Raw genomic sequence first — 288358 nt, 5'->3', positions numbered from 1 at the left:
ACCCAGTCACCCATTTTAAGGTCTGTGGACAAGAGAAACAGAATGAGTCAAATGTTGCACTCACTCACTCACTCACTGAGTTACTCACCCGCTCACTCACTCACTCACTCACCAGCTTAGCCTCTCACCCACTCACCTATTCACTCACCCACCTACCCAGTCACTCATTTTAAGGTCTGTGGATGAGAGAAACAGAACAAGTCAAATGTTGCACTCACTCATTCACTGAGTTACTCACCCACTCACTCACTTAACCCACTCAATCACTCACCAGCTTAGCCTCTCACCCACTCACTTATTCACTCAACCACCTACCCAGTCACTAATTTTAAGGTCTGTGGACGAGAGAAACAGAACAAGTCAAATGTTGCACTGACTCACTCACTGAGTTACTCACACACTCACTCACTCACTCACTCACCAGCTTAGCCTCTCACCCATTTACTTATTCACTCACCCACCTACCCACTCACTCATTTTAAGGTCTGTGGACAAGAGAAACAGAACAAGTCAAATGTTGCACTCACTCATTCACTGAGTTACTCACCCACTCACTCACTTAACCCACTAAATCACTCACTCACTCACCAGCTTAGCCTCTCACCCACTCACTTATTCACTTACCCACCTACCCAGTCACTCATTTTAAGGTCTGTGGACGAGAAAAACAGAACAAGTCAAATGTTGCACTCACTCATTCACTGAGTTACTCACCCACTCACTCACTTAACCCACTCACTCACTCACTCACTCACCAGCTTAGCCTCTCACCCACTCACTTATTCACTCAACCACCTACCCAGTCACTAATTTTAAGGTCTGTGGACGAGAGAAACAGAACAAGTCAAATGTTGCACTGACTCACTCACTGAGTTACTCACACACACACTCACTCACTCACTCACTCACTCACTCACTCACTCACTCACCAGCTTAGCCTCTCACCCATTTACTTATTCACTCACCCACCTACCCACTCACTCATTTTAAGGTCTGTGGACAAGAGAAACAGAACAAGTCAAATGTTGCACTCACTCATTCACTGAGTTACTCACCCACTCACTCACTTAACCCACTAAATCACTCACTCACTCACCAGCTTAGCCTCTCACCCACTCACTTATTCACTTACCCACCTACCCAGTCACTCATTTTAAGGTCTGTGGACGAGAAAAACAGAACAAGTCAAATGTTGCACTCACTCATTCACTGAGTTACTCACCCACTCACTCACTTAACCCACTCACTCACTCACTCACCAGCTTAGCCCCTCACCCACTCACTTATTCACTCAACCACCTACCCAGTCACTAATTTTAAGGTCTGCGGACGAGAGAAACAGAACAAGTCAAATGTTGCACTCACTCATTCACTGAGTTACTCACACACTCACTCACTTTAAATTTGATCAACTAGAGAAACAGAGCAAGTCAAATTGTTTCACTCACCAACTCACTCACACACTGAGTTACTCACCCACCTACACAGTCAAACACCCACTCACTCACTCACTTATTCACTCAGCAACCAACATAGTCACTCATTTTAAGGTATGTGGACTAGAGAAACGGAACGAGTCAAATGTTGCACTCACTCACTCACTCCAAAGTATGTGGACTAGAGAAACAGAACGAGTCAAATGTTGCACTCACTTACTCATTCACTCACTCCAAAGTATGTGGACTAGAGAAACAGAACAAGTCAAATATTTTTTCACTCACTAACTCGCTCACTCACCGAGTTACTCACCCACCTTTCCCAGTCACTCACTCACTTAACCCACTCACTCTCTGTCACTCAATCACTCTCTCGCCCACTTACCCTCCCACTCACTCACTCACTCACTTTAAAGTCTGTGGACTAGAGAAATAGTACAAGTCAAATATTGTTGCACTCACTCAATTAATCACTCACCCAGTCACTGACTCACTAGTTTAGCCTCTCAGTCACCCACCCACTAACCTACTTACTCTCCCACTCAATTAATTAATCACTCACTCACCAGCTTAGCCTCTCACCCACTCACTCACTTATTCACTCAACAAGTTAGTCACCCACTTACTCATTCACTCACTCTAAAGTCTGTGCACTAGAGAAACCAAGCAAGTCAAATGTTGTTGCTGCATTAGTAGATAATTTAGAGTAATATATCTCAGTTTTAAGGCCTACTGAAATGAATTTTTTTTATTTAAACGGGGATAGCAGATCCATTCTGTCATACTTGATCATTTCGCGATATTGCCATATTTTTGCTGAAAGGATTTGGTAGAGAACATAGACGATAAAGTTTGCAACTTTTTGTCGCTGATAAACAGCCTTGCCTGTACCGTAAGTAGCGTGACGTCGCAGGTTGAAGGGCTCCTCACATTTCCCCATTGTTTACACCAGCAGCGAGAGCGATTCGGACCGAGAAAGCGACGATTACCCCATTAATTTGAGCGAGGATGAAAGATTCTTGGATGAGGAACGTGAGAGTGAAGGACTAGAGTGCAGTGCAGGACGTATCTTTTTTCGCTCTGACCGTAACTTAGATAAAAGGGCTCATTGGATTCCACACTTTCTCTCCTTTTTCTATTGTGGATCACAGATTTGTATTTTAAACCACCTCGGATACTATAACCTCTTGAAAATGAGAGTCGAGAACGCGAAATGGACATTCACAGTGACTTTTATCTCCACGACAATACATCGGTGAAGCACTTTAGCTACGGAGCTAATGTGATAGCATCGTGCTTAAATGCAGATAGAAACAAAAGAAATAAGCCCCTGACTGGAAGCATAGACAGAAGATCAACAATACTACTATCAGGAGACACCGAACCAAACACTGGACCTGTAACCACACGGTTAATGCTGTGCCGCCTGTCGAAGCCTAGCAATGCTGTTGCTAACGACGCCATTGATGCTAACTTAGCAAACGGACATCACAGAGCTATGCTAAAAACATTAGCTATCCACCTACGCCAGCCAGCCCTCATCTGCTCATCAACACCCGTGCTCACCTGCGTTCCAGTGATCGACGGCGCGACGAAGGACTTCACCCGATCATCGATGCGGTCGGCGGCTAGCGCCGGATAGCGCGTCTGCTATCCTCAAGGTCCTCCTGGTTGTGTTGCTGCAGCCAGCCGCTAATACACCGATCCCACCTACAGCTTTCTTCTTTGCAGTCTCCATTGTTCATTAAACAAACTGCAAAAGATTCACCAACACAGATGTCCAGAATACTGTGGAATTTTGCGATGAAAACAGAGCGGTTTGTATTGGCTTCAATGTGTCCGAATACTTCCGTTTCAACCATCGACGTCACGTGCAAACATCATCATACATAGACGTTTTCAACCGGAAGTTTCGCGGGAAATTTAAAATTGCACTTTATAAGTTAACCCGGCCGTATTGGCATGTGTTGCAATGTTAAGATTTCATCATTGATATATAAACTATCAGACTGCGTGGTCGGTAGTAGTGGGTTTCAGTAGGCCTTTAAAATGATTGGTTATTTGAATCCATCATAGGTTTTGTATGTTTGTGGTGAATAACAGTTACTTGTTGATCATTTGTCACTTCCATCGTGTCCCAGCAGGATCCGGTGCTTCCACTTACACTCTGGACAGCGGCATTGGCACCTTCCCTCTACCTGACTGCAGCAGCGGCGCGGCAGGCCGAGGCCCGGCCAGGACAAGGGCCGAGCACCACCATCCTTCTGGTTCCCCGGGGAAGGGCGGACGAAGGGCCCGCACTTTGGACAGGGAGCCTACGCCTCAGGAGGAGAGCTGCACACCGCACAAGCAGCTGATTCCCAGCATGCAGCACGGCTCCAAGATGGAGGGAAGAGGCTCGGCCGGCTTCATCCGCGAAGGTGAAGAAACACGACCAGCTCAAATCTGCAAAAGCCACATTTCATTAAGATTTATTGTCCTATTTATTATTATTCACATTGGATAAACACATGAATCACTTACAGGAAGTGGGACCACAAGTGTATGATAATATAATAACATGACTGGATTAGTTTAAAGATGCATGACGTGGACTTTTATTTTCTCAACTGTTTCTCACAACCATAGTGCTAAATATGTAAGCGTGTGAATTCTGTATTGTTTATTGTCTTTTCCTGCAGACAAAGACGCTCATGGAGCCAACATGTTTTCTCCTCGCTCCAAGACTTGGACTTTCCCCAATCTGAAGGCTCCAGCAGGACCAGCGGAGGTGTACTTGGCTGTGGAGGAAGAAGAGGAGGTGGTGTCCTTCGGCACGCCCTTCAGAGCAGTACGCTTGCTTTGATTCGCACTAATCTGTCACTTGTGTGCTAAAAATACCTCCTGTGGATACATTTTTAAACCGGCATCTTACATAACGTTGGAACACAGAAGCACTTTCTCCCTGTGAAATAATTCATCAGCAGGATTTTAATAATTCACACATTTCTCAAACCCTCTTGATGTCTGTTACATAAGAGCACATGACCTAAAATTCCTCTTGGTCCGCCTCCTATCAGAGCTTGAAGGCCAGCGCTCCGTCCTCCAGCCGTGTGGTGGACCCAGGCAGCTTGCCCGTCCCGGTCCAGTCTGGAATGTCTCGTAGGGGGAAGACTCGCACGCCCAGCGTTCCCGAGATGAACCGAGAATCCGGGCTGGAGCTGCTCAGGGAGCGGCCTGAGGAGGCGCTGTCCCCGAGCCGCCCGCAAGTTCTGGAGACGCCCGAGTCCCTCAGCGACTCTTTGTACGACAGTCTGTCATCGTGTGGCAGCCAAGGATGATGCAAACAGACTGGAGAAGTCCACTCTCATCCTGATCCAGCAACATGCAGTCATCTGGCAGGAAAGGAACCTTACAAGGAGGTGATGACTCCGCCTTGATAGCTGCTTTGCAGCAAAAAGGATCAATGTGACTTCTCAGGATTTCCCGACAAAGTGAAACCAAAACCACCAAATTGATGTTCGTTGACTTCTGTGCAAGGTGGACTCGTGTACAGGACTCCAAACGCATGGCCAAGCTAACAATAGCACAAATGTCATCCTGCTAGATAGTGAGCAACATGTCTGTTCTCTCCCATCCTGGTTCCTTTATGTTCACATCCCTTTCTTTTATTTAATGTGGCAGTTCAAAAAAGTAAACAAAAGACAATGTTAATTTTTTAAATTGCTAAAAACGGTCACATTTTTTGTGTACAAATTATCTTATCAATCATGTTGATATTGTTTTGCGACCATGGAAGGTTGTCAGAAAAATGTCTGTATAAAACCTAATGCATTTAAAAAGGTAATATATACCAGCAATAATAACATAGAAAGAGAAATGGCTACACTATTCAATGAATATGTATTTGTATTATTTATTTCAAATGTATATCATTCTCATCTTTTTGTCCTTTCTTTGAAAATGGACATGTCCTCGCTTAGATGATGTTCATTTCAACATGTGTTGCTGTTCGTCGCCTAGATGGTAGATCCTCTGTACGTACTGCCGTTTTTCAACTTTATAATTAAAAAGGTTTTCATTTGATCTGCACCAGTTGTATTAGCTTCACTACTTTTTGTCCTTATGCTCTTACATGCTGCTGCCATCTGACCACAGCAACCTTTAGTTTAGCATAAAAACGTTTAACAATCTGCTGCAAAAATGAGTCTAAAAAATGTTTTGACCTGAACTCACAAGCCACCAGTTGAATAGAGGACTTAAAATGGAACCTTGAGAAAAACCTAGTATAACCAAAGAAGTTGAACACGTGACTACATACAGCATCTGTAATGCAATTTAGAAAAGTTTCTAAACCCCATTACAAAGAACATTGTAACTGTCAAAAGGGAAAGTACTAAACAGGGTGCCTCAAGGAACACCTCAGTTATGTAGATCACAAGTTTTGACCCCAATGTTCTGTTTGCCAGCAAGGTTAAAATGTCAATGCAAGTATCTGCCAATGTGTTTACAGTGGTCCAAGTTTCTGGCACAACAGGAGCACTCTACGGTTTTTAGGAATTTGCTACAGAAAAGTTTGAGCTCGGCTCAGGTGCTATTATGGTGTCAATTCCGGGCTGCCAGTTGAATGGCTCTGCTCTACAGGGTAGTTTGATTGGAATTGCTTTTTCTCTCCAAATGATTTGATTTGTATTAAAATAATTGCTGTCAACATAACTTAAGACTTGAAGTAAGAAAAACTAGCATGACTATGAACAATGATCTTAAAATAATTTTTGCATTCAACATTTATTTGAGCAAATGTATCAAATTATTAGTTTACATTTTACATCAACAAAATAAATTCTTCACAGTATACACTCAAAAATGTTATGATAGCATCACCTAATTTGGCAAACTAACAGATTTTTCTGGAATTTACAGTAGGGAAAGAAAAGCTTTCCCGTTTATCATTTGTCAGAGTTGAAAAGATAACGTCGACTCACCCCTTAATAAGCGATGTAAAAGAAAATATCTTAAACTCTGCTGTGTCCTGGTTGAGGTCATTCAAAACATTACTTATTTGTGAAGGAATCTGGTGTCACTGTGTTGTGACACGCATAAATCATAAAATCATAAATAAAGCAAATCGGTGGATGTAATTATTTGACTTCAACTTAAACGATTTTCACTATCAGAAGCTTACATGACCTGGCTAAAAGGAGCCTATCATAACGTCATGGCACTAAACAATAAGAATGATGAAAATCTTCACACAACACTCCACGAGGGGAGGTTGGACGACACAACGCTCCCCTCTACAGGCCAAGCATGTTCACTGCAGCACTAAGTTTACTCCCTGCTCACAGCCACCTCACAGGACTAACATGAGTATACATGGACAAACATTCAAAACCCTTGGAAGGTGAAAAAGATGAAATTATTTTAAATCAGATAAGACCACAGGAGTTAGTTAAAGAAACGAAGACAAAAGCATCGTGTGTTGCAAACTGTGCCGTCTTTGACAGGTTGGCTTGCTTTTCCAGCCAACAATCGTCTACTTCTTTTCCTTCTTCTTATCCTGGAAAGATGAGAAAATGAAAGTCAACTCTGGATAGTTTGCTGTTAACAAATTCATTAGATGTTTGATGGCTGACATAGCGTGACAATGTTTACTCTATGCGGTAACGAGCATCAGCAAACATGCGACAACAGCAAAAGTACCTTGTCGTTCATGGCAAGGATGACCATCAGTTTCCTGAAGATGGTGATGAAGTCGAGGAACAAGTCCACACAGTGCCTGCACCAGGCCACAAATGTAGTTAGTTTGTGTCCTATCATGAGGACACGGGCTAACGTCCTCACCAGACATAGTCCTTGTCTCCATTCTCGGCCTTCTCGATGATGAGCTGAGTGTCAAACAGGACGAATCCACACATGATGAGCAGGCCCAGGTACATGTGAGCCTGTGGGGGGAAAGATTCACGTCAGCTTTAACTCGGCAGTGTGCTGAACATGTGGCGAGACAATGCTGCACTTACCTTCAAGAGCATCACAGATCCAAAGAACATGTTCATGAGCGACATCAGGAAGAGGATGGACAGGCCTGACATCAACATGCCTGACAAAAACCAAACATTGAGCAAATGTCACGTAGACCATGAGGGGACTAATACACTAAGGACAAAAGCGTGTTTCAAAGCACATTTTGCTAATCCATTGATCCAACAAAAGTTAAGCCAGGAGCTCATTTGTTCATCTGAAATCTAAGATACTATACATTATAATTTTCAGTTGCATTACATAGCCCTGCAGGGCTATGTAATGCAACTGAAAACCCTATTTGTCAGCGAAAATATATACCATGATATAGACCATGAGTACAACACTATGAGTAGCCTAGCAACAGTCCACCCACAATGTAGTTTATTCCTGCATGGGTTAACGAAAAAAACAAAACGCCAAAGGATGCTTCATTTGTAATGATAGTGTTGCACTACTACAGCTACAATGTTTAGAGACATCGCAGCGAAAGTGCAGTTTATTTGCATCTTCCTACAGCAGCTGTACCACCATGGTGCGTACAAACAGTGCACAGCTACAGAGAGCAACAGCAGCTTTCCTTTGCGTTTTGGGATTTTAGCAAAGAGGAGGAGCTCTGCAGATTCTGAAGCCATGAAAGAATGCAGGCGGGGCATTGTAGATGAGGTGATAAATGACGAGTATGACAACAACACTTAAAAACAACCCTCTCAGACACTTTTAAGTTACAATACTTGCTAGAGATGCATTGAAGACTCTGTTCAAAGACCTGAAGAAGGCTAATTTTATGTCCGCAACAGCAGATGAGTACGATGCCCCGTATATGTGTTTTTGACCTAAAAAGTTAAGAAAAAATGACATATTTTCCTTACTCTGCTTAATGCCTTTAGAGCAGGGGTGTCAAACTCAAATACAGAGTGGGCCAAAATTTAAAACTGAACAAAGCCGCGGGCCAAGGTTGAACAAATTAACCTTTTAATAGGGACCCAAACAAGTTTTGCATTGAATATAGAACAAGCAAGGCTTATATAACTTGATAGTGACTTGCAAAATCGAGTTCCAAATAATAATAATAATAATTAAAAAATATCAATGACATATCAAATAAAATGTAAATAAAAATTGAATGCCTCTTTTCTATTTGCAGCCTTCTGAGGTATATATCAACATTAACTTTTTCCACAGGCTAATAATAAATTTGAAAATAAAATAACAATAATGAATGAATCAAACATTCAAGCCTTGAAGTAGCAAGAGAAAGTGCATGAATAAAATGTTAATTATTGCTCAGTTTGTTACACTGATTTGCTTTAACACTGAATATGGAACAAGCAACGCTTATATAACTTAATAGTGCAAAATCAACTTTCAAAAAACTAACGAAAAAACATCACTGGTATATTAAATACAATTTAAATAAAAAATGTAATACCTCTTTTCTATTTGCAGCCTTCTGAGGTAAATATCAACATTAACTTTTTCCACAGGCTAATAAATTTGAAAATAAAATAACAATGAATAAATCAACCATTCAGGACTTTTTACTGCTCAGTTTGCGACACACTGATCAAATCTGATGTGCCCAAGCCAGATACCTGCCATCTTTTCTTGGATGCTAGTTCATTAATATTGGGGCTCAGGTCGGCGGGTTTTGGTGGTAGCGGGGGATGTATATTGTAGCGTCCGGGAAGAGTTAGTGCTGCAAGGGTTTCTGGGTATTTGTTCTGTTGTGTTTATGTTGTGTTACGGTGCGGATGTTCTCCCGAAATGTGTTTGTCATTGTTGTTTGGTGTGGGTTCACAGTGTGGCGTATATTTGTAACAGTGTTAAAGTTGTTTATACGGCCACCCTCAGTGTGACCTGTATGGCTGTTGACCAAGTATGCCTTGCATTCACTTATGTGTGTGTAGAAGCCGCATATATTATGTGACTGGGCCGGCACGCTGTTTGTATGGAGGAAAAGCGGACGTGACGACAGGCTGTAGAGGACGCTAAAGGCAGTGCCATTAAGACACGCCCCCAATATTGTTGTCCGGGTAGAAATCGGGAGAATGGTTGCCCAGGGAGATTTTCGGGAGGGGCACTGAAATTCGGGAGTCTCCCGGGAAAATCGAGAGGGTTGGCAAGTATGAGTATTAGCGGTGAATGCGGTGTTACAGCGGCACCGCCGCTGTATAATACCGGCGGGCCAGTTCTAATGTTAATTTGATTTTGCCTCAAGGGCCAAATGAAATTACACGGAGGGCCAAATTTGGCCCGCGGGCCATAGTTTGACACCCATGCTTTAGAGTTTTTAGTTTCCACATAAAAAAGTGTAATCATTTTGAGTGAACCTTTTTGTCCCTGAATGTGTGAAGATGGTGTCCAAATACTCTGTCCATACAACGTATGTATGCAGATGCAAGGAAGCCTCACATACATACATACATTATATGTAATGCTTTTAGTGTCTGGGAGTTACTTTACCTCCGAGGAACAGGTAGCTCCTGCGCTTGGCATAGAGGGCGCTGAGAGTGAAGCAAATGAAAATAACAGAGGTTCCCAAGAATGCTGTCAAAATGATGCTGCAAAAGAGAGAAAAGAAGATGAAACGTGTTTGTTTATCCGTATAGAAGACACACAAATCCTAACAAAAAACATCCATGATGGGTTGAAAAAATGTCACAAGAATACTTGATATACCCATAAACTGCTCCCAATCAAATATTTGAACTAATAGAATATGTTTAAATAATAGTAGAAGGGTAAAGTTGTATAAAACAGGTTTGCACAATGTTACGGAGGCAACAAAAAACTTCAATGTAGGCAACTTGACAAAAGTTGAAAAATGTATTTTTTCAAATCTGCTAAACTAACTAATGTCAGGGTAATAGGATATTTTTTAAATTTTTTAGTTCCTACAGTAAAAAGGAATACTTCACAAAATGTTTCAGAGGCCCCAACTGTAATACATAATTGCATTACATTCACTCACCGTGACACTTTGAAAACCCTAATGTTAAAGAACTAACAATAAAATAGGCATTTATGAAAATTAGACTATAAATAATAATCTTGGGCACATTTTATGACAGGCCATGAACATATGTTTGATATGAAGGCTAAACAATGATGCCGCTCTATGTCATCACTTTTGCACCATATAAGATGCAAAAATCAGTTTTCACTTGCAACCTTCTAGAGAATTATAGTGAACACAAGATTATGTGAGATGTGGAGAGGAACTATGAGGACAAATTGTTGCCAATGCTCTTTATGCCCGAAGATTGTTAGCTGCACAAGTTAAACATTACAGAAATGTTGGCATACCTTGGATTGACTGCGATGACAAAGTCCATGGTGGGCCCAAGGCCAACACCTGGAGGGAGAAGGGAAAAGTTCAAATTAGTTAAGGCAAGTGAGTCGTAAATTAATCAGGGCTGTCAAATAATAAACATTTTAATCAGATAAATCAGAGTCGCTGTGGAATAATTTTAAATAATTACTGCCCGAAATGTGTTTTCAGAGACAATACAGAGATTTTCAGTGATTCTGAACTCGGGGTATAAATACAAACAAACATCGATTCACAATTCTTATTTATTCAGATTCTGAATTGATCAATAATTTTCAATTCAATTTTTAAAAATATGCTTTTAGGCCATCACTGCTTTTACTCTCTGTGCGTATGTTGTACATCAGCAGCCAAGAAGGGCTTTAGTAGCCTGTAATCTATCTTTATATAATAAAGCTTTAATTATATGTTTTATGCCAAACAATATTTTGCAGGAATCAGTTTTAATCAAGAATTGCTCCTGAATCAAATTACCCCAAGTTCGGAATTGAGTCAAATCGTGAGTTGTTGGAGGATTAACATCGCTACTCATGACCGACCACATGAACACAAACAAAAGTACAGGAAATTAGTACTGTTGAGGAGCCATACATAATCCCAGGTACCAGTTAGGGAGGGTGAGAAAGATTGATTCAAATCCAAATCGCGATTCTGAATAGATTCTTAATTTTAAAAATTATATATATATATATATATATATATATATATATATATATATTTTTTTTTAAGTAATCAATTTTTAAATACGCTTTTTAAGTTAAAGGCCTACTGAAACCCACTACTACCGACCACGCAGTCTGATAGTTTATATATCAATGATGAAATCTTAACATTGCAACACATGCCAATACGGCCGGGTTAACTTATAAATTGCAATTTTAAATTTCCAGCCACACTTCCGGTTGAAAACATCTACCGTAATTTCCGGACTATAAGCCGCTACTTTTTCCCCTCGTTCTGGTCCCTGCGGCTTATACAAGGGTGCGGCTTATTTACGGCCTGTTCTTCTCCGACACCGACGAAGAGGATTTCGGTGGTTTTAGTACGCAGGAGGAAGACGATGACACAATGATTAAAGACTGACTTTTCATATACCGGTAGGCTGGTTATTTTGATAACGTACAGGCAAGCACTTTGTATTACTTTGCACCGTTGTATTATTTGTACTCTGCACGAATGCTGTTCGCCATGTCAAAGATGTGAAAGTTTGATTGAATGATTTATTGTTAATAAATGGGACGCTTTGCGTTCCCAAACAGTCATCTCTGTCCCGACAATCCCCTCCGTGGTAGCAGGAACCCCTATATACTACGGTAATTACACATCAAAACCCTGCGGCTTATAGTCGGGTGCGGCTTATATATGGAGCAATCTGTATTTCCCTAAATTTAGCTGGTGCGGCTTATAGTCAGGTGCGGCTTATAGTCCGGAAATTACGGTAGATATGATGACGTATGCGCGTGACGGAATCAGTTGATGCGGAAGTATTGGTACCCCATTGAATACAATACAAAAAAGCTGTTTTCATTTCAAAATTCCACAGTATTCTGGACATCTGTGTTGGTGAATCTTTTGCAATTTGTTTAATGAACAATGGAGACTGCAAAGAAAAAAGTTGTAGGTGGGATCGGTGTATTAGCGGCAGACTACAGCAACAAAACCAGGAAGACAGAGATGGATAGCAGACGCATTAGCCGCCGAACTCACCTTAACTTCCTCCGTCTCGCCGACCGCATCTGTGATCGGGTGAAGTCCTTCGTCGCACCGTCGATCGCTGGAACGCAGGTGAGCACGGGTGTTGATGAGCAGATGAGGGCTGGCTGGCGTAGGTGGATAGCTAATGTTTTTAGCATAGCTCTGTGATGTCCGGTTGCTAAGTTAGCTTCAATGGTGTCGTTAGCAACAGCATTGTTAACCTACGCCAGGCTGAAAAGCATTAACCGTGTACTTACATGTCCATGGTTTAATAGTATTGTTGATCTTCTGTCTATCCTTCCAGTCAGGGATTTATTTATTTTGTTTCTATATGCAGTTAAGCACGATGCTATCACGTTAGCTCCGTAGCTAAAGTGTTTCGTCGATGTATTGTCGTGGAGATAAAAGTCACTTCACTTCCATTTTGCGTTCTTGACTCTCATTTTCAAGAGCATATAGTATCCGAGGTGGTTTAAAATACAAATCCGTGATCCACAATAGAAAAAGGAGAGAGTGTGGAATCCAATGAGCCAGTTTGTACCTAAGTTACGGTCAGAGCGAAAAAAGATATGTCTTGCACTGCATTCTAGTACTTCACTCGAACGTTCCTCATCCACAAATCTTTCATCCTCACTCAAATTAATGGGGTAATCGTCGCTTTCTCGGTCCGAATCGCTCTAGCTGCGTTGAAAACAATAGGAAAATGTGAGGAGCCTTTCAATTGACTACGTCACGCTACTTCCGGTAGGGGCAAGGCTTTTTTTATCGGATACCAAAAGTTGCGATCTTTATTGTCGTTGTTCTCTACTAAATCCTTTCAGCAAAAAATACGGCAATATCGCGAAATGATCAAGTACAACACATAAAATGGATCTGCTATCCCCGTTTAAATAAAAAATGTCATTTCAGTAGGCCTTTAATCTCTGTGCTTACTTGCTGTGCATATGTCATGTGCAAGCAGTCAAGAGGTGCTTTTGTAATCTGCTTTGAAAATATTGTTTTTTTTATGAATCGAGAATGTTGACACAAGAATCAATTCTAAATCGAATAGTCACCCCAAGTATCGGAATCGAATTGTGGGTTGTTGGAAGATTCACTATTATACTTTGAACTAGCATTTTTTAATCTATAGTTATACTTATTGCTGATATTGGATTAATGTGCGTTAACACATTAGTTAATTCTGCCAAAATAAAAATGTTATGAGTCAGAGTACCAGTAAGGAAGGCGAATCCAGCGAGGATAGCCAGCCTCTTCTTCTCTGTCTGTGGGTTGTGTGGTGTCATGGCGAGCCAGATCATCATTCCCAGAGATCCCAGAGCAGACAGCATTCCTCCCTGATGACCACAACACAGCCAAGGTGAGAGCAGGACCGAACAAACATTACTCTGCTATTCAAGCAATCATTGTGCTTTCGTCCAATCGTGATCAGATATTTTTCTTCATCCATCCCTTTTCTACCAGTTCCGCCTCACAGTTCAATTTTCAAATATTGAGAAAGCTAAGAATTTTTGAAGTTAAAGAATGAGTCGCTTTTTGTCTTGATTTATCCAATAAGACCATAGAAAAATGTGTGACCTATATTTTGGAAAATTAACTTCAAAACATCATAGCTCCCTTATTATTTGCAGAGGTGTGGACTCGAGTCACATGACTTGGACTCGAGTCAGACTCGCGTCATGAATTTGATGACTTTAGACTCGACTTCACAAAAGGTAAAGAGACTTGCAACTCGACTTAGATTTTAACATCAATGACTTGTGACTTCACTTGGACTTGAGCCCTTTGACTTGACATGACTTGCTACTTTCCCCAAAACCCAAAGCTTAAAAAGTTATTTGAGAGCGCTCCGTATTTTTCATTTTCTTCGTCTGTGTCTATCAGCGTGTTGTTCCTGTCAGCTGGTGTGCTCTCCGTACAATAGCCAATCAAATTAGATCTATGTTGTTTTCATCACACAGCATTCATCCAATCAAATTGCAGGAGAACCAATGAAGAAGAGTTGTCAAACAACGCGCCAGTGAGAAACAATTATGCCAAAGTTGGTTTCTTTCGGGTATAAAAACTACGACTTGGACAACAAAAAACGAATTGCCGTATGCAAATCACGCAGTTCGAATATTACAGACGGAGACGCAACAACTTCCAACTTCGTTCGACATTTGAAATTGCACAAAGAAAGGTAAGTTTTGAATGTAAGATAACGTTTATTGGCTAAGTAACGTGACTTTTATTTGCTGTGTAGTTAAATCAGTGAGGCTGTAAACTCACTGCTAATGTTATAACCATAGACATCTTATAAGTAGACGCAGCATCGAGCGCTACTGCCTACTGGCGCAGACGAGACGCGGGGCCGCCATCTTGGAGTGGTGATCTGCTCCACTCAGTGCAATTCATTTGGCAGGAGCAATGAACTGTCAGTGCATTTAATTCATTTTACCTCACTGAATACCACTGACTTTCACGTTTTTTTTTGTCATACGTGTAGCTATGATAACACATGTTTTGGCATGTTTTATTATTCATAGTTTGCTTAACAGTAATATAATATTCATATACGCTATAAGTGACCAGACGTCCGAGATCAAAACTGGGAATATAATCCCAGAGAAGGGGGAAAAAAACGGTCAGCTATTTTTAAGTTGAAGAAACAATATGATTAGGTTATATATACATGCGTATATCCTACATAAACAATGTATGAATACATTAGATATCTATATATCTTAGGGACCTATAGACTATCCATGTTGCTGCAGCAGCAGAGAGTTTATTCTGTCTTGACACTTTGTATTGATATTTTTTATTACATTCTTCCCTTAAATGATAATGTTTACAGTGATTGTTATATATGTATTTTTTATGTATGTCGCTTTAGATAAAAGCGTCTGCCAAATACTTAAACATATATAAACACCTGAAAGTCTTTATATCAGCTAAATGTGATTTTCTCATACAAATATTAAAGATCTTTGCTCTTTCTCAACTCTGTGGTAATATAATTTTCATAAAATACAACCAATAGTAGGTTAATGTTAAATCTTACTTGTGAAAAGTAATCCCCCGATTCCTATTTTCAACAGTCCGCTCATTTGAGTAGGAAAACGCTGAACACCAGCCCGGCATCTTTGTTTTCTACCTGTCAACTGTCAGTTTAGGCTGCTCGCCTGCTCCTCATCACCACTTCAAGATGGCGGCCAAATTGCTAGCGTCACAGCAACCAATGCTGCGTCTACTTATAAGGTGTCTATGGTTATAACGTCATTGCAAACACGGCAATATGATGCGTCCACAGCAGTTCGCTACCTTATTTATACTTTTTGTCAAGTGATTTTTTTTAAGCAGGGTTGCATGAGGTACCTATACTTAACGTTACGTTAGTCAAAGTATCACACACAGTAACGTAACGTTAGACGGCGGTCAGCAGCACCGCATATTTTAACCACCTACAAAAAGACCAACATAGTCAAATAAACGTCAGTTAAAATGTATACTATATCAAGAATATGTGTACATATTGCATAGGGCCCTGACATCTAAAAAGTACAACTCTGTTCATTGTTTTGTTCATGTATTTGTTATGTTTTTCATGTGTACGCACACATAAACACACATACAGTATGAGATGAGATCAATGAGATAAGGTAAGAACAAGATAGAAACTGCTGTGGAACTAGTTACATTGCAATATGCCATGGAGATACAATGTTAACACTTTTGTACAAATAAGTACAGTTGCACTTGTTTTTTCAAATGTGTTTATTCTGTAAAGGAATGAGTTAAATGTTTAAAATGACTGGTTAATAGTGCTATTATGAAGTGCAATGTCTGCACTATTTTTCTTCCTGCAATTTCAAATGCACTTGTTTTAATAAATAATTACAGCGTTTTAAAAGCATACACAATCTGTGTAAATATATTAGTCTGTGGTTAAAAGGACTTGAAAGGACTCGAAACTCAAAATGCAGGACTTGGGACTTGACTTGAGACTTTCCAGTCTTGACTTTAGACTTGACTCGGGACTTGCCTGTCTTGACTCGGGACTTGACTCGAGACTTGAGGGCAAAGACTTGAGACTTACTTGTGACTTGCATAGCAATGACTTAGTCCCACCTCTGATTATTAGTTATAAATGCATGAAATAAAAAGCAAATGGTTGGTTTATTTAGTTCAGTAAGCCAAAAAAATCACTTACAAATTTCCTTTACTTTAATAAATGTGGGAATTGATTTAATTGTTTCTGTTTTTAAAAGTTGCAAGTGATAAAAGCGCTTAAATTCAGATAGGTCTTTATTGTCATTGCACAAGTACAACGAAACTTTGTTTTCAGCACAAACCCGTTCAAGATTAGACAAAACAAACAGTGTACAGGGTACAGGGAATAGTTAAACTCCATTAATATTCATAAATTAAAGATGCATCAATAGTCGGTTTTTAATCGAATCGTGAGGTGCCCAAAGATTATCACCATTACTGACCATAATGGAGTTTTTCTGGATAAAATATTACACAATTTTTGTAGATTTTAATATTGGCTGCCGCGGACAGAGTTTTAAGTAGCACAAAAACATGTTTTAATGCTCAGATTGACTTCATATTTCAGGATTGCATAGATATATACTAACAGTATACAAACTTCTTAAAGTATAAGTAAAGCATTGCAAACTTATCTTAAGAGTATAATTTTGTATGATCTGGAGCTATACAATTGTGTGTTGATTAATGGCTATTCCAGAAATCAGACTCTGGAATTTCGAAGTCGGGCACTTCTAGGAAATGTGAACTACGTCATTAACCTCTGTATTCTTCAATTAGTCCAAAAATAACGCCCCCCCCCCCCCCCCTCCCCCCACAGAAAATAATGACGCACATCGCAAACCACCTTGATCTGAGCAGGCACTAGCCACTGCTGCAATGGAGATAAGTAGGTCACCTACCTACTACATCTTTAGGAATATAAAGCAAGTTAAATTACATTATACAGAGAAATCCCGGCCAAATGTATTTTTATTACCTGGAAGAGGCGGGTGACCACATGGACATAGGAGCCAGCTGCAGCCAGAAACATACACACAGCCAAGCTGGAATACACATTCTTCAAGTGCACCTGGGTGGAATGAGATCTGCAAGAGAAAAAGCATTGATAAGGAAGGTTATTGATGTAGATTAGGAGCAGGTTTGACATGTGTCACGTTATGTACATTTGGGAGAACTTGAAGAGGGCGTCAAAGTTGATGTTGCGATCAAACACATTCATGATGGAACAGGAAGCTGAGATCTGAAAAAGAAAGGGAAATTTTCAAGGTTTCATTATTGCTCACAATGAAAACTAACCTTGAGAAGAAACAGCAAGCCTTTCTTTTGCAACAATGACAACGTTTACTCTTGAGTTCACTTTATCACCAGTTATTTACTTTGTGTCGAACCTTAGAAAGTGACTTGAGTACAGCAGTAACACATAACCCATATAGACACTCTGCTATTACTAGACTTTGTGAAGACTAAGTATTTTTATAATTTGATCTAAGTCAGGGGTCTGCCACCTGCGGCTCTGGAGCCACATGTGGCACTTCTGCCTCCTTGTTGTGGCTCCCTTAGATTTGTTTAAATCCCGGAGTGAGAAAAATTTGAATTTTCAAAAAGAGTTTTATAATTTCTAAGTGTTTGTGAGGCTGTGACTGCGCACAGGCTGAGTCATGAGGTGTAAGGGAGGCATAAATGAGAGTCTGGAAGCCTGTGTGTTCAGTTCAGCTTCTGGAGTGTACAACCCCTTGGGTAAGCTAACCATGAATAGGATGGATAAATGGTTTAAATTTTAAATGGATTGGTTTCTTGTAAAATCAAAAAAATGAAAACTTTTAAGTGTATATGCTGTGTTACGTTTTGCGGATTTGCGCAATTTTTCCTCAGTAAAAGAGGCAACAAAATGTATCATTTGATAGTAAAGGTTGCAGACCCCAGGTCTAAGTTCTTCGTGCCAAGTATCGCTCTTGTGAAACGCGGAAGTATACTACAAATATAATACTCTCGTTTATCGTTTTCGCGATTACCAATTAAGTCATCTTCTCACCAACATTGTTATTACAAAAGCTACAAAATGATCTGTGCTCTGTTGAAGAGGACATAAAAGTGTGTTTGGCTTTGTGTACAACAACTAACTGCGTGCTAAGTATCTAAACTAGCGCAAATCAAAAGACAAAGCAAAGGCACAGGACCGTTGGTTTTACGATTAAATGACCGACAAACATAGGACACTTACGTATAATTAAAACAAATAAGCATTTAAATGCGAAAAACATACGCTGCGCAACAGTTTGTTTGTCGGCTGCTAAGTGTTATTAATAGCTAAAGGTGCTAGCCAAATGCGCTATCATAACAGCAGCCTGCTAAGCTAATGTTCGCGAGCTGATCTGAGGCCACAATTCAGTATCTCGACAATTAACCAAAACACATGAAAATTACACTCAAAATCCAACACGCCAATGTTTTCTCAAGCAATGTAAGTTCCGTTCACCTGTTCTGCGCTCCGGTAGGTCGTTTTGTGTGCCGTTCTACTTTCTGTCTCGGGTTGATTTGCGGGAGCTAAACTGGACATGTCACACAGGGGCCTGCTGATGTCACCATGGAAACGCCCAGAAAATTGCAGACCTATTTCCGGCGAGAGGATGGCGCAATAAATGATAGTAATGTCTAACGTCGATTGATAATCACACGACGGCGACTTTGGTTTAGGGTAACGCGTAAGAATAAATGCGAATCTGTAATAATATCACATGCTAAATTGAAAAGTGCTTCGCAGTTTGTCAACGAGTACCTAAAATGGCCGACACCTTACACTGCACCACCATCACTGGTAGCAAGAGCTTACGTCCGCCTACTGAAAACAATGAATACAAGGATTCAACCTTTAATTCTGGAGACTATCACTTAAGATGGACTGAACAAATCGACAAGCTTTATGTAGACGCTATTATAACATGTACACAGGCCTCAAAGCTCGAATGTTGGAGATTAATAAACTACACAGTTTTTACGTATTTCAATTACTATCCCTTTGTCATTACCTTAACACGACCTACTGTTTAGTTTAACCCAAGTTGGTCACTTATTTCGATGTTTAGGTAAATATTATTGTGTTCTGTGTTAAGAATGTATCGTATAGTTGTGTACATTACAACACAGATATGGCATTTTAAAACAAACCTGAAAATGCAAGGCTGATAGATGGATATTGCCCCAATATGACGTGGTGAGAAGTGTTCTCTGAACTATGATGGATTACAGTGTCAAAGCCATCATCAATGCTATCAAGGAAACTAGTGATGACGTCATACAAGTGTGATTGGATCCGAGTAAATTGTGGCATGTTATGACATAATTGCTTTTCTGTCAAAAATATCATCCTTGAGCTTCTTGCGTTGAAGGTTGCAATATTTCACTAAAAGTTCTGCTTGGAAACTTGTTAACTCATCCGGCATTTTGTTATCTGACTTTATATAATGTGATTATCCACATTTACATACTATAGACTGTTTTTCTTTCACAAATAACTTGCAATATATGTTTTTTTATTTAATGCTCCTTTAAAATTGGTGACTTATTTGCTGTATAATATACTGACATAAGGCAAGAAATGACACAAAAGCACTCATACAGGAAAATAGAACCAATTTTTATTGCTATTAAAAATTGGTAGCACCTTGTGTTTTATAGTTTTGGTCAAATATGGTAGACAGTGATTTACATTTTAAACACAAAGACAAATACTTTGGGTCATCACAAAAGGTACATTTCAATTGTCTTTTTTAAACTACTTGACATGCAAATAATAATTGCATTAGGCATTAAACATCACAGAAAACCCCAGGACATACCCAAAATAAAAAACACCTAAAATTGAAACATGTTGAGTGACTGACAGCTGAAGTAACATGTATTGATTGAACTGCAGATGTAAGTTGGACTTTTATTGAACTTTAGGCACAGATACTGTATTACCTTTAAACACAAGGTCAGCCTTAAAGCTAATAAGTGGAATATAAACCACACAACATTTTGAGCAATTACTGGACGATACAGATTTTGGCCAATAAATATAGAAAAAACACTCACATAAAAAAATGGGACATTTTCAAGTGTTACAATGCAAGTACCACAGCCTCATGGCTTCACACTTGCTTACGACAGTGTTTCCTCATGCCCAGCATGATGCATCCAATCTCTTTCAGGCAGATCACCTTTATTGGTCTCAATTCTAAAAAGGCACCGTTTTAGATCTAAGCACTGTCTGTAAAAAAAAAGTTGTCATACAATGATCAGAAAACTATAAAGTTTGATTGAATCTGTGGTATTCATGATCATGCTATGTGCCAACAATATTCCAGTGTGTACAGTCGTATCAAGGGGATTTTTGCCCCGTTTTTCAATCTGAAACTCATATGAAATTCAATTAAAGAATGTCATGTAGAAAACATGAATGTAGAACTGTACTAATAAAACACACATTTGTTTTGATGCTCAACTTTAGATAAGGCTAATGTTGATGTACTCATTGGAATTATTGACAAAACTGACTTGCATAGAACAGTTTAAAAAAATAGATTCTCCTATCAAAAAATTAATCATGTATAAAATCTGGTGAAAATGTTAAAAAATAGTTTTAAAGTCGTTCGTTAAAGGCACACTCAATAAAACCACGTTCCAAAGTTATGTTAGGGCATACAGGCTTCTGATTTGCCAAAACAACAATTGCACTGTTGACACAAAGGAGTGATTTGGATGGTGGCGCTTTGGTTGTTGTTTGCCCACTCTGGTGGTGATTTCCTGTTGTTTGCCCACTCTGGTGGTGATTTCCAATAGTGGTTGGCGTGATCAAGAGCATGCTAAAGGCCTTCGAATGCACTCTGTAAATTGAGGCACAGACTTTGTGCTTTATAGGCCTGGAATTTCTTTAAACCCGTGCTAATGTCATTGTCTAACAGGATTTTGTGCGGAGGTGGGAATAAACAACATCCCAACAGCTCAGGTTACAATGTGTGATATGCGGTTGCATTGCAGCTGGAGAGGAGCTCTACAGAGGCTGCTTGCTGAGCAGCTTAATGTCCACGAAGCTGGTCCAACTGGGTGTAAACGTTATCCGCTTGGCTAAGTTCTTCAAACACGGGCAAGAGGTTGAGGAGTTCAGCATCATCCACGTCATCAAACCATGACAACACAGGGACCTGAGGGCAAAACAGGGACACTTACAAGGGCTCCAACTTAACTAATTAGCAGAAGTAGGTAATTGTTCTGCCTCAAAATAGAGGTATATATACTTTTGACCAAAGAAATGTGTGATCTCAATTTTTTTTTTTTTTACCTTTGTTCAGTTAAATTCAATTGAGATTAGAAATGTATTTTTCAAGAGAGTCCTGCCATAAATATTCAGATACTAGAATGGGTAGTACTAGGAGCAAGGTGGGATAAGTCTCTTGCCCAAGGACACAACGTCAGTGACTGGAATGGCAGAATCTGAATTTGTACCAGGAAACCTTCAGTTCCCAGATGACCGCTTTACCATCTGAGCTGCGCCACCCTTCAAGTAATTCTACATCTGTCTAGAATATGTCTCGAGCAGTAAAACTATTTGAACTACACATTAAACCTGAGACATGGACAAATATTTAATGTCTAATCTGTCACCTCAGTCCTTCTACTTCTCAACTAACAAAATATGAGAATTTTATCATAATTTGGTGTTATAATAATCCAATTGGAATACTGCCACTATTACATATAAAGTGTTGCATTCCGTCAAAAAAACTAAACAATTAACAACAGTCAAACTTGTCTATAGCGACCACCCAAGAGAAAATGCACAATGGGCCACTGTATGCATGTTGGGAGCCATTTTGAGCCAGGATTCACAATGGATGGAGCCATGACGAACTCAAAATTTTGAAGCTGGATACGGGATGAGACGTTAGTATTGGCGATGATTTATTGAGACGGCAAGAGTAAAGAGCTGCTGCTAACGGATTCGTTAAAAGTTTGAGAACAAATGAGAGAGAATACTCGTTGGCACGGAACAATATGACGTGCATGCAAATGTCCGTAATAGGTTTAAGTAAACCGCAAGTGAGCGTCATCTTTAATTTGATATTTATTAAATTATTAAACGTAAGTATTATGTAAAAAAGCAATTCATTACAGAAAAATAAATAATAATATGGCAAGTTTATCCTAAAAAGAGTAAACAATTTTAGAATAACAATAATTGAGACTCCAACTATTAACATCATTGCAGCAAATGTGGATATTAGTGGCGGAGATACAAAGTGAGAAAACCATTCTGGGACACAAAACAGGTAGCCCCTATAGCCAAGGTTTATAACACTACTTTTCTCTGCATGGGAAATATTTGTGGCCACTAACACAGGTTTGACTGTACTTGCTTGTTCAACAACATGTGATGCATCATAGTTTCACATCAACAGGGCTACTTGGAGCAGATTTAAACTCACAGCATTATCCGGGTGAAAGATGTAGGAGGCGGGAGAATTGTCCAAGATTAGGGTTTTGTGGAGATCCCGGCCCAGGCGGCTCAGATCCTTCACATAGCAGCCCTGATGGAAGACACAAGATTCCCGGAATAGCCGAGTCCGGAAGACACCGCACTGGTCTAGCAGGTCTGTCACTGGGTCAGCGTACTGGTGGAGGTCAGTGAAGAGTAAGGGAGAAAGTGAGGGGAGCTATTGAGGAAACTAACATTACAGTATGAGCACACAAACCACTCATATTAAGGCAGCTGCTATCATAGTGTAAAGATTACCAAGGAGACACAAAATGAGATCAGACATTAAACTATAGCTGGTACAACACATGTGGAGAGGACTAAATTGTGAAAGTCTACCTTTGCCAGACTAGCGGTGAAGAGCACACACTCAAACAGCTCCCCCATTCGCTGCAGGAACTCGTCGACATACGGCCTCTTCAGCACGTACACCTGGGAACACAGAGAGCGTCAGTAAGTGTATGGTCAGTGAATATGTCACAATAAGCTTATTTAGTCTATTGTTAGAAAATCGGAGACATTCTTTCCTTCCATTAGCTGCTGATGGTCACTTCCTGAAACAAGTAATCAAAAATAGGCCTTGCCAGTGTTAACCAGCCTATCCTGGATTACTTGAACCAGGCAGAGGCCCGCACAGATTCCTTTGCAGCATACGACATCCCAGGGATCACATTTAGTCAGTCAAGCACATGTTTTACATGTTGCATAAGTCTCAGTTAGCATCAACAGTGAATTGCACAAAGTCTGTTGACACCCTCAGCCACAGTTAACAATACTGAATTCCCCCAACAGGGACCAATACATCTAAATCTAACAATGTGGGCATCGCCTATTGACAACGTCTAGGATGGTCTAGGTTGAGGTTCTTCCCGCTACTGTTCCTATGCTGGTAGTATTCCTTGTTCAACATCTGGCCAGTAGAGGTCTCTGCACAGCTATCATCAGCCAGGAGACCCATCCCTTCCAGCTCAGTGACTGCTGCAAAGACATCAGCACACACACACGCGCACACACACGACCCCCGCACCCATTGAACCTGTGAGGCAAACACACTTGCACAGTAGCTTACCTGGTGTGTGGTCCCCTCTATCTCAACAGGCACGATGAAGTCTGCATTGTTAATTGGCTGGAAGGGGAAAACAAAGATGAGACGGTTGGCATGCGCATGCTCGTGAACCCCGTGTGTATGCTCACATGGCGTTACATAACAGCTAAACACTTGGATGCCACACTGCTACCATAAATAACATGGCATTGACTGCAAAAACATAATGTACTTCATGCTTCACAGACGCTGATTTTATAAACTTTCATTTGCATTTACAAGAACCTTATTAACCCTATTTAGAGCTTGAATAAACACAAGTATGTACTAAATGTTACTTTTTGTCATTTAAGAGCGCATCTTGAAAGGTTAAAACACAGAAGACATTTGGAATCAACAATGCATGTAAAAATTTTTACCCACCTTGAAAGAGCTGTGCACCAGCGTCTCATCCAGATCTATGACCACGCAGATCTTTCCTTGGTCCTGGACATTCACCTCAGGCAGGAGGCTGGGTTCACACAACTAAGAACACACACATACTTCTGAATGCTACTTTCATCTCAGTCATTTGACCAGTGTGTGCTTTGTTTGTAAATTAAGAGTATGACAGTCACAAAAATGGCGTAATTCACATGAAAACCAAAGCTTTATTGTTTATGACAAGCACATTTGACAAGGTGGGGCCAACTCTTTTTTACAAGGCACTGTAACTAAAAAAACAGTATCATACTTGTGTAAATAAAGGTCAGAAATATTAAAGTGGAATAACTGTTTATTTGTGGTTCCAGCTGTCTATCTGTTTTTAAATTTTAGAATCAAAACAGGTTCCCCTTTAAAATGTGGGACATAAAAATACATGGAAATCAAATTATTTGTCACTGTGAGCTTTGCTATTCATGTTTGCTGTCAGACTGACATGAATTATTGCTATGTTGCCTAACGTGCATATCGTTAAGAGGTAAAGATTACGACAAGGGATCTCATGAATATGCCTCGAAAGGTGATGAAAAATCTAATCAAGATGACCGCATCCACAAACGTGCAGGAAACGCTATGTTCCTTATTTTTTCTATCCCCTCCACTTCAGCAATTTTGAAGCAAATAATCACCCGTTGAATAGCCGATACTCATGTCTGCTTTAATTCTTATCATCCAGGCAGAATCAACATTCCACACACGCCGTTTAACATTTACAGATGTGTTATCATGTTCATAAACAATGTTGTGTTGACACATACCGTATTTTTCGGACTATAAGTCGATCCGGAGTATACGTCGCACCGGCCGAAAATGCACAATAAAGAAGGAAAAAAACATACATATGTCGCACTGGAGTATAAGTCGCATTTTTGGGGGAAATTTATTTGATAAGATCCAACACCAAGAATAGACATTTGAAAGGCAATTTAAAATAAATAAAGAATAGTGAACAACAGGCTGAATAAGTGTACACCATATGACGCATAAATAACCAACTGAGAACGTGCCTGGTATGTTAACGCAACACATCATGGCAAGAGTCATTCAAATAACTATAACATATAGAACATGCTATATGTTTACCAAACAATCTGTCACTCCCGATCGCTAAATCCGATGAAATCTTCCTCCCCGGTGTCGCCTGTGGTATGTCCTTTTTTTCTGCTGCTCGATCGCCGTTCTCTGCTGCATATTTCACTACGTCCAGCTTGTAATCTGCAGTATATGATTTCCTTTTCGGTGCCATTTTAGTTCAGCCCTTCTCAGTTTTTATAAGTTACCGCCAATGTTGATGTAATCCATTTTAATAGCTATGGCAGTAACGTATAACATATAGCAGTTAGCATCCCATGACCCACAATGCACTTCTGCCATGACCCTCCCCCGCCGAATTCTTATTGGTTGACTTGTGAGTTACGATTGCTGACGTGTGTGTGACGATTGCTGCCATTTGCTTCGTCTCTTACGCGAATGAGATAAATAATATTATTTGATATTTTACGGTAATGTGTTAATAATTTCACACATAAGTCGCTCCGGATTATATGTCGCACCCACGGCCAAACTATGAAAAAAACTGCGACTTATAACCTGAAAAATACAGTACATGTATTCAGAATCATTCTCAAAACGATGCAACATCAGGTATTTGCACGTCTTGTGGGATTCTAATGAGTTGAAACATTTTGACAAAAAGAAAGTGATGTGTAGTTTTGATTGACATTGTCAGAGAGGAATTAATATAACAATAGGCTTATTGTAAAAGCTTGCAGGGCCGTAAAAATGTTTTCATACCGAGCCATTATTGGATCTGATTAGATTTTGCGGGTGAATCTAATGATTGGCTGGTAAGTTTATTTCAGTATGATTGTAATTGTTTCTGGAATGAAAATTGTGTTACCTTGACAACTGTCCCATTTTCCTGTGCCTCCAACAAGGCCTGCTGGGAGGGTGGTGGCAGTGGTGGGGGTAATTTGGGGCCATCCTGAGCTTGGAGGCAGCAGAAGAGTGCTTTGAAGATGTTACAACTCCGAGGCTGCTTCAGCGCAGAGCGGCTCACCTGGCCTGTTCAAACACACACACACACACACACACAGGGAAAAAGGACAGTGATTAAAATGTGTTTTTTTCTTGGACATATACAGGTTACAACCAGTCATCAGGAATGAAATAGTATCAACTAGTCTTATGAGTTGGAGCTTGTAACATTTGCAAACATGAGCGCCGCCGTCCATCTGAAAGCCTGCAACATGAAATCTGGTTTTAATGCGGCTGCCTCTGCTGCTGCAAATGGCCGATGCTGGTTATGTAATCACAGAGGGCGGGAAAACCCACACTTTACAGCAGTACTTTTGACAGAAAGCACAGACAGAGAACATTCCAAGGCCTTTTCTATTTCCCCCGGCCAGCGGTCACACCTCTACAAGCTATGATCAGCTATTGCTATTTTGATCGTTCCAAAGACTTCTTCTGTGATCTGTGTGACAAGTTCAATCACGCCCCACAATGCAAGGCCTACTCAAGGTTCCTAGAAAGAGGAACTGTTGTAAAACAGCCTCAAAGTGTGCTGATCCAGCTGTGTATTTCATCATGTGTAATCTGTGCTAACCCTCCGTGCTGTAAAGACAGCAGGCAGAACACACACATTGTTTAAGAGACAAAGAACACAGATCCTCATTTGTTGATTGACAGTCACAAACAAAAACCTTTCAAAGACTTTCAATACAATGATTTGTTACCTGACCTGCTTATTGATTTCAAACAGGAAGACTAGTGAGAGTGTATTTCACATATCCTATGCTGCTAGACGCCTGGGAAGAAGACTATTTCCACAGACAAATCCAATGCCCTTCTATCTGTTAGAGCCACCCTTTCCTAAACACACTGTGCCTGGTTACTGAGGCAACACTACGTGCAATCATGCATTGTGCGCTACATTAACAAGCAAAACATTAATCAGGCAGCTAAGCCGTTTTCAAGGCCAAGAAAAGCGCACAAACAGAATCTTTGAACGGCGTCACAATGGGCGTGTGCGGTGGGGGTGTGCATTCCGCTGTCAGCACCGCGGCACCTGGTTTTTCTATACACATTCTCCAATGGCAGCGTGGTTATTTACGGTGTTTGGTGGCTTCATGCAAACACTCAAAAAAGCAAGGCAATCCCTGGATGGGTACCGATAAGCCCTTCGTAATTTGACCCGTTGTGAGGCTGCCGATTGCGGCGGCACTTTTGCCTGTTCTTCTCGTAGTGAGTGTGGGTTTGTGCCAAACAATCTGCAACCTGAGAGACACATAAATACTGAGCACCTTGGTTTTGGGAACACTAATGTTTGCAGCGATGATCACAGCAGCACATGATAAGAAGTCTGGGAACTTCAAAGTTTAGATCACATTCAAATTCAGTGCGCAATTCGCAGTTTTATTTTACACTTATTGCGACTGTCGTGTGTACCCCCAATTATGCCCATGAGCATTAAACGTGGATTGCAGATCGAAAGAAGGTGGAATAAGGGTTAAAACAACACCACACCGACTCACCTGTTTTTGGTGACACTTGGACGTCTTCTTTCTGCACTTGGGTGATAACAGAACTTTCCATCTGACAATCACAGAGCCCTCAAATTCCACAAAACCTGACCCCGGGCGCTGATGGGCATCCCTCATTGGGTTTTGTCTTCACGGACCAAACAAGTAGTCGCCCAGATCGCCTGTCAGCCGCCTCGGTGAGAGTGGCGTCGATAAGGTGCCCTGGCTGGCTTTCTTTATTTCCCCGCCGTTTTTCCTCACTCTTCTTCCTTCGCAGACCGATCGAGGAGGAGGGAAAGGCACATGCATATGTTCCCCGGGTGATATATGGGAGTCCGTCGGTGACCACCCTCTCTGTTTTCCTGAGCTATTCTGTGGTGATACGAGCGGGCAGCCCCCTTCTCCCGTCGCCGCCAAGTCGTCACTTTCGCAGCAACAACATGGAGAATCCAGGCGCGAGGAGGAAAACAACCGAGGAAATGGGGCAAGGGAGGCCGGTTTCAAGCTCCCCCTTACTACACATAAACAACACCGGCCGAACGGTTGGAAAGAGCAACAAAAAAGCTCTCAGCTCGGCGTTGGAGTGACTTCCCACGCCAGAAAAGTTGCCTCCCGGGCGAAGTGTGGCGTAAAATATTAGTTTTGTCAAATATCCAACGCGTTGTTTTTCTCCTGTTGGGACTCGGCGGGTGCCCTGAAACCGACCAGCTTTTCTGATTGGAGAGGCCATGGTGAAGGGGCGTGGCCAAGGCATTCCTCCCCATCCTGCACGCGCCACATTCCGGCGCTGCTCCTGCTATATGGAGCTTGTTTGTGTTTATTATTAGATAAACACAAACAAACGTCACCACCACATGTTAATGAATGTTGAGTCAACGTACCATGCCCTTTTTCGCTTATGTTTGGAAAAATGCAATTAAAATCAAAACATCAATATCTCAGTACAGTATGAATTCATGTACTATATGTCTCTCAACATATGTTATACGTAATGTACCATACACTGTTGCTCTGTATACAAACGATCTGTACTCTATTCGTACTGCACTAACCACGTTAAACCCAGATTCCGAACTAACAAAGGTCTTAACTCATTCTCTTTCTATGCCACATCAATATGGAATGCACTCCCAACAGGTGTAAAAGAAAGGGCATCTCTATCCTCCTTCAAAACCGCACTAAAATAACACCTCCAGGCAACTACAACCCTAAACTAACACCCTCCCTTCCACATAATACCTCTTTGGATTGTAAATAATCAAATGTAAACAATCAAACAATCAAATAAAGACATTTTTTCTTATACTTTCTGATCTCTCTCTCTATGTCCACTACTTGCTGTACATATCCTACCAAGTCAGTTCTACACTGTTTCAATATCCATTTCTCTGATGATGCAATTGTTTGATACTGATTGTTGATGACTGAAGTGTTGATACCAACCAAACCTACCCCCCCCCCCCCATATAACACACCCCGGATTGTAAATAATATAAATAATTCAATGTATTTACTCTGATGATTATATTGTGTGATGACAGTATTATGATGATAGTATATATTTGATAGTATTTATCTGTATCATGAATCAATTTAAGTGGACCCCGACTTAAACAAGTTGAAAAACTTATTCGGGTGTCAATTGTACGGAATATGTACTTCACTGTGCAATTTACTAATAAAAGTTTCAATCAATCAATCAATCAATTTCAATCAATCTGTTATTGTATGTCGAGTTTTACGCCAGTCTTGTTGATGTTTATTTTTCTTCATTAACAGGAACTGAACCCCATTCAGGGGACATGGAGACTTGGACATAATTTATGTCACATAAGCCATAAATATTTGAAAACAGCAATGAGGCAACAATAATATAATTTTTTTTTTCAAAGCTTGACTACAATACCACACATAAAGTACAATACATTAATTTTCTCCATGTCAGTATAGATGTCTGACTACACATTTACTGTTGAATAGTACTGAATGAAGGTCTGTTTACTTTGTAAGACATTTATAAGTTCATATCAAATTCATGGCTAACAATTGCAGTATTTTTTACAGCAATTTACTGTAACTGCAGAGCTGTAACTTTGCAGTTAATTAAAACAAAGTTACAACTAATCGCTGTAAAAGTTTGTTACAATAAATTTACAACTAAATGGTGTAACTTCACAAATGTATTTTTATTTTGTTAATTACTTTCTCGATTTAACAGCATACCACCACTTACTGTACAAGATTGTGCAAGTAGTGCAGCTCCTTAAGAGACAAATCAGTTTGAATTTACAGTAATTTGTTATGATAATACATAGGACTATGATTACAGTATTTTACGATGAAATAACAGTTCATTCCTGTGAACTAGAAGAATATCATAATGTTTACAGCCATTTGTTTAAATGTTACAGTAAATTTTGAGTGCAGTATTTTACTGTAAAAAAGCACGGTTAAATGGTAAGATTTTACAGTGAAGGCAAACTAATTAGCTAATAGGGCTGTGAATCTTTGGGCACCACACAATTCGATTCGATTCTTGGGGTAACAACTCGATTCAGAATCGATTCTTAATTCAAAACGAATTTCGATTCAATATTAATGCTTTTTTTATTACATTGGGTGCCAGTTTTATGATTAACTACATTTCTCCATATAATAGATAAACAGCTCTAATACATTTCTGTACTACTTAAAAAAAAACGTTTTTTGTTTAATAAAATTCTACCCAAACATTTACTAAAGTGGCTGGACAGGACAGATTTTGAGGAAAATAAAAAAATGATTTAGAATCGTGATTTATTTTGAAAATCGATTTCGAAATCGGCTGTATTACAGAACGAAGATTCTGTATGACAATAATATAAAGTTAAACGTTAGTTGATGACAATAACAGCATACACTGCAGTGGGAACACTGTATTTCTATTTAACATGAGATGATGGTTATTTGGACTAAAACTTTGTTTAGTGGATGTGACATCATGCAATGAGACACACCAGTTGGTCTCCTGGTATTTGCAAGGATATTCTACATTACGAATGTAACTGGCATGTGTTGCCTCTATGCATGATACAAGCTGTAGGTAACTGGTTTGCTTGTGATAATCAGCCATAAAGAAATATGTTCAGAGAAGAAATGGCCTATTCCAAACACACATGCCTGGTTTACAAAGAGATGAGAGCCAGTGGTGGACGCAATGGAAGACACAAACAAGAACAGTCTGTTGTTTGCATTCCTGCAGCTGTGCATTTAAGAGGAGCACACACAATTGTGTACAAAACAGTGCAAGTTTGAAAATAATGGCACACAGCTGGAAAATGTCATGTGGTTTAAATATGGTGCCACTGTTTGCAAAAAACAAATTGAAATTAATTCAACGTGGTCCTTCGGTCGTTCCCGTGAAATAATGCATTCCTACAAGAAGGCAAAAACTTCAGCTGAGGCCCTGCATTGGAAGAGGGTGCTGCAGTTGTATCGTAACATAGGCTACTATTAAAAACACATTTAATTCATCTTCACAACTGAAGCAGAAGAACAACAATGGGTAATGGAGCTTAGAGAAGTGATGGGATAAAAAGGACACAATATGCAATGATGATGATCCAGACGTGCAGTGCTTGAAACACAGTTCTGTGGTTTATTGTTTGTCTTCACAGTGGCTGCTTAGTTTCCCATGCAACATATTTTAATAAATACCATGCTATATTGGTAGCAATTGTAGAGGACCACAGTGATAAAAATGCAATTAATATCCTCTAAGAAGATTTTAAAAATAACTAGATGCAGGTCTGTCATGTCACCAAATATTATATAGTAGCAGGCACTAAGCACACAATCTCAGATACTATACCTCAATAACTTAAATCATTCTATACCAAAATACAATGTAAAGCATGAGTTTATATTCTAAAATCAAAAAAACAAAGCAGAATCACAAGACTGTTCCACACTCATTGATAATATTTTCACCAATGATTTTGAAAATAATACTACCAGTGGTCTGCTCATGACCGACATCAGCGATCCTCTGCCAGTTTTCACAAGCTATATTGGAAACTATAGAAAGAGAAACACGGAGGACAAAAAAGACATAACGAAGACCATGCACAGAGAAGAGTATGATTGCTTTCAAAAATGAGCTAGAAAAGCCAAATTGGGACAATGTGTACAGTGAAAATGACACAGATAAAGCCAATGGTATTTTCAAACATGTTCGTAGTGCTTTATGACGAACATTGTCCATGGAAACAACTCACTAGGAAGCAGAAAAATAACAATTAACCATGGATGACACAGGGATTGAATCATGCTTGTAATAAAAATGCATTATCCAGAAAATGTATAACACCAAGCTCTATAGAGGCAGAACATAAGTACAAAAAGTATAAGAACAAGCAAACTATTATATTACGAACATGTAGAAAATAATATTACAGTCAATTATTAGACGAGAACAAAAACAATATGAGAGCAACATGGGGCATCCTCTATAGCATTATTAAAAATTGTATTAAGAGGGATTACCCTCAATACTTTTCAGACGGAGGCGTAAAAAAGGATAATATGAAATAAGTAGTTGAAAGCTTTAATAACTTCTTTGTAAATATTGGACCAAAACTGGAGGAAAGGATTCCAGACCCAGTGTCAGTTGAGGACTTCAATGACACCATAGCAAGGAATCCGAACTCAATCTTCCTCATGAAAGTGACTCAAGAGGGAATTGCTAGGCAAGGCAAAGCAAATGTATTTCTATAGCGCATTTCATACCCAAGGCAGCTCAATGTGCTTTACATTATCTAATAGAACAACAGAAACACATTAATATCAAAAGTAAAATCATTTAAATAATCAATAAACACATTACATCATGATCAACATGACCAAAATCTCCCTCTCAATCATACGCAACCATATATAAGTAGAGAAAAAGAGTGTCTTTAGCTTTGATTTAAAATGTTCACATTAAATGCTGATTTCAGCTCTGGTGGCAGTTTGTTCCACTTATTTGCAGCATAACAACTAAAAGCAACATCACTATGTTTTCTGTGAACTCTGGGCTCCACTATCCGACCTGTGTCCATAGATCTCAGAGACCTGCTAGTTTCATACCTGACTAACATTTCTCTGATGTATTCTGGACCAAACTCATTTACAGATTTATACACTAGCAGAATAACTTTAAAGTATGCTCTGTGACTGACTGGGGGCCAGTGTAAATACTTTAAAACTGGAGTAATGTGCTCAGACATCTTTGTTTTGGTTAAGACCCGAGCTGCAGCGTTCTGAACCAGTTGTAGCTGTTTGATGCTCTTTTGTGGGATTCCTGTTAGAAGACCATTACAATAGTCCAGTATGCTGGAAATAAAAGCATGGTGTCACGGGCACACCTCCGGGAGCACGCCGGGCGCGTGTCAGTTTGGCTGCAGCAAGCAGCTGCAATCAATCACCAGCAATCAGAGCACCTGTCACTGATCAGAGGACCTGCCTTCTTAAGCCTGCACAACCTGCTATCACGCGCCAGAATGTAGTCATCTGTTTCAGTACAGTAAGCCTACTAACCAAGCTCTACGCATTCCCTCTCTGTGCTTCTTCCCCGTCGTGTTGATTGGTTTTGTGTCTTTCTTGTCGCCCTCCCTGCAGCCTGCCTTCGTTCCCACGTTACGAGATGTGTGTCTCGTCTTCCCGCGTTCCCTCTGCTTCCCTGACTGCCTCTTGGATAAACGACATCCCGCCTGGACACAGACCTTCGACGCCTTGCTATAGCCCCCGACTTCCTGCCTGCTCACGGATCTACGAGTCTGCTCTGCCCCTATTGGACTTCCGCCTCTCTCGCTCAAACACTCACGGTAACACTCAGCAGTTAATTCCCACACATAGTCACACACCATACACTCTTGGATTTAATCACACTCCATTCCCTTGTTTATTCATATTATAATTTATTGTTTATATATATATACTGTATATATATAAATACATTTAGTTTAAACAACACCCCTCCTGTCTGTGCCGTCTCCTCCTCCCTGTACACATAACACATGGACTAGTTTCTCATGATCTTTCTAAGTCAATAATCCTTTCACTCTTGTGATGTTCTTTAGGTGGTATAGAAAGCTGTTTTTGTGATGGATTTGATCTGACTGCTGAATGTCAGATCTGTGTCAATAAGAAGTTTTTGACTTGGTCCTTAGCCTTTAGAGATCGAGATTTAAGGCACTCCCTGACAGCTGGTCTTTTTTCCTTGTTACCAAACACAATTACCACCATCTTATTATTATTTACTTGAAGGAAGTTTTCACTCATCCAGCAGTTTACTTTTTCTAAGCAGCCACACATGCAACCATAGTCATCTGGGTTCAGTGATGTACAGTATATAATGTGTGTAATCTGCATAGCTCTGATAATCAACCTTACAGTTCGGTAAGATTTGTCCTAAGGGCTAAACAGAAGGGGTCCAAGAATCGAGCCCAGACAAACAAACCCCACAGGAAATTAGTTATCCGTCAGATTGAAAGTTTCCAATGCTTACAAAATAATGTATCTCCTCCAGGTAGGACTTACAACAATTGCACTACTTTCCCATTTAATCCAACCCATGTTTGCAATCTATGCAACAAAATTACATGTTCCACAGTGTAAGATGCAGCACTAAGATCCAAAATAATCAGAATAGATACTTTTCCTAAATCAGTCTTCAACCTCATTGATCACTTTGATCAGAGCAGTTTCTGTGCTGTGATGAGAACGAAAACCTGATTATAATGTTTCAACTATTTTGTTGAATGTTAGGAATTGACTCAGTTGGTTGAGGACCACCTTCTCAATGATCTTGGCCATGAATGGAAGATTGGTCTGAGTTATCCAGTATAGATGTAACGACCTGGTTGCATCGTGGTGCGAGGTGTTCTCCCAGGGATGCAGACGCCTTCGGACACAGCGTGCAGGTAGGAAAATGATTTATTTAAGCAAATAAATCATAGCAGGGAAAAAAAACAAAGACGTGTACATAGCACAAAAGACAAAAACAAAGGGACTAGCATGGGAGCTAGCAAGCAAAAATAATATAGCATGAAAGCTAGCAGGAATCAAAGTGGTCGTTACTTGTTGCATATAAGCAAATTAGCAAGCCAGGCCGAGTGAGGCCCGGGCAAAGACTAAATAGCCCTCTGATTAGCGCTCGGGCAACAGGTGCGCGTCCCGAACGCTAACCAGAGGCAGGTGAGCACAATCTTCCGTCATGGCAACAGAAACAAAAACAAGGTGCTGAAAACACACGTGACACTAAAAAGTAAACAAACTGTGATCCGAGCAGCGGATCCTAACAATAGAGGCATCAAGTGTTCTCTTTTTAACAAAGGTTTCATCACAGCAGCTACTTTTAGGGATTTTGGTACAGTGCCTGACTTGATTGAACAGGTAATTAATTATCTGACACAAATCAGTGTCAATTGACTTTACAGCAGATTTAAAGAAGTTTGAGGGTATTCAAACTTGACACTGAGGGTGTCAATGCAACACGTTGTAGGATTCAGCTGTTGAACAGTTTCCTCTATTGTTTTTGGGTTCATTGCAATAAACATTGTAGTTGACTCATCCCTCAGTGATTGAAGGTGTTCAAGCCTTTTGATATTTTGCTTGTTTGTTCTGATGTTTGACATTATTGAGTGTATGTTTTCACCAAAAAAAAGCAAATTCATTGCGTTTTCCAGTTGACAGTAATTCAGTGGCTATTCGATCTAGGATTCACATTGACATTTTTAGCAATAATTTCAAAATAATATTGGGGTGGGGGCTTTGAGACATTTGTGATTAAGGGCTATATAAATAATATTTGATTCATTGATCGATAGTTATTTGGCAGTATTGTCCATGTACTTGTCTCCATTAACATTACAGTCACCTGTTATTATCAAAGAGTTGTATTCAGTGCATACAACTGAGAGCAGTTCAGCAAAGTCATTCACAAATTCTCCAGAGTATTTTGGGCGTCTGTAAACGACTAAACGCAGAACTTGTGAATTACCATTCAGTAAGAACGACGTACTGTATATTTATATTTCATTGTACTGGAATATTGATTTAAAGCAGTGCTTCTGAAATATTTTCTGTAATGCCCTCTTGGAAGAAGAAAATATTTTGACCCCACCACTCTCCACCGTGACTATAAATAGTATAATTTGTCTTAAAAATTGTTATAACCTGTGCAAAACATTGTGAGCTTATTAACATTAAAGGAAACAACACACCGGTCTTTCCTTGTCTCCCACCGTGGTTACAGTGAAGCCAAGCACAAATGCTTCATCATATTCTGGTACAACAACAAAAAAGCATGTTCCCCGAGGTAGCACGCGCCTCCTCTGGCGTCCATGTCATTCTAGTGCCAGCAAGAACCAGATCGTTCATCTGGGCAATTAAATCCAGGAAGGCAGGAATAGAAGAGACACTGGATGCGGTGGAAGTAGGTAATTTTTGGGGTGTGGGGGATTCTTTGACCTCTTCATTTTGGTGATTTTGAGTTCTTGATAGAAACTCATTGAAGCCATGTTCTTTCCTTGTTTTTTCTCCGATGTTATACATGTCCTTTGTCTTTATCAGGCTGATAGCACTCTGACTGGTGAAGAAAAACAAATGGGATGTGAAGAGTTTCACTCCATCCTTGTTTAGACACACGATGATGACGTTCACCAAAAAAATCTGAACATTTTCTATGAAATTTAGTGAAAAGGCAGCACAAGCCAAAGACAAAAAATATTTAAAGAGTACATTCTTGAAAGTCCTCCATCTCCTTTGCGGATTGTAAGGTTTGGTCCACTGATGTACATGTTTGGCTGCAAACAGCTCAACGTTTTCAGCAAATGGGTGAAATCCTTTTTTAACACTTCAGAATCCTTTTTGGCTAAATCAGTTAATCCAAAATGAATCACAAATTTCTCCAATGACCTGCCACAATATGCAATATGTTAAAATCGTGTATAATTGCAAATCCAAGACTTCAATTGATTGTAATGTAATTGATATGGAAACGATAAAAAGGTTATTGAAGAGATCTCAGGACCATTAATGTATATTAGTAACCTATCGTTTCAAACAGGCACATTCCCAAACAAAATAATAAATAGCTAAAGTTGTACCGATTTATAAGACTGGAGACAAACACCAATTTACAAATTATAAACCTGTTTCTTTACGTCCACAATTTTCTAAAATCAATGAAAAACTATTTTATAACAGATTGGACAAATTCATGAACAAATATAGAATAATCACGGGGTACCAATATGGATTCAAAGCTAATATTGCAACATTGATGGCCTTAATGGAAATAACAGAAGAAATTACCAATTCAATAGAGAGTAAACAGTGTGCAGCTGCAGTGTTTATGGATCTAACTATAGCATTTGACATAATTAATCATAACATTTAATAAAAAGATATAGAACGGTATGGCATCAGAGGGTTGGTCTCATACTGGATAGAAAGCTACTTAACCAACAGGAAGCAATATGTGAAGTTAGGCAAACACACTTTACAATGATAAATATCCTGTAGCATACTGTATCACAGGGATCAATACTGGGACCAACATTGTTCAATGTTTACATAAATGATATTTGTAAAGTTATAAAAGACTTAAAGTTAGTATTATTTGCAGACGATACAACTGCATTTTGTTTAGGAGAGAACACACAGAAGCTAACACAAACAACAGAAGAAATGAAAAAATTAAAAAGATGGTTTGACAAAAACAGACTATCTTTGATTCCCAGTAAAACTAAAACAAAGCTATTTGCCAATAGTAGAAGAGAAAGTCAAACACAAATACAAATAGACAGAGTAGAAATTGAAAGAGTTAATTAAATCATATGTTGGGTGTAATAAAAGATTACATTAACTGGAAAGCTCATATAAAAAATATACAATGTAAGGTGGCAATAAATACATCAATAATCAATAAAGCACACTGTGTATTGGAAACTCCATATTCTCTACTGCTGGCTAGTGTTACCATATCTGAGTTATTGTGTAGAAATATGGGGAAATACCTACACAAGTATGCTTCACTCACTAACTGTATTACACAAGAGGTCAGTTATAATTTTACATAATGTTGGATATAGAAAACATTTATTGAATCAAAAATACTGAAATTAAATGATATAGTGAATCTGCAAACAGCCAAAATTATGCACAAAGCAAACTAAAACCTGCTACCCAAGAATGTACAACAATTATCTTTAGGAATGTAACCTCAGAGAAAAATGTAATTTAAAACAACTGTATGCGCGTACAACATATAAAACATTTAGTATATCAGTATGTGGCATTGAATTATGGAATGGATTTAGCAAAGTAATCAAACAGTGATAATATGATCCTGTTTAAGCAACTGTTCAAACTCAAAGTGTTTACAATGTACACAGAAGAAGAATCATGGTCGACATTTTAAACCTACTGAAAATGAAGTAATCTTATTCACTGCGATGAGGTGGCGACTTGTCCATGGTGTACCCTGCCTTATGCCCGAGTGCAGCTGGAATAGCAGCTCAAATCTGCTTAGTCTCATGCAGGCCTAGGATGGTACAGTAGGGTCTACAATTATGTGACTTGCTAGAAGAAAACACCCACCACCAACAACCCCCCTCCCTCCCTCTCTGCCCATCCTGCAGGCCTGCCGCTAGAAGTTTCCAGGAAAGGGGCCTCGTCGACAGGCTGTGAGGCCTAAGCAGGGAGACATTTGGCTCATTGAGAAAAACAAAAACAGAGAGGGGCGGTGGGAAGACTCTCTTCTCTTACATAACTCGGCCTCCATGACAGATGACAAGAGAGGGAAAAAAGCCATGATGCAAAGAAAAAACCTGTCCGTCCGCCACTCCCCTGCTGTCTTAGACACTTCACCATTGGAATTTAAGCAAAATTGAAACCAGCAATGTTTAATTACGACTGCCCAATACTATTCTGACAGGTATGACAAAGACAGGCCACTTCCATATTAAACATTTTAGAATGTTGCATTTAATTTGTTGCAAAAAACATCTAAAGACGTGATACTGTTCAGTTGATATAGCAGAATGTCAAACATGATGTAACGCAGTAATATCACTCAAGGTGTGCTGTCAATGGTATTATTCTGTTGGTCTCTGTGGTAGCCTGCACCGCTACCCAGTGGACACAAGAGTAACTGCAGGGACAAACAAAGCAATATTACACTGTACTATACTGCATATGCATTTTTGTATAGTACCAATCATTGTCACACACACACTAGGTGTGGCAAAATTATTCTCTGCATTTGACCCATTTTATACTGACATAATAACAATAGAACATATGAAGAAAATTTTGGACCAATCTATCAAAACCAACTCATAACACTTGCATGTTTGAACATCAGCCCCTTTTCTTGTCATCATAAATACTGATAATGTGTAATAACAACCATCAATGCATTTGATCTAAAAAAAGAAGCAGCTAATTAGTCCAGATCAATAAATGATGTATTGTTTTTGCACTCAGGCACAATATGCTTATGCTTATTTGGCATGATTGGAAGCGGTGTTCCAGGGCACGATAACATACACATGCACCTTGAGCAACATATCAGACAAAACCCCGACTGCAACACAAAAAATGTCAGGTGTATTTATAACGACATGGCTTCCCACACTTGAAAAGGAAGGACTCGATGAGGCTCAGGATTTCACTCGTATTTCAGTTTATTAACTGGAATCTTGGAAGGTGAAAAACCTTTAAACACACAAGAATAAAAGCTTTTAAATAAAATACAGCATTTTGCAACAAACAAAGTAAGTACATTAACTCAGGTATTTTATAAAGGTAAGTACATTTTTAACATTAATTAATACACATTAACCAGCATTTCACTTAACTTAATTAACTTAGATTAATAAGGTAAATTAGGCATTAAATAAAAAGAAATATAGTTCACATGTTAGAACCATCTACTTTTAAAGCAACATGTTTTACCTTAAGTTTTAGCCTAAATTATTTTATACAGACTTTAGACATGAATTTCTACAACAAGTTTAACTTGACACTTCTCTATTAATTCATATGAAATCAAGCATTTTAAACCAATATTACTGTAGCTTTTAACATAAACACTTTTAACAGAAATACTATTTTTATACATGAATTAAATGTTTTACTTTGCCTTTTAATAAAGCAAAATCCACTCTCTATATTAATATACTTCAAATTACATTTACAAGGCTTTAAGCGCCCTAATTGCCCATTTCTTGTCTCTACAAGTAAAACAAATATTTGTGGTGAATAAGATAAAGAAAAGAAACAAAATAAGCACCAATTGTACCTTATTTAACAGTTCAATTATCTAAATAAACATTCTTCTGAAGTTGAGCTCTGCCATCAATCACAGCGCATAAACTTCAACAGTCGGATCATGATTAAACAGTCCAGTGGAAAGAGGTGAGCTCACCGGTAGTCCGTTTGGTTTGAGTCCTTTTTCCCATGCGTTTGTGAAGTGCTTTCGTGGTTTTAGTGATCGTCTCTGTCTCTGCTGCTCTCAGCTCCGTCCTGCACACTGAATGAAACGGGTGCATTTGTTTGCTTTGTCCTGTCTGCGCTGCTCATCAGTCTGATTGCGCTCACCTGCTGGAGAGCGCACCTGGTGAGGCGCGCCGCGGAGCAGCGCTTCTGCTGTGACGCGCATGCAGCGCTTCTGCTGTGACACGCATGCAGCAGCACAGCCGCTGTCACACACACACCTTCAGCCGCACCTCCAGGCAGATCGCCGCAACACCTCCCACTCGATCTTTGCAGTGTAACCTGGAAAGATCGCACCTCTCAGGCGAGCTGGTCTCCCCTGACCTGATCCTCCGCCGGGATGAGGACGACAAGGCGTCGGACGTCTCGATGCAGTATGGTGCCCTGGAAGTCCTTCTCCTTAGACCTGGACTCTTTAACGACAGGGTTTGGAGTCTTCACCTGAACGCACCCACTTGGAGAGACTTTCACGTGGACATCTCGGACAATGCCTTTGGGATCTGCGTTCACACTGACAACTCTTGCTAGCTTGAACTGACCCCTCAGTGCATTTTGGTCGCAGAGCCACACTATGTCTCCAATGGCAGCATTTCTTTCAGCAGTATGCCATTTACTGCGGATGAACAGGTTTGGACCTGCGAGTTGGCTCCAGGACTTCCAAAAGTAGCTGACTTGCATTTGAATCTCTTGCAGCCTTTTGAAGGGGTAAGTTGTGTAGTCGAATGTTTTGAAATCTCCACTTTGTGTGGCTCGACCAAGCAACAGGGTGTTTGGAGTGATGTATTGGATGCCGTCCTCACGGCACTGGACTCTAGCGTCGATAGGCCTTTCGTTGGCAAGGTTGGCGGCCAGCTTGAGTACAGTCAGGAATTCACTGAAGGCAAGGCCTTCTCCTCTACCAAGGCTTTGTAGAGCTCTTTTGGTGATCTTGACAGCAGCTTCGGCGGCACCGTTTCGGTGAGGTGAATCGGCTGGAAGGATTCTCCACATCCAGTCGGTCCCATTCCTGGCAGCATATTCTTCTAGTGATCCTTTGTTTTGTCGTCTCAGGTAACTGTACATCTCTTCAAGGACAGGTTTTGCTCCAATAAAGTTCGTACCTGGATCGGACCAGATCTTCTGAGGATGGCCTCGGACAGAAGTGAACCTCTGGTAAGCAAGTAGAAAGCTCTCCGTTGTTAGCGTGTTTGCCAGTTCGACATGGATGGCTCGGCTGGACATGCAGCAGAAGAGCACGCCCCATACTTTCATGCTCACCCTCCTCTTGACATCATCCTTCACTTGGTACGGTCCGAACAGGTCGACAGATGTGAATTGAAATGGTGCAGCCGGATTCGATCTCTCCTCAGGCAAGTTTCCCATTATTTGCTGGCAGGTCTTTGCTTTTGCTTTCTTGCACACGACACACTTGTCAACAACTTTTTGGGCAATAATTCTTCCTTTGATGACCCATGCTTTCTTTCGCATCCGCAGTGTAGTTCCTGCCACTCCTTCATGTCCCTCACTGTGTGCTTCCCGGGCTAGGAGGGTGGAGATCCAGGCCTGGAACGGTAGCAGGGGAACAGCTCTGTGGTCTTCCCTGAAGGTCTGGATCCTGCCACCACACATCAGGAGTCCGCTTGTTTGGTCCTTGTAAACAACCAGTCTGTCTGTTGTTGTGTTTGGAAAGTGTACGCCCTCCTGTGCTGCCAAGCATAGGTCTCTGAACACATCTTCTCTTTCGTTCACAGTGATGACACCAGATGAAGGTACTGCCTCCCACTTTTCTTTATCGCCGGGGCACAGGAATTTCTTTACTGCTCTCCAAGTCCATACTATTGTCCCGACCAGCCGTCTTAGATTGCTGAAGCGCCTTTCGTCCAGTAGCTTTTGGACTGCTGCTGCTGCAGGTGGTCTTCTGAATCTGGACTCTGTTTCTTGGACTCTTTTTGGGTCCTGTGCTTTCTGTTGACTTCGGGTGAGTACGGCGACAAATGTTTTCTTCTGTATTTTTGTGATATTGTCTCTTGCTTGTGCGGCGACGTCTTTGGCTGATTTCTTCGGCCACTCACTTTCAGGAAGTCGAAGGAACTTTGGACCTGACTGCCACTCGGATTCCTCAGTTAAGTCATTTGGACTGGCCCCTCTGGTTATGATATCTGCAATGTTCTCGGGCCCTGGAATCCACCACCAGTCTTGGACATTTGTGCTGCTTTGGATCTCGCCGACTCGGTTGGCAAAGAAGGTCTGGTAACCATAACTCTCCCGCTGGATTGCGCCTAGGACGGTCTGACTGTCGACGAGATGGTACCACTTCTCAACATCGATTCGGCAGTGTCTCTGGAAGTAGTTCTTCAACCGGGCGGCAAAGACTGCTCCACACATCTCCGCCTTCACAGGTTCACCCTTGTGGTCGAGAGGGGTCAGCTTGGCCTTAGATTCAACTAGCCTCACAACAACACCATGGCTGCAGCTCCAGCGTAGGTACAGCACAGCGCCATATGCGTGCTCACTGCCATCAGAGAAGGTGATGCCACTTGGTTTTGCACGTGGATTTGGTGGTGTCAGGGGTCTGGTGAATCTGAGTTGGCTCAGCTCTGCATAGTCTTCTAGGAGCTTTATGGCATCTTCTCTGAGTCCTTTGGACAAGGCGGCATCCCAGGTGTCTTCTATGCAGTACATGACTTTTGCTTCTTGAAAAGCTCTTCGGATGAGGATGGCTCCCTTCTGCTTTGCAGGAGCCACGAGGCCGAGTGGATCATAGAGACCAGAGACTTGGCTCAACAGTTCTCTTCTGGTGAATGGATCTGGGGTTTGTCTTCTTACTTCATCTCTCAGTAAGTCCTGACCAAGGCGCATTTTCCTCTTCTTCTTGGAGAAGTTCACTGCAACCATGACATGTAGTGTGTCATCCTCAATGGTGTAACCCAGGCCGAGGGCTTTGTTATCCTCTTCAGTGAGCTGGTTTGGCAGGATCATGGTCTTTGACTCCATCTTCTCACCTCTCGGCCCTTTCCTCCCACTTTGATCGGAGTAGACCCAGGGCTTCATGATGAATCCTCCAGCTTTAAGGATCTGTTCGATGTTGGATGTGAGGAGTTTGAGGTGCTGGAGGTTGTTGTGAGAGGTCAGGATATCATCCACATATGCATCTTCCTCTATCACACGTTTCTCTTCTTTGAAGTGTTTGAATGAAGGCAAGTTGGCGGTCTCTCTCATGGCGACTTGGGCTATGCAACCAGCAGGTTTGTCTCCCATGTTGACCCTTGTTATGGCGAAGTCCTCTATTTCAGCCTTTTCAGTGTCACGCCACAGGAACCTGTGCAGGTGGACCTCTCTCTCTTCCAACCAGACAGAGTTGTACATCTTGCGGATGTCACCGAGGGCAGCAAAGACACCAGCTCGGAACCTCAGTAGGACAGCTCTGATTGGGTTCAGGACGTCAGGACCTTTGATTAGTATGTCGTTCAAACTCAGGCCTCTGTACTTCTGGCTGCTGTTCCATACTAGCCTCACTGGGGTGGAGACTGAATGTGGATTTGGTGCAATCAGGTGACTTATGTACCACACTGGCCAAGTCCAACTCTGCAGAACCTCTTTGGATAGCTTCACTGCAGCTTTGCGATGAAGCATTTCATGGACTTGTGACATGTAGGCTGTCTTCAACTCCGGTTCCTTTGCCAGCTGCTTCTCTGTCCTGAGGAATGTGGCTTCAACCGCTCTCCTGTTGTTGGGTAGAGATGCTGGATCTTCTGTCCAGGGATACTTGGCATGCCAGTGGGGATCAGGGCTGTGATGGTCTCCATTCACATACATCAACCCGTTCTTCACTATCTCCATCTCTCTTTCTTCAGCCAGTGTCATTTCTTTTCCCCCGGGTTGGCAATTCCCACAGCGACATCCTCCACATCTTGGCTCACAAGCAGCTCCAATACTTTCCCACTTCCACCACTTCAGAAAGTCTCTGCTGCTAGTGGCTGTATTGGACTGGGTGTGGGGCTTGTCGGGAGACTGGCAGGAGATTGGATCTCTACAGATGAGTTCACTGTATTTGACTGCTGCAGTTCTCATGGATCTTGCGAAGTGTGTCTTTGATGTGTGGGCCATTAAGGTGACTTCTTCAAAGAGGTCCGGGTGTGTGCCTCCGATCGTCTTGCCGAGGGGGCCGTCCCAGAGCACAAGGTTGCCAACAGAACGAACCTTCTGGGGTACTAGCTGGCCTTCCTTGTGGCTGATCAGGAGTTGCACCTCTTTGGGTCTAGCAAGGTCTCTTAGGGGAACATCTGGGAAGATTTTCTGTAGCTTAATAGCTGGAACATGTCTGTGAAACTCTGCAATCTTATCAAGGCCATAGCAGATTAGTTGATGTGACCTGAGGGTCCCTCTCGGAGTGTTGACCCGAATCTTGAGGAGGTAGCGCTTAGTTGCAACAGACACCTTCATCCCTCCAACGCCGTAAACCACCAGTGTCACATCTTCACCTCTCAGGTTCAACTTGCTGGCAGCTCTATGTGTTATATAGTTCGTGTCTGATGCCAGGTCGATGAGGGTCCCAATTCTCTGTCCATCGTTGGCAGTGACATCAAAGAGCATCAGGATCACTGGATACTCATGCAAGCCATTTTCCTCTAGAAGACCTCTTTCAACTGCTGTGGTGTTGTATGCTCTGGATGTGACGTTGCAGAAGGTGTCTCGACACTGCTGCGCCAGCTCAGGGGTAAGCCTGGATAGGAAGTCTTTTTGAGCTTCGGTGTATCTTTTCCCCTCAGCTCTCACTGGACTGGATTTAGGTGTTCTTTGGGACTGGGGTCTGGCAACTGGACAGAGAAGGTAATGGTGTTGGTCTTTGCACTCTGGGTTCCCGCACAAATACGTGGTGTTTCTGCAGGGGTCGCTGCTGTGGACCTCGAGACATCTCTTGCAGGCACCGAGCTGTTGTGCTGCATCCCTCTTCTCCGATGGCTTTAGGTTGATCCTAAACCTTCTGCAGAAATAGAGTCTTCTTCTGTGCTTTGGGTCACCACAAATGATGCAGCCTGCTGTTTCACTGCTGGACTTGGCTGACTTTGTTCTGGCATACTTGATGAGCTTAGTCTGCTCCTTGGCGGGTTCAAAGACGTTGCTCAGTTGATCTAGTTGCTCATATATAGATTCTTGGGACTTTAGGAATGTGATGAGCTTGTCGAAGCGGTTCTGGGGGTTAACAGTGTTTCCTCTGTCAGCAGCATAGGTGAGCCAGTCTTTTATCAGAGTTTCTGGGAGTTTGCTCTCGATGGATCTAATCACCAGTGGGTTCTTTAAGGCGTCTGCATTATCCAGTTCGTTTAGATCATAAAGGGCCTTTTCCACAGTTTGGATGAGCTCTACGATTTTCCTTGGATGGCCGCTCCTGGCTGATGGTCTTGCTTGTAGCTCTTCTATGATCTCAAGAGCAATGCTGGCTTGGTTCCCAAACCGGTTTTCCAGGACTCTGAAGATCTCATCTGCTGAGCTGTACGTTGACAGACGTAGTTCCCTGGCCACCTTTTCATCAAGGCTATCCAGTAGTTGGAATTTCTTAACCTCTGAAGATCCGGTTGGTTCACCTTGCTTCTGCAGAGCCTCCCATTCCTTCCTCCATCTGTAGTAGTTTCGCTGGTTGCCGGCAAACTTTGGTAAGGCTGTGGCCTTTAGCTTTATCGCTGCCACTGGAGCTGAGCTGCGGGCTGAGATGGGCTGGGGTCCAGCGTCTTTCTTTATACTTGCTGCTTGGATGAGGAGGGCCTTCTGTGACACCAGCTTGGGAAGGACCACCTCGAGCTCTCTTAAACGGTAATCAAAGTCCTTTTTCTCGGCAAGCGGAGCCCAGTGGTTCCAGTTCTGGTGCGCTTCCTTTGCCTTGTCCACCAACTTCTGTAGGTGGGTCAGCATGAACTCACAAGCCTCCAGAGTTGTGTCTGGCTGGAAGGAGACGTTCCTGAATTCGGCCTCTGCAATTTGTAGAGCCAGGGAAAGTTCCTTTTCTCCATATGTGGTCCAGAGCGTCTCTCGGATTAGGAGTTTGACTTCTTTTGTCTTCTGCTCACATTCTTTCTCCGTCTTTGCTATGTCGGCTTTCTGGGGGTCGCTCAGCTCCTCAGCGTCTGCCATGTAAGCGGCTTCCACTTCTTCATTTGCCTCGAAGACACGAGAGCTCTCTAGCATCAGCTTCTTGAAGTTCTCCTGTAACTCCTCCTTAGACATCTCTATGTAGGTTCTCGTAATGTTGTTGGCAAGGCGGGAGAACTGTCTCTTAGCTGTGGCCCTCTCCACTTTCAGTTCATCTGTTGGCTTTGGATCAGCCATCTTGCTCTCTTTGGCTGACAGACAGCAGTCTTTGTCCTCCAGGCCCCAGGTGGAGTGTCCTCCCTCTCGGTGGTGGCCGCAAGTGGAGTCTTTTGCTGGTCACAGACGGTTTTTCACTGTCAGGTGTATTTATAACGACATGGCTTCCCACACTTGAAAAGGAAGGACTCGATGAGGCTCAGGATTTCACTCGTATTTCAGTTTATTAACTGGAATCTTGGAAGGTGAAAAACCTTTAAACACACAAGAATAAAAGCTTTTAAATAAAATACAGCATTTTGCAACAAACAAAGTAAGTACATTAACTCAGGTATTTTATAAAGGTAAGTACATTTTTAACATTAATTAATACACATTAACCAGCATTTCACTTAACTTAATTAACTTAGATTAATAAGGTAAATTAGGCATTAAATAAAAAGAAATATAGTTCACATGTTAGAACCATCTACTTTTAAAGCAACATGTTTTACCTTAAGTTTTAGCCTAAATTATTTTATACAGACTTTAGACATGAATTTCTACAACAAGTTTAACTTGACACTTCTCTATTAATTCATATGAAATCAAGCATTTTAAACCAATATTACTGTAGCTTTTAACATAAACACTTTTAACAGAAATACTATTTTTATACATGAATTAAATGTTTTACTTTGCCTTTTAATAAAGCAAAATCCACTCTCTATATTAATATACTTCAAATTACATTTACAAGGCTTTAAGCGCCCTAATTGCCCATTTCTTGTCTCTACAAGTAAAACAAATATTTGTGGTGAATAAGATAAAGAAAAGAAACAAAATAAGCACCAATTGTACCTTATTTAACAGTTCAATTATCTAAATAAACATTCTTCTGAAGTTGAGCTCTGCCATCAATCACAGCGCATAAACTTCAACAGTCGGATCATGATTAAACAGTCCAGTGGAAAGAGGTGAGCTCACCGGTAGTCCGTTTGGTTTGAGTCCTTTTTCCCATGCGTTTGTGAAGTGCTTTCGTGGTTTTAGTGATCGTCTCTGTCTCTGCTGCTCTCAGCTCCGTCCTGCACACTGAATGAAACGGGTGCATTTGTTTGCTTTGTCCTGTCTGCGCTGCTCATCAGTCTGATTGCGCTCACCTGCTGGAGAGCGCACCTGGTGAGGCGCGCCGCGGAGCAGCGCTTCTGCTGTGACGCGCATGCAGCGCTTCTGCTGTGACACGCATGCAGCAGCACAGCCGCTGTCACACACACACCTTCAGCCGCACCTCCAGGCAGATCGCCGCAACAAAAAATGCAGACACAAATAGGAATAAGACATGTTTTTATCCTAGTAAACCAACTTTTAGTATGCACCAATAGACATGAAAGAATAGTAATTATGCATTACTGTTATCTAACAAAAAATATGTATAATATCCCACAAAGGCCAGATATGCTATGGTGAGGAACGCCCCCAGCACACATACAGTTCAGCGCCGTCACATAAACTATGTAAACGACCACAAAGATGATGGCACATACAATTCGGTTGAACAGACTTCATCCTATCTAACACACCCTGTGGGAACAACACAAAAACCTTTAATATTATCGTCCCTTTTTAACAACACTCTAAAATTATTAATACAGAAAAATCCAATATTCTTGTAATTAATCCTCACAATTTAGGATTGGGCTTGGAGGTTCAAAATTAGGGTGATAAACTATTCCAAATGCCTCCCAATATTATTCCAGGAAGTTCAGACTCCTTAGTGATGAGCATATAGTCACTTAAGAACATGCATTTACTTCCTACAGTGTAACTCATCCACTTGACAGTTCTGTAGTCAATCCTCAGTTGTTTAAAACATGTTAAATTATTATAATTAGGGCTGTCAAAGTAAACGCGTTAATAACGCCTTAACTCTAAGTTCCTTTAATGGCGCAAATTCTTTTAACACGCGATTAATGCGCATTCTGTCAAATGCTGGCATGTTGTGAAGAAATGCTTTGCCTCTTTTTGTGATCCCTCCCACCCATCCCTGTCCTGTGTTGGCTTCTCGGGGGATGTCTTGGATCCGCCCCTTGAAGGGGGGGCTACGAGTAGCTGTGCAGCTGGGGAGGCACAGCTACTTCTCACCCCAGTGGGTCTGCAACAGACGGCGCCATCCTCTTCGGTGGTCCAGCAGACGGCGCCATCCTCTTCGGTGGGCCAGCAGACGGTGCCATCCCCTCCGGTGGGCCAGCAGACGGCGCCATCCTCTCCGGTGGGCCAGCAGACGGCGCCATCCTCTCCGGTGGGCCAGCAGACGGCGCCATCCACTCCGGCAGACGAGCCGCCTGCTCCTTTGACTCCGCCCACGCCGGCAGACGAGCCGCCTGCTCCTTTGACTCCGCCCGCGCCGACGAAATCGTCTTCTTCGTCTCTGGTTCCGCTTGCACCGACGACGTCGTCTTCCTCGTCTCTGGTTCAGCCCATGCGGACGACGTCGTCTTCCTCTTCTCTGGCGGGCCGTCCCATGGCATTGCCAGCGTCTCCAGCATCGTCGCCTACGCGACCTCCAGCTGGCCTGACGCGCTGGCGGCCAGTATGCACCAACATGCGGACCTCGTCGGCCACGGATGTGGTCGTTCCATGGGCAACAGCCTCGCCAATTGTGGCGGCGTTTAAATCTGTCAACTTCTTGACAGAAGAGGTGAGGCGGTCCGACTGCAGCAAAGGCAGCTCCTCGATCTCCTGGGGGAGGTCAAATGGCTGAAGCTGCAGAATGATGAGAAAGATAGGACGAATGAACAATATGGAACAATTTTCACGCATCAAAGATGTGGTAATCACCACTGCTATATCCGTGCTCGTACGCGAGCGCTGTGGCGGTGGACAACAGCAACATCAATGAACAAGTCAAAGGCTCAACGGAGCAACAGGTAAGATCATTCCTGCAAAACAAAGGAATAATAGTGGACCAGCTGTCAGGTTTGTCACTGACAGTTTAGTTATGTTTTGTTTTTTCCTCCGTTTGTTTTTATTTCCTGTCAGTGCTCTTATTTTGGTTCAGTGTCCTGCTTGTCTCCCTGAGCGCTGTTTCCCCTCAGCTGTGGCTGATTGGCACCTGGCCACACCTTGTGTCAATCAGCCGGCTGCTATTTAGACATGCTTTGCCCTCCAGTCAGTGCTGGAGTATTGTCGTTGTAGCTGTAGCTACTACCTGTATGCTGAATCCGGATAGCTGTTAGCCGTTTCCTGTATGCTGTGAGCTGTCTTCTATTTCCTCGTTTCCTGTTTTCTATCTCCTAGTTCCTGGTTTGTGTTTTACCTTTATTTTGGACATTAAATTATGTTTTCCTGCACCAAGCCTGCCGTCTCTGCATCTTGAGGTTCACCACCAACACTTCGTGACACCAGCAAAGCATTGAGGCTTGTCACCCACTGCCCAAAGGAACAAACAAAAAAAACCCGTTGTCATTATGAGGTTTGTGAGCAGAAAAGACAAAATTGCACTGGTGAAGGAAGGACATAAACTGCGTGACAGAATACTCCAGCCTAACACGAACCCCGCAGAGATTTCTATGGCGGAGAGGCTTAACAATATTTTAACATGCTTTGCCTCTTTTTGTGATCCCTCCCACCCATCCCTGTCCTGTGTTGGCTTCTCGGGGGACATCTTGGATCCATCCTTTGAGGGGGGGCTATGAGTAGCTGTGCAGCTGGGGAGGCACAGCTACTTCTCACCCCAGTGGGTCTGCAACAGATGACGCCATCCTCTTCGGTGGGCCAGCAGACAGCGCCATCCTCTTCGGTGGGCCAGCAGACGCCGCCATCCTCTCCGGTGGGCCAGCAGACGCCACCATCCTCTCCGGTGGGCCTGCAGACGCCACCATCATCTCCGGCGGGCCTGCAGACGTCACCATCATTTCCGGCGGGCCTGCAGACGCCACCATCATCTCCGGCGGGCCTGCAGACGCCACCATCCACTCTGCTCCTGTGACTCCGCCCACGCCGGATGAGGAGCTGCCTGCTCCTGTGACTCCGCCGCCGCCGACTTCCTCATCTCTGGTTCTGCCCATGCCGACGTTGTCTTCCTCGTCTGTGGTACCGCCCACGCCGACGTCGTCGTCTTCCTCGTCTCTGGTTCCGCCCACGCCGACGACGTCGTCATCCTCGTCTCTGGCGGGCCATCCCACGGCTTCGCCAGCGTCTCCAGCATCGTCGCCTACACGACCTCCAGCTGGCCTGAGGCGTTGGCGGCCAGTAGACACCAGCATGTGGACCTCTCGTCAACCACCGTCGCCACCTGACTCTTCCCCGCTGATTGCGGGGACACTTGACCTGGCGGCCCACCGCCTTGTCCGCCCTCCACCCTCCCGTGACTTAGGACTGTTTTTTTTTTTTTCTAGAACGTCTGGTATCCGTTATCGGAAAGGGGGCTACTGTCAGGTTTGTCACTGACAGTTTAGTTATGTTTAGGTTTTTTCTCTGTTTGTTTTTATTTCCTGTCATTATTTTGAATTCCCTCAAACTATTTTGGTTCAGTGTCCTGCTTGTCTCCCTGAGCGCTGTTTCCCCTCAGCTGTGGCTGATTGGCACCTGGCCACACCTTGTGTCAATCAGCCGGCTGCTATTTAGACCTGCTTTGCCCTCCAGTCAGTGCTGGAGTATTGTCGTTGTAGCTGTAGCTACTACCTGTATGCTGAATCCGGATAGCTGTTAGCCATTTCCTGTATGCTGTGAGCTGTCTTCTAGTTCCTCGTTTCCTGTTTTACTGGTATCCTGTTTCCTGTTTCCTGTCTCCTAGTTCCTGGTTTGTGTTTTACCTTCATTTTGGACATTAAATTATGTTTACCTGCACCAAGCCTGCCGTTTCTGCATCTTGGGGTTCGTCACCAACACTTCGTGACACCAGCAAAGCATTGAGGCTTGTCACCCACTGCCCAAAAGAACAAACCAAAAAAAACCCCGTTGTCATTATGAGGTTTGTGAGCAGAAAAGACAAAATTGCACTGGTGAAGCAAGGACATAAACTGAAAGGGACACATGTAGAGATGAACACTTCACCAAAAAGAATGCTGACATTGGCAAAAAAACAAGACACTCGAGAAAACAAGGAAAAATACACCACACCTGGGTAACAAACTGTAAAATATTCATTAAAAATATGGCTCATCGGAAGAAGCAAAAGTTTTGGTGGCAAAAAGAATTGAGGACTTGGACAGATACTTTTAACACATACACTTGGAAATAACCTGATTTCTTGGAGAACTGGACTAACTTAATTCAACTTCATCTATGCACATCCACCGAGAGCACTCAACCTAATATGGAATTAAAAACATTTTGCAGCATGGAACATACAAATCTGGACTTGGAAAATTATATGGATCCAGACAAAAACTTTTTTCCCCACTTCAGAAATAATTGCTTTTATTATACATATGAACAATATAATAGCAGCATTAACGCCGACAACAAACTGTCAATAATTCATTTCAACATCAGAAGCTTTTATTCTAATTACACCACCATGAAATTTTTTTGGAACAATTCAACAACCCCTTCAAAGTGATCGCTGTCACAGAAACATGGATTGATGATAAAAAAGGAATAGATTTTGAACTGGAGGGAGATGAACTGAATTACATCAACAGAACCAACAAGAACAGAGAAGGAGTAGCTGTGCATGTGATGAAGGACTTGAAGTACAAAGTCGTGAATAAAATGTAATTTGCTATTGACAATATTTTGGAATGTATAACTACTGAAATGTCATGAAAAAAGCAAAAATCAGTTGTATATATAGATCACCTAAGTCAAACATTGACATGTTAGAAAATTGGATCATGGCACCCTTCACTGAAATCCGACAAAAAGTAATTTTCTTATGTGGTGACTTTAACATTGACCTCCTGAACCCTAATAAGCATAGAACTATTGACGACCTCGTAGACACAATGTGCAGTATGACTTTATATGCTAAAATCCTAAGACCAAGTAGAATCACAAGGCAATGCGCCACACTTATTGATAATATATTTACTAATGATTTTGATTATAATACAACAAGTGGTTTGCTAATATCTGATGTACCTGTAAGTGATCATCTACAGGTTTTCAAAATCTCTGAAGAAAACTATAGAAAGAAGAACATTGATGACACAAATACATTTCGAAGAATATGCACAGAGGAATGTCCATCCATCCATCCATTTTCTACCGCTTATTCCCTTTGGGGTCGCGGGGGGAGCTGGAGCCTATCTCAGCTACAATCGGGCGGAAGGCGGGGTACACCCTGGACAAGTCGCCATCTCATCGCAGGGCCAACACAGATAGACAGACAACATTCACACACTAGGGCCAATTTAGTGTTGTCAATCAACCTATCCCCAGGTGCATGTCTTTGGAGGTGGGAGGAAGCCGGAGTACCCGGAGGGAACCCACGCAGTCACGGGGAGAACATGTATGATTGCTTTTAAGAATGACCTAAGTGATCAAAGTTGGGACAATGTGTACTCTGAAAATGATGTTGATGATGCTTATGGTAATTTTTAAAATACTTTCATGATGCTTTATGACAAACATTGTCCATTGAAACAACTCTGTAATAAGCAAAAGAAGACCGTGAACCATCAACCATGGATGACAAAGGAAATGATAAATGCTTACAATTAAAAATAATACATTGTATAGAAACACATAACACAAAGAACAAAAGACGCAATAAATATTTTACCAACATTTTAAACCAATATTTTACAGATATGTAGAAACTAATATTACAGTCACTTAAAGGCCTACTGAAACCCACTACTACCGACCACGCAGTCTGATAGTTTATATATCAATGATGAAATCTTAACATTGCAACACATGCCAATACGGCCGGGTTAACTTATAAAGTGCAATTTTAAATTTCCCGCCACACTTCCGGTTGAAAACGTCTAGATATGATGACGTATGCGCGTGACGTAAACGGTTGATACGGAAGTATTGGTACCCCATTGAATACAATACAAAAAAGCTCTGTTTTCATTTCAAAATTCCACAGTATTCTGGACATCTGTGTTGGTGAATCTTTTGCAATTTGTTTAATGAACAATGTAGACTGCAAAGAAGAAAGTTGTAGGTGGGATCGGTGTATTAGCGGCGGACTACAGCAACACAACCAGGAGGACAGAGATGGATAGCAGACGCGCTAGCCGCCGAACTCACCTTAACTTCCTCCGTCTCGCCGACCGCATCTGTGATCGGGTGAAGTCCTTCGTCGCACCGTCGATCGCTGGAACGCAGGTGAGCACGGGTGTTGATGAGCAGATGAGGGCTGGCTGGTGTAGGTGGATAGCTAATGTTTTTAGCATAGCTCTGTGAGGTCCGGTTGCTAAGTTAGCTTCAAAACAGCATTGTTAACCTTTGCCAGGCTGGAAAGCATTAACCGTGTAGTTACATGTCCATGGTTTAATAGTATTGTTGATCTTCTGTCTATCCTTCCAGTCAGGGATTTATTTATTTTGTTTCTATATGCAGTTAAGCACGATGCTATCATGTTAGCTCCGTAGCTAAAGTGTTTCGTCGATGTATTGTCGTGGAGATAAAAGTCACTGTGAATGTCCATTTCGCGTTCTCGACTCTCATTTTCAAGAGGATATAGTATCCGAGGTGGTTTAAAATACAAATCCGTGATCTACAATAGAAAAAGGAGAGAGTGTGGAATCCAATAAGCCAGCTTGTACCTAAGTTACGGTCAGAGCGAAAAAAGATATCTCTTGCACTGCATTCTAGTCCTTCACTCTAACATGCCTCATCCACAAATCTTTCATCCTGGCTCAAATTAATGGGGTAATCGTCGCTTTCTCGGTCCGAATCGCTCTAGCTGCATTGAAAACAATACGAAAATGAGAGGAGCCTTCCAATTGACTACGTCACGCTACTTCCGGTAGGGGCAAGGCTTTTTTTATCAGATACCAAAAGTTGCGATCTTTATCGTCGTTGTTCTCTACTAAATCCTTTCAGCAAAAATATGGCAATATCGCAAAATGATCAAGTATGACACATAGAATGGATCTGCTATCCCCGTTTAAATAATAAAAAAATCATTTCAGTAGGCCTTTAATAGACAGGAACAAAAATAACATGAGAGCAACATGGGGCATCCTAAATAGTATTATTAAAATGGTGCTAGTAGGGATGACACCCTCAATACCTTTAAAATGGATATGTAAAAAGTGACAATATGAAGGAAGCTTCAATAAGTACTTTGTAAAAATTGGTCCAAATCTAGAGGAAAGGATTCCAGATCTGGGGTCAGTTGAGAACATGAATGACACCATAGACAGAAATCACAAATCTATGTTTCTCAATAGTGTGACAAAAGAAGAAATAATCAAACTTGTAAATAAATGTATATCCAAGACCTCAACTGACTGTCACCAAATAGATATGAAAGCCATAAAAAAAGTTATTGAAGAATATTAGCAATCTATCATTTCAAACAGGAACTTTCTCAAACTAAATGAAAATGGCCAAAGTTGTTCCGATTTAAAAGACTGAAGACAAACACCAATTCACAAACTACAGATCTGTTTCTTTAAAATCATCAAAAAATTATTCAACAACAGATTGCACAAATTCATTAATAAATGTGGAACAATTGCAGAGAACCAATACGGATACAGAGCTAACATTTCAACCTCAATGGCATTAATCAAAATAACAGAAGAAATGCAATAGATGGTAAACGTGTGCAGCAGCAGTATTTATGGATCTAACTAAAGCATTTGACACAATTAATCATAATATCTTAATTAATAAATGAGAACGATATGGAATCAGAGGGCTAGTCTTGAACTGGATAAGAAGTTACTTAACCAAAAGGAAGCAATTTGTGAAAATAGGTGAAAACATGTCAACAGCGCTGGAGATATCTTGCGGCGTACCCCAGGGATCAATACTGGGACCAAAATTGCTCAATCTGAATATTAACAACATTTGGAAAGTTGCAAAGGACTTCAAGTTAGTATTATTTGCCGATGACACAAGTGCTTTTTGTTCAGGGAAAAACACACAGAAGCTAATACAAACAATGACAGAAGAAATGAACAAAGTAAAAGATGGTTTGACAAAAACAGACTATCTTTGACTCTCAGTAAAACTAAAATAATGCTATTTGGTATCAGCAGACGAGAAAGTCAGACTTGGTTCTCCACCCGGGTCAGGAGTTCAAAACACAAATACAAATAGATGGAGTAGACATTGAAAGAGTAACACAAACAAAAATTTTGGGCGTAATTATAGATGAGAAAATGAAAAGTGTTTACAAAGTATAAGGAAGAGGAACAATGATAATTATTGAAAATAAGATATGATTCATGTCTGTATGTGAATCGTAACTGGCTTAACTATTTAAGAAGAGAACTGTTGTGTTTAGAAAACATTGATATAACTGTGCTACAAATTGAAAACAGGAAGTGAACATATATGTGTAAGAAAATGCTTTGAAGTGGAAAAAGGGTAGTATTAAATACGCTCTGTTTCTTCCTACTCTTTTTCAAGCATGTTTTAAAGAGAAATAGAAAACATGTGATGTAACATGTTTAAAATGCTATCATGTTCGAAATAAACTTCAACCAACTGTAGACAAAATACGATTAATCGCGATTAGATATTCTAATAGTTTGATAGCTATCATTAAGAACACAATTCGGTATTATGCACGATGACATATCTCTTTTATGAATACTACAAAATGGTATTTGTGAGTTAAGAGTTGAACTGAACCAATGGTAATACTGCATGTTACCAAGCACAAACCTACCCCTTTGTAGATGTCCACTTCTAGACTGTCATTGTTCAGAGAAAACGGGTGTCGGTGAAGACTTCCTGTTGCAGACACTGTACTGGAAAGAAAATGCAAACAACTCAAAAAAAGTACCGTAGCTAGAAAAAGCCAAAGATGGTGTGGATAATAAACTCACCACTTCTATATTTGTGCAAGCGTAGAAGGCCTCGGTGAAGACGGTCACCACAAACACATTAATAAGGAAAGAGACACTAGACTCAATGAAGAAATATGTGTTGGCTTCTTTGACATCGGTCTTGTTCCACCGATCCACCTCTTGAGACTAAAAAGGGCATGTGTGACGCTGGTTAGCTGATGCAGTTTCATACAAGAAAATAGGAAACATCACCTTAAAAAGATCAGAGTGGAGGTAAGTGATGTGAGGCGTGAGGCATGATGACAGCTCCTACGGTGCCCTGAGTGAGCTGGACTGGGACCACAGTCTTTCCAATAAGGCACAAACATCCCCATCAGCAGCTGGCTTTGGTACGCACTCTCTCTCACATACTGGTAGAAAAGATGTAGAAACATGTAGACATCTCACATTATGGAGCAGTGTGAAACAGCCTTTTGCTTTCATTACGACACACACTAACAGCAGAATGGGTTTATTAAAGGCCTACTGAAACCCACTACTACCGACCACGCAGTCTGATAGTTTATATATCAATGATGAAATCTTAACATTGCAACACATGCCAATACGGCCGGGTTAACTTATAAAGTGCAATTTTAAATTTCCTGGGGAACTTCCGGTTGAAAACGTCTATGTATGATGACGTATGCGCGTGACGTCAATGGTTGAAACGGAAGTATTCGGACACATTGTATCACAATACAAACAGCTCTGTTTTCATCGCAAAATTCCACAGTATTCTGGACATCTGTGTAGGTGAATCTTTTGCAATTTGTTTAATGAACAATGGAGACCGCAAAGAAGAAAGCTGTAGGTGGGATCGGTGTATTAGCGGCTGGCTGCAGCAACACAACCAGGAGGACTTTGAGTTGAATAGCAGACGTGCTATCCGACGCTAGCCGCCGACCGCATCGATGATCGGGTGAAGTCCTTCGTCGCGCCGTCGATCGCTGGAACGCAGGTGAGCACGGGTGTTGATGAGCAGATGAGGGCTGGCGTAGGTGGAGCGCTAATGTTTTTATCATAGCTCTGACGAGGTCCCGTAGCTAAGTTAGCTTCAATGGCGTCGTTAGCAGCAGCATTGCTAGGCTTCGACAGGCGGCACAGCATTAACCGTGTAGTTACAGGTCCAGTGTTTGGTTTGGTGTCTCCTGATAGTAGTTTTGTTGATCTTCTGTCTATCCTTCCAGTCAGGGGCTTATTTCTTTTGTTTCTATCTGCATTTAAGCATGATGCTATCACGTTAGCTCCGTAGCTAAAGTGCTTCACCGATGTATTGTCATGGAGATAAAAGTCACTGTGAATGTCCATTTTGCGTTCTCGACTCTCATTTTCAAGAGGATATAGTATCCGAGGTGGTTTGAAATACAAATCCGTGATCCACAATAGAAAAGGAGAAAGTGTGGAATCCAATGAGCTCTTTTACCTAAGTTACGGTCAGAGCGAATAAAGATACGTCCTGCACTGCACTCTAGTCCTTCACTCTCACGTTCCTCATCCACGAATCTTTCATCCTCGCTCAAATTAACGGGGTAATCATCGCTTTTTCGGTCTGAATCGCTCTCGCTGCTGGTGTAAACAATGGGGAAATGTGAGGAGCCCTTCAACCTGCGACGTCACGCTATAGGCAAGGCTTTTTTTTTATCAGCGACCAAAAGTTGCGAACTTTATCGTCGTCGTTCTCTACTAAATCCTTTCAGCAAAAATATGGCAATATCGCGAAATGATCAAGTATGACACATAGAATGGATCTGCTATCCCCGTTTAAATAAAAAAAAAATCATTTCAGTAGGCCTTTAAGTCAGAATCTTTCTTTTATACCATATAACCTTTTCCACTGTCGCTTAATCCATCCTTATACTCCCTTGCAAATGGAACATTTTTCCCCTCTATAACCTTTTAAACCTTTTAAAAAAGCAGTTTAGTTCTAAGCTAGGTGTCCCCAAACGTTTAGTCTAGGGAGCCACAATAGGTTAAAAGAATTTGGCCAGGGGCCGGCTATCTATTTGAATGTACTGTGTATATATATATATATATATATATATATATATATATATATATATATATATATATATATATATATATATATATATATATATATATATATATATATATATATATATATATAATAAATACAGTCACGGTCAAAAGTTTACATACACTTGTGAAGGACATAATGTGATGGCTGTCTTGAGTTACCAATAATTTCTACAACTCTTATTTTTTGTGATAGAGTGATTGGAGCACATAATTGTTTGTCACAAAAAACATTCATGAAGTTTGGTTCTTTTATGAATTTATTATGGGTCTACTGAAAATGTGACCAAATCTGTTGGATCAAAAGTATACATACAGCAATGTTAATATTTGGTTACATGTCCCTTGGCAAGTTTCACTGCAATAAGGCGCTTTTGGTAGCCATCCACAAGCTTTCTTTCTACTTGAATTTTGGACCACTCCTCTTGACAAAATTGGTGCAGTTCAGCTAAATTTGTTGGTTTTCTGACATGGACTTGTTTCTTCAGCATTGTCCACACATTTAAGTCAGGAGTTTGGGAAGGCCATTCAAAAGCCTTAATTCTAGCCTGATTTAGCCATTCCTTTACCACTTTTGACATGTGTTTGAGGTCATTGTCCTGTTGGAACACCCAACTGCGCCCGAGATCCAACTTTGGAGGTAATCCTCCTTTTTCATTGTCCCATTTACTCTCTGTAAAACACCAGTTCCATGCTTGACGGTAGGGATGGTGTTCTTGGGATTAAAGGCCTCACCTTTTCTCCTCCAAACAGATTGCTGGGTATTGTGGCCAAACAGCTCAATTTTTGTTTCGTCTGACCACAGAACTGTCCTCCAGAAGGTCTTATCTTTGTCCATGTGATGTCAGATGAAACAGAAATTGAGCAGGCCACAATACCAATCACGCCTCTCCAGGTTTCACTGTCGTTGCCAATGTAAGCGTTGAAGTTACCCATCAGAACAAGGAAATCACCTGAGGGAGCACTCCATCCCTCGTGGGAATCCAAAAAGGGCGGGTACTCTGAATGGCTGTTTGGTGCATAAGCACAAACAATAGTCAGGACCGTCCCCCCACCCGAAGGCTGAGGGAAGCTACTCTCTCGTCCACTGTACAGGCTCTGAGCCGGTGTGCAACAAGAATTGCCACCTCGGCCCGTTGCCTCTCACTGCTTACAACAGCAGAGCGGAAGAGAGTCCAACCCCTCTTGAGAGGACTGGTTCCGGAGCCCTCGCTGTGCGTCGAAGTGAGTCCGACAAGATCCAGCCGGAACTTCTCCACCTCCTCTTTGGGACAGGACCGGCCACCAGACGGTCGCCATTGAGCCCCACCTATGGGCCTGACTCGAGAGGGGGGGCCCCGGTTACCTGCGTCCGGGCGAGGGAAATCCTAGTCCTTGTTTTTCATTTTTAATTTAGGTCTTGCACTAAAAGTCTGAGAGCTGTACTTCTTAAAACAGAACAACACCGTGTTTTGGAAAGTGTAGCTGTCTTGTTCTGTTGGTAGATTATTTAGTTTATTTTATATGTCTCAGGTTATAGTACAAATTACTTAAAAAAGAAAAATGGCCTGACATAAGAAAAAATATTTTTGAAGTGTAGGAAGTGAAATGACAGACAAAGTGACATACGCATTCCATTTCCCTCAGAGGAAATTAAATAGTGTGAGCATTTTATAGAATACACTGAATTACGACAGAGAGCGCAATCAAGCTATTTGCATTTCTTGCTTAAAATGAAAATGTCACATTTGCATTTTTGTGAATTTACTGCTCGTTGACACTTTTGTGTTGGTGTGATGTCTTATGTGCCTAATCTTCCAGAAAACACATTCCATTAGTGAGAAGACTATAACTAAAAAATACTGCTATAAATTGTGACTATAAATTTAAATTACGAGCTTCTCCACCGCTAGTTGGCATAGTCAATGTCAGAACGAACCCTGTAAGATCCGCGCCAAAACATCTGGGCTTACTCGCTAGCATTAGTTTATGGCTAAAGCGCTTCATAACTTTGTTTTTCCAAGCATTGGAATGGAGAAAGTGATGTTCATTGAATTAGAGAAAGTTATACTGGTAATCAAAAACATGAATATGTTTTTGATTACCATGAATATGTTTCTGATTATATGTGTATGTGTAAGCATTATATGTGTATGTGTATGTGCAGTAAGGTACTGAAGAAGGAGCCAGCTTTTGTGCCAGCCAAGGATTATATAACATAATATCTAGATGGTGGAAATGTATTTATGGAAATATGGAGAAGGTGTTGATAGTGTGTTTGACGGCGAAACAGCTTTAAGAACATCAATCAATCAATCAATCAATCAAAGTTTATCCACATAGCCCTAACTCACGAATGTCTCAAAGGGCTGCACAAGCCACAACGACATCCTCGGCTCAGATCCCACATCAGGGCAAGAAAAAACTCAACCCAATGGGCTACAAAGAGAAACCTTGGAGTGGACCGCAGATGTGGGTTGGCTATTTTGAAGAAACTAGAATATAAAACATGTTTTCAGTTATTTCACCTTTTTTTTGTTAAGTACATAACTCCACATGTGTTCATTCATAGTTGTGATGCCTTCAGTGACAATCTACAATGTAAATAGTCATGAAAATAAAGAAAACGCATTGAATGAGAGAGTGTGTCCAATCTTTTGGCCTGTACTGTTCATATTATCCCCGGTATGACATGCATTAAGCTACATACCCCCATTTAACAGCATTTATATCTATGGGCCCACATGTATAGTAATGTAACTGAGAATGTACAAATGGAATCAATAACTAGCTCTCGGGGTCCCTACACCCAACTGTGTGTATTTATTTTACTTTGCCTTTTCTTTGGCCCACTCCTATAATGTTGTTAATTTTCTCTGCCTACAGTAAAAAACAGCATCGACTTATATCTTCAGAAATAAAAAAACAATGACCTATGTGTTGTTTGGGAACTGTTGGTAATGGTTATGTGCAGTAAAACTTTTCATGAGCTCAACTCACCGTAATGTCTGTTCCTAAATTTGTGTTGAACGTCTTAGATGAAGAGAACAGTTATGATTTCGGTTTACAGACTAAACAACTAAAAACTACGGTTTTGGGCATTGTTCTTCTCTAAATGCATACATTTGTCTAAATATGGCGGAGGACACACATTATTGTGGGTTTCCTGGAAGTCATCTTCATCACTAAAGGAAAAATCCAATCTGTGGGAGAGAATCCCTCTGCCATTTTCAAGTATGTATTTTTTTTTTGAGTCGTCAGCTTGAAGCGTCCCTCTGTCTCTGACTCCCTCGTCGTCATGTGACATGAGTGCGTGTCTGTTATTATTTTGCTTCCTGGTTTCAATGACCCGTCTTATCTTGCTTCTGATTGGCCAGTCCGTGATGTTACACCCTAACCTTAGCCATTTGTGACTCATCATTTGAACACCAACCAATCATCATGGATGTTCTCCGTATGTATGAATGTTCTCATTCATCCAGGTCATTGTATTTTTCCCGTATTTTTTTTGGCCTGGATTCGCAGTCCTTTTTTTCTCTTTGTAGCTTGCAGTTTTGATGTAAGCTACCTCGCTACATGGGTCTAAAAATAGCTAAGCTACAGGAATCGCTACTCGTTCAAAAAGTAGTGAAGTTACCGCCAAGCTACTGGGAAATGTTCCCCAAATTTGAGTGGCCACCATCAGGTCGCTGGCTTCGCTGTCCAGCCTGCAAAACTCAAATGAGAAGGTCAACATTTTTGCCTAAAGCTGTGCTGCTCCTTAAAGGCCTACTGAAACCCACTACTACTGACCACGCAGTCTGATAGTTTATATATCAATGATGAAATCTTAACATTATAACACATGCCAATACGGCCGGGTTAACTTATAAAGTGACATTTTAAATTTGCCGCTAAACTTCCGGTTCGAAACGCCTCTGAGGATGACGTATGCGCGTGACGTAGACCGGCGAACACGGATATGCCTTCCACATTGAAGCCAATACGAAAAAGCTCTGTTTTCATTTCATAATTCCACAGTATTCTGGACATCTGTGTTCGTGAATCTGTTGCAATCATGTTCATTGCATTATGAAGAAGGAAGCTGAGCAAGCAAAGAAGAAAGTTGTCGGTGCGAAATGGACGTATTTTTCGAACGTAGTCAGCCACAACAGTACACAGCCGGCGCTTCTTTGTTTACATTCCCGAAAGATGCAGTCAAGATGGAAGAACTCGGATAACAGAGACTCTAACCAGGAGGACTTTTGACTTCGATACACAGACGCCTGTAGAGAACTGGGACAACACAGACTCTTACCAGGATTACTTTGATTTGGATGACAAAGACGCAGACGTGCTACTGTGAGTATGCAGCTTTGGCTTCTAAACATTTGATCGCTTGACCGTATGTGCGCAACTTTTTTTTGCGTATGTACGTAACTTTTTTAAAATATATAAGCTTTATGAACCTTGGGTTAGGTGAACGGTCTTTTGGGCTGAGTGATTGTGTGTGTTGATCAGGTGTTTGAATTGTATTGGCGTGTTCTATGGAGCTAGGAGCTAGCATAGGAGCTAGGAGCTAGCATAACACGTACCGTACCGTACGTGCGCGTCACGTACGTAACTTTTTAAAAATATATAAGATTTATGAACCTTGGGTTAGGTGAACGGTCTTTTGGGCTGAGTGATTGTGTGTGTTGATCAGGTGTTTGAATTGTATTGGCGTGTTCTATGGAGCTAGGAGCTAGCATAGGAGCTAGGAGCTAGCATAAAACGTACCGTACCGTACGTGCGCGTCACGTACGTAACTTTTTAAAAATATATAAGCTTTATGAACCTTGGGTTAGGTGAACGGTCTTTTGGGCTGAGTGATTGTGTGTGTTGATCAGGTGTTTGAATTGTATTGGCGTGTTCTATGGAGCTAGGAGCTAGCATAGGAGCTAGGAGCTAGCATAACACGTACCGTACTGTACGTGCGCGTCACGTACGTAACTTTTTAAAAATATATAAGCTTTATGAACCTTGGGTTAGGTGAACGGTCTTTTGGGCTGAGTGATTGTGTGTGTTGATCAGGTGTTTGAATTGTATTGGCGTGTTCTATGGAGCTAGGAGCTAGCAGAGGAGCTAGCAGAGGAGCTAGGAGCTAGCATAACAAACACGCAGGTGTTTTTATGCAGGATTAATTTGTGGCATGTTAAATATAAGCCTGGTTGTGTTGTGGCTAATAGAGTATATATATGTCTTGTGTTTATTTACTGTTGTAGTCATTCCCAGCTGAATATCAGGTCACCCCCGGCTCTCACAGCATCTTCCCTATCTGAATAGCTTCAACTCCCCACTAGTCCTTCACTTGCACTTTACTCATCCACAAATCTTTCATCCTCGCTCAAATTAATGGGGAAATTGTCGCTTTCTTGGTCCAAATCTCTCTCACTTCATGCGGCCATCATTGTAAACAATAGGGAACTTTGCGTATATGTTCAACTGACTACGTCACGCTACTTCCGGTAGGGGCAAGCCTTTTTTTTATCAGATACCAAAAGTTGCAATCTTTATCGTCGTTGTTCTATACTAAATCCTTTCAGCAAAAATATGGCAATATCGCGAAATGATCAAGTATGACACATAGAATAGATCTGCTATCCCCGTTTAAATAAAAAAAAAATCATTTCAGTAGGCCTTTAACTCTCAGCATCTATTTTGCACATCTAAACGTCACTAATGTCATTTCTTAAATTTGCCTTTGCCATTTTGCACCCTAATGCTGATCTCTAGTCAACACTAAATTGGCCCTAGTGTGTGAATATAAATGCAAATGGTTGTCTGTCTATCTGTGTTGACCCTGCAATTCGGTGGCGACTTGTCCAGGGTGTACCCTGCCTTCAGTGCCTTCTACCCGAGTGCAGCTGTGATAGACTTTAGCCCCTCCGCGACCCCGAGAGGTGCACGCGGTAGAAAATGGATGGATGAATGCTGATCTTCAGTGCCAAATTTCTATCCACTAGAATTGTTTTAGTACTTCATCAAATTATATTAGTATATTTATATATATGGTAGCACTTTAGTATAGGGTACACATATTCACCATTAATTAGTTGTTTATTAACATGCTAACTAGTAACATATTGGCTCTTAATTAGTCATTATTAAGTACTTATTAATGCCTTATTCTGCATGGCCTTATTATACAACCAGTAAGCCATTAACTAAAAGTCTTCCCTTATTGCTTATTAGTAACCCTAACCCCAACGCTAACCCCAACGCTAACCCTAACCCTAACCCTAACCCTAACCCTAACCCTTATATATTCCCCGAGTTTCCAAATAACTCTAAATTAAGTCTTTGTTACTTTAATAAGTAACTAATTAATGGTGACTATTAGGGCTGTGAATCTTTGGGTGTCCCACGATTTGATTCAATATCGATTCTTGGGGTCACGATTCGATTCAAAATCGATTTTTTTTTCAATTCAACACAATTCTCGATTCAAAAACGATTTTTTCCCAATTCAAAAGGATTCTCTATTCATTCAATACATAGGATTTCAGCAGGATCTACCCCAGTCTGCTGACATGCAAGCAGAGTAGTAGATTTTTGTAAAAAGCATTTATAATTGTAAAGGACAATGTTTTATCAATTAATTACAATCATGCAAATTTGTTTTAACTATTAAATGAAGCAAAAATTTGACTTATTTTATCTTTGTGAAAATATTGGACACAGTGTGTTGTCAAGCTTATGAGATGCGATGCAAGTGTAAGCCACTGTGACACTATAGTTTTTATTTTTTATAAATGTCTAATGATAATGTCAATGAGGGATTTTTAATCACTGCTATGTTGAAATTGTAACTAATATTGATACTGTTGTTGATAATATTCATTTTTGTTTCACTACTTTTGGTTTGTTCTGTGTCGTGTTTGTGTCTCCTCTCAATTGCTCAGTTTATTGCAGTTGTGAGTGTTGCTGGGTCGGGTTTGGTTTTGGAATTGGATTGCATTGTTATGGTATTGCTGAGTATTGTTTTGTTGGATTTATTAATTAAAGATAAAAAAATAAAAAATAAAATAAATAAAAATATTAAAAAAAATAAAAAATCGATTTTTTAAAAATGAGAATCGATTCTGAAACGCACAACGTGAGAATCGCGATTCGAATTCGAATCGATTTTTTCCCACACCCCTAGTGACTATGTTCCCCATACTAAAGTGTTACCATATTTATTATTCCATCCTCCTTTCTTATGGTAGTATGTTTTTTTTCTTGATTTTTTTAGCATTCTTAGCATTAGCTTTACTTTACGTTTAATCATTCATTATTTGTGTGCATTTTTCAATTTTTACAGTCCATGTTCACAGCTGCTAAAAGTTTACACTGTCTATTTGCTGTTCTTCGTGCCTTGAATTCACTCACGTGGACAAATTAAATTTTTTTCATTAAAGGCCTACTGAAATGATTTTTTTTTATTTAAACGGGAATAGCAGATCCATTCTATGTGTCATACTTGATCATTTCGCGATATTGCCATATTTTTGCTGAAAGGCCTTTAAATACAGTATGAATGTCATATCATTGGCCCAGGCATAATGTGAATGTTGCCATTTACAGAAAAGTTGTCCAAAAAGTACTGAAACATTGAAAAGTTGGACAACATGCGCGTTCAAAAATTTAAATAACTTTTTAGTGCATTTTAGGTTTATTATATTTGAATAATTTTCGTGAGGAAATAAATAAAAACTGGCGACCTAAAATGCACTGTTCATTGCAACCGCTAGATGGCGACAAACGCTAGTTCACATGGTATATTTTTCTCCTTTTACTGTTGATGTGAGGTTCCATTTTCTTCCTGGTCATTTTATTAACCATTCATTTTACATTTTCTGTCCTTAGAATACGAATAAAGGCTTCGAATTATCAAAAATGTGTTGTTTTTATTACGACTCCTAGTATATAATGGAATCACCAGACTTGGATGATGTTCATTCAGTTGTTTAATTTTGTAGAAAAAAAGAAGATAACAATCATGACAAAACATTATAATCATGGCAAATTTCTGGCTTTAAGAAACACTAAAATAAATCAAGAATATGAATTGCGGCACCCAGGAACAGTTTCATTTTTAGATCAAGCGGAGTAAAAAAATAATAGGATCGCTCAATTCTGAGTGAAAAATATGGAATCATAGCTTGCAGTCTCTGAGGCATGGACTTAACGAGGGACAAACAGTACTCTTCAACAATCCTGATCCAACTTTGTCTAATTGATGTTGTCAGATCAGCTTTGCAGGTTGAGTCTTGTTATGGACCATTTTCTTCAATTTCCATCACAGATTTTCAATTGGATTAATATCCGGACTATTTGCAGACCATGACATTGACCTGATGTATCTTTCTTCAAGGAAAGTTTTTACAGTTTTTGCTTTATGGCAAGATGCATTATCATCTTGAAAAATTATACCATCATTCCCAAACATCTTTTTGATTGATGGAATAAGAAACATGTTCAAAATGTCAATGTAAACTTGTGCATTTATTGAAGATGTAATGAGAGCCATCTCAATTATGCCATCACTTGACAGGCAGCCCCATACCGTCATGACTGTGGAAAAGAGCATGTTTTCTTCAGGCAGTCGTCTTCATAAATCTCATTGGAACGTCAACAAACACAAGTTCCAGCATCATCACCTTTCCCAATGCAGATTCGCGATTCATCACTGAATATGACTTTCATCCAGTCATCCATAATCCACAATTGGTTTTCCTTAGACCATTAGAACCTTTTTATGTTTATGTTATGTTAGGCACTTTCTTATAGTTCTGTCACAGACTCAAGTTTTCGCCTAATTGTTATTCAATTGTTTTGCTATGCATTTTCTGTTTTAAAAACCCATTGCTTTAAGTTTTCTGTCTTTATATGCTTTGTTGTTTTCTTTGGTCTACCAGTATGCTTGCCTATTACCATTTTCCCATGTTGGTTTTACTTAGGCCAGATTTTAGACACAGCTGACTGTGAACAATCAACATCTTTTGCAGCATTGCGTGATGATTTACCGTTTTGAAGAAGGTTGATAATCCTCTCCTTTGTTTCACTTGACATCTGCTGTGTTGGAGCCATGATTCATGTCAATCTACCTGGTGCAACAGCTCTCCATGGTGTAAACACTTCTTTTTATCTGCAGGCTAATGAACATATTTTAATCTGATGCAGGCGTTAAAAAAGTTAAAGTTAAACTACCAATGATTGTCACACACACACTAGGTGTGTCAAAATTATTCTCTGCATTTGACCCATCACCCTTGATCACCCCCTGGAAGGTAAAGGGAGCAGTGAGCAGCTTTGGAAATTAAAATTTACAGGGTGGTTGCCAAGTTTTTTACTCAAAATTGAGCAATTAAAAAAGGTTTTCACTCTGCTTGATCTAAAAATGAAACTGGTACTAATAACCACACTTTATATTCTCAATTTCTTTTAGTGTTTTTTTTTTTAAAGCCAGAAGGTTGCCATTTGAAATGACTACAATTTTGTGTCATGTCTGTTATCTGTTTTTGTCTTCTAAATTAAACAACTGAAGGAACATCCTCCAATTGTTGTGATTCCATCATGTTTGCCAGGGGGGATTGTAATAAGGGATGGCGTGGCTCAGGAGTCCAGAGGATTTGAATCCCGCTTCTGTTGCTGTTGTGTCCTCAGGCAAGGCACGTCTCACAGCGGCATCCACACATGGATACTTTCCTGAGCAAGATTCTGACCTGTGACCCGGATCTGGTCCGCAGGTGCAGCAAGATGGCTGCCCACTGCTCCTAAAGAGGATAGGTTAATGCAGAGGCAACTTGACATGTGACCACATAAAGATATTTCTTTCTTCTGTGGGCTTTGGCCAAGTGGTTAGGACGGTTAGGAAAGTAAGGGTCAATTGGAGCATCTCTGAGTGTAGTTTGCATGTTCTCCTTGTGGGTTTTTCTTCCACACTCCAAAAACATGCATCGTTTATATATATATATCCTTTGATCTATCGGCAATCATAGGCTGCATGTCGCCTCTCGTTCATAGTCAACTGTGGAGAAAACGGATGTATTTTTAATGTAATTCCAGTAAATTGTCACACACAGTTATCCAAAGAAAAACAATGCATGCTTTAAGATCCAGGTGGGGTTAAATGAGAGACAGAGACATAGAAGTAAGAGATCTTTGATCCCCACTTTTTAATCCAATAGTTTACTTATCAAATCTAACTCACAGCAGTAGCAGCAGCAGTAGCAACAATCTGTACTTGAGCTGAAACAGCTGTAAACACTGCCATTTGTCACGTCGACAAAAAGTTGGTACAATGGAATCCAATGTTTTCAAAATGTTTATTTTGGCAAGCACCATTCGAAAAAATTCAAATTTGTCATGTGCTAATGTTATGTGATAAATAAAATGTTATACCCATGCAAAATTCCCAGTGAAATGTACATATAATGTATTTATTGCAGAGAAGGTATGTGGTATTTAAATCTTGTTGATGTATATATTAATATATTTTTTAAATTTTTTATTTTTACTAGACTTGTTCATGAGTTTGTTTTCTTTCAGTTTTCGGTCTATTGCCCAGCATTGGTAAATTTGTTAAAATCAATAATTATACACAGGTGTCTGGAGATGCTTGACATGTAAGGAGTTACATGGTTTCCTGTCAAATCATACATCCGTACAAAATCAAACGTTTGAGTAGAAAAACCAAACTAGTAGAGATGGAACTCGAATGAGAGGATGGACTGAAAGAAAGGTCTCTGTGCATCCTTTGTTGAACTGGAAAAAACATCTCATCATCTTGGATTAGGTTGTAAAGCCTGTTTATGCCCCCTCCCTCCCTCCTCTCCTTCTTTCCTTGATGTCTTTTAAATGTGTTTTGTCCTTTTTTCATCACTTCCTTTATTATTGAAAAGGAGCAGCTGGCTACTCTTAGTTGTAAGAAACAAGAGGAAAACTCCTGGCAACTATCTTGGTGTGTTGTTGATGCTCAAGGCATTACTTTGCTTCCTCTGTGAGTCTTTTTACTATTTCATTTTTCATGTTTCATATCAGGTCCCTCTGCTCATGTTCATCCGGACTTAAAGGCGAGGTTCCTCCCACGGCACACCGGATCGTGCCTCATACGGTGGTAACCCTCATCACCACTTCGCGGTTGGCTGCGGCGCTGATTCGAGGGTCGTTGGGTCGCAGTTGACTCAGGATGTGCAAGATGGTGTATCCACAGTGGTGGTTCAGAATAGTTCTCAGCCTCCTACCGTGGCGGCCTGCACTGCCACCGGCCAGCCCGTGAGGAGAACCGCGAGAGCCACGGGCCCCCGCCTTGCCGCCTGAACTCACCGGGTCACCCAGGTCTTTAGATTTCTCATAGTTCAGAACTTTCCACTGCTGGTTGACAGCCTGCCATCGTTTAAAAATCCGATACACCGACGATCCCTCATGGATGATGAGGCCTGTAGGAAGAAAAAAACAGGAAGACTAAAGAATCAGAATCAGAATCAGAAATACTTTATTAATCCCCGAGGGGAAATAAAAATGTTCAGCACAATCCCATTCAAAATCAGACAAACATTACAGGGAGACAGAACAGAATCGCTGACGGGTCTGCCAACTTCCGGCACCCCTTACAAAAAAGGTGAGATACAGGTAAACAATGGGGGTTGGGGGGCGGTTTTGAGGGGTGAGGAAAAAAAAATCGGTCTAAGCCTTGGCCCCTGGAGAGGGGGTGCAGACTGAGGCCAAGGAAAGAAACAACTCATAGCCATAGCACACAGCCCTCTTACATGTGTGTAAGAGGGAAACATCAAACATCAAAGAACACAAAGGACATTAAAGACCTTAAAAGAGCAGAGCTGATGCAACCAGCCACTTCTACATACAGCTTATGAATAAAAAGTAAAAGAAACATATACACTGTGTGTTTATGTGTTGTTAACATCAGAATCATCAAATGATGTGGAGATTTTACATTGGGGGCAAACAATGCAGTGCCCCACAACATCCAGTAGATGACACAGAAAATCCTTCTCCTTTGTCTTTCATGTATTTATTTCACATTGACTCGAATATAAGACAACTCTGACAAAGAAAATATTGAAAAACTATAAAGAAACAATCGTATACAATGATTGTGCTTCATTGATGACCCTTGTTTAAAAATTGGTATAATAACTTCTCCGCTATTGTTTGCCAATTTACCCAACCCATGAGACACTATTTTACTGTCGATTTGGGCTCTTCAGCTCACTGGTTGTTTTAAGTGACAGGAAGAAAAGCCCTGACTTGTTTGGGAAGCAGTTGTTTGACTTTGCAAGTTGGTTTACATATATAAATCTCCAAACCAACGCATCGTTTTATACCAGGGTCTCTGCAGATTCAACAAGTCAAATGGATACTTTTTTGAGACCACGGTGATAAAAATCTATGACCCATTTTACACACACACACGCACGCACGCGCATATATATATATATATATATATATATATATATATATATATATATATATATATATATATATATATATATATATATATATATATATATATATATATATATATATATATATATATATATATATATCCATCCATCCATTTTCTACCGCTTATCCCTTTCGGGGTCACGGTCACGGAGACTATCTCAGCTGCATCCGGGCGGTAGGCGGGGTACACCCTGGACAAGTCGCCACATCATGACAGGGCCAACACAGATAGACGGACAACATTCACACTCACATTCACACACTAGGGCCAATTTAGTGTTGCCAATCAACCTATCCCCAGGTGCTTGAGTGCTGGAGTACCCGGAGGGAACCCACACAATCACGGGGAGAACATGCAAACGCCACACAGAAAGATCCCGAGTGCAGGATCGAACCCAGGACTTTCGTATCGTGAGGCAGACGCACTAACCCCTCTACCACCGTGCTGCCCCATATATATATATTTATATATATATATATATGTATATAAATAAATTGGAGGTTCAGAATGAATTGTACAAACCCCGTTTCCATATGAGTTGGGAAATTGTGTTAGATGTAAATATAAACGGAATACAATACGAAGGTCCTGAGTAGTCGTGAGTTCAATTCCGGCCTCGGGATCTTTTTGTGTGGAGTTTGCATGTTCTCCCCGTGACTGCGTGGGTTCCATCCACGTACTCCGGCTTCCTCCCACCTCCAAAGACATGCACCTGGGGATAGGTTGATTGGCAACACTAAATTGGCCCTAGTGTGTGAATGTGAGTGTGAATGTTGTCTGTCTGTGTTGGCCCTGCGATGAGGTGGCGACTTGTCCAGGGTGTACCCTGCCTTCCGCCCGATTGTAGCTGAGATAGGCTCCAGCGCCCCCCGCGACCCCGAAGGGAATAGGTGGTAGAAAATGGATGGATGGATGGATGGACAATGATTTGCAAATCCTTTTCAACCCATATTCAATTGAATGCACTACAAAGACAAGATATTTGATGTTCTAACTCATAAACTTTATTTTTTTTTGGCAAATAATAATTCACTTAGAATTTCATGGCTGCAACACGTGCCAAAGTAGTTGGGAAAGGGCATGTTCACCACTGTGTTACATGGCCTTTCCTTTTAACAACACTCAGTAAACGTTTGGGAACTGAGGAGACACATTTTTTAAGCTTCTTAGGTGGAATTATTTCCCATTCTTGCTTGATGCACAGCTTAAGTTGTTCAACAGTCCGGGGGTCTCCATTGTGGTATTTTAGGCTTCATAATGCGCCACACATTTTCAATTGGAGACAGGTCTGGAATACAGGCAGGCCAGTCTAGTACCCGCACTCTTTTACTATGAAGCCACACTGATGTAACACATGGCTTGGCATTGTCTTGCTGAAATAAGCAGGGGCGTCCATGGTAACGTTGCTTGGATGGCAACATATGTTGCTCCAAAACCTGTATGTACCTTTCAGCATTAATGGCGCCTTCACAGATGTGTAAGTTACCCATGTCTTGGGCACTAATACACCCCCATACCTTCACAGATGCTGGCTTTTCAACTTTGCGCTTACAACAATCTGGATGGTTCTTTTCCTCTTTGGTCCGGAGGACACGACGTCCACAGTTTCCAAAAACAATTTGAAATGTGGACTCGTCAGACCACAGAACACTTTTCCACTTTGTATCAGTCCATTTTAGATGAGCTCAGGCCCAGCGAAGCCGACGCAGTTTCTGGGTGTTGTTGATAAACGGTGTTCGCCTTGCATAGGAGAGTTTTAACTTGCACTTACAGATGTAGCGACCAACTGTAGTTACTGACAGTGGGTTTCTGAAGTGTTCTTGAGCCCATGGGGATATCCTTTACACACTGATGTCGCTTGTTGATGCAGTACAGCCTGAGGGATCGAAGGTCACGGGCTTAGCTGCTTACGTGCAGTGATTTCTCCAGATTCTCTGAACCCTTTGATGATATTACGGACCGTAGATGGTGAAATCCCTAAATTCCTTGCAATAGCTGGTTGAGAAAGGTTTTTCTTAAACTGTTCAACAATTTGCTCATGCATTTGTTGACAAAGTGGTGACCCTCGCCCCATCGTTGTTTGTGAATGACTGAGCATTTCATGGAATCTACTTTTATACCCAATCATGGCACCCACCTGTTCAAAATTAGCCTGTTCACCTGTGGGATGTTCCAAATAAGTGTTTGATGAGCATTTCTCAACTTTATCAGTATTTATTGCCACCTTTCCCAACTTCTTTGTCACGTGTTGCTGGCATCAAATTCTAAAGTTAATGATTATTTGCAATAAAAAAAATGTTTACCAGTTTGAACATCAAATATGTTGTCTTTGTAGCATATTCAACTGAATATGGGTTGAAAATGATTTGCAAATCATTGTATTCCGTTTATATTTACATCTAACACAATTTCCCAACTCATATGGAAACGGGGTTTGTAAGTATATAAATTAATTCTCTGCTCCTTTACTTGGAAAACAAAATACTTGGTCTAACTAAACACCAACAGTCTCTATATTGTTAACTAATATTTGTTAGAAACTCTGAAAAGAATATTGACAAACATGTTCTCCCCGTGCCTGCGTGGGTTCCTCTTGGTACTCCGGTTTCCTTCCACTTCCAAAGACGTGCACCTGGGAATAGGCTGATTGGCAACACTAAATTTACCCTAGTGTGTGAATGTGAGTGCGATGAGGTGGCGACTTGTCCAGGGTGTACCCCGCCTTCCGCCCGTGTGCAGCTGAGATAGGCTCCAGCACCCCCCATGACCCCGTAAGGGAAAAGCGGTAGAAAATGAATGGATGGATTCCCAATGGCCAGTGATGGGCAAGTTACTTGAAAAATGTAGTAAACTAGACTACTTGTTACTCTGGATTAAATGTAGCCAAGCTACAGGAGAAGCTATCCCCAGAGAATTGTAGCAAGCTACACTAAAGGCTACATGGCAAAAGTATCTTGCTACATCAACACTAAATATTAAATTAACACTCATTAGCTCCACGAACCCCCATTTGAAAAGATACACCAGGGACCCCCACAAGAGAAGATTTACAGGTATTACGGAGAATCCCTCTGCCATTTTCAAGTATGTTTTTTTTTTGAGTCGTCAGCTTGAAGCGTCCCTCTGTCTCTTACTCCCTCGTTGTCATGTGGCATGTGCGCAGATCTGTTATGATTTAGCTTCCTGGTTTTGATGACCCGCCCGATCGAGCCTCTGATTGGTCAATCCGTAATGCTTCACGCTAACCTTAGCTAATCGTGACTCATCATTCGTAAACCACCATTATCTCCATATTTTTTTTGTCCTCCCTCCCGAATTAGCACTCCATTTTCCTTCTTTGTAGCTTGTAGCTTTGATGTAAGCTACCTCGTTAAATGAGTGTAAAAATAGCTAAGCTACAGGAATTGCTACTGTTTCAAAAAGTAGCAAAGCCACCGCCATTTTACAGGGAAATATAGTTAAAATACATAGCGTCGCTACTTGCAGCGAGCTACCGCCCAACACTGTCAATGGCCATTTTTCTGATTCTCCCTGCAGTTCTAATGCCCTCCTGTCCAATGTTCTAAAGTTTTCTTGCAGAAGGTGCAACAACAACCGTAAAGTCGGTCATGGTGCAGGAAAGCACAACAATATACTGTCAGTGAAAGAGACTTTTTCCAACTCTGCTAAAACTAAATTCTTAACTTTTGCAGTGTTTTCGGCTGTAAGAATTGAGCAAACAGAGTAAAACATCTTGGGCCTGATCTATTAAAGGATTGCGTGTAAAACACTTGCAAACTTGATAGCACACGCAAAGCTGATCTACTTAAAGTTAAAAAGTTAAAGTACCAATGATTGTCACACACACACTAGGTGTGGCGAAATTATTCTCTGCATTTGACCCATCACCCTTGATCACCCCCTGGGAGGTGAGGGGAGCAGTGAGCAGCAGCAGTGGCCACGCCCGGGAATCATTTTGGTGATTTAACCCCCAATTCCAACCCTTGATGCTGAGTGCCAAGCAGGGAGGTAATGGGTCCCATTTTTATAGTCTTTGGTATGACTCGGCCGCGGTTTGAACTTACGACCTACCGATTTTAGGGCGGACACTCTAACCACTAGGCCACTGAGCAGGTTTTAGCTTTTGCGCAAAGGATTGCGTTTCTTAAAACCAAGTTTTCTCACTTATTGGTACCTATTTTTATGAAAGTCACGAAAATTTGAAATCAAACCATGAAGGCATGGCGGAGATATTTATAAAACAATCTTGCCTTTCTTTATACTTTCTCCAAACAAGCCAGTTGGAATTTATCCAATTGTTGACGGATATCTACATATGGTAAAGTTTTACCCAAATAAGTTTTTGCGAGTCTGCCATTGTAGTCCGAGGCTGTAGTCAGTAAGTTCCTACTTTTTCTGTATCCTCTTGTTGTGGGGCAGACTGGCTCGTACATACGCATGAACCCTCCACTGCATTTCTAATACAAAGTCATCTTCTTCCCACTCCCTTTCAGGCAAAACTGGACCATCATGCTTACATACTGTACATTATCTTTTGCATTATATTAATTTATATTATTACGTGTTGTCTACCATGTACTTTTTTTTTTTATGTCATTGCCTGAAATAAATGAAATAAAAAAAATTAAAATGAAGTAGCGTATAGTTCTAGCTTATATCTGTCAGTAGACTCCATACGGAAGCGCTAAAAACTACAACATGGATGACACAGGGAGAAGACCCAATCGAAGCGGACGCTCGTAAATAAGAAGACCACATATTGGCGCATCCTAACGAGATGATCAGAAAATGGCTTGAAAATTGTCTGTAAAATATAATCTTTGCAAAATTTTCACCAAAGAATTCATCACATGTTATGTTTACTACTGGAAGTATTTTAAATGTAGAAAAAAAAAATCATAATATGACCTCTTTGTCATGTGGCCACTATGTTGCTTTTGTTTGCAGTTGCCCTTATTTGGAGTTCCTCGGCAGAGCCACTGCAAGACACCTGGGGCCAACTCCAATTAGGCCAGATCTTAAGCTCTGGACTGAGACATGCTCGACGTCAGATGATTCTCCTTGCCTTCCCATGGGTCGTGCATGTCTCCTCGTCTCTGCTGCCTTCTTAATAGCGTGTATTCTCCCAAGTAATTCTTGTTGAACTTTAACCAGTAAGTCTGGCCTTTTATTTGCACTTTGTTTCATTTGCTAGTTTGTTAGCTTCCCGGGGGCCTTTTGTTACCGGTAACTTTCAGTCATACTTTTTACCACTCCCTATGGTGCGCTTTTTGTTTATTAAATTATTTGTTAATGGTTCATCCCGTCCATTGTGTCTTTACTTTGGGGTCCGACTTCTGGCTTACCGCCAATCACAACCGAATCATCCGGCCATAATGGACCCCGCAGAGACTGACCCTATCCAAAAGGCTCTTTGTGCCCATGCTCAACTTCTGGGCAGGCAGGAAGAACGCACAGACTCCTTCAGCACCAATTTAAAGAATGCAGCTGAGCAGCAAGAGCTAAATTAAGACTCAGCTCCACAGCCCCCTTTCCTCACTACAAGATGGCACCTTGTCCTCTACACTTGCTACACTCGTTGCTGAGACTCCACCCAACCTCATCCCTCCTATGACTCATGACGTCAACATTCCAGCCCTCTGCCCGCACCTCTCAAGGCCCGAGCGTTTCTTCGGGGACTCAAGTGCAGTATGCTCCTTTTTAACTCAATGCAAATTGCACTTTGGACTCCAAGCTAGGGCATTTGACTCGTTTGGCATGTGAGCCTGTGTAGCATTTGTGATATCGCATCTTACTGGAAAGGTGGCAGCTTGGGCCTGAGCCAAGTGGAATCGCTGTTCCGCCATCTGCTCCTCCTACACTACGTTTTCGAAGGCCATGAAAAAAGACATTTCAGAAAAACCCACCTGGCCGGGAAGCTGCACACTCTCTGTTCAAGGTACGCCAGGGTGGTCGTCGGGTTTTGGACTATGCTATTGAGTTCCGCATTCTCGCTGCTGAAAGTGATTGGAAGGCCACAGCATTATTGGATGCCTTCTTTCTGGGACTGGATAAACACATTAAGAGTCACATGGTCCCATTAGAGTCATGTAATGATTTGGATGAACTTATAGCACTTGACGTTCGCATAGAGAAACGACTGTGATTTGGAGGATAGGAGCACGCCACCTTGATATGTTGCCTCCAGCGCCTGTCTGAGTTCTACGGGGATTCCTCCGCCATCTAAAACACAGAAGATTCCTATGCAGCTCGGAGGACGTTGCCTAGCGTCTTCAGCGTAAGAAACTCTAACTCTGTCTCTACCGCAGCAATCCAAGCCAGTGTCCTACCTGTCCAACCTAGCCTACTCGTTTGACACATTAGGTCACCTCCTGCAGATCTGTTGACTGTTCACTTAACCAACCTGCCTGTGAGTACTCCAACCCTGAAAATTCCTCTTTGCCAAAATGCTTATCTTCCTTTTAAGAGACTACAAGTTTCAGGGTTCTTGACTGGCAATGGACAAAATATCAGACTTGGTGCTCTTATTGACTCAGGAGCTGATTGTTTTTTTGGACACAGTTTGTAAAGATACATTCACTGACTAAGTTAAAACTTGATTCTCCCAAGGAGGTTTATTCTCTGGATGGGCACCTCCTAGCAGTTGTCACTCATCAAACTGACTTACTCACCTTGCTGCTGTCGGGTAATCATTTTGAAGCTATTAGTGTTGTTATGTATTTGGAGCTACTAGGGCTGCCGTAGTTGTGAGGGACGCGGGGAATTATGGGTAATGTTGTCATCACAATACTATACTCCTGGAGAGCGGGAACACGGCTGTATGTTCGGAGTAGTAAGCTATAATAAAAGGTTAACGATCTATCTGTGCCTGCTGCATCATTGTTATAGGAAGACATAACAAAAGTGGCGACGAGGACGAGTGAACCGACGCGTGTTGTCAGTGTTAAGAAGAGGAGAAGTTTCCTTGTCTCACGGGAGCCCCGAGCTAACGCTAATGCTAGCGCAGGTGTCCGCCGGCATTCCGACTATTCCTGCTGAGAGAAGAGGGGACCGGAGACCAGCGACACCGACCAAAGTCAAAAACGGAGCGCCATTAGCGGTAAGACGACCAGTAAGATGGCTGGAGTTATCGGCTCGATTGGCCCCTTTGATGAGAATGTCGAGCAATGGAGCTCATACACGGAGCGCTTTGACTATTTTGTCGCAGCAAATGGAATTGATGATGGCAAGATCGTACCTACTTTTCTGAGTGTGATCGGCCCGAAGACATTTACCCTGCTTCGGAGCATCCTACAGCCAGAGAAACCAGGGAGTAAAACGTATAAAAACATTGTGGACATTTTGACCAAACATTTCTCCCCCAAACCTCTGGTAATCGCCGAAAGATTCAGATTTCACCGGCGACATCAGGAAGAGGGTGAGTCTGTCACCATGTTCATGGCAGCTTTACGTAAACTGGCCGAACACTGTGAGTTTGGTGACACACTGAGTGATGCGTTAAGAGACAGGCTTGTATGTGGACTGGCAAATGAAGCAGCACAAAAAAGATTGCTTACAGAAAGTGATCTGACTCTTGAAAAGGCCATTAATATAAGTGTGTCTATGGAAATGGCATCTAGAGAAGCACAGCAGCTGCATGTGAAAGTGCACAAACTCAGCATCAACCAAGATGTGCAAGGGCCATGCTTTCGCTGTGGTAAATCTGGCCATCTTGCATCTGCATGTTGGTGCAAGGATATGGATTGCCATAAATGTGGGAAAAGAGGCCATGTGGAGCGGGCGTGCAGATATAAAAAGAGCAAAGAGGATGGCTCAAAGACTGGAAATAAAGTGAAAAGTGCACATTACAAGAAGAAAAGACAGGTTCACACAGTCAAATATGAAAAGGAGAGTAACAGTGATTCTTCTGAGGAGGACATGTCTACCACAGTGAATACAATACGGGTAATGAATGTGGGTGAGAGCTCGGATGGTTTCTGGGCCAAAGCCAAGTTGGAAGGACATTCCATAAAGATGCAAATAGACACTGGATCGAGGGCATCATTAGTGTCTTATAAAATCTACAGGAAACACATGAGACATCTCCCTCTACGTCCTGCAGACACTGTTTTCAGAGCATACACTGGACACACGGTGCACATGAAAGGAATGACCGATGTACTGGTGCAGTGTAACGATCAGACTGTGAGACTTCCAGTCTACATCACCCAGGGAGACTACGCCGCCATAATGGGTCGGGTGTGGTTAAAGGCGATCCATCTCAACTGGCAAGAGGTGAGAAAAATGTCAGACAGTTCTACACAGCTTCAGATGATACTGGAAAAGCATAAAGAGGTCTTTCGTGATGAACTGGGCTGCATGGAAAATATTACAGTAAAGCTACATGTCAAACCTGACACTAAACCTGTGTTTTTGAGAGCGAGACCAGTGCCGTACGCCATCAGATCAAAGGTGGAAACTGATTTGGATGCTTTGGTCAAAAATGGAGTCTTGGAGCCTGTAACGACTAGTGAGTGGGCTACACCCATCGTTCCAGTGCAAAAGAAAAATGGTGGAATCCGGACATGTGGAGACTTTAAGGTGACAGTCAACCCTGCCTTAATAGCAGAACAGTACCCACTTCCCCTGATCGATGACTTATTTGCTGGGCTGAGTGGAGGTCAAAAGTTCAGCAAAATAGATCTCAATCAGGCGTACCTGCAGATGCAGGTGGATGAACAGTCACGTGAGATGCTGACTATTAACACACACAAAGGGCTTTTCAGATACTGCAGACTGCCTTTTGGTATCACTTCTGCCCCGGCTCTGTTCCAGCGAGCTATGGACCAGATACTCTGTGGTCTAGCAGGAGTGCAGTGCTATTTGGATGACATCCTGTGTACAGGAGCAAATGATGAAGATCACCTGCATAACTTGGATGCTACACTTCAAAGATTGAGAGAGTATGGACTAAGAGTTCGCAAAGAAAAATGTGATTTCTTTCAATCATCTGTGGAATACCTTGGACATGTGATTGATGCTAAAGGACTTCATACAGCACCATCCAAAATCACAGCCATCGTGGAGGCACCTCCACCTCAAAACATCAGCCAGCTGCGATCCTTTTTAGGATTATTGAACTATTACGGACGTTTTATTCCTAATCTAGCATCACTGCTACAACCACTGCATGAGTTGTTACGCCAGGACAAGACATGGAAATGGACAGCCAGCTGTCAGGAGGCTTTTGAGAAAGCCAAGGGGGCGTTAACCACATCAGAGGTGCTGACTCACTTCAACCCATCACTCCAAATTCAGCTAGCTTGTGATGCATCCCCATATGGAGTGGGGGCAGTGTTATCTCACATACTGCCAAATGGTGAGGAAAAACCGATCGCTTTCGCCTCCAGAACGTTGAACAAGGCAGAGTCCAACTATGCTCAAATAGAAAGAGAGGCACTGAGCATTGTTTTCGGGGTGAGGAAATTCCACCAGTATTTATATGGGAGGAAGTTCACTCTCCTAACGGACCATCGACCTCTCACGACCATCCTGGGACCACACACTGGGATACCATCTCTCGCTGCATCAAGACTGCAGAGGTGGGCTCTGCTGCTATCTGCTCACGCTTACGACATCAAATATCGTAAGTCAGACTCCCATTGCAACGCTGACGGGTTATCCAGACTTCCTCTTCCAGTCACAAAGCCCGATTCAAAAACGGAGGACATTTTTTACTTTAGAGAGGTGGAAAAGGCACCTGTTTCAGCAGTGCAGATCAAAAAAGTGACTCGCAACGACCCAGAGCTGTCAGAGGTCATGGACATTGTTGTTAAAGGTCGACCTGCTGGTGACACTGTGCGCCTGAAACCTTATATGGGAAGGAGGTTGGAGCTTTCTGTCCAGTCGGGATGCCTGCTATGGGGGAGGCGAGTGATCATTCCACTGTCACTTCGAGAAAAAATGTTGCAACAGCTTCATGCAGGACATAGTGGAATAGTCAAGATGAAAGAAATAGCGAGAAGCTATTTTTGGTGGCCAGGCATGGACAAACAAATCGAGGAAATGGCTACATCTTGTTCAGCTTGCCACAAAACCAGAAATAACCCACCATTAGCTCCCCTGCATCCGTGGGAATATCCCCAAGAACCATGGCAGCGGGTCCACATTGACTTCGCAGGGCCAGTGGAAGACAGAATGTTTCTGGTTGCTATTGACGCACACAGCAAATGGCCTGAGGTGGCGATAATGAGATCTACCACCACAGAAAGGACCATCGAAAGGCTAGGAGAGATGTTCTGTCGGTTTGGATCTCCGGTTCAGTTAGTCTCTGACAACGGACCTCAGCTGGTGTCGCATGAAATGTCTGCATTTCTACAAGCAAATGGAGTGCAGCATGTCACCTCAGCTCCTTACCATCCTGCCACAAATGGCCTTGCTGAAAGGTTCGTTCAGACTCTGAAACGTGCACTGAAAGCATCACAAGGACAAGGAACATTACACCAAAGACTACATACTTTTCTGCTGAACTACAGAAACACTCCTCACAGCACTACAAAGGCATCTCCTGCAAGCCTAATGTTCAAGAGAGACCTGCGTACGACCTTCGACCTGTTGAAGCCCTCAGCAGTAAAAGACACAGTTCGAGGCCAACAGGAAAAACAGATACAACGCAGGGAACGACAGGCGAAGAACAGAGTCTTCACAGCAGGCGAGACTGTGTTAGCGAGGAACTACAGTGGAGAACCTAAATGGGTTCCTGCTACTATCCTTGCTCAGACTGGACCAGTCTCCTACTCCGTTCAGACAGGTGACAGTGTCTGGAGGAGACATGCTGATCAGCTCCTGTCTGCGTCACCAGTGTCAGCAGAGCTGTCCTCGAAAGATCAGACAGATGCAGTGACCAACCCTTCAGTTCCTCTCCACACCCAAGTAAGACATCCAGTGCCAGATACATCTGTTCCAGCTGCAAGTGTGACTCCAGATGAGACTGAGACACATGTGCAGTTGAGCCCTAAAGACGGTTTTCCGTCAGTGGACAATAAGACTGATGCCCCTGCAGAGAGCAGGTATCCTAAAAGAGAGCGGCGACCCCCTACACGCTTGAGTCTTTAGAATAGTTAGCAACTATCCCAGACCATCAGGGGCAGAATAATCCCCTTGGGATCAGTTGAGGGATAGAGGCAGTCTACCCTCATCCCTGAGTTAGAGTTAAAACATATACCTGTTAGGTGTGGTTTAAAGAAAAAGATAAGGTTGTGACATTTAGTTGGTTGTGTTAAGTCACATGTTGAGATAATCTTAGATACCAGAAATAAGTTGAATGTGTATGTTTACGTTCTTTGAAATAGTAGCTGATTATTTCTGTTGTTTTCTAAAAGGGACATCTGTTGTAAGAGGGGAGGAGATGTTATGTATTTGGAGCTACTAGGGCTGCGGTAGTTGTGAGGGACGCGGGGAATTATGGGTAATGTTGTCATCACAATACTATACTCCTGGAGAGCGGGAACACGGCTGTATGTTCGGAGTAGTAAGCTATAATAAAAGGTTAACGATCTATCTGTGCCTGCTGCATCATTGTTATAGGAAGACATAACAAGTGTTTTCATTGTTCCATTCCAATCTGCTCCAGTCGTTCTCAGGTTGACTTGGCTTATAATCCTACTATCAATTGGAGTAGGCTGTCTATCTGTAATTGGAGTATTTTCTGTCATTTGCACTGTTTGGGTTCAGCGATTAACATCCCTTTAAGAAAATAAACTATCAGTTGAAGAGATAGCTTTCACAGGTGTTCCTCCTGAGTATCATGACTTACGTCAGGTGATTAGTAAGACTGGTGCTCAATCACTTCCTCATTGTTCGCACGACTGAAGCGGTTCTCCCTAACCCCAAGTTATAAAAAAACATTTATGGTCTAAAACAGCAGGCATTCAAAGATTGTTTCCTCATCACTCGCCGCCAGTCTTATTCGTCCATCATCTTCACCGGTTGGTGCTGGGTTTTTCTTTGTCGAAAAGAAAGAAGTCTTTGTGTCCATGCATTGATTACCGTGGTCTTAATATAACAGTTTAGAAAAAGTATCCACTTCTTTTTATGGATTCTGTATTTGCATCGCTACATTTCGCCACTATTTCTAAACTGGACCTCTGCAATGCTTACCACCTTGTCTGTATAAGTGAGGGAGATTAATGGAAGACTGCATTTAACACGTCTCTGGTACACTTTGAATATCTTGTCATGCTATTTGGCCTTACAAATGCGCCCACAGTTTTTCAACGATGTCCTCAGATGTGATTAATCACTTTTGTTTTGTGTACTTGGATGCCATCCATCCATCCATCCATTTTCTACCGCTTATTCCCTTCGGGGTCGCGGGGGGCGCTGGAGCCTATCTCAGCTACAATCGGGCGGAAGGCAGGGTACACCCTGGACAAGTCGCCACCTCATCGCAGGGCCAACACAGATAGACAGACAACATTCACACTCACATTCACACACTAGGGCCAATTTAGTGTTGCCAATCAACCTATCCCCAGGTGCATGTTTTTTGAATGACCTTTTAATTTTTTCCAAAAACCGTCACGAACACGCCCAACATCTCCGCCTGTTAGAAAACCGTCTCTTTGTCAAGGCAGAGAAGTGCGACTTTCCATTAAAAGTGGCATATGATTTCCAACCCCCTCTGTTTCTTTCCCAGGTGGCAGATGTGTCCGTTCCATCAATCCACCTGCACCTGCAGCGGTCGCATCGGATTTGGCGAGGTACCCGCGGGGCTTTGTCCCGGACTGCAGAATGTAACTGTCAGTTGGCAGACCGTCACAGGATTCCTGCCGCAGACTATCGCCCTGGTCAGGACTTTATGGCTGTTAGCATGGAACTTATGCCTTACAGGTGTTTCCAGGAAGTTGGCGCCGAGATTTGTGGGTCCTTACAAGATCGCCTCTGTGGTCAACTCGGTGGCTGTGAAGCTCTAGTTACCCCCTTCGCTCCCCATCAATCCCCCCGGTCATGCCTCCTCCTCCTCCTCCACGTCTGGTCGATGGTCAGGAGGGCACTGTCATGTGGCCACTGTGTTACTTGTTCTGTCTTTTGTTTGCAGTTGCCCTTATTTGGAGTTCCTGGGCAGAGCCACTGCAACACACCTAGGGCCAATTCCAATTAGGCCAGCCCTTAAACTCTGGACTAAGACATGCTCGACCCTAGATGATTCTCCTTGCCTAATTGCGTGTATTCTCCCAAGTACTTATTGTTGATTTTCAACTAGTAAGTCTGGCCTTTTATTTGCACGTTATTTCCTTTCGTTAGCTTCCCAGTGGCCTTTTGTCACAGGTAACTTTCAGTCGTACTTTTTAGAACTCCTTGTAGAGCGCTTTTTGGTATTTATTAAATTAATTGTTCATGGTTCATCCTGTCTACTGTGTCTTAGCTTTGGGGTCCGACTTATGGCTTACTGCCAATCACAACACTAAGTGGGCAAAATAGAGTGCAATCCATAAATATGCAGAATATATGCTGATTATCACAATGGCCACCATACTGGGAGAATATGTAAAATTAGTCATTTAGCACACACAGAGTGATTTATCAAGATTGAAATGGCGCCGCGATGAGGTGGCGACTTGTTCAGGGTGTACCCCGCCTTCTGCCCGATTGCAATTAGGATAGGCTCGAGCCCCCCCGTGACCCCAGGACGGACAAGTGGTAGAAAATGGATAACTGGGATGGAAATTGTTCTTCAGGTGCTGTTTTGTGTATTCAGTATATCTAGAAAGGATGTGCAAACTGCCAGTTGCGTAAAAATGGCTGTGAGAGAGGAATTGAATCGATCGTGCTGCAGTCCTGTTCTTGGTATGATTGTCAACATACGTATATGGACTGTCACAAATCAAAATATTAGACATATCGTCTATTTAGCAATGTCATTTTATAGCTGCTGAATGATTTAAGGGGCTGATTAAGACTGTTTTGGTGTGTGTTGGTGTCTTTTTTTGATGATGGTTTTTTTGTATTATATGTCCTATAGGAAAAATCGTTTTGTAATATGCATTTTCTTACAATGGGTCATTCCCGATTAGGGCTGTCAAAGTCAACGCAATAACGCGTTACCTATGATTTCCTTTAACGGCACACATTTTTTGAAGCGCGATTAACGCGCACGCATCCTGTTTGACCCTAAATCCATGCCGTAGTGTGGGAAAATTTAGTTGCGTTCAGTTACTGTTGACTTATAAGTGGGGCTAAAATAGCAAGCAGAAATGCACAAAGAAAAGTTGACATTATAGAAAGCCAAGGTCTACAGCCATGCACATTCTCCCGACAAGACAAGATTATTTTCATCCATGATCTCCGTGAGCTATCATCAATGCAGCAAATGCTTGCTGGCGCGCTTCCATTCGGAGGGTTGAAGCTTTACTTCTGTGTCTAGAGTCTAGAGTCACTTCTTTCTTGAAGACGTTCATGTCGTCAAAACATGTAAAGACACCTCTTGTCAAACAAATCACACAGTTCCGGCTTCACAATAATAGCGCTATGCGTCACATCCAGTCTAGCTACACTAACAAAATGGAAAAGTCTTATATTCCGATCATGTTTTGTCAAAGACGTTTTGTAATGTAATCTGTGATATTTCTACCTAAATAAATGCTAGTACATCAGTTGAGGAATATGGGGGAGGGAATATATTGGGTATATTTTTTGTTCTGGATGATAGCCCTCAATTAAATAATATTTAGCAGGCTGAATAGTACACTTTATTAATAAAGAGAAGGTTAAAACATTGTCATGCAGCGATATGAATACAATTACTGATAACATGTACAACATGTAATGTACAGAATATCATTTATTCAGGTAGAAATATCACAGATTAGATTACCAAACATCTTTGACAATCAAACTGTGATCATAACGATCCACATTTTGTGTTATTAATGTGCGAAACTGGTATCTAACAATGGCGTGGCTCCTCTCCTCTGAATGCAAGTGCTCCTACAGCAGGAATAGCAATTCTGAGTTCCTACGATATACCAAATCTGGCAAGGCACCAACACACTGCAGGTAATTTCTTTGTTGTTGTAATTAAAAGCCTGTTTGTGTATATCTTGTATTAAGCTGTTTAAAAAAGATTAATGTTTAAAAAAGCATTTCAATAAAACTAATTGTCTTAAATCAATGTATTATTGGTAGCAAAAAAGGGATTCATAGTAATGTTTTGATATTGACACACCTCATCTGTGCATACATTACTAGAATAACCTTAGGAGATGCACAGAAGAGATGTGTCAATACCAAAATATTATTTTGAATCATTACCTTGTCATTTAGGGTTGATTTCAGCTTTTTAAAGGGTATTTCAACACGTAAACAGTACAGTATGTACTTAATTATCATATATGTAACTCTCGGCAAGGAATACATCCAAACACTTTGTTAATATTTATTATGTGTATGAACAGAGAGCAGTTAATATTGTATGTAGCTTCTAAACAAGAGAGGTTTCAGCACATTAACATCGGCTCTATAGTCCTTTACAGTCTCATTATAAATAATGATAAATGGGTTATACTTGTATAGCGCTTTTCTACCTTCAAGGTACTCAAAGCGCTTTGACAGTATTTCCACATTCACCCATTCACACACACATTCACACACTGATGGCAGGAGCTGCCATGCAAGGCGCTACCAGCACCCATCAGGAGCAAGGGTGAAGTGTCTTGCCCAAGGACACAACGGACATTAATACTATAGAAAAGGCCAACTCCCGTATATCGGACACGATAAAGTGCTTAAATAATTTTGAACACATATCATTACAATAACCACAAATATAAGTGTTTGTCTCACATGTAGTAATCAGTTGAGGACAGAAGAAGCCTAAAGGTGGTACATTTTTGGTAGAGAATCAGTTTTTGGCACAACAGAGGAAGCAGCAAATAACAGATTTAACATACAATTGTGTAGATGTCACAATCAATGACTCGCCCGCTGATGGGGACACAAACATTGATTGGTCTGCTATGTGCCCGCTGAAAAATAAACTTATTGCTGTAACTAATGCCTGTAACCTCACACAGACCATTACACTGCCAACCAGATCAACTATAAATAGAAATGGGCTAAAGTCATCCAAATGCATTGACCACCTATTCACCAAGGTTCCTGATAAATGCACTAAAACAGTATCAATAGCTCTTGGCTTTACGGACCACAACTTAATTGCAATAAGGAGGAAGACCAAGCTCTCCAAAGCTCCTAGTGTGACTATACATAAAAGGTCTTATAAATATTTTATAAAGTAAAATTTATAGATGATGTGAAACATGTTAACTGGGAAACTGTGTGTCTTGAGGAGGATCCCGAAGCTGCTTTGAGCACATTCATGAAGTTATTTTTGCAGATTGCAGATAAGCATGCTCCTGTCAGGAAAACAACTGTCAAGGCAAATAGCGCCCCCTGGTTAGGGAATGAGCTCAAAGCACTTATGAAGCAACGTAACCAGGCTAAAACGTTGGCGGACTCTTCTGGTCTACTTTCTGATGAGATGATCTATCGTAAATTAAGAAATCGTGTAACTAAAATAAATAGAGGTAATAAAAAGGTATATTATCAGACAAAGATCTATGACTTTAGACATGATGGAAAACAATTGTGGAACATTTTTAATCAAATAATGGGAAGATCAGCATCATGTAAAACAAATTCGTATATAGAAGTTGATGGAGCTTACCTGACTAAGCCAATGGAAATTGCCACATATTTTAATAATTACTTCACAAACAAGGTGGAAAATTTGAGAGTGAATATGATGCCTTCTGATGGCTCCTACTCATGCACATTAATTGAAAATCATATAATGAAGGGTAAAAACTGCAGATTCGATTTAGTACCCGTTAGTAGTTCTGATATTGAGAAATTGTTGTTATCACTGCCATCTGATAACCCTGCTGGGACGGACATGCTAGATAGCAAATTGTTAAGAATTGCGGCATGCCATGTATCAACTCCGATTTGTCATATATTTAATAAATCATTAAGATATGGAGTCTGTCCTGCGGTTTGGAAGGAGACCAAGGTCATCCCTCTACCCAAGGACAAAAATAAAGATTTTACTGGTAAAAACAGTAGACCAATAAGCATACTTCCGGTTCTTAGTAAATTGATGGAAAAAGTTGTTTTCAAAGAAATTCAAGATTACTTTACCTACAACAAACTGATGTCGTGTTCCCAGCATGCTTATAGGCAAGGTCACTCAACGTATACTGCTCTAGCTCAGCTGACTGATGACTGGCAGTCACAAATGGATGTCAAGAAGATGGTTGGTACTGTCCTGATTGACTTTAGTGCGGCATTCAATGTCGTAGATCACAACATAGTGATCTCCAAACTGAGAAAATATGGTTTTAATAGTATGTCACTTTCTTGGATGTTGAGATATCTATCAGGAAGATCACAGAGAGTGTGTTTTAGTCTGCTTCTTCCTACTCTAAGCTCTGCTTCTTCCTACTCCTTTTCGAACATGTTGAAAACAGAAACTGGAAATTGTGATGTATCATGTTGTATGCTTGCATGTTTGAAAGAAACTCAAACTCAAACTCAAACTCAATGGTAGCCTATCTGAACGCAAGTACAATTACTGCGGCGTGCCTTAAGGAAGCTGCTTAGGTCCTTTACTTGTTATTATTTTTACTAATGATCTTCCCTGTGTTACAACAAACACCAATATGGTTATGTATGCAGATGACACAACTCTATACAGTACTGCCTCTACCTTAAATGACCTAGAAAATAACTTAAATCAGGACCTGGAGAGAGTGTCACGCTGGGCAAATGATAGTAAACATGTTGTGAATATTGACAAAACAAAAAGCATTCTTTTTGGATCCAGGCATATGCTTGTTGATGACCCACAGCTTCATATTTCAATGTCAGACATACCTATTGAGCAGGTCAAAAAAGCAAAACTGCTTGGTGTGCTATTAGACAGTCAGCTGTCATGGTCCGATCATATTGATGGCATTTCAATGAAAATGGGAAGCGGTTTAGCCATGGTCAGGAAGTGCTCCACCTTCTTGACATCCTCAACAATGGGTCAAGTCATACAGTCCTTGGTTTTCTGTCATCTTCATTACTGTCCTATAAGTCTGACCTGAACAAACTGCAACTTGTTCAGAACAGAGCGGCTAGATTGGTTCTTAAATGTTCTATGCGCACTAATATTTCATTTATGCATTCACGCCTGTCCTGGTTGTCTGTTGAACAAAAGATGCATTGTAGTCTCCTTATGTTCTTTAGAACTATCATTTTAGATCAGGGGTCTCAAACATGCGGCCCGCTGGCCGAGACGTTATTGTGCGTACCCCACCTTACTATGAACGTTTAATGTTAGTGCAGCCCGCAAGTTTTATATAATATGAATGGCGCTTGACAGCGGTGTGCGGAGCTGAAGTATCCTTGCCAACCCTCCCAATTTTCACCCTTCAACAATACTGAGGACAACAATATTGAGGGCATGTATTGAGGGCGGGCGTGCCGTGATGGCATTACCTTTAACGTCCGCTTTTACTCCATACAAACAACGTGCCGACCCAGTCACATGTTGTATGTGGCTTCAACAGACACACACAAGTGACTGCAAGACATACTTGGTCAACAACCATACATGTCACACTGAGGGTGGCCTTACAAATAACTTTATCAATGTTAAAAATATGCGCCACAATGTGAACCAACACCAAACAAAAATGACAAACACATTTCGGGAGAACATCCGCACCGTAACACAACATAAACACAACAGAACAAATACCCAGAATCCCTTGTCACCCTAACTCTTCCGGGCTACAAGGAATCTACCAATCATGGTGTGGTATATGGCTCTCGAGGGCCGAACATTGACGTCACTTGTGTGATGCAAGCAGAGAAATGTTTTGCTGCTTTTCCACAAGACCCGCACGCGCATTTCCTCCCTCCCTCTCTCTCTCTCTCTCTCTCTCTCTCTCTCTCTCTCTCTCTCTCTCTCTCTCTCTCTCTCTCTCTCTCTCTCTCTCGCTCTCTGTCACTGTGTGTGTCTTTCTCGCTCCCGCCGGTCCGGGCGGGGGAGACGAGCGGTCCGGTAGCTTCCGAAGGACCGAGCAACAATACAAAACTGTTGTGCACTGGACCCCGGCGCTGATACTCCGACAGAGAGCCGCTGGGCGAATCGGACGTGTAGCACGTTAGTCGTGATGTTAGCCCGTTCGGGGCTAATTGTGCTACCGTAACTGTAAACTCCACAGCGAGAACCCTCCCCCACCCCCCCGCCCCCTCCCGTTGGCTCCAGACAGAGACAATTTTTGTTATTTGGGTCCAAAATACCCCTGCGTTAGTGGAAAAACGACAAATGAGTGAAAGCGAGAGAAACGTTGCCATGGAGACGAGGGTTGTCTTACGTGCCTGGCTGCAGTCAGACGACGACACCTGTCCGTCAGTAATAAAGTCCCCGATAACCTGGACCAATTCAAACCGTTATTTGTTTTTTTTATTGTTTAATTTGCATTGCCACACACAATGAACACTACATATATTTTTATATGACGCCGGATAACACTCCGGGAGCCGTCACTTTTTCCCGGTACTTTCCGCCGACCGCCGTGTTGCTGTCGGGAGGAAAAGCGGAACGACACACATTGCAGAAATAACATTATTCTCCGTGCGTCGGCTAAATACAAATATATTCCACAACCCCAAACATGTCTTTTTCAAAGCATGCAGTGAAGAGAAAGGTTAGTGATGAGCCAAAACAATTCCAGGAAAAGTGGGAGATGCAATATTTCTTTGTTGAGCACAGGGGCACCCCGACGTGTCTTATTTGCACAGAGAAAGTTGCAGTGCACAAGGAATACAATTTAAAACGTCATTATACAACTAGACATGCTGAGGAGTATGCAAAATACCAGGGAGATGAGAGAGTGAAGCGGGTTGCACATTTTAAAACCAGTCTACTGAGGCAACAAGATTTCTTCAAGAAAGCAAGCGAAAAGAGCGATGCAGCAGTCGAAGCTAGCTACACGGTGAGTGAGATGGTTGCTAGGGCGGAAAAGCCATTCAAAGAAGGTGAATTCATTAAAAAGTGCATGTTAGATTTTTTTTAAGAAATCTTTTCTTGTGGCCCAGCCTCACCCAGTTTCTGCATCCAGTGGCCCCCAGGTAAATTGACTTTGAGACCCCTGTTTTAGATCAGTCACCAGATTACTTTTACAAACAATTTTTAAAATCAACTAACACACATATTCATGACACTAGGAATGCCAGCTATGGCTATTTGGCACTTCCTGCTCCCAGGACCAATCTCCTCAAACATACAGTCATGTATGGATGTATATAATTCTGGAATGGGTTGCCATCTCACATTAATCTCTCACAAAGTAAATTGTCATTCAAGACAGCTTTGAAGATACACCTATTGCAGCTGCCCAAATGACGTGCATTTTTAATACTGGTTTTAACTAGCTTTTTTTATCTTATGTTGTATTTTTCCATTGTATAATGTTTGGTAATGCATGTATTCTTTGTATTCTAATTTTGTATGCTCCTATATGGACCCCAGGAAGACTAGCAGTCGCCTTGGCGTCAGCTGATGGGGATCCATTCAATAAACAATGGCATCATATCAGTAAATATTAAATGTTTCCACTTCACTTTCTCCCAAGTGTACACATATACAATGTGAAACATGTTATATCCCCATATATTTCGTTTTTGCCGGTGACTTTCTCATCTCGCTAGGAAAAGCATCTGATTGGCTCTCTTTTTTCAATGTACACAATTAAAGAGTTGTGATTGGATATATTTCCAACTTGTCCCACCCATCGACAAGATGTAATTAAATACGATTGGATTTTGTTTCTGTCAAAATGTTCATCTCGTAGTTATATGTTAACTAACATGTAGGGATGATACTCGAAACCGGTTTTCCCGGTTGTTTGATAAGAAAAGAACCGAGTCCTCTGACTCGAATCCCTTTTTGAGAACTGGCGCCCGTTATCGAGACCACTATAGTAAAGGAAAAGAGTTGATTCTTTATTCGAATCCCGTCCCGACCAGAAATGCTCCGTGGGACATCACAAGAAATGACGTCACGTAGCTCAGTCATTAGGCGCAGATAGCGAAAGCAGGAAAACAATGGACGGGAAAAAGCGCTTCAAGGTGTAATAAAGTTCAAAACAAAAGCTATAATCCATCGAATAACTTTACTGAGAGATTTGAGCAGAACACATGACGAACACTTTTACGACCAACCGAAACATAGCAACCAGGCTAGCAACGCACCTCCTTTACGGCAGCTGTCGCAACGTTCTTAAAACAACCGCAGCACAAACATATATCATACTTGCCAACCCTCCCGTTTTTAGCGGGAGAATCCCGATATTCAGCGCCTCTCCCGACAACCTCCCTTCTCCCGACAAACTCCCGGTATTCAGCCGGAGCTGGAGGCCACGCCCCCTCCAGCTCAATGCGGACCTGAGTGGGGACAGCCGTTCTCACGTCCGCTTTCCCACAATATAAACTTGCCTGCGTCATAACATCTACGGCTTTTGGGAGTGCACAACAAGTATTAGTAGACGCAGCAGAAGAACGAGGAATACAGCCATGGCGACGCCGAGCAAGATGAAGAAATACGCTTGCAAGTTCCAAAGCGAATGGAAACAAGAATTTCAATTCATCCAGGACAGTTCAAAGGGGAAGGGGTATGTTGCCTGTAAATTTTGTAGAACAGACTTCTCAATTGAACACGGTGGCCGAAATGATATAATCATTCATGAACGGAGAGCGAAGCACAAGGCGGCGGCAGCGCAGCACCGGTCACAGTCCAGTATTATGGGCCACCTCGCAAAATGGAGACCCGATGGTGTAATATATGCCGAGACAAAGATGACTATGCTGATAGCTACAAGCAACATCCCATTCTCATTTGCGGATGTTTACAACAAATCCGTGAAGAATATGTACCCGGATTCAGAGATCGCTTGCCAGTACTCAAATGGCAGAACAAAGGCGACTCAAATAGTGAAAGGTAAGTGTTTTTTTTTTAGTAAGCAGCAAGTACAGTACAGTTAGTAGAACAACTGTGTTTTCATTACTGTGTATTTGATAGGTGCCATTGCCCCGGAATTGGACAAGGAAGTGATGGAACCTTGCCAAAACCAACCCTTTGGTCTGATGTGTGATGAAAGCACAAGCAGAAAGACGGATAAAGCATGTATTTTGTATTTAATACATTTTAAAATATTTGGCTTTCATGGCTCTCTCAGCCAAAAAGGTTCCCGACCCCTGTTATAGAGGATAAGACTAGAGAAAGCAATTATATCCCAAGCTCACTTGTGCTTAATTTGCTAATTTTCATTTGCAGTTATGGAGCTAGGAAAAAGTCTGCCGCAGCTGCGATTGGACCTGACCAGCCTCCGGGTACAAGTACTGGAGTACCAATTGCTTGCCAGGGAACATCTTCCCCAAGAAGCAAGGATTGACCGGTTTTGGGCCATGCTAGGGAGAGATGGAAGATTCCCCACACTCGTGCATTTGATGAAAGCACTTTTGTGCGTGCCACACAGCAATGCATCATCAGAGAGGGTGTTCAGTATGGTTCGAAAAATAGTGACAGAGAATAGAAAGAGGATGGACAATTCAACCCTTAACTCACTCCTTTCCTGCAAAATAAATTTCACAGATGCTGCCCACAGCTATATTCCTTCAAAGGCTGTGCTTCTGGCCTTGCAAGCATTGTACTTTCAAGTACAACAATGAGTAGATGAGTGTTGTGTGTGTGTGTGTATATGTGTAAATAAATGAACACTAAAATTCAAGTATTTCTTTTATTTATATTTATATATATATAATAAAATAAATATATATATATAGCTAGAATTCACTGAAAGTCAAGTATTTATATATATATATATATATATATATATATATATATATATATATATGTATATATATATATATATATATATATATATATATTGAAATACTTGAGTTGGTGAATTCAAGCTGTAAAATACTCTCCTCTTAACCACGCCCCCCGCCCAGCCACGCCCCAACCACACCCCCCCCTCCACCTCCCGATATTGGAGGTCTCACGGTTGGCAAGTATGACATATATATACAACATATCTCCCTTTTTTAACTTTTGTTTTTCTTTCCTTGTAAACAAAACAAAATCACACTGTAGATGTGTTGTCTGTCTAATTATAAATAATGCAGACGAGGCGCGTTGGCTGAGTTCTTGACGTTTACTTTCACAGCGTGGCAACATGCAACACTTTTCGGGGCTATCGCGCATGCTCGTAACTCCCGTTGCATGCTGGGTAATGTAGTTGTTATATTCTCTAGCTCATAACATTTTTCCCCCTATAAAGAAATAATGTTAACTCAATAAAGTGTATTTCTTTTTTTAGCTTTAACTTTTCATTTTTTAGCATTGTAACCACATTTGCAAAGAACTTTTCTCTTCATAGAATTTTCTTTCAATAAAGAAATAAAGTGCAAAATTGTCAAAGCATCATAACAAACAGTTATGTCAAATAGCAGCAGAAGTGCACTTTTTGGAGAGCTGTATTATTTTCAGTTTTGTGCCCAAGGGACTGATTTTATTTAACACTATATTATTATTTATACACCTATAGTGATCACAGAGACAGGTTGTTTTTGTGTTACTGTATATGCTTGTTTTTCTGAAAAATCCCACTTAATATACTTTGGGTAACAACAGTCAATATTTATTTATTTTATTTTATTTTATTTTTTTAGGTGGGTAACAGTCAATATTTATTTATTTATTAGATTTTATTTATTTATTATATAATAAAAGTGAGCTTTTGTTAAACCAAATATTGTGTGTTTTTTTCCATATACAACAACCTATCTGGACTCGATAAGAGAATCGACAAGGAATCGGTTCGATAAGAGGATTCGATAATAGGCTCAAACTCGATAATTCCTTATCAAACATCATCCCTACTAACATGTCCGTTAATTGTGTTATCCTTTTAGTCAATGTGCCTTTGTTTTGATTACTTATCATCTTATTTTTACTTGCTCTGATGTAAAAAAAAAAACGAACACGAATAAAATATACAGCTTACAGCCCAGGACGGGCACGGCTGACTCTGTGGACGGGCACAGGTCATGATGCCGGGACTGCTATGCTTGTGTTCTTTTCATGGGTATTTCAGCGTCAAAGTCCACAAACATGTGTGTTAGGTTTATTCAAGACTAAACTGTCCATAAACTGCGAATGTTTTTCTGTCTTCATGTGATCGGCCCAGGTTGTACCTCACTTCCCACCATACATTCAATTGGGATAGACTGGATAAATGATGGCTGTTTTGGAGTAATTACCCTAAGTGTGTCTGTCTGACTTTGTCAGAGTGGATTCCTGCCAGCACTCCCTGTCCTTTCTCTGTGGTGGTGAAACTGAATAGGAAACAGTCAATTGATTGTGACAAACATATTGTTTTATTGGATTTTGGATCCAGGTATAATTTCTTCAGAGCAGGAAAAATAATCTGATGATCTGAACAGAAGCTAGTCAACTCAGATTTGTTTCCAATCGCACAATTGGCTTCAGTTTAGTTTTTTGACAGCGATCAGGTAAGGCATACAATGTATAGTCAGTCATGTTTTCATTTAGACTACTGTATATAATATGAGCAATTTTCACTTTCACTTTCATTTTGAGAAATGTAGGTCTTTAAAATTCTAAACACCGAATTATGTTTTCTAAATGGCCAACTAATACATTTGAGTGATTTTAGGTTTTTTGTACACTTGTCTTACAATATACTGTAAGAGGAACTGCAGAAGTTTGGTTAGGGTATCAAAGAGAGACAACTGTCACTCTAAATGCAAAATGTTGATCTGAAATGGGAAGAGAAGACATTCGCGAAGGTAAGACGAATACATGCTGAAAGAATGAAAATGCACACAAGAAATAAGGTACTTAAAGTCTACAAATCACAGCTTTTATTTACACGTGGTTTGATTATTTTGGAGGTACACGTCACACTGTACCGGAGTGTTTGGTGTGGGCAAAAACCTGACTTTCAAGTTAAAATTCGATTGCTAGAGAAATACTATACAGGAACACATTTACGCACTACTATGCATTGAACACATCAACAGTGTACAAAACAGGTTATTTTCAGGCGCATTTAAAAATGTATTAAAACGCATCAGAAATTAAAACAGATCTTATGTGGTACTGTCAAAATTAAAATTGCAAAAAACATATTAAAAGTGAAAAATTCTATATTTGAACTCACAATTAGTAGGACCTATTCAACGTCGTATAAGCCAGTGGTACCGCGTGTCGTCGACTTATTCAAGTGGAAATGGCGAGCATTTCATCGCCAAAACAGCTGAGCTAGCTTCCGGGGTTGGCCGACATTGTCTCAGAAGATTTAGTTTTTCTTTAAATATCCTTCTTGAAAATGGCCTTTCAAATATATACCTGCCACCTAATCAACGTTTTGTTCTCCTTCTCTGCTATCTCGGTCTGGCTACGGCGCAACACTTCCCGCTTCCTGCTAAATTGAAACTTGTGAATGGATACTCACTTTGGAATGACAAGTGAGTATCCAATCACAGTCTCGTTAACATCAGGCTACTTGGATAGGCTACTGTCAACAATTTGTGATCTGATTGGCTATCGCAACTGTCTCTCAACTCTATGTGTTCTCAAATTCATCCGCTAACGGTCCCGATGAGTATCCAATCACAGGACGCGTAAACGTCACGTTCAACGTGAGGCCATCTAGAAGGCCTTACTGACAACAATTCGTGATCGGATTGGCTATCGCAACTGTCTATCACTGTATGTCCCCGATCGTTTACAGTGCACGGACGCCCGCATTGTTGATTCTGAAGGCCTCTGGCAGATTTGGTACAGCATGGCAAAATAAGCTAGCTGAATTCTGATTGGATACAAACTAAAACTAAAAACAACAGCACTGGAACGAGCATAATATGACATGAAGAGAATATGAATACTTTTAGATATTTTGGGAAAATAAATTAAAAAATACTTCTATCTTTAATTATGATCATGATTTCTGGTTACTTTAAGCCAGCAGAAAAGGCCTTGATGGCCTTGACGGCACACCACTGTCCATACGTCATCTTCTTGATTTGTATAAACAACCCTGAACTGTAAAATGTGGTAGAAACACAAACCACACAGTTGTAGAGGAACCTTTAGTTCCACGAACTAAACAATTCAGGAACTTAAAGTTCCTTATTTTCTGGCCGCAAAAGTGACTGTTGTTATAATTACCTGGGATTCAGCTTTAAAACACTTCCTGTCGCTTTTCACTTGCCATTGTTAGCTCACGACATAGGAAGCTAAAAAGCTAAATGCATAGAATCCGGATTGAAGCCCTTAAAATGCCTCACACATGCTTGACGTTAGTTTTACACCTGCACAGTCGACTGTGAGCATCTAGCTAAAGTGCTCAGGCCAAAATGCTTGACCCCCACATCTGTGGTCTCATTGTGCCCAATGGGTTGAGTTTTTTCATGCCCTGATGTGGGATCATTGTGGGATGTCATTGTGGCTTGTGCAGCCCTTTGAGACACTTGTGATTAAGGGCTATATAAATAAACTTTGATTGATGATTGATTGATTGATGAGTGTTTTTGAATTAAAAAAAAAAGTTTGCCTTTTATCAGTTTTAAGTTTTTAGATGAGATAAATCACTGTTTAGTTAGTCAAGCTAGCAAATATCCTGCATCAATGCAGCCGTTAGTTTAATTTAAATGTTTTAACCTATTATTAATTAGGTGAGAAATGCTCGACATGGCATGAATAAAATTAATATAACCTAAAAAAAAAACTTTATTTTGCAACACTTACGTGTTTGAATAACTAGCAAACACCGTTATAAAGGTACTGTAGTTTAAAATCGCTAATGTGTATCAATGCTTAAATTCTGATCGATTTGTGCAAAATGTATATACTTAAAATACTGTATAATGTGTCGTCTTTTTTTGCACATTTCCTGTGTTAGTGCTGGTTTTGCCGTAATGATTATGATATATTTATTTGTTGTGACTGTTATGTCGTATTGATGAATGTGTAACTGAACAATCATATTATGTAATTTCTATTCTTTATCATTTGTGATGAGGTGGTGACTTGTCCAGGGTATACCCCGCCTACTGCCCGAATGCAGCTGAGATAGGCTCCAGCACCCCCCGCCACCCCGAAAAAGGGACAAGCGGTAGAAATGGATGGATGGATGTACAGTATATACTTTATCATATATTATTAGAGTACAGTTGTACCTCAATTTAATTCATTTAAAAAAAGTATTGTTTTGGACAAAATTTGTAAGTCTTTTTTTAAGTACCAGTACTGTTTACTGTAAGTACTAGCACCGTTTTGAAAGCAGTGATTTGGCACCAGCATCGAATTATAGGTAAACACTACCCAACCCAACCCTACCCACAGGGTGCCGCCATCTTGCTCTGATGTCCATTCATCAATCCATTTTCTACCGCTTGTCACGTGGTCACATACTACATGCATGCTGAAATAATATGCTGAACATTTTATGTTTTATGATGTAAACTATACTACTATGCAATTATTGTGAGGTGAATGACGTGCTTTCTGGTGAAAAAATAGCCTAAATTGGGAGGAAAACATTTTTTTTTGTGTTTTATTTGAATAAATTGTGGGTATCCACTGTACCAGTTACAAGCTGTTGGTAGACTGTCGTAATTACAACGCTTTATGCTTTATTTTCAGAAATTGAAAGTTATTCTGTCCGCCAGTTGCCCATGTCTCATGTCTAAGTGCTTGGTGCCCCACCAGTTTTTGTCATATAAAAACGGCATTGATCACAGGCGGGGCCGTTCTTAAAAGTGACAGTCACGGCGCACATATCTGATGCCATCTGTTTGCAGCGCTTCCAACTCACACAAGAACCAGATTGCTCAGAGATGTAAGAGCTCTGTGACGTCATTGGTTTTGCTGCCTTTTAGTTTTCGTTGTCATCTCCTACCTGTGCGCCATCTGCTTCTCCGATTTGGCTTCCATGTAATGTTGCGTGACCTCAGGAACCACCAGAATGTGAAGTGAGTACAAGTAGCGAGCCATGTTTATTAATATTTTTGCTAGTGTTGAGTGAATTATGTGTTGTTGTTACCCTTGGTGTTGCATAATACCTCTCTTTGTGTCAACTCAATGTTATGACTATAAGAACCTGTCACTTAATTACATACACTAGCACAATCTGGACTCTAATAGTAGCGATGCATCAAAATTCTGTCTAATAATATAATAGTGTAGTAGTGTTGTTTTTTTACCTATGCAGACGATGTCCATGAAGCCGTACATGCCGTAGCAGATTTGGAAGAGCAGGTCCTGACGTTGCCACTTGGCCGAGGGGCTGAGGGACGACCAGATGAGCCAGGATATGCTGGCAATGAGGAACAAGGAGCCCAGGATAATGGCCGCGATCTGCACCTTCTCGATCACTGTCAGAGAGATGGCCTGCCACTGGATGAGAGGAAGAAAGTGACAGGAGTGGAACAACTTTTCACTTCCAGTAAGTGTGAGTAGAGCACTAAAAAGTGTCTCCAGCATTTTTTCTAATTAACATCACAGTACATCAGCACAATAGTGCCCTATTACGCATTCTGCTGTCAGAATTAGCAACCTGGTTGCATTAGTAATTCCACATTTGATAATGAAGCTATAACCACATTTATTGAATTAATGTAAGTCAGTTACATTCATTTGAATGTAAATGTATCTAAAAGAATAACTCCTTCACTTTTTTTAACATCTACTAATTGTACCGACCTAAAAACCGTTTCATAATACTATATGTTATGTTTCATTGACATGGTCCAGTGCTTTGTTCCTGGTTTCCTACTAGCACATATTTCCATGGCAACAGTAAGCTCCACCAATCAGAGAGGAAGCTGTGGCACACATGCACACTTGATAGTGGGATGCCTTGTCCTTCTTAATAACAAACATGTTTTTTTTCATGCACTGAAGGTTATACTAAAGGTTAATATAATGCACATGGGCGGATTCTTCTTAGTCTCTTTTGGATTAAAAATATAGATTGATAAAATAAACAGAGAGGTAACTAGATAGATAGATAGATAAATAGATAGATAGATACATAGATAGAAAGATAGAATAGAATAGAATAGAAAGTACTTTATTGATCCCTGGGGAAAATTCAGCACCACAGTTCGCTCACAATAAACAATAAACACGTAGGTATTTTTTTTACATGTGAATAATATAAATACAGTCTATTATACAGCATTATTCACATGTGAATAATATAAATACAGTCTATTATACAGCATTTTTCACATGTGAATAATATAAATACAGTCTATTACACATTCAAGTACAGTCAAAAAGGAACATATGCATTATACAGACAGATCTTATCTTCATATTTTTAGTCCTCATTTTACATAATAGCCTATTAGGCACAATTGACTATGCTTTACAATGTCTGCCTAGCAACAAGCAGCCGTGCAAACATGTGACGCGTACCAGGAAAAACAATCGGAGGAAATCTATTGATCTCCGCTGCTGCCGTATACTTATGAAGTGGAGCCAAATGAATGCACCCCAACATCCCCACGAGGCAGCAATCAGAAGTCACACAACAATGGCTCGTTAAATATACTTTTTGGTTATTGTCTTTAATACAACCTGATTGGTAAAACTGTTAAATTGATGTAAAGACAACATGACACACATACATGTATTCAAGCAAGCCTGCCAAAAAATATTAGATTTGCTATCAGCTTGTAAACTATAATGTCATTTTACTGCTGAGATCTTCAGCCATGTTTCTTGTCTATTTTTGTTATTAGCTTGGCTTGGAATACGGTTACCTCCAGACATGAGGTCACAAGCTCGTGAATACCATCAAATTCTGAATTTCTTCCCCCAAACCACTGACTTACTTGGCTGCTGAAAAATACTTAATTTGTTCATCTTTGAAAAGTCCTGAGCTGTTCTCTTTTTATGATTAGGGTCATTATGCAGCTGCAATGTGAAACACAATCTGTTTGTATCATTTATGCGATGCAGGGGGCACATGTCCCTTGCACTGTTTTTTGTCCCTTGCACTCTCTATCGTCCAAAAATAATGCTACATTGTTATTTTATGCTACCAAATCAAACACTAGCGCCAGGCGGAAAACGGCCTCTTAGGCTGGACTTGTCCTTTCAGACCGCCCACCAGCTCATCGATCGACTTTCTGGGCCTGCCTTCTTGACTGCGTGCTGTCAATCATTGTCACCTCAGTCTTTTGTTCCAGCCTACATGGTTTGATTCCCAGGCAGGACAAACAAGATAATCAATAAACCTAATCATAATGCAATCTTGAAAAATCATTGTTAATTGTGTTATTTTGTAGGAAACATTTTTTTTACAATTTGTTTCACATTCATATTACTTTGGATATTATGAATCTAATTAGATGCTTTTTGTTTTTATTCTACTGTAATATTTTTCTATTTTGTTTCCATTTATACCCCCATTATTTACTTTTTTAAATTCGATCTCAATTCTGTACACTGCTGCTGGAATTTAAATTTTCCTGAGGGAACTCTCCTGAAGGAATCAATAAAGTACTATTTTTCTATCTATCTATCTATCTATCTATCTATCTATCTATCTATCTATCTATCTATCTATCTATCTATCTATCTATCTATCTATCTATTCCTTCAAGCCACTCACTCCCCTTGCACACAAGCCGGTTGTGCTTCTGAAGTTCAAATTTTGTTTCTGTCTTGCACACTGGAAGGAGTGTTGAAAAGAGAGAGAGACACATACTTATTGGGAGTAGGAAGTCTCAATATTGAGACCACTACACTGCTTTGTTTCATTGTTGAAGATCCCTGCACATGTTCACAGATACCATCTTTATCCTTCATGATGGTTGCGGCATTTGAGCTGCTTGAACCAGACAAGCAGTTAATGTTGCATTTTCTAATTTCACTTCGCTTTTCACTCTCCTTTTCTTTTGCACTCTGGGGGATATAATGTAGGTTAAAGTTAAAAAGTAACCAAAAAGAAGAAAAGTGACGTTGTACTTGCTCAGTGTAGCGATGTGACTTCAACTTACTCCGCATGCGTAGTCCGGTAGTTCTTTTTCTTTTTGTACAGTATTAATGATTCACGGGAGTGTGTTTGTAACCACGAAACTTTGTAACATGGAACGCCATAAAATGAGGACCACATGTACTGTATATAGTCCTATTATCCTATACCAGGGGTGTCCAAACTTTTTCCACTGAGGGCCGCACACAGAAAAATTAAAGCATGTGGGGGCCATTTTGATATTTTTCATTTTCAAACCATAACAAAATATATGGATTTTTTATTTATTTTACCTTTAGGGGTCCCGGGGACCATAAAATTAAGTCAGATTATTATTATTTTTTTCCATTATTTAACGCTTACAGTAAATCTCTATATCAACTTCAAGTTGATATAAAGTAATACAAATTAAAAAAAATGTTTTATGGCTTTTCTGTCAAAAACAACTTAGTTTTTTTTTATAGTAAAACTGAAATATGCAGTATTTAGTAATTAGGGCCCTAAAAGATCAATAATGCAGGACACCATTGATTTTAATTCTTTGATATTTTTGAGTAATCACAGTGAAAAGATAAATAAAACATCACTAAATATATTTGGGATCCAAAAGGTGCCCCACTCATAAAGTGATACATTTTTATTAGGTTTTTGTTTTACTTTCAACACTTAAGTTACGAGATCAACTTCAGATATATCTGACGATTTTATGCTGGAACAATTATTTTGTTTGTTTTATGCGCTTTTGTCAAAGAAAACTTTGATGCTTTTATATGGCTACTACACAATATATGCAATATTTACCACATAAAACATTTTAAAGTGAAATATTTGAAGTCATTGGAGCCCTGAAAATAATTCATTATAACATGAATTTTTTGCCATTATTTTTTTTTTTGAGCAATGGCAAAAAAAGAAAAATAAAGAAAGACAAAAGAAAAAAAAACAGCCTGCATGGCAGCTTTTGTGTCAACATTGCAACTTTTTCTCGTTAGATTTCACCTCATTTCACTTTTTTTAATGTTCTTTTTTATTTTTACAATAGTATTTCCAGAACGTGTGGCGGGCCGGTAAACAATTAGCTGCGGGCCGCAAATGGCCCCCGGGCTGCACTTTGGACACCCCTGTCCTATACTCTTCACAGTTTATATTGTTACTGCTTCTGTCAGCAGTCATCAATATACCAGTGAGTATGTGCCATGAATATTTATATATGCACATAACAACACTGCCACACCATAGTGTGGTATGCTTTTGATCATAAGCTGTTACGTTGCACTCTACATAGAGTACATTTTTCTGCTCATCATCCAGATACACTGATAACCCTGATTTGTTTAAACCAGGGGTGTCCAACGTACGGCCCGAGGGCCGGATCAGGCGTGAACAGGTTTTATCCAGCCCGCGGGATGAGTTTGCTAAGTATAAAAATTAACCTGAAATTTGTGAATGAAAGAAACGTCTGTTCTAAATGTGTCCACTGGATGTCGCAATAGCAATTACTTGCAGATGATGCTACATATGTACAAAATAAAACATGTGATGTTAATACATCAGTTGAGGAAAATGATCAAACTACATAAATAACATACTGTAATTTATCTTGATAGATTGAAAATGAACACCAATGAGTTGACTGATGAACATTATCACATAATTTATTCAGAAAATATAAATAACGACAAATAAAGATACAATACTATTAACCGCAACATGTAAGTGTAAAAAAAAAAACCCCAACAACATCATGACTTGTACATTTTCAGAATGTGCTTGTTCTATTTTTAAACAAAGATATGAAGTTGTCATTATTTTTAAGTTATCGTGCCATGATTTTTCCAGTCCGGCCCACTTGGGAGTAGATTTTTCTCCATGTGGCTCCCGATCTAAAATGAGTTTGACACCCCTGGTTTAAACCATTTGTTTTTGTATTCATTAAGGCATTTCTTGATTGTGGATTTAATCAATGCGGTCCACTTTAGTTATCTTACTGTGAGTTACTGTGGGAACTTTAAGCAACTATTTTTTAAAGGCCAATAAATTGAATATACTGTACTTCAATGGCCAGCTCAGTAGCCACACTTAAAGCCAATTGAGATTGTTTTTTTTAAATACTGGCGAGTGTGGACAGAAAAGACCCCAAAAAAGCAGCAGTTGAAGGTGGCTGCGGTGAAGGCCTAGCAAAGCATCTCCAGGAAGAAAAATCAGAACTTAGCAGTCAACAATTGCAAAGGATTTTCATTCAAGCAGAGTGGTACCTCAACTTAGTGCCCTGACTCAAGACTGTTTTGAGATAAGAACCGTCTCTTGGCTAATTTCCAAGCTTTATGCTGCAAGCAAACATTTGAGTTACGAGCATCAACGCCATTAGTTGTTGTAGAAAATATCGCAGTGAATCCCATAAGATCCGTCCACAACATATGGTCTTCCTTGCTTGTGTTAGAGGAATATTTTCCATCTTAGCAGAATAGACTGCATTAGAGTCATACTCTGGTCACTCCATTTTGCTAAAAGGAACAAACACAATTAGTCCACCCATTTGGTGTGTTAGCACCTGCTATAAATCACACAAATAGCTTATTTTTAGATTAGATGGTGATAGGAGGTGCAAGGTACGGGATGGAGAGAAAGCAGATTCACTCCACTTGCGAGGTATAGCAAAATGGACAAAAACTAGTGGGGCGCGAGACCATCTTGCAGCCCTTTGAGACACTTGTGATTAAAGGCTATACAAATAAACTTGGTTTGATTGATTGATTGATCTTCGGAGAACGTGCCTAACTTTGCAGAACTCGGTCTTCTCACTAGAGCTGGTATTGATAATGTTTTTACTTACTTTACTTGTAGAATAAATTGTTAATCTTCAATTCTAGTCTTCTCGCTTTATTGGGGTTTTCAGAATAGTAAAAGGGGAGATTAGCATTAGCTAGCATTAGTTTATAGCCAGAGATTGACATAACTTTGTTTTTCCAACTATGGGAAAACAAAGTGTGACTCACAGTGCTGGGAAGATGAAGTGAATGATATTTACTGAATTAAAGAAATAAATCATCATAAACATTACAGAATGTGTAGTCGACTTGGTGAAGCAGTTAGAGCCTATCACTGCTAGTCTGCACCACACTGTAGCAGAATACATTGGTAACACCAGCCAAGGATGTTTAAATGATATCTAAATGGCAGATACTAATCCATGAACATTTGTAGAAGCTGCTGATGGTGTGTTTGACAGAGAAGTAGCTCGAGGGAGATACCACAAAAGTCCATTCTCCAAGATAAATGCTGTACATTTTCATTATTTTACCTCATAAAACTACTGTACAGTGGAACCTCGATTTACAAATTCCTCTATTTGCCAACTTTTCGGTTTACAAACTTTTAGATTGAACCTTGTATGCTTTCGTGTGCAAACCATGTCTCTGTCTACGAAAGCCTCATTCATTCATTTTGTGTCTCGCTGGCAGCTATTTTGTGCTTGCCCGTATTGAACACTTGAGTAAGCCAGCTTCCTACCACAGCAAGTTTTAATTGTGATGAGAACTGACTTTTCTGGAAAAATATACCAAAGCAGACTCACAGCAGAGTAAAAGACTACCTCTCCTTCCGTGGCGCCTCTTTCAAGAGCGCACACACACACACACACACACACACACACACACACACACACACACACACACACACACACACACACACACACACACACACACACACACACACACACACACACACACACACACACACACACACACACACATATACTGGTTATCATTTGGAATGGGGACCAAGTTTTTGATCATCACTTTTGGGGACCACCCTTTCTACAGGTTGTGGAGGCATAAAAAAATGAGGTAAAATGGCCACTGCCCAGTTAGCTCATACACATTTTTAAATCTCTGGATTGATGAAGTAATGTGCTGATCATTCTTACTGGGGACCCTGGGGAAAAAGAGTTAATATGGTTCATGGGGACCAAATGTAAATAATTTTGCATAATTCACACAAATTTGTACGTGACTACTGAGGACCATCAAAAAAAAAAAAAAAGTTCAAATTAAATATGACATGATCCTCAGAATACAGCACTACAGCTGTCCCTCTTATAGGAAGTTTCACCACTTAAATGTTAAAGCAAATCCTGCATCTTCTGCAACATTACTGAAATGTGCTATTTAGCAGTAATGAAGTTGTCTGCAACTCCAACTACCATATATAGAAGGATGGAACATTCTGAATGTGAATCATACTTTAAGGTAATAATGTTTTATAATCATGCTGTATGAAAATGTCATCCTAAGGAACACTAAACCAGATTTAGTTTTTGGAAAAATATATTAGTTTTAACTAAGGATGGATACCAAACAGAATCACAGTACTATTAATGCCAGGATAACACCATTTTTCACTTTTCAAGAAAATTAATTTTCTCCTTTACCAATATTTGAAACACATAAACAAAGTAACCCAAATTTCCTTGTTGTGGTATCGAGTGCAGTACCAACTACAGCCCGATGAGGGGGCTGCTGTGCAAATTTCTCACACTCAAACTAACCAGTAAACATGTTTTATGGGCCAAAGCTTAAAAATCACTTAGGCATCTTCAGAATGGATCTGACTATCATTTAAAAAGGTTTCCCTTTAGGAGACCTGTTTTTTTGTCCCCATACCGTCAGAGGTCCCCTAAAGGTGACTGTGTAAACAGTGCGATGTCCCCATTAAGTAAACATTGCCAGAACACACACACACACACACACACACACACACACACACACACACACACACACACACACACACACACACACACACACACACACACACACACACATTCACGCACTCACACACACATTTTTGTATTTGTTACCTTCTTGAGACCCCCGAAAAATGCCTACCTCTTTAGGACCACCCTTTCTAGATATATAAAGATTTGTATTTACAACATTAATAATATATACATACTATGCAAATATAAAAAAGGTAGGCTTTTAGTTATTTTTTTAATTTCATTTTTTGTTTGTAATTGTTTTTTAATCTTCCTTATTTACTTCAAGTTATTACATTATGTGTCTATATACATATTTATTTATTTATTTTAAATACATTTTGGCCAAAGGGGGCGCATTTCAATTCCTTACACACACTTGTTATTTTACATGTTGACCAGAGGGGGAGCACTTTTAAAATTGACACAGTCAATTTGAAAAATCCCTCCTTTTTGGGTGGAAATGAGACATTCTCTATTAGATGCAATGGTTTTCCGTATTGGGACCATGATTTCGGTCCTAACTTCTTCACCGGTCCTCATATGGACGGTACTTTTCCTTGTTGATGTCTCAAGAAGGGTGGAAATACAATAAAACACACACACACACACACACACACTCACACACACACACACACACACACACACACACACACACACACACACACACACACACACACACACACACACACACACACACACACACACACACACACACACACACACACACACACACAGATACACGGGCCCCTCGGATCCCTTCTCTCTGTCTGCTCCCTGAGGAGCAGCTCACGAGAGGACTTCACAAATGTTAATCAGAATTAGAGTCACCTTTATGTACTGCAAGTGGATTTTACTTTTTAAAATGTTTATAATAAAAAATAAACATTTCAAATAAAAAAATAAAACGATTTTTGTGATTTCTGATGATTTGTAGGAGCACAAAAGAGACTTCTGTGTGTGCATACAGGACAGCAGCTTGTCGTCGTCGTTGTTATGGCTTGTTAATAAAGAGACAGTTAATTCATCACCTCCTTGTTATGTTTGTTTGATATACAGCACTGTATAGCACTTTATATTGTGTTCAAAAGTGTACAAACCTTAACTAAAATAGGGCTTTTTATGCCGGAACCCATTATTCAGACAGCCCTCGCAAAAATGACTAATGATCTATTGCTAACGATGGATTCTGATGCGTCATCTATATCGCTGCTTCTTGATCTTAGCGCTGCTTTCGATACCGTCGATCATAATATTTTATTAGAGCGTATCAAAACACGTGTTGGTATGTCAGACTTAGCCTTGTCTTGGTTTAACTCTTATCTTACTGACAGGATGCAGTGCGTCTCCCATAACAATGTGACATCGGACTATGTTAAGGTAACGTGTGGAGTTCCCCAGGGTTCGGTTGTTGGCCCTGCACTCTTCAGCATCTACATGCTGCCACTAGGTGACATCCTACGCAAATACAGTGTTAGCTTTCACTGTTATGCTGATGACACCCAACTCTACATGCCCCTAAAGCTGACCAACACGCCGGATTGTAGTTAGCTGGAGGCGTGTCTTAATGAAATTAAACAATGGATGTCCGCTAACTTTTTGCAACTCAACGCTAAGAAAACGGAAATGCTGATTATCGGTCCTGCTAGACACCGACATATATTTATTAATACCACCTTAACATTTGACAACCAAACAATTACACAAGGCGACTCGGTAAAGAATCTGGGTATTATCTTCGACCCAACTCTCTCGTTTGAGTCACACATTAAGAGTGTTACTAAAACGACCTTCTTTCATCTCCGTAATATCGCTAAAATGCGTACCATTTTGTCCACCAGCGATGCTGAGATCATTATTCATGCGTTCGTTACGTCTCGTCACGATTACTGTGACGTATTATCTTCGGGTCTCCCTATGTCTAGCATTAAAAGATTACAGTTGGTACAAAATGCAGCTGCTAGACTTTTGACAAGGACAAGAAAGTTTGATCATATTACGCCTATACTGGCTCACCTGCACTGGCTTCCTGTGCACTTAAGATGTGACTTTAAGGTTTTACTACTTACGTATAAAATACTACACAGTTTTAAACCACCTCGGATACTTTACCCTCTTGAAAATGAGAGTTGTGAACGCGAAATGGACAATCACAGTGACCTTTATCTCATTGACAATACATCGGCGAAGCACTTTAGCTTCGGAGCTAACGTGATAGCATCGTGCTTAACTGCAGATCGAAACAGAAGAAACATGCCCCTGACTGGAAGGATAGATCGAAGATCAACAATACTACTATTACTTCTACTCTCAGGAGTCACTGAACTTAACCCTGGACCTGTAACTACCCGGTTAATGTTGTCCCCGCTGGCAAAGCCTAGCAATGCTACTGCTAACGACGCCATTGGAGCTAACTTAGCTTCGGGACCTCCTATCTGCTCATCACAACCCCAGCTCACCTGTGCTCAAGCGATCGGCGGCTCGACAGAGGACTTCACCCCGTTCATCGACACGGTCGGCGGCTCGGCGGCGGACGACCCAGACATCGATGAAGACAGCGGCCCGGCGGCGAACAACACGGCGGTGAACAACACGGCGGTGAACAACACGGCGGTGAACAACACGGCGGTGAACAGCACGGCGGCGAACAACGCGGCGGCGGTCAACGAGGTGACTGTCGACATCAACAGTGCGGAGGTCCTCCTGGCCTCTCCCGAGGCCCTGGGGGTCTTCACCTTGTCACCTGGACCCCCCAAGGTCTACACGGGATACAGGGGATTCTTTGTACAAACCTGGTCGTTGTTCTCAACAACGACAACAACAACAACATCACCAAAACCCGCAAAACTTCTTCAACTACGCCCCTCCCCCATCACCTGGCCGTTGAACAATGTGCCTCTCTCCCCCTCCCCCAAGTCTCTCCACACAAACAGTGAATTGGACTGCAATACAACTCCATCTTCTGGACAATACCTCTCCCCAGCGGACTCTGATGTTATTTTTGGTTCCAGTGGGCTACACATCATCCACCTTAATGTGAACAGCCCCTCTGGAACTAAACTCAACCAAATCAGAGAAATGTTCCACAACAATAAGGTAAAAATCTTGTGTTTCTCTGAAACTAAATTAGATCAAAGTGTTTCTGATACAGAGATAGAGATAGAAAACTTCTCGGTTATCAGAAAGGACAGGAATAAACATGGTGGTGGTGTTTGTATGTATATTCACCAGGATATTAAATACATAACTCGCACCGATCTTAACCACAATAACCTTCAATCTGTGTGGGCAGAAATCAAATTCACAAACGCTAAGCCGGTACTGATAGGGACTGTTTACAGACCCCCTAATCAGAGTGATTTCTATGGTGCTCTCGAGGAGTGCTTGGCTGGTGTAGACAACGTGGAGAAAATTACAACTGGAGATCTGAACACAGATATTCAACGCAGAGATGCGCCTGTCTTCAAATCTTACAGCAAGCTTTGTAATCTGCACGGCCTCTCCCAACTAATAACACTACCCACAAGGGTGTGTGATTCCACCCAATCAACCATAGATCTCATTCTCTCATCAGATCGGCATAACATAAAAAATAGTGGGGTCATGATCTGTGGTCTTAGCGACCACTATCTAACCTTCTGCACCCGCAAAATAACTAAACCCAAAGCCAATGGCCACATAACAGCTCAATCCAGATCCGTTAAAACATACTCCAGTGATAATTTCAACCTTAAATTAGGTTAATGGGACTGGTCCCCTGTGCTCACGAGCAACCTGGTTGAAGATGCCTGGGATCGCTTCAAAACACCGTTCATAGCTATACTAAATTATATGGCTCCCGTTAGAACAGTCAGGATCAAAGCCCGCTCTGAACCATGGATGAATCCAGACCTGTTAGCTGCCATAAAAGACAGAGACAGAAAATACTCCGAATACCAAAAGTGCAAAACCGAAGTAGATAAACAACCCAATAATAACCTCAAATCACTCCTTTCAACACTCAAAAAGCAATGCAATAAATTAAGAAATAAGACAACTAACCTGTATAAATCCTTAAAAAAAATTACATTACCGACAAAATAGAGGAAAACACAAATAAGCCACGTGAGCTCTGGAAAATCCTCAACAACCAGCTTCCTGGTTGCAGCCAGAAACTTGAAACCAGACTCACCAACATCAACATCAAGGAGGGTGACTCCCTCATTACAGACAAAATGGCGGTAGTAAGGAGACTTAACACCTTTTTCACCAGTATAGCCACAACTCTAGTCAACAAGCTGTCCCACCACTCTTGTCGCTTTGGTGTAGAACACATTAAAGCCTTCTACAGAAAGCTAGGAGTATCCAACAACGATTTCAAATTAGAAATGGTCTCAGTTGACGAGGTGATTAAAAAATTGAGAGCGCTCCACCCAAACAAGGCCACCGGCCTTGACAATATCCCCTCCAGTTTCCTCAGGGACTCCTGAGCAATGCCACCACCATTGCCCCGATCATCACGCACATAATAAACCTCTTAATTACTCAAGGCCAAGTGCCAAAAGATTTCAAAATAGCAAGAGTAACTCCTCTCTTTAAAAAAGGAAGCAAATTAGAACCTGGCAACTACCGACCTGTTTCTATTCTCAGTTCCATTTCGAAAGTAATGGAGAAAATAGTTTATGAACAGGTCGATAGTTACATTGCCACTAATAAACTCATGTACAAATTCCAATCCGGCTTCAGAACTAACCACTCCACTGACACATGCCTTCTCTATCTGACCGACCACATCAAACATGAGGTGGATGCGGGCAAATACTGCGGAATGGTCATGCTGGACCTTCAGAAGGCCTTTGACACCGTTAACCACGATATACTGTTGGATAAGCTCATAGCAATCGGATTTGATAAAACCTCATCGAGCTGGATGCAATCTTACTTGGAGGGGAGGAAACAGGTGGTTGAGTTGAACGGCACCGTGTCCCCCCCCCCCCCCCCATCTCAGTAAGCTGTGGAGTCCCCCAAGGCAGTATATTAGGGCCTTTACTGTTCCTAATATACATAAACGACATGTCATCAGCATGCGACTGTGAATTGTTTTTGTTTGCGGATGACTCGGCCCTGTTGGTATCCGGCAAGGACAAGTCACAGGTGGAGAAAATCCTCAGTGCTGAACTCTGTAGAATTTGCACCTGGCTCGCTGACAACAAGCTACCCATACACTTGGGTAAAACGGGATCCATCCTATTTGGGTCCCACATCAACCTTAAGAAAGTCAGTGACTTCACTATAAAAGTGGGTGACATTGTTATCACCAGGAAGGATGAGGTCACCTACCTAGGTTCCATTCTAGAGGCTAATCTTTCCTGTGATAAAATGGCAACCAAGATAATCAAAAAGGTCAACCAACGAACAAGATTTCTCTATAGAATCTCCTCTCTGGTCAACAAAAGCACCGTGAAGATTCTGGCGGGAACTCTCGTTCAACCCTTTTTCGATTACGCATGCACCTCCTGGTACCCTAGCACCTCCAAAACCCTCAAATCTAGACTCCAAACATCCCAGAACAAGCTAGTCAGTTTTACTTCTAGACCTCCACCCCAGATCACACATCAGTCCTACCCACTTCTCCAAAGTGGGCTGGCTCAGGTTGGAGGACAGAGTAAAACAACTTGCACTGAGCCTTGTCTATAAAATCCGCTACACCTCCCTGATACCGAAGTACATGTCAAACTACTTCCTTGAATGACCGCCATAACCACAACACCAGGGGGAGCTCCACTAACCACGTTAAACCCAGATTCCGATTTAACAAAGGTCTTAACTCATTCTCTTTCTATGCCACATCAATGTGGAATGCACTCCCAACAGGTGTAAAAGAAAGGGCATCTCTATCGTCCTTCAAAACCGCACTAAAAGAACACCTCAAGGCAACCAATAAGCTCGTAAGTTGAGGTAAACTAACACCCTCCCTTCCTCATCATACCACTTCGGATTGTAAATAATCAAATGTAAACAATCAAATGTAGACACTTTTTCTTATAATTTCTGATCTCTCTCTCTGTGTCCAATACTTGCTGTACATATCCTACCAAGTCAGACCTACACTGTTCCAATGTCAATTTCTCTGATGATGCAATTGTTGATGACTGAAGTGTTGATACCAACCAAACTTATCCCCCCCCCCCCCCCCCCCATATCCCACACCCCGGATTGTAAATAATGTAAATAATTCAATGTATATACTCTGATGATGTCCAGGGTGTACCCCGCCTTCCGCCCGATTGTAGCTGAGATAGGCTCCAGCGCCCCCCGCGACCCCGAAGGGAATAAGCGGTAGAAAATGGATGGGATGGATGGATGGATTATCTTGTGTGATGACTGTATTATGAAAATAGTATATATCTGTATCATGAATCAATTTAAGTGGACCCCGACTTAAACAAGTTGAAAAACTTATTCGGGTGTTACCATTTAGTGGTCAATTGTACGGAATATGTACTTCACTGTGCAATCTACTGATAAAAGTTTCAATCAATCAATCAATCAAAAGTCCAGCTCTATCCTATTTTGCTGATTGTATTGTACCATATGTCCCGGCAAGAAATCTGCGTTCAAAGAACTCCGGGATTCCCAGAGCCCAAAAAAAGACTGCGGGCTATGGAGCGTTTTCTATTCGGGCTCCTGTACTATGGAATGCCTTCCCGGTAACAGTTAGAGATGTTACCTCAGTAGAAGCATTTAAGACCCCTCTTAAAACTCATTTGTATACTCTAGCCTTTAAATAGACCCCCCTTTTAGACCAGTTGATCTGCCGTTTCTTTTCTTTTCTGCTCTGCCACCCTCTCCCTCGTGGAGGGGGGGAGCACAGGTTCTGTGGCCATTGATGAAGTGCAGGGACCCGGGGTGGACCGCTCGCCTGTGCATCGGTTGGGACAGCTCTGCGCTGCTGTCCTGTCTCCACTCGGAATGGTCCCCTGCTGGCCCCACTATGTACTGGACTTTCACAATATTATGCTCGACGTCCATTGCACCGGTCGCCCTAGGGGGGGGGAGTCCTCTCCAAGGTTTCTCATTGCCATCCCACTGGGTTGAGTTTTTACTTGCCCTGATGTGGAATCTGAACAGAGGATGTCGTTGTGGCTTGTGCAGCCCTTTGAGACACTTGTGATTTAGGGCTATATAAATAAACATTGATTGATGATTGATATTCAAATTTACATGGTTTCTTATAGACACATTTGCTACACTATACAAACTTTTCTATTTACAAACCCTGTCCAAGAACCGAGATTCCCCTGTAGTTGTTTGAAGTACATTATATTGTATTGTTTTTCATACAATATTTCTTAACTTGAAGTTTGTTTTCCTTTTTAAAATGCATGTTACATGGTTGAAATGTGCTGCTCATTTCAATGGGCAAAGTTGAATTGAGATACAAGTGTTTTGAGTTAAGAGCTCCATCATAGAACCAATAAGCTCGTAAGTTGAGGTACTACTGTATTAGAAATTAAGGTTATATTTACAATTAACTGAATTTTCTAAATAGTTTTGAGCCCCCCAAATTAATGTACTCTGGATACAATGGCTGTAATTTGTATTTTTATTGTCAGTGCTCTTAAATGAAAGCAAAATCTACACTTCCATTCATTGTGGTGGACATACCTGCAGGGGGTTTTTAGTGCTGATGGCCAAAACCTGGTACTTGAAGTAGCAAAGCTCACAGCTCCAAGAGCCCCTTTCGCTGATCCAACGGATGAGGCAGGGCTGATGGGTGCATCGAACAGACCCATCACACCGACAAGGGCTCAGCAGCTCACCCTGCAGAATAAAAGAGGGAATACAGCAGGTGTGTCAAACTCAATTTAGCTCAGTGGCCGCTTGGAGGAAAATCTATTCCCATGTGAGCCGGACAGGTTAAATCATGGCATAATAACTTAAAAATACAACTGCGACAATTTCAGATTGTTTTCTGACAACTTCAGATTGTTTTCTTTGTTTTACTTCGGCCCAAAATAGAAAAAACATATTCTGAAAATGTACATATCACAAATAATCGTCTTGACAAAACACTTCCTTAGTTGAAAATTCTGAGGAAAAATTGGTGCAGTTTCAAAAACACCATGAAGAAAACAATAAATTTAAACTTAATCTCAGTGTCTACAAAGTAATTAAACTTCAGATCACAGCCCATGTAGGATTGAACAAAAAACAAAGTAAAGCATAAATAAAAACTATTTTATGTATCAACTACCTAATTTGTAATTTCCACATAATAATCATGTGCTAAATCTACAAACCATAAGAACTGAAGTAGAAACTATTCAAGAGGGTTGAGTTACTCCCTGCCTTCTAGGAGGCATCATTTGTGTCGCTAGAAAAATAAAAGCTGTGCAAAGTGTGAAAAATTTCAACCAAAAATAAAAACTTAAAAAACTGACAGTATTGTAGTAAATCACACTGTTCATTTTCTTTACATTTGCACAGAAGACATTAGTTTTCACAGAACTATATCAATATGCAGTGTCTCATGCAGCATTGTAAGTGGAGTTACCAATTGTTTGTTTTACTCCTGTTTGTTTTACGTTGGATCGAGGGGGAGGAGTCGCAGCCCCGCCTCTTGCTTGGTATACTTACTATTTGCCTGCACTAACAGAATTGCTATTGCGACATCCAGTGGACACATTTAGAACAGCAGTTTCTTTGATTTGAAAATGCAGCTACATTTTTCACTTGGCAAACTCATCTAGCGGGCCTGACTGATCCTATTCGCGGGCCTGATCCGGCCAGCGGGCCGCATGTCTGACATCCCTGGAATACAGGATGTCGGGAAAAACCATATCTTATTATGATCAATCCTTTGTTAGAGAGACACAGTGGAACATTGTTGCAGGTCCCAGGTAGCCAGGACAAGCAGTCAGATAATAATGTCCTGTTATACAGGAGGAAAAATCACACAGAACGTTTCAGATGTTTACAGACTGGTCGCTCTCATCAGAATTTATTAACAGAAATTACAAATCCACAATTCACTTCATTTCCCATATATTTTGTCACTTTGTATTATCATGTCAATGTATTTTACTTTATCTTCACCTCTATGTTCATCAAAACACTCAATAAACTATCATTAAACAGTTACTGTATCACTGGAGTAATAATTACCATAACAATACTGTATGCCTTTACCATATATTTTTTTACATATCCACATCACTCCAAAACATACAATATAGTGCCCAATTAGACATTATTTCACTGTCTTATCTTTCTCAGGAATATTCACCTTTAACTTAATGCACAATTTAGCAACATTCATTTAAATACTTTACTTTTCTTCATATTCTTCTTCTTATAATAGCAGCTTTAAGTTACTGTACTTGAAATGTTCATTGACCATTCCTGAGAGCTTAACTTATATAACCATGTCTAAACACAACAAAATAGCATGTAAAACCTCTTTCAGAACACACACATTACATAAATATACATTATAAAATCAATAAGAAAATGGGAGCTCTAATTTGGGAGTCTGAATTAGGATCAGAAGTTCCTATACAAACATTGCGCACTCACGTCGCCATTTTGTATTGATTACTGCAGCTGTGCACTGGATTCATTCACAAATACAAACTACAACTCACAAACACTTCAGAGTTAGGCTCCACCATCAGAATGTGTACTTAAACTTATAAAGATCACATGGATATTGTTCAGTGAGTTGATTCACCAAAACTAACCTGTTATACAGGAGGAAAAATCACACAGAACGTTTCAAATGTTTACAGACTGGTCGCTCTCATCAGAATGACGAGAAGCTTCCGGTCTGCAGGTGATCGCATTCAATTGGGAAGAAACGCCCTACTGCCCCCTACTGACCAATGCGAATAGTAATAAATGTGGAATGACAGCTCCAAAAACGAATTCAAACCATAAAATTAAATAAATAAATCAACACAAAAATGTGACACATTATGGGTGGGTCACACGCTCCCCGACAAAGAAAATGACTCCCGGCATTCAAAACAAAATACTCTTTTGAATATACTTTTTTTCAAATCAAAAGTTGTATGTTAGCATGCAAAGGAAGGGACAATGTATGGCATCATGACAGTGTATGGCAGTGTTGGGTATAGTGTGGGATAGGGTGTGTAATGTGGTGTTGGGCCTGACTGTATTCCCCATGCTGGCAATGTCTGTGGCCCACAAAGTCCAATATTGTTGACTGACCCAATTGACTGGTAAGATGGCTGACCAAGAGACTCGTAAGTCAGTGTCCTGGGTGGTCTCCTGTCTCGCACTGGTCTCCTGACTGAACCACACTGAGGGGAAGAAGGACTGTCCTGGTTGGTGTCATACCTGGCTTGGCAATGTTCATTTTCAGCATTCTGTTCATATTCGTGTTCACTGAATTGTTCTCGCTCCATCAGTTCAGGTTCCTCTACTGTGAAGCTAGGAGGCTGTCCGTGCTCTCCTGCTTGTGTGGTCAGCCTTGCTTGTTCATGTAAGGATGGAGAAGTAACATGGTTTCTTTGAGGCACATGAGTGGTTGTTATATTTGTCCTTTGTGACTCGGCTGGCCTTGATACTCTGAGCCAGTACTGTGGTCTTCGGCCATCTTCATCAGAGTCAGATGAAGCACTGCTTTGGAATGTCTCTCTCTCTGCATTCCTTTCAACCTGACTCCTATTCCTTTGTCTCTCTTTAGTCGGTGCTTGGTTCTTTGACTGTTCAGCCACACTCACAGGTAAGTCATTTACAAGGTGGAGGAGATTCCTATGTAGAGTACGGACTTTGCCACCACCTGTCTCTGGAGACACTTTATAAACAGGGCTGTCATTTATTTGTTCCTTAACAATGTTTACCGTTTGTTCCCAGTAGGACCTGAGCTTTCCTGGGCCTCCTCTCTCACTCATGTTGCGAACTAAAACCCTGTCACCAGGCTGTAGAACAATCCCCTTCACACGAAGGTCATATCGTCTCTTGCCTCGTGCACTGGACTGCTGACTGTTCTCAGATGCAATGCGGTAGGCCTCTTTCATTCTCACAGCCCATTTGTCGGCGTACCCTTGGGGTGTTTCACCCTCCTCTTCAGAGGACAGACCAAAGAGCAGATCAACAGGGAGGCGGGGGTGGCGCCCAAACATGAGGTAGTGGGGTGAGAAACCTGTGGCCTCGTGTCTAGTGCAGTTGTATGCGTGCACCACCTGTGGTAAATGATCCTTCCAGTTGCTCTTCTTCTCCTCTTGCAGTGTTCTCAACATCTGAAGCAACGTCCGATTGAATCTCTCGGCAGGGTTTCCCTGTGGATGGTACGGGGTTGTCCTGGAGTGTCCCACCCCAGACAGTTGCTGAAGGGTCTTAAACAGGGAGTTCTCGAACTCTCTGCCTTGATCATGGTGCAATTTGGATAAAAAACCAAACCGAGGGATGAAGTCATTAAATATTTTCTCTGCAGCTGTTCTGCCTGACTTGTTTCGTGTTGGATATGCTTGGGCAAATCTGGTGAAGTGGTCTATGACTACTAAGATGTATTCGTATCCACCCTTGCTTTGCTCCAAGTGCATGTAATCGATAGACACAAGCTCAAGAGGTGCACTGGTCGTGATACTGCCAATTGGTGCTCTATCATGGACCACAGGTTTCTTTTTCTTGATACAGGGGCACTGTTTTGTGACATAAACCTCAATGTCCTTTTTCATGAAGGGCCAATAGAAACGATCTCTTGCCAGCCCGATGACTCTCTCTGATCCTAGATGAGCCATGTCATCATGGAGATGCTTCAATACAAGGGGCCGATATTCAGAAGGTAGGACAAGCTGCTGTCGTCCCCCTGCACTCCTGTACAGAAGGCCACATTCCATATACAGTTTACCCCACTCATGCATGAGTCTTTTCACAGGGCCACCTGCTTTCTTCCTGTCCTCATTTGTCAGTGCTGTCTTTGTCTGTTTCAGCTTGATTATCTCACTGATGGCTGCATCCTGCCTCTGAGATCTGATTAGTTCACTTTGGCTGATGGTCGGTACTGGGGACTTAACTTGAGACTCTGAACTTTGGGCCAGGTTAAGAGAAGCAACATAGGCGATGTCATACCTTTTTGCAGCCTCACTTCCTTCCCAAGTAGCACGTATTGCATCTCTGTCGAGCTCTTCAGTACACTCCTCAACATAACTGTTTATGTCCAGTGGGAGACGAGACAGTGTGTCAGCATCCACATTGACTTTTCCTGGCCTATACTTTAGGTTGAATCTGAAGTCAGCAAGCTCTCCAACCCATCTGTAGCCTGTGGCGTTCAGCTTTGCAGTACTCATCACGTATGTTAGTGGATTATTGTCTGTATACACTGTGAAGGATGGGGCGTAAAACAGATAATCCCTGAATTTTTGACATACCGCCCACTTTAAGGCTAAGAACTCCAGCTTTCCAGAGTGAAAGTTATAGTTCTTTTCAGCGGGGGTCAATGTCCTTGAACCATATGCAATGACTTTCAGCTTTCCACTCTGTCGCTGGTACAAGACTGCACCGAGTCCCTGCTGACAGGCAGGGACTCGGTGTGTGTAGTGTGTAGCGTAAAGGGCAGTTCAAAGTCAGGGTACGCTAGTGTAGGTGGGTGTGACAGGACGTTAATGAGCTGCTCGAGGATGGTCTGGTGACAATCAGTCCACTGTATGGGGGTCTTTGAAGGCAACTGTGCTCCTTTACCTTTCTTTATCTTCCCCTGTGTTGCATCAGGATTTCCTTTCACTTGTAGCAGCCCATATATTGGCTTAGCGATGCGGGAGAAATCTTGAATGTACATCCTATAGTAACTCAGAAAACCTAACAGTTTACGGACATCCCCCACTGTAGTGGGTCTTTTCTCCCTCAGTGACATTACAGCCTCAATGTCTTTTGGGTCTATTCTCACCCCATTAGCTGACACTAACCTCCCCACATACCTGACCTCTGGCTTGAACAACTCACATTTTGTGGGTCGCAGCTTGACTCCATGACGTTGCAGGGCTCTCAGGACATGACGCACTGCATCGACATGATCAGCAAAGGACTTGGAGTAGCAGAGGATGTCGTCAAGGTAAGGAATACAGCAGTCATCACGCAAGGCGACAAGCATCTCCTCCATGCTGCGTTGGAAAGCAGCAGGGGCATTGCTGAGACCAAACGGTATTCTCACCCACTCATATAGACCCCAAGGCGATATGAAGGCTGTCATGTGGCAGGATCCTTCAGCTATGTAGCCCTGATGATAGGCTTTGCCTTGGTCAAGAATGGTGAACCAGCTGTGGCCGCCCAGGGTGTCCAAGAGATCCTGGATGCGAGGCAGTGGGTGGCGATCTGGCACTGTTTTCTGGTTCAACTGCCTGTAATCAATACACAGTCTTAGAGATCCATCACGTTTTCTGACACAGACAACAGGTGCTGCAAAGGGTGATTTTGACTTGACAATCCAGCCTTTTGCAAGCAGCTCTTGGATGTACTGTTTGACCTCTTGATAGAGTGGTTTGGGAATGGATGAATAGGTTTTTTGGACTGGAATGACATCTTTCAGACTGATGGTCATGTGGAGGCTTGGGATGTCCCCAATGTCACCATCATTGCGAGCAAAAGCTCCTGATTCGTCCATCAACATTTGTTTCACTTCCTCTTGTTGATCATCTGTCAGATGACTGACATCCACTGGTGGGTGCCACAGGTCTGCAGTGGGTGGGACCTGATTAGAATTGGGGGGGGGGGGGGGGTGAGGAGTCAACAGTGTTAACATGAATACTCTTATGGTCACTGTGGGGACTGTCTGTCTCTATGACTTTGTCAATGGGCTCAATGCTGCCTAGGACTGTGAAGCTTGGCAAGGTCACATCCATTTAGGAGTGGTTTGACACTGGCACTTTAATGAAACACCTGTCTGTCTGGTGAATATCCATTAAGCCTGCTCCAATGCTCAATGACTCCAGCTGTACACTGTCAAGGTTGGGTTCAAACAACACAAATGACTCTGAGGGGTTAATATTGGCTGGAACCCTGCACTTAACGTGAACTACCTGACCTGAACAAATTGTGACCTCTTTGAAACCCACTTTTACAGCAGCATGTTCCTCTTTTGGGGAGTTCTGAATCCGAATAAAACTCACTATGGCTCCAGCACTAACATCATCAATCTCCATGGCACCCGCAAGGAGGTTAGACAGAATGGACATGAGTTTAGGCCGGCCTTCATTACTCTTAATGAGTTCTTGGATTACATTAAAACCAACTAATGGTCTGTCTAGTTTCAGGCAACTCACTAGGAAGGGTACACGGATGGATAAGTCTGGATCATCATTGCCTTGCAGGTTTACCACCACTTCAACCCATCCGTCGTAAGGCACTTCATCACCCGTGACTGCCGAAACATTCAGCTCATTGTCCAGTAGCTCACAGAGAGGTTTGAATATCTTGGCTAGGCAGATACTTGTTCTTCCACTTGCGGTCAATTAGGCTCACATTGGCTCCTGTGTCCAGCAGGACAGTAACAGCGTAACCACCCATACTACATTTCAGCAGGGATTTGCGGCCAAAGAGTGGGGCTACTAGCTTGCATGGCTGTGATGTATTGTGAGATTGTATTGTGTTGGCATCACTGATCTTAGCTGGCTTTTGTTTTGGGCCTGTTTGGGGTTGGGACATGGGTGCAGGAGCGGTCAAAGGTTGTCCCTCTGTCTTGACCGCACTCCGTTTCCCAACGGTTTCTGTTTCTTCAAGCACCCAACTGCACGATGGCCTTCTTCTCTGCATGCGAAGCAGTGGTTGCAATTTGGATTGGACTGGGTGACACATTGTGTGCAGCCATAGGGTCTCTGTGTCTTTCTCTCAGTTCTGGGCTTTTGGGTCACAGTCAGAGGTTGGGTCACAGTCAGAGGTTGGTGCACAGCGCTGATCTGGTGCATGAGCCTGTGTGACCAGCTGTTTCAGGGTCTCCATTGCTTGGGTCAATGCTTCCACCTGGGAGCTAAGTCTCTGTATTGTGTCATCTTTATTGACAGTGTTGACTTTTACCTCACTCTTAACTTTCTCCTCAGGTTCAGCCTGGGTGCTATGGGCCTGACTTACTTTACGGGCAGAGCTGCGACCAAATCTGCGCTTTCTCTCTCTTTCCTCTGTGGTGGTCTTTATCACCTGTCGCAGCAAAGCTTCATCAGATACTGTTGGGTCAGCAAGGAGAGGCTTGAGCTCACGCCTGACATCATCATACTTCTCTCCTATTCCCTGACATATTGTGTTCAAGAATATGCACTGTATTGTGGAGGTATCATACTTAACTACTGAGCTTGTTTGTTTAGTAGTGAACATAATCTTTTGTTTGAGGCCAATCATTCTATACAAGAATTGCTGTGGTGTCTCATTTTCATGTTGCTTGGCACACATCAAGTCCTGAAAGAGCTCTGTGCATCCCTTTTCACCTTGGTGTGACTGGAGGAAGCTTTTGAGTTATGTGACAGTCAGTTCGTCTTTGTTTGTCAACATATCTCTGAAGTTGCCAGGTTTGATTGTACGGAGCACCCCTCTAATGACCTCACCCTCAGTGTGTTTCTCTCTGAAACCTTCATCTATTTGTTTGCATAAGCTGTTGTAGCTTAGATCAGATGTAGTGTCACTTATTTGGCCCCCGTGTATCCTGAACTCTTTTCGCTGGAGATAAGCATGATCTTGTAGGGAGACCAACCTATCTGGGGTTTGGTGTGGTGTGGGTTCGATATCACTATGGTGACGTGGCTGGCTGCCACCTTGTGCTGGGGTTCTTTGAGTCATTAGGGGGTCATTTGCATCATGGTTGTTCAGGTGTGGGTCAGTTGCGGTTGTCAGGCCAGAAGATGTGGTGGGAGTCACACATTCCTGTAACTTCCTGCCTAGTTCTTCATACATGGCTTGTAGTTGCTTCATATCTGGTGTGGTTGTGTGGGTGTGTGTACTGGGGTTAGTGTGTGGATATGTAGTATCACCTGAGTGTGTGTGTGGTGCATTTGAACAAGATGGCTCATCATTTGAAACAAAAACAGGCAATTCAAAACAATCACGTTTTTTGATAACCTTCAATATTACATCATTCAATATCATCAAACGACCAATACCCTCATCATTAGAATTAAACAGATGATCAGATTGCATAAACGAAAGGATATGGTCGAAGCAGCTTTCTTCATCGGTTGAGCTCAGCTCGTCTGTGCCTGGATGATCAATTCCGATGGACATCGCAACCTCATAGGCTTCGGTGCCTGAGAGATGGTATAGTTGCTTTTTGATGCTCCATAAGAGTTCTTTGCGTCCTTCAGACATGGCCTTAGCTGCAGTGATGACACCTTGCTCCTGTTGTCACTCTGCAGCCACTTCACCTCGCCTCTGTAGTCGCACTGAGTCACTGTAGTTGCACTGCAGTCACTGTAGTTGCACTGCAGTCTCTCTAGTCGCACTGCAGTCTCTCTAGTCGCACTGCAGTTGCTGTAGTTTCTTTGGCTCTATGGTCGCACGTCACCTCTGTACTGAAGTCGCACTGCAGTCACGCCACCTCTGCACTGTAGTTGTCCTGCAGTTGCGCCACCTCTTCTCTGTAGCCGCACTGTAGACACACTACCTCTGCTCTGTAGCCGCACCGCAGACACGTCACCTCACTTCAGTAACGTGCAGTCACTCTGGTCTTCGGGTTCATATATATCACTGGATCAGCAATCGTCAAACCATCAATGGCGTTGCCGATCCCGGACGAGCCCCCAAATATCTGTTGCCGGTCCCAGGTAGCCAGGACAAGCAGTCAGATAATAATGTCCTGTTATACAGGAGGAAAAATCACACAGAACGTTTCAGATGTTTACAGACTGGTCGCTCTCATCAGAATTTATTAACAGAAATGACAAATCCACAATTCACTTCATTTCCCATATATTTTGTCACTTTGTATTATCATGTCAATGTATTTTACTTTATCTTCACCTCTATGTTCATCAAAACACTCAATAAACTATCATTAAACAGTTACTGTATCACTGGAGTAATAATTACCATAACAATACTGTATGCCTTTACCATATATTTTTTACATATCCACATCACTCCAAAACATACAATATAGTGCCCAATTAGACGTTATTTCACTGTCTTATCTTTCTCAGGAATATTCACCTTTAACTTAATGCACAATTTAGCAACATTCATTTAAATACTTTACTTTTCTTCTTCTTATAATAGCAGCTTTAAGTTACTGTACTTGAAATGTTCATTGACCATTCCTGAGAGCTTAACTTATATAACCATGTCTAAACACAACAAAATAGCATGTAAAACCTCTTTTAGAACACACACATTACACAAATATACATTATAAAATCAATAAGAAAATGGGAGCTCTAATTTGGGAGTCTGAATTAGGATCAGAAGTTCCTATATAAACATTGCGCACTCACGTCGCCATTTTGTATTGATTACTGCAGCTGTGCACTGGATTCATTCACAAATACAAACTACAACTCACAAACACTTCAGAGTTAGGCTCCACCATCAGAATGTGTACTTAAACTTATAAAGATCACATGGATATTATTCAGTGAGTTGATTCACCAAAACTAACCTGTTATACAGGAGGAAAAATCACACAGAACGTTTCAGATGTTTACAGACTGGTCGCTCTCATCAGAATGACGAGAAGCTTCCGGTCTGCAGGTGATCGCATTCAATTGGGAAGAAACGCCCTACTGCCCCCTACTGACCAATGCGAATAGTAATAAATGTGGAATGACAGCTCCAAAAACGAATTCAAACCATAAAATAAAATAAATAAATCAACACAAAAATGTGACACATTATGGGTGGGTCACAACATCAGCTACTGGCCTCCCAACACCTTATAAAATATGTAGTTTGACACAAGGAAGAAAAGGCTTTAAATGGCACGTAAATTGTGTACTATGTTTAAAAACGTAACATTACATAAGTGCTGATTTCCTTTTTTTAAATGGTTATTGTAATATTACCTGTTAAGTTACAGGTTTTATCATGCGGCAGTTTGGAACAAATGATTTGAAATATGCTTGATCAAAATAAACACGTAATATATAAATAATTATCTAGTATTAATTAAACATCCTTAAATAAATTCCAGTGACAACCAGTCTCTTTTATGACTACAATGTTTGAACTAACAGCACTAACTAAACGCTCAAACATGACTATTTAGTAGAATATGAAGTGAGACCGCACGTGCATCAAATATTAACTGTGTACAACGCTCAGGAATCAACAGAAATTCAGCTCCTTGTTGTGACTCATAAATATATAATTGAAAACTAACATAAAATAACATGACATGTTTGCCTCAGGGGGCACAAATGGAAGCCTGGGACTTTTTTTTTTGTTCTGTCACTATTTGGATTTATTTAATATGTGACAAATTTTACGAAGTAAAAATACTCTCCGAAAGAAATCTAATGTTGTCCTAAAAATAGAAATGTCCTCCCTTACTAATTTCATGGAGTCCCTGAGAGTTAAACGAGTGTGGCACTGTGAGCAAATCTATGGAGCAGCAGCAGAACCTGAAGCCTGCTGCCCTTCTGTCGGGCCCGTTCAACATCACACATCCATTTTGTCAGCTTTTCTGGCTTACATTCTGACGAGAAGTCTTGCATCACATGCAGAATATTTTCCGCACTTTCCCGAAAATGTGCATGAAAACAATGGCGTTGGGGGGGCAACTGTATGAATCATGAGCAGATCAATGCGTGCGTGTATCTTGGTGCAATCGCCATGTTAGCACGATGAAACCACAACAGCAGGGCAGGAGGCGGCTTGAATGGCGGGGAGGCGAAGGGCTGCTTGAAGACCGATGACAATACTTTGTCAACAAACAAAGCAGAGACACCAACTGCCACGACAGCAGCAACATTAAGAGGGACTATTGAGACATTGTATGCATGCTCACACATGATCGGCTAACAACCTGCTTGTTTGCAGCGCCACAGCAGTGAACCACTCTGCTGTAGGTTAATAACTTTGGCTCTCTGAATGCTGAGTGTCACATTTCTCCTAAGATGGAATCTTTCCTTTGGCAGCCCACTCCAATTTCTGCCTCTTACACGTCAGGAGCTCTGGCGCTTCGCACAAAACACATCCGCCACCAATGTTCATCATTTTACCTGGCACATGCACAAAAGTGCAAAGTCAAGAGGTACAGTGTTGATCACTATTTGTTAGTCATGTGTTAACATGCATAACAATGTTACATCAAAGAACCTTACACAACTCAACATGACCGAAAAGAAGAAGCCATGTTTATTCAAGCCAACCTCTTCTTCATAATATGTTCACTTTTACCATTTCTTAGCTGCATATTGATGTCTAAAACTGCATTGAGGAGCTGCACATATCTAAAAAGAACCCATCAGACTTCAGTGCCACTAAGGAATTATTTTTCTTATTGATCCATTGCCTCCTACCTACAATCCAATGGTATAGTCCTATTAATCTAATGCTTCATGTCAGTACAGACATGATGGAATGTTCTTGTCCAGTGAATGTGAATGTTTTATCTCATTCTCATATGTACCAGAAAGTAGCATTCTAATTTTTTATTTTTTAAAAAAATTTTTTTTTTAGATAAAGCGCCCCATCATTTTTAAAGATAATGATTTTAATTCAGATTTGAAACACTTCCTCGTGGTCCAGATAACATGTACGGATATGCTTTGGTGTACATTTTGCTCCACAGTCACATTTATAACCCATCTGGTGAGTCTAACTGCAAGATTTTTATTGGTGGAGGCATTCTTAGTTTGCAAAGGAAACCACAACCCGCCGAAAGTATCATAATTCCATCCATCCATCTATTTCCTACCACTTGTCTCTTTTGGGGTCGAGGGGGTGCTGGAGCCTATCCCAGCTGCACTCGGGCGGAAGGCTTGGTACACCCTGGACAAGTCGCCTCCTCATCGCAGGGCCAACACAGATAGACAGACAACATTCACACTCACATTTACACACTAGGGCCAATTCCTCTTTTGAAAATGTACACTGTTTAAATATATCTTTTGAAGATATCAACACTATTTTTGTTTTCAAACACTGTCAAAAATAAACTTCATATACAGTATAAAGATTCACCGGTCACAACATTATGTACACCTGCACACTCGCCGATCGATTTAGAGCCGCATAAAAAACAACTGATTTTACCAGCATTTATCTCACTGCATGTTGCACGTCTCTGTTTTTATACGCATTCCAAGACTATATGAAAATAATACTTAATCCTACAATTGGTTTATGTTTCCTCATAGCCTGCCAGGTTTACTTAATTCCCATATAAGTATGTCTACCTCGCTATGACATCACAACTTGCAAAATCCTTCGAACAGTGGCATCAAAGACTGTGTGCAAGCTCACGCCAAAATTCATTAACCTTATGATTTGATGCTTTGGTATTGTTTAACACGATTATCCAACATTGTAACAACATTTATATGTCAGAAAAGACACAAATTATCATATGTCCCCTTTTATAGTATTTTTTTGTTAGTGCAATTGTTTTCTTTTTACCCAGTATGGTACAGTATAGTCCTGTTCAGGAGTTTCGTGTTACGAAATTGTTATCACACATCGGCTCGATAATAGCAAAAACACAAGTATCAGATTATATTGGCTTGCATGTAAATTCTCAAGTAAGCACTCTGATAGAAGCAGTCATGCAGCGCGTTTATCTGTAGGCTCCAGCCGCCCGACAACCCCGATAAGGACAAGCGGTACAAAATGCGTACAAATTGCGTACAAATTGCGTTTTTCTTTTGTTGCTGTTTGTAAAATGATGACGTTGAAGTGGCAGCCAAGGTTGCGGCAGCTCTTTTATGTCCTCCTGTGTGTTCTCTAATGTGTCCTTCTTGTTTTCAAGTGAACACCCTGGACAAGTAGCCACCTCATCACAGAGACAACCTTTTGTTATAAACTGTGCAAGGGGTGGCACGGCACATTTGTGACTTTTATGCTACTTTTAATATTTTTTTGTAGACTTTTTAAATCTGCACTGCACCCACATAATTTTACCATTGTGGGTTAAATAAACGGTTATCCTATTTATCCTAACAAAAGTCTCCACATCATTCAATTTACTGCGTCATGAGTTTAACTTGATTCATTATTGTGGCCTCTAGGTGTCACAAAAAACAATTACAATTCCACTTCAACTTAAAGACAGACTGTTTGAAATTCTCTCAGATCACTACATAATCAAGCACTGAAAATCCTCGATAAAAAGCCTCGGCAATACCACCGTTGCAACATACTTGAAAAATACAGTATACTTAGCTTTGAAAACTTGATCAGGTACTCCAATATCCACCTGGTATATAAGATCCTAAAATATGCAGCTCCTCCTCCCTTAAAAATATACATACAGCTATGCTTGCAATTAACAAGCAAAGTGTCTAAGGCAGGGGTCACCAACGCGGTGCCCGCGGGCACCAGGTCGCCCGTAAGGACCAGATGAGTCGCCCGCGGGCCTGTTGTAAAAAAAAAAAAAAAATTTTTTTTTTTTATTTATTTATTTTTTTTAAATTAAATCTACATAGAAAAAACACAAGATACACTTTCAATCAGTGCATCAACCCAAACAACCTCCCCCATGCACACTCATCCACACCCACTCACACAAAAGGGGTTATTTCTTTCTGCTACCAATATTCTGGTTCCCACAACATAGACAACACATCTGCAAGGGACACAGTCCCTGAAGCACTCATGATTGTATAGGCTGCTGGTCCACTAACATTTTCATTAATTACTATTTTTTATGTACCGGTAATTATTTTTATATTGTTTTACTTTCTTTTTTATCCAAGAAAATGTTTTTTATTTATTTATCTTATTTTATTTTATTTTTAAAAAAAGGGCCTTATCTTCAACAGACCAGGTTGTCAATGAAATTAGATTTGTTTAAAGGGTTTTTTAAACTAGGCCCAGTCCAGATAATGTCCAAGTCGGACTCAGCAACACACACCTTCATTCATGTACACAGAAAAAAATTAGGGAACACAACAGATTGCATATAATTTATAAACAAAATTACATTTTCAAAATAAGCATTTATGTACAGTCCAGATTATGTCCAGGTCACTCAAATTAGGGAACACAACAACAGATATCATATAATCTAAAAACATAATTATACTTTCAAAATAAGCCTTTGAGGACTTCTCATCTTTTTTTTAAATGTTTTTTGGCATCATTATCGTTTTCAACCATGTAACTTTCTAAAGTTAGAAAATACTGAATAAATGTTTTAAAGAAAGTAATACTAAGTGAATATCTGTTTTTGGCCTTAAAAATAAACATTTTACCGAGTACTATAATTAAATTGACTAAATCATGATTGTCAATGAACTCTCCTAAAATAACAGAAACCACATTTGTGTACCACTCAATGTTTAAATACATCTTTGGAACAATTGATGCTTTTAAAGACAGACACATAGCTTCAAGGTTGAGAAGTTTCAGGCCCCCATATTCATACTCTTTGTACAAAACCTTTCTTTTAATCTTTTCTGGTTTGCCGTTCCAGACAAAATCGAAGACCCTCCGCTCATAAATCTTAAAAAAGTTTTGTGATGGAGCTGGTAATGACAAAAACAAATAAATAAATTGAGGAATATTTAACGAGTTGGCAATAGACATTCTACCATACAAGGTTAGGGATTTCCCTTTCCATAATTGCATAATTTTGTCCAGCTTTCTTAGTCGATTATCATAATTTACTGAGCCTAGATCTTCCAGATTTTCTGGGACAACAACACCAAGTATGTTAACTGGTCCATCTGTCCACAAAACAGGCACTTTGCATTCCATTCGAAAGGACGTTCCCTTTAGATTTCCGATCCTTAACATTTTACATTCATCATAATTAAGCTTAAGGCCAGATTGCTGTGAAAATATGTCCAAAAGATTAAGAAGATTCCGCAAACAATGAGGAAAAATCTTATCTTTCTGAATCAGCCTTTTCTGACATGAACTTCATCAAGAACAAACACAGAACACGCCTCACTGATACACATCTGCAAGACTCACTCAGAGTTGCAGTGTCAAGTTACACACCAGAGCACAACACACTAGTTAACAGCATGCAATGCCAGGCTTCCCACTAACTGACAAAGAAACAGATAACAGATTTGGTGTCCAGTTCAAAGTGTGACATGATTTAAAAATTTGAGAGTTTACTTTTGTATTTTACATGAGTTATTATTTGTACAAACATGGTGCAAAGTAATTCATGATTTGTTAAAAAATGTTAGTGGCTAGCTAGTTAAAATGGGATATTGTGATTTCACAAGACTGTCTTAGAAGTGATCATTTGAAAATGTTCAATTTGAAAAATGTGCACTTAGAGAAAATATAAAAATAAAGTGTTGCATATTGATATTTATCTGTTTCTATATATATTTATTGTGAGAAATCATTAAGATGATCAGTGTTTCCACAAAGATAAATATCATTAGTTATTAATGATAACAGAGTTAAAGGTAAATTGAGCAAATTGGCTACTTCTGGCAATTTATTTAAGTGTGTATCTAACTGGTAGCCCTTCGCATTAATCAGTACCCAAGAAGTAGCCCTTGGTTTCAAAAAGGTTGGTGACCCTTGGTCTAAGGTCTTTATCCAGGGGTGACTGTAATGTTCCAAAAAGAAAGTCTGCCCCCCCCCCTCCACATCCCGGATTGTAAATAATTCAATGTATATACCCTGATGATTATCTTGTGTAAAGACTGTATTATGATGATAGTATATACTATATCTGATAGTATATATCTGTATCATGAATCAATTTTGTGGACCCCGACTTAAACAAGTTGAAAAACGTATTCGGGTGTTACCATTTGGTGGTCAATTGTACGGAATATGTACTTCACTGTGCAACCTACAAATAAAAGTCTCAATCAATCAATCAATGCCTTCTCCCAATCAGCCTTTTCATACCAAGTCATCAAAGAATGGAATGGGCTCCCAGACAATCTAAAGAACAACTGAAGTTTTCACAGTTTCTCACAGGCAGTCAAAGACTGGCTTATAGACCACCAGTCCTGCTCACATTAACAATACCAGGCAGGTAGTTGACCATCATATGATACCCTAGCGGGAGCAGTCTGATGGCCGCCAGTGTATCTAATCTTGTAACATCGCAATCTTGTTTACGTATGCAGTACAAATGTGGTATATGACTATTGAATGATACCCTTATGGGTACCAGCTGATGGCTACTGCACTGTATGCTGTGTCATGTGGACTTTGATAAAAACTTTATATACTTCTGTACTTTAAATGAAGCTGCTAAAATACTGTAACTTGACCGCCCACTGATTTGTAACTCACATACCCTCTATGTATTGTACTTGTATTTTTAATTGCTTATCATTATGTCATTTGAATTTTGTTGTGTATTTTTAATCATGTGTAATTTTAATTGTGGATGTCAAATGCGCCATAAAAGGACTACAGATGGAAATTAGCATGGTGTTAAATCTGGTGCAGCCTTCTTCTTAATGTAACTACACATTGTCCTTCAAATAAACAAATACAATCAAACAAACAAAGAGCTTAAGTCCATTCCAAACGGTTAATAATTATCAGGTTAGTGTATTTCATATCAAACCTTGCTCTCTGTTTGACTAATTTCACTTGATTTAGCATGTTTTAACATTCCATCCTTCCATTTTCTACCGCTTGTCCCTCTCGGGGTCGCGAGAGGGCTGCAGCCTATCCCAGCTGTACTCGGGCAGAAAGCAGGATCCAACCTGGACAAGTCAATGCTGATATCATCCATCCATTTATCATATGGATCAAAATCAGTATCGACCAAAACTCAAAGTTCCAGTATTGATAAAAGTTGTCGGGACACCTATTGTCCCATAGTCTTATGTTCTATGTAGTATTCCAGGAGAATATAACATATTTGACCAGAAAAATTACAAGGAAACTTAATTTAATTTTAATCATTTAATCAATTCCAGCAGGCACAAGGCATTAAAAACAACATTGAGAACTTATTGAATTAGGTCCTGACGTTGAACAACTCAAACATAATGTTGAAACAACCTGCTTTTTGACAACCTTTAATCAATGTTGGGTTCTGACATGATTTGACCATTGAATTTTGGTCGTTTTCCAACCAATATTCTACAACACAAAAACAATTTTGAAACAACGTGCTATGCGACATTTATTCAATGCCAGGTTGTGATGTTGATTTCATCATTAAAATTTCGTAATTTCCCAACCAACAACGTGGATTCAACGCTAGACATCAACGTTGTCTCAATTTACAAATACAATTATTTTGCAACAATGTTTCAAAATCAGTTTTAGAGGACATGTATGTATAATCAACGTTGTATCAATATCTTGTGCCTGCTGAGATGCTTTCAAAATTCATTGGAGTCATGTGACAGTCAGATGACAAAATAAAAACTAGAATAACTATACAAACTATAGCTTTGTCCAAATGAGCAGCTGACGTCATCGCGCTACGCAAACGCTGTCCAAATTCGAGTCCTTATATTTGTCCTCTACTTCTCCTTTGATTAGAAGTATGCATCCTGACCAACCTTCGTGGCCCACACATCCCAAGGGCTTCTGAAAAAAATATGCCAACATTTGTGTAGCAGAGAGGAGTCTTAGTATTGATCTATGTGTAATTATTGATGTATTTGTAAGTAATGATTTATTTGTAATTATTGATTTGATGTGCAAATACTTTAGAAGTAAAGCTTTAATCATTTCACTGTTATTTATTAGACGTGGAGAGGTTGACTTTGATCTTAGTAATGTGATTATGTAAATTAGTAACACTTTATTACAGTGTTTCTTAACTGTTGGGTGGGAGCCCACTGTTTAACCTCAAACGCCTGTATTTTCATTTGTAGTTACATTTTATTGACAGATTATGTAAGACACATATTAATTATTATTTTTTTGTTATTTAGTTTATTTATTTTGGCACCAAATAATTGTATAGAAATGTATTTATTAACAGTTATTTACTAGTCAATTTATATGCAGTATATTTGATTAGAAATTATTTTTGTAATCAGCCTGACCTAAGCCTTGACAATTATCTTTGTGATTAACACATGGTTTCATATGACGAGGTTTATCATGTTAAACTGTAAGTAGGTGAGATATAATTTTTATTATGTATTACTAATTCAGTGTTAATATTTGAGTGGACCCCGTGCCACTAGGATATAATTTATCATTACGTTGGCAAGCAACAACATTTGTCCGGGAGGGCGAGGGTCAAGCCAACCTCACCCCCACAAGACCAGACACTGGACAGCTAGGCGGGGCACGGGACTGGAGACTGCTGGCAGACCTGGGCCAGAGACTCTGCTTCCCAGGTGAGATTGCGTCCACCAACCTGCGGCCAGATCTTGTTCTGTGGTCAGCTTCGCTCAGGCTCGTGTACATCATAGAGCTCACGGTGCCCTGGGAGAGTGCAATGGAGGAGGCCTACGAGCGCAAGAAGTTGAGGTACACTGAGCTTGCAGCCGATGCGCAACAACAAGGCTGGAAAGCGAGGGTACGCCCAGTGGAAGTAGGCTGCAGAGGATTCGTGGCCACCTCAACATCCAGGCTCCTCAGGGAAATGGGAGTGCGAGGGAAGGCCCATCGACAGGCAGTGAAAGACCTCTCAAAAGCCGCTGAAAAGGGGAGTCAGTGGCTGTGGGTCAAGCGAAGGGACTCCACCTGGGCTTTCAAGTGAGTGATGCCATCTAGGGAGTGATCCTGGGACGCTGGGACTCACTGCTGAACCCTCTGGAGGTGTCGTGGGCCTATCAGCGAAACACTGAGGATGGGGGGCGCCCACTTGATAACCCAGAGGATGCCTTCACTCACTTGACCATCCCACCAAGTCGCATAGGTGTCTCAAGTATGCATTAGGGGATTGTAACATCTAGTCCTACACAACAGATCTTACAATTACTAATTCTGTGTTAATATTTAAGTGGGCCCTGGGCCCCTCTGTAGTGGAAACGTTGGGCCCTGAGGTAAAAAAGGTTAAGAACCCCCCACACATACATACATATATACATACATACATACATACATACATACATACATACATACATATACATATATATATACACACTGTACATATACATACCCATATATATATATATATATATATATATATATATATATATATATATATATATATATATATATATATATATATATATATATATATATATATATATATATATATATATATATATATATATATATATATATATGTATATATATATATATATATATATATATATACATATATATATATATATATATATATATATATATATATATATATATATATATATATATATATATATATATATATATATATATATATATATATGTATATATATATATATATATATATATATATATACATATATATATATACATATATATATATATATATGTATATATATAAGAACACAATCAGCGTGCAATATATATATATATATATACGTATGTATATATATATATACATATATATGTATATATATATATACATATATATATATGTATATATATATATATATATATATATATATATATATATATATATATATATATATATATATATATATATATATATATATATATATATATATATATATATATATATATATGTGGGATTTTTTCCCACAACCCTAATATATATACATATATATATATATATATATATATATATATATATATATATATATATATATATATATATATATATATATATATATATATATACATATACATACATATACATATACATACATATATATATATATATATATATATATATATATATATATATATATATATATATATATATATATATATATATATATATATATATATACATACAACAAAAAATTGATTCGAATTCGAATCGCGATTCTCACGTTGTGCGATTCAGAATCGATTCTCATTTTTAAAAAATCTATTTTTCTTTTTTTAAATTATTATTATGATTATTATTATTTTTTTTTTTTAATTAATCAATCCAACAAAACAATACACAGCAATACCATAACAATGCAATCCAATTCCAAAACCAAACCCGACCCAGCAACACTCAGAACTGCAATAAACAGAGCAATTGAGAGGAGACACAAACACGACACAGAACAATCCAAAAGTAGTGAAACAAAAATGAATATTATCAACAACAGTATCAATAGTAGTTACAATTTCAACATAGCAGTGATTAAAAATCCCTCATTGACATTATCATTATACATTCATAAAAAACAAAAAAAAAGAACAATAGTGGCAAAGTGGCTTACACTTCCATCGCATCTCATAAGCTTGACAACACACTGTGTCCAATATTTTCACAAAGATAAAATAAGTCATATTTTTGGTTCATTTAATAGTTAAAACAAATGTACATTATTGCAATCAGTTGATAAAACATTGTCCTTTACAATTATAAAAGCTTTTTACAAAAAATCTACTACTCTGCTTGCATGTCAGCAGACGGGTAGATCCTGCTGACATCCTAGGTATTGAATGAATAGAGAATCGTTTTGAATCAGGAAAAAAAATCGTTTTTGAATCGAGAATCGTGTTGAATTGAAACCCCAAGAATCGATATTGAATCGAATTGTGGGACACCCAAAGATTCACAGCCCTAATATATCTATATATATATATATCCATCTATCCATCCATTTTCTACCGCTTATTCCCTTCGGGGTCGCGGGGGGCACTGGAGCCTATCTCAGCTACAATCGGGCGGAAGGCGGGGTACATCCTAGACAAGTCGCCACCTCATCACAGGGCCATATATATATATAGTATATATCTGATTGCACTATTTAAAAATATTTTTTTAGCATGTCCAAAACTTTTTTTTAAATAACACAGCATCTCAACTTTCAAATTCTGACCAAATGAAGTAAAATCAATATTATTTTAGCTTTTTTAGATACTTCCCATGTAAGCACATACTTAACATTATCTTGCTATTCTTCTCATTATTTGTACATAACTTTACTGATAGTAAGCTACGTTTAGCAAACCAGCATTGTGACGTCGATCACTCTCAAAAGAGATTAACAAACCTGAAGAATGTAACAAGCTTTTGTGTAATCTTGAAATAACTTAAAAATTACTTAAAACACTTAATCACCTATCTAAAATAGAATGCATTTCTATTTTTTATTGTGACTATATATACAGTAGTACAATAAGATTAAAAACAGTAAAGAGATTGCATGGTATACAATTGAAGCTAATTAATTAAGGCTATTTTAACATCACAACTGAACAAGTACCCCAAGGAAACAATAGAAAGTTTGTAGTTTTCATACAGCATAATAGTGCAGCTGGTGACCAGAACGATCGTGCATTTTGTGATAAAAGCATGAAATTTGGTACACTTATAGCCAAAGGCATTCTCAAAAGATTTGGATATGGAGCCACCATGAATTTTCAAAATGGCGCCCATGGCAGCCATCTTTCAAAATGGCTGTCAGTAACAACTGTTCACTTATGAATAATGTTTCAGACTTATTTACCATACATAGTACTTGGTAAATGTCTTTTGGATAATCTAAATGTGTCATTAAATATTCAAGATGACTGACATCTTCAAGATTGCAGCCATCACTTTTATGACTGTCTGATATGGGTGATCTCAGTGTCAAACCAGTATTATTTTTTATTTCCTTTTCTTTGTGAGATTGATTCCAAGAAATCAGATAACACACGTCACCATGACCAAACAACAAGTGTCCAGGTCTCATTCATCAAAATGTACAATATTTGGTCAGTGCAATGGAACACTTTGGAAATCCATTTGAAGAGGAAAGCAAGGACCTGATTGTTCTCCACTCAAAGGAACTTGCTGGACCTTCAGCTGCTGAGGTAGTCAGAAAGGTGAAGCAGATAGGAGAGCACCAATTTGAAGCTTTCACCAAAGAACGCCTTGTTGAGAGAACAAAGACAGTGGACAACACCATACCAAGAAATAAGCTTCTGGTGTTTGGTACTTCAACCGTGAGGAGAGTATCAAAACCGAAACAGAAAATGGACTCTCTCAAACAGGACATGGAGCTCTTTTCAAGGTTATTCATTGCTTGCCAGACCCGAGATGGAAACCTAGAGGAGTTATTTCGACACGAGAACCAACCATGTCCACCAGCGCTTTCTGATAGGGGAGGTCTCCGACTGGGAGTGAAAAGTGATCTGCTTCCATGCCTGGAACAAGTTCACAGTGCATACTCTGACAGTCCAAAGGTTACCTGCACCATTGTAGATGGGGCAGCCATCATCCAGATGCTGAAACCAAGTTCAGTAAAAACCTTCAATGACTATACTCATGTGATCTTCATTCCATATCTGACCAGAAAGTTTGAAACTGTGTCCAGGCTTGATCTGGTGTGGGACCGCTACTTGTCTGACTCTCTGAAAGCTGCTACGAGAGCAAAGCGTGGCACTGGAATTCAGAGACGTGTGGTAGGTGATGCAGCCATTCCCAGGAACTGGCAAAACTTTCTTAGAGTTGACAGCAATAAGACTGAGTTGTTTGCCTTTCTCTCGGAGGCTCTGCTCAGATGGTTTGTGCAGGAGGACAAACAGCTTGTCATCACAAGTGACATGGAAGTCCGTAGCAAGCCACCTCTCCCAGATAGGACATCGATTGCTCCTTGCACGCATGAGGAAGCGGATAGTCGCATGTTATTGCACGTAGCCCATGCAGCAAGGAACGGCCACCACAAAATTATGATTCAAACAGTTGATACTGACGTTGTGGTGCTGGCTGTAGCAGTGGCTCAGACTCTACAACCAGAGAATGAGCTTTGGTTGGCTTTCGGTACTGGTAAGAATTTTCGATATTTGGCAGCCCATGAAATTGCAGCAGGGCTCAGGCCCGAGAAAGCATGTGCACTACCAGTGTTCCATGCATTGACGGGTTGTGACACTGTGTCAAGCTTTGTTGGCCATGGGAAAAAGACTGCATGGGCTGTATGGTCTGTGCTTCCAGAACTTACACATGCCCTGTTGAAAGTGTCTTCAGCCCCAGATGACATACCACACGAGCTAATGGCCACAATTGAGAGGTTTGTTTTCTTAGTCTATGACCGAACCAGCACATGTACAGAAATCAATACGGCAAGGAGGAAGTTATTTGCAAAGAGGCACAATGTGCAAACAATCCCCCCTACCAAGGCTGCCCTAGAAGAGCATGTTAAGAGAGCTGTATAACCAAGGAGGGCACGTGTGGGGTACAGTCTTGGTGTCAACACCAGAACTACCTTCACCGTGCGAATGGGGCTGGTCAAAGTCACCTGAGGGGGACTATGAACCCTTCTGGACATGCCTACCAGATGCAGGCCAGTCAAGTTATGAACTTGTCTCATGCAAATGCAAGAAGGGTTGTGTTAGGCAGTGTAAGTGCAAAAAAATCCCACTTACAGTGCACAGCCCTGTGTGTCTGTGAAGACGAGTGTGACTAGTCTTCCCTGTGATAGACCCTAGGTTTCCCTTGCTTAACATGAGTATTTTGAGATAGAAAGACGATTCTTAGAAATTCCAAAGTTCCCAATTCAAATTCTGCATCAAGATAAATGTATAATTAAACATAGAGATCATCCATATCTAACCAGTTGGCGGCCATTTTGAATTTTCAATGAAAATGTTCCACTATCCAAAAGACATTTACCAAGTAGTATGAATGGTAAATACGTCTGAAATATCATATTAAATCCATCATTCATAAGAAAACAGTTGTTGCTGGCGGACATTATGAAAAATGGCTGCCATGGGCGCCATGTTGAAAATGCATGATGGCTCCACATCCAAATCTTTTGAGAATGCCTTTGGCTATAAGTGTACCAAATTTCATGCTTTTATCACAAAATGCACAATTCCTTTATATTTTGGAACTAACCTCTTGTATTATAAAGTCCATGCAGGGGTTAGCGTTCCCCAACTGTCATTAAGATTCTCTCAAATGTATGTTCAATCTATAATTTGTCGATTCACCAAAAAATACGCCGCACTGACACAAGCATTTCTTCATCACGTTCACACCCATCTGCCTCGTTTGACCTTCCCACTTATAATTAAAGGCCTCAAGCGTCCCAACATATAAAAGAGCTGGCAGACGAGCCACATACTCCTAATAAACTTGAAAATAACTTGCCTGCTGACGTTATGAAGAGAAAACAGAAGAAGGTCACATGAATATGAGGATTAAATAAATACAAACTAAATGAAGGCAAACACTTCCGAAATTTCAGGCTGTTGCTGCTCAGGTTTGTGTATAAAGTGTTCTTTCGCCACTTTGCAGTTCTCTTGTTTCAGTGCATGGCGTTTTATAAATTACAATTGAGTACATTAAGATTTGAGTATCCATTGAAGTGTTGTGTTAAAATTACATTGGTGTTGGAGTGTACTGTATGTACTGTTGTGTTTTAAGTGGAACTGTCAAATCACAAAAACATTGCACTCATTAACGCAGATTAATCACCCAGTTTATTTTGACCGTATATGCTCCTTTCCCGTAAAAATGGAAGGTTACCTGAAAAACGGCATGGGTTGTTTTACGGTCAGCGATCAGGACAAAGCATATGTCAGTGCAAAGATGAGTGAGGAAACTCCGACAGTTTACTTGAGATAAAACCGATACCAAATTTTGAGCAAATATATGACGTAAACACAAGTAACACATTTAAAGGGGCCCTACTAAGCAAAGTCAACTTTTCTTACCTATTAATACGTGTTTTTGTATATTTGGGATCTGCATAAGTCCTGAAAATTTGAAATCAAATCCTTGTCAAATGATACAAAACTGTGTTAATGACAAATATTACTTATTTAACACATAAACCTTCAGAGTCATAAACACTGATGAAAAATACATTTACATAAAATTACGCAGTACTAAAATGAACACATTCTAACTAAATTAATATTAAACGATAATATTATTTTAAACTGGCAATAAAATTCAAGTGCAAATGAAAATACAGCTTCGCCACTTTAGTCATAGTTTTTGCGCTTAAAAATCTTCTCTATGACTATAGCACCAGACTTCTTCTGTATGTTTGATATTGTCATTACTGCCACAAGTGGCTGCCTATACGGACCACAGCTGAGAAACAGATATTTTTTAGCGGCCCTCTAGGGGGCGCTAGCGGCCCAACAATGGTTAAGAAACACTGCTCTAAAACAACATATTTTTACAAAGCAGGTGAGTTGCTCAGCAGAGCACAAGTTAGACAATATTTTATATCTACATGACTTTTATTTTCAAATAGTTAAACACTTTTGTTAACTATTGAACCCACACACTCATTTTGTATTCAAAATAAAATAACAGAGGTTTAAAAATGAATGTGTATAAGGTGCCTGCTGAGTTCACCTTCAAATTTAAACACAGAGGAGACTGTGTATGTTGCTGAGAAATACAGATAGTTCCAAATATGAATCGATACTTGCTGTGACTGTGGATTTAGTTAAAAAAAACTCAAAACAATGTTGTGAAAGGTGTATTTTTCAAATAATAGAGTTTTGGCACAATTGTATCTATAGATATTAAATAGGGCTGCAACGATTAATCGATTAACATGATTATAAAAAAAGCTTTGATCTATATTTTGTTGCCTCGACTAGTTGTTTAATAAGTGTAGCTAATAAAAATTGATAAAATCCGGACCACATGACGTGCCTTTAACTTTAAATACACATAGACATAGACATAGTTTCCACATTTCCACCGTTGCAATAAAAGCACATGAGAGCAGTGGTGTGTGGGTATGAGGGGCCGTTAGGGACATTATTCAGAATTACCTCTTACATACACTACTGAAATGCTCTCACATAAACAACTGAAATGTTTTTCTCTCACACACCCTACTGAAACACTCTTATACACACTACTGAAATGCTCTTACATACACTACTGAAATGCTCTCACATAAACAACTGAAATATTTTTCTCTCACACACCCTACTGAAACACTCTTATACACACACACTACTGAAATGCTCTTAAATACACTACTGAAACACTCTTATAAACACTACTGAAATGCTCGTATATACACTACTTAAACACTCTTATAAACACTACTGAAACACTCTTACATACACTACTAAAACACTCTTACATACACTACTGAAACACTCTTACATACACTACTGAAACACTCTTATAAACACTACTGAAACACTCTTACATACACTACTGAAATGCTCTCACATAAACAACTAAAATGTTTTTCTCTCACACACCCTACTGAAACACTCTCATAAACACTACTAAAATTTGTGTTTCTCTTAAGCACACACACACACACACACACACACACACACACACACACACACACACACACACACACACACACACACACACACACACACACACACACACACACACACACACACACACACCTGGAATTATTTTTCACTAGTATGTATAAACGGATTTCACCTGTGTGTGTGTGTGCTTTTTACACGTGCGTGTGAGAGACAACAATTTCAGTAGTATGTGTGCAAAGATTTCAGTAATGTGTATGAGCGCATCTTACCATTGTGTATGCGAGCATCTTACTAGTGTGTGTGAGCAATGTTGCATTCCGGTTCCGGTCACCAAAAAGCCCCGCCCCTTTTCAGACAATTTTTTTTTTTAAAGCCAAGTTGTGAACAAAATGTCTGCCTAACTGCCGACAAGTAGCTTAACCGAGGCGGGAGCTCCACTTCATAATTTGAGGGCTTCAGCGGAAAATATAAAAACACTTTCATTGCAACAAGGGTCGGGCTGCCGCCGTGGGTTGCCCCTGCAGGACGCGGCACCTGAGAGGCCATACAGCGGTGCCTTTCTCCTCCCGACAGCCAAGCAGCCTGGAGCACTGGTTCCATTGCGAGTTTACACCGCAGCATTATCAAGTGCAACGTTCCAGTTCATGGACATCAAAGCAAGAGGAGGAAAAGGTAATTAGACATTATTTATTTCTAAATGATTGTTGAATCACACGAAATGTAAGACAACATGGCATTGTAGTGAGCTAACCAGTTAGCCTTAGTCTGCCTCCACTACAAACAAGTTAGCAACTGGTGTTTCCGCGGCTCTTAAGAGTCTGACATCTATTGCAAACTTGCCGTTTGTCTCGGAGGAAGCGGACAAAAGTACACAGTCAAATCAGCTAGTAATGTTTGCAGCGTTGTTGCTATGGTAACATGTCGAAATGTGAGTCACGTCGTGGTACGTCAATAGCTAATCATATACTAATAATAATGGATTACATTTATTTAGCCTTATTCTATCGACTAAATAAGGGGTCCCCAAACTATGGCCCGCGGGCTGGTTACGGCCCGCCAGCGTCCAAAATCCGGCCCTTGGGAAAAAATATATATATATTATTTTAAATCTGACTTTTCTAATCCATTTTTTGGTGTCTCCTAGCCGCTCAGGCAAATCATATTGTCTAAAAATACATTTCCCTGTATGACTTATATTGTCTTAGCTGTTTTCATGTGATCTGATTGTTACATTCTTATTTCAGAGTCACATTCTTATTTCAGAGTCACCACACAGCTGCATGACCATTTCAACAAGGACGGAATAAACAACCTCTGGATTGTGTTCTTCGACTAACTCCAAAGCATGATGCAATTATTTGCCATGATATAGCGATGGACACACAGTCAGAAATGTGTTCAGTGGCTATACTGGATCTGGGCCGCCCTGGGTGGCCAGTCAAGGGTGTTAGAGGTGCCAAATTTGGCTCTCTGTCTGGCCTCATGTTCATGCAGCACATTGCGAAAACATCTATACAATGATCTTAGAAGGTTCTGGACATCCGCATCATCACACACACCAAGAAATGCAGATACAGTTTGAGTTTGCTCATTAAGCTCTCGATAAAGCCTCTCCTGATGGAAGTTATCAGAGTCCTCTTTTTGCAGCCTCTCAATGCAGTGCAGAACACTAGTAAAAAAAACAGAAAACATCCTCTTCATTGCCTCTCACTTCCAAAAATAAAGCTTCAATCTGAAAAATGAAGAATATCATATGAATATATGTTGTGGATGAAGCAAGAAGTGCTTGTCACCATATTCCATCATTACCGCAATACACGATCAATCCATTCGTGCACGAAGACAACGTCACTTCCGTCTAATTGTTTTACGCAATTATGATCATGCCCGTCATGCCAGTTATCATGGTTTTCGCTTTTGTAATCATTATTTGAATAACAATAACATAAAAGATTACATACAAAACAAATGTTACTTAAGAATACAATATTTATTTTGAAACAGTACAGCAGCCTTAAATAGCAAATAAATATTTTTTACTATTACATTAAACACATCAATTCACAATACTGATCATTTAAAAGTCTAGTTTTTGTTACACCACAGATAGATTTTTGTTAAAATGCGTTGTTTAAAAAGAAGTTTGCGATGAGTTAGTGGTGCGTCATTTATTGCAAAGACAGAAAAGTAAAAGTGGTTAAAAATGTGGGGATAATACTCCCTTTTTTAAATGTACATTCTGTTAATTTTTATATTATTGTTCCCTTTTACTGCTTGGTAAGCTATAGTTTTATACAAAACATTAAAATAACACAGAACATGACGTAGCAGACTCCGTCGTAAAATGTTCAAGTTCCGGAAGTGACGTAGTCTACACGCATGCATGAACAGATTGTGTTTTCTGCTATCAATGCTGCAAACTTAGCAAAAGGATATGTACTTCACTGTTTGGAGGAAAATAAAAGGCCATCGAACAGCAATGACTAGAACGGTGCATTTTTCTTTAAAGCTATTTCCATAACAAAGATATTTGACATTAAACATTTTCAAATGAAGTATTTACAAATTATTTTCGTCATAAGTTTCAATCATTTAACAATATATTTAAACAACACTAACAAAAAACAAGAAATGTAAGAAATAACAGTTAAAAGTATAAAACAAAAATCAAATAAAAGCATCATATATTACATATTGTTTTTTCTTAGGTAGGAAATGGATGGATGGATAATAAAATGAAAAACTATTTGGTTTGCATGACATAACATTGTATTTATGAGTTAGACCCCGAACGGGACAAGCGGTAGAAAATGGATGGATGGAATATGTAATACTCTGAGTAGACACAGCAGTTTGACAGCATACTCAAGTTTTTATGACATTTACCTTGTAAGAACAGAACCCTTTCTTTGAACTCAAACAGTATATTATAAGTACTAAACAGTATATTGTAAGTACTAAACAGTCCAACAGAAAGTTCAGTCCAGAATAATTGTGAGATTGGACATTCATGGTTAATTGACTCTTTTTCAATGGGACAAAAAAAAGAGCATTCTAAAGAAACAGCCTGGATGAATTTAGACAGAAGAGATTTACAAGGTAACAATTGTGACATGATTGTAACTTTATTTTAAATGTGTTATGTTTAGTCCATTTTTTTTCTAAATTAATATGAGGTAAGAAGTTTCTCTGGGACACAACCGTTTTTGGTGGACAAGTTCTATCAGAATGAATTGTGTTCCTTGTGTTATTGTTACATTTACTAACTAATATGTTTATTTTAGCAATCATTTAGCTTGGAGAAACTTACTCCATCGGTTCTTCCCGTAGAGAAGACTTTAAGAGCTGAAGAAGCTGGACTGAAATGCCATTTATCAGTCTTTTATAATCAATAGGATTCATGTCAATAATATATTTTTCAGCAAATTATTATGTTTGAATGAAAGTCCATTTCTGTCAAAAAAAGAGGATAAATTAGTTTTCTTTTTAAATGTTCTTGTAGTCAGACAATCTTTTCAGTATATTAAATGGAATTTTTACCTGATATTGGATAGGCTCCAGCACCCCCCGCGACCTCCAAAGGGACAAGAGGTAGAAAATTTGACTGTCATTTGCAGTCTTCTTCAGAAGGGTCACCTGACCACTGTGACGTGTTGCCTATTAGCTCCTCCCCCATTGACCATCAAGTAGTCTGCCAGGTTGTCCAGGCCTATAAGAAGAGCTGATAGGCAACACATCACAGCAGTCAGGTGTCCCTTCTGAAGAAGACTGAAGATGACAGTCCAAACAGGTCAGGTAAAGATTCCCTCTAATATACTGAAAAGATTTTCTGACTACAAGAACATTTGAAAAGTATATGAATAATACGACATAAGGAGTCTTTTTTGAGCAAAAAAAAAAAGGATATTTAGTATGTTTCTATGTGAAATATATTGAATATTCCAAACAATATATTTGTGTGGAGAGAAGTTTTTTGGAAGCCAACTTCCATGAATCCAGAGGTTGTTTATTCCGTCCTTGTTGAAATGGACTCTGAAATAAGAATGTAACAATCAGATCACATGAAAACAGCTAAGACAATATAAGACATACAGGGAAATGCATTTTTAGACAATATGATTTGCCTGAGCGGCTAGGAGACACCAAAAAATGGATTAGAAAAGTCAGATTTAAAATAATATGTATATATTTTTTCCCCACGGGCCGGATTTTGGACGCTGGCGGGCCGTAGTTTGGGGACCCCTTATCTAGTCGATAGAAAAGGGCTGAATAAATGTAATACATTATTATTAATATATGATTAGCTACTGACGTACCACAACGTGACTCACATTTCGACATGTTACCATAGCAACAACGCTGCAAACATTACTAGCTGATTTGACTGTGTACTTTTGTCCGCTTCCTCCGAGACAAACGGCAAGTTTGCAATAGATGTCAGACTCTTAAGAGCCGCGGAAACACTAGTTGCTAACTTGTTTGTAGTGGAGGCAGACTAAGGCTAACTGGTTAGCTCACTACGATGCCATGTTGTCTTACATTTCGTGTGATTCAACAATCATTTAGAAATAAATAATGTCTAATTACCTTTTCCTCCTCTTGCTTTGATGTCCATGAACTGGAACGTTGCACTTGATAATGCTGCGGTGTAAACTCGCAATGGAACCAGTGCTCCAGGCTGCTTGGCTGTCGGGAGGAGAAAGGCACCGCTGTATGGCCTCTCAGGTGCCGCGTCCTGCAGGGGCAACCCACGGCGGCAGCCCAACCCTTGTTGCATTGAAAGTGTTCTTATATTCTCAGCTGAAGCCCTGAAATTATGAAGTGGAGCTTCCACCTCGGTTAAGCTACTTGTCGGCAGTTAGGCAGACATTTTGTTCACAACTTGGCTTTAAAGGCCTACTGAAATGAATTTTTTTTATTTAAACGGGGATAGCAGATCTATTCTATGTGTCATACTTGATCATTTCGCGATATTGCCATATTTTTGCTGAAAGGATTTAGTATAGAACAACGACGATAAAGATTGCAACTTTTGGTATCTGATAAAAAAAAGGCTTGCACCTACCGGAAGTAGCGTGACGTAGTCAGTTGAACATATACGCAAAGTTCCCTATTGTTTACAATGATGGCCGCATGAAGTGAGAGAGATTCGGACCGAGAAAGCGACAATTTCCCCATTAATTTGAGCGAGGATGAAAGATTTGTGGATGAGTAAAGTGCAAGTGAAGGACTAGTGGGGAGTTGAAGCTATTCAGATAGGGAAGATGCTGTGAGAGCCGGGGGTGACCTGATATTCAGCTGGGAATGACTACAACAGTAAATAAACACAAGACATATATATACTCTATTAGCCACAACACAACCAGGCTTATATTTAATATGCCACAAATTAATCCTGCATAAAAACACCTGCGTGTTTGTTATGCTAGCTCCTAGCTCCTCTGCTAGCTCCTAGCTCCATAGAACACGCCAATACAATTCAAACACCCGATCAACACACACAATCACTCAGCCCAAAAGACCGTTCACCTAACCCAAGGTTCATAAAGCTTATATATTTTAAAAAAGTTACGTACGTGACGCGCACGTACGGTACGGTACGTGTTATGCTAGCTCCTAGCTCCTCTGCTAGCTCCTAGCTCCATAGAACACGCCAATACAATTCAAACACATGATCAACACACACAATCACTCAGCCCAAAAGACCGTTCACCTAACCCAAGGTTCATAAAGCTTATATATTTAAAAAAAGTTACGTACATACGCAAAAAAAAGCCAAAGCTGCATACTCACAGTAGCACGTCTGCGTCTTTGTCATCCAAATCAAAGTAATCCTGGTAAGAGTCTGTGTTGTCCCAGTTCTCTACAGGCGTCTGTGTATCCAAATCAAAAGTCCTCCTGGTTAGAGTCTCTGTTATCCGAGTTCTTCCATCTTGACTGCATCTTTCGGGAATGTAAACAAAGAAGCGCCGGCTGTGTACTGTTGTGGCTGACTACGTTCGAAAAATACGTCCATTTCGCACCGACAACTTTCTTCTTTGCTTGCTCGGCTTCCTTCTCCATAATGCAATGAACATGATTGAAACAGATTCACGAACACAGATGTCCAGAATACTGTGGAATTATGAAATGAAAACAGAGCTTTTTCGTATCGGCTTCAATGTGGAAGGCATACCCGTGTTCGTCGGGCTACGTCACACGCATACGTCATCCTCAGAGGCGTTTCGAACCGGAAGTTTAGCGGCAAATTTAAAATGTCACTTTATAAGTTAACCCGGCCGTATTGGCATGTGTTATAATGTTAAGATTTCATCATTGATATATAAACTATCAGACTGCGTGGTCGGTAGTAGTGGGTTTCAGTAGGCCTTTAAAATTTAAAAAATAAAACTTGTCTGAAAATGGCCGGGGATTATTGGTGACCGGAACCGGAATGCAACATTGCTCACACACACTAGTAAGATGCTCGCATACACAATGGTAAGATGCTCTCATACACATAACTGAAATCTTTGCACACAAACTACTGAAATAGTTGTCTCTCACACGCACGTGTAAAAAGCACACACACACACAGGTGAAATCCGTTTATACATACTAGTGAAAAATAATTCCAGGTGTGTGTGTGTGTGTGTGCTTAAGAGAAACACATATTTTAGTAGTGTTTATGAGAGTGTTTCAGTAGGGTGTGTGAGAGAAAAACATTTTAGTTGTTTATGTGAGAGCATTTCAGTAGTGTATGTAAGAGTGTTTCAGTAGTGTTTATAAGAGTGTTTCAGTAGTGTATGTAAGAGTGTTTCAGTAGTGTTTATAAGAGTGTTTCAGTAGTGTTTATAAGAGTGTTTCAGTAGTGTATGTAAGAGCATTTTAGTAGTGTATGTAAGAGCATTTCAGTAGTATGTATAAGAGTGTTTCAGTAGGGTGTGTGAGAGAAAAAGATTTCAGTTGATAGGCTCCAGCGCCCCCCGCGACCCCGAAGGAAATAAGCGGTAGAGGATGGATGGATGTTTATGTGAGAGCATTTCAGGAGTGTATGTAAGAGGTAATTCTGAATAATGTCCCTAACGGCCCCTCATATGTGGGTGCCATCATCTGTGTGGCGCAAACAGCATAGATTTGTCTTCCTTTCTTTCTTTCTTTCTTGATTAAAGCTAGTTAAAAGCCCAATATCAAAGTTGATGATGTGCATTTTTAGAATACAAGACTAAAAGTTATGGCGAGCAAATTTTTTTTGTTCATTTTCACTATATTTCCCTAAAATACACATTGAGGATATGAAGTGTGTTTTTTGGAATATGTAAAAATGAAACTTGGCTATAACGCCTAAAATATATGAGTATTTTAGACAGGCCCCGACATAAAGAAAGAGAAAGAAAGGAGGAGAAGAAGAAAGAAAAAAACTGCTTTACGGTCCAGTTTCTCAAGGTAGGGGATCATGCTCTACTTCACAATGTCACAGTGCATGTTGGAATTCATGTTTACCTCAATGAACCACAGCTCCTCAGTGCCAGCATGCAGCACTCATGCAGTCCCACATCATGACGCGAACACCACTATGATTGACTTGCAGGACACGTTTAGATTGGTACTCACTGTTTTTTGCTTGCCATTTACACAATAATGACTGTGTGTTAAGTTATTTTTAGTGGATTATAAATCCATACTGCTGCACAGACTGTACACTGACTAATCCAAAGTATATTAAATGTAATTTCTGTAGTATTGTTATTTGAGAAGATATGCTGTAATACAAATGGTTGATGAAAAGTTCAATGTGTTTTGTGTATATACACAAATAAACACATACATTCCTGTATATATATGCTCTTAAGGTGGAATGTAAGAAAAAGATTGCTTTTTTCTGTGAAAGTCTTGCATGTTTGCTCATTTGAGAGTCAATAGGAAAGGTTGGGATATAAAGGTCAACTTTCTCCTCTCGTTCAGATAAAAATAAGCCATTTTTTAAATGCGGAATAATTTCATGTAACAGATGGGCATGTAGCAAACACAACTCAAAAAGGCGTAAAAAGCTGTGGATTAATATTCCTTTAGCGCAGGTGCAGGGCGAACTGTACGCAGCAAACACTACAGTCATCCAAACAACAACACAGCATGTCCCCTTGACATGGCTCCAAATGTTTTCAAAGTTTTGGAGAAATGGTGGAGCTCTGCTCCTGCAGATTTGGGTGACAGAGATAATAACTATCACCACGTTCTGTCAGTCTGATTGCCGCCTCGGCTGGCTACGCCCCCGGGGCGTTATTTTAGGTTAACAAGACCTTTCTGAATGTATCAAGAGTGAGTCATAACTTTCATTGGTCTCTGGGAAATAAGGAAGGGAGTTGACTGATGTTATTGTTAACCCTCCCACTCAACTTCAGCCTTAGCTCAGCCCGTACAAATAGCCTGAAAACAACTGAAGGGGGAAATAACAATGTTGCGACAACCATCTTTATGTGATTTCAGACATCTTCTACAGATCACATTACATTTTTATACTGAATACACACATCATATTAGAAAGAAAAGAAAAGAAAAAAAAAAATCAGTATTACTCAAAAAGGTTTCCGTCACATTTTATTTTACTTTTATTACTAGTTTTTGGTATAACTTTTGTGCACTTCCATTTCCATTTCAACGTTACAAAATATGTGGAGTATCGAAAAGTGACATTGTAAGTTATTAACGCTATTTCCGTTATTGTTAATGTTTGACTTGCACAATCCAATGTAATTTCATAGCATAGTGAGCAAGATTTTATCAATCTTTTGTTTTCGTTTTTGCCCATGGTGAGATCTAAAGTGCAATTATGCAAAATGAGAACAGGTTACAAATAGGGCTATAAAAATTAAAAAGGAATTAACTCCTGTGAAAAATCACAAACAATGTTTTGCATTACTCATGGGGTTACGCAGATTAATCACACAATTTATTTTGACTGTTTTTTGCATTATTCATGGATATATACGCAGATTAATCACAATTAATCTTGACTGTACATGTTTTTTTACCTTAACCGCGGATGGTTAACTGCGGGTTGTTATACGGTCAGTGATCAGGTCAATGCATACCAAAGATGAGCGGGAAGACTCTAACTGTTGTGCTTACTGGAATATTTCACTCCAAAATACAGCGTGTTGGGAGTTTAGATAAAACTGTTAGGAAGTTTTGAGCAAATAGATTACGTGCAAGTAAAAACATTTTAAAAAGTTCCTTTACGACATTCAGAAAATAAGATTGCATTTGTGTGCAAATACTGGGCTCTTTTTGAAGTATTTTTAAACCATAGGACCGGGGCCCATTGTTGGGCCATGAACACCTCTTAGAGGGCCACCAAAATAAGTTTCTCAACTGTGGTTTGTATGGGCCGCAGCGATACTCAGATGTAACCTTTTCCACCACTTGTGGCAATAATGACAACAACTAACAAACAAGTCTGGAGCTAATGTCATGGAGAAGTTTCTTAAGCCCAAGAAATATGACTAAAGTGATGACGCTGTATTTTCATTTGCACTTAAATTTTATTGACAGTTTATTTAAGAAACACAAATAATATTATTGTTATTTTTAATTTATTTAGAATGTGTTCATTTAAGTACTACGTAATTGTGTGTGAATGTATTTTTCATCAGTGTTTATGACTTCATTTTTTTGCAGTATATTTGATAGTAGTATTGTATTTATTTTCATATCAGCCTGACCTAAGCGTTGATAATAATCTTGTTATTAGCACATGATTTCATATCATTTGACTAGGTTTATCCTGTTAAATTATAAGTAGGTTGTATATAATTATTGAAAGCAATAATGCCAGTCTTTACTATTTATGATGGGAATTACAGGAAGAAGAACATTGACAAAAAGACATTTCAGAGACTATGCACAGAGGAAGGAATGATTTCCTTCAAGACGGATCTGAGGAAACAAATTTGGGACAATGTATACAATGAAGATAATGTAGATGATGCATATGGGAATTTTGTCAACACCTTTCTAACACTCTATGATAAACATTGCCCATGGAAAGAACGTAGTAAGAAGCAAAAGAAAAACAACCAACCGTGGATGACAAAAGGACTGAAAAATGCTTGTCACAAAAAAAACACATTGTATCGAATATTTATAACACAGAGATCGATAGAGGCAGAAAATAAGTATAAGAAATATAAAAACAAGCTAATTGGTATACTACGAACATGTAAGAAGGAATACTACAGTCAATTATTAAACAAGAACAAAAACAACATGAGAGCAACATGGGGCATCCTAAATAGCATCATTAAAAATGGTGCTAAGAAAGATTACCCCCAGTACTTTCTAGATGGAAATACAAAAAATGACAATATGAACCAAATAGCTGAATGTTTCAATGATTATTTTGTTAATATCGGGAAAAATCTGGACCAAAGAATTCCAAATGCAGATGATGGGTCAGTTGAGGACTTGAGTCAGCTCATAGACAGAAATCCCAATTCCATGTTTCTTAAAAGTGTAACAAAAGAAGAAATAATCAAAATTGTAAAAAATTGTAAATCTAAGACCTCAACTGACTGTCATGGAATAGATATGGTAACGATAAAAAAGGTTATAGAAGACATTTCAGAACCTCTGACATATATCAGCAATGTATCATTTCTAACCGGCAAATTCCCTTACAAAATGAAAATTGCAAAAGTCGTACCAATTTATAAGAATGGAGACGTACACCAGTTTACTAACTACAGACCAGTTTCATTACTTCCACAATTCTCCAAAATCATGGAAAAAATTTTCAATAGTCGATTAGATTTATTTATTAACAAAAGTGGGACGCTCGTGGAGAACCAATATGGATTTCTAGCAAATATCTCAACATCAATAGCATTAATCAAAATAACAGAGGAAATTACCAATGCAATAGATGGTAAAGAATGTGCGGCCGCAGTATTCATGGACTTAACAAAAGCATTTGACACAATTAATCATGATATTTTAATACAAAAATTAGAACGATATGGCATCAGAGGTTTGGTCTTGAACTGGGTAAGAAGCTATCTAACCAACAGGAAGCAATATGTGAAGATGGGTGAAAATATGTCAACACGGCTAGATATATCCTGTGGTGTACCGCAGGGATCAATATTGGGACCAAGATTGTTTAATCTTTATATAAACGACATCTGTAAAGTTACAAAGGACTTAAAGTTAGTTTTATTTGCAGACGATACAACTGCTTTTTGTTCAGGAGAGGACACACAGAAGATAATACAAATAATAACAGAAGAAATTAACAAATTAAAAAGATGGTTTGACAAAAACAGACTATCTTTGAATCTCAGTAAAGCTAAAATAATGCTATTTGGTAATAGTAGAAAAGAGCATCGTACACGAATACAAATAGACGGAGTAGACATCGAAAGGGTAAAAGAAACCAGATTTTTGGGAGTATTAATAGATGATCAAATGAACTGGAAATCTCATATACAAAACATACAACATAAGGTGGCAAAAAACATTTCAATAATGAATAAAACAAAACACGTCCTGGGCCAAAAATCACTTCATATTCTCTACTGCTCGCTAGTGTTACCATATCTGAGTTATTGTGCAGAAATATGGGGAAATAACTACAAATGTGCGCTACATTCGCTAACCATGTTACAAAAAAGATCAGTTAGAATAATACATAATGTTGGATATAGAGAACATACAAACCCTTTATTTATTAAGTCAAAAATATTAAAGTTTGGTGATTTGGTAAAATTGCAAACAGCTAAAATGATGTACAAAGCAATCTATAACCTGCTACCAAAGAATGTACAACAATTCTTCTCAACTAAAGAGGAGAAATATAACCTTAGAGGAAAAAATAATTTAAAACATTTATATGCACGTACAACACTTAAAACTTTTAGCATATCAGTATGTGGAATCAAATTATGGAATGGATTAAGTAAAGAAGTTAAGAATTGTACTGATATGATCCAGTTTAAGAGGTTGTTCAAAATAATAGTGCTTACAAAGTACAAAGAAGAAGAATTATGTTAAAAATAAGATATTCTTCATCTCAGTATGTTAATAATGACTGAATTAATTAATTACATATTATAAAACTGTTGTGTATACTAATTCATAGATGTTATTTTATTATATAAAAAGGTCAGTAAATGATTCTATATCATTGTAAACGCTTTGAAGTGGGAAAGGGGTAGGATTAAATAAGCTTTGCTTCTTCCTACTCCTTTTCGGGCATGATGTAAAATGAAATGATGAAATTGTGTGACGTATTAAGATGTAAGTGTGTTCATGTTCGAAATAAACTAAAGAAAGAAAGAAATAAACTCCAAAGTAAGATTACTAATTTAGTGTTAAAAGTTGAGTGGGCCCTGGGCCCCTCTCTAGTGGAAAAGTTGGGCTCTGAGGTCAAAACGGTTAAAAAACCCTGATTTAAATGTGCAAGCGAGTAATAATCGGTGATTAACCATGGTTAATTTAAATTCAAAAGTGTGATTAATCTGATAAATGCATCATTTGACAGCACTAGTTACAAGTTGACACTCAGCATCGAGGGTTGGAATTGGGGGTTAAATCACCAAAAATTATTCCCGAGCGCGGCCAGCACTGCTGCTCACTGCTCTCCTCACCTCCCAGGGTGTGATCAAGGGTGATGGGTCAAATGCAGAGAATAATTTCACCACACCTAGTGTGTGTGTGACAATCATTGGTACTTGTTTAACTTAAACCTGTGACCTGTGTTAGCAATGACTTGACTATAAATCCATCATCACTGGGTTCCATCTTTATGGTAACCTATCCCTCATAGAAAGTGGTACTAGAGGCTGAAAGGGCAGACGGGTGCTTTGGCCCCATCTTTCTTCTATGAGCATGCGTGTACCAACATGAGACTCTGGCACACTTTGACAGACAGCTATAGCACATTGACATGGCCCACAGAGTGAAGGGATTACGCCTGCAGGTAATTGGCCCGCTGACAGCGACATGACCCGGGCCCCTGTTGTGACCTCTTAAATTATGAAAGGATAATAAAATGGCAAACGTGCTCCCCCCACCTGCACCAGTAAAGCCACGTTGCATAAGAAAATAAGCTAATATCTGTGCTAGGTACATCTAGAAGTGCAGTCTTTGTTTGTAGCTATGGCCATGTTACACGATGAGTCACCTTGCACAATAAATACTAGCCCCCCATTTTTAAAGGAAGACATTTGAGGGGGCAAGTGGGTGACATCAAACGGGTGCCTCATATCCAAAAGTGTTGCCTGCTTTACTACGCCTCACAATAGAAACTCATAGAAGGCAGATGTCATAAATTAGCACATGGGCTGCAATAACACGCATCTCGGCGAAGTGACTAAATGGTAATGTCCATCTGTGCTCCTACAAGACGTACAGTCTCTCTAATGATCCCGGCTTCAGCTTGATCTGCTGAACAGGTCTCAGCACATCTGGTTGGAAACAAGCCAAACATGTGCACTTCTTACACTTTTCTTTTGGCTCAGGAGTAAAAAAAAAGAAAAAGAAAAGAAAAGCAGATGAGCTTAATTATGGTGAGAAAAGTAATGGTCATGTGACACATGAGGACCTGAGGGTCCATTGTTCAAGGATTGTGACTCAAGCATATTTGTCATTCTGCAGATCTCATTGGTTAACTTTCTTTGTTGCTATGCTGGCGGGATTTCAGATGTGTGGGAACTGCTGAAAACAAGAATCATGTGTTCAAACAAAAGACTGTGCTGAACGCAGCCCACTAGTACAGTATAGCTCACGTGACCCGCATTTAGCAATAAAACTAACAACACAAGCCCCCTTTTGCATAAATCATGCGGATCAATGTGTGTTGAAACGCGTTCACTGCACCTGTTCGGGGCCTTGGAAGCAGATCCGGCACTGGGGGGTTCGCAGGCTGCTGGCGGTGCTGGCCAGGGACACGGCGTCCAGGCCCACTTGCAGCTTGGGCTCCTTGTCCTCAAAGGCCAGGCTCCGGGGCCGCGGGTCGCTGCCGTAGTACTCCTCGTCGTCGTCCCGGGAATGGCAGTCGACGAAAGGCGGCCAGCCGCAGCCGCCCATCCCCAAGCCTCGCATGGCGGTGGGTCGTCTCTCTGGGTCGGGGCCGGACTGTCTCGAATCGGATCGCATAAACACCAGCACTTTCAGTTCGTTGAAAAACATGCGGATCCGATACTTGAACATGTTTGGCTACATAGACGGAGACTTATTTGTTTCTTCTTGTAATCAGACGGCCAATTATTAATCACAGGGGACTAAATGAGCCAGGGGTGTGTTTAAAAAGCGGTACAAATGAAAGATTTCCAAACCTTTCAGCCGAGCCAGACACAATTATTTGTGTTCGGCTTGGTCCATTTAGCCGTGTTTTCCCTAAAAAAAGGCAGTTTTTCGTCATGAGCACTGAGCGGCTGGCGGCATAAAAGAGAGGAGAAGGTCCTACATGTTTTGCTACCCATAGCAGAAGACTGCGAGGGATAGACAGAGCAAAGCCGAGGAAGGCGACTCAAGACGGGCTGTGTGGGAACACAACGACATGCCATCCACGCACTCACATCTGGGACCTTTGGCAACAATCATAATCCAAAAATAAAAAATAAACAAAATATGGCTTGAGGCGTTTTTTTAAGAGGGCTCTGTCCCATGCAGCATTCTAGGAGTCAGACCGTATCGTTCAAAAACAATCATTTGCATTTTTCAGCAGTCAAGCGGGACACAAAAACAGCCACGTCTGCCATCCTCGCCATCAAAAGGTAGAGGAAGGCGTGAGAGTAAAAAAGAAAAAGAAAAAAAGAAGGCACCCAGCGTTTTGATTTTGTTCAAGTCAGAGTCCAGAAAAGATGTGTCTGCGCCCTCCAGCAAAGAAACACCGACGATGGCATCGATTATCGGAGCACATGATCCCCATCATCAGGATGCTGCTGCTGATGCTCGCTTTCCCCTCCTCGAAATGGTCGGCTAGTGCGGCTACTTCCGGAACAACCGAGACGACATATCCTGATAGAAAGCCTTCTATTTTGTCCGTGGAGCGCGGAGGTGAGGCGAAGAGCCTCGTCGAGAGCTCCGACACAAAGCGGGGGGCCGCTGGCTTGTTGACCAAGATCTATCCGTGGTGCTGATCGCCCTTTGCTGGTGACGTAGGAGAAGGACCCGGATGCCCGGCAATCACGAACAAGGCCTGCCCTCCTTCCGTCTTCCTCTGATGTGGGTCACAGCTCTCAGGTCCTTCATGCTGTGCAATATACAGGCGCAGCTCCAAAAATATATATTTGATATCATTCTTGTATTTATTTCAGTTGTTCACTTCAAAAATAGATATTATTATATTATTTATATTGGTGCACAGAGTGAAACATGTGTATTTCTTCATTTCTTAATACTTTTGATGATTTGGCCTAATGCTTGCAGGTGATATTGACCTGTTTGTCTTTTCTCACTGAAGAGAATGATTTGACTTCCTGTTTGTTATCGATGAACTGTGAGAAGATTCTGGATTCCCAACCAAAACCAATAAAAGCACACAGGGTGGATTCTCTGTGCAGTAAACACAACTACACACATGCCATTAATGATTTGGTTTTATGGTAACAGAAGACACATATGAGTATACACATAGTCACTCTAAATACATAATTACATAACCTTTCATGCACGTTCCCCATGAAGTCATATCATTATACTTTTCATTATTCTGCAAATAAGCACACATATTGATTGTAAAAGTCTGATTTGGTTAATACTTGTATGCAGTTAATACATGCCAAAAAAAGCTAAATAAATTTGTGATAAGATTTCTGTTTCCTTTAAAATCTCCAATTTTTAAACATTGCAAGAGACCAAATTCGGTACAGTTTCTTATAAAATGTGTCAAAAAGTTCGATACAGTTGACCCTCGCCACATCGGGTCCAAATATTGTGGCTCCACAGCAGAATATATATATATATATATATATATATATATATATATATATATATATATATATATATATATATATATATATATAGTTTATGCATGTGTTTATATCAGTGACATGCAGTTAGGGGAGGCAGGTGAGGCGGGGCCTCACGTGCCATCATGGAAAGAAAAAAAATGTAAAAAGAAAAAAAATTCATTAAATTGTTATATGTATCCAGTGATTATACTATAAAGTTATTTTCCATTTAACTTCACCAGTTTTAGATAATTTTTATTCAAAATCGCTGAATTTTCACATTTGCCGTTCAAATACTGAGAAGAGACTTGCGGTGAGTCACCAGCCAGTTGAGCCTCGCCATGGATTGCGCAATGACTCGGCTAACTGCTGGCCTGCTGTGCAGTGAGACCGTATTGCTATATGAATTATGATTATACATTTCCATAGTTTAGTTAGCTGAGGTATATAATGTACAGAGTATTTTGTCAACAACTGTATGTGTGTAACGTATTTCTTGTGCTGAGCAATCATAAAACGCCTGCGAAGACGCACTGGCTGAGGCTCGCAGTAATCCCGCCTCCTGGTGATAGAGGGCGCTAGTGATCCCAGAGATCATTCATGCGACTACTCGGCTGCAGAATAAGTGACAACAAGCAGCAACAGTTAGCGATCGTCTATTTTTTCCTCTCGCCTGGACGTTTAACATGGAGGGTTACATATCTAAAATAAAACAGTTTTCTAAACTGGACTTTCAATCGAAGCAGGAGGTAATTAAAGGAAGATCTCCATCGAGACAGAGAGACTTTTAAAACTGAAGAAAGATAAGGAAGACTTCTACAAACAAGTTATTGATGCTTTTGTTCAGAAGGAGTGGTGCATGGACTTCATTTATAAGTAAAGGTAAGACAGTAATAAAAAATGTTTTATTAAATGTGCTTTTTTGTGTGCTACAGTTTGTATGTGTAAAGTTAAAGTTAAATTAAAGGCCTACTGAAACCCACTACTACCGACCACGCAGTCTGATAGTTTATATATCAATGATGAAATCTTAACATTGCAACACATGCCAATACGGTCGGGTTAACTTATAAACTGCAATTTTAAATTTCCCGCTAAACTTCCGGTTGAAAACGTCTTTGTATGATGACGTATGCGAGTGACGCCACTAGTTAAACGGAAGTATTGGTACACCTTTGAATCCAATACAAAAAAGCTCTGTTTTCATCTCAAAATTCCACAGTATTCTGGACATCTGTGTTGGTGAATCTTTTGCAATTTGTTTAATGAACAATGAAGACTGCAAAGAAGAAAGTTGTAGGTGGGATCGGTGTATTAGCGGCTGGCTGTAGCAACACAACCAGGAGGACTTTGACTTGGATAGCAGACGCGCTAGCCGCCGCTAGCCGCCGCTAGCCGCACGGATGATCGGGTGAAGTCCTTCGTCCTTCCGTCGATCGCCGGAACGCAGGTGAGCACGGGTGTTGATGAGCAGATGAGGGCTGGCTGGCGTAGGTGGAGAGCTAATGTTTTTAGCATAGCTCTGTCGAGGTCCGGTTGCTAAATTAGCTTCAATGGCGTCGTTAGCAACAGCATTGTTAAGCTTCGCCAGGCTGGAAAGCATTAACCGTGTATTTACATGTCCAGGGTTTAATAGTATTGTTGATTTTTTGTCTATTTTTCCAGTCAGGGGTTTATTTATTTTGTTTATATCTGCATTTGAGCCCGATGCTATCACGTAGCTAAAGTGTTTTGCCGATGTATTGTCGTGGAGATAAAAGTCACTGTGAATGTCCATTTCGCGTTCTCGACTCTCATTTTCAAGAGGATATATATAGTATCCGAGGTGGTTCAAAATACAAATCCGTGATCCACAATAGAAAAAGGAGAAAGTGTGGAATCCAATGAACCCTTGTACCTAAGTTACGGTCAGAGCGAAAAAAGATACGTTCTGCACTGCACTATAGTCCTTCACTCTCACTTTCCTCATCCAAGATGGCAGCCATGTCTATTCTGTGTTCAGTGTGTTCTTACCTGAGGTCTGAGTTTTTGTGTTTTTATGTATGAGATTTTAATTTTTTCTAGTCTGAATGAGTGGTACTCTGCAAGATAAACAAATTATCTGCAGAGTGGGATTTCTGGTGGATAGTTTCTTATCAAATGTCACTGGATTGCCATAGACTTTGGCCTACCTATAATCCACCTGTTCAGGTAGCAGTAGCAGACAGCTAGCACCCTCGGCCTGCCTGCTAGCCTTCCACCATCGGCCTTCCACCATCGGCCTGCTTGCTGCTAGCCTTTCACCATCGGCCTGCTTGCTGCTAGCCATTCCACCATCGGCCTGCTTGCTGCTAGCCATTTCACCATCGGCCTGCGTGCTGCTAGCCATTCCACCATCGGCCTGCCTGCTGCTAGCCATTTCACCATCGGCCTGCCTGCTGTTAGCCATTCCACCATCGGCCTGCTTGCTGCTAGCCTTCCACCATCGGCCTGCCTGCTAACCTTCCAACATCGGCCTGCCTGCTGTTAGCCATTCCACCATCGGCCTGCCTGCTGCTGGCCTTTCACCATTGGCCTGCCTGCTGCTGGCCCTCCACAGTCGGCCTGCTGTTTGCCTCCAGCCATTGGTTTTGTCTACGGGCTTCCACCCATCGGCCTTGGTTGCTAGCTTTCAGCCCTGTCTGCTAACATCTTCAAAAGTGGTAAAACAAGTGGAACTTCTCCTCTCACTATGTCACAAATCATTATATTGTGTTTTATACTTTTGTGTGGTTTTACTGGTGTCCCAAATGGGTCTGGTCACCCCCCTTACAAGCTACGCTACTTCAAGATGACAACTTTGATAATTTGACATTTCATCATAGTGGCAACTATAAAATAACCTCGGCCTTATCTCAGTTGAAGATTTCTGTGACTTTGGACAAAACAAAATGGCTGCATACTATGGTAGTGTCCATTCATTCTTATTGTTTCCTTGTTTTGAGAGATCACGTCAACATTACTGCATCCTCCCCTATTATAAGCACTTACTTTCACAGATTAAAGACAGACTCAAAAGATGGTAACTTTAAGCGCATGTTTAGTTATATTATTGTTATTGCTCTCAGGAAATGTTGAGACTAATCCAGGCCCTGATACACCTACACAATGTTTTACACCTGCGGATTTTAAAACTAGATCTGGTCTTGGGATTATTCATATCAATGTTCGGAGTTTACTCCCTAAACTTGATATGATAAAGATCTGGATAAACTCAACAAATGCTGATATTGTAGTCTTATCTGAGACTTGGCTTAAACAATCTGTGCTTGATAAAGATATTTACATTCATGGCTATAATGTCTATCGTACTGACCGACAAAGAAAAGGTGGCGGAGTGGCCATATATATTAAGCAGAGGTTTGATGTTAAATTAGTCCTCTCTGAATCAGTAAGTAAAGAACTTGAACTGTTATCACTTGAAATTGAATTAGCTAGAAATCACCACATTATGGTAGTGGGGTGTTATAGGCCTCCATCTGCCCCTAGTAATTCTCTATCTACTCTTGTGAAGCTTCTGTCTCAACTGAAATACAATGAAATAGTGATGGTTAGTGATCTGAGCTGGGACTGGCTCACATCTGTGTCTGACTCTTTGAAAGCACAGTGTGAATCTCTAAATGTAACACAATTAATTAACTCAGCTACAAGACCTAATCCTAAATGCCCTCAAAAAGCTACACTCATTGACTTAATTCTAACAAATATGCCCTTTAAATTTGTTGCATCTGGTGTTTTCCCTAATGATGTGAGTGATCATTGTGTGATTGCAGTAGTGCGAGGCACAAGGATTCCTAAAAGCAAGCCTCGTCTTGTTGAAAAACGTAATATGAAATTATTTGAGATGCAAGCTTTTTTACATGACTTGCATCTTTTTAATTGGGATAGAATTGCTCTTTTTGATAATGTTGAACTGGGTTGGAAATATTTTCACAAAAACGTCTTGAGTATAGTGAACAAACATGCCCCTTTTAGAAAATTTAGGGTTAAAGGTCGTGACAATCAGTGGTTTACATCGGACCTGTCAGATGTATTGCATGAGCGTAATGCTGCTTGGGCCAGGGCACGCAAGTCAGGGTTAGAAGCGGATTGGTTGAATTTTAGACAATTAAGAAATCAATTTACTTCTCTCATTCGGAAAGTCAAATCAGAATTGTATTTCTCCACAACAACAGAAAACCTCAAACACCCAAAGAAGTTTTGGAAAATCATCAAATCTTTGTCCGGCTGCTGTGATTTAGTCAATCTCCCACCTAGTATACTTGTTGATGGTGTCAGAGTAAGTGACAGAAGAGAAATGGGTAGTCATTTTAATAATCATTTTATTTCCTCTGGTTTTCTCTACAATTCTGACAACTCTACTGAAGTTCCGCTAACTCCGGAAAGAACCGTTGAAAATACCCAGGTTTTTAACTTTACGCCCTTTACCACAACAGAGGTCATGAGGGCTCTAAAGCAACTTAAACCTAGAAAGCCAGCTGGCTCAGATAAGTTGGAGCCGATCTTTTTAAAGTTGGCAGCTGAAATTATAGCTGAACCACTGACTCACATTTTTAACCTTACTCTAATTTCAAATGAAATCCCTTTGGATTGGAAATCTACCCCTGTAATCCCCCTATTAAAAGGAGGTGACCCTAGTAATCTAAATAATTACAGACCGATCTCTAAACTCTCTGTTCTGGCAAAAGTGCTTGAATCCCTTATCAGTGAACAGATAAAAGACTTTTTGGAAACCAACTTTATCCTGTCACCATTTCAGTCAGGTTTTCGCAGAAATCACAGTACTGTTACTGCTGCTATGACGTTTATAAATGATGTACCTGAAGCTCTTGACAAGAAGCAGTGCTGTCTGTCCCTCTTTATTGACTTTTCAAAGGCATTTGATACTGTTGATCATGTCATTTTTATCAAACGTCTTTCAGCTATTGGTTTTTCTCAGCAAGCAGTTGGATGGTTTGCAAATTACCTCACAAGTAGAACTCAGGCTGTTCAGATAGAAGGTTCCTCCTCGGACGTACTGCAAGTGAAAAAGGGTGTCCCTCAAGGTTCTGTGTTGGGCCCATTATTATTCACTATTTACATAAATAATCTTGGACAGATTATTCCGAACTCAACTTTCCATTTCTATGCTGATGATACTGTCATATACTGTACAGCACCCACTCCTGCTGAAGCCTTTAAATATCTACAACATGCATTTGACAGAGTACAAGAACAACTTTGCTATCTTCAACTGGTTTTAAATGCAGAGAAAACAAAGTGTATGTTCTTTACCACATCAAAAACTGTAAGATCAGCACTGTGTGAGAACATTTTAACAAGAAATGGGCAACAAATTATGTTAGTATGTGCTTTTAAATATTTAGGATTTTTAATTGATGACCACTTGAGTTTTAAGGAGCACATTCAGTATGTTGTAAAAAAACTGAAACTTTTACTGGGATTTTATTAAAGAAACAAGTCTTGCTTTTCTTTTACTGTGAAACAGAAATTGGTGGAAACAACCTTCTTACCTGTTATTGACTATGGAGATGTGTTGTACATGAATGCTACTGCTGGTTGTCTCCACAAGCTGGATAGTGTGTACCACGGTGCACTGAGATTTATCACCAACTGCGCTCCCCTTACTCACAATTGCGTATTATACTCAATGGTTAACTGGACATCTTTATGTGCTCGACGCCTCAATCATTGGTATGTTTTCATCTACAAAACCATTCTGGGTATCACTCCATCTTATCTGTCTTGTCTTTTAACAAAGAAACAAGGAAGTCACAATCTTCGTTCAATGAATGTTCTGCAATTTGTCGTCCCCAAAGTAAGAACTGAACTGGGCAAGAAAGCATTTAGGTTTTCAGCAGCGAAGGCTTGGAATAACCTACAATCGAATATTAAACTTCAAACCCTTGTTACGTTGAATGAGTTTAAAGCTTCTGTGAAAGGACTGCAGTCTACCTTGTCTGTATGCACATGTGTTATGTGAGCAAGTTTTAATGTCGTAAATGTGATGTTTTATGTATTTGTTTACTGTTTTTAATGTAACCTTGCTGCTGCCCTCTTGGCCAGGTCTCCCTTGGAAAAGAGATCTTTGATCTCAATGGGATTTTACCTGGTTAAATAAAGGCTAATAATAATAATAATCCACAAATCTTTCATCCTCGCTCAAATTAATGGGGTAATCGTCGCTTTCTCGGTCCGAATCTCTCTCGCTGCTGGTGTAAACAATAGGGAAATGTGAGCAGCACTCTAGCTTGTGACGTCACGCTACTTCCGGTACAGGCAAGGCTTTTTTTATCAGCGACCAAAAGTTGCGAACTTTATCGTCGTTGTTCTCTACTAAATCCTTTCAGCAAAAACATGGCAATATCGCGAAATGATCAAGTATGACACATAGAATGGATCTGCTATCCCTGTTTGAATAAAAAAAAATCATTTCAGTAGGCCTTTAAAGTACCAATGATTGTCACACACACACTAGGTGTGGTGAAATTTGTCCTCTGCATTTGACCCATCCCCTTGTTCACCCCTGGGAGGTGAGGGGAGCAGTGGGCAGCAGCGGCGCCGCGCCCGGGAATCATTTTTGGTGATTTAACCCCCAATTCCAACCCTTGATGCTGAGTGCCAAGCAGGGAAGAATGCTGGTATGAGCTTTTAAACATAACCCGTTAACTGCTGCCAATCAAATGGTGAATAAGATACTCTTTAGGGTTCATATGTTTGTAAATCTGACTGTGATGAACCTCACCGCACGTCACTGGTTTATATATATATATATATATATATATATATATATATATATATATATATATATATATATATATATATATATATATATATATATATATATATATATATATATATATATATATATATATCCATCTTCTTCCGCTTTTCCGAGGTCGGGTCGCGGGGGCAGCAGCCTAAGCAGGGAAGCCCAGACTTTCCTCTCCCCAGCCACTTCGTCCAGCTCTTCCCGGGGGATCCCGAGGCGTTCCCAGGCCAGCCGGGAGACATAGTCTTCCCAACGTGTCCTGGGTCTTCCCTGTGGCCTCCTACCGGTCGGACGTGCCCTAAACACCTCCCTAAGGAGGCGTTCGGGTGGCATCCTGACCAGATGCCCAAACCACCTCATCTGGCTTCTCTTGATGTGTATACATATACATATATATATATATATATATATATATATATATATATATATATATATATATATATATATATATATATATATATATATATATATATATATATATATATATACATATATGTATATGTATATATATATATATATACATATATATATATATACAGTTTATATGTGTATATATATATATATATATATATATATATATATATATATATATATATATATATATATATATATATATATATATATATATATATATATACAGTATATATAATCATATTATAATTTTTTTCTGGCAGGGATTAAGCATTTTCAAGCATACGCTAAATAAAGTAAATTTATCAATAATAGTAGTATTAGACACTAGAGGAGACCTATCCAATCAGAGCATGCTGTTCAGTATCATGGCCACTGATTGGCTTAGCCTTAGGCAGCATTACTATATTTGATTATAAAAGTGTAAAGGTGACTAAAGAGTGTTATTTTGTGTATGGAGTGCTCTCATAATATTGAAAAAGGTGTTTAGATGGTAGTAAACAGGTAATTTATGCTATAGCTATGAAAATATTTTATTTATAATGAATGATTCTTCCTTTATTTCAGTTATTTCCAGAACCAATTAACAGGGATAAACGAGAGGCTACTGTATTGAAAGAAGTGGGTCATGCTTTAATCATCAGATAAACATACAAACCTTTTGAGCATTTAATTGGTCTCTTTGTCTAAATGAATTTGCTGATATCAAATAACTTTTGCACAATATTCTCATTTATTGAGATCAGGGGGCATTTTTATTTGGAGACCACCGACATCATTACAAACATTTTGCACACTTTATGTCGAACTATTTTTATACTTTTTAATTTAAATTCCTCATTATCAAACTTTAATTTAGAGAAATTATGTTACTGTAAAGCAGGGGTCCCCAAACTACGGCCCGCGGGCCAGATACGGCCCACTAGCGTCCAAAATCCGGCCCGCGGGAAGTCCCAAGTTAAAGTTTTTTGTATTATTATTATTTTTTTAAAATTGTCCTTACTAGTCCATTTTCTACCGTCTCCTAGCCACTCAGGCAAATCATATTGTCTAAAAATGCATCTTACCACCGATAACGTGACATGCAGCAAGTGCGCTCTTTAAGTCAATTAGTGCGCAAGGAATATATATGTACGAATACATATATATATATATATATATATATATATATATATATATATATATATATATATATATATATATATATATGTATATGTGTATATATATATATATATATATATATATATATATATATATATATATATATATATATATATATATATATATATACACATATATATATATATGTGTATATATATATATATGCTGTAAAGTGACAAATGTAACATAATTATCTAAGTAGTGATTATTGAAACATACATTTACAATCCTGCCTGAGACAACTCTGAACTGGGCTCAAATCCGGTATAAATGCCCTACAAGACCAGCACTAATGCAGTGCACCACTGTGAAAATCTGCAATTACTTGTATTTGTGACCGCGCAGAAACAGGCTCAGCTATGTTTGCGGTAAAATTCTCGCACCTTGTCGTTAATTAATTGACATTTTACATGCGCTTCTTCGTGAAAAACGGGCTCGCCACATCATTTTACGTTGCCCACCTCATTTTACAGAAGACTGTAAAGGTGTGTGTAAAAAAAACCAACACTTTCTAGCTAAACGTATTTTTTTTCATACTTTGACAGAAAAAAATGTACTGCATGCAATTGCATATTTTCTAAACTTTAATATTATCTGATCGTGCAACAAGATTTTCCAAGCATTTTTTGGGTTATCAAAAATAAATACTTGAAAATCTCTTTTTCACCTTGACTTAAGATGTTGAAGCAAGTTTTCCATCAATATGTTGGTTTAATTTGTATTTTTATTTGTAGAAGGCATGAAAGTGGGCAGACGTGTTTGAAAGAATGTGTTTCCTGCACATAACCATCAAGATTCATCAGCCTATTGAACACTGAGGAACCTTCTTTTCTGGGACGTGTTGGTGTATGCGTGGTGTCGCCACTCCACGTCCGCCGTGTCCTCGTTCTCCAGAGTGCCCAGTCTGATCATGTACAACTTCATTTCAAACCTCAGTCCCACTTCTGTCAGCTCAATGTTCGTGTGGTCTGTTTTCTTGTAGGTGTGATGTCTGAAAGAGATGAAGTCCTCCTGGTTGGCAAAAGTGATGACACGCCGACTGTCCTCTTTGGGCACTGGAGAAAGGTACTAGAGGATGTTGGACACCCGCCTGCTTAGCCGAGATGTGAAGTTGTGAAAAATGAGATGAGGGTAGGCCTCGGACATGGTGTTGATGTTGGGGACATCGTGCCTCATGACCACATTATACAGCATGAAGTAGGCGGTGGGTCCAAATGGCAGGTGGCACACCACCAAGGCATCTGGCTGTCCTCTGGTCTTGTGAATAATCACCAGGTCTGTCACGTTGTTGGCTTTGGAGGCCTGAACAGGTGCGGGGACCTTGTGGTTCCCTCTGTTCATGTGCTGAGCTCCAGGGAAAAGCAGCTTCACCTCCTTTGCAAACATTTTGAGTGTGGTACTGGGTTTTCTGGATGTGGTGACCATGATTTTAGGGTCTTCAACTCCAGCCCATTTGTACTCGTCGTCCATGTGCGAGCTGACACCTTCGTACTCCAGGAATTTCTGCAGCTGCAACGCCTCTTTGCGTACCTCCGTTGGCAGTACCAGGTTTTCATCGAGAGCCCCCTTGAGCTTCCGTCTTTTCTCTTCAATTGTTCGTAATAAAAAATATTGGTAAAAGAATATAATAATCAAACATGATTGCCCATGCAAATTGTGCTATTATATGTTTATATTAATTTACTACATATTCACCTGAACAAGAGGCCCTCTGAGAGCAGCCCTAATTGCAATGTGGTTCTCAATATAAACAAGTTTGACACCCCCGCCCTACATTGTTCTGCGTTGTCGGCATACTTGTCAGACATTTATACTGTGACTTTTGACTCTGAGGCCAGATCTCAAAGTGACATGTACTGGTCCAGGGGGTCTGGAGCCCGGCCCTGCATCTGCATCCACAAAGGCAGAGCACCGGTTGTCCATTTTTGTCAGTCATTTGAGTGTTGTAAATGAGTAATTGTTCAGAGTTATGGTTTGCAGTGATAGTGCCTGATGGTCTAACACCTCTTGTCTTAATCGGATTCCTGTCTGGGCTCTGGCTGGGCCACTCAAAGACAATTACGGAGTTGTTCTGAAGACATTTCTTTGATATCCTGGCTGTGTGCTTAGGGTTGTTGTCCTGCTGAAAGATTAATCGTCGCCCCAGTCTGAGTTCAAGAGTGTTCTGGAGCATGTTTTCATCCAGGATGTTTTTGTATATTGCTGCATTAATCTTTCCCCCTATCCTGACTAGTCTCCCAGTTCCTGCCGCTGAAAAACTTCCCCACAGTATGATGCTGCCATCATGCTTCATTGTAGGGATGGTATTGTCCTGGTGATGAGCAGTGCCTGGTTTCTTCCAAATATGACGGCTGGCATTCACGCCAAAGAGTTCAATCTTTGTTTCATCAGACCAGAGAATTTTGTTTCTCATGGTCTAAAAGTCTTTTAGGTGCATTTTGGCAAACTTTTTACTAAGGAATGGCTTCTGTCTGGCCACTATACCATACATGCCTAATCGGTAGGTTGCTACAAAGATGGTTGTCCTTCTGGAAGGTTCTTCTCTCTCCACAGAGGAATGCTGCAGCTCTGACAGAGTGACCATCGGGTTCTTGGTCACCTCCCTGACTAGGGCCACGATCGCTCAGTTTAGACGGCTGCCTAGCTCTTGGAAGAGTCCTGGTGGTTCCAAACGTCTTCCGTTTACGGATGATGGAGGCCACTGTGCTCATTGGGATCTTCAAAGCAGCAAATATTTTTCTGGAACCTTCCCCAGATTTGTGCCTCGAGACAATCCTGTCTCAGCGGTCGACAGACAGTTTCTTAGACTTCATTCTTGGTTTGTGCTCTGCCATGCAGTGTCAAGTGTGGGACCTTAAATATAGACAGGTGTGTGCCTTTTCAAATCATGTCCAAACAACTGAAATTACCACAGGTTGACTACAATTAAGCTGTAGGTATCTCAAGAATAATCAGTTGAAACAGGATGCACCTGATCTCACTTCTAAGCTTCATGGCCATGAATACTTTTGTACATGTGATTTCTATTTTTCTATTATTATTTAAAATTTAAAAAATGCAAACATTTCTAAAAAAATAATGATAATAATAACTTTTTCACAGTCATTATGGGGTGTGGTGTGTAAAATTTTGAGGAAAAAATGAATTTATTCCATCCATCCATCCATTTTCTACCACTTGTCCCTTTTGGGGTCGCGGGGGGTGCTGGAACCTATCTCAGCTGCATTCAGGCGGAAGGCGGGGTACACCTTGGACAAGTCGCCACCTCATCGCAGGGCCAACACAGATAGACAGACAACATTCACACTCACATTCACACACCAGGGCCAATTTAGTGTTGCCAATCAACCTATCCCCAGGTGCATGTCTTTGGAGGTGGCAGGAAGCCGGAGTACCCGGAGGGAACCCACGCAGTCACGGGGAGGACATGCAAACTCCACACTGAAAGATCCCGAGCGCAGAATCGAACCCAGGACTCCTCAGGACCTTCGTATTGTGAGGCACATGCACTGGAAAAAGGTTGTAACATAACAAAATGTGGAAAAAGTGAAGCGCTGTGAATACTTTCCGGATTCAGTGTAGTTTACTGTGCAGTGAAAAAGGATCCAATCAGATTGAGCATCGCTGTACAGCTTATATCCACAATGGGTAAAATGTGCATGTGTAGGGATTGCTATGATATGCTGTGATGTATCAACAACAGTTTTTACACATACATGATAAGTGAATTGCAATTTCTGTCATCTGGGCCTGTTACACTGCTAGGTAGTGTAATATAATACATTTACTCAGGTAGGACATATTCCTTAAAACCACAATTGGATGTTGTGTTTGATGCTTTGTTTTACTATCTTTTTTATTTTACACACATTAGTAGTACGATAATTACATGCAAATACATTCGCTAAGATGAAGAATGTACTGACGTTGGTGAGATACAATATCAGTGATGGTTTTTAAAAGGGACTCTAATTGGGAGTTAAGACCCTCCAAGGGTAAAAGCTGGATGTGATCTTCAACCATTCAGACGGCAGCACTGCTGAATGTGTCACAAAGCTGTCTGCAAACTTTACTGCATCAGGTCTGAAGCCGAGAACAGCAATAGGAAAGAAAGTGTCTGTGTGTCATTTATCAGACTGGCAAGACAAGTTAATTACAAAAACATCAGCGGCACAAGTCCAGAGGTCACTTTAATCTGCAGTTTACAAAGAACAGGCTGCCACATCGCTACTCAGCATTCTGCTCCATAGAAACATGTTGAATAGAAATGCTCTGACACATTGATCGCAATGGGTTTTTCACACTGTTTGTTGCAAATATGGCTGAAGCCTTCCAGTGCCAGCAGTGCAGACAGAAAGAAACATGCTAGCTAAAAATACCAACTAGCATTGGTTTGTTTCATTTTGGACATGTCAAACAAGTTACATTGAGGAACATCACATTTGCACACTAGTAATGTGCAATACCACTGATGTTCTTTCTGATCTGATACAGAGCAAAATTCTGGCTGGTATTGGCGATACACTGATACTTTGTGCAAATCTACCAGATTGTGCAAAGCTACCTAATGTGTCTGGTAAAATGTAAAAAAGTAGTCAATTTCAAGTGTTGCTGTTCTTAAAGCAATGTTACGCATGTTAAGGTGTACTGTGACAAGGTTGTCTTTAATATCTGTTGTTTTTTCACAGAAACATTATCTTCACACCAAAGTGTTTAAATCTCATAATTTATTCATGTTCTCCCACAGAGAAATATCTTACAAACTTTTCAGTTGTACATCACATAATCTTTTTGGTGCGCAATATGTACGCTTTATGAGCAACATGAGTGTTAATAGAGCTTTGGTATCATCATCTGTATGTAGTGTGATCTTTGGTGTATATATATATATATATATATATATATATATATATATATATATATATATATATATATATATATATATATATATATATATATATATATATATATATATATATATATATATATATAAAATGGGTACTTAGGGTGTGCATAGGTGGTACCAGTTTTATCATTAAGTTGAACTTTTTCCCCCATTGTGGGGCAAAAAAAAGTATATCCTATCCTAAAATGTTTTAAGGATTTTTTTTTGTTTACACAACTGAGGGTGTACTTACACTAAACCAAATCATACTGTGCCTTGGCCGACAATAGAACTGGTAATACAATAGCTGTGTCCCGCAAATTTCACAGCGACAAAAAAACCAAGGCGTCCTCTACGTAATGTAGCGTTCTCACTAGCGGCTAATGTCCCTCCACTGTGCAAATCAATAATCATTGCTTTCATGGCCGGAAATAAACTTTGTTTCTAACAAGTATCTTGGAATATAACAATAAACTGTATTAATCAAATATACCTAATGTGTCTGGTAAAATGTAAAAAAAGTAGTCAAATTCAAGTGTTGCTGTTCTTGGGAATCATCTTTAAACAATATAAGATCACAGGTTGAAACTAATGATTCTGCACTGCATGCGTTACCTTATTTATCTTTCTCCTAAAAGCCTACAAGGATACATATACATTTTCTGTTTTATAATACTAAGTGACTCATTTTAATTGCCAGTAATTGTATTCGATAAATAAATGACATATTGAATGACTAAGCAGAGCGTGCCGCTGCGCTTGCACAATGCGTACTTATCTAGGCGGAAGAAAAAGTAGTTACTACCTATCGTGTTCATTTGGACAAGATCGCAATGATTTTGTTACTTTACAGTGTACCAAAGTAAAATTGTAATTTGGGAATCGATATTAGAGCATAATAATCTGTTATCGGTGGTATCGATATTTCAGTATCGAGCCACACATCAGGATCTCACACAGATATGAAGACACTAGCCATGCAGTTTACACAGCACTATACATATACAGTATATATAAATTAGTGTCGACTTTCTGTCTGAGAAGCAAGCAGCATTCCTGCTCTTTCATTATTGATAGGCAATATTGACCTGTTTGTCTCTTCTCACTGAAGAGAATGATTTGCCTTCCTGTTTGTCCTCGATGAGCTGTGAGAAGAATCTGAATATCCAACCAAAACCGATAAAAGCACACAGGGTGGATTCTCTGTGATGCAAACACGCATGTTAGGGTGCACTGCGACAAGGTTGCATTACCGGTCTTATTTCATTAGCATGTGGGCTTGAAGAAATATTAATTGTATTTGTGACAACTACACACATGCCATTAATGCTCAGCATAATTTGGTTGTATGGTAACAGAAAACAGATATGAGTATACACGTAATTACTCTAAATACAAATGACATAACCTTTTATGAAGGCATATCATCATAGATTTCATTATTCTACAAATAAGCACACATATTGATTGTAATAGTCTGATTTTGTTATTATTGTATCAATGTTGTTTTTGACAACCATCTTACATTTAGTCTTAGTCTTAGTCTTTTGGACTAAAATGCTTATTAGTTTTAGTCACATTTTAGTCACTTTTATATGTGATAGTTTTAGTACAGTTTTAGTCGACGAAAACTCAAAAGGGTTTTAGTCTAGTTTTAGTCGATGAAAAGTCAAAAAGGTTTTAGTCTAGTTTTAGTCCAAAAAAAAAAGAATAAAAAGTATAATATAAGTATATCAGTATAGTCTTTTAACAAATTAATTTAGGCCAATAAGTATTGGAGATTGCTGTTGGGCAGTGTCACACATAAGTTGTGAAAATAGCAGCAGATCTATAAGTTCAACCCATTGTAAGCTTGCAGATCTGCTATTTTCACAAATAACAATAAAGGAATAGTTTTAGACATATAAGGTTTCCACCCAACAGCAAATTTCTGATCCAAGGATTGTGTATTACACACAGATAAAGTGGTAACAGTGGAATCAAAGTTCATTACTCCAAAAAAGCCAAAAAACAAAAACCTTCTACTTCGGCAATTGTGGCTTTATTTCTCAGAATTTGTTAAAGTACAATGAACATAAACATGCTCAAAATATGAGTGATGGATGAGGAACACATATGCTCAACTTGGCCCTGTCTGCCAGTGCAATTACAACAGATATCATACAACCCCACTCTCTTTAATTTGTGCAAACCATGTAATTAAATAATCAATTAATTCCTGATTCCTTAATGGGGCTGGACAACGTCACTTGTGGCTTTTAGGCTAAAGCTAGCAGACTCTACGTATAACAGTAACTCGACCTGTTTAACATATCAAGTTACGTGCTGACAGAACGTACTCACAAAAAGATAACCACACCGTCACTGAATGTAAACATGGCTAAACATGCTGCTAAAGTAACACACACATAATGAATTGACGTTAGCGTAACAAAAGCTAACTTTAGCCTGAAGTTAGCAGCCCATTTCCGCCAGGAGTATGTGGAAAACGTACTAATGTATTAGCTTACTATGACATTTATCGATTATGTTAACAGCATTTGTAACTTACCTTCGAAAAAATATCCTTGTGGCGAGCCTTAAGGTGCCGCTTAAAATTGGTCGTATTTTTTCCGCATATTTTGTGGCCACATTTGTCACCGTCTTCCTTCACAATACACTCTGTCTTATTATCTGCTGGGTTATATTTAAAATACACCCATATGTCGTCTTTACGTTTGCGACCACCGAGCCCCTGTGTTGAAACTGCCGCCGCCATCACGGTCCATTGCCTGATGAGTAACAACAGTCTGACTTGTTGAGCACGTTGTGCGCTGCACGCCAGTTGGTGGGCGTGGTTTTAATTGACACACACAATAAACAGAAATGTCATGCATTTTAAACGTCTGACAGATTAACCACTAACATTTTCGTCCGTTCTCGTCTCATCAACGAAATCTCACACACGTCTCGTCATGTTTTCGTCATCAGAGAGACATGTTTATCTCGTCACCGTCTCGTTATCGTCATGAAAAAAAGTGGCGTCAACGAAATGATTTCGTCATCGTCATCGTTGACGAAAACAACACTGTATTGTATGCAGCTAATAAATGCCAAAACATGTTAAATTAAAATTGTAATTATATTTCTGTTTCCTTGAAAAATCTTCCATTTCTGAATAAATCCAAACATCATTAGGTACACCTGCATTCATGAGTGTGTCAACAATTACAGTATGTAACCCCTATGAGGTTACAGTGCAGTTCCATAACACAAGTTAATTAGCATGATAATCACATTGCCAAATCAATACATCTCAGTATCAAAACAAAACATTATTATTAGCAATGTGCTGATTGATCGGCCACTTATCACCAAATTTAGGGAAAAAAAAGTATATAATCGGCAAATGCACATTTATGCTTTTTGACGTGGGTCCTAAACTTCTGTGGCTGACACTATTTATTCTTAGTCCCTGACTGACAAGTGGCTAGCAGCTTTGTGTCTCCATACGAAATGTGGGGCAGGCCTCTCTAAGCTAATAATAATAATAATCTTTTACAGCAATACAAATCTACATCATCACTGGAGCACAAGGCTAAACATGTTACACATCGAGAGCAAGTAGGAGCAGGCATGCAATGGCTAAGCTAACCTAGCTAGAAAAAATAAAATAAATTGTTTGGATTTACATGACGTTACGTCCGGCTCAGATCCCGCTCATTAATTATGTGTAGTGGTCAAGCCAGCGTCTGTTCTCAATGGGTACTAGGCGCCATTTAGCCTTTCTCGAAGAAAAAAGGCTCAATGCTTGCGCGGTTTTCGGCTGTACGAACCATTCAAATCGCGAAAAGGATAAACGTTTCTTCAGAGTTCTCGGAGAGGTAATCAAGAAGAGCGGAAGAGTGCAAGATTGTGCGAAGGGCGACGAGAAAAGTGGCACGCACTCCATTCTAAAGTTTACCGTGATCACTTTGTTAAAGGTTTGTTTGATACATTTTGAATATACAAACGTACTTTACTCGTTTAGTATTTCCCATTGAAGTATTATCTTGATGTTATTTACATTAACATTTTTAACAAACAGAAAGTCAGGGTTAATGATACTTGTCAGGAAAGGTACTTCTAGGTCTAAGCCACCTGCGCGTACACCTGATACTCATTTCCTCCTGATTACTTAAGCTCTCCAGCCCCTTTACTCGGTGCCAGTAGATTTCTGATGGTTCACCCTTCCAGTCGTGTACATCTCTGCTTTGAATCCACTCACGCTTCTCATTCCCTGTGGCTTAGTCCCGGCATTGCTGTGTAATGTCAATTTTTACTTTTCCATACCTTCTGTGTTCGATTTCTGTTCCTCACACCGTAAGTGTGCATCGTTAGTTATTTTTTTCCTCACTCCTTTTTAAGTGCTGTTTTTGTAATTTTTTATTATTTCAAGCCGATCGTGACACGCAGAAAGTAAGCAGTTATTAACAGGAAATTAACAAGCAGATCAACACGAGTTTGGCGAGAGGATAATATAATAACTATTGGTGTGTCAGCATTGTCAAAGCCAGGACATGACATGTAAGAGGGCAGATTTACCCATAAATGAGTGGTGTCGATACCAAGGGTAGTATCAGTATTTGAGCAATACCAAAGTAATTAGGTCAATATTTTTATTTTCTGAAAATGTTTTTCTTGTTGTTTTGGTTATTGTTTACAAACTCAGGGAATAATTCCCCCGCCACAGGAGGACTTTGAGACAAATGATTTAAAAGACCAGTGGTAGTTTTTGTTTAGTGTGCTTTTGACTTTGTTTTTGTTTTATCAATCAAGCAAATAATCAAAGTGTATTTAAAGTATATATCCCTTAAACACAAGTACCTCAAAGGGCTGCACAGAAAGAAAAAAACATCCCCTGATCTCAGCTCAATCCGGCAAGGAAAAACCCAAAAGCCCAAAATGGGAAAAAGACACAACCTTGGGAAGGAGCCGGAGAGGTGGGGATACCTCCTGGGTGACCTACTGCAATGGATGCCAAGTGGGTACAGTTATTATTCATGATAATGTGAGAGTCCAGTCCATTGGGGGCATGCAGAGGATCGTAGGAGGTCTTCATCCATGGCATAGAAGAGTGGTCCACCTCTGGTCACGACTTAGAACAACGAGCACCTCTCCAGACTGGTACCTCTCCAAGGATTATAAGTAGCATCATAAAACCCTGATCGAACCGTTCCTAAATATCATCTCTGTAGAGACAAACTTCTAATACAATTCCAGTTACGTGTAGCCTGCGGGTGTACCTATGAAGTGTCGGGTGAGTACTGATTTGATCTAACTTCTGCACGTCCATTCAAAGTTGTATTGTAAAAATGCACAAATTTCATGAATCAGCAGCATCTGACCTGCTTGACTCGGATCATTAACAAGGCACCTTCAACTACGTCTAAGGGCCTATTGAGGAGAATGCGACCTCGCCCCGCCCCTCTCATACTGAGTTGAGAGTCAGTGCGATGATTGATAGTGTTTTAAAATCCTTCTTCCGTGTGCTTGCACAGCGCGTTCTATATCTGTAAAAGACAGATGGCAGTCTCTGTTGGTGCAATTCTCCACAGCTTGTAGCAGCTAATACACCCGGCATATGGGCCTGATCACAAGGTGGAGACTGGCATGGGGCCCTCAGAGAACATGCTGACAGGATAGTGGCTTGCATGTGTGGTTCACTTCCCAAAACGCTGCTGCCGGACACTCTCAAAATCTTACATAAATGTTCCTGTCTCAGGAAAGTGAACATGCAGGTGGTCACTGCGCTGAAGTGTTCAAGGCCAAGGATTAGGTCACAGCTTTCATAATGAGGGGGCTGCCGTACTTGTCAGATAAACCAACCTCACTGACAACATTGTTGGTATCAAAATAACCTTTCTTTATTTTAAAAATCTAATTGTGCAAGATATCCCTCTGCTACCCCCACACGCCTGGAGCCCGTCCAGGCGAGAGGATTAACAGCCATCTGAAGGAATATCACAGGGAATCAACCAAGATTTTAAAATGGTCTCTTTTTACAGATTCCATCTTCATAATTTTTCCACTTTCATTCTGTGTGCTTCACAATTTGCTTGTTTGGACAATAGTTCCTGTCTGAGAGCACAAATACCAGCACTGTTGTCCAGCAGAACCCACTTTACTGCCCCCATGTGGTAGAAATTCACTGAAAAATGAGAAGCTTCACTCTACATTTTTAAAGTAATAAATGTCATCCTTCTTGTAAACAGTTTCACAAGAAAGAAAATTAAACATGTGTCAAAGCCAGTGCTTTCCAGTTTGAGATTTTATTATTTGTAAAATTAAGTCCCCAAATAAAGGGGAACAACGTTTCAACCGCAAGTGCACAAAAATGAAAAGGTTTGGTGTAAATACTGAGCAGAACAATAAATGTAAGCTGTAGCAAAGCATCTGTACATGACGGGGAAAAGTTTCCGCAGTAGCAGAAAATCTGCGCTAGCACGTAAGTAAGTTCAAGTAAGACAGAAATAAAATGTATGCTCGTCTTTAAGTCAAAAGCTATTCTAATGAATGACATCTTAAAATAACAATTAGTGAATATAAAACACCAAAATCTACAACACAAATTGTGCATCATCAACAGTAGCTTAAAATAGATTTTGAACATATTTAACATATTTTTACAAAGTATTTAACACTGATGAACAGAATGGCAATTATCAATAATAGAGAACAAAGTATCAAGATTAAAACGACTTACAACAAAGAATGATCCACAATAAACAAACACATTGCAATAAACCCTTACAAATCAAAATGAGCTTTGTGATGCAGTTTTGGCCAGATTAACCTAAACATGTTTTTTTTTTTTTTTTAAATATTTATATATTATTATGATCTCTTCCAGATAAACAGGAGGTAAAGGTACATAGTTGAGATGCAACACAAAGGAAGCAAAATGAAATGTGCAGACAAACCAAGCAACTAGAATGGAAACTACTTGGAAGATCTGTGTGAACGACAGTATTGAAACATATATACAACATCAGGTGCGCAGTCCGTTGGCAGTTCAACATTTGTGACAGCTGGCTCAGTTACAGTTCATAAATATTTGAACCCGATTGACTAGCAACTAATTGTCAGAAATCTATTCAAAGCTGTGTGTGACATTTACAACAAAGCTACTTTACTCAAACCGTCCAGTCTGCACTTTCTTTTGTCCTCACCACGCAGGTCGAATTTTTGCACATCACACAGAAGAACCGGTTTCTTCGTACACAAGAACAATCGAAAGTGCACCTGGACAAATTTGTGGGACACCTCTCAGATGCTGGGTCTGGCGACCACTTGACCACGCAGGTTGCGTTTGGGCACTCAAATCAAGGCTGTGTCGCAATACTAGTGAGTTAGGCTCACTGGTATTACAAATCATCCTGTCATGCGTGAGTATCCAGGATTATGTCAAGCTAGTCTTTGATGATGGCGTATAGTGTGTCCTCGGTGTTGGTAAGTAACTGCGTGCACTCGTTGGTTCCGTGTTGCCAAGTGTGGTGTACCAGTGTATCAGCAATGGCATGGATTTCACTACGACACCTATGCGTAGGGACAGACTATAGGAAAGCACTTGGGTTTGCTCGTGGATCCTTCTGATTCCTGTACCGCACTGCCAGCCAAACTCCCAAAATCTGGAGAAGGATTGAAAGTCAGGAGAGAGAAAGCCACATTTTAACTCTGAGAAAGGTTCCAGGGACAAATATTTAAAGCTTTGTTGAAATACTATCAACTAGTCAAGAGAGGACCATTGACTATAATTGACCAGTAAGACCAGAAGCTAAACTGGGTCTTTGACAAAAGCACCAACTCCCTAGCTGATCTTTGCCCGCTAAAAGCCAGTCAGTCACTGCTCTACCCTGTCATTTATCATTAGTTTATTATTGCTGTGTATATTCATGACAATTAAGGGTCTTAGTCTTTATTATCTGTTTTTTTTTTCACAGAAACATTATCTTCATACCAAAATTATTTAAATCTCATCATTTATTCATGTTCTACCACAGAGAAAAATATTACAAACTTTTCAGTAGTACATCACATAATCTTTTTGGCGTGCAATATGTACGCTTTATGAGCAATATGAGTGTTACTACAACTTTGGTATCATCATCTGTACCAAGTGTAATCTTTGATGTATAAAATGGGTACTTAGGGTGTGCATAGGTGGTAGTGAAGTGAAGTGAATTACATTTATATAGCGCTTTTTCTCAAGTGACTCAAAGCGCTTTACATTGTGAAACCCAATATCTAAGTTACATTTAAACCAGTGTGGGTGGCACTGGGAGCAGGTGGGTAAAGTGTCTTGCCCAAGGACACAACGGCAGTGACTAGGATGGCGGAAGCGGGGATCGAACCTGCAACCCTCAAGTTGCTGGCATGGCCGCTCTACCAACCGAGCTATACCGTCCCAGTTTTATCATTAAGTTGAACTTTTCCCCCCATTGTGGGGCGAAAAAAAGTATATCCTATCCTAAAATGTTTTAAGTAATTTTTTTTTTTTTACACGACTGAGGGCATACTTACACCAAACCAAAACATACTCTGCCTTCTACGCAGCTAAATGTAAATGGTATTCGGATCGAATAGGGTTGGTCGATACAGACAATATACAATATAAATTATATGAATTTGACCGACAATAGAACTTGTAATACAATAGTCATATCGTGATAATGCATGTTGATGACACATTCTAGATGTGTCCTACAAATTTCACAGTGACAAAAAAAACAAGGCGTTCTCCGCGTATTGTAGCATTCTCGCTAGCGGCTAATGTCCCTTCACGGCGCAAATCAATAATGATTGCTTTCATGGTCGGAAATACACTTTGTTTCTAACAAGTATCTAGGAATATAGCAATAAACTGTATTAATGATAAACTGCGGTAAAACTACAGATGGTTAGTATTTATTGTTTAAATTTAAATTATAGAAAAATATCTGCACTTTGATAAACTTATGGACCGGCGAAAACTAGCTTATTTAAATGCTAATATGAATACAAGAGACATAAATATTTTTACCCATTAAGAAACGACATACCAGAATGTAAACGTCTATAAACACAGTGCTGTCTGAGCAACTTTTCAATTGTGCACATTGAACCTACAGGCTATGCTCTCTGAGACAGAGTGATTGACATATACAACACACACTGAGGTTTCTTAAACAGGCCAGAGATTGAACAATTCAGCAATAATGACAAATGTGACAATTTTGGTCACATTTGGGGCGGTATAGCTCGGTTGGTAGAGCGGCCGTGCCAGCAACTTGAGGGTTGCAGGTTCGATCCCCGCTTCCGCCATCCTAGTCACTGCCGTTGTGTCCTTGGGCAAGACACTTTACCCACCTGCTCCCAGTGCCACCCACACTGGTTTGAATGTAACTTAGATATTGGGTTTCACTATGTAAAGCGCTTTGAGTCACTTGAGAAAAAGCGCTATATAAATGTAATTCACTTCACTTCACACTTCACAATGACCGTGGTATGAAAATTTCACAATGTTACATTCCTACAAGTATTATTATATCTGGAGGACCAGAGGATAATAAATAACTAAACATGTTAGAATACACACCATAGGAGGATACAAAATAGCATAGATAACCGCTAAGCTAGAGCTCTTCAATGTAAACAGTGCTGGGTGGATTGACACAAACATCGACAGTAACGATACCAGGTATAGTATCGGTATATGGTCAATACTACTAAATCGTTTTTGTTATAGTTTACAAACTCAGGAAAAAAGAGCCAATAGTAGTTTTGGCTTTTGTTCACCATTTTTCGGACCATTGGGCGCAACGGATTATAGGGCGCACTGCCGATGAGCGGGTCTATTCAGCTCTACTTTTATACAAAAGGCACAGGGGATTATAGGGGCGGCATGGCGTGGTTTGCTTCCCGCCTCTTGCCATCCAAATCACTGCCGTTGTGTCCTTGGGCAGGACACTTCACCCTTGCCCCCAGTGCCGCTCACACGGGTGAATGAATGATGGGTGGCGGTCGTAGGGGCCTTAGGTGCAAACTGGCAGCCACGCTTCCGTCAGTCTACCCTAGGGCAGCTGTGGCTACAAATGTAGCTTACCACCACCAGGTGTGAATGTGGAGTGAATAAATTATGAGTTCTCACTAGGGCTGCAACAACTAATCGATTAAAATCGATTATAAAAATAGTTGGCGATTAATTTAGTCATCGATTCGTTGGATCTATGCTATGCGCATGCGCTGAGGCTATGTTTTTTTATTATTATTTTTTTTAAATAAACCTTTATTTATAAACTGCAACATTTACAAACAGCTGAGAAACAATTATAAAAATACAAATACAAAATCAGTAAAAAACAGCGCCAGGGGGGCGCTGAAGCTACGTCTCATGAGGTGGCAGTAAGCCAGCCAATGATGTGTCATGTGCAGCTAACATGACGCCGTCTCCCTTGCCTGGAAACATTCGAAAAATGGCGGAGGAAAACAGCACGGATAGTTCAGCGGAGAAACATCTTGAGGTTATTGCTTCAATGGAGAAAAGTGTACAACCTAAGTCGTCAAAAGTGTGGGAACACTTTACTTTAAAGACTTAAAAGAAAACCGTTTCCTGCAAAATGGCACGGAAGTACAACATTGCTTCAGGAGCATCTAAAGAGGAAACATGTTGGAGCCATGGATGAAGGGAAGAACTCACGGTACATAACTTTTTAAGTCCATAGTCCGGGTACATTGATTCGTTGTGTTCGTCTTTGTGTGTTTTTAATATTTTGTTAACGAGGAGATTTATTTTTAAGGAAGCGAACCAGCAACTGTTGTTAGGAAGTGTTAGGAACTTCTTGGAGAGTGCATTTTCTGTGTTGTTTTGAGTCGCAACAGGCATTTATGAGTTCAGCTTTTTTGTGAGTAACGTTAATGTTATCCCTTTGTTGCAACGCGGTGCTGATAATGTGTCTCCGGCACATATCACTCCTTTTGAGAGAGAAAACGCGCAGTTACCAATTTCGAAATAAATGTAACGGACAGAAATATCTCAGGTTGGTTTCATAATGGATCAATGTAGCCGGGCCCGATAAAGCTATACAGTTTTTATCCATTTAGATTTGAGTGACGCTTTAGTATAACTAAACCTTATGAAGATGCTGGAATATTTCATGCTATTATTCAGAAGCAGCCTAAAATGAATCGTTTATTATTCACAACAGAAACGTGTACAATATCTGATCCAGTTCTGATCTGATGAGTTACATTTCTGTGTTGTTATTGGTGTATGCTGCATCCCCAATGTCCATTTATTTCATTAAGCTTTTTTTTTTAATGTGGTGGCGTATTTGCCTTTTACATCAGAAATTATTAATTAAATCAACAAGGTATGTATTGAGTTACATGTAAATGATGCTACTACGGTATGTATGTTCATTATATGGTTTCTCTCATTTCAGAAAGAAACAAGCCAGCATTAGTGACTTGGTACAAAGGAAGGTCTGCACACCACAGCAAGCAGCTGCATTGACTGATGCTATCCTGAATATGTTGGTAACTGACATGAGGCCACTATCAATGGTGGAGGATGAAGGTTTTAGACAAATGATTCACGTCCTCAACCCTGGTTACACTCTTCCCTTGAGGACCCATTTTACCAAAGTGATGGAGAGGAAGTATGAGCAGACATTCCAAGCAGTGTAGACTGACATAAAAGCCACCCAGAGCAAAATTGATCTCACTACTGATGTGTGGACAAGTGTAGCCACGGAAGCCTACCTTGGCAATACATGCCATCACATTGGAGACGAATGGAACATGAAGTCAATCTGCCTTACAACCATGCCACTAGAGGAAAGACATTCACCATTCAACATTGGTTGGAATAGGTAGTAGCCAGGTTTGAAATTCCCCCAACAAAAATTATTGCTATTGTGCATGATAATGGTGCACTTAATAAAAAAAAACATTTTTGTAACATTTTCCTTGTTTTATTTGGCAAGTTGAAAGAAAATGGTGCCAGTATGTTGTTTTTTCCCCAATAAAATACTGGAAAGGATAGAAATGTAGTTTGTCTCTTTTATCCGAGTATTAATCGATTAATCGAAGTAATAATCGACAGATTAATCGATGATCAAATTAGTTGTTAGTTGCAGCCCTAGTTCTGACTTCTCTGTGAAGCGCTATGAGTGTATAAAAAAGTGCTATATAAATCTAATCCATTATTATTATTATTATTATTATTATTATTATTATTATTATTATTATTATTATAATAAAGCGCATTAAGGGGTCATATTCAGATTTTTTTCTACATTTCACACACTTCTTTGTGTTCTACATAACATAAAATGATGGTTCTTTGGTCAAAATGTTGCACAGATTATAATTTACAGACCATCATCAAGCCGCTTTCTGACCATCTCTATAGGATGCAGCGTTTAGTGGCCGGTCTTGCTTACGTGGCTCCACTTCGACATTGTCTTCTACCCCTCATCTTTGTTGTACCGGTAGTTTTTAGCACTTTCATAGCGAGTCTACTGACGGATAAAATAAGTCAGTACTCTACGCTACTTTACTGTATGTTAGAAATGGCAACAGCGGAGGATGAATGCCCCACAACAAGAGGATGCAGAAAAAGAAGGAGCTTATTGACTACGGCACAGAGCACACGTGCATATTATGGCAGATCCCAAATACACATAAGCAGGTACCAATAGGTAAGAAAAGTTGGTTTTGCATAATATTGAGAAACAAAACAACAGATAATGTCTCCTTATACACACCATATAATGCCCATATGTTGAAGCGCGGTACGTCTGACTACAGTAGCCATAATGCTCCGTGTTTTTATCAAGCGGTGTGACTTCGTCGTACTAAAACATTGACAGATTTTTGAGCACCGTGTGTAATGTTCTATATTCTCAATGAAACATCAAAGTTTTGGTGTTTGCTTGCTTACGGGGAACTTGCTAGCGTCATTTATTGAACAGGTGTCAGTCAACCTGCAGTCTATTTGTATATTATGTGTGACTGCCATCTACTGGTCACACTTATCATTACACCATGTACCAAATAAAATTGTTTTGAGGTCAGTAAGCACAACCAGAATTAATACGTACCAGGTTATAAGAAACACTGTCAATTTTTTTTAAAAATGTAAAGGATTTTAAGTGTGCCTAATCGTCTGAAAAAAAACGCTAGTTAGCACTATTGACTTTGTCATAAATGTTGTATGTAATAAAAGGGAATAAGAAAATAATTTAATTATTGATATTGTTACACCTCTATCCTGTGTTTTTGACTGATTACAGTTGAAAAAATTAATCTTTGAATTAAATGTTTTAAGTATGAACATTGGTATGGCTAATACTGCCTCTGTAACTACTTGGTAGTGGATCGATACCAAAATGTGTAGTGTTGCCCAAAACTAATTAAAAAGTACAACAACTAGGGATTTAACAGTACTGTAGATACTGCGGTATTGGGGTTTCAAAATCCTCACAATAATGCCGTGACGTGTGACGATAAACAAAAATTGGTGAGTGTTTTTTTTTTTTTGGCACATACGCATTGGTCAGTCTGAAAATAAACTACTTCTCCCAGAATCCTCTTCGCAGCACGGGACGGCAAGGTGGGGGCGTGAAACGGCGTGAAACGGCGTGAAACACCGTAAATGGGAAAAAAAGAGAAAGCCTGCAGAAGAAGTGTGTTTGTTGTGGACAAAAAGATTTGTTTTTGGACATGTCCAGAAAATGTAGGGTTTCCCCTATATGCACGTGATCGTGGCGCGACGTCACGGCTAAATTGAAGCCGCCACACCTTGAAAATGTTGTGTTTTTACGTGAAATCAAATGAAAGTAATATACTATATAAATTATATATAAACTATATTATTTATGCACTATTGACTAGTGATGCACAAAATATGTGGCCACTGAAAAACTTTGATCAACCGTAAGTAAGATGCACACAGGTGTATGGAGCCTCGGCACTAAGACAACGTGCCGTCCCTGCGGCTGCTTCTCCTAAAATTAAATAAAGTGGTCAAATATGATATTTTGTGTTTGCATTTCATTGACTGAATGCGTTTGATTTTTGTTTAAAATCAGCTACTTTGGCGACAGTTGGTGCAACTTTTTTAATTGATGCGGTTGCGTCGCAATGCTGCAGCCAAACTAGGCAATCATTGGATAAATACTCGACTTTGTCCCGCACATTGACGGTTAGCCAATGAATAACAGTGATTGAAAGGGGGTCGGCGGGCTTCCGCATGATTGGATGACCAGTCTGGAATGAATCCCTCTTTGATTGGCAGCAAAATGAGCGAATAAGCAATGTTGAAATATAAAACACTGCCAAAGAATTTTTAAACTTTCATTCCATCGTTCCTGTTGATATATATATATTTTTACTGTTATTGGAGACTGTACTCAGATTTAAAGAGTAGCTAAAATATAGCTTCCCCTACTTGAAAGACCAGCAGCTGCCACTTGTGCGCAGTTTGTGTTACATTGTACAATAACAACAGTTAATGTGGTTATCCTAAACAGTCCTGCCACTTCATTTTACATACTATGGTATTTTTATCAAGTTTTTATTTGTTTGGTACAATACCACTGTACTCTACCGTAGCCTAAATACCGTGACAATATCGTACCATGAGATGTTGAGATTTTTACATTCCTACAAACAAAAGAATAAGTGCTTATTAATATTTTAACGGAAGGGTAGCTAGAACTATGTTACATTAGAAACAAACCAACTATTAACATTAAATAGGCAAGTAGATTTATAATAGCGAAAATAATACAACTGGAAATGCAAAATGTTATCGCATATGTCATCAGACAAATTAGTAGACTTTGTTAACCGTTTTGATATGGTTCTATTAGTCATATGCCAAATAGCATATCATTATATATATTGCTATTGCAAGAGACTATATGTATCGTCCATTCCTAAACAGAAATGATGGGACAAGTAAACCGGACAGTAGGGGGCCAGGAGTGGGAGTCCAGCACAATACAAAATTCAAAATGCGAGTAAGCCCATAGTTTATAAACTTGACAATAAGATGCAACACCACAGACTGGATTTCGATGACAGAATGCGTGCCAATTAGCATGGGATTAGCAGTATATGTAGGTGTGGACACGTGCTACTCACCTCTGTGAAGCTGAAGAAGAGTCCAACACCTCCGAGAATCTTGAGAGCTTCACTGGCATGATTCAGCATCATATCGCCGCAGGTGAAACAAGAACTAGCCTTCTTGCATAACTGCAGTCAAACGCACAAAAATAGCAATTCAGGCATTTGGTCTGCTGCAGTACAAATCTACGGCTGTCAGCTGAGCTAGGAAGTGGCCTACTTACTCTGCCACAGACTTTGGGACAAACTGTGTGACTAAAAGCTTGGAACTGTGACTAAATTGTCTTTATGCGATTGTTTTATTCTGTTAACAGGAATATTTATCGATTGAAGTAATTCACAATTAAACAGCACAGTGTTTAAGGAGAATTGTGTTTTTCACCTTTCAAAAGTGAGACATCAGACACTTACAGCGGGACAGTTTTGTAGATCCTGCTCAAACTGCACTCGACTGCTGGTGACATTTAGCAGCCCGCAGCAGTTCAGCTGACTCTCCAAGTCGGTTTTGGTTTTATTTTCCAACATTCCCCAAGTCGAGTTCAGAAATACCTCCTGTAAAAGTAAATAAGCACAAAATTGAGTTTCTGCCTTATGCGTGGACATCTCTGCTTAACAGTAGGCCTGGGCAACATATTGATTTGATTAATAAATTCAAGTTTTTTGTTGCGGACGATTTAAAACATAAACAACTTTTTTTTTATTGATTTTTTTCAACGCTTGTTCTGGCCCAGTGTTTGCCCTATGGAGCTTCCGTAGCTTCTGCCCTCCCCCATAATTCCTTCGTGGAGATTTAGACTTGTAGCAAAGCATGGTTAATGCTAACGGTAACGAGATGTTTGTTCCAAAAAAAAATTAAAAATTAGTGTCATCAGTAGTTTAGATTTACGGCAACAGGCGTGGAACAAATGACTGCAAGCTGCAAAGTAAAAAGAAGAAAAGGGCAGCAGCACAACACACTTATTCCAGCATCTGTTATGGATGCAAATCCCTCAGGCGAGTGCGGAAAACCCAACTCTTTAGGAGGCAAACGAGACCGCAACAATAACAAACTCCAGCTAAAAAGCATCTTACTGTGGTGGAATCCTTTACACATACTATGTATGATGATACTATCTATGATGAGAAAAAAGCACTGTGGAGAACGATCACTAAAGCAGTTGCACTACACATCGCTAACGTGTGAATGAAAAAGCCAACGTTTATCTACTTACTGAATCTATAGTCCGACTCCTGTCAATGTTTTATTTGATTATATATATATAATACTACATTCTTATTAACATAAGTATTTTATTCAAGACAGAAGTTTTAAGTTTAAACTTTATTAATCTCAATGTCGGAGATTATTGCCGTTATTTGCATGCAAAGTGCAATGCTACAATTTTGTTAACAGAAGTATTATATTAAAGACAGAAGTATTGCTTCGCAGAGGAAGCTCTCGAATTAGTTATTTGAAAATTATTCCACAAAAAGTGCAGTTTATAGCTGGTCTAAAAGGAACAACATTATACAAGTTAGAAAGTTCCTAAGAGTAAGATGTAATGTAAGGAGGTTTATTTCAAACTACTAGTTTTGATCAAATAAAAGAAAAACGTGTTTTGAATGATCACTGTCATTTGTATTCATTGGTTTCTTTAAAAAGTAGGAGAAGAAAATCGGGGGGGGGGGGATCGGAAATAAAAAAAATTTTGTGAAAAAAATACTTTCTTTTCAGGCCATATAGCCCAGGCCTACTTAGCAGTCAAATTGCACTCCACCTTTGTGTTGGTCAAATGTATATTTTGTCAGCAAAGAATTATGTTTGTAACAATAAAGGTATCACTCAACATTTTTTATGAGGGATGGGAATTCCAAACCATTTTGCTTGAATACATCAATTTTAAGGAAGACTAGTTACCTAAATATAATCTCATGAAACCATGTTTCAAAATAATTAATTTGTGGTGACATCAAGGTGGGTTGAATTTAAAAAATGTTTTACCCACCTGCTGACCACGGTTCATTGCTAAACAAGAACAAGAGACTCCAAATTGAAAGAGGAAGACAATGAAAAGAATGACCATGTACTGCAAAGTAAGAAGTTAAAGAAAAGTGTCCCAGAATGTTTGCGTTCATTCGAATTTGATCAATGTGTAAAAAGGATACAAAGAAAAGCATGACTTGGTGGTGGTGTATTGCTCCGATGAGGCCCACAATGGCGATGAGCAGAAGGAAGACGCCCACTGCGATCACACCACCGATGATGTGAATGCTCGACACCAGACCGAAGCCTTTCCCCCATGCTGCCACACCAATCAGCAGCAGGCCGACCAGCTGAGGAGCAGAAGGGTGAGAAGTTAGTGACAGCTTCTAATCACCTCTTGCTTTATAAACATTATTTTGGTCTTTATGGGTCACAGTGATTAGGTGTATACCTAAAAGGTGTAGCATGGGGCAAAGAGGAGGACCAAGTAGGCAGAAATCACGATTATATAGGTTTTGACAGTCAGACAAAGGTAGCATTTTGACATGAATCTGTGGTCAAAGGTCGCTCGCTACATCGCTGGATGAGCACTGAGCTCTAACATCCAAATTATTTTTCTTTTGCTTTGAAGGTTGAATTATGCAAAGCCACAAGAAATATCAACAATATAAAAAACATATTGCATGATGACAATTTGCCTGTGTAAGATTTCTATCTCCCAATGAAATGGCAAATGATGGGATTTGTATGTGTGTAATTTATCCACTCATGTGTAGAAGTATGCCATACGAGTTTGAATTTGAGACCGCCATTGAAAAAACAAAGATTAATGATTGACTGTTTTTGTTTCATTTTGTAACTAACTGAATCTGTTTAACTCTTCACTATAAGGAAGAGACTATATTAAACGCTCTCAAATTAACAAGTCATTATTTAAATAAGATAATATATTTTAAGAATATTGTGAGAAATCTTGACACAGCTGCTTAAAATAGCATTGGTGACTAGCACACGGTCATGTGGCCTCCATAGCTAGGACAGTCAGACAAAGGTAGCATTTTGACATGTATCTTTGGTCAAAGTTCGCTCACTACATCGCTGGATGAGCACTGAGCTCTAACATCCAAATGATTTATTTATCAAGGTTTAATTATGCAAAGCCACAAGAAATATCAACAATATAAAACGATATTGCATGATGACATAATTTGCCTGTTTAAGATGTCCATCTCCCAGGAAAAAAGGAAATGAAATGGCAAATGATGGGATTTTGTGTGTGTAATTCATCCACTCATGAGCAAAAATATCTAATTTGTTTTCTGTTTCATTTTGTAACTAACTGGTCTACGGTTTGAAGCAGAAAATAATCTGTTTAACTCTTCACTATAAGGGATAGCCTATATCAAACTCTCTCAAATTAACAATAACATTTAGGAAAATACTATTTTTAGACAAATCCCAATATTATATAGAACACAAAAATATGAAATGTGATGGAAGACAATGTAACAAAAACAAGCTAGGTTTCAATTATCATTTATTTCATGTAATTAAAGGTAAAGGAAAGAGGTGTGCAGTGGTAGCAAACACACTTGAGTTGCATTACACTTTGATTGATTGATTGCAACTTTTATTAGTAGATTGCACAGTACAGTACATATTCCGTACAATTGACCACTAAATGGTAACACCCAAATAAGTTTTTCAACTTGTTTAAGTCAGGGTCCATGTAAATCAATTCATGGTAGAAATATATACTATCAGCATAATACAGTCATCACACAAGTTAATCATCAGAGTATATACAGTACATTGAATTATTTACAATCCGGGGGGTGGGATGGGGGGGGTTTGTGGGTGAGAAATGGACATTGAAACAGTGTAGGTCTGACTTGGTAGGATATGTACAGCGAGCAGTGAACATAGTGAGTTAAGAAAGTATAAGAACAAGTATATACATTTGATTATTTACAATCCGGGGAGGTGGGATGTGGAGGGGGGAGGGTGTTAGTCTAGGGTTGAAGTTGCCTGGAGGTGTTCTTTTAGTGCAGTTTTGAAGGAGGATAGAGATGCACTTTCTTTTACACCTGTTGGGAGTGCATTCCATATTGATGTGGTATAGAAGGAGAATGAGTTAAGACCTTTGTTAGATCGGAATCTGGGTTTAACGTGGTTTGTGGAGCTCCCCCTGGTGTTGTGGTTATGGTGGTCATTTAATTTAACTTATATTGTGTTCCATTAGTGTTGTGAACTTGAATATCATAACATATACGGAAGTCATGTTTTAAATAAGATAACATATTCTAAGAATATTGTGATAAATCTTGACACAGCTGCTTAAAATAGCATTGGTGGGGAAAATGACTAGCACACGGTCAAGTGGCCTCCATAGCTAGGGCAGTGTCATCACATCCCAGTATAATGGCGATGGCTAGCAAGCTAAGGGCTACAAGGCAAAGATGGACTACTACATTTCAGACATTATGCAAACATATCTACTTAGGGGGTATACTATCAGAATCACGCACATACCCGTATTGACCTGAGAAACGGAGTCATGTAAAAAAACAAAAAGCATAGTCAACCACTATTGTTCTGCGTTGTGACTAAACTGGTTGCTAAGGCTAGGCTACTTCATTCAGAAGCTAGGCTAAATCTGGTAATGTAAGCTAGCCAAAACTACAAGGTAATTCATTGGTAAACAAACTCACCATGTACACCACGTTCAAGGAACACAGAGCATTTTTCGAACAAGTGAAACCCCCGCAGACCATATTTGCTGACGGCTCTCTTTGCTGGTCCAGGTTAGGAATGAATGCTGCTAGCCGAATCTCTGGCGTATTGGTGACAAATGTTTTTGGTCCGCGCAGTGGGCGTGACTGATGACGTAGGCCTCAAGTGACGTCAACGTATGGCCTTACGCAAACTTCCCTTTGCAAACTTCCCTTTCCTGTTCAGGTAAACGGTTACAAAAAATGTAAACAGTGCAATATTCGGATTCGAAAAGCTTAGCTTTTGGACACAATGATAAAAGGTTTTAATATTTGATCATTAAAAATGACACTTTTTATACAGAATAATATATATATTTTTTAGCTTAGTTAGCTTTAGCTAAGAGTTAGCTTAGTTACGTCATTCATTACAACGTTGTTGATAATAGTATTAATTGTATTTTGGAATAAACTAAAATGTATAGCTCAATTTTATAGCTACTTTATTGATGAATACTAGGGGTGTAACGATTGATCGATATATCGGTAGATCGATTTATAAATTGAATACATTTCGCTATACTGTTGGATAAGCTCAGAGCAATCGGATTTAACAAAACCTCATGGAGCTGGATGCAATCTTACTTGGAGGGGAGGGAGCAGGTGGTAGAGGTGAACGGCACCGTGTCCCCCTCCCCCTCTCGGTGAGCTGTGGAGTTCCCCAAGGCAGTATATTGGGACCTTTACTGTTCCTAATATACATAAATGACATGTCATCGGCATGCGACTGTGAATTGTTTTTGTTTGCAGATGACTCTGCCCTGCTGGTATCCGGCAAGGACAAGTCACAGGTGGAGAAAATCCTCAGTGCTGTGCTGTGTAGAACTTGCACCTGGCTCGCTGACAACAAGCTATCCATACACTTGGGTAAAACATAATCCATCCTGTTTGGGTCCCACATCAACCTTAAGAAAGTCAATGACTTCACCATAAAAGTGGGTGACATTGTTATCACCAGGAAAGATGAGGTCACCTACCTAGGTTCCATTCTAGAGGCTAACCTTTCCTGTAATAAAATGGCAACCAAGGTAATCATAAAGGTTAACCAACGAACGAGATTTCTCTACAGAATCTCCTCTCTGGTCAACAAAAGCACCTTGAGGATTCTGGCGGGAACTCTCGTTCAACCCTTTTTCGATTACGCATGCACCTCCTGGTACCCTAGCACCTCCAAAACCCTCAAATCTAAACTCCAAACATCTCAGAACAAGCTAGTCAGGTTACTTCTAGACCTCCACCCCAGATCCCACCTCACTCCTACCCACTTCTCTAAAGTGGGCTGGCTCAAGGTGGAGGACAGAGTTAAACAACTTGCACTGAGCCTAGTCTATAAAATCCACTACACCTCCCTGATACCGAAGTACATGTCAAACTACTTCCTTAACGTAAATGACCGCCATAACCACAACACCAGGGGGAGCTCCACTAACCACTTTAAACCCAGATTCCGAACTAACAAAGGTCTTAACTCATTCTCTTTCTATGCCACATCAATGTGGAATGCGCTCCCAACAGGCATCTCTATCCTCCTTCAAAACCGCACTAAAAGTTCACCTCCAGGCAGCTACAACCCTAAACTAACACCCTCCCCGGATTGCTAATAATCAAATGTAAACAATCAAATGCAGATACTTTTTCTTATGCCTTCTGATCTCTCTCTCTCTCTCTCTCTCTCTCTCTCTCTCTCTCTCTCTCTCTCTCTCTCTCTCTCTCTCTCGCTCTCTTTCTCTCTCTCTCTCTCTATATGTCCACTACTTGCTGTCCATATCCTACCCCCCACCCCCTCCACACCCCTGATTGTAAATAATGTAAATAATTCAATGTGATTATCTTGTGTGATGACTGTATTATGATGATAGTATATATGATAGTATATATCTGTATCATGAATCAATTTAAGTGGACCCCGACTTAAACAAGTTGAAAAACTTATTCGGGTGTTACCATTTAGTGGTCAATTGTACGGAATATGTACTTCACTGTGCAACCTACTAATAAAAGTCTCAATCAATCAAGTATATCGATCTCTGCTCGGCAAGTTTGCCTTCCGGAAAATAGATATCCATTCAAGATCGTTTTATTAAAGGGGAACCGCACTTTATCTGGAATTTTGCCTATTGTTCACAATAGACAATAGACATGATGACAGATGGATTTTTTTTTTAATGCATTCTAAATATTGAATAAATGCGATCAAACGTCTGCTTAAAATGGGAGCCGTTCAATTCTGCCTATAGAGCCCCTAAAACACCTAAATACCTCAATTAGGGTTTTATATAATAGTTAATAGTCATTTTATTTCAGAAGAAAAAACATACAACCATAAAACACAAATAAAATAATTGCAAGCAGAAATAAAATAAATAAAAACTTGCATTAAAAAAAAACACTCACCAATATTCAATGTCCAGCATACAGGGTTACTCGCCAATGGTTCCACATACATGACATATACATGATGTAAGTATATATTTGATGTAGTAACGAGCACATTTATAATAACATTTAATATTTACGTATTTTGGTAATTTTAAGCAAACGCGGCACATTAATTTAAAAAACGCATCACAAGGTTTTCTTTTTTTTTCTTCATCTCTGATTATGACTCACTGCAGACTTTATGAGAGCCAACAAACATAATAAAACATCACTTACTGTACAAGGTCTGCTGTCATTTGGATGCCGACTGCTGGGATGTTCATATATTCACATTTAGGTGAAGAATATCTCATAATCCTCGCAAAGAAACGGGGTAGGGAGTGGGGGGAACAAGTGCTTTTCGTGTCGTCCTCGCTAGTTCCAGGTCCTAAATGGCTGTCAAAGTGTCCAAACTTGTTGGAATATATTCTCAGCCATCTACTTTTCAGGTGAAAGGCATGATTTATAATTATTATGTTTGTTGGCTCTCATGAAGTCTGCAGTGAGTAATAATCAGTGATGAAGAAATAAAAAAGCAAACGTGATGCTTAAAATGAGCAAAATACATAAATATTAAATGTTATTATAAAGGTGCCCATTGCTACATTACATATATACTTAAATCATGGATACAACATCTCAATAGAGGTGTTTGGAGTTTTTTTAAGGGCTTTTGAAGGGAAATTGCACGGCTCCCATAGGCTCCATTCTAAGCAAACTTTTGGTCGCATTTATTTAACATTTGGAATGCAAAAAAAAACAACATACATGATCATGTCTCTCATAATGATTGTGAACGATAGGCAACATTTCCAAAAAAGTGCAGTTTCTCTTTAAGAAGGGCAGACTTTATATGAAGTTTAGCACTTTTAGTGATAAGGACATTAAACCTTAAGTCTGTTTGCTCGTCTCCAGCATCATCAAAACACGCCAGAGACGAGCAAGCTACGGTGGTCGAGAAAGGTCATAAAAATTGCAAACAGAACATGACAATATCATTATCACTTTCAGCTACAGCATGATTTCAAAAGCCACAACAAAGACAAACAACACAACACAATAATATAAAGCAGCAATGCAACTTAAAGCTACAAAAGATTTAACCGACACAACAGAAGTGCAAGTTATTGCGACGCACCGACTTTTGTAACACAACATGTAACTGGCAGCCATGGAAAAGTAATTTAATCAGAAACAAATAAATACATAGGATGGATCAAGGAGGCTATGAAAATTAGGAAGCGAGGTACCAACACTATCAACAGGGAGCATACATCACTGGCGACGCCAGAACGGAGAACAGATACTGTATGGCCGGGTTTGGTAACTTTATTTAGCAGATAAATCTACTCTTAAAATGTTGGTTACTGTACTTTTATTGATTGTTGAAAATGTGAGCAGAAAAGGTTTCCTCTTGTTAATTCAACCTCAAGTGTTGGTTGCACTTTATTCAAATAAGATGTGAATGCATTGGCCGTTAATTATTGTTTGCTTGCTTGTTTGTATCCATAATAAATTTATACTTAATTCCCTTACAAGGAATAACAGGAACATAGGACATTTTATCTGCAGTGTCCAGCATCCAGTATTTATATCACAGTCACACTGGTTGAATTGTGTTTGCTTAAAAGTTACTGAATTGATTTCAACTCATTGAATCGTTTCAAATCCTATCGTTCTAAAACATAATATCGTCCCTGAATCGTATCAGCAACCACTAATTCTGAATCGAATTGAATCGTTGTTAAAACAAATCGTTAAATCCCTAATAAATACTGTAGCGCTAAACACAACTAAATTTTAGAATTTGATATAGATAGATGCTTTATTGATCCGTTCTGGCTCCAGAGATTCATCCATCCGAGTTGTCCTCATCAGGGCCACAGGAGAGCTGGAGCCTATCGCAGCTGACATATGCAAATAAGCTTGTACCAAGTATATGAACTGTCTGTGTATGTGATTATTATTTGAATTATTGTATGTACCAGACACTACTGAATACAGGTGGCCTATTATATATTTAGCATAAATATATCAAGCCTTAAAAAGTAGGCTTATAGGTAAAAAAAAAAATAAAAAAATCCTGCAGCTATTAAGTTTGTACCAGAACATAAAGTTTAAAGGAAGTCAAGATTGTGAACCACAACTAGAGTAGGCTTGAGAAAAGGAAGTGAGTTTACTAAAGCTCAAATGTGCAGGACGATTCGACAAGCACCGCCGTGAGCTCACGTTTGCGGTTTGGAGAGAGAACTAGACACTAATCTACCGCTTCTTCTTTGCTGCCTCTGTGCTCATGTGGAGGTAAGTGTTCAGATGGGCTGAAGAAAGGGTGTACGTTGCATCAATTTGCACCACGTGTCACCATGAGCAGCAAGAGCAAATCGCCAAACTCAGTGGCGATAAAAGCAGAGATCAAGAGGTTTGAATCGCTCTATAGTGGCCTCAACAGACTTTCCAAGCAATTGGAAAGGGTTGCAGATCCACAGCTACGCTCGGGCCTTAAAGTTTACGTGCGCAATATAGAAGGTAAGAACACTTTTTACACTCTGTAGGTAACATGTGCATGTCCTTTTGGAGGCTCATTTCAATGTTGAATCATGTCCAGATAGAATGCTAAATACCATTTGTTTGCAGTCGGTTTGAGGGACTTTCATCAACATTCGAGAGGTGTGTGAACATGACAGCAGATATGATGACTAGTTTCTGCATTTCCTATATCGACCACTGTGTCTTCTCAGGAAGTTTCCACCCAGATGTTCATTTGCTATTACCTTAATCTACTAAACAGTAAAACTATATTGTGGAATTTATGTTTCAATCAGCTGATATACATGGCAACTGAAACATCCCACAACAGCCACCGCCACGGCAGGTAAAAGAAGACCTGCCGTGCGTCCTACTTCCTGTCTGCCAATCTGCAACTGTCCTCAAAGCCACTTCCTTTCACAAAAACAAAGTCTTGCTATTATCACACAATGTTTATGAGCCTCCTTGCATTTTTTCCAACTGTTGCGTTCAATGTAAAACCTACGTCTGAAAATGTCAACAAAACAAAGACTGCAATAACAAAATATAATCACATCATGGGCAACACTTACAGTAGACCCTTTTTAGGGCTGCAACTTTAAAGCACTAAGATGATAATTATTACCCTTAAAAAATATTATGATGCAATTTATTGCCATTTTCTTCAACATTTTCTTTTGACCATGGTAATAGTTTATTTCTTTTGGACATGCTTAAGAAATTGAAGAACAGTGAAGAAGCTAACATGTTTACACTTGCACAATTATACCAAAAAAATGAGATTTTTTTTTTCTGTTCGTACCCCTTTTCCATATTGATTACTGACAATTCGTTGACACTATGTGCATGGTTACAATATTGACACTTATAATAATCTAATTAGTGGAAGAACAAATCAGGAATGTGTAGCAATTGATTGATTGATTGAAACTTTTATTAGTAGATTGTACAGTACAGTACATATTCCGTACAATTGACCACTAAATGGTAACACCCGTATAAGTTTTTCAACTTGTTTAAGTCGGGGTCCACGTTAATCAATTCATGGTAAAAGCAATACATTGATAGCTTGTACAGTATTGATAAAGAAAGCAGACAAAGCATGATACATTTTTTTTTGGACCGCGAGTATTGTTTTATTCTTCTGTTGTCAGTACAGACTCACACCTGTGTTGTCAGTATACAGACTCACACACACTCATGTATCAAGTTGTAATAAAGGTTAAGTTTATTCTGCAAAATACCCCTGTAATTTGTGTCATAATACTACCTCTATAACCCAAATAATTACTGGGGCATTTTCAGATTTAAAACACTTTAGCGTGTTTATTTGTCTCTAATTTTTATTTATAGTGTTCTCACAGTTATTAGCTTCTTCGACCAGGCACTAAGGGACAAAAAACCTTTGGAGAATTTCTCCAATGTAAAAGTTTAACTTGCAAAAGAGTCAGTAAGGAGTCAGCACTTCAAATTTGACTTCCAGGGTCAATAGTGAATAATAATATACTGACTTCAGTATAAGGTTCGCCTCAGGGGCCATGTGTAGTAGAGATGTGACGTTTGTGAACTAGTCAAGTCTTTTGAATGGCTACTTGAAGTGACTGACCAGAACCCATTTGCAGTTGTGAGCCTTTCATGTGGGAACCATTATTAAATGCCCATGCTGCTTCTATATTCGTGCCACCGGACTGGACTGATGTCACACCGACAGAAAAAAACACAGAATGAGCCAAAGTCAAAGGAAACAGCGACATTTGGATGCACTTTTGTGATTCATTGTTTTGATATAGATTTTTTAAGTAGCCCAGTTTAGGTGTTCACACACGAGGAGTGTACAATTTTGCTCATTTTTAACCCTTGTGTGGTGTTCGGGTCTGTGGGACCCGTTTTCGATTTTTATTAAAAGAAAAATTATACAATTAATTAATTTTTCAAACTGAGACTCACTGGCTTTGGCTCATTTTCTGTGAAGAACATATATCAGAATACATATTTAATGAACACACACCATACACCCCCCCTACACATTTATATTACATATAAGATGTCCGGGGTCCACTGGACCCGGGGCTAATAGAAGTGTGGAAATTGATGTTCTGTGTACCACACACACACACACACACACACACACAGCAGGCCTCGACGGGGAGGACAGAGTGTAGGTACACAGAACATCAGAGGGTCAAATGTGCGACAAAATGAGCACAGACAGTGTTGACAAACAATGTTGCAACCTTGTGTGGGAAGCGCAGGTGCAGAAACACAAAAGAAGAATCCCTGTGGGATGCAGAAACTGGCAGAAAAATTTTCATGCAACGTTCATATTGTTGTTACTCAGCCAGTGTTTGTGGGTCTTAGACTTAGACTTACTTTTTATTGTCGTTCAAATTTGAACTTTACAGTACAGATAAGAATGAAATTTCGTTACATTAGCTGGTTGGCAGTGCAGGATAAAAAAGCAATAAGGTGCAGATATAAATAAATAGATTACTGTAAAGATAAATATATTGCACTTTTGCATATGCATCTACGTTTATGGATGTATGTTGTATTGTCTTTATTTTCCAGCGAGTTCATCCATTTTTGGGGGGAATTGAGGAGATTATTATGATGCGTTCAAGAGTCTTACGGCCTGAGGGAAGAAGCTGTTACAGAACCTGAAGGTTCTGCTACGGAGGCTGCGGACCTCTTTCTAGAGTCCAGCAGTGAAAACAGTCCTTGGTGGGGTTGGGAGGAGTCTCTGCAGATTTTCTGAGCCCTGGTCAGGCAGCGGCTTTTTGTGATCTCCTGGATAGGAGGAAGAGGAGTCCTGATGATCTTTTCCGCCGTCCTCACCACTCTCTGGAGAGACTTCCAGTCTGAGGCACTGCAGGCTCCAGTCCAGACAGAGATGCAATTGGTCAGTAGGCTCTCTATAGTGCCTCTGTAGAATGTGGTGAGAATGGGGTGAGGGAGCTGTGCTCTTTTCATCCGACGCAAAAAGTGCATGCGCTGCTGAGCTCTTTTTACAAGAGCTCCGGTGTGTAGGGACCAGGTTATATTGTCAGTTATCTGCACCCCCAGGAACTTGGTGCTGCTTACCATCTCCACCGCTGTGCCGTTGATGAAGAGTGGAGCGTGGCTGGACTGGTGCTTCCTGAAGTCGACAATGATCTCCTTGGTCTTGTCGACGTTCAGGACCAGGTTGTTGGTTCTGCACCAGTCAACCAGATGTTTCACTTCCTCCCTGTAGTCCATGTCGTTGTTGTCACGGATGAGGCCCACTACTGTTTTGTCGTCCGCATACTTCACAATGTGGTTGGTAGTGGACCTAGCGCAGCAGTCATGGGTCAACAACGTGAACAGCAGCGGACTCAGGACGCAGCCCTGGGGGGAGCCGGTGCTCAGGGAGATGGCACTGGAGGTGTTGTTGCCCACTCTCACAGACTTGGGGTCTGTCTGTGAGGAAGTCAAGCAGCCAGTTGCATAGGGGGGTACTGAATCCAAGGGTGGCCAGTTTGCTCACCAAGTGCTGCGGGATGATGGTGTTGAATGCCGAGTTGAAGTCCAGAAACAACATCCGCACGTGTGTGTCCTTTCCTTCCAGATGTGCTAAGCTCCGGTGGAGTGCAGAGGAGATGGCGTCCTCTGTGGAGCGGTTAGGGCGATAAGCAAACTGGTATGGGTCGAATGTGGGGGAAAGTCTGGAGACAATGTATTCCTTTACCAGCCTCTCGAAGCACTTCATTACAGATGTTTTTTGGGATAAGTCAGTATTTTAACATAAAAGTGTTTGATTGTGAGGCATTAAAAGCCACAAAATGTAACGGGTCCATCAGACCCACAAACACTGGCTGAGTAACAACAATATGAACACCACACAAGGGTTAAATTAGTTTTGTTTTTATTTTTGTATTTTTTATTTTATTTTTCAGCTGGTTTTGGTATTGTGAAAATGCTCATGTTTTCCACAAATATTGATTTGCATGGAGGTTATCTGTAGCCTGTGTAGTTTTTATTGTGCCACAAATTTTCTTAGGTGCGAGAAAATTCCAAATAATCACCTCACTGTCAAAGCATTGTACAACTTTATGAAGTGTTTACAATAAAAGCACCATCCAGATGAAATTATAATTCATATTTTACAATATTTCCTACAAATACAGTATAAGTTGGTGAAAACTTGAGACATTCCGATTGAAATCTTATTTTTGATTATTTCCTTGATAAAAACGAATACATTCTGAAAACATTCTGAAGGAGAAATACAACAAACAGCCAGTTTTTTGAAAAGCTCTCTTATACATTTCATGTGTAAAATTCAGGCCTAATAAATACTAAAGTCTGTGATTATTCATTCTGGAATCATTAGTACTGTACATACTACAATTAACCAATATGATTATTTCATTTGATTGTAAAATCAATACTGTAAAGTGCATTTAACTGAAGTAGTGTTTGGTTGAATGTGTTTGCAAAAAAAATCCTCTATTGTTTTGCTTAAAAAAACATGCTTTGTGATTTAACTGTTGTTGTCTTATCTATGTACGAATTGAATGGTACTGTATGGATGATAGTATGAATGGACATTGCGCGCCTTCAAAGTTCAAATCCTAGATGTGGACTGGTTTTCTCTCGGGATGGGCATAATGATCCCTTGTATGATTCCAAATTCTGTAGACTGTGTGTGCACTACGTGGCTACAACCAGACGCTGTTGATTGAGTTTGAGCAACAACATGACAGCTGTGGGTTATTGAGCTACATCCATGCAGTACTTCCACAATGACACCATTAACTGCTCAGTGCAATGCAGACATGGAAACAAGGGTTCTGAACATTCAGAACTCCCCATAGTCAATAACAAAATTGACACATGCATTTTTTCTTTTACACATATTTAGTAATTCTACAATTGATCACACTTCAAGGAAGAGACAGGATGTAGATTGACAAGTTCTTTATATTTCAAAGGTGTTAGCAAGATCTAGTTTCATTCAACGGCTTCTGTGTATCATGAACAACAATAATAGCCCTTTTTTCTTTCGTCAACTTCTGGCTTCCGTTCCCGCAGGACTATGAGAATTTTAGTTATTTTGGCCCAAAACAATAATCCTTCTACATTCGTCCTCTACAGTCTCATCTGCCTCTAAATGAGTACACATTAACACCAGTGAATAATAAAAGCGCAGCATTAATTATTTCAACAGAGAATTCAAATGAACTGTCAAACAATATACTTCACAACATATGCATCTTTTGATTAATTGTTATTTATGTTATCAATTAATCAATTAATTTTTTGGAAACCGTTGAATGCCAAAATGTATCCTTCACTACAGACTGCCTTACACCAAGGATATTCAGCTAAACTGTTTTGGGGGCCACATTTCCAAAATGCTAAGGATTGAAGGGCCAGACTTCTCCTTTCACTATTATTTGAATTTGGTATATTCTGGAAAACCAGTGTCCTCTACAGTAGACATATAATTTTGGTCTATTTATTTTTTCAGAGTTACAGCAACGCTCTGCGGTTTTTAGAAGGGGAACTGCATTATTTTGGGAATTTTGCCTATCGTTCACAATAATTATGAGAGACATGACGATGGATGGGTTTTTTTGCATTGTAAGTATTAAATAAATGTGATCAAAAGTCTGCTTACAATGGAGCCTTAAAAAACATCAAAACACCTCCATTATGGTTGTATATACATGATGTAAGTATATATGTAATGTAGTAACAGGCACATTTATAATAACAGTTCATATTTACATAGTTTGATCATTTTAAGCATACGCGGCGCATTAATTTAAAAAACACATCACAAATATAAATGGAGTATTTATTTTAGTATTATTTTTATTTAGATTTTATTGGTGAAATAGAAGAGCTCCCATTGGCTCTATAAGTGGACTTTCGTTTATATTTATTTAATATTTAGAATGGATAAACATTTTTTAGGAATATCTGTCGTCATCCATCCATCCATCCATTTTCTACCGCTTATTCCCTTTGGGGTTGTTAACGATAGGCAAAATTCCAAAAAAGTGCAATTCCCCTTTAAGGACCTTCTGCAAAACAGTTCACAAGTTTTTTTTTTACTGAACTCGAGGGCCACCAGTTGAATAGCTCAAATAATGAAAAAGAAGGTAGGATTTAAAATGCAACCTTGAAGAACACCACGAGTATAACTAAAGAACTTGATCAAATGACTACTGACTGCATTTGATGTAAACAAGTTACCTGTTATGGTCTGTTCATGATAGGTTAAATACAGTTTCCCGTATAATACTATGAGAATGTTATAGTGCTCAATTATTCTACCTTATTTCAATTATTGTGCAGAAATATGGGGAAATACATATCACAGCAACATAATGCTTTTATTTCTTTCACAGAAAAGAGCAATTTGTATCATTTTTACAGTAGAATATAGAGACCACACTAATCCACTCTTCATTAGGTCAGGATTATTAAAACTAAAAGACATTGTAGAATTGCATACTCTATTAGTGATGTTCAAAGCTAGAAATAAAGTTCTTCCGAAGGACTTACAAAAGTTATTTGTGTTCACATCTGAAGATGAGAACCACAGAAGGCCGTATGATTTTAAACATCCAAGAGTGCGAACAAATTTGAAGCAAATATACTTGTCTGTTGCTGGTGTGAAAGCATGGAATTCTCTAGACAAAGACTTAAAAAGTTGCAAAAATATCTTTGAATTTAAAAAGTGTTACAAAAAGAGACAACTGGAATGATATCAAACTGATTTTTGATTTTGATTGGACGTGTCATTTTGAAAATGCTTAAACGAAAATTTTAAGTATTTTGGAGTTCGGGTGTTGGTGGAGGAAACAGTGATAAATTCATCCATCCATCCATTTTATACCGCTTGTCCCTTTTGGGGTCGCAGGGGGTTGCTGGAGCCTATCTCAGTTGCATTCGGGCGGTAGGCGGGGTACACCCTGGACAAGTCGCCACCTCATCGCAGGGCCAACACAGATAGACAAACAACATTCACACTCACATTCACACACTAGGGCCAATTTAGTGTTGCCAATCAACCTATCCCCAGGTGCATGTCTTTGGAGGTGGGAGGAAGCCGGAGTACCCAGAGGGAACCCACGCAGTCACGGGGAGAACATGCAAACTCCACACAGAAAGATCCCGAGCGCAGGATCGAACCCCAGACCTTCATATTGTGAGGCAGATGCACTAATCCCTCTTCCACCGTGCTGCCCATAATTCATCTAAAATAATTTGTGTTAGAAAGGGGGCAGATAAATATAAGAATAGTATTCTTCCATCTGCTCCTTTCTGATCATGGAAATGTATAAGAAACAAAAAAACAATGAAAGTGTCAACTGTATATGGCTTGTATATATGCATTTTCATGAAAGGAATAAAAATAAATGACGAAAAAATGACGAGGTCATATTATGTTTTGTTTGGTTATTTTCCTATGTTAAAACAGTCATTTTCTGTTTCAGCGCTTCCCTTTTTTGTTTACTTCTGGTTTCTGGGGTGCTAATTTACCTAACCTTCCTCTGATTGGCTATCAGAGGGCTCACATTCTTTTGATAGCTAATCCGAGAGCTTTAAAAGCTTTTGTCACCCTGCCTTCCTCGCAGGTTCATTGTTCGCTAAACGCGACAAAATGTTATTTTGCTATCTGTTAATTCAGGCTGCTTATGTCCAGCGTCAGTCTCAACATTTTGATTTTGTTGAACTTGCACAACTTTTCCTGTGCTTTTTTCAGTGCACTTTCAAGCTGCACGTCTTTTTGTTTGTTGGCTCATTACATGGAAAAAAATATGTTCTTACCGGACGCTGCTTCTGCCGCCTCCTTACCTTTTACTACCGCATTGTGAGAAACATGACTATAGCCACAACACGACATTGAACGTGTCATTACCGCAACACCTTTAGTTGCATAAATCACACTACAAAAAATTGTAACTGGCAAATAAGGAGGGGACTTAAAGGGATGCCTTGAATAACGCCTTAGTTGTGTAAATCAAAAGTTTGGAACCCAGGGTTCTGTTTGCTAGCAAGGTTAAAACGGCAATGCAAAGTTCTGTTAATGTGTTTACAGCGGTCCAAGTTCCTCCATACCATTGTTTCTTACCCATAGAAAATAAATATCTGTTTCTCAGCTGTGTGTGTATGGGCCGCAGTGGTAATCAGTTGTAATACACCTTCCATCACTGGTGGCAGTAATGACATTATCAAACAAACAGAAGAAGTCTGGAGCTAAAGTCATAGAAGTTTCTCAAGCACAACAATTAAAAGTGGTAAAAATATAGTGGTAAAGCTGTATTTTTTGCACTTGAATTTTATTGACAGTTTAGTTAAACATTTTTATTCTTAATTGAGTTTATGTATTTTTGCACAACAAAATCTGTATGTAAATTTATTTTCCATCAGTTATTTATGAGTCCCTTCATATGCAGTATATTTGTTTAATACTTATTTTTCTAATCAGCCTGACCTAATTTTAAGTGTTAAATAATGATAATATTTGTGATTAACACATGGTTTCATATCATTTGACAAAGTTGTAAACAGTAAGTAGATTAGTTATACTTATAGGATACGATTAAAATTAAGAGTAAGGTTTCCCATTCAGTGTTACTATTTGAGTGGGCCCGGGCCCCTTGTGGAAAAGTTGGGTTCCGAGGTCAAAACGGTTAAGAACCACTGCAATGCGTTGGTCTATACATCTGGAGCACTCTGGTGTTGCAAAAATGTTCGTCTCCCAAGTTTTAAACTGAATTTAGGGGCCAGTATGGTGTCATTATCTGTCTGGATTTGGTCACGGGCCATCAGTTAAAAAGCCCTGACCTACACTAATCTACCAATAAGAAAACTTTTGTACCACCTAGTCACATTGTAAGTGACAAAAAAAGTTTTGCTGCAAAAGATGTTGTCAAATGTAAGCTCATGTTTCAAAATGTAGCTGTTTTTTTTATCCTTTTCAAGGCCAAACTCAGAAACTTTCTGTTCTTAATTCATTATAAGACATTTCTGTATTTTTTCGAAGACCAATTAGCTCCCTTGTGGGTTTTACCAAGCTTTGAGGTCTTTTTAGGGTTTGGCACGTCTTGAAACAATATCCCTTCGTATAACAACATTCAAGCAAATATTTTATAATTAGGCTGAAGTGTCTACTCTGGAGTGAGGATCAAAGCTTGTGTATCCTCAGAGGGGACTGAATGTGTGAGTTTTGAGTTCACTGGTGCTAAAAAGAGAGCCACCTCTCCTTTTGGCTGAGGAACATGGAGAGGAAGATGAGTTCGCTCCAGGGAGTGAAATGAAGACATTTAAATGGGAATGCGACTGGTAGTAGAAAAATAAAAGTGAGAGAGGATAGTGAGGAAGAAATGAGAGTTCACCCTGCACGACCACTGCATTTCGCCACTATTCATATATTTGACAGCACCAGTGCATGACTGTCAGCGTGCTCTGGATTTGTGACAGATTAGATTTCTACAAACCAATGACAACCTTTTATTGAGCGTTATAGGTTTCTGTTTCTGAATTGAATACTGCACCAACCTAATGTGATGGCTAATAATGAAATATTTGGATATTATTCCTCTGTCACGGCTGCCAATCTTCGAAATGTCGCGTCTCTTGCCTTGAGCCAAAGGCAGTTGTCAGGTCTTTTGTATTCAGTGTGAGTCGTTATTGGTAGGACTGCAGGAGGGAGGGAGCGGCACGATGGCTGAGCAGGTGGACAGTCTGATTGTGGGTTGTGAGATGTTGGTGGGAGTATGCACTGTAAGGGGAAACATATTCTCTGGCTTCACTCCACAAGATAATATAATTATTTGCAGGGGCAATCTGAGAGGTGCATATGTAATCATGTTTGCTGCAGTGTTTGTTTTTTTGCACACACACACATACACACTTACACATTCTTATGCAGCAGCTACTTGTCCTCATTATCATAATTTTCACTGTTTTTGTTTCTGAAATTCATTTTCAAACTCAATAATTGAAGATGTGTTTCACTGCAGTTCTGGGTTAACCACATACACAAGTTGTGAAAATTATGTGTTTACAAATAAAGCCAGACCTTGTCACGGTATGATATTGCTTTACTGCTAAGGCAAAAGTTCAACATCTCCCAGTCACAAAGTCTGTGTTTTTTTATTATTCAGAGGCCTGTGATTGATTGATACAGATATATAATATATGCCCATTTAATAAACCATGAACAATAAATTCAATGTTTTATATATTTTGGAATATTTCACTGCATAAATGTTCATATTACAGATTGATCCAGTGTAATGAATCCTTTTGAAGCACGGGCCACACCCTTCCACCGATTTTAGCAACAACAAAAAACTAAGTTCTATTTTTGGCATATATCTGATAACAGACAGACACATAAATAGTTATCTTCTATTATAAAAGTACCATGCAATAGTGTGGTATTTTTGATCAGTTAGGAAGCCTTAAAAGGAAGTGCAATATCAATGCAGGTATATTCTTCATTATTCCACATCCCCTTTATAAGTCATTTTAAAATGAATGGGCACACCTCTTCTGTTTTCAATGACTTACACACAAAAACTAAGTACAGTAAATGTGTGATGGCAGACAGTAGTCTGTGGCCCAGCTATTGATGTCCAATTTGTTCCCATCCTCCTGCTGAGACTAGAGCTTTCCCACTTCTGCTAATGAACATGTATACATAGCAGGCAATAAGCTAGAAATCAATATACTCAGAGGAAAACACGTGCACACACGTAGAATATATTTTGAGAACCAGGCAGCAATATGTACCAATAGAGGAGGAAGGACATGGAGGAGATGATTGTGCCACCAACGCCAGGAAGATTGTAACACCTTAGCAACAAAAAGCCAAGCCTCCCATTGAGGAGGAGCTACGTGGAGCCACACACACACACACACACACACACACACACACACACACACACACACACACACACACACACACAAGCACACAAGCACACAAGCACAAAACGACAGCTGAGGACAGATGGATGATTCTGATAAAATAATTTACCGGAAAAAAACTAAGCCAGTGCCATTTTACCCCCCCACCACCTTTTATTTGTATTGTTGGCTGACAACGCCTCCTCCTCCTCTTTCACCTTTTCAACACACCGCCACTGATATTTTCCCCTGTCTCCACCCATTCAGCACTGTCGCTTTACCGCCAGCCGTTGTGAACCCCGCGCCTCATAGATACCCCACCCCCGCATCATCAGCACGCTGGGAGAAAGATGCAGGGGAGGAGGGGATGGGAGTGATGAGCAATAAAGAGCAGAGAGCATGCATGGCTTGAGAGTGGAAGAAGAGAGAAGCAGGATTGTGTGGACTGCTGATTGCAACAAGGAGGGGCATACAGAGGGAGGGACATGGGAGACTTTCAGCAATGTGCCTGAGAGACAAGCTCTGACTGTGTGACGTGCCGTGGACTCGTTGGACCTGTGCGACAGCGTCTGTTGCTTTGAGCGGTGACTCGCCTTCTACGTGTTGTCATGCTGAACGCCTCATGTGCTCTGAGGATTTGGCCGACCTGGGAGACGGTAAGAGGGGCGTGATGGCTGGATTTGCCCTGGCTCCATCGTACACCCCCAGATATCCACCAGAGATTCTGTTGGCTTCTCCTGCTGATCCACCTCAGTCCTCGTCAATGTCCTTCCTGTGCGCCTTCCTGCTGCTGGGCTCTCTGAATAGACGCTGCTGTCAACACACATGTGAGGCTTGAGGAATGCTAATGAGTGCTCCGGATCCCTCGCTCCACCATGCTGCGCTGAGGTGACTCCTCCATTTGGAGACTTTACATTTTCACTTTATAGCTGCCACTGTGCCCATATTTGGTGATGTACATGATGCGGGGCAGTTGTTTTTATGAACAAAATCTTTTTTTGAACAAGAAGAGCCAAGAGGACAAGCAACATATCAAATGAAGGATGCTACAAATAAGGTCAATCAAAGTCCAACACAAATTGGGCATCGCACACAATAACGAAGATTTATTAGCCTCAGTGGCTGCATACGATTGCAGCGGATATGTTCTAATTGCGGGTTTTCCAGGAACAAAAGAGACGCTTGGGCTGCAGTGACGGTGTGCTAAAGCAATGTCACTTGCAGAACAACAATCATAGGAACAATATGTTTGGGGATGGATGAAGCCAATAGTCCCTCTGCTGATGTATCTTCCAAGGAGAAACTTGATCTCCCTCTATGTGAGTTTTTTGTCTCAATTTTACTGACAGATTCTTCCACATCACTGGCAGTAGTTCTCGTCACGGTGTCTGCTTTTATTCATCTACTGTGTGTCTACTGAAGCCTGACCCCATGAGTGGAGACGGCTCCCTACAGCAACGCACCACCTACCTCATCTCCCTAACCTTGGTTAAGGTAGAGGCAGTGGAGGAGAATGGAGGGGACACAGAGAGCAGCATTCCAAGGAGGGAGGCCCCAACGGGATTTGGGACCCAGTCAGGAGATAGCGTGGGAGGAGAAGAAGCCAGGGTGAAGGGGGAGACTGAAACAGAGGGTGATGCTGGAGCAATTGGGGCCCAAGAACTCGGGGCTGAGGGTTCTCTTTTTGTGAAAAGGGAAAAATCAATTGAATTCCAGGATAAAAGAAGAAGCCCCTTGAAAGACAAACCGTGCTGCACTGTTAATGCATCAAGAACAAGCAGTGGTAAACCACAGTGTAAACTTTCTATTCCCTTAGCGTCAGAGAAGGCCATGACTCCGAAGTCACCAGGGACAGACTTAACTCAGGCAGAGAAGTCACTTTGTACCTCTGAGGCAAAACAAACCAAGTCTCCCTTGTTGACCACTATACCCCACACAGAGGTGGCAGAACCTGTTCGTACCCCCACTAGAACCAGCCTCCCTATTCGTCCTGTTGGACAGCGGCCTGTGAGTCTGCTCAAGTCTCACAGCAGCGTGGCTACCCGTGGTCGCGACTCGAGCGAGAGTAGAGAGCGCAGCCCGACCTCAGCCCAGAGTCTAGATCGCAAGGACTGCCGAATGCCCACACGCTCACCAGGTCCCTGCAGGGCCTCGTGGGCCGAGACAAGCAGGACGGAAGTTTGGCGGGACCTACGAGACGATGCGAAAGCTGGGATGAAAATGGACATTGGAGGTGGAACAGCTGCTATGTTGAGAGACATGCCTCGGAAAGACAGATTTAAATCTGGTTCTACCTCCCTACCTGCACCAGCAACCCAGGTGACCAAACCACCACGCAAGGGTAAAAGCCGCACACTGGATAACAGCGACCTGAACAGCCTCTCTGAAGACCTGGCGTTGACCAGGGAGGCCCAGCAGGGCCAACGAGGTGCCTCTAAAGACAGAAAGATGCTGAAATTCATCAGTGGCATTTTTACAAAGAGCAGTGCAGGGGTGGCTGGGTCATCATCTTCGGCTGCTCCTATCTTTATACAGAGAGACTCCAGTGAGGAGGAAGGTAGGAGGTCACACACAAACACATTCACACGTCACTCCAAATCCACCTTTCATGTTAAAGGGTACTCTTGTCGCGATAGCAAAGAGCCTTCCTCGGCACAGAGGCAACCCTTTATTAGGGTGCGGTTGATCTGTTTAAAGGAGACCTCGTACAGCCATAATGGGGTCTTGAAAACATGCTCTTGAAGACATGTGCAAATTCAAACTGATGACAGATGTAGTTCTTTCGTCTGAGAGTGCACAATACAACCGTCTTGGACAGTCTTAATCTAATTCCCCTCAGAGGGAGGGCTGATTTCACGCCGCCGGAGGGATAATCTACACATACACTCACACACATCACCATCATTCCCAGCATGGCTTTAAATCGTATAATGAATCTGGGGGGTAGTCACTGGTGGCACAGATGGGTCGTACTGCTCGGGGTGATTTTTAGCTTATAAAACTGAAATGGTTGGGGCGATATACCTTCCCACGTCAAATCCACCGCCTTTGGTAGTCCACCCACCTAATGTGCTGTAAATATATTTTCCTCCCTCTGCCACATGTACGCATTAATTCACTCATGTCAATTTTTGCAAAGGCATTTTCAGATTGTGCGTCAGCTGCCAGCAACAGAGCATTTCCACAATTGTGTGTCTTTTATCTAATCATTCACTCATTGTGTATTCACACTGTTACTCAAGCGCATCGTGGATTCACTCAGACTAGCACCGACGACTACGCACACTAACTCACAAACACACGTACACACACACACTCACCCATGGCAGGAGGAAGTGTTGCCATGGCAACCGGCAGGACTGCTGCTGCTGCTACAGAGGCAGACCCTGATGAAACAGAAGGGCGGAGGAGGAGAATGTGTTTATCTGTGTAAAAAATATTTCTGACAAAATTCTCCATCAAAACCGATGAACTGATAGGATTGGTAGCTTTTAAACGCTATGTGTCGTTGTTAAGTGGCTCCCGTGTGACTGTTTTGAACTATGGAGCGTGGATGATTGGATTTTTGTGGAAAGCTGGGTGCCGGAGCAGCTGAAGGATCAAAATGTCTGATCAGTTTTGGCTCTCACACACAGACAAAGCTAGTCCATGAAAGTGTTTACTTTTATCTGAAGCAAATCATCACTGGGATTGTGTCTACTGTGACTATTTATAGTACGCTTTTTTAACACAACTGGGTTTTTTCGATTTGGACTGAGTTGCTAGTAGGACCGTCATTTGGGGAAGCACAGTCAATGATTATCACAACTGCTTCATAGCTTGAAGGTTCTATGTTAGGTTTTGGTCATTTGGTGTGGTTGTTCTATATTCTTTCCATGGACTCCAGCTTCATCCAACAGTCCAATAGCATGTATATTATCAGCATTATTGAATACTTTCTTGTGAGTGTGAATGGGAGTGTGTCTATGCCCTGTGATTGACAGGTGATCAGTCCAGAGATTATTCAACCTCTAAATCAGTGCAGATAGATGCCAGCTACCCATGATCACAAAGTCATGATGTACACGATAAACAGTATAGCAAAACAAAGGGTATGAACACATCAAATTGGATTCACTCTATTTCCTTTACTAAAAAGTTTAGTCGAAGATGTATTTTTCAATTTTTTAGACCAGTTATCCTTATGTAGGTCTAAATACCATGTGTCACCCCTTGTCATATTTGCTTGGTCTTAATTTGTTAGCTACATTCCTTGTGACAGCAAAACACATATCCAGTAAAAATGCAGTGCTCTGGTTGCATATGCTATGTGAAACCGGTTCCTTAACAGGTTACGTTTCAAGCACAACTTCTTACATTATTTTTTACACAAGATGACGTTTTTAGAGCTTTGCCCGAAGATGCCATTTCAGATGCTGAAATTAGCAAGTGGCAAAAAGCACCTATAGGTTGTTTTCATGTTAATAGCAGGGCAAAAGGCTGTGTTCATGTAATGGACCCGAGTGGTGGAAATTTAAAATCTAATAAAATGTTGCAAAAAACTAATATAAATATTAAGAACCCAATGTAGTGAGAGCAGCCGTCCAAAATAAGGAAAGATAATTATGCTTGTTCACAATGTATTATAATCCGAATTAGGGTACAGTCACGACAGGTGTAGTGGGTCAGTGTCCTGGCTCCGCCCACTTCCACGGTGTCCTCCTGCACACAGAATTAAAACGGAGGAAGGCCACGGGGATAAAATCATTTAAAAACACGGAGACGCTCTCAGGGCTGACGTCACACTTACACGCAAGGCAGGGTTTCCCCTGCCTCTGCTGTAGTTCCGCGTAGAAGTATTAGGTACGCCCACTCTCCTCACTAGTCTCTGGTGGGACCTACGTGACCGTATGCGTCCCGTCTCGCTCCGCCTCTTGGTCGCTCCCGGGAGTCACCGCAGGTCTCTGGGTCCCGATCGCTCCTGCCCACAGGACCACACAGCCAGCGCACAACGCACAAGCCCACAAGCCCACAAGCCCACAGCCCAAGGCAGTTGATCGCCCCCACCGATCCACAATCCACGACACTTACTTCGGAGGCAGAGTTTCCTCTGTCCCTGAGTGTTGTGGGCTTCTTGGGGTTCACTTCGGTAGCCTGCGGGGTCTGCTGTGTAGTCCTGGATTCCTTCCCAGCCTGTGTGCGTCCACCCGGTCGCTCCTTGTCAAGCCTGTTGATCCTCCTGGTCGCTCCTGAAAGCCTGTCGAACCTTCCCTTTTAAAAGATGTGCAGACCTAATGCTCCACAGGTGCGTCTGATCTCAGGTGCCGTTTGATTGGGCACTTTAAGTGGCAACGTCTTAAAATACCAGCAAAGTCCACAAGGAGTAAAAACATGCAATTAAAAATACAATCAAATTCCACAAAGTGTAAAAACATGCAATTAGAAATACAATCAAATTCCACAAAATGTAAACATGCAATTAAAATCCACAACAATAAAAACACTCTAAGACATGCCTGGCAATGAAACATAAAAAAATAAAATCCCCTACTTGTGTCCCATCACATCCACGTCATGAAGGACGACTGATACATGATAATGTGTTTTATGGTCAGTTCTGTGCACAAAAGTGCTAAGAAATAATAGCTAGACATTTGTAGATTTTTCTGTGTGTTACGGTCGTTAGTTACAAAACAAAGCATCCAATATTTTGTATATACCGGTACAAGGGATGCAACAGTACGGTTTCCTCACAGTCTGGTACATACCTTGTAGAGGTGTGCATACTTCCAATATGAGACAACTCAAAACAATTTACGTACGTAGAGAACAATACAATTCCGAATAAATACATTTTAAAATGTAATGATTCCATTCGGTGGGATTTGATGTGATCTGATCCGATTCGAAGCAAGATGATGTAATCTGGTACAGTTCCTAGTTTTAAGTAGACTTTTATTTGATAATATAAATAATCTTAGGTCAGTTCTAAAAATGTGGCACTGTTTATATTCAGGTAAATATAATTTACAAAAGACCAACAATGTATTTATGAAGTCTATGAAGTTTTGACATGACATACTGTGTCATTGTGTATATTACTGTAACACATTACATTTAAAGCACTTTGGAAAGTTTGCCTTACAATGAAAACAGATTTAATATTCAGTGTTCGCTATCGACACGAATGGACTTTTTTTCTTAATTAAACAGCTCTGGCATGTATATGTTGATAGAATGCTGTCGACTTGGTGTCCGGTACTAAGGCTCCAATGTGTATTATTATGCACTCATTCTCCACAAGACTGTTTGGTCTTAAGTCTTGAAGAATGAAACAGGCTATTTAGGACTTCAATATTTTGGCTCAAGCGGCGTTATGGCCAAGGTTTGCTTGAAAGAAGCCGTGAATATCCGTATCTTTGTCTTGTTGTCTCTTTTAGCTAGCAGAAATAACACCCCGGACAAAAGTTAAGACAAAAATAGACTTGGAGGAGGTTCTTTCAGTTGTTTAATTTAGTAGGGGAAAATAGATACAGATAACAAACATGACACAAAACGACAGTCATTTCAAATGGCAAATTCCTGGCTTTAAGAAACGCTCAAATAAATTGTTGTAGTCAGTAACAGTTTCATTTTTAGATCAAGTGAAATAAAAAAAATATGGAATTACTCAATTTTGAAAACAGTATCATGGAATCACCCTGTACATTTTTTATTTCCAAAGCTAACACCTGCATCAGATTAAATGTGTTCAATAAAAAGGCGTGTTCACATCTTGGAAAGCTGTTGTACTAGGTGGATTGGACATGCATCATGGCTCCAACACAAGGTATTTCAATTGAAACACAGGAGAGGATTATCAAACTTCTTCAAGAAGGTAAATCATCATCCATTGTTGCAAAAGATGTTCATTGTTCACAGTCAGCTGGGTCTAAAATCTGGACCAAGTACAAACAACATGGGAAAGTCGTAAAAGCACACTGGTAGACCAAGGAAAACATTGGTGGAAGTAATCCTGCCGTGGCGTTGCGCCATGGTCGTTTACATGTAGGGGAAACCCTGGACTGCTTAGAAGCAGGCCTGCTGCAAATAATCCGAATCTCAATCTAATTGAAAATCTGTGGTGGGAATTGAAGAAAATGATCCATAATAAGACTAACCTGCAGAACTGATCTGACAAAAAGCAGGCAAAGAAAGTTGGAGCAAGATTGTTGAAGAGTACTGTTTGTCACTGGTCAAGTCCATGCCTCAGAGACTGCAAGCAGTTATAAAAGCCAGAGGTAGTGGAACAAAGTACCAGTGCAATGTTGTAGGGGTTTTTTTCTATTGTTTTTCATGGTTTCATCATTTCAATTAAAGAATTGTGTGATTTTCTAATTATTTCACACCGCTTGATCTAAAAATGAAACTATTACTGACTACCTTAATTTATTTTCTTGATTTCTTTTAATGTTTCTTAAAGCCAGAAAGTTGACATTTGAAAGGACTACAGTGTTTTTTCATGTTCTTTATCTGCTTTTTCTTCTACAAATGTACCCTGAATGAACATCCTCAAATTCTGGTGATTCCATTTTGCCAGGGTTAATAGTCTTCTAATCGCCTGTTTCTCTATGTCTTCTTACCAGGTGCTTACTGTAGATAATATTCATGTAGTCATGCTACTGCTGTACTTCAGTGTTGTATTACAGTCTTTACATATTTCAACAAGTTTATCAAGTTTACCGTTCATCTTAAAGGCGACATATGATGATTCTAATCTATATTTACCACACTTGTGGTTGAGTGTAAATTTGGTGCAAATTTTGTGTTTTGCATCACACTCACGTTTATAACCCTTTTGTGAGTCTGTTTACAAATTGTTCGTTTGTGGAGGCATTCCCTCTAGATTGAAAATGAAACCCTCCATGGACCACCCGCTCCAAAAGTATCAGAATTTATCTTATTAAAATGTACACTGTTACACATATACTCTGCACTCTGCACTTTGCACCTTTGCAATATTGCATGTTGAAATTGCACTACAGTAAATACCTCATCCTGACTATACTCTTGAACAGTATGATAGGTTGGTAGCTGTAAGCTCTTTTGTCATTTGGTTATCTGTTAAATATATGTCCTATTTTTAGTCTAGTGTTTAGTTTATGCTTAATGTGTGTCAAATATTGTTTTAATCTTTTTTTAATATCGCACATTGGAGCATGGGAGAAACGCAATTTCAGTCTGCTGTGTAATGTACTATTGCATGGTCTGATTGACAATAAATTTGACTTGAACTTGAACTTGAACTTCAACTTGATATATATCTTAAAGGCGAACGTCATCGCTATTTTATTTTTCCCACACGCTTAAAAATACATTTCATTAACGATTTACAGATTCACTGGTCACATTAGGTATACCTACCCAAGCTCGGATTGATACATAGCTGTATAAAAAAGCCAGCATTTATGTCACTGCATGTTGCATGTTGGTGATATTGTACGCATTTCATGATTACATGAAAATACATCATCCTACTTTCTCCCTTGTGTTTTCTTAAACCAAGTTGTAATGTCGCAATGGCAATGGTGCTGTCTTTTTTGTCTGAGTTTAGCAGCTAATCTAACTTTGAACTGGTCCATATAGTCATAAAAGCCCCGTGTAAAATGTTGTGGACAATCGAACACCAAAGTATTTATTTTATAGACATCAGAGCAGGCGTGAAAGCATGAACGAGAAAGAATAACATTGGAAAGTTCAGGCAGTTGAGCAGGAAGGAGGGGCCTGGCTGAAAGCATGTATGATAAATGACCACATTTATATTTCCACTACAATGTGATGTCACACTGTGCTCACTGTTAATAAAGACTGCAAACCACCCCTAGCACCTCAGTATTTGGGTCATTGTTTAGCACGTATTTTGGTTCAGTAAGAGATAAAAATACCAAGACATAAAACTAATAAACATTTCCCCTGAACGCACATAACTGAATTCCAGTATCAACTTGCAATCATCTATTGACTTGTGTTCACTTTACTGTTGACATTTTTTGGGCCTCATTTAGTGTCGAAGCTAGGACTTTCGTAACCAAACAAACAGAGCGCCACCATCTTGCACTGACGTCCTGTCCTTACGTGATACATGTTTGACAGACATTGCACATTGTACATTTTACACTGTATTATCACATATATCATTCACATATATTTCACATATCACGTATATATTTATGAATTACTACTGACTTAAGATGAATCAGATGGGAAAAAAAATATTATAATTTAATACATTTTAAAATTAAACGGTTGACCGAAAATCTGTCACAGATGCTAAATACCACCATACATGCATTGTTATGGTCCATTGAGTCACAATGGACGCATTCCACCTTCAACTTGAATCGTTTTAATTTTATATTGCACCAGAAGGTAAATGTTTGTTAATTGATTAAACTGGGGGCAGTTTGAGTTCATATTTGGTTTTCACACATTTGCAGAGTGTAGTATAAGCTACCTAGCTTTCACAAAACACAATTCCTGCCCAGGCTTGAGTCTGTCAATGGCTCCACAGTCATTCACAGTATGAGGGGACTGGGGAGCAAAGTGGATAATAATTGGTGTGGCTGAATCATGGAGGAGCCCCTGTTGTGACAGAAAGGTTATATTCATTAATGGAATAGACGAGGACACACATGTGCTTATGGCGACCAGTCAGGGTTTTATGGCGTATTGCTCTCTACAGGCTGTCATGGTTACTGCCTTTCTTATTACACATTTAAAAAAAATAATGAAGCACTCGTTGTGTTGCTGCCTTACTGACTGTCTCTCTCTGTCTCTTTTCAGTAAACATTGCCAACAGCCAGGAGTGGAGCCTGAGCAGATCCATCCCTGAACTGAGACTAGTAAGACTACAAACACACACCTGCATGCACTAAATTTATTTAAAATGATAACATTTGTGTTGGGTACATGTCATTTGAGACGACAATGGTTTGTAGTGATTTCAGAATGCAAAAAGCAGAGGAGGCATTTTTCAGGTAAAAAGGTATTTAATAATTAAAAAACTAAAATATGACAGTAACTGGAAAGTACTCTGAAAGCATAGGGGAAGCTATGCAGGCTACAAAGTAAATGAAAAACAGAATGCTGGACAACAGCTAATAATTACGTAACTTTGCAGCCAACGAGGAAGAGTCAGATGGTGGCGGTGTGTAGAAGGCCGCTGGGGCTGGCGAGGCGGGAACCCACTGAACGGCCACATCCGTGGCCGACAAGGAGGCGGACGTGAACGGCAGCGGCGCATGGGCATACCTAACAGTCCATGCCTGGGTCATGGGCATTGCTGCTGTTGCCGTGGGAGGCGTTTATGAAAAGGTCATGTTCATGGCTGCTTAGGGGGCTGACCGGAGCAAGGACAGCGTTTCAACAGCCGTGAAGGTCTATGCCCAGGTCTCCATGAAATGGCCACATTCTTGGCCTACAAGGAGGCGGCATGTGGGCGCCAGACAGGTTGCCCCTGCAGCAAGCAAGGATCACGAGAGCGTCAGACGGGCGCTTGTGCAACAGGCAAGCTGGAGGACTGGAGGTTGCGGAGGCTACAGGACAGAAGGTCGCGGAGGCTGCAGGACTGGAGCAGCAGGTGGCGTCTATGGAAGATCCACTGTAGCAGCAGGCGGCGTTTGCGGAGGAGCCACTGGAGCAGCAGTTGGCGTCTGCGGAGGAACCACTGGAAGAAGTACAGGAGGTAGTGTCAGCGGCTGAGCAGGAGGTAACAGCCTGGCTGGATGTATGACTGGCAGGGCGGGCGTATAGGAGGTGGTAGCTTGACTGGACGTAGGACTGGCGGCGGCGGACCTGCAGTAGGTGGCGACTTGGCTTAATGTAGGACTGGCAGAAGCAGCCGTGCAAGAGGTGGCGGCCTTGGTGGACGTACAACTGGTGGCGCCAACTGTGCAGAAGGCGTTGGCCTCGCTGGACGTAGAACTGGTGGCGGTGGCCGTGGTGGACGAAGCTGTGCCTCACCAGTCGCACAGCTACCAGCACTAGCCTCTCCCTTAGGAAGCGGATACCAGACACTGTCACCCACTGTGGGAGCAACAATCACGGTGGGAAGGAGGGGGGGGGTCTGAATGAAGGTTCTTCCTGGTATAGCCGTGGTTTCAGCTTTAGGAAGCTGGAAAGTCACTCTGGGCGGAGCTTCAGTCATGGACAGCTTGGGGTGTTTAACTGTTTTAATCCTTGAAACACGTTTTTATTTGTATTTTTTTACATAAACACGATAATCAAACATTGATACAGACATGCACCTATCACTACAGTAGCAAAAACAATAAACATTAAAAAAAATTGCTGTGAGCTTTACATAAGAAAACAATAGCTGTATCTGGTGGACAAACATAAAGAAACTAGACTAAATGGAAATATTATCATAAATCATTAGTTAGAATTAGTTTATATCAAAACTTATGAAGATACAGGTTGATGGTCAACCTGCTGGGCTTTGCTGCCTGATACACCTTACCTTTGTGCAAATATGTTCCTCTGAACACCCCTGTGGTTCAGAGGAACAAACAGAGGTTAAAAGGCATGTCTGTTGGCAGGTCTGTTGGTCACGCTCCGGAAGTGGAGGGCACTGTTGTCATAATGCATTCATTTTTTATTATATTTTCATGATCTACCAGTTAGGTCCCAAAGATCAACTGGTGTATCGCGACACCTGAGTTAGGGTGTCCTTGGTCGATCTGATCAGGAAACTGAGGCTGGTTTTAGGGGGTCTTTTACAGATGTGACCATGCCTGTGACACCGTCCCATGACATCCAGCTTCCTTATCGGCTCTGAGACACTGCTTTAATATTGGGGCGTTCTTGCTCGGTCCTGGTCACTGCTGCAACCAATATGGCTCTGAGCTCTTCTTTGGAGGCCTTTGACCAAATCTCCCCAAAGCCCGCGAAACCCTATTGGACTCTGCAGACGACATCGCGATGTTGCAGCCTGCTGATCACCCTGTTCATCTTTTATTGTGCTTTCCACTTCCTCCCTGTTCGTATCTCGTGTCCAGCTGCTCTTACGAGCTAGTTAGTGGAATCTCTCAACTCTAGCACTATTCAAGCCTTCTCCTGCTTATACCTCAGGCTGATGGGTCGCAGTGGTAGATGCAGAATGTTTCTGCCGAAGAGAACTATTGCCAGTCCCAGCTGCCTCACAATGACTGACTTTGCTAGCCTGTCCACTGCCACTATCTGCCACTGAGGAGGTTACATCGCACAGTTTCAGAGGTCACATCACCCTTGGGTATACAGTAGGTTTATGAACTGGTAGCTCCTTATGTTATAATTGCCAGGGAGCTGAAATTGATTGACCCTGGCCAGGTCATCTATGGGCTACATCCTTACTGTTTCCCCCATCTGCTTATCAAAGAGATCTAATGTGTAGGTAAGGCCCAGGCTATTGACAGGTTTACTTTCCAGTAATGGGTCACCTCAGCGCCTGTGATATAGATGGTTTGTTCGCTTCTGACCCCTTTTCTGAGGGACAGGCTGGTTTTATCCTCACCCTTGCTGACCCCAACAGCAAATCCGATCCTCTTCAGCAGTCTTGCTGTACATGTTGCTGTCTAAAGAATGGTGGCGATGTCAGCCATAGAGCTTCTCACTAGTGGAAGCCTTCGGCTTAATGGAAGCTTCACTCTTCCAACCATCTTCCTTGCCCGTATGAGTACGGTCTCAAAGGCAGCAACAAACAGAATGGGAGAGATTGAGTATCCCATGGCAATGCCTATTTCCATTTGTTGCCAGCCTGTGATGAACTCCTGGTATGTGCAGCCCATCTGGAGGTCTTTAAAGTACTTGGCATCTGGGACTCTAATGCAGACAGGGATATGAAGAAGTTCAGTACATACTCAATCAATTGGTGGTTGGCAAGATCCAGCCACAGCACATGTACAGTATGTCACCTTTCTCTCTTTTTGCTCTCTGGGTCTGCTCCCATATGATTGAAGAGTGTTCCATGCAGCGCGCCCTCTCATAGCTGGTGTCGATGTACCCATTTATCTTGAGGAATCTGGTCAACCTCATGGCTAAAATTAAGTACAGGATCTTTCTTTGGCCAGCTGCTGCCAAATTGCCATCTTGTATGCTTTCAGCCGTGTGACTGGCTGCTTGCTCCCAGGGTTTTTCCTCTCTGTCCTCTGTCCTGGCTCCTGGTTGTCTAGGATGTATTGATATTTTGGGGATGTTTTTATCGGCACCACTCTCAGAGGCGTCGGTGACCACCGAGGGGATTCCCATTTCCTCTATAAATATGGGAATAAAAATAGAATTTTTTAATGTTTTTTATTGTTGTATTTTTGTTGTTAAGAATATGTGTGTAAAGTTGACAATTTAGGTGAATTTAAAGAACAGAGATGACAATTCCAAAATGTTTTAAAAGTGAATATCAATGCATTAGTACATGTAGAATGATCTTCTTCTTTCTCTCAGGGCATTCTGGGAAACCTTAAAAGCGGCAAGTCAGCCCTGGTGACCAAATACATCACAGGCAGTTATGTTGCGCTTGAGAAGCCTGATGGTAAGAGACAATGCATCTTCATTGCAGTGTGCAAAAACCACTGAAAATTACTATTTAATTCAAATGAAATGTATTATTGTTACACTTTTTGACTTATCTAGGAGAAAATGGGCTTAGATTAAGTGGGCATCTTTCAGAAACGCATTGTGACAATAACACATAAAAAACACAGTTACTAAACATTATATTGGCAACATTACCTTTGTATGACTGCGCTCCTTCCACAAACAAACATTTGGTGACAACAGTTGTGATGTTGCCTGCAGTTCATTAGCACTCATTCAGATGTGCTCACAAGAAGGGTGTAACTGTCTCTTGTAAGTGTAAAGCTAATGAGTCATTGCGGTGTGCTGCTTAATAACATGGCTGTCATTGTTCTTGACAGGTGGCAGGTATAAAAAGGAAGTGCTCGTGGATGGACAGAGTTATTTATTACTGATCCGAGAGGAAACTGGGCAACCTGATGCACAGGTGTGTGTGTGAAAAAGAAACACACTGGTATGCATGAGTTGTGATACCTGCAGTATTCGTCATCAGCCCCCTCCTCGTTTTCCCTCCTTCAGTTCAGCAGCTGGGTGGATGCTGTGATTCTGGTGTTCAGTCTGGAAAATGAAGGTAGCTTTCAGGAGCTCTACCAGCTGTACAGCCAGCTGGACTCGCACCGCACTGTTGTCCCCATCATAGTCGTTGGCACTCAAGGTCAGAACAGCAAAAAAAATCACAGCCGTGTAGCTTTACACATACAAGCGAAACATGTTTATCATGTTTTGTCTATTGGGGCTAGATTGGCTCAGCAGGATGAGTGTCTTTATTCATGAGGGGAGTGTTTCCTGATTGGCCGGTGAATGCTTGAACTGTCACGCCAACCCAATCAGGTGGCATTATCCCCTGCTGATCCAATTCTACATTTATTGTCCCATGGGGGTGTCCTACAGAGGTTTTTACTGCTATGACCTCTGAAGCAGGTTTTCTGTTCGAAAGCATGATCACTCAAAGGCTCATTTTGTGTCGTAAACAGTTAATGGCTCTGCATTTTGGCTTTCTTTTCTACATGTACAGGCAATGTGCAATCAGGGGAGGCAGAGCCTAATAATACCATAAATAGTAAAATCAGGGGTGTCAAATTTAACAAGTTAACACATGTGATTAATAACACAAAAATATTGCATTTATCATATATGAACACAGATTAATCTCACAATTTAGACCACATGAGCTCCTTTACCTTAATCGGTTATTAGAAAGGCGGCATAGGTTGTTAAATAGATGACTCCCCATGCACAGCAGTGTTTTAATATTTAGAATGCGCAGAAAACCCAAGGACATATGTGTTCATATAAGGATTGTGAAGGATGGACAACATTTTAAAAAAACGTGCAGATCCCCTTTATGGATGTTCTCATTCATCTAGGTCATTGTATTCTCAGGGCATTCAATCGATCGCAACTGGACTGTTTTTTTCTTAGAAGACGTTTCATCCAAGTAGGCTTCATCAGTTTATGTTTATCTAGCCTTAGTCCATGACCATGAACTGATAAAGCCTACTTGGATGAGAGGCAAAAAGTCTTCTAAGACAAAGAGAACAGCCCTGTTTCGATCGATTGAATGTCATTAATGTACATATATTCCTTTTTTTCTTCAGTCTCTTTGTTCAAAATACAAAACAACTCATATATATTAAAAGTTAATTATGTTTAATGGTGATTAATCAAAATCAGTACATGATAATAGATTAATCCACATTAATGTGTCCATTTTGATAGCCCCAGCTTTAAAGTAATAATTTTTTCTGTCACATTTGTGAATTGTATATGTTTGAATCATTATGTTATTATCTATATGGCTACTTGCATTGAACACATTTTTATTTATTTTACATGATCAAGCCATGGAAGGAAATTACAAGCTGAGGCTTATGAAAAAATATTTTTATCTACCTCAACGTCTCCTTATTTAGACAAAATCAGCAGCACCAACCCACGCGTGATTGAGGATCAAAGAGCCCGACAGCTGTGTATTGATGTGCGTCACTCGCTCTTCTACGAGACCTGTGCCACCTATGGCTTCAACGTTGATCGAGTGTTCGCAGAGGGTGAGTCGCCTCACAGAATGTTGCTGGTGCACAGCAACAGCCTGCATGAGCAGCCTGAGTCATCATAACAAAATGTGCCTGTTTAGTTACACGGTACTGTTTTCCAGCTGCCCAAAAAATTGTGGCCCAAAAGAAACAGGCTGCGCTCCAGGCTTGCAAGTCCCTTCCTAACTCACCCAGTCACTCTGGAGGTTCCACACCTGGATCGGCCTCGTTCCCGGGCCAGGTAGGACCACTCACTGCAGTATGCAGTAAACACTCATTGTGCAGAAGCATCTATACACATACAAAAAACAAAATCTAAGGAAGATTAAATACAGTATGTGAAATCAAGGTCAAAATACTGTATATATTTGACAAACAACATACCGTATATGTAATAAAATAAGTGTTTTAGACCCTAATTTCAGATAAATCTTTAAATCTTATTCACAGTTTAGTTTTCACATGCAGTGTAGCAACAATGGATGGTGAATATGTTTTAATCCACTATAATGTTGTATGTAGCTGATCAATGTAGTGCAGTATGCTTTTTTTGATCATCTCAGATAGGAAATAACAAAATAAAAATCTGATCCGAACCCAAAACTATTTATGTTAAACTTCTGCCAAATGAGCTCTTTAACATACAGTATTGTTATTAAATCCATTTCACCCATTCATTTTCCCTACAACTAATCCTGTTCTGGATGGGAAGCTGGAGCCTATCCCAGCTGATTTAGAGTGAGAGGCAGGGTGCACCGTAGACTGCTCACCTGTCAATCAGACAGAGAGACAACTATTTACACTCACATTTGCACCATCACTATGAACTGAATCCAGGCTGGCTGCACTTAAGTCAATTGTACGAACCAGAGCTTAATAAGTGATGTCATAAAATCATTGTTGGTTGCGTAGTTATTAGTATATGAGCATTGAGCTGAGGGTGCCAAACTGAAAGTCATTCATCCAACAGCATCTAATTTTCCTTCTTCATGATCGACGGCCACCTTATGAAAATTTGTTTCAGTTGTCATTTCATTTTACAACACATTCTCACCGTCTCTTCATGCTTTCCATCCATTCTCATCTCCGGCTGCATCCGTACCTCCTGACCCTAATCTCAGGTCAGTAATGGTCTGGGTGGCGGCTATGCCTGCTCCCTCCCTTCTACCCCCGTGGTCAGTCACAGAGAGCTGAGGGGGGCTCATGGGGAAGGAGGAGGCAGCTCACGCTCTCTCAAGAGCATCCCCCGAAGACCCTCCCTCTTCAAGGTCAGTCATTGAACCTGCTGCCATCTCACCCGTCATTGCTCAACATCATCTCCAGACTCTGAACCCAGACTCCAACAGTTTTGCTCGTCTTCTTATGCTGACTTCAGCTGTTGGGTTTCTTTCAGAACCGAGATACTGATAAAAGAGGCAATGATCCCAAAGGAGACTCAAGCAACATGAGGGGTATTCCAATCAAACAGGTTCGTGCCAAATTCAACCTTATTGCCTGAAAGATAGTGTATATTAGGGATGGGCATCAAATTTGGTACTTTTAGAGGCACAGACCAAACTCCATCCGTACTACCAGGTATCGATTCACATAAAATCAAACAGTGCCACATTTCAATATGTTTGTTACACGTGACGTCACATCCGGTTGCAGACTCAACACCGGCTCAAACACTAGACAGAGAAACAATCACTCAAGTGGCAGTCAAAGCAGAACCAGCCAAACTGCTTCTATAGGTAATGTTGCAATTTTCACAAAGCAAGTGATAAAAAACGCTCAATGGAAAGTAAGGTTCCACTTTTTCAAATGCGCTAGTTCGATGCTAATTTACATGCTGATTAGCATTAGCAATTTTACTTTGAAAAGGAAAGCTACTACTAAGATGCATGTTACAATTAAACAGCAGTGTGTGATAATTACTAGGGGTGTGGGGAAAAATCGATTCGAATTCGAATCCCGATTCTCACGTTGTGCGATTCAGAATCGATTCTCATTTAAAAAAAATGTATTTTAATTTTTAAATTTTTAAATTTTAAATTTTTAATTTTTAATTTTTAATTTTTAATTTTTAATTTTTAATTTTTAATTTTTAATTTTTAATTTTTAATTTTTTTAAATTAATCAATCCAACAAAACAATACACAGCAATACCATAACAATGCAATCCAATTCCAAAACCAAACCCGACCCAGCAACACTCAGAACTGCAATAAACAGAGCAATTGAGAGGAGACACAAACACGACACAGAACAAACCAAAAGTAGTGAAACAAAATTGAATATTATCAACAACAGTATCGATATTAGTTACAATTTCATCATAGCAGTGTTTAAAAATCCCTCATTGACATTATCATTAGACATTTATAAAAAAAATAAAAAATGAACAATAGTGTCACAGTGGCTTACACTTGCATCGCATCTCATAAGCTTGACAACACACTGTGTCCATTATTTTCACAAAGATAAAATAAGTCATATTTTTGGTTCATTTAATAGTTAAAAACAAATTTACATTATTGCAATCAGTTGATAAAACATTGTCCTTTACAATAATAAAAGCTTTTTACAAAAATCTACTACTCTGCTTGCATGTCAGCAGACTGGGGTAGATCCTGCTGAAATCCTATGTATTGAATGAATAAGAGAATCGTTTTGAATCGGGAAAAAAAATCGTTTTTTAATCAAGAATCGTGTTGAATTGAAAAAAAAATCGATTTTGAATCGAATCGTGACCCCAAGAATCGATATTGAATCGAATCGTGGGACACCCAAAGATTCACAGCCCTAATAATTACTATACTTTTGACCCACCTTATAGGACTCACTCTAAGGCTAGATTGGTACATTCAGCTTCATGGCAAAGACTACTTCCTGGCTTGTCAACACACCGTAGCCTACAGTATAGGGAACATGCAGCAATCACCTTTATGAATCAATTTATCTCTATAGTTGATATAGTGTACTTATTTTCTGATGATCACCTGTCTACAAAACTGCTTCTAACCCCAAATAGAAAAGTAAGTGTCTTTACATGCTTTAGCATTATTTATTTTCTCTTCAGTGGCAACTCACTTCAAAAGAAGCGCTGTCATCCAGAGACACAGAGACAGCGCAAAAAATATCGGCTGTTTGATCCTCTTCAAGTCTTTGCTGTGTTTTTCTATTAATAGTGTGCTTTGTTCTGTTGCTCTGGGACATCCACACTGAACAAATTGCCTAGTTGAGTGTGCGTGGTGACCGTGGTTGTTGTTTCCACAGAGCATTCTGTGGAAGAGAAGTGGAAGCTCTCTGAACAAGGAGTGGAAGAAGAAATATGTCACCCTGTCCAAAAATGGCTCACTGTCCTACCACTCCAGCTCCAGTGTAAGACGACACCGCAGCACTGATCAATACATAACACAATGATGCATCAACATACACAATCATGATTCTTTTTACCTTCAGTAGTTTTACCATACTGCAAACAATTATTTGCATTCATGTTAAGAGTTATATGTGCCACCATAAGCAGCTAAAGTTGATTGTTAAAAAAATAACTTACTTCTTATGCAAGGAAGCACAAGCCAATTCTATAAACAAATACAAGTGTATCACAGAAATTTCTTTAATTTGAATCATATTTCTGATTATTTTAATTACTTAGCAGGTAACAGCTCCTGAAAGACCCTAGAAAGACCTCTCCCCTAGAATGTACACCACATTACATTCCGCGTAATGTAGAAAAAGGCAGTTTAAAAGACCAAATACTATTAATGAAATAACAAACTAATTTGACCTAATCCAATAATACTGGTTTAGAATTTTGCAATTAAAGAACGCAGATTTCCTTCTCATTTGACCGTGTAGTAACTATTGTCAGATGTGCAGTGTCTAGTAACTTGATAGCGCATGCAAAGCTGATCTACGAAGCTCATGCACCGGGAATTGCAGCTCTTAAATGAGCTCACTCAATACATTTTGCATGTTTTGCCTTCATGTATATGCAGAAAATATGCTGGTTATCAGAAGAGCAGTATACATAATCATTTGTGCCCGCAATGTCTACTTCCAACTTCAAAATGTTTTTTTTTTTTTCTACTGTCCAGTTACTCAGGCAAATCATATTGTAGATGTAGATGCTCACATTTGCTGTACAGATTTACTTTAAAAAAGAGAAGTGTGGGATACTTCTCTTGTTGCCTTATTTGTATTTGACTTTATTAAATGGACTTATATTATTGTTTGGCGCAGCCGGACTCGAGCAGGAGGGGATAGAAAGAGAAAAAAAGGAAGACAGAGGGGGAAATTGCGAGGACAAGAGGGGGATAAGACAGAGAGACAACAACAACAATAATAATAACAATAATAACCACAACAACAACAGAACAGCATCAGCAAATATGATATGTACAAATATGATATGAAAAGTGATAGCAAGGAAGCAGTGCGTAAGTAAATATTAATGACACAGAAATGACAATGAACATTATTGCACTACAAATGGAGCAATACAAATACCAATAGCAATAGCACTATTGATAATGAATAATAACAATAGTTACCTCTATAATCAACAATACAATTGTTTCAAATGCAACACTACATACATGTATTGATAACTTGAATTACAAAAGAAAGCAGATAAATGGAGGGGAAGAAAGAGAAGGGAACTGTATTGACCTTTTAGATTATTATAGCAACAATAGGTTAAGCTTTGTCAGTGTGCCGTGTTTTACCTAGTTTCTCCTAGGTGAACAACGTTAATATATGTTTGATGAAACGTAATTATATGCATGCATATGTGCTTGTATATGTACAGTATGTGTATATGTACAGTATGTTTGTACAGTGAAAGTGTGTGTGGATGGATAGATAGATAGACAGATAGTACTTTATTGATTCCTTCGGGAGAGTTCCCTCATGAAAATTACAATTCCAGCAGCAGTGTACAAAATTGAGATCGAATTTAAAAAGTAAAAAGTAAATAATGGGGGTATAAATGGAAACAAAATAGAAAAATATTACAATACAATAAAAATAAAAAGCAACAATGAGAATAAAAATATAACAGTAAAATAAGAATATAACAAGAGAAACTAGTATATGTATATACTTTTGTATATATATTTTTTTTTTTCATTTATCTATTTATTTCAGGCAATGACATAAAAAAAAAAAAAGTACAAAGTTGACAACACAAAATAATATAAATTAATATAGTGCAACAGGTAATGTATAGTATGTAATGCATGATTGTCCAGTTTTGCCTGAAAGGGAGTGGGAAGAAGATAATTTATTTAATCCCACCCCCAGTTCTCCATTCAGTGATTATTCCCATGAGTTTCACTGTTACTTTGTTTAAGGATTATAATACAAATGTTGTATCATAGTGGCATTACCACAGGTAACAATAATTATTACACTGTAACAATAATTTGTATCAACAATGTAGGAAGAAGGAATATACCAAAAATGGTATTACAAACCCCGTTTCCATATGAGTTGGGAAATTGTGTTAAATGTAAATATAAACGGAATACAATGATTTGCAAATCATTTTCAACCCATATTCAATTGAATGCACTACTTACTTACTTACTTAGATTTAGTTCCTCCCCTTCCTGTTGGAACATTGGGCGATGAGTCCCCTCCATTTGTTCCGGTCACTGGCGACCCTTCTTGCTCCATGCCAGCTGACTCCCATCTCTCTCAGGTCTTCCTTGGCTGTTTGTCTCCACGTCTTCTTTGGCCGTCCTCTCTTCCTCTTTCCCCCTTCTGGCACCCAGTCCATTGCCACACTTGCCGGTCTCTCTTTTGGCAGTCGGAGTACGTGTCCAGCCATTCTCCTTCTCATGTCAGAGTCTATGTCCGACAATGGTGCTACCCCTGCCCTTCTCATCACCTCTTCATTGGTGATGTGGTCTCTCCATGAGATCCTCAAGATGTATCTGAGGCACCGTCGGTGGAAGACATCCAGCCTGTTAGTAATGCTTGATGTCTTTATCCACGTCTCACAGGCACAGGTCACTGTAGGGATGACCACTGACATATAGAGGCGCAGCTTTGTGGACGTACTGATAGATTTTGATGAACAGATGTTCCGGAGGCGTTGGAAGACTCCTGCAGCTTTTCCGATTCTGGTCTGTACATCCTTTTCTGCGTCTCCAGTGTTTGAGATGTTGCTTCCAAGATACGTGAAGTTCTCAACGTACTCTATGCCTTGTTCGCCTTCGGTGAGCAGTGGAACGTTTTGGTCTTGTGCGACGGTCATGGCCTTGGTCTTCTCTTGGCTTATACGTAGGCCGACTTTTTCCCCTTGATCATGCAGATTGTTGGTCAATTTTTGGAGTGCAGCGGAGGAATGGCGAAGCAGAGCCAAGTCATCCGCAAAGTCAAGATCTGCCAGTCTGCCCCCTCCCCACTTAATGCCGAGGTTTGCTCCGACGACAGACTTCCTCATGACAAAGTCTATGACAATGATGAACAGTAAGGGAGACAAGATGCAACCCTGTCTTACCCCGGTCACAATGTCAAAGTCGTCGGTTGTCCTGTTGGTGGTTTTCACTCGACAGGTGGAGTTGTGGTACAGGGCTCTGAAGATGTTGACGTACTTTGATGGTGTACCGTATAGCTGGAGGATCTGCCACAGTGATTCCCGGTGGATGCTGTCGAAGGCTTTCTTGAAATCGATGTAATTGATGATGAGGGGTGTCTGGAGTTCTTGGCACTGTTCTATGATGTTGCGAACAGTGAAGATCTGTTCCGCGCACTACAAAGACAAGATATTTGATGTTCAAACTCATAAACTTTATTTTTTTTTTGCAAATAATAATTAACTTATAATTTCATGGCTGCAACACATGCCAAAGTAGTTGGGAAAGGGCATGTTCACCACTGTGTTACATGGCTTTTCCTTTTAACAACACTCAGTAAACACTTGGGAACTGAGGAGACACATTTTTTAAGCTTCTCAGGTGGAATTCTTTCCCATTCTTGCTTGATGTACAGCTTAAGTTGTTCAACAGTCCAGGGGTCTCCGTTGTGGTATTTTAGGCTTCATAATGCGCCACACATTTTCAATGGGAGACAGGTCTGGATTACAGGCAGGCCAGTCTAGTACCCGCACTCTTTTACTATGAAGCCACATTGATGTAACACGTGGCTTGGCATTGTCTTGCTGAAATAAGCAGGGGCGTCCATGGTAACGTTGCTTGGATGGCAAAATATGTTGCTCCAAAACCTGTATGTACCTTTCAGCAATAATGGCGCCTTCACAGATGTGTAAGTTACCAATGTCTTGGGCACTAATACACCCCCATACCATCACAGATGCTGGCTTTTCAACTTTGCACCTATAACAATCCGGATGGTTCTTTTCCTCTTTGGTCCGGAGGACACGACGTCCACAGTTTCCAAAAACAATTTGAATTGTGGACTCGTCAGACCACAGAACACTTTTCCACTTTGTATCAGTCCATCTTAGATGAGCTCAGGCCCAGCGAAGCCGACGGCGTTTCTGGGTGTTGTTGATAAACGGTTTTCACCTTGCATAGGAGAGTTTTAACTTGCACTTACAGATGTAGCGACCAACTGTAGTTACTGACAGTGGGTTTCTGAAGTGTTCCTGAGCCCATGTGGTGATATCCTTTACACACTGATGTCGCTTGTTGATGCAGTACAGCCTGAGGGATCGAAGGTCACGGGCTTAGCTGCTTACGTGCAGTGATTTCTCCAGATTCTCTGAACCCTTTGATGATATTACGGACCGCAGATGGTGAAATCCCTAAATTCCTTGCAATAGCTGGTTGAGAAAGGTTTTTCTTAAACTGTTCAACAATTTGCTCACGCATTTGTTGACAAAGTGGTGACCCTCGCCCCATCCTTGTTTGTGAATGACTGAGCATTTCATGGAATCTACTTTTATACCCAATCATGGCACCCACCTTTTCCCAATTTGCCTGTTCACCTGTAGGATGTTCCAAATAAGTGTTTGATGAGCATTCCTCAACTTTATCAGTATTTATTGCCACCTTTCCCAACTTCTTTGTCACGTGTTGCTGGCATCAAATTCTAAAGTTAATGATTATTTGCAAAAAAAAATTTTTTTTATCAGTTTGAACATCAAATATGTTGTCTTTGTAGCATATTCAACTGAATATGGGTTGAAAATGATTTGCAAATCATTGTATTCCGTTTATATTTACATCTAACACAATTTCCCAACTCATATGGAAACAGGGTTTGTAGACAAAATACCAACAATGGTAATAGACAACATAGCAATAATGGTAAGGAAACATTGAGCACAAGATAACACTTTGAGACAGAGTACAACAGCAGTTGAAAAGAGAAACTGGAAATAGGTCAAATTAAAGACCCTCATCTCTATATTTGAACCAGACCCGATGTTTGTATAATAGTTTAAATCGATTAATAGTTTGGCATTGCTTGTGTTGTAAGTCCAGTTTGTTCCAAAGTTTTACTCCGCATACATGCAGACACACAAAAATGTTTACGAGTGGTTTGAACTCTCGGCAATGAGAAATATCCAAAGTCTCTCAAGTTATGAGCCTGCACCCGTCTTATAAGAAAACGTTGTAGATTAGGCGGCAATAATTTGTTAAATGCTTTATATAAGATTATTAATGTATTATAGTTAACAAGGTCATCAAATTTGAGCAACTTTGATTGCATAAACAGATTATGAGTATGTTCTAAATAACCAACGTTGTGAATGATCTGCACTGCTCATTTCTGTAATATGATCAGAGGATGAATTGTGTTGTGGTAAGTATTCCCCCATACTTCAACACAGTATATAAGGTATGGGAGTACCAAAGTGCAGTATAGAGTATGGAGTGCATTTTCATTGAGGTATAGTTTTGCTTTGTTTATAATTGAGAGGTTTTCTGAGATTTTTGTTTTAATATGTCTGACATGAGGTTTCCATGATAGTTTACTATCAATTATTACTCCCAAAAATGTATTCTCATTTACGATTTCAATTTGGGTACCATCAATACTTATTTTCTGTTCAGACGTTATGTTGCGATTTCCAAACATCACTATCTTAGTTTTATTCATAATCAAGGATAATTTATTTGTGTCCATCCATTTTTTTACTATGTTTAGTTCTGTGTTTACTGTATTTATGAGCACTACTGTAGAATATATTTGTGTCGTCTGCAAATAGTATACATTTCAGTAATTTGGATGTATTAAACATATCATTAATATATACATTGAACAGTTTTGGTCCCAACACGGACCCTTGGGGGACACCACAACAATGCCAAGAGTATCAGATAAAAATGTACCCATTTTTACAAACTGTACCCTCCCTGTTAAATAACTTGTTAACCAGTCTCCAGCCAGCCCCCTAATTCCATATCTTTCCATTTTATCTAGTAGAATTGAATGATTAATGGAATCAACGGCTTTCTTTAGATCAGGGGTCACCAACGCGGTGCCCGCGGGTCGCCCGTAAGGAACAGATGAGTCGCCCGCTGGCCTGTTCTAAAAATAGCTCAAATAGCAGCCCTTACCAGTGAGCTGCTTCTATTTTTTAAATTGTATTTATTTACTAGCAAGCTGGTCTCGCTTTGCTCGACATTTTTAATTCTAAAAGAGACAAAACTCAAATAGAATTTGAAAATCCAAGAAAATATTTGAAAGACTTGGTCTTCACTTGTTTAAAACAATTCATTTATTTTTTTACTTTGCTTCTTATAACTTTCAGAAAGACAATTTTAGAGAAAAAATACAACATTTTGATTTTAGGATTTTTGAACACATATACCTTTTTACCTTTTAAATTCCTTCCTCTTCTTTCCTGACAATGTAAATCAATGTTCAAGTAAATTTTTATTTTTTTTATTGTAAAGAATAATAAATACATTTTAATTTAATTCTTCATTTTAGCTTCTGTTTTTTCGACGAAGAATATTTGTGAAATTTTTCTTCAAACTTATTATGATTAAAATTCAAAAAAATTATCTACAAAATCTGTAGAATCAAATTTAAATCTTATTTCAAAGTGTTTTGAATTTCTTTTAACATTTTTGTTCTGGAAAATCTAGAAGAAATAATGATTTGTCTTTGTTAGAAATATAGCTTGGTCCAATTTGTTATATAATCTAACAAAGTGCAGATTGTATTTTAACCTATTTAAAACATGTCATCAAAATTCTCAAATTAATCTTAATCAGGAAAAATTAATAATGATGTTCCATAAATTATTTTTTTAATTTTTTCAAAAAGATTCGAATTAGCTAGTTTTTCTCTTCTTTTTTTCGGTTGAATTTTGAATTTTAAAGAGTCGAAATTGAAGATAAACTATGTTTCAAAATTTAATTTTCTTTTTTTTCGTGTTTTCTCCTCTTTTAAACCATTCAATTAAGTGTTTTTTTCATCATTTATTCTCTACAAAAAACCTTCCGTTAAAGGAAAAAAAATGTACGACGGAATGACAGACAGAAATACCCATATTTTTATATATATAGATTTATCTATTTAGCTATTCTTGTTTAAATCACACTTACATGTAACTTACAAATGACAATATATATATATAAACACTTAAAATGTAAAGTGTTTTTTGTGTTTAATATAAATGAACTCTGACCTAGTATAGTTCAAATGTCAGTATTGTGCGCATGACCAAAACGTAGCGCAGCAAATATGAGGAGAAGAGTTACCCCAAAAAATGTCAAAAAAAAGAAAGAAAACATATCATTTTCATGACGAATGGGAGGTAGAGTTTTTTTTTACCACTGTGAAAGGATCCTGCGTGTGTTTCATTTGCGGGGCAACTGTGGCAATAGCAAAGCGGCACAATGTGGAGAGACATTTCACTACGTGTCACACAAGCTACCGTGCTAACTACCCACCGGGCAGCGCACTGCACGCAGAAAAGGCCCGCGAGTTAAAGGCAGCTTTGTGCAAACAGCAGTCTTTTTTCACTAGACCGGTTAAAAACTCCCAAAAAGCAACCGAAGCCTCGTTTAGAGCTACGCAATTCTTGATGAAGAAAAAGAAGGCATTTACAGTTGTCAAAGAAGCAATTATGATAATTGCTAAAACTGTGCTTGAAGATGAGAAGTATGGAACCGATGGACTCTCCAGTCTCTCCCATGTTCAACTCGGGGCAACTACAATGGTAAGAAGAGTGTCGGTGATGTCTGGGAACTTGACCGACCAGCTGGACCGTGATCTGGGGAGGTGCCGGTGGTTCAGCATCCAGTGTGACGAGTCGGTGGACCGCAGCAGTACGGCGCAGCTGATGGTCTTTATCAGGATGGTGTTTGATGATTTCTCCACAAAAGAAGAACTTCTGACACTACTGCCCCTGAAGACAACTACGAGGGGAGTTGACATTTATAACGCAGTGAAGGAGTTTTTGGTGGAAAAAAAGCTGGTATCAGTGACTACGGATGGGGCTCCTGCTATGATCGGCCGACACACAGGATTCGTTGCTCACTGTAAAGCTGACCCAGAGTTCCCAAACTTTCTGCAGTACCACTGCATCATACACAAGCAGGCCTTATGTGCAAAAGTGATCTGCTTTGAGCACGTAATAACTCCCGTCGTAAAGATCATAAACAGCATCCGCTCCAGAGCTAAACAGCACAGAACATTCAAGGTACTTTTGGAGGAGCTGTCAGCTGAATATGGTGACCTGCTACTACACACAGAAATCCGATGGCTCAGCAGGGGACGAATTTTGCAACGTTTTTTGTTTTTGTCACTTTTGGGTGAAATCAAAGAGTTCATGCAGTCCAGAGGTGAGGACACCGTGCTGCTGGAGGACACTGAGTGGATACTTGACCTTGCATTTTTAACGGACATTACTGGAAAACAGAACAGTTTGAACTGTGAGCTGCAAGGCAAAGGTAAAACTGTTGCCGATATGATAAGTGCTTTAAATGCATTTAAAGCTAAGATGAACCTTTTCTCTGTACATTTACAGAGAAAAAAAGTGCTGCACTTTCCCTCTGTGCAGATGGTGCTGAAAGACAATGCTTCTGCATCTGAGGCTTTTGACAAAGTTGCAGAAAAGTACTCTCAGGTCATAAACAGAGTTGGGCAAGAGTTTGAGAACAGGTTTTGTGACCTGGATCAGTTTGAGCCATGTGTGTCGTTCATTTCTAATCCTTTCATGAACGTGGACATATCATGCATTGCTGAGCAGTTAAGTGCAACATTCAGCCTGGATGCTGAACAGGTGGAGATTGAAATTGTAACACTGCAAAATGACCTCCACCTCAAAGCCCACCAGGCTGCACCAAACTTTTGGTGCCTTGTTGACACAGAAAAGTACAGTGGTGTATGCGCAGCAGCTATGAAGGTTGCAAGCCTGTTTGGTTCAACTTATCTTTGTGAATCAGCCTTTTCTGACATGAACTTCATCAAGAACAAACACAGAACACGCCTCACTGATGCACATCTGCAAGACTCACTCAGAGTTGCAGTGTCAAGTTACACACCAGAGTACAACACACTAGTTAACAGCATGCAATGCCAGGCTTCCCACTAACTGACAAAGAAACAGATAACAGATTTGGTGTCCAGTTCAAAGTGAGACATGATTTATTTAAAAATTTGAGAGTTGACTTTTGTATTTTACATGAATTATTATTTGTACAAACATGGTGCAAAGTAATTCATGATTTGTTAAAAAATGTTAGTGGCTAGCTAGTTAAAATGGGATATTGTGATTTCACAAGACTGTCTTAGAAGTGATCATTTGAAAATGTTCAATTTGAAAAATATGCACTTAGAGAAAATATAAAAATAAAGTGTTGCATATTGATATTTATCTGTTTCTATATATATTTATTGTGAGAAATCATTAAGATTATCAGTGTTTCCACAAAGATAAATATAATTAATTATTAATAATAACATAGAGTTAAAGGTAAATTGAGCAAATTGGCTATTTCTGGCAATTTATTTAAGTGTGTATCAAACTGGTAGCCCTTCGCATTAATCAGTACCCAAGAAGTAGCTCTTGGTTTCAAAAAGGTTGGTAACCCCTGCTTTAGATCAATAAAAATACCAACTGCATATCTTTTATGCTCCAGTGCATTAGTAATTTCTTCAATAGCTTCAGTTATCGCCATTGAGGTTGTTCATTTGGACCTAAAGCCATACTGACCGTCATCGATTATATGATGCTTCTCAAGAAAAGATTTAAGTCGAGAGTTAAATAGTTTCTCTAAGATTTTTGAGAACTGAGGCAAAAGAGAGATTGTTCTGCAATTGATGAAAGACTGGAAGCCTGTGTGTTCAGTTTAGCTTCTCGAGTGTGCGACGCCTTGGCTAAGCTCACCATGAATATAAAAGTGAAAAGGAAAAATAGTTTATTTTCACAAGGACAGATTGCTTTTCCTGTAAAATAAAAAAAACAAATAGATGAAAGCTTTTAAAGGTTCATAAGCTGTGTCACGCTTTGCAGGTCTGTACTATTTTTCTTTGGTGGATAAGGGGGCAAAATGTCTCTTATGATAGTAAAGGTTGCAGACCCATGTTCTATATGATAAATGATAAATGGGTTATACTTGTATAGCGCTTTTCTACCTTCAAGGTACTCAAAGCGCTTTGACAGTATTTCCACATTTACCCATTCACACACACATTCACACACTGATGGCGGGAGCTGCCATGCAAGGCACTAACCAGCAGCCATCAGAGGCAAAGGGTGAAGTGTCTTGCCCAAGGACACAACGGACGTGACTAGGAAGGTAGAAGGTGGGAATTGAACCCCAGTAACCAGCAACACTCCGATTGCTGGCACAGCCACTCTACCAACTTCGCCACACCGTCCCTATATGAAATAACTTCTTGCAACATTGCATTCTTTTGTGCAGACGTCTCCCAGAGCGCACCTTTGGTATGCCAACAAATTGGTTCCGTTGTAGATTGCATTGGATAAGAAAAGGTGGCCAGAATTTATTTGTGTGCTCCATGTTCCACAATTTAACAAAACACCTACAGTTGGCAAAATGGGACAGTGACATAATAATATAACATGAATAAAGGGGTAAATACTCTTACAGTTTGTACATATCATACCAATTACTGCGGTATTATCACATCAAAATAAAATCACCTTAATGCAGAATCAGTGGAACAACAATATTGGATACTCGTGTTAAACAAAACCAAAGCACCAAATCATAAGGTTTGTGCATTTTAGGGTGTTTATTGCTAAAATGTAAAAATATTGTCTAATTTTATTGAAGCTCCATTTAAGCACTGGATGAGTGACACACTCTTTTAAATGATAAATGGGTTATACTTGCATAGCGCTTTTCTACCTTCAAGGTACTCAAAGCGCTTTGACAGTATTTCCACATTTACCCATTCACACACTGATGGCGGGAGCTGCCATGCAAGGCACTAACCAGCAGAGGCAAAGGGTGAAGTGTCTTGCCCAAGGACACAACGGACGTGACTAGGAAGGTAGAAGGTGGGAATTGAACCCCAGTAACCAGGAACACTCCGATTGCTGGCACAGCCACTCTATCAACTTCGCCACGCCATCCCTTTTATGCCTTGCAGGACTACATGCAGAACATCCATGGGAAGGAAATCGACCTGCTGCGTGTGACGGTGAAGGTTCCTGGCAAACGTCCTCCAAGAGCAGTTGCACCTGCAGGCCCTTCACCTGTGCCCACTGGTTCTGGAGTCAATGGGCTTGGTAGGGAGCTAACAGCTGCCAAAAACACCAGTACAGGTACTTCTTACAAATTGGACCTACAGTATTAAAGGCCTACTGAAACCCACTACTACCGACCACGCAGTCTGATAGTTTATATATCAATGATGAAATCTTAACATTGCAACACATGCCAATGCGGCTGGGTTAACTTATAAAGTGCAATTTTAAATTTCCCGCAAAATATCCGGCTGAAAACCTCTCGGTATGATAACGTTTGCGTGTGACGTCACAGGTTGAAGCAAACATTTTGGAATAGCACGGTGGCCAGCTTAAGCCGTCTGTTTTCACCACATAATTCCACAGTATTCTGGACATCTGTGTTAGTGAATCTTTTGCAATTTGTTTAATGGACAATGAAGACAGCAAAGAAGAAAGCTGTAGGTGGGATCGGTGTATTAGCGGCTGGCTGCAGCAACACAACCAGGAGGACTTTGAGTTGGATATCCGACGCTAGCCACCGACCGCACCGATGATCGGGTGAAGTCCTTCGTCGCGCCGTCGATCGCTGGAACGCAGGTGAGCGCGGGTGGTGATGAGCAGATGAGGGCTGGCGTAGGTGGAGAGCTAATGTTTTTAGCATAGCTCTGTCGAGGTCCCGTAGCTAAGTTAGCTTCAATGGCGTCGTTAGCAACAGCATTGCTAGGCTTCGCCAGGCTGGACAGCATTAACCGTATGGTTACAGGTCCAGGGTTTGGTTCGGTGTCTCCTGATAGTAGAAGTAATAATAGTATTGTTAATCTTCTGTCTATCCTTCCAGTCAAGGGCTTATTTCTTCTGTTTCTATCCGCAGTTAAGCACAATGCTATCACGTTAGCTCCGAAGCTAAAGTGCTTCACCGATGTATTGTCATGGAGATAAAAGTCAATGTGAATGTCCATTTCGCGTTCTCGACTCTCATTTTCAAGAGGATATAGTGTCCGAGGTGGTTTAAAATACAAATCCGTGATCCACAATAGAAAAAGGAGAAAGTGTGGAATCCAATGAGCCCTTGTACCTAAGTTACGGTCAGAGCGAAAAAAGATACACCCTGGCGTCCTGCACTGCACTCTAATCCTTCACTGTCACTTTCCTCATCCACGAATCTTTCATCCTCGCTCAAATTAATGGGGTAATCGTCGCTTTCTCGGTCCGAATCGCTCTCGCTGCTGGTGTAAACAATGTGCAGATGTGAGGAGCTCTTCAACCTGTGACATCACGCTACTTCCGGTACAGGCAAGGCTTTTTTTTTATCAGCGACCAAAAGTTGCTAACTTTATCGTCGATGTTCTCTACTAAATCCTTTCAGCAAAAATATGGCAATTTTGCAAAATGATCTAGTATGACACATAGAATGGATCTGCTATCCCCGTTTAAATAAGACAATCTCATTTCAGTAGGCCTTTAACTATGATATTTTTATAAGATAAATACTTCACTGCCAAATATCAATGTTAGGTTAGTCCAGCTAATACTAATTATTATTACTGAACATTTTCACATAACCTTTTCGAAAACTTAATATAAATATTATCCATCCATCCATTTTTTACCACTTGTCCCTTTTGGGGTAGCGGGGGGTGCTGGAGCCTATCTCAGCTGCATTCAGGGGGAAGGCGGGGTACACCCTGGACAAGTCGCCACCTCATCGCAGGGCCAACGCAGATAGATACTTTGACCTATTTGGAAGACAGTATTTTTCTATATCGTTGTATTGTATTCCATCCATCCATTTTCTACCGCTTATTCCCTTCGGGGTCGCGGGGGGCGCTGGAGCCTATCTCAGCTACAATCGGGCGGAAGGCGGGGTACACCCTGGACAAGTCGCCACCTCATCGCAGGGCCAACACAGATAGACAGACAACATTCACACTCACATTCACACACTAGGGCCAATTTAGTGTTGCCAATCAACCTATCCCCAGGTGCATGTCTTTGGAGGTGGGAGGAAGCCGGAGTACCAGGAGGGAACCCACGCAGTCACGGGGAGGACATGCAAACTCCACACAGAAAGATCCCGAGGCCGGGATTGAACTCACGACTACTCAGGACCTTCGTATTGTGAGGCAGACGCACTAACCCCTCTGCCACTGTGCTGCCGTGGCAGAGGCACCGTGTTGTATTGTATTGTAGATCTAAAAAATTAATTTTGCTTAATTGTGCTATGGTATTCAGTGCATACTTTACAGTCGTCTATAATTCTGAGCAAAGTTACTTGAGTGGCCCATATCAGGACTCAGTTTCCCTTGAAAGAGTGTTGGTTGATCATAATATGAATATGTATTGTATAACGTGTAAAACACTTCCTGTGTCTTTGGCAGTCCCTCAGTTGTGTCCATCCACCCTCTCTGTGGTTGATGGTGGTTTATCGCCTCAAGGAGGAGACCGAGGCCTTCAGCACTGCTCCTCGTCTTTGTCCGCAAAAGCGCAAAGTGTCGGTACGAACTGATCCTGGGGCTCCTCTAAGGCTATAAACAAAGTTTATGACAATGATTAAAGAGTGTGTATCTTTGTCCAAAATGTCAGATGCCCTCGAGGGGGCATCCAGTCAGTTTTCTGGAAAAGACGCCAGCCAGTCTTCTCCTATGACAGACCGCAAGAAGAACAGGAGGAAGAAGAGCATGAATCAAAAAGCGGATGCAGCTGTCGGACAGGCTGAAGGTAACGTGTAGCTCTGTACAGACAGCGAATGCAGTACACATATAAATCGCAAGCATGCACATAGGTTGAACTCTGATAATACTCTTAGGGCCTGATTTACTAAGATCCAAATACCTTGCGCTAAACATGCGTGTGCATTTTAAAAAGTGGCATGTACTAGAGCAGGGGGGTCCAGAGTACAGCCAATTGCAGCCTGCCAACATCTTCAATTTGGCTCGCGAGATGTCATGATTTTAATAAAGAATCTTACCCAAAGGGAGATTACATTAATCTTGATATAAACCAACTAACTCAATGTTGTCAGTTTTCCACCTCCTAGTGGACAACGTGGGTAATATAGGTAAATTACCTTTAATTATACCCTAAACTGATGTATGCGCAGCATGTACTTTTTTGACCCAATGCAAACAACTTTTTTTTGTCATGGTGCAAAAAAAATAAATAAAAATAAATCTCAACTAACACAAAATTTCAACAGACAGGTCACACATAACACAGCCTGCTCACTGAACATTGTGGACATTATTAAAAAAAAGTCCAATTACACCCATTAAAATCCATTACAAAGCATGGTGAGAAAAATGCAAAACACTCTACACACTTATCCACGTGTGTTTGATATTTCTGATTGATTACAAAACTTTAAGGAGGTTGTCACGGAAGTATACAAGGTAGAAGTCGAACTTTCACATACGTTTATTATTCAATTATATTAATTATTATGTATACATTATGTTAATAAAATACGTACAGATTTATATGTATGGGCTATATATATATGCGGCCCCCAAGTCAAAAAGTTTGGACACCGCTGTACTAGAGTATTAGTGGGCCTTTTGCGTGTGATCTACTAAGACTGTGTGTACAATTGAAAAGTGGTGCAGACCGCCTTATTTAAAAGAGGATTTTGCATTTACTATACGGGGCATCACCACGGAGACACTCTCATTTTCCTCACATTCATTTGATTATGCTCCTACCTGTGGTGTTTTGCTAGGTTTTCAAACAAGCAGGAGACATGTTCCACTTTTTATGGGCATTTTAGAAGCAGTCGTGTATGTAGGGCAGGGGTCCCCAAACTACGGCCCACCAGCGTCCAAAATCAGGCCCGCAGGAAGTCCCAAGTACAAAAAAGATAATAATAAAAAATTAAAAATAAATATTTTTTTGTGTCTTTTCTTATCCACTTTTTACCGCTTGCTACTCACGGTGTCTCCTAGCCGCTCAGGCAAATCATATTGTCTAAAAATGCATTTTCTCATCAATAACGTGACGGCATCACGCGCGCAGAAAGTGCGCTATATATATCTAATATATATATATATCTATATATATATATGTATATATATATATATATCTATATATATATATATATATATATATATATATATATATATATATATATATATATATATATATATATATATATATATATATATATATATATATAAGATATATATATATATATATATATATATATATAGATATATATATATATACATATATATATATCTAATATGTATATATATATATACATACATATATATAGAGATATATATATATATATATATATATATATATATATATATATATATATATATATATATATATATATATATATATATATATATGTATCTATATATATATATGTATATATATATATATATATATATATATATATATATATACATATATATATATATATATATATATATCTAATATGTATATAAATATATATATATATATATCAAAAATATATATATCTATATATATATATATATATCTATATATATATATATACATATATGTATATATATATATATATATATATATATATATAGATAAATATATACATACATACAGCCCGGCCGCCGGCCAAATTGTTTTAACCCAATGCGGCCCCAGAGTCAAAAAGTTTAGGGACCCCTGATGTAGGGCATCTGCATTTTTTCTCTCTTTTTTTTTTACGGCTGAAGGTGTATGGGAGGGATGCTGCACCACTATGCTCAAGATACAAAAATGCGTATTTCAATAAGTTTTTTATTATATAGGATATATGCTAGTATTATATATTATGTGAAAAATTAAACAAATACGGAAAGATATATAAACACATCAATTGAATTCGTTTTAATCAGCCCCTTAAAGGGGAACTGCACTTATTTTGGAGTTTTGCCTATCGTTTACAATCATTATGAAAGACATGACGACAGATGGATTTTTTTATACTGCATTTTAGATATTAAATAAACTTAAATATAACTCCGCTTACAGTAGAGCCAATGGGAGCTCCACTATTTCGCACATAAAATCCGATAAATAACTATTCAAAAAGCGCCAACAACACTCCTGGCTTAGCTGCTTACGTGCAGTGATTTCTCCAGATTCTCTGAACCCTTTGATGATATTACGGACCGCAGATGGTGAAATCCCAAAATTCCTTGCAATAGCTGGTTGAGAAAGGTTTTTCTTAAACTGTTCAACAATTTGCTCACGCATTTGTTGAAAAAGTGGTGACCCCCGCGTCATCCTTGTTTGTGAATGACTGAGCATTTCATGAAATCTACTTTTATACCCAATCATGGCACCCACCTGTTCCCAATTTGCCTGTTCACCTGTGGGATGTTCCAAATAAGTGTTTGATGAGCATTCCTCAACTTTATCAGTATTTATTGCCACCTTTCCCAACTTCTTTGTCACTACATGTTGCTGGCATCAAATTCTAAAGTTAATGATTATTTGTAACAAAAAAAAATGTTTATCAGTTTGAACATCAAATATGTTGTCTTTGTAGCATATTCAACAGAATATGGTTTGAAAATGATATGCAAATCATTGTATTCCGTTTATATTTACATCTAACACAATTTCCCAACTCATATGGACACGGGGTTTGTATTTATAGCGGCGACGTGATCACAAATTGTGTCCCTATGTTTACATCATCGAGTGGTCTGCTGTTTCATCGCTTCCTTGCTCCCTGTAAGTTATTGTAGATCATAAATCATGCCTCTCACCTGGAATGCAGATGGCTGAGGATGTAATCCAACAAGTTGGTACACTTTGACAGCTATTTAGGACCTGGAACTGGAGAGAAAAAACACGAAAAGCGCTTAAAAAATATAACGGCTATCATCGTGTCTTTCATATTGATTGTGAACGATAGGCAAAATTCCAAAAAAAGTGCAGTTCCCCTTTAAGTCATCCCGCATCTATAACATTATAAAAGAATGTTGCTAAATAGAAGATGTGTCTAATATTTTTATTTCTGATAGACCATGGAAATATGTTGAAACGTACATGTGGGATGGCGGATTCTCTGTGCATAATGTGTCTTTGCAGCGCGAGCACTTATCTCTCACAGCTGTGTGTGTAACTGTGTCAGTTTCCGCATTTCTTTTCCAAAGGTGCTAAATGGGAAATAGAGCTCTCAAAACGGTTAAGAGTGTTGATAAATCACATTGCACATGATGTATAGTATATTTGCATATTCTCCTCCCAGTAATGTGGACGTTTTAATGATCAGCATACATTCTGCATACTAATAAAGAGAGAGACGCAAAATGGGTTACATGCCTTATTCTGATCACTTAACAGACACAATCCACTTTTCATACATTTATTAGCTTTGCGTGTGCTATCAAATTTGCACATGTTTTAGTACACGCAAACCTTTAGTAAATCAGGCCCATATTATACGTTTTAAAAATCTAAAAGATCGCAACATAAGCAAGCACTTAAAACAAACCCAACAGGAAGAACATAGCCTCAATTGGGCTGAAACAGAACATGATGATGATGATGATGATGATGATGATGATGATGATGATGATGATGATGATGATGATGATGATGGTGATGATACATCTTATGGACGATATGGAAGATGATAGATCTTTAGATATACACCTGGGGCCGTATTTATCAAGCTTCTCAGAATTACTCCTAAGAAGTCTGCTAAGAGTTGACTTAAGAGTAAATAAATTCTTCGCTGAAAGCTGCACTTAAAAGTTAGTTATCAAGCGTCTTACTCACACTTTCAGCGAAGTGTAGGACTGAATCTTAAGTGTCACACTCAGAGCTGAATTACGACATTACTATGTGCCGTAAATGGAATTTTAGGTGACGTCATTTCTGTGTCCATAGAAATGACCAATCACGAAAGGGAATCCGTTGTCTAAGAATAAAGAAATATCTTGGAAATATTTAAGTGGACAATGGGAGTGTATATTTTGACAATAAACAACAAAATAATACAAAACAAACTAGTCCCCGCCGGCACTCACGCTACCGTTCCCTCTCTTCTGTCGCCCCCACACTCACTGACGTCACTCACCTCACGGCCACACACATACACTACTGTCATAACATTTTCTTTCCAATTCATTAATTAGGCAACTAATTTGAAACTGGTGTGGGTGGCTCTATATATACTAGCCCACTGCAGCCACATGCAGAAATCAACATGGAATCGAAAAGTATTAAATCTGTGACAAAAATAATACCCGCTCTGTCTAAACGATACCGTTTGATCAGCTGCTCGTCATCAAACAAATCCAGAACATCGTTCCGCTCCCTGAATGTTCGCGCACGTCTCTCTCGCCTCAGTGCCATCCCCTGCTGGCAACTCCTAACCACTTAAGACACCTCTGAAGGTCTCTTAAATATCGTGGAGAGTAGGAGTGATTCTTAGACTTAAGAACGTTGATAAAAAGCTTTTATTCTTAAGTTTGAGAGTAGGACTAAATTTCGCAAATTCTCAGGACTTAAGTGTAAAATGGCACTCTAAGAAGCTTGATAAGTACGGCCCCAGATATCCAGCATACACAAATCTGATTTGAAATTTGGAATTTATGAGTGTAAAAATGTGAAGGATCCTAGGCTGAATTTTCAGATGACTAAAAATACCCTTGCACAATATTCTTTTTTTCAATCTCTTTAAATATGTTATGGCAAAGATCTTTCTCTGATCATGTTTTCTCAGTCTATTTTTAACAGCTGTCTTTCTTTCTTTGGCTCTCTTTTTTCTCTCTCTGCTCACCTCTTGCTCTGCAGCCAAACGCAAAATGTGGAAGTTAAAGAGCTTTGGTAGCTTGAGAAACATTAATAAGACAGGTAACATTTATGCAGTGATGGAGTGTCTCATATTTGCATTCATGCCTGAGCCTGATTTCTTAATTTGTCTCGTTTGCATTGCAACTATTTTGGGTTCTCATCTTCATTTGAATATATGTGTTTTTTATTATAGTGCATGAGTTTGATGGCCATGATGTTAACCAACAGTACAGTGAGTACAGCTGAAATGATTGGTCCTTGTTTGTTACTTTCAGATGAAGAAAATGCAGACTTTATCATTGTCTCGTTTACGGGCCAGACGTGGCACTTTGAAGCTCAGAGTCTGGAGGACAGGGACTCTTGGGTATCGGCTATTGAGAGTCAGATTTTGGCGAGCCTGCAGTCCTGTGAGAGCGGCAGAAATAAGGTACATTTAAATCTCAAAACTGCTGTGTCTAAAAGTTAACAACGCTGCTTTTGCTCTCATCTAACCCTAATCCCAAAATGTAATCATTTGCTCCTATTCCCATTTCGGACATGTCCTGAAAATGTCATCAAAATCTGTCCATAACTTTTTTAGCTATGTTGCTAACTAATGCTGCTAATTAACTAACTAACTAACTAACTAACTAACTAACTAACTAACTAACTAACTAACTAACTAACTAACTAACTAACTAACTAACTAACTAACGAATCAGCGAATACTGGCAACACCGAACATTCTAATATTAACCTGCACAGATTTCTTCTGTGTTGCCATTAACTACTCTTCCGGCAGCCACTCGAAATATGTTTTAAAAATATATTAACAAAACATTCTATAATTTCAAAAATGACAACTCAATATCTTTCTGAAGGGATATGTCTTTTTATGCAAACATCAAAAAATGGATCCACAACCCAAACTAATATTTGCAGACAAAAATAATGAGTTTGCTAAGGAAAAAAATGTTTTCAAAAAATGAAATGTATTTGAAAGTTAAAATACATAACATTCTTGGTTGCAAATAATTTTTGTTTTGTCAACTTCTTTTTTTTATTATCATTATTTATTCAAATGTTATTTTCTAAATATGAAAAAAAAAAATTAAAAAATAAAAACATTTGTTTTATTGGACTTTTGACATATACAGTCCAGAAATACAATTAAGCACATGTCAAATGTTCTTTTTTCTCCCCCACACAAGTTACCTACAAAAGTTATACATACAATAAACTAAAAATAATAAACTAGGAAAAACATGCATCGGTCAAATAAGTACAGGCAAATATTGACATGATGCCGCAGACAACATCACTCCTGAGTGTCCCAAACACGGTGCAGCAATACACTAAAGTAGACAAAGCTTAACAATTATTTTTCTTTCAATTACTTATCAATCAGGGTTAAATTTGAGATCAGTCTCTTTTACATCTTTTAGGAAACCACCCCATACTTCCTGGAACTTCCCAGAACAACCGTTCAATGTCAGCCTAATTTTCTCCAGTTTGAAACAATACAGAACATGTCTAATCAGCGAGTGTGGCATGGTGGCGCTGTGGCCTTCCAATTTAGTGCAATGAGTCTTCTAGCCAACAAAGTAGTGAATGCTACAAAATAATTTTGGGATTTGCTAAGGGTAGATGACTGAGGTGATATCCCAAATAGTAGGGGCCTCCTCTGAACAAAATGTTAGAAGTCTTTTTATTGGTCTCAGATGATGGTGTGACCATATGGGCATTACTAATGACTCAACAAAATACCAAAAACTAGGGGTAGGCAATACTGACCAATTGAAAGGCTTCTAATATATTGCCCACAAGATTGAAGTGAAGTTGTAACCCAAAAATATATTTGCAACCAAAAAAAAAAAGATTTTAAGCCCAGAAAACTATTTGCAACCAAAAATAGGTTTTCAAACCAACAATTTTTGACTACACCAAACAATATTTGCAACCAAAAAAATGGAAACAAGGATTTGCAAACAATAAATAATGAAGTTTGCAAACAAAAAAGATTTGCAACCATAAAAAAGATTTGCAACCCCCAAAATATTTTGAAAACGTAATTATATATGATACATATCCTGTAAATATACATTAAATATTGTTATATAGGGTAACGCACACTTATAAATAGGTGAAGATGTACAGCCAAATGAGACTCCACATGAGAGTAATAACAAAAATGTCTTCTGCCCTGACAAAAAAAGAATGTTTAGTTATGATCAACACTGTCAGTAAAGTATACAATATGTTATTATTCTGTCTGTATTTGTTAACCAAATCCGCTCTTAGTACACATGCAATACAGTCGTACATCACAGCAAACTTCAAGCCCCAAAATTTACATATTTACATTGGCACTCCTCTTACCTTGTCAATCAAAATTGAGCTTTATCATCTTTAAAAAGGTAGTTTTGATTCAACTCTTATAATGAATCTCACTAGATTGTGCTGGTCATAGTGTTGAGTTCAGTCCGTAGATTGGAGTTAATTTCTTTCAAATTTCTATTAAATCTAAGTTATTCTTCTTTGTGTATAGAATCATTGTTGCATCTATTTGTCTTGTAAAATCTGTATATGCATCAATTTATTAGAGGTGGTGTCGGCCCCACATTGGAATGATTCAATTGGAAATAATGCGAAATGAAAGTGTTTTTTTAAACCTGCAATCTGTACGTAGGCACGACGGAGCAGCCAAAGCGAGGCTGTGGCTCTGCAGGGCATCCGTAACACCAAAGGCAACAATCTGTGTGTGGACTGTGAAGCTCAAAGTAAGTTCTTCCTCTGTAGCTGCAGCTACATTTTTATTAATTTATCTCACTCTATTGGCTTTGGTTTATTTCTATCAAGCAAGTCCATTCATCCACTAAAGCCTTCCTTCTATCTCCCTCAAGACCCCACCTGGGCCAGCCTCAACCTGGGTGCACTGATATGTATCGAGTGCTCGGGTATCCACAGAAACCTGGGCACTCACCTGTCTCGAGTACGCTCATTGGACCTGGACGACTGGCCCGGAGAGCTCACGCAAGTCCTGTCTGCCATCGGAAACCACATGGCCAACAGCATCTGGGAGGGTCGCACTCAGGGGCGAGTCAAGCCCTCACCCAATGCGTCACGGTGGGTGCAATCTCATCAGCTGACATGTAGGATGGAATTGTGAAGACATGTTATCCTGATCAGCATGATCACCAAAAAACACAATCTATGTTTCTTACTCAGTCAAATTCATGATCTTTAGCTGTTCAAAAGACTGGCTTGATATTACTTTTTTCACTTTTATTTTTTAATCAAGGAAACAATCACAGGTTATAAAAGAAGACATGCATCAGAAATATTTAAAAGTACTACTATTACTAAGTAATATTAGGCTATTTATTCTGAAATATTAACTCTAATTTTATTTTTGTTGGATTTTCATGATAAACATTCCATAAAGTGATGCCATATCACCATGCTTTGACGGTGACATCACTATTCAGATTGTTTTTATTTAATTGGAGCACAAAACCATGTTGACAAGAAAGTACACAAACAAGAATAAAATATATAAATATATAAAATCAAAGAAAAATAATCAATGTATACAGTCGTCCTTTGCCACATCGTGTTTCAAATTTGAGGCTTAACAAAGATGCAGGTTTTTTTAAAGCATATTCTACAGCATTATTGCCCTAAATTAAACATGTTCACGCATAAAAACGGCTTAATGGACTAAAAATATCAATAGTGGTATTGGCCACTGATGAGACCATACCAATCAGAGCACGCTGTTCAGTATTGTGGCCACTAAATGGCTCAGCCTTAGGCAGGTGTTGGATTAAAAGAGAGTAAAGGTGACTAAAAGGTGTTATTTCATGTCTAGAGGGCTCTCATTATGTTAAACATTTATTTAGAAGATAGCAACCAGGTTTTTTATGCTCCAGCTATGAAAATATTTTATTTACACGTTTGTAAAATTAATGATTCCTACTTAGCGGAAATTCATTCATTGGGATTATATATATATTTACATATATATATATATATATATATATATATATATATATATATATATATATATATTTATAAATATATATATAAAAAATAATATATTTTTTATAAAAAAGTATACATAAAAATAGAATAACAATTGGTAAATAATCCGTGGCGAAGTTGGTAGAGTGGCTGTGCCAGCAATCGGAGGGTTGCTGGTTACTGGGGTTCAATCCCCGCCTTCTACCTTCCTAGTCACGTCCGTTGTGTCCTTGGGCAAGACACTCCACCCTTGGTCCTGATGGCTGCTGGTTAGCGCCTTGCATGGCAGCTCCCGCCATCAGTGTGTGAATGTGTGTGTGAATGGGTGAATGTGGAAATACTGTCAAAGCGCTTTGAGTACCTTGAAGGTAGAAAAGCGCTATACAAGTATAACCCATTTATCATTTAATCCCATCAAACAATAAACCAGAATATGGAATCCAAATGCTGCTACGTTTCTTGTGACTTCATTTTCTAGTCCATTCGCCAGTCAGGTGGCACGCACACCTGCATGTGCATAAAAAACAACTCGCAAACAAACGGCTCGCACCTGTGAATCGATTTTCATAGCACACTTAAAAGAGCTGTCCAAAAAGCTCATATCGTTTGCTACTGTCACATCTCTAATGTGTTAATTATTGCAGGTGAAAATTGCATGATGGTAGTTGCATGAAAGCAGTGAACTGGCGCAAACTAGTCACAATAATAAACATGTTGTTAAACTAGCATCACAACTGGAGTAGGTGCTATAGGCTCAGGTGTCTTGTAACATGTCTTCCTTTACTCATTACTTTTGCAGTTTTAAGTATTTATATGTATACAATTAAAAAACGCAAATAAAATCGCAGTTTGTTTTTTTCTCAAAATCGTGCAGCTCTCGTATCCATAAAACTTCAGAAATGCAACAAAACCAACAAATGAAACATAATGAAGCTTATAACAAAATGTGCCGAGACATTTTAGTCATTTGACAGCAAACAAATAAACTCCACTCTTTCTTACAGAGTATACCATTCTATTCTTAGTGTGTACCTGACAATTATCCACTGTCTGTTTAAAAAAGGGAAGAGAGAGAGTCCTGGATTCGTGCCAAGTATGAACAACGGGCGTTTGTGACAGCTCTAAAGCCGGTGCCCGGGATCCCGACGACAGACGACGGCATGCCTGCTCGGCTGCTGTCCGCCGTGACCGAGAGGGACCTGCCCAGGCTCCTGCTCCTGCTCGCCCACAGCACCAAGGAGCTAATCAACGCTCAGCCCGCCTCATCTGGCACGGCCCTGCACTCAGCCTGTCAGCTGGGTGACGCAGTGATGACCCAACTGCTCATCTGGGTGGGTTTCCTCATCTCACTGCTCTTTCTCAGCTGTCTTTCCATGGAATACTATAGAAATTGAAACATAACTTAGAGTAGTCAGTGTATGTACAGTTTTTATAGGAGTAGATATTTACTGTCCTCTAAAAATAAGTCAACGCATAGGCATTATTGTCTAAATAACTGGAAACACGAGTGAGTACACCTCACAGTGAACATGTCTAAATTGTGTCTTAAGTGTGAATATTTAGTGTGAACACTTTTGTTATCCAGCACTGCCTTAATCCTCTTGACCATGGACTTCACCAGAGCTGCCTATGTTGTTACTGGAATGCTTCACAATGTCACAATACATGTTGGAATTAGTGTTTTCCGCAATGAACCGCAGCTCCCCAGTGCCATCAGCACTCATATAATCCCAGACAAATGACGCGACCACCACCATGCTTGACTGTAAGCAAGGCGATTATCTTTGTACTCACTTTTGCTGCAAGTTATTTGGACAATAATGACTATGTGTTGAGTGATTAGATTAGTAGATCTATATTCATAGAAGCTAAAACAAGGTGATCTAAGTACTGCCCGTGGGCCAATTGTGGCCTGCAGCTAATATTTAATTGGCCCTCAACATGTTCTGAAAATGTATTAAATTTGTCAATCATGAGGTTTTACTGTCCAGTAGTACCTTAACATATGAGCTTATTTGATTATATGACAGAGCTCCTAACTCAAAACATTTGTATCTCAAATCAACATCGCCGATTGAAACCAATTGAAATCCATTGAAAACAGCTCAAATACTAACATGTCTTTTCAAAAGAAAAACTAACTTCCATATACTGTTTAGTATGTATAATATACTGCAAACAACTACATTAGTTTTATGAAGTAATGCAATGAAAATGTGCAGCATTTACCTTGGAGAGTGGATTTCTGTCAGCTGCTTTGCCGTCAAACACACCATCAGCAGCTTCTCCATATTTTCATGGATACGTGTCTGCCATTTAGATACTATTTCAATATTATATTATTATATTCTTGGCTGGTGTTGGACTCATTCTGCTTCACTGTGGTGCAGACTAGCAATAATACACTCCAAATGCTTCACCAGGTTGACTACACGCTCGGTCATGTCTTTGATGATTTCTTTCTATAATTCAATGAATATCATCCACTTCATCTTCCCAGCACTGTCCTTCACACTAACTTTCTTCCTTTCCACAAAGTTATGTCGATCTTTTGCTACAAAGCTAAATCTAGAGAGTAAGACCAGGGGCCGTATTTATCAAGCATCTTAGAGTGCCATTTTACACTTAAGTCCTGAGAATTTGCAAAATTTAGTCCTACTCTCAAACTTAAGAATAAAAGCTATTTATCAACTTTCTTAAGTCCAAGAATCACTCCTACTCTCCACGATATTTAAGAGACCTTCAGAGGTGTCCTAAGTGGTTAGGATTTGCCAGCGGGGGATGGCACTGAGGCGAGAGAGACGTGCGGAACGATGTCCTGGCTTTGTTTGATGACGAGCAGCTGATCAAACGGTATCGTTTAGACAGAGCGGGTATTATTTTTGTCACAGATTTAATAAGGGGCGTCATCTCATCAGCAACATCACGCAGCAGAGCTTTCACAGCAGAACTAAAGGTCATCACAATGCTTCGATATCTCGCCACTGGGAAAACGCAACAGTGATGATTTGGGGTCATCACAACCATCAGTAAGCAGAATTGTTATGGAAACAATAATGGCCCTTACTGCTCCTCACCTCGTTATGCGTTTCATTGACTTTCCAACTACACCCCGGATAATTCAGCAGAAGCAAACTGATTCATTGCAAATATTGTTTGTTTGTTTTGTATTGTTTTGTACTTTATTGTCAAAATATACACTCCCATTGTCCACCTAAATATTTCCAAGATATTTCTTTATTCTTAGACAAGGGATTCCCTTCCCTGATTGGTCATTTCTATGGACACAGAAATGACGTCACCTAAAATTCCGTTTACGGCACATAGTAATGTCGTAATTCAGCTCTTAGTGTGACACTTAAGATTCAGTCCTACACTTCGCTGAAAGTGTGAGTAAAACGCTTGATAACTAACTTTTAAGTGCAGCTTTCAGCGAAGAATTTCTTTACTCATAAGTCAACTCTTAGCAGACTTCTTAGGAGTAATTCTAAGAAGCTTGATAAATACGGCCCCAGATGTTTTGTACGGATCTTGCAGGGTTCACTGTGACATTGGGTATGCCAACTAATGGTAAGGAAGCTTGTAACTCAAATGTTTGCTTGCAACTTAAAGCATAACAATTAGCTGAGACAGCTCTTGTTCAAAGCATTAAGGTGGCGCATTCTTAAGTGAAGGTAGCGCTGTCCATCCATCCATTTTCTACCGCTTGTCCATCTCGGGGTCGCGGGGGTGGCTGGAGCCTATCCCATTATTAGATATAACACAACTATATGCTCTGCGATGAGGTGGCGACTTGTCCAGGGTGTACCCCGCCTTCCGCCTGAATGCAGCTGAGATAGGCTCCAGCACCCCCCGTTACCCCGAGATGGACAAGCGGTAGAAAATGGATGGATGGACAACTATATGCTTTATCACTCATAACACAAAAGCTAAGATAACAATTCTTTGTTTTTTTCAAATAGCCAAATAGCTTAGCATGTACTGCATCAAATTTGTTTATATTTAATATATATAAAAATGTATTAGACTGACTACTCAGTTATACATACCTTTTATTCACCATATATAATATTGTCCAACTGCAGTATAAATAATTTCTGAAATGTGAGATACAGTAAATATGTTGACACAGATTTAAACATTACATTACACTACTTTTACAAAGTGACAGTTCCAACCACTGGCCTTGCATAAATACTTTGTATGTATTACAGCCTTCCCATTAGATCATTTTTTGAGGTACGTGTAAATCGGGATACTTTTTTAAGATGTTGTTTGTACACAAAACAACATAGTAGACATCCCTGCACAATTTGAGTAAAAGCAATAATCCACACTTGGAGCCTGATCCACTAAAATCCAATTAAGAAGTGCTAAACAGCCTGTGCAAACTATACAAATGTGTGTACAATTGATAACAAGTTTAAAAGTAGGTTTTTGCATGTATAATCACCTGTCACCATGGAGGTACTCATTTTCCTCCACATTTACGGCATCATATGGTCCAACCAGTGGCGTTCGCCATGTTGTTGACATGCAGCATACAAATATAATTTGTAGGCTACATTGAAGCGCAATCTAAACAACATAATCTATTTACAGCCCACTGAAGGTGCGCTCTGGGAGGTGCTGCAGTGTTGTGATGGTGCGTCTGGAATGATTCAGATGCAAGAAAATGCATTTTGCAGGGATACCTCTTAGTAAAAATATATTTAATACATGAAACGCCATTAACAAAAACACAACAATTATTATTTTTATTTTTTTTTATGTGTATATATATGTGTGTATATATGTGTATATATATGTATGTATATATATATATATATATATATATATATATATATATATATATATATATATATATATATATATATATATATATATATATATATATATATATATATATATATATATATATATATATATATGTGTGTGTATGTGTTTATATGTGTATATGTATGTGTATATGTATGTATGTATATATATATATATATATATATATATATATATATATATATATATATATATATATATATATATATATATATATATATATATATATATATATATATATATATGTATATATATTTATTTTATTTTTATTTTTTTATTTATTTTTTTTTAAAATAATTTTTATTATTTACTTACTTTATTTTATTTAATTATTTGTATTTGTTATTTTTAATTTAATTTGTATTTCATTTTATTATTATTATTATTTTTTTTTAAATATTGTTATTTTTCTTTAATCTTATTATTTATTTGTGTGTGGCGTCGCGCGGGTCTCGCTTCCTGTTGGGTGGGGTCCGTGCCCGTGTGGCCCGACCTTGCGCTGTGGGGTCTCTGTTGGCGACTTGATGTGGTGGCGGCGCGGCGCCCGTGTCTGGTCTGGATACTGTGTCTCGGTTGTTTGGGCGGTGGTGTGTTTGTGCGGGTTTGGGTTGGGGTGGTGGGGTCTTTTGGTGGGGGGGGGGGGTGTTGGTGTCTCTTGTTTGCGTGTTGGCGTTTGGGCTTGCTGGAGGGCTGGCGCTGGCTGGTATCTGTGATCCTGTTGGCGTGTGGTTGCCGGTCGCGGTTTTTTTTTGGATCGCTTTGATTTGATTGGGTGGTGCTGGCTGTCTGGGGGTGTTGTGGCTGCTGTTTCTGCTGCCGTTTGTTTGTGGTGTGGGCGCCCGTGGCTGCTGGGTCTGGTGCAGGGGGGTGGCTGATGTTGTGACTGGTGGCAGCGCGCGCGCGTGGTGGTTGTCGGGGCTGACAAACTGTGTATATGTATGTGTATGTGTGTGTGTGTATGTATGTATGTATGTATGTATGTATGTATGTATGTATATATATGTGTATGTGTATGCATGTGTATGTGTGTGTATGTGTACATGTGTATGTTTATGTGTATGTGTATATATGTATGTATATTTCTGGGGGTACGTTCTGGGCCTGCCTGTCGGGTGGGGGTCGGCGCCTCAGGCTACTGCATCCGGACTGCGTGTCTGGAGCTCCTGGGTCCCGCCGTCCATCCCTTCCGGGTGCCCGTCTTGGTTGGGGCCTGCTGGGTCTGGTCCCTGCGTCTACTGTGGTGGCTTGGTGCTGCAGGGTATTCCGAGGTGCTGCGAGTCGGCCAGTTGTTGGGGTAGCGACCTTGTGTGTCAGCATGTCTGTGATCTTCTTTTAATTCTTTTTTTATTTATTTTTTTTTATAAATAGATTTAATTTTTTTTTTTTTTTTTCCTTTTTTTTTTTTTAAAATATATTTTATTAATATTATTATTATTATTATTATTATTATTATTATTATTATTATTATTATTATTATGTATTTATTTATTTTATCTATTTATTCCCCTACCTCAGGGGGGGGGGACTCGGCGGGGCGGTTGCTGGTTGTTCCATCTCCATCGTTGGGGTCCCTGCGGGTGGGGTGGGTGGTTCCTGTGGCCCCGTGCTGGGTGGTCCTGTGGCGGCCGGCTTGGGTGGGGTGGCCGTGGGCTGGCCTCGCCGCGCTCTCCAGGGGGGGGGGGGGGGTGGGGTGGGGGGGGGGGGCTCGTGGGGGCCCTGTTGCCGGTGGGGCGGGGGCGGTCTTCCCGTCCGGTTGCGGGGGGTCTCCGGGCCCCTCGGGCGGGGCGTCCCGCCTTTCTGTCCGTGTGGGGTGTGGTCTCTCGCTGGCTTGGGGTCTGGCTGCCCCCTGTTTTTCTCGTGCCTTGTCCTCTGCCGGGTGCGTCTGTCTGCGGCCTGCTGCTGGCCCTTGTGGGCGGCACGGTGGGCCAGGCTCTGGGGTTCCTGTCGCTGTCCGGCTTGGCTGCGTGGGGGCGGTGGCCCCTGGTTCCCTGGGCACCACACCTACTGTTTGTGGGATGGGTTCTCGGGGAGGCTGGGGCCGTACTCTGGCTCCCGCACACACTGGGAGTCAAATGTATTGTACATGCAAATTCACATATACTCACACACATACATACAGACATACATAGGTACCTACGCTCCCACATACATATACAAATAAATACAGTACATATTTACACACTCAAAGTTCGTACATCCACACGCACATTCATTATACAAACATACTGTATACACATACTGTACATATACATTGACTGTAAAAACATACATATACACATACTGTACATATACACTCACTGTACAAACACACACATACACATACTACACATACATTCACTGTACAAACACACACATACATATACTGTACATATACATTCACTGTACAAACACACATATACACATACTGTACATATACATTCACTGTTCAAACACACATACTGTATACACATACTGTACATATACATTCGCTGTACACACATATACACATACTGTACATATACATTCACTGTACAAGCACACATACACATACTGTACATATACAAGTACATATGCACACATACACTCATGCACATAATCACGTTTCATCAAACATATATTAACGTTGTTGCCCTAGGGTAAACTGGGTATAACACATGGCACACTGACAAAGCTTAACCTATTGTTACTATAACAATCTACAAGGTTAATGTAGGTTGCTTCTCTTTCTTCCCCTCCATTTTTCTGCATTCTTTCGTATCTCAAGTTATCATTACGTATATGTATTGTTGCATTTGAACAATTGTATTGTTGATAATAAAGGTAAAGTACTGGTATTGTTTATTATCAATAGCACTATTTCTATTGGTATTCATATTGCTCCATTTTTAGTGTAATAATGCTCATTGTCATTTCTGTATTTTTTAAAATTTTTTCGCTAACTGCTTATTTGCTATTACTTTTACCATCATATTTGTACATGTCGTATTTGCTGATGTTGCTCTGTTGTTGTTGTTGTTGTTGTTGTGTTTGCTGTTGTTGTTTTTGTCTCTCTGTCTAATCCCCCTCTTGTCCCCACAATTCCCCCCTCTGTCTTCCTTTTTCTCTCTTTCTATCCCCTCCTGCTCCGGCCCGGCTGCACCAAATGATAATATAAATACATTTAATAAAGTCAAAATACAAGTAAGGCAACAAGAGAAGTATCCTACACTTCTCTTTTGTAAAGTAAATCTGAACAGCCGATATGGGCATCTACATCTGCTATATGATTTGACCGAGAAGCTGGGCAGGACATTATAAAAAAAAAAAAAAAACACAACTTTTGTTGGATTTGTTTTAATGACCTTAACCCTTAAGTTATCCAGAAGCTATAAAATTATAAAATGATGTTGCTGAATAAACACGCACACAGATGGAATATCCTCTCTATCAATCGTCTGTCTTTGTGGCGCGATCGTTTCCCGTGTTATATATTACCATTTGTGCATAACTGTGCCAGTTTGCAAGCACATTCCAATACAGTCCAATCCATTTTATTTATATCGAACATTTAAAAAAACAATACAAGTTTCACAAAGTGCTGCCCACACACTTACACATTTAAAAGTAGGATAAACTAAGGACAATCTAGTATAGGAAACATTTAACTAAAAAAGAAACGAAAATAGACTAAGATAGACTAAGATCACACAACTCTCATGTTGGTTTAAAAGCCAATGAGTAAACATATGTCTTAAAATTTTATTTAAAACTCATTAATGAGGTAGATGTCTAAATAACCTCGTTCTAAATACAGACGCAAAACAGTGGCCGCAGAACAGTTTTAGTCCTAATAAATTACATTGAGAGGGCTAAATGATTATATTTGCATCTCCTCCTACTACTATATTTCATATACACGAAGACAGACGCGTCACTATCAAGTTTACACTTGTTTTGATACACGCAAACCTTTAATAGATCAGGGCCTTGATATTTTATCCAAAATGGCTCAGCTATCTGAGGTCAGAGAACTATTTAAATAATCGTTCTTAAATTCAAACAATATGATACATTTTTGTCACATAAAGAAATGTAGATGCAAGCTGACTAAGGTTAAGGGTCAGATCAGGTTTCTTTGAAAGTTTCCTCCTTGTTGATCAGTGACCACTTTGTCCCCCTGCAGTACGGAATCGATGTGAAAGCGAGGGACACACAGGGCCAGACGGCCATGATGCTGGCCAGAAAAAGCGGCAGTAAAGGCTGCATTGATATTTTACTCCAACATGGCTGCTCTGAGACCTCTCCTGCCACTGCCACACCGGTGCTCTCCCGCCGTTCCAGCACCGCCAGCTTGGGCCGTACCAACTCAAGGAAGCCCGTGTCGTAGCCTGGGACAAAGACACCTATTTACGTCACGGTGATGAAGTAGTTCGAAAAGCTTCCAAAGGAGGCACCTTTTGGAGTGGGCTGTAGGAGAAAATGGTTATACAATAAATTGACTATAAAATGTGTTTCAGAAGACTGAGCAACATATCAAAGCACTTAAAGCAATATTCATTCCATTCGTTGATGACATATTGCTGAAATATTGTGTAGTCGTTGACCTCATTCCCAAACGACTTAAGTTGAATCTTTGTAGCCGTTGATCTGCTTGTGTTTGACTTCCTCCAGAACAAGTGCAATAAAACGGCGGGCTGTGTGAGAGAGCGAAATTAGCCAACTGAGACCTCTGTTGGCATTTGTTGAAATCCGACCAACTTGACAAATAAGTCACAGTCTTCTTGTGTGTGCCTGTTGCCTCACTTCAAAGGTCTGTTTTTGTTCCAAGAGTCAGCCAGCAAAAGTCACTGTCACAAGGCGAGAAGATGGCAAAGTTTGGAACATGAACTATTATGTCGATGCTGGTTTCTCTTACATGGCGCGTTAATATCCTGTAAATGAACCGATATAATCAACTCTGTAACCAAGACACAGTGAAAACCAATCAGTTTTGTAAATGATTTCTTAAAAGGCTGTTTAAAAAAAATAGCCTTTTAAGTTTGTTTTTTCATTGTCTTTTTATCATTTTCTTATTCTCCAACATGTCATGACAACACATGTTGATTACATAACAGATGCTGTTATGTAATCAACTGTATCAGTTTGTCCTTTGGGATAACCAAAATGACTGAAGATGAGGAAACTATATTTCATGATTGATATCCTATTACTGTTGTGTAAAGGTCTGTTCCATGAGTTTACTGTGATGAATGAAGAATTGTTATTTCGGACACTTTATGGGTTGTGAGATCCTTCGTGAGCTTCAACAAATGGTTAACAGTATTAAATAAACTTTTTTTTTTAAATTAATACTGTTTTGACAAATTGTTTGAGTTTGTCTTTGTTGTTACAATACATTGTTATATCTTTGAGCTGAACAAATATTAAAGATCACCTCATTGTGACAAGAAAGAAGCCAAAGGGCACAACACACAAGAAAAGATTCTAATGGAGTAAAGTCGTGAACATTTGACAACAACATTACAAAACAAAAGGATTGCTAAAAAAAAGATCTGGGATTGGAAAATTGTTTTTTTACAACACTCAAAAATAACACAGCAGCAACATGACATTTTATATTTAGAAAAATAAATGAATAATTATTCATGTTGTGTATGCCAAATTCAAAAATATCAAGCTGTATATTCACTTTAGTTTAATATAAGTTTATTATCCATTATATATAATATAATAAATATCAGGTATTTAATGATAAAGAGAATTAACGATCTCCGCCAGGGGCGTCACTAGCTTTTAAGGACAGGGGGGCTTAGCCCCCAGGAGATGCACAGGATGCGAGCGAACGTAGCGCACGAGCACAAAACTTCACAAACGGCTAACAAAGACTTAGAAATTAATCATTGTTATTATTATTATTTCAGTGGGTTTATTTTCAATCTGTGTTCAGTACAACAACAAACATGGGTTTGCACAGTGACATTTTGTTTACAGCATCAACAAGAAAAAATTACTTGCATGATCCTTCAAGATACACTGATACACAATGAAAGTCATGGCATTAGCCTCTATGTTGTGAATTAATAACATAGAGTCTTTGTTATTAATTCACAACATAGAGGCTAATGCCACGACTTTAGCTCACAATACAATAATTGTTTGTTCCCAAATATTTTGAAGTTGCACAGATTACATTTTGGGCACATATGTGACTAAAATGGTTGTAAATTCAAGCCCTGGAAAATATTATTTAATTACTTGAATTAAAGTAATATCTGGATCGGGATAATTTGGCTTGTATATAATATATTTATATATATATATATTATGGCAAGCCGTTAAGGAAATTAAATATATATGGAAGTCTGAATAGAAATGAGAAACTTTTATATATACTGTAAATAAGAAAGACTTAGAGTCCGTCTGCTGATCTAAAAAACAGCCAAAGCTGTCAAAGAGCTGAGGGACCATCTTCAAAGTACAATGCTGAAACAAATAATGCAAACAATAAAATGTAACTTCCAGGGCTTGATGGGACGGTAAAAAAAATGCAAGGGACGAAATGAAATGCTCCCCGGGATGATGGCTTTTAACCATTTTTTTTCTTTTTCTTTTTATGTATTTATTCATTTTACATTTTATATTAAATGTCTTGGTTTTTCCACCCTCTGAAAATCCTATGAAATGTTTAACAAGCCATCCTATAATAATACAACAGCTATTAATGTAACAATACAATAAAACAAATATATTTAATTATGTTTTTTTTAATTATGTTAACAATAGGCTAATGTATATTACTTTATATAGATTCTACAAGAAACACAAAACTTAAAAAATAAATTATTTACAATGGCAGACACAAGGTTCTTGTTCTGCAGTGCTGTGTGCTAATGTGCTTTGTACACCTGCAGGACCGCAAGCAAGGTCGCAGAGAAAATGCGGACTGGATTTTGAGTGATGTGGGCATTTTCTATATGAACAAGTCCAAGGACCGCAAGCAAGGTCGCAGAAAAAATGCGGACTGGATTTTGAGTGATGTGTGAATTTTCTATATGAACAAGTGGAATGGATTGGATACCGACGCACTAAAGGGGCTCTCTACCTTACGCTATGAAGTGAGGGGAAACTGAGTGAATAATGACAGGTTATATGATTATTTATTTAAACTCATATTCGGGCCACTTTATAATGAATATTTCCGCATGTATTTGTAAAAAAACAAACAAACTATTATTTATTTTATTTTATTTTTTTATTATTTTTTTAACACCAAATTATTTAGGGGGGCTTAAGAACATTTTAGGGGGGCTTGGGCCCCCCTAAAATAGGCCTAACAACGCCAATGATCTCCGCGGTTAAACTCCTGACGGTTAGTATTACCGTTTTAAATTCAAACTACCAAAAAACTGTGATTGATAGCGCTAGTTTGCTAGCATAAATGATAACATTAGTACAAATGACATTAACATACTTCCCCATTAAGAAATGACATACCCCAATCTAAACTTACGTGAACACATTAATTATTGAATTGTGCATATTCAACCTACAAGCCATGCTCTCTTAGAACAAGTACTTTTTGAGCAAAGTCATCAATACCACAATGATAATGAGAACTGCGATAATTTAGGTCACAATAACTGTGATATGAAATTTTCATGTTGTTACATCCTTAATGAATATACATTATAAGTATGATTTATCATTTATTGATTTATGTTTGGTTCAATTTTCCATCCATCCATTTTCTTCCGCTCATCTGAGGTTGGGTCGCAGGGGCAGCAGCCTAAGCAGAGAAGCCCAGACTTCCCTCTCCACAGCCACTTTGTCCAGCTCTTCCCGGGGGATCCCGGGGCGTTCCCAAGCCAGCCAGGAAACATAGTCTCCCCAACATGTCCTGGGTCTTCCCTACCGGACGGACGTGCCCTAAACACCTCCCCAACGAACCACCTCATCTAGCTCCTCTTGATGTGGAGGAGCAGCGGCTTTACTTTGAACTCCTCATGAATGACAGAACTTCTTACCCTATCTCTAAGGGAGAGCCCCGCCACCCGACGGAGGAAACACATTTCGGCCGCTTGTACCCGTAATCTTGTCCTTTCAGTCATAACCCAAAGCTCATGACCATAGGCGAGGATGGGAACGTAGCTCAGCTCCTTCTTTACCACAACGGATCGATACAGCGTCCGCATTACTGCAAACGCTGCACCGATCCGCGTGTCGATCTCACCATCCACCCTTCCCTCACTCATGAACAAGACTCCGAGGTATTTGAAGGAGATAGAACTCCACCCTTTTCCGGGTGACAACCATTGACTCGGACTTGGAGGTGCTGATACTCATCCCAGTCGCTTCACCGATCCAGTGAGTGTGGAAGATCCTGGCCAGATGAAGCCATCAGGACAACATTATCTGCAAAAAGCAGAGACCTAATCCTGCAGCCACCAAACCGGATCCCCTCAATGCCCTGACTGCGCCTAGAAATTCTGTCCATAAAAGTTATGAACAGAATCGGTGACAAAAGGCAGCTTTTGCGGAGTCCAACCCTCACTGGAAACAGGTTCGACTTACTGCCGGTCAATGCGGACCAAGCTCTGACACTGATCATACAGGGAGTAGACCGCCAGAACCAGACAGTCCATACTCTCCCCAAAGACTCCCCATACTCTCTGTCCGGAGGGACACGGTCGAATGCCTTCTCCAAGTCCACAAAGCACATGTAGACTGGTGGGGCAAACTCCCATGCACCCTCAAGGGCCCTGCCGAGAGTAAAGAGCTGGTAAACAGTTCCACGACCAGGACGAAAACCACACTGCTCCTCCGGAATCCAAGGTTCAACTATCCGGTGAAGCTTCCTCTCCAGTATGCCTTAGAGAGGATGGTAGTCCAGAATCGCTTTGAAGCCGTCCGGAAGTCGTTTTCCATGGCTTCCCCGAACTCCTCCCATGTCCGGGTTTTTGACTCCGCGACCGCCGAAGCCGCACACCGCTTGGCCTGTCGGTACCTGTCAGCTGCCCCCGGAATCCCATGAGCCAAAAGGACCCGATAGGACTCTTTCTTCAGCTTGACGGCATCCCTCACCACTGGATTACCGCCATGACAAGCACCAACCACCTTGCAGCCACAGCTCCAACCGGCAGCCTCGACAATAGATGCACGGAACATGGTCCACTCGGACTCAATGTCCAGTGCCTCCCTCGTGACATGTTCAAAGTTCTTCCGGAGGTGGGAATTGAAACTCTCTCGGACAGGAGACTCTGCTAGATGTTCCCAGCAGACCATCACAATGCGTTTGGGCCTGCCAGGTCTGTCCGGCATCCTCCCCCACCATCGGAGCCAACTCACCACCAGGTAGTGGTCGGCAGACAGCTCCGCCCCTCTCTTTACCCGAGTGTCCAAAACATGAGACCGCAAATCCGATGACACAACTACAAAGTCGATCATGGAACTGCGGCCGAGGGTGTCCTGGTGCCAAGTGCACATGTGAAACGTGGTGACATGTAAACACAGGAAATGAACAAGTTTTTGAATATACTTGTTTTTTTAATTAGAAAATGTAAACACATTTGTTATTGTAAGCGTGAACATAAAATAAACAGAAATTGCTGAGACAGTGAGGCTAGTGATGTGCGATATTTTTTTGTGTGCTTAAATTTTAAAAGTTGTGTATTTTCAAATAATATCACATCTATCTAAAAACCAACAGTAAAAATATAAGAAAAAAGAAAAAAACTTAGGATGTAATTAGAAAAAGCTGAAACCATTAAACTAATATTTAATAAAAATGTACTTAGTCACCTATGACACAAAGTTTTGTCTTTAAATATATATATTTGTTTTTAGTATTTTGGACTTTTTTAGTCAGCGGCCCTTGGTGGAAAAAGTTTAAACACACCTGATCTAAAATATTAGAAGCTCTCAAAATAAAAATTGTATATTATTAAAAAATAAACCAAGTTTAGGTGGTTAATAAAAACAATTTCAAAAATACTAATTTAGGAATGATTTGGAAAAAACACAACAACCATAATCAACACTGTTAAATGTGTAACTGAACATTAATATTTTCGTACAGGCAGAATGTTTGGCACACCAGGTAATGTATGTACACAATTGTATTAATGATATATTTTATTCTATTCTTACATGAGAAAAAAAACAGTCGGTATGTAATGAGAAAAGCTGAAATGTTCTAATAATTAATAATAATATACTTAAGCACCTATAATACAATGCTGACACAGTATTTTTTTTTTTTTTTTAGCATTTTGTAAATAAAATAAATATATATATATCAATATGGCCCCTACATACCGTAGTTTTACTTTTCAGTTTGCGGCCCTTGGTGGACACCCCTGAACTTAAGTATCAAAAGTATTGACATTATGATTTGAGGATTGATATTAAAGCATAATGTGTCGGCGGTATCAATTTTTCAGTATCAATCTGCACACCACTACTACAATGTCAGCTGGGATAGGCTCCAGCTCACCTGTGACTTGAATGAGGACAGGCTGTACAGAAAGTACATGTATTATAATTATTGTTTTTATGATGTTCTTACATAATTTATGGCATAATAAACTAAAGTACACTGGTAATATGACTGCTTAGTATTGTTAATATAGGTCCTGTATTTATTTCCAGTATCATTAATTTGGCCTACTGTGACACCACTTGCTCTTCTTTAGCACCATTTAAGAACTTTGGTTGTGGCATTTAAAATATTAAAATATTAATCATATATCATGTATATGTGTACCTTTAGAAGTCCACATTTTATTACTGCATCCTGCATTTCTAATCCGTATTAATCAGTTTGTATTTGTGTTGCATTCTAAATTCTGCCTGAGGAGGGCGTCAAAACAACGTGACAGGATTTGCTTGAGGACGTCATAATCATGCGACAAATGTTGCAATTTGTTCTCCTCCTTTGTAATGGCCACTTGAGTACCCTGTAAACATCATAAAGAAGCAGCCTAAATCAGCACCAACTTAATGGGTAAGGTTGTATAATGGCACCATCGCCACATTCGAACGACGAACAAGATTTTGTTATTGATTTTTTTGGCAACGAGTTTGTCATCATTAAACTTAACGCAATTGTATATGAACTACTAGACAAGAGTACCAGTCATAGCTCTGTTTGGTCCCTGTTTGAGATTACTCACATTCAAAGTGACTCATTAGCGTCAAACCACTGATGTAATGTAATCGTTATGTGCTCTTTTCTTTAAAAAAAATACTGCCTAGTACTGTAATATTGTTAGTAGAATTTAGATAGCACTAAAAGCCTTTATATTGTTACTTCATGTTGCGTGGAACATGAACATACAACACTGTGTGCATTAGGGGGAGCTAAACGCAGTGTGGAGCTGCTATATTCCTCGTTATAAACACTTGAAACACGTAAATGTATTGAATAAAACAACTCTCAAAATATTCCAAATAGAGTGGTGGCCTTAAAAATTGGGCTATAGTGTGAATAATTGTTTCTCTAGTGAAAGGACGTGAATTTCCAAAAATCAATTACAAACTATTTCTGCTTTGATGACTGACACATGCTCCTTCAGTAGGGCTGTAGCACAGCGGCAGGAATGAGGATCCAGCTTCAGGGTCCAGGCCATGCTGCCGGCCTCCTTGCTGAGCTGAACCGCTGCCGCCAATCCCGCCGTTACTGCGATGTCTTCATACAAGTGGGCAACCGCACTTTTGCGGCGCACCGTGCTGTGCTGGCCTGTGCCGGGACGTACTTCCACAACCTGTTCGCCCGCACTTCGTCCACGTCCACCACTGCCATCTCTTTGGAGCTTATTTCCCCAGCCAACTTTGAGAAGCTGCTGACTTTCATGTACACTGGAGAGATCTTGATGGATCTAATATCTGTTGGAGTTATTTATGAGCTGGCTGAAAGGTTGGGTGTTAGTGAGCTTGTGAGGACGTGTCACGCTACTTTCCCAGACCTGCAGGGCTCCGTGTTGTCAAACACCAGAGCAAATAATTCTGGAGACCTCCCAGAAGCCACTGTAGTTGCTGCTAGCTCTTCGGGGGCTGCCATTAGTACGGCCTCTGTTTCTGCATCCCCTGTGGGTTCCTCTGCTGCCTCCTGCTCGTCTTTGTCATCGCCATCTGCCCAAACTCCTGCCGCTGCCTCTTCACCTCACATTCAAGCTAGGGGAGCAAGGGTGGGCCAAGAATCCACTGCTGGGGCTTTGGATTTGAAGGTAGAAGACATCCAGTCTCATGTAGGCTACGGGCAAATGTCTGCAGAGGTACCAGCACGATGCCCTTCAGCCATCGGTAGCAGTAACATGCCACCCTTGGAGTCTGTACTGAAGGGGGAGCAGAGACTGGAGGAAGTGGAGAAAGTTGAAGGCAACAGAAGTGAGGAGGTGACGAGAGATTTGGTGCCATCCGCTTCGTCCTCCTTCCCAGACTCTTTGGTGCAGACATCTTCCTCAGGGGTGCCCATTGGCAACTTGCAAGAAGGGCTGGAGGAGAGGGGCGTGGCTGACGTTCGGAGGGACAGTGAGTTGTCCTATGAACCAGGAAACGAGGAGGAAACACAGACTCTGCAAAGCAACAGCACAAATGAAGAGGTGGAACACTGGAGGCAATTGGCAGGTAATGATTTTATCAATCAATCAAACGTTATATATATATATAGCACTCCTCTTGCACAGGCAAGTTGCAACAGTGCTCTACACAAGTAAAAAAAAATAAGAGAAGAATGCACACACACACAGCACTATTGACAATAACAAAACCTGGCATGGCACTGACCGCCACCTTTTGAGGTGTCCAGACTAGAGACAATTAAAATAAAAAATGTGTTTAGGGTATTTAATGAAGATAACAGTTTGGTGCCAGAGAACCTCAGGATCCGCTACAGTTGATACAGTAAAACGAGGTCAGCTAGATAAGAAGGCAGAAGGCCATAAAGACATTTAAGAACTAATAATAGCACTTTAAAATCGACGCTGAAGCAGACAAGTAGCCAATGCACCGACTTTTTAAACTGGTGTAATGTGCTCCCGCCCTCTGGTTCCTCATCAGCACGTGTGCAGCTTTTTTTGTGATAATTGTAGATTTCTAATATTCTTTTTGGGAAAACACTTGGCTTTCCAAGTAAAACCATAATGACCAACACTAAACTACAGTAATGTAGTAGGGCTAAGTATTCATTAAAAACACAGCAGAGGTATAATTTAACAAGTATATTTAATATTTTTGGCCACTGCAACATTACACAGTTTCAATAGTAACACTTTGTTTGAATATAGGAAAAAAAGCACTGCACTTTTTTTTTAAATTTTGCATATCATTCACAATCATTATGAAAGATATGACAACGGATGTTTGTTTTTTAATGCATTTTAACTCGTAAATAAACATAAATAAAAGTCCACTTACAGAGCAGCCAATGGGAGCCTCTATTCCGACCATAAAACCCAATGAAAAACTATCCAAAAAGCGCCAACAATACTTAATTTACATTTTGTGACTTGAATATTACCAAAGTATTCGTAATATTGTTATTATAAGCGCTAACACAGATAAACTATTTATAGCGGTGCCATGATCATTAGAGATGTCCGATAATTGCTTTTTTGCCGATATCCTGTATTCCGATATTGTCCAACTCTTAATTACCGATTCCGATATCAACCGATACCGATATATACGGTCGTGGAATTAACACACTATTATGCCTAATTTTGTTGTGATGCCCCGCTGGATGCATTAAACAATGTAACAGGGTTTTCCAAAATAAGAGAACAACTTCAACTCAAGTTATGGAAAAAACTGCCAACATGGCACTGCCATATTTATTATTGAAGTCACAAAGTGCTTTTTTTTTTTTAACATGCCTCAAAACAGCAGCTTGGAATTTGAGACATGCTCTCCCTGAGATAATCCTGATACCCACTACAACTGTGGGAAATACTATACTTTGACTTTCACAAAGTGCATTATTTTTTATTTTTTTTAAACATGCCTCAAAACAACAGCTACAAAAACAATCAAGGCACACAGCTTCAGTCCAGAGTATACTAGAGTAATAAAGTAAACAATAACATAGTCCCCCTTTAGTGCAAGGCTGCTTGGTATACTGTATAACAGGAAATTATAAACTGGGCTCAATCTGCCCTGCTCTCACGTATTTGTATGAGTAACACAAATGTGCTGCAAGCGAGTGGTGAGTGCTTGAAGTGGCCTAGCAGTCAGCCAGAGCTTCTGAAATGCTGCGTTGAGACAGGGCACCTCCGTTCACTGCAAGCTGCAAAGTGTGCGCCATGCAGGGCAGACTATCGACACCAAACTCCACGGTAGCTTTTGCCATAATGCGTGCGTTGTCCCTGACCACAACGTGAGCTTTCGCCCTGGGGTGATTTTTGTTGTATTTTTGTTTTTTCTCGGCGGAGTCTTTAAGCGACAACTGTGTGGTACTCCTTTTTTTCGGTGTTTGCTTTTCATCCATCTTCCGCTTGTATTCATCGTGTATCTCCTTATTATTCTTGAAGAGGTGGGAGATCAAATTCCTCGTATTAAAGGAAGACGTCTTGGTTCCTCCTCGCATAACCAACTTTTTGCAGACATTGCAAATTGCCAGTTTTTTATCGGTCAGAGACACTTTAAAATAATCCCAAACCATAGACATGGTGTCGTTAGTCAGTCATCGAGAGAGCTGGCTTGTTAGCCACGGCTACAGCACCGGCAACAACACACTCTTCTTGTTGTTATGCTCCGCTCGCGGCGGTTTGATGAGGTCATCAAGCGTCGCCAGTAAACCTCTCATGCTGCAGTCGTCAACTCCTGTGTTGTGTGCGGGAGATGGGAGAGGGGAGGGGCTGCTGACTGGGAGACGCATCTGCTCTGTACTTCCCCCTACGTCCGTGTTTTACCGGATATGTACCGCTCCGTACAGCGGCGTTTTAAAAAGTCATTAATTTTACTTTTTGAAACCGATACCGATAATTTCCGATATTACATTTTAAAGCATCTATCGGCCGATATTATCGGACATCTCTAGTGATCATATATATCTACCATGTGCCTATGTTTACATCATCTAGTGTTAAGCTGCTTCATCGCTCTCTTTGCTCATGAAAATTTATTGTAGATCAGAAATCATGCCTCTCACCTGGATAGTAGAAGGATGAGGATGTAATCCGATAAATTGGTACACTTCGACAGCCCATTTAGACCCGGTAATGGCGAGAACGGTCAACCCCCCTTTTCTTCGCGAGGATTATGAGTCATTTTTCATCTAAATGGTAATATGGTAGAAATCAGTGATGTTTTTGGCAAAAAAAGCGAAAGTTGTGATGCGTTTTTTTAAATTATCATGCCTAAAATAATGAAATATACATACATATTAAATGCTTTTATAAATGTGCCTGTTACTACATTACATATATACCTACAGCATGTATATAAAACCTCAATGGAGGTGTTTGGATGTTTTTTTTTAAAAAAAGGCTTTTATAGGCAGCATAGAGCAAGTCCCATAGGCTCCATTGTAAACTGACTTTTGGTCACATTTATTTTAATTTAGAATGCATACAACAAGAAAAACATATGTGTTCTTGTCTTACATAAATATTGTGAATGATGGGCAAAATTCCAAAAATAGTGCAGTTCCCCTTTAAATGATTCTTTGGCATACCACTAGATGAAGCAGTTTGAGAATCACTGGTCTAAACGACAGGAACTAAAAGCATGGTTGAGCTGTAGGAAATTCAATGCCATCCATGACTTGATGTGTAAAATGCAATTAAAATGGGTGTCTATTTGTCCTGTGATTTTGTATTACTACCAACATGCTAAACAGAATAAAAGTACGGTTACACTTAAGCAATGTAACATAACTGAAAATGAGTAAGAACTTACCAAGAAACTGATTTTATTTAATGTTACCCATCCGCCATGTCTCAGCTATTGCTGATAATTGACTTCCTGTTTGTGTTGACATTTACAGTAACACATGCCTTTAACATTTACTAAAACAAAAAAAATCAAGAAAGAATCATAATGATAGCTTAATAAATACTATTGTTGTCAAACAATTACTTTTTGAAATCTGATTAATTACATGCTTCAATTTGGATTAATCATGATTAATAACAGGTTATATCACTTGTACAATTAAAATTAACTTAAAAGAAGACTTCAGTATTTGGACAGAAATGCCATTTCATAGTCAGAATGTCATCCAGGAATATTTTTTAAATATTTAACTTGAATGCACATCATTTTTTTGCTCAACACAGTTTTATCTAAAGTCCAGTCAGTGTATTTCGAAGTAAAATTTGCCAATAATCGCAGTCTCCACTCATTTTGACATGCATTGACCTGATCACTGACGTTATAACAACCAAAGGAACCTTTTAGGTAACCATCCACAGTTAAAGTAAAGATAATAAAATAAATTGCATGATTCATTTGCGTATATACCGTATTAATGTGATGATTTATTTGTGATTAATCACAAAGGTTAACTTATTTTTTGACAGCCCTGATAAATACTTAATTTATTAAATAGTGAAATTAATACGGACAGAAACATTGTGTAAAGAGTAAAAAAATACAGAATAGAGCTGTACACCTAGCTTTTTCACTTGTAGCACCGGTGATACTAAATGAAAATAATTTATAAATAAATGATAAATGGGTTGTACTTGTATAGCGCTTTTCTACCTTCAAGGTACTCAAAGCGCTTTGACAGTATTTCCACATTTACCCATTCACACACACATTCACACACTGATAGCGGGAGCTGCCATGCAAGGCGCTAACCAGCAGCCATCAGAGGCAAAGGGTGAAGTGTCTTGCCCAAGGACACAACGGACGTGACTAGGAAGGTAGAAGGTGGGAATTGAACCCCAGTAACCAGCAACACTCCGATTGCTGGCACAGCCACTCTACCAACTTCGCCACACCACACAGACCTTTTTTTTGTAGCACCAAAAACAAATTATAGCATTATGAAATGTCTTAAATATCACAATTTCAATATTAACACTCAAACAAGGTACACATGTGCACTCATACATATAAACACAATGCCATCATAAGGCTGACTGTAACGCTCAATTAAACACAGAGAAAATTCCTAAACTGTGCTAGCACAGTCGCTAACACGAGTGTAGGGCTGGACGATATGGATCAAAACTCATTTCCCGATATAGTTTGGCCTATAAACTAACCAATAAATGGAAATATCCGTTGACGAAACTAGATATCTCCACCATGCCTTAATTTTAATATTTTCAGGACAGGTACCAGCAAGTAAGAAAAGTAGGTTTTGCATTGCAGAATCCCAACTTAAAAAAGAGAAAGCCTTGAAAACAATATAACTAAAGTCAAATATAATCTCCAATCTTCTTTAAAAAAAAAAATTAGTGAAGCTGAATTATTCAGCTAACACAACACAAAATAACAATATGTGAAATGAAGTGCACTAGTTTAAGAGGGTAAGTGTGCGTTCTTTTCAGAATTCTGGATTTTCTTAATTGCCCTTTTTTGCAGGCGATATCATCGAACTAAGTGATGATGAGAACTTTATGGAGGATGATGAAGATGACCTTGTGTGTTTGGAAAACGGCGAGAGAAGCAAGTCAAGCCAGCAGGTATTATTTATGTTAGTGAGGAAGAAAGAGTGTTTAGACTTAGACTTGGAAAACTTTATTGATCCACGAGGGAAAATGTTCCACACAGTAGCTCAGTTACAAAGGATGGAAAAGATAGAAAAGAGGGCGAAAACAAAAGGTATAAATTAGACTTAAAATGTACAATAGTAGCAATATAAAATATAACATATATGTAATATTTACATATTATATAAACAGTATATAATATATACTGATTATATTATTATATTATATTATATTTTTCTATAATATATACAATATATAACAAACCCCAATTACCATGTACAATATTACAGTATATGTAACAGCTGCAGCAAAAAAAAAGGGCAGCATAAAAAAGGAGTAGATCCAGCAAAAAATATACATTTTAAACGAAGAGAGGTAGCTAACAGAAGTGGTCAGGTAATAGACAAATATCATCTATTGCTGTATGTCGAGTTTGATACTGTATCAACATTAAAGCATTAAACATGACATGTTTGTTCTCTGCAGGGCCCAGCAGACACACTGTCGTGTAAAGCCTGTGAAGCTTCCTTCCTCGCAGATCCGGCTGCCATCAGGCGCCATGCCGAGAGCCATGTGACCGAGATGGGCCAATGCAGGCTGTGTGGTGTCTTGTTTTCCGACCACGCTGCCGCAGTATCCCACTCCCTCACTCACGTTGGGGTGCAGCTTTTCACCTGCGACATGTGTCACCTAGAGTTCCGCAGCCAAAATAAACTGTTGCGGCACCAGCGCCAGAGCGGGTCCAGTTACACGTTACCACAACGGGCCCTGACCGCCGACAGCCAAGGCTCTGAGTGGCGGTGTGGTGTGTGCACAAAGAACCTCAGCAACGACTTCCAGGTTGGTGAAGACGCTTCTATCCTCCATCGCTACACACAAAGAGTGAAAAGATTATGAAAACATGCCTCACTATCATGTTTGCTGTGCTATTTTTTTTCTTAATAACACCAAGCTGGTATTAAACCCTGAAGCAGTAGAGCAGGGATGTCAAATTCATTTTTATTGAGGGCCACATCACAATTATGGCTGATAATATTATCAGATAATGTTAAAGTGTAGAACATATGCAATATCTGGGTTATAGTCAAGTGACCTTCTGGGTTTCGGGCGATGGTCTAGACCAGGGGTCGGCAACCTTCAGCATACAAAGAGCCATTTGAGCCAATTTCCCCCCAAATAAAACCCACCTAGAGCCACAAACTCTATCCGAATCCTAAAAAGACGATGACACCACTTATAGTTTCTTTACACTTTTGCTATAGAATTTATGATTCACATTTTATTTCTGTGTATAAGCAAATCACCATATTATTTTGAACACTAGAAAGAAATACAGTGGTCCTTCCCATATTATTTTATTTTATTTTTTTAAATCAACTCACTCCAATATTCTGAAGGCATACAACTGCAGCATATTTCATTTGACTAAAAACGGAAAACAACAACCTCGTCATCAGTGAAAGCAAATTAATCTCTCCATGAAGCATTTCATTTCTATTTTCATCAGAAATGTTTCTCTTTTGGGCAGCACGGTGGGAGAGGGGTTAGTGCGTCTGCCTCACAATACGAAGGTCCTGAGTAGTCGTGAGTTCAATCCCGGCCTCGGGATCTTTCTGTGTGGAGTTTGCATGTCGTCCCCGTGACTGCGTGGGTTCCCTCCGGGTACTCCGGCTTCCTCCCACCTCCAAAGACATGCACTTGGGGATAGGTTGATTGGCAACACTAAATTGGCCCTAGTGTGTGAATGTGAGTGTGAATGTTGTCTGTCTATCTGTGTTGGCCCTGCGATGAGGTGGCGACTTTTCCAGGGTGTACCCCGCCTTCCGCCCGATTGTAGCTGAGATAGGCTCCAGCGACCCCGAAGGGAATAAGCGTTAGAAAATGGATGGATGGATGTTTCTCTTTTTTGATCCGTCCATTGCTAGCTTGCCGGATGTTGCCCGCTAAAAACAATACAATTGCATGGCAGCAAGAGATGAAGCATAGGGGCTGTGACATACATTTTGATCGACGATATATTAAAATGTTTTCTTTTCATATGACAAGTTCCCAGAACTCTCCAATATGATAACTATTAAATTAAAATAAACTAACTAAATAAAATAATATAAATTATGTAGCCATTATTTGTTGACATTTTGTTTCAAAGCCAAAGAGAGCCAAGGAGGCGGCATGAAAGAACCGCATGCGACTTCAGAGCCGCGGGTAGCAGACCACTGGTCTAGACTGTTCCAGATTCGATCCCCACTTCCACCATCCTAGTCACTGCCGTTGTGTCCTTGGGTAAGACACTTTACCCACCTGCTCCCAGTGCCACCCACACTGGTTTAAATGTAACTTAGATATTGGGTTTTCACTATGTAAAGCGCTTTGAGTCACTAGAGAAAAGCGCTATATTAATATAATTCACTTCACTTCACTCTAGAGCTGCATTAGGCTGCTGTTTATTTACCTGAACCAGTGTAGATTTGGGTGTATTTTGAACGGTTTAGTAGCAAATATATAAGCGATCCTGAAAAAATTATTTAAAAGGGGATGAAGTGGATTTATACACTCTTAAGGAAAAAAAATGTTCAATGATTAGAACCATTTATCATCACCAGTTACTGCTCGCTCCAACACAATCAATTCATTCGACACTCACAGTATTTAGAGAAGAAAATATTGGAGGTACATCATGTCTTTTACATCTGCAGTGGTCCACAAATGAAACAATAATCTGTGAAAGACAAAGTTGGATTTATTCGTGCCCCGGTAAGTTGTTTTTATGGTGTGAAGTTTACATTTTGTCTCATTATTTAGCTATAAATGTGCCTGTTGTTCAGCAATGTTTGCTCATGCTAGAGATATCAAGATTCAGTGCTGTTGAGCCTACGATAGATGTATTCATCTACTTTACTAATACTACTAAGGATATGTTCTTGATCCGTGTGAAATAAAGTACTTGGCTTTCCTGCACAACAAAAACATCTAAGCTTTTAGTTTCTGTTATGAAAATGGCCAAAGAAAATACAGTGGGTTGGACTAACAATCACAATATTTACTACTAGGAATTAACATGACATTAGTTTATTTGCACAAGCAGGTCCTTGTACTTATATTTAGGCATATCAACCGCAAAATAACAAACTAATACGATCTTTTGTCCTTTGTTTACGTTTAGTTTTGCTCTTAAATACAGCTAATATAGTAGAAAATAAACTCAATTGCATCGCAGAAAGTTTCTCAAACAAATCAAATGTTCAAACAAACATTTTACAAACTGATCACTGCAGACACAAGCATGGTCCAATTGTATTCCACAAGATGATGAAAGTGATATTTTTAAGAGCCATTTCCTTCGACGCACTTTCGCTTTTCCTTGACTTTATTACCACTTATTTTGGGATCCTATGAAAGCTCTATCCTATCTGTCTTTTTTGAACGACTGGAACACCCAAGAGCACAACAGCAAAAATGCATTTTGTGATCAAACTTTATACTCACTCTTACTTCTTTTAATGCTATGCTGAAGCTGCTTGACCATCGTGTGAATTAAGCCGCGAAATGTGACGTCATGCAACCCTCCCGTTGCATGTTCAACATTTTTCTGTCAAAATTGAAAGAACATAGCCAGAAAGTGCTTTTTTATTTTCAGCCTTTTGCAGGCCACATAATGCACCGGGTGGGCCTCATAAACTGTTTTGGCGGGCCCGCAACAAAAAGATCTCGCTGACCAAATAAATGGCGTGACGGACCCACCATATAAAGTGACATCGCGGGTCACATTAAAGTTATGGCACGGGCCACATTTAAATTATGTGGCGGTTCACAATAAAATTATGTGGCGGTCCACAATAAAATGATAGGCAAGCCACATTGTAAATGATGTGGCCGGGCAGATTTGGCCCCCGGGCCTTGAGTTTGACTCGTGTGCCGCAGAGGATTGATTTTAAATGTTACCACATTATTTGGTTCATACCTTTAGGGGCCAGACAAGCACATTTGGGCAAGATTGGTTGTTGAAAATGTCCACCGTCAAGCAAACATCTTTTGCATGAGCACAGGCTGTACTTGGCAACTAATTGTAGATGATGGCAGCGTTTGCTTGGCTTGGACTCGACTTGCAGACAATGTTGATTTCTCCAATGAAGGCTTCATCGTGTCACACTATACCTTTTACTTTCGCTTTCTTTTTGCCGCCTAAAGAGTCTTGCTCACACCTGGGAGACATTACAGTGTCAAAAGTGAAATAATAAGTGCTGTTATTCTTCCTCTGAGGTGCTGTCGCGGTTTCACAGAACCAGTTCCCCACACACACACACAGGATGCTGTATCCTTTTATGCACTGCTCTAACTAGTTCTCAAGCCAATCTAGCGTTTAAGTAACAAAGTGAAGTTTTTCATAATTTATAGGAGTGCATTTGTACCCACAAAAAGTCGCAACAGGGAATGTTGTAAAGCGAGGACCACCTGTAGTGACAGATGTACAATGTGGTGTACCTATCTTTGAAATCAGTTCAGGAAACAGTTACCTTTTTAAACAGCTTGTTGGTGCTGCAAAGCACATCTACATGCATGTGCCGCCACACAAAACACCAACGCCCGTAAATCTCTAATTTTATGTATGACACAAATCAAAAAGCTTAGTTTTTCCTGTTTAAGCAAAAACATGTCAACGTTTTGGAAAATCTTCCCTTTAGGTTGTTGTTTTCCAAAAGCTCCCTTTGTAAACATAAATACCTGTTTGCACCCTTCCATTTGGCTACTTATTGTCTACAAAGTGCTTCTTTACCAAACATAACAATCGTACTTTTTTCAAAATTAATGATCCACTATTTTTGTTGACCAGGTCTTCCTTCAGATGTAATATATGAGTCATTTTCTCCGTTGTCCAAATTTCCTTTATAGTGTATTATGAGTAGGAGGATTGAGTTTGTAACAGTGTCTTGTGATGGCTTTCCAACAAGTTGTAAAAATCACCTTAACCAAATAATGATCCTGTGTCCATACAAATGACATTATGTGTCCCATATATTCATAATCACACATGCATTGGAATATTATATCCTAGCACTTAAGACATGACCGAGTGTACTTCTTTCCAAAATTATTTCAGCTTTGCAGATCTTCGTAAATATGTGTATGTTAATGTGAGTTTAATATGGCTCAGGTATTAATAATATTTTACTTTGAGTCTTAGGTGTAATTTAAACACCCTCCATAATTGTGAGCGAGTAGAGGTAAAACAAGTTTCACATATGGAAGGGTGAAACTTTTTTTTATGTTTTATTATGTACTCTCCCACAAGTATATTTTGTTTTGTTTGTTTATTATTATTTTTGCTTTTATATATTTTTCCAAAATTTTGGGAACAAAATACAATTGTATTTCTTTTAAGTTTTGCACTGGTTTAACTAAGATATCTTAATTTTTTAATCAAGTCTCTATATTTGTTCCCTCTAAAAACTCCAAGCAAAAACACTGTTTGCGTGTGGATAAAAGGCCAAAACTCATAAAGAAAATATAATTTTATATTATTGAATATTTTCTTTAAAAATGATTGAACAATTAAAAACATCCATATTGACGTGGACATTGCCTTAGTTCAGCAATGAATCATTTTATTCGGTACTTTACATGACATCATTGCATTGAAGCTCCTAAAGATGAAGTGAAGTGAATTATATTTATATAGCGCTTTTCTCAAGTGACTCAAAGCGCTTTACATTGTGAAACCCAATATCTAAGTTACATTTTTAAACCAGTGTGTGTGGCACTGGGAGCATGTGGGTAAAGTGTCTTGCCCAAGGACACAGCGGCAGTGATTAGGATGGCAGAAGCGGGTATCGAACCTGGAACCCTCAACCAACTCTACCACCCGAGCTATACCGCCCCAAAGATGAACCCATTCTGAAATGTCTAATGCTTGAGTAAAAGCCTCTCATATTGCTGACAAATTCTTGCTAGAATTATGAATGAAAATACCACCACTCCTGATTAATATTGTGCATCTCTCCTCAGACGGTGAGGGACCACATTCGGAGCCACGTGTGTCCCCAAAGCTTGAGCTGTGGCGTTTGCCACCTTCCTCAGCACTCCCTGTGCTCGCTGCTGTGGCACGCCCTCACCCACCTGGCGCTGCCCGTCTTCACCTGCCCGCACTGCGCCCGATGCTTCGTGGAGCGCCCCCTGCTGGAAGTACATATGGCCGCGCACGCTGAGGAGGCAGCTGCCTTGGAGCAGGAGGGCTACAGAGTAGTAACAGTAGGCGGCGGGGGAGAAAGTGTTTCAGGAGGGGAGGAGCTAAACTGCTTCCTGTGCCCTCAGACATTCCCTACCTCCACCGCCTTTCTGTGCCACCTCAGCCAGCACACCTCTGAGGTCCCAGAGAGCGGAGGAGGAGACGCCGGAGGTCACGGATGGTTAGGCAAGCGTAAAGCTGAGCAGCCTTTAGAGTGTCCACAATCTTCTTGCTCCTCCTCCTCTCCACGAGAGGTCGCAGGGCTTGTAAAAATTAGCAACCTGAGTCTCAACTTACCAGACAAGTATTTTCAAGGGCTGACCTCCGCGCCCCTGACCAATGGGAGCCCCGCACAGGACGGGGGCACTGGTATCCGTGGGAAATGGTACCGGTGTCGCTACTGCGGTAAACGCTTTGCACACTCGGGGGAGTTCACCTATCATCTGCGTATCCATACCGGGGAGAAACCCTACCAGTGCAAGGTGTGTATGCGCTTCTTCAGAGGACGCTCCACCATGATCTGCCACCTCAAGACCCACGCCGGCGCACTCATGTACCGCTGTACCGTGTGTGGCCTCTACTTCTCCACGCTGAAGATGATGTCGTCTCACTTGGAGCTCCACAAGGACCAACTGCCGGCCGACTTTAACATCGAACAGACCTTCATGTACAACGACCACTCGAAAGAACCGCTGTCCTCCATGGACACTTGATCTAGATCTAAGAAAGAAGGCAGAGTCGCATTTAGCATTATCAGGATTGATTCTAATGTCTTCATCGTAGCGTAGCAATTCTTCTCCTTCACTCACTATTTGCACAGTTAAAGGAAATCATGTGTGTCTTCAAAATGAAATGATTGACTGTAGCCTGACCCCATAATCATGGTACTGTAACAGTTATTTAGGATTTGTTTGTCTTTATACATGTCATTCTCTTTGTAAAGTGGTCTGACTGCCTTTATTAAAAAAAGTCATGAAAGAAGCTGTATCAAATGATTCCCACTGTGCTCACGCCCGATCCTGCACAAAAATGGCTTCCATCATAAGGCCAATGACAACTCAGCACATTTCTGCCCCACTATCATGGACCCCTCGGCCTCCAGCGGGTCTGGTGACCTTTGCCCTCTTAAAGCCCTGCAGCCTCTTCCTGCTATTGTACAATGTGTGGAGTAACACCACCTCTTCCTCTCGCTCTACCTTCCAATCATTCAAACTGTCGATGGTGGCACATTCCGCTTTGGGAAGTAAACAGAACAACAGGAAGTAAAATGAACGCAGACAACAAAACAGCAAAGAATCTCACTCAAGTTTTCCAAAATCTGGAGTTTTATTTTTACATTATACAAAGCATCAGTCTTAAAGAGGAGGATGTATTCGGCAAGAAATGAGTCACGTGACTGCGGAACGTTTATCTGGTTAGATTGAAGATGTACTTTTTAGTCAATCAGCAGTTTGTTTACAGTACTGTTAAGGTTTTGGTAATGTTGCAATAAATTCATATTTATAGGGTTGGATATAGATTTCCTGCATTCATCTGTTTAGCAATATTAGGTACTCTTATACAAAAGAAAATATATATATATATGGGTTTTAAATCGATGACTGGTCGCTTCGTGAGTATCTGAGATGACCATATTTGGAGGAGAGGGCGGGGCTGGAGAGGAGGACAGCGTTGCCAGACGTAATCTAATTAACGTATTTGTAAAAATGGCAATCATGTACGATCATTTCACTTCTTGGAACATGGTTATTAGAAAACAGATAGCATGCACTGTGCCTGATGTTAATTGCGTCACGTGACTCTTTAAAGCCAAGTAAGTGTACTTTCCAACAGTGCTGTTATAGTTTATTTAAAGGTAAATCACGCCACATCATATACGATTTGTAGTCATTTCTTATTGTAGCTGATGGTCCTAAGTAACGGTTATATTCAATATTTTTCCCTTAAAATACGATAATTTTCAGCTTCTGATGCGATAATTTGTCATTTGCCATATAGCAACACTGACGGGTCAAACAGAAACAATTAAAAGTTGGACATTTTTACACTCTGTGACTAATATTATCACGGCTGTCACTAATTTGCTAAAAAAAAAAAATGCCCACACTTAAAATTGGTATCACGGTATGACAAACACCGGAATTGATTACGTGGACCCCGATTAAACAAGTTGAAAAACGTATTCGGGTGTTACCATTTAGTGGTCAATTGTACGGAATATGTACTGTACTGTACTGTGCAATCTACTAATAAAAGTTTAAATCAATCAATCAATATGTTTGCCCATACTTTAAAACCGGAAGTGCATTCTTTAAATCAGCCACCAGGGTGCGCCTCCACTAGACCAACAAACAAATTGTGTGAACAATTTTGCAGAACATGTTCGGATGTTGTTGACAATTGAAGTCACCACAAACATATCACAAATCACCTCTTATTTCAATAACTAAATTGATTCACAAAAATTGAACCTTGGGCCGTGCAGAAGGAAAAAATCAATTTGAAAGTAAACTTCTTTCAACAGTCAGTAGAGATTTCAGTCGCCACCTTTGATGCAATTTTCTTCTCAAATGCTCTTTTTTGGGGGGGGATCATGATCCCACATCAGACTGGCTGGTGCTGGCGTTACTCAACTTGTGCTGCTTCCCTTTATCGCCCCCTCCTCCATTTGCAGCGTTGGGCTGTGCGCCCCCATTGTCTGTGGCACTCTCTCTGGGTATGTGGCTGACCACGGTGTTGATGAGGTTGTCACGGAAACTCTTGCTGAGGAAGTTGTAGAGGATAGGATTGGCCACGCAGTGAAAGAGCGAGAGGGTTTGCACCACACTGTAGGAAAAGTAGATGACCTCCACCACGTTGCAGCTGAAGAGGATGGGGTGAAGGTCGTCTATGATCATAAGCGACATGACCAGGTGGTATGGCAGCCAGCACACCACAAACACCAGAGAGTAGACATGCACCAGCCACACCTCCCGCCTACCCTGCACATCCGGTGCCGTTTGAATGGCCCGAGCGATCAGCACGTTACAGGTGATGATAACAGAGGCAGGGCCCAGGAACTGGAAGATTAGACACAGGAAGGCCACAGACACAAACCACTCAGTGTAGTTGTTTTGAGGCAGCATGTAGCAGCCTGGCTCGTCCCACTCCAGAAGATCCACATGGATGTTTTCCAGCACAGCCAGGAACAGGGAGAGCAGCCACACGCCACCGCAGACAGCCCACCGGCGCCGGCCCACCACTGGGAACAACGCCGGAAAGGAAGGCCTGGTTAGAGACAAGTAGCGCTCCAAAGTCATGAGGGCCAGAAAAAAGGAGCTGCTGTAGAAATTGATCCCGTAGATGAGATTGGTGAGCTTGCAGAGCAAGCGTCCCCACAGCCAAACCCTGTTGACGGTCACCTCCATCATAAAGAAAGGCAGGACCGCGATCACCATCATGTCCGACAGGCTCACGTTGAGGATGCAAAAGAGGACGCCATTGGCGGAGTGGCGTCGTCGCCAGTTGACCCAGACCACCAATGTGTTCTCCAGCAGGCCCACCACGAAGATGAAGAGGTAGAGCAGGAAGAGGAAGATGCGACGGTACTCTGCGTCCAGCTCCAGGGTGCACTCGTGGATGAACCACGGTGTGCCGTTCACAAACAGCGAATGATTGTATTCGTCGTCGCCCATCGTCTACAAGGAGAAGCTGAGGACAATGTTGCTTAGCTTTACACACGAAACACACACTGACTTTGTTAATGGATATTCTCATTCATCAAGTCAGTGTGTTCAGGGCATTCAATCCATCCAAACTGGACTGTTCAGTTTGTCTCATCCGAGCAGACTTTATCAGTTCATGCTCATAGACTCAGATTGGTCAGATTTAGTCTTAGGACTCACAGACTTAAGATTCGTCAGATCTAGTCTAAGGACTCACAAATTTAAGATTGGTCAGATCGAGTCTAATGCTGGTACCAAAGCCCCAACTATTCACCCTCAAACAAAAGAAGAGTGTGCAGAGGCAAAAATGGTTTTGACCTATTGTGATGTGAAAGTTAGAGCATACATTGTTGGGGCTGTGGCACCAGCATTTAGACTAGATCTGACCAATAATGAGGACCAACACTAGTTCTGACCAAAGTTAATGAATTCCAAGACTAGGTCTGACCAACCTAAGTCCACAAGTCCTTCGACTAGATCTGACCAACCTAAAAGTCCACAAGTCCCAAGACAAGATCTGACCAATCTAACTCCATAAGTCCCAAGACTAGATCTGACCAATCTAAGTCCATGAGTCCCAAGACTAAATCTGACCAATCTAAGTCCATGAGTCCCAAGACTAGATTTGACCAATCTATGTCCATGAGTCCCAAGACTAGATCTGACCAATCTAAGTCCATAAGTCCCAAGACTAGATCTGACCAACCTAAGTCCACAAGTCCCTAGGCAAGATCTGCCCAATCTAAATCCATAAGTCCCAAGACTAGATCTGACCAATCTATGTCTATGAGTCCAAAGACTAAATCTGACCAATCCAAGGGACGGCGTGGCGAAGTTGGTAGAGTGGCTGTGCCAGCAATCGTAGTGTTGCTGGTTACTGGGGTTCAATTCCCACCTTCTACCTTCCTAGTCACGTCCGTTGTGTCCTTGGGCAAGACACTTCACCCTTTGCCTCTGATGGCTGCTGGTTAGCGCCTTGCATGGCAGCTCCCAACATCAGTGTGTGAATGTGTGTGAATGGGTAAATGTGGAAATAGTGTCAAAGCGCTTTGAGTACCTTGAAGGTAGAAAAGCGCTATACAAGTATAACCCATTTATCATTTATATTTATAATCTAAGACCATGAGTCCAAAGACTAGATCTGACCAATCTAAGTCCATAAGTCCCAAGACTAGATCTGACCAATATAAGTCTATGAGTCCCAAGACTAGATCTGACCAGTCTAAGTCCACAAGTCCCAAGACTAGATCTGACTGATCTAAGTCCAGCATGAACCGCTGAAGCCTTCTCTGAAAAGAGGCTTAACGTCTTCTAAGACAAACTGAACCGTCCGGTTGTGATGGATTGAATGCCCCGAGAACACATTGACATTCTTCATTGACTTTACACAAAACATGGACCAGGTTAAACATACCTTATTAGAACGATTTATGAAGAGGACAAATAAATTCCCCCTGATGCCTTCTTGTCTTGTGGTCTTCAAAACCAAGAGTTGTGTGTTCAGACTGCAGACAGACACAAGGTGACCCCTCTCTGCTCCAATGTTGGCAGATAACTGAGCAATCAAGCAGCCTACCCTCCCATTACACACACACACACACGCACACACACACGCACACACTCGCACACACACACACACACACACACGGATCTAACAGGACATCCTCTGTTGGTCCTGCAGCAAAGGACAGAGACCTTGACTCAGTTGGACACTAAATGTGTTTAGTACTATCAATACTGTTATCAACAACTTGCATGTGTTTACTTGGTTAGTATTTTTTCGTGAATTACACAAGGAATGGGAATGATGAATGGATACAAACAGTTATCTAGTGGAACAATGCCAGGAAATGGAAACAGAACTAAGTGGAAAGAAAAGTATGTGGCGAGGTCACACAGATCACAAACACTTCCTAAAGATCAGTGAGATCACATCACATGTTGAAATAACACAACTGAGGTGTAAAATAAACACAACTCTGCATCTTTCCATCAATCTACAACTGGCATTGAAGATTTCAATAATGATTTCAGTAACTTTTATTTTGAGCTTGTTGTTCACTCTTTTGTGCAACTATATGGAAAGGCAAGACAAAGTAATTCTGCCATTGATTGGTCCTTTTTTAGACAGCTGCGGAATCAATGCACTTTGCTTATCAAAAAGGCCAAATTGGGATATTTTTGGTCCGTCACCACTGAGAACCTCAACAACCCACAGAAATTTTGGAAAGTGATTAAATCTCTGTCTGTGACTAAAAACACAGCTACCGTAATTTCTGGACTATAAGCCGCTACTTTTTCCCCTCGTTCTGGTCCCTGCGGCTTATACAAGGGTGCGGCTTATATACGGCCTGTTCTTCTCCGACACCGACGAAGAGGATTTTGGTGGTTTTAGTACGCAGGAGGAAGACGATGACACAATGATTAAAGACTGACTTTTCATATACCGGTAGGCTGGTTATTTTGATAACGTACAGGCGAGCACTTTGTATTACTTTGCACCGTTGTATTATTTATACTCTGCACGAATGCTGTTCGCCATGTCAAAGATGTGAAAGTTTGATTGAATGATTGAAAGATTTATTGTTAATAAATGGGACGCTTTGCGTTCCCAAACAGTCCTCTCTGTCCCGACAATCCCCTCCGTGGTAGCAGGAACCCCTATATACTACGGTAATTACACATCAAAACCCTGCGGCTAATAGTCGGGTGCGGCTTATATATGGAGCAATCTGTATTTTCCCCTAAATTTAGCTGGTGCGGCTTATAGTCAGGTGCGGCTTATAGTCCGGAAATTACGGTACTCTTCCCACATTTGTACTCAAAGAATCAGTGCCAGTTATGATCGAACTGAAGTTTTGAATTGTTTTAACAAACATTTTTTATTGTCAACTATAGGGACTCCTTGAACAGAATCTCCCACGTTTTCTGGAAATCCTTTTAATTTTGCTCTGTTTACTTGTCTTAAAGTGTATACAGCTCTAAAAACATTAGACCACAGAAAGAAAGTTTGACCTGACTTGATCAAGCTTTATTTTTTTAAAGCTGGCAGCTGATTTTATAGCAGAGGCCAATTTCAATTATTTTTAATCTGTCAATTAAAAACAAAGACATTCCATCAGTTTGGAAATCTGCTTTTGTCCTCCCTTTATTAAAGGGAGGTGATGCAGCAGTTCTTTGTAATTATAGGCCAATATCAAATGTATGTGTCTTATCAAAAATTCAGGAATCTCTTGTTTGTGATCAGTTGAAAGAGTTCCTCTATTCAAATACAATTATTTCTAAATATCAATCAGGCTTCAGAAAAAAGCACATCACAATCACTGCCTAAATGAAGGTGGTAAATGACATCATTGTAAAGCTTGATAAAAACAGTACTGTGCTTCAGTTTTTATTGATCTCTCCAAAGCGTTTGACACAGTAGACCACACTATTTTAAAACGCAGGCTGTTTCTCATTGGACTGTCAGAACATACGGTCGCTTGGTTTTCAAATTATTTAGAAAACAGGAACCATTGTATTAAATACGAGGGCCTTTGCTCTGAATTTGTCACTGTTCATAAAGGAGTGCCTCAAAAATCTGTTTTGGGGCCTCTCTTAATTGTCTTGTACATCAATGATCTCGAACAACATTTCTCTGATGCTAATATGCATTTATATGCTGATGATACAATTGTTTTTTGCTTTGGATCATCTCTTGAACAGGCTGTTAATTCCCTGCATAAAGCTTATGTTGCTGTGCAGAATTCACTTATTTACTTAAAACTGGTTTTCAATGCTGACAAGACAAAACTTATGCTGTTTTCCAAACATAAAAAGGTGCCCCAAACTCCCCGAATAGTGTCCACTCTTGAATAGAATATCATAGAAGTGGTGCATGAATATAAATACCTTGGTGTTTTAATTGATAACTCCCTCACTTTTAAACCTTTTATTGATAAACTGGGGAAGAAACTAAAACTTAAATTGAGCGGTGCTAGATTATGGGGGTCTTTTTATATGAATGCTATTCATTCCTGTTTTCAGATGGTGGACTTTGTTTACCATGCTTCTTTGATGTGCATCACAAACTGTAGAACCATGACACACCAGTGTGACTTGTACTCTCGGGTGGGATGGCCTTCTCTCTCCACTAGGAGACGGTGTCATTGGTACATTTTTATTTACAAGGCTCTTCTGGGACTATTGCCCGATTACATTTGTACACTGATTATACACAGATGTGCGGACTCTTATGCACTGAGATCCAACGATCAGCTGTTGCTCTCTGTCCGTTTTGCCCGCTCTGAGCTGGGGAAACAAAGCTTTTGTCTATGCAGCTCCTTGTGCTTGGAACATGTTACAAAGAGATTGGAGGCTGACTGAATTCTTATCCTGAAATGCTTTTAAATCAGAACATTTGAAGGAGCCTAAGTTATCTGTAACGGTTTTACTTGATGTCCATCCTGTCATTGTAATGTGTAATGTGAATGTAATTTTATGTGTAACTTTGCTGCCTCTAAGGTTATATATTTATGAACTTTTCTCTTGACTTTCTATTTTAGTCCTGTCTTCTTTAAAAGATTGTTCCCATTAAATAACAGTGCCAACCTACCCCCATAATGTGTGACAACCATTCCTGTGATAGGGTTGGTTGTCACTAAGTGGGAGTGTCTTATAGACTATCCATCCATTTTCTACTTTTTGTCCCTCTCGGGGTTGCGGGGGTTGGCTTGAGCCTATCCCAGCTGCATACACCCTGGACAAGTCGCCACCTCATCGCAGGGCCTACACAGACAACTAAATAAAGGAATTTCTGAAGAAATTGTGTGTAAATGATCCAATGCTGAAGTTAAATTGAAATGCTGATGGAATGTAGAATGAATGTAGAAATAGTTTGAATGTAGAAATACTTTGATTGCAGGAATGCTTTGAAAGTTGAAATGGTTTGAATGTTGAAGAGCTGTCACCAAACTGAAATGCAAGTGGAATGTAGACATGGTTAAAGGTTAAAACAGTTTAAACGTTAAAAGGGTTTGAAATTTCAAGAGTGGTTGATGTACTGAAATGTAGTATGAATCTTGAAATGCTAAATGTTGGTATAGTTAAGAGTTAGCATACTTTCAAGAGGGTGCAAAGTAACACACTTTATCATGAAATATTATTGGGCAAATTGTACAAATTTGGAATACGAGGAGTGGCTCATGGGAGGGTCAAAAGTTACCTGAAGGACAGAAAACAGTTTGTGGAAGTTAACAATTGGAAGTCTGCCTTACTTTACGTCAGCTGTAGAGTACCACAAAGATTGGTCCTTGGACCAATACTGTTTCTCATGCACGTTGATGATATTACCATAGTCTCCAAACTGTTTAAATCTATTTTATTTACGGACGACACAACCCTATTTTATTCAGGACAAAATATAAAGGATGTGTTAGAGGTGGCTGAAAACTAATTAATCAAAATTAAAAGATGGTTTGAAGTAAATAGATTATCCTTGAATACTTGTAAAACTAAATGTATGACTTTTAGTAGTAGTAAGAAAAGTGTGGATGGCCATATGTCGAAGGAGTTTAGATTCAAAGAACAAAGGAGATCAGGTTTTTGGGTGTTAAGATTGATGAACATTTGTCAAGAAAATCACATATTAATGATACAAAGGCTAAAGTATCTAAACGTATTTCTATTTTACACAAAGTGAAGGATTTTCTAAATCAAAAAGCAGTGTAATTCACTGATCGTTCCATAGCTAACATACCGTATTGAAGTGTGGGGTAGTGCCTGCAAAACATATTTAAATCCAATCTTCCTTCTGCAGAAAAGAGCCATAAGAGTCATTACTGGAATTACATACAGGGAATCCACAAATTCAATATTCAAATAGTTAAAGTTATTGAAATTTCATGAATTGGTAGCATACAATATCTTGAAAATCATGTACAAAGCACATACACAAATTATTCCAAACAACATTCAAAACAGATTTGTTAAAAGAGAAAGTGATTATAATCTAAAAGGAACTGAGATCTTTACTAAATCGAGATTTAGAACAGGATAAAAGAAATAAGTATTTCAATTAAAGGTGTTAGTTTATTGAACTATCTTGACAGTGAAATAAAACAATCTAAGTCTCCTACTGTATTTAAAAACAATTAGAAATCATAATGATGAAAATATATGACTTGGAGTAAATTGTTTTCAAGTTTAGTTATGAAATATGTATGTTATGAATATATATATATATATATATATATATATATATATATATATATATATATATATATATATATATATATATATAAATGGGTTATACTTGTATAGCGCTTTTCTACCTTCAAGGTACTCAAAGCGCTTTGACAGTATTTCCACATTTACCCATTCACACACTGATGGCGGGAGCTGCCATGCAAGGCGCTAACCAGCAGCCATCAGAGGCAAAGGGTGAAGTGTCTTGCCCAAGGACACAACGGACGTGACTAGGAAGGTAGAAAGTGGGAATTGAACCCCAGTAACCAGCAACACTCCGATTGCTGGCACAGCCACTCTACCAACTTCGCCACGCCGTCCCTATATATATATATATAGTCTTCTGAATTGAACAACAAATGTAACTGTATTAATAGGGTGAAGATATAAGTTTTACTTCTTTCTGCTCCTTTTCGTTCATTATTTATTTTAAATGTTATGTTGATTGTTTTTTGTTTTACCTTAAATGAATTAAATGCGCTATATATACACAATTAGCTAAAATGCTAGCATAAAAAGTTAACATGCTAACAGAGGAATAGCTAGCATACTCTAATGCGCCAAATAACAAATCAATGAGTACAACATTAGCTAAAATGCTAGCATAAAAAAGTTAACATGCTAATATTAGCATGTTAATGTTAGAATGCTAACGGGAAACTAGCACACTTTTAAGATGGTGCCAAGTAACAAAATCCATGATTATTAAGTTCAAACGTACAAATGTAGCTATGCCAGTATAAAACGTTAGCGTGTTAATGTTTGCATACTTCCAAGATGGCGCCATGTAACATAATCATGAGCTGAGCATTTTGGTTTTGGAATTTTTGGAATCAATTTAGAAATGTGGGAATTATGGAATGTAGAATGATTGTCAATTTATTTAAAAAGGAATTTCCTGAATTTCGGGAAAACTGGGAATTTTTTAACAGAAAATATCACATTTGCCCTAAATGAGATGAATGAGTTGGTGTTTGGAATTTTTCAGTCAAGAAATATTGACATAGTAACTAACCTGTTGTAATTGATAATTGGTATTCCGTAATTCCTAGAATTTTGTCAAAATCAGGACGTTTTATAGGAAAAAAAGAGGAACTTTGATGTCTGACTAAGTGATTTGATGGTGGAATGTTTGGAATGGTTTGAAAAATGTGGAAGGATAAGCCAAAATATTAAAGAGTGGAAATAGTTGCTTTGGAAAACCGTGAAATTCAGGAATTTTTTGAAACCTGAAAGATTGGTAGTTTAAATTTGCAGGATTGTGGAATGGTTTGAATCGGTTGAAAAATGTGGGAATTGTGGAAGTGCTGAAAATGGCCCATTCATTTTGAATGGGAAAAATGTACCGGAACAATGGGAATTCTGGGAAATTTGGGTATTTTCAACTTT

At 40.0% G+C, this 288358-nt stretch overlaps 9 protein-coding genes, 1 long non-coding RNA gene and 1 pseudogene across 17 annotated transcripts in view; 5 read left to right on the top strand and 6 right to left on the bottom strand.

The window, feature by feature from the left end:
- Window positions 1-5507, top strand: part of nckap5l (NCK-associated protein 5-like) — a 41927-nt gene extending 36420 nt beyond the window's left edge. Inside the window, 3 exon segments of the mRNA XM_062053534.1 lie at window positions 3581-3856; window positions 4118-4266; window positions 4496-5507. Coding sequence (XP_061909518.1) covers window positions 3581-3856; window positions 4118-4266; window positions 4496-4756 — 686 coding nt within the window. The 3' untranslated portion in view covers window positions 4757-5507.
- Window positions 5508-6187: 680 nt separating this feature from the next.
- Window positions 6188-19739, bottom strand: tegt (testis enhanced gene transcript (BAX inhibitor 1)). Of its 2 annotated transcripts, none has more exons than XM_062053537.1 (10): window positions 19669-19739; window positions 17667-17743; window positions 17480-17588; window positions 13682-13802; window positions 10746-10794; window positions 9903-10000; window positions 7436-7515; window positions 7260-7360; window positions 7119-7194; window positions 6188-6975 (listed from the first exon to the last, which is right to left on the bottom strand). In XM_062053537.1, the coding sequence occupies exons 2-10, from the start codon at window positions 17720-17722 to the stop codon at window positions 6952-6954; spliced, it is 714 nt and encodes a 237-aa protein (XP_061909521.1). In that variant the 5' UTR covers window positions 17723-17743; window positions 19669-19739; the 3' UTR covers window positions 6188-6951. The 2 variants fall into 2 exon arrangements, with proteins under 2 accessions (XP_061909521.1, XP_061909519.1); XM_062053535.1 differs by lacking the exon at window positions 19669-19739 and adding an exon at window positions 18980-19161.
- A 377-nt stretch (window positions 19740-20116) lies between these two features.
- On the bottom strand, window positions 20117-28770 carry ctdsp2 (CTD (carboxy-terminal domain, RNA polymerase II, polypeptide A) small phosphatase 2). The gene is made up of 7 exons (XM_062053533.1): window positions 28082-28770; window positions 26446-26609; window positions 24486-24587; window positions 24087-24143; window positions 23357-23449; window positions 22968-23153; window positions 20117-21686 (listed from the first exon to the last, which is right to left on the bottom strand). The coding sequence occupies exons 1-7, from the start codon at window positions 28140-28142 to the stop codon at window positions 21561-21563; spliced, it is 789 nt and encodes a 262-aa protein (XP_061909517.1). The 5' UTR covers window positions 28143-28770; the 3' UTR covers window positions 20117-21560.
- A 40244-nt stretch (window positions 28771-69014) lies between these two features.
- Window positions 69015-156632, bottom strand: marchf9 (membrane-associated ring finger (C3HC4) 9). Of its 2 annotated transcripts, XM_062053532.1 has the most exons (5): window positions 155342-156632; window positions 114818-114973; window positions 99635-99827; window positions 99331-99380; window positions 70053-70280 (listed from the first exon to the last, which is right to left on the bottom strand). In XM_062053532.1, the coding sequence occupies exons 1-5, from the start codon at window positions 155672-155674 to the stop codon at window positions 70200-70202; spliced, it is 813 nt and encodes a 270-aa protein (XP_061909516.1). In that variant the 5' UTR covers window positions 155675-156632; the 3' UTR covers window positions 70053-70199. The 2 variants fall into 2 exon arrangements, with proteins under 2 accessions (XP_061909515.1, XP_061909516.1); XM_062053531.1 differs by lacking the exon at window positions 99331-99380 and having other exon boundaries at window positions 69015-70280; window positions 155342-156627.
- On the top strand, window positions 69694-76564 carry LOC133653816 (uncharacterized). Its single transcript, XR_009826775.1, has 3 exons — window positions 69694-69802; window positions 69883-70462; window positions 76256-76564. It is a non-coding gene; the product is annotated as an uncharacterized LOC133653816 (long non-coding RNA).
- LOC133653814 (uncharacterized protein K02A2.6-like) lies at window positions 78278-82568 on the top strand. Its single transcript, XM_062053530.1, has one exon. It carries the CDS (start codon window positions 78425-78427, stop codon window positions 82400-82402), a length of 3978 nt encoding a protein of 1325 aa, XP_061909514.1. The 5' UTR covers window positions 78278-78424; the 3' UTR covers window positions 82403-82568.
- Window positions 156633-166535: 9903 nt separating the features above from the next.
- On the bottom strand, window positions 166536-176821 carry LOC133654364 (U3 small nucleolar ribonucleoprotein protein IMP4-like; annotated as a pseudogene).
- Window positions 176822-176943: 122 nt separating this feature from the next.
- Window positions 176944-190657, bottom strand: tspan31 (tetraspanin 31). The gene is made up of 6 exons (XM_062053528.1): window positions 190473-190657; window positions 187944-188111; window positions 187784-187864; window positions 186210-186350; window positions 185817-185927; window positions 176944-178315 (listed from the first exon to the last, which is right to left on the bottom strand). The coding sequence occupies exons 1-6, from the start codon at window positions 190533-190535 to the stop codon at window positions 178241-178243; spliced, it is 639 nt and encodes a 212-aa protein (XP_061909512.1). The 5' UTR covers window positions 190536-190657; the 3' UTR covers window positions 176944-178240.
- Window positions 190658-195254: 4597 nt separating this feature from the next.
- On the top strand, window positions 195255-258508 carry agap2 (ArfGAP with GTPase domain, ankyrin repeat and PH domain 2). 5 transcript variants are annotated; one of them, XM_062053526.1, is made up of 19 exons: window positions 195255-195476; window positions 216168-216226; window positions 219804-219891; window positions 220277-220362; window positions 220455-220590; window positions 221849-221983; window positions 222091-222209; window positions 223090-223236; window positions 223362-223436; window positions 225227-225331; window positions 236510-236684; window positions 238967-239083; window positions 239172-239306; window positions 244362-244421; window positions 244637-244788; window positions 247030-247120; window positions 247244-247466; window positions 249427-249694; window positions 257341-258508. In XM_062053526.1, the coding sequence occupies exons 1-19, from the start codon at window positions 195314-195316 to the stop codon at window positions 257542-257544; spliced, it is 2538 nt and encodes an 845-aa protein (XP_061909510.1). In that variant the 5' UTR covers window positions 195255-195313; the 3' UTR covers window positions 257545-258508. The 5 variants fall into 5 exon arrangements, with proteins under 5 accessions (XP_061909510.1, XP_061909511.1, XP_061909507.1 ...); XM_062053523.1 differs by lacking the exon at window positions 195255-195476 and adding an exon at window positions 206758-208923; XM_062053527.1 differs by lacking the exon at window positions 244362-244421.
- Window positions 258509-264022: 5514 nt separating this feature from the next.
- LOC133653809 (zinc finger and BTB domain-containing protein 39) lies at window positions 264023-278281 on the top strand. 2 transcript variants are annotated; one of them, XM_062053521.1, is made up of 5 exons: window positions 264023-264159; window positions 264734-265781; window positions 270690-270790; window positions 271304-271657; window positions 276821-278281. In XM_062053521.1, exons 2-5 carry the CDS (start codon window positions 264755-264757, stop codon window positions 277751-277753), a joined length of 2415 nt encoding a protein of 804 aa, XP_061909505.1. In that variant the 5' UTR covers window positions 264023-264159; window positions 264734-264754; the 3' UTR covers window positions 277754-278281. The 2 variants fall into 2 exon arrangements, with proteins under 2 accessions (XP_061909505.1, XP_061909504.1); XM_062053520.1 differs by having other exon boundaries at window positions 264731-265781; window positions 276821-278279.
- Window positions 278282-278362: 81 nt separating this feature from the next.
- gpr182 (G protein-coupled receptor 182) lies at window positions 278363-282280 on the bottom strand. Its single transcript, XM_062053522.1, has 2 exons — window positions 282159-282280; window positions 278363-280730 (listed from the first exon to the last, which is right to left on the bottom strand). The coding sequence occupies exon 2, from the start codon at window positions 280712-280714 to the stop codon at window positions 279632-279634; it is 1083 nt and encodes a 360-aa protein (XP_061909506.1). The 5' UTR covers window positions 280715-280730; window positions 282159-282280; the 3' UTR covers window positions 278363-279631.
- Between the last annotated feature and the right edge of the window lie 6078 nt (window positions 282281-288358).

The sequence above is a fragment of the Entelurus aequoreus genome, linkage group LG07, assembly GCF_033978785.1.
Source record: "Entelurus aequoreus isolate RoL-2023_Sb linkage group LG07, RoL_Eaeq_v1.1, whole genome shotgun sequence".
NCBI lineage: Eukaryota > Metazoa > Chordata > Actinopteri > Syngnathiformes > Syngnathidae > Entelurus > Entelurus aequoreus.
This window is presented reverse-complemented; position numbering and strand designations above follow the sequence as displayed.

Bases quoted from the DNA above. Each gene is read 5' to 3' on its own strand.
- tegt (XM_062053535.1), bottom strand. From the start codon at position 19,060: ATGTCCAGTTTAGCTCCCGCAAATCAACCCGAGACAGAAAGTAGAACG. The intron at 17,744-18,979 runs GTGAACGGAACT...TTTCTTTTTCAG, and splicing joins CCTACCGGAGCGCAGAACAG to ATCTCAGCTTCCTGTTCCAT. The intron at 7,195-7,259 runs GTGAGGACGTTA...GGCCTGGTGCAG, and splicing joins GGAGACAAGGACTATGTCTG to GCACTGTGTGGACTTGTTCC.
- ctdsp2 (XM_062053533.1), bottom strand. From the start codon at position 28,142: ATGGAAAGTTCTGTTATCACCCAAGTGCAGAAAGAAGACGTCCAAGTG. The intron at 24,144-24,485 runs GTGGGTAAAAAT...TTCCCCTTCCAG, and splicing joins TGGTGCACAGCTCTTTCAAG to CCAATTAACAATGCAGACTT. The intron at 21,687-22,967 runs GTGAGTTTAAAT...TTTTGCCCTCAG, and splicing joins TCTTTCACCCGGATAATGCT to GTCCCTGTGTTGTCATGGTT.
- LOC133653814 (XM_062053530.1), top strand. From the start codon at position 78,425: ATGGCTGGAGTTATCGGCTCGATTGGCCCCTTTGATGAGAATGTCGAG.
- marchf9 (XM_062053531.1), bottom strand. From the start codon at position 155,674: ATGTTCAAGTATCGGATCCGCATGTTTTTCAACGAACTGAAAGTGCTG. The intron at 114,974-155,341 runs GTGCAGTGAACG...TTTATTCTGCAG, and splicing joins GCTTCCAAGGCCCCGAACAG to GGTGAGCTGCTGAGCCCTTG. The intron at 70,281-99,634 runs GTAAAAAAACAA...TTCTTCCTACAG, and splicing joins CATGGACATCGTCTGCATAG to GCCTCATCATCCATGAGGGA.
- tspan31 (XM_062053528.1), bottom strand. From the start codon at position 190,535: ATGGTCTGCGGGGGTTTCACTTGTTCGAAAAATGCTCTGTGTTCCTTG. The intron at 185,928-186,209 runs GTAAGTGTCTGA...GTTTGACTGCAG, and splicing joins ATCTACAAAACTGTCCCGCT to TTATGCAAGAAGGCTAGTTC. The intron at 178,316-185,816 runs GTGAGTAGCACG...ATCCTTCTCCAG, and splicing joins TCTTCTTCAGCTTCACAGAG to ATTTTGGGAGTTTGGCTGGC.
- agap2 (XM_062053523.1), top strand. From the start codon at position 207,798: ATGAGTGGAGACGGCTCCCTACAGCAACGCACCACCTACCTCATCTCC. The intron at 223,437-225,226 runs GTTCGTGCCAAA...TTGTTTCCACAG, and splicing joins GGGGTATTCCAATCAAACAG to AGCATTCTGTGGAAGAGAAG. The intron at 247,121-247,243 runs GTAAGTTCTTCC...ATCTCCCTCAAG, and splicing joins TGTGGACTGTGAAGCTCAAA to ACCCCACCTGGGCCAGCCTC.
- LOC133653809 (XM_062053521.1), top strand. From the start codon at position 264,755: ATGAGGATCCAGCTTCAGGGTCCAGGCCATGCTGCCGGCCTCCTTGCT. The intron at 265,782-270,689 runs GTAATGATTTTA...CCTTTTTTGCAG, and splicing joins ACACTGGAGGCAATTGGCAG to GCGATATCATCGAACTAAGT. The intron at 270,791-271,303 runs GTATTATTTATG...TGTTCTCTGCAG, and splicing joins GAAGCAAGTCAAGCCAGCAG to GGCCCAGCAGACACACTGTC.
- gpr182 (XM_062053522.1), bottom strand. From the start codon at position 280,714: ATGGGCGACGACGAATACAATCATTCGCTGTTTGTGAACGGCACACCG.